Here is a 288,358-nt window from a genome sequence, read left to right on the forward strand (position 1 = left end):
AGCTGACTTGTTCGTGGTGAATGATTTTTCTGATATGTTGTTGGATTCGGTTTGCCATTATTTTATTGAGGATTTTTGCATCGATGTTCATTAAGGAGATTGGCCTATAGTTCTCCTTTTTGAATGTGTCCTTGTCAGGTTTTGGGATGAATGTAATACTGGCCTCATAGAATGAGTTACGCAGTGTTCCTTCCTTTTCTATTTTGTGAAAAAGTTTAAGGAGTGTTGCTATTAATTCATCTTTAAAGGTCTGGTAGAGTTCAGCTGAGAATTTGTCATGTCCTGGACTTTTCTTTTTTGGGAGACTCTTTATTGCTGCTTCAATTACATGTTATAGATCTGTTTAGGTGGTTAATATCTTCTTGTTTCAGTTTTGGATGGTCTAAGTATCTAGAAATTTGTCCATTTCTTCAAGATTTTCCACTTTATTGGAATATAGGTTGTCAAAGTAGTCTCTGATGATTCCCTTAATTTCCGTGGTGTTTGTTGTCATCTCCCCTTTTTCTTTTCTGATTTTACTAATTTGGGTCTTTTCCCTCCTCATTTTAGTCAGATTTGCCAGGGGCTTGTCAATCTTGTTTATTTTTTCAATGAGCCAGCTTTTTGTTTCGTTGATTCTTTGTATGGTTTTTTGGGTCTCTATTTCATTAATTTTGGCCCTTATTTTTTATTATTTCTCTCCTTTTGCTTGTTTTGGGTTTTGCTTGCTCTTGTTTTTCTAGGAGTTTGAGATGTAGCATTAGGTCGTTTATTTGAGATCTTTCTGTCCTTCTGATATATGCACTCATGACTATAAACTTTCCTCTTAGGACTGCCTTTGCTGTGTCCCATAGGTTCTGGTAGGTGGTGTTTTCATTTTCATTAGCTTCCGGGAAACGTTTCATTTTATCCCTTATTTCTGCTATGACCCACTGATTGTTGAGCAATTTATTATTCAGCCTTCAATTATTATTATTATTATTTTTTCTTTTATTCATATATGCATACAATGTTTGGGTCATTTCTCGCCCACACCCTTTCCCTCCCCCATTCCCCCCCTCCCTCCCCCCCTTCCAACCACCCCCTCGCTATAAGGCAGAAACTATTTTGCCCTTATCTCTAATTTTGTTGAAGAGAGAGTATAAGCAATAATAGGAAGGAACAAGGGTTTTTGCTGGTTGAGATAAGGATAGCTCTACAGGGAGTTGACTTGCATTGCTTTCCTGTGCATGTGTGTTACCTTCTAAATTAATTCTTCTCGAACTAACCTTTTCTCTAGTTCCTGGTTCCCTTCTCCTATTGGCCTCTGTCGCTTTAAAGTATCTGCATTAGTTTCTCTGCATTGAGGGCAACAAATGCTATCTAGGTTTTTGGGTGTCTTACCTATCCTCATACCTCCCTTGTGTGCACTCACTTTATCATGTGATCAAAGTCCATTTCCCTTGTTGTGTTTGCCCTTGACCTAATGTCCACATAAGAGGGAGAACATATGATTTTTGGTCTACTGAGCCAGGCTAACCTCACTCAGAATGATGTTCTCCAGTTCCATCCATTTACTTGTGAATGATAACATTTCATTCTTCTTCATGGCTGCATAAAATTCCATTGTGTATAAATACCACATTTTCTTGATCCATTCATCAGTAGTGAGGCATTTTGGCTGTTTCCATAACTTGGCTATTGTGAATAGTGCTGCAAATAACATGGGTGTGCAGGTGCCTCTGGAGTAACCTGTGTCACATTCTTTTGGGTATATCCCCAAGAGTGGTATTGCTGGATCATATGGTAGATCTATGTTTAGAGTTTTTAAGAAGCCTCCAAATTTTTTTCCAGAGTGGTTGTACTAGTTTGCATTCACACCAGCAGTGTAAGAGGGTTACTTTTTCCCGGCATCCTTGCCAACACCTGTTGTTAGTGGTGTTGCTAATGATGGCTATTCTAACCGGGGTGAAGTGGAATCTTAGTGTGGTTTTATTTTGCATTTCCTTTATGGCTAGAGATGGTGAGCATTTTTTCAGGTGTTTTTTGGCCATTTGAATTTCTTCTTTTGAGAAAGTTCTGTTTAGTTCACTTGCCCATTTCTTTATTGGCTCATTAGTTTTGGGAGAATTTAGTTTTTTAAATTCCCTATATATTCTGGTTATCAGTCCCTTTGTCTGATGTGTAGCTGGCAAATATTTTCTTCCACTCTGTGGGTGGTCTCTTCAGTTTAGAGATCATTTCTTTTGTTGAGCAGAAGCTTTTTAGTTTTATGAAGTCCCATTTATCTATGCTATCTCTTAGTTGCTGAGCTGCTGGCGTTCCATTGAGAAAGTCTTTGCCTATACCTATTAGTTCCAAAGTATTTCCTACTCTTTCCTGTACCAACTTTAGAGTTTGTGGTCTGATATTAAGATCTTTGATCCATTTTGAGTTAATCTTGGTATAGGGTGATATACATGGATCTAGTTTCAGTTTTTTGCAGACTGCTAACCAGTTTTCCCAGCAGTTTTTGTTGAAGAGGTTGTCTTTTCTCCATTGTATATTTTTAGCAGCTTTGTCAAAGATAAGTTGGTTATAGTTGTGTGGCTTCATATCCTGGTCCTCTATTCTGTTCCACTGGTCTTCATGTCTGTTTTTGTGCCAGTACCATGCTGTTTTTATTGCTTCTGCTTTGTAATATAGTTTGAAGTCAGGTATTGTGATACCTCCAGTGTCAGCCTTCAATTATTTGTGTGTTTTCTGCTGTTGTTTTTGTTGTTGAGTTCTAGTTTTAATGCACTGTGATCAGATAGAATGCAGGGGGTTATTTCTATTTTCTTTGTGTCCTAAGAAATGATCAATTTTGAATAAAATTCCATGGGCTGCTGCGAAGAATGTATATTGTGTTGTTGTTGGATGAAATACTCTATAGACATTAGTTAAGTCCATTTGATTTATGATGTCATTTAGTTCTAGGATTTCTTTATTGATTTTTTTGTTTGGATGACCTATCTATTGGTGATAGAGGGGTATTACATTCTCCTGCTATCACTCTGTTGGAGTCTATCTGTGCTTTTAAGTCCTTTAGTGTATGTTTTTCAAATTCTCTACTTTTGTTGTCTTGGAATTTCTTGAGTGTCTCCTTTACATTTTGGTTGACCATATCCAGTATCATCTCTATAAAATTTTCAGTGAGTACCTTAGTATTTCTTCTTTTGGATCATTCTTGTGGGCTTCATTGGGTTCTTTGGCATAGTTTATCTTCATTTTGTTGGAGTCTGGATCTGCGTATCTGTTTTCTTCATTTCCCTCTGGTTCCTGTACTAATTTTTTGCTATGGAGAAACTGGTTTCCCTGTTTTTTCTGTCTTCCCATCATTGCCCTTTGTGTTGTTATTGTCCCTGTACTGTGTTGTGCAATTAAGTATTTTCTAGCTTGTAATAATTGCACTGGTGATATTTAGAATGGAAGGGTGAGAGGAGATGGAAAACAAAGAAGTTAAAGGAAAATGGAAAAACAAATAAACAAGTAGAAAAAAGCAAAACAAAGAAACAAACAAAAAAAGTTTCAAAGATAGAAACAGGGAGAGACAGTGTACTAATCAACCATAAGCTGAAAAGGCATTAGAAAGACAGAGAAAGGATTGAAAATAAAAAATAAAAAAAAAATGAAAAAAAAATATTGAAAAATCTACCATTAAATTTATATGGAAACACAAGAGGCTATGAATAGCCAAAGCAATACTCAGTCAAAAGAACAACACTGGAGGTATCACGATACCCGACTTCAACTTATATAACAAAGCAATAACAATAAAAACATCATGGTACTGGCACAAAAACAGACATGAAGACCAGTGGAACAGAATAGAGGACCCAGATATGAAGCCACACAACTATAACCAACTTGCTTTTGACAAAGGTGCTAAAAATATACGATGGAGAAAAGCAGCCTCTTCAACAAAAACTGCTGGGAAAACTGGTTAGCAGTCTGCAAAAAACTGAAACTAGATCCATGTATATCACCCTATACCAAGATTAACTCAAAATGGATCAAAGATCTTAATATCAGACCCCAAACTCTAAAGTTGATACAGGAAAGAGTAGGAAATACTCTGGAATTAGTAGATATAGGTAAGGACTTTCTCAATGGAACCCCAGCAGCACAGCATAGATAAATGGGACTTCATAAAACTAAAAAGCTTCTGCTCAACAAAAGAAATGATCTCTAAACTGAAGAGAACACCCACAGAGTGGGAGAAAATATTTGCCAGCTACACATTAGACAAAGGACTGAAAACCAGAATATATAGGGTACTTAAAAAACTAAATTCTCCCAAAACTAATGAGCCAATAAAGAAATGGGTAAGTGAACTAAACAGAACTTTCTCAAAAGAAGAAATTCAGATGGCCAAAAAACACCTGAAAAAATGCTCACCATCTCTAGCAATAAAGGAAATGCAAATGAAAACCACATTAAAATTCCACCTCACCCCTGTTAGAATAGCCGTCATTAGCAACACCACCACCAACAGGTGTTGGTGAGGATGGGGGGAAAAAGGAACCCTCTTACACTGTTAGTAGGAATGTAAACTAGTACAACCACTCTGGAAAAAAATTTGGAGACTACTTAAAAAGCTGGACATTGATCTACCATTTGATCCAGCAATACCACTCTTGGGGATATACCCAAAAGACTGTGACACAGGTTATCCAGAGGCACCTGCACACCCGTGTTTATTTATTTATTTTTTATTTTATTTTATTTTTTTCATTTTTCTTTTATTATTCATATGTGCATACAAGGCTTGGTTCATTTCTCCCCCCTGCCCCCACCCTCTCCCTTACCACCCACTCCGCCCCCTCCCTCTCCCCCCCTCAATACCCAGCAGAAACTATTTTGCCCTTATTTCTAATTTTGTTGTAGAGAGAGTATAAGCAATAATAGGAAGGAACAAGGGTTTTTGCTGGTTGAGATAAGGATAGCTATACAGGGCATTGACTCACATTGATTTCCTGTGCGTGGCACACCCGTGTTTATTGCAGCACTATTCACAATAGCCAAATTATGGAAACAGCCAAGATGCCCCACCATTGACGAATGGATCAAGAAAATGTGGTATCTATACACAATGGAATTTTATGCTGCCATGAAGAAGAATGAAATGTTATCATTCACTGGTAAATGGATGGAATTAGAGAACATCATTCTGAGTGAGGTTAGCCTGGCCCTCACTCATACATGAGTGCAGACTCATGTATTCTCATTTTATTCAATGAGTCATTTGATTTTTAAACATTTTCATTAGCATATATTAGTTGTATAGTTTGTTTCATTGCAACATTTCCATATGTGCTTACCATGTACCTTGGTTAGATTCATCCCCCCATTATTCTCATACCCCTCATCTTCCTGTCCCCTTACTTAAAACAATTTCAATAGGTTTCATTGTTTTCTTTGATTCTCCAATTGACTCAGTTTTGGCCAGTGGAAAACCTTTAAACCTAGCATCTTTGTTCTTTTGACATGTCCTGATTATTCTTTGAGCACTTCCTTACTTGTTCCACAAAACAAGATGTTTCCAGCTCTTCTTGTCTTTTTCTTGCTTTAGTATGGAGATTAACCATTTCTCTCATGGGCTCTGGTTTCCTTTGGTGGACAGTGGCATTGAGAAATGAATAGCTGAATACTAGGTATGCTGTTGTAACTGATCTCAAGCTTTTCAGAAGACAAAATAAAACATATGTCTCTATAACCATATATACACATGTATATCTTTGAATTTGTTTCTAGATCTATCTCTTTATATTGAAAATGATCAATTCATACTACTACTTTCAATTCTAATCAAACACTATAGGGGAGCATCGTGGGATAGGATGGCAGATTAGAAGCTTCCTCTGCATGACTTTCTGAATGAGGATAGTCAGAGTAGCAAAGTACAGACTATATTGTCAAGTGAGAAAGAGAGAAAGGGCATTGGTAATCCTAAAAGAGGTGACAAGACAGCTGAAAAGCACAGAGAAACAAAGAGGCTATGCAGGAAACAGTCTGCAGTCCCAACCCCAGCTTCTGGGGCGTGGTGGTGGAGGAGTGGAAGCTGAAGTCACAACCACTAGTATTGTTCTTTATTTAAATATATTTTATTTCTATTTTTATTTCTTTCTTATCTTCATCTATTTTATTTTAATTTCTTTATTTTGTAATCAGATTTTATCTGATTTTCTTTTCTCTTTTCTTCTTTCTCATATTTGTTTTTCCTTCTTTTCTTTTCTTTTTTTAAAATTTTTTGGCAGTACTGGCTTTGAACTCATAATCTTGCCCTTGCTAAGCAGGAGCTTTACCACTTTAATTATGCCTCCACTTTTTTTTGCTTTACTTATTTTTTGAATAGGGTCTTGTGTTTGTGCTCAGGCTCACCTGTGCTGTGATCCTCTTATTTGTACTTCCCACATAAATGGAATGACAGATGTGCACCATGAAGCCCAGCTTTCATTGATGGGGTCTTGCTAACTTTTTACCTGGGCTGGCCTTGAACTTTGATCCTTCAGAGCTCCACCTCCCAAGTAGAAATGGAGAAATGCAACAACTTGGATGAGAAATTCAGCAAAGAGATGGATTTTGAAAAAAAGGAATTCTGGTAATGAAAAAGTCAATAAATAAGAAATAAAAAACAAACCCTCTATGAAAAGCATCACTAATAGACCAGGTAGAAGAAAGAATATCAGGGACTGCAGACAAGATTGAGGAATTATTATATTCAAACAGCAATAAAGAGAAAAACCAAGGAGGGCTGACAGAGTGGCTCAAGTGGTAGAGTGCCTTCCTAGCAAGCATGGGACCCTGAGTTCAAATCTCAGTACTGCAAAAAAAGCAATCAAAACCACAGCATCCAAGATCTCTGGGACACGATTAAGAGACCAAACTTATGAATTTGTGGTATAGAAGAGGGAACCAAGGTTCAGATGAAAAGCAAAAAAAAAAAAAAATTAATTCAATGAAATTATAGCAGAAAATTTCCTAAAATCAGGGAAAGAAATGGACATTCAAATACGAGACATTTAGAATGCCAAACAGTCATGACTAGACAAAACCATTCCCATGTCCTATTACAGTCAAAATGCCAAGAGTACAGAACAAAGAAAGAATCCTGAAAGCTGCAAGAGTGAAGTGCCAAGTATTTACAAACCTATCAGAATAACAACAGATCTCTCAGCAAAAACACTAAAAACCAGAATACAAACTGATGTATTTTAAACCTTGAAACAACATAACTGCCAACCAAGATTACTATATCCAACAAAGTTATTCTTTAAAATTGAATGAGAAATAAGGACCTTCTGTGATAAACACAAGACTAAAGCAATTCATGACCACTAAGCCAGCATTGCTGAAGATGCTTAAAGGGAAACTACACATAGAAGAGGAAGAAAGACACAGAAACATGACAGCTCAGAAAAGAACAAATATCACTAGGAGAATAGACAAACAAATTAGAAGTAGGAAAGAACTAAACATTATTTTCTCAGTCAACCAGCAAACCTCTAAGATGAAGAAGGGATAAGTTAGTACATATCTCTCAACAATAATTCTAAATGTAAATAGTCTTAGTCCTCAAATTACAAGGTACAGATTGGCTAAATGGACTAAAAAAAAAAGTACAACTGCTGTTTACAAGAAACTCACCTCACTGGCAAAGACACACACAAACTGAAAGTGTAAGGATGGAAAATGATATTCCAAGCAATGGAACCCAGAGCAAGCAGGAGTAGCTATACTTATATCCAACAATGCAGTCTTTAAGCCAAAATTAGAGAGATAAAGATGATTGTTACTTATTAACAAATGGAAAAATCTATCAAAAAGATATAATGAATATATATACATATATATTATATGCTGGTGCACCCACTTTCATAAAACAAACATTATTGATATAAAGGAACAGATAGGTCCAGATATGGTAATAGTGGGTGACTTCAATACTCCACTCTCACCAATAGTGAGATCATTCAGAGAAAAAAATCAAAAAAGAAACTTCAGAGTTAAATTTCACCCTTGATCAAATGGACTTAATAGACATTTATAGAATATTCTACCCAACAGCTGTATAAAAAATGTTCTCAGCAGCCCACAGAACTTTCTCCAAAATAGATCACATTTTAGTCCAGAAGGGAAGCCTTAACAAATAAAAAAAAATTTAAGATACTTTATTACATATTATCAGATCATAATGGAGTAAAATTATAAATCAATAGCAAGAGAAGCTACTGAAACTATACAAACATATGGAGAACGAACAATATACTTTTGAATCATTAGTGGGTTATTGAAGAACTAAAGGAGGAAATTAAAAATTCCTAGAACCAAATTGAAATGAAAATGCATTTTAACAAAACATTTGTGATACAGTGAAAGCAATTCTAAAAGGGAGTTGTGGGTTTGAGTGCCTACCTTAAAAAATCAGAGATATAAACAAAATAACTTATTGATGTATCACAAGGTCTTAGAAAAACAAGAGCAAGTTAAAACAAAGATTAGATGGAAAGAAATAATAAAGTTCAAAGTAGAAATTAATGAAATGTAGATTAAAAGAGCAATACAAAGGATCAGTAAAACAGAATTGGCTCTTTGAAAAGATAAAGATTGACAAGCTCTTAGTCAAACTAGCCAAAAGAAAGAGAAAGAAGACACAAATTAATGCCTAGTAGCTCTGAGTTTAAACTTAAGCAGCATAAAAATTAATAAAATTAGAGATGAAAAGGGGGATATTTCAACAGATATCACTGAGATCCAGAGGATCATTAGGAAATGTATTTGGAAAACTTATACTCCAATAAATTGGGAAATGTAGAGAAAATGAATAAATTTTTAGACCATATGACTTACCAAATTTGAACAAAGAGGATATAAAAACCCTAAACAGATCTATACTGAGCAATGACATTGAAGCAGTATTAAAGAATCTCCCAATAAAAAAAAGTCCAGGACAGGACAGATTCACTACCAGCCCCTTAAAGGAGGCCTCGCTGGTTGCCAGTGGCTCACATCTGTAATCCTAGCTACTCAAGAGGCAGAGATCAGGAGGAGCAAATAGTTCACAAGACACTATCTCAAAAAAATCTATTACAAAAAAGGGCTGGTGGAGTGGCTTAAGGTGTAGGCCCTGAGTTCAAAGCCCAGTACCACCAAAAAAAAAAAAAAAAAAAAAAAGACCTAACATCAATGCTCCTCAAACTATTCCATAAAATACAATGGAAAGAATACTTCCAAACTCATTTTATGAGGTCAATATTACCCTCATACCAAAACTGGATAAGGACATAATAAAAAAAAACCTATAGACCAATTTTTCTGATAGACATAGGTGCAAAAACTTCAGTAAAATAGTCTCAAGCTGAATTCAACAACACTTTATTTTTTATTTTTTTCTTTTTCTTTTATTATTCATATGTGCATACAAGGCTTGGTTCATTTCTCCCCCCTGCCCCCACCCCCTCCCTTACCACCCACTCTGCCCCCTCCCTCTTCCCCCCCTCAATACCCAGCAGAAACTATTTTGCCCTTATTTCTAATTTTGTTGTAGAGAGAGTATAAGCAATAACAGGAAGGGACAAGGGTTTTTGCTGGTTGAGATAAGGATAGCTATACAGGGCATTGACTCACATTGATTTCCTGTGCATGGGTGTTACCTTCTAGGTTAATTCTTTTTGATCTAACCTTTTTCTAGTACCTGTTCCCCTTTTCCTATTGGCCTCAGTTGCTTTAAGGTATCTGCTTTAGTTTCTCTGCATTAAGGGCAACAAATGCTAGCTAGTTTTTTGGGTGTCTTACCTATCCTCACCCCTCCCTTGTGTGCTCTCGCTTTTATCATGTGCTCATAGTCTAATCCCATTGTTGTGTTTGCCCTTGATCTAATGTCCACATATGAGGGAGAACATACGATTTTTGGTCTTTTGGGCCAGGCTAACCTCACTCAGAATGATGTTCTCCAATTCCATCCATTTACCAGCAAATGATAACATTTCATTCTTCTTCATGGCTGCATAAAATTCCATTGTGTATAGATACCACATTTTCTTAATCCATTCGTCAGTGGTGGGGCATCTTGGCTATTTCCATAACTTGGCTATTGTGAATAGTGCCGCAATAAACATGGGTGTGCAGGTGTGCACATAAACATGGGTGTGCTGGAGTAACCTGTGTCACAGTCTTTGGGGTATATCCCCAAGAGTAGTATTGCTGGATCAAATGGTAGATCGATGTCTAGCTTTTTAAGTAGCCTCCAAATTTTTTTCCAGAGTGGTTCAACAACGCTTCAAAATGATCATATGTAACAATCAAATTGGTTTCATTTCAGGGATGCAAGAATAGTTTAGCATATACAAATCAAGGAATGTAATATAGTATGTAAATAGAATCACTTTTAGCAAAGTAGCAGGATACAAAATCAATGTAAAAAACCCATTAGTTTCTATATACCAATAATGAATTGCTGAGAAAGAAATTGGGAAAACAATCCTATTCACAATAGCCTAAAAAGATACCAAGGAATAAACCTAACCAAGGAGATGAAAGACATTTACAATGAATAGCATAAACCACTGATGAAAGAAACAGAAGAAAATAATATAAGATGAAAAGATCTCTTATGTTCATGGGTTAGCAGAATTAATATTGTGAAAATGGATGTTTAACCAAAAAGTGAGTTATATATTCAATGTAGTCTCCATCAAAATTCCAGTGAAATTTTTTACAAAAAAAAAAAAATCCTAAAATTTATATGGAAGCACAAAAAACCCTGAGAAACTGAAACAGTCTTGGACAAAAAGATCAATTCTAGATTTCAAATTATAGTATAGAGTCATAGTAATAAAAAACAGCATGATAATAGCACAAAAACAGATACAAACCAATGAAAATAGAATAGAGGACCCAGCAATAAACCCATACAGCTACAGACACCTGATTCTTGACAAAGGTCAGGTGGAGGAAATACACAAATTGGAGGAAAAACAGCCTCTTTAACAAATAGTGGTAGGAAAACTGGATATCTACATGTAGAAGACTGAAACTAAATCCCCATCTCTTGCTCTGTAAAAAAAACAAGTTAAAATGGATCAAAGACCTTAATTTAAGACCCAAAACTTCAAAACTACTGCAAGAAAGCCTAGAGAAAACACTTCAATATACAGGCATAAGCAATGGTTTCCTGAATAGGGCTCCAATAGCTTAGAAAAGGATAGCAAGAATTGCCAAATGAGATTGTATCAAATTAAAAAGCTTCTGCCTAGCAAAGGAAACAATGATGAGAGTGAAGAAACAGCCTACAGAATGGGAGAAAAATATTTACTAGATATGCATTTGAAAAAGGATTAATTTCTAGAATATATAAAGAACTCAAAAAAAGAAACACCAAAAGAGCAATAAGACAATTAATAATAAATGGGCAAATGAATTGAAGAGACAAGTCTCAGAAGAAGTACAAATGGCAATAAATAAATGAAAAAATTCTCAACATCATTAACCATTTGGGAAATGCAAATCATAACTTCATTGAGATTCTGTCTTATCTTGGTCATCATCATGAAAGCCAAAAACAACAAATGCTGGTGAGGATATAGAAAAAGGGACCCTTATACACTATTAGTGGTAATGTAAATCAGTACAGTCACTACGCAAATCAGTATGGAGTTTCCTCAAAAAAAACTAAACATGTAACTACTGTTTAATTCTGATTTTCTACTCCTGGGTATATACCTGAAGGAATCCAAGTCAGCATACAATAGAGATATCTATGCACCCATGTTTATTATGACACTATTCACAATAGCCAAGCCTTGGAATCAGCCTAGGTGCTCATCAACAGATGAATGGACAAAAAATGTGGTATGTATATACAATGGAGTATTATTCAGCCATAAAGAAGAATGAAGTTATGTGCAGTGCAGGGAAAGGGATGGAAGTACAAATCATCATGTAAAAGCAAAATAAACCAAACTCCAAGAAAAATATTGCATGTGTTCTCTCATATGTGGAATCTAGATTTAAAAAAAGACATGGAAGTAGAAGGGGAGTATTTAGATAGAGGAAGGGGACCAGCTGGAGGGTGTGACAAGAGTATAATGGTGTGTGTGTGTGAATAAGATTGAGGTACATTATATACATTAAAATGATGCAGCAAGACCCATTATTTTGCACAATTAATATGCTCTAATGAAAAGCCACTATAGGATTCATGCTGGCTTCTCCCCTTCCTATATTTGTACCTCTCTTCTCCAATCTTGAGGGGTTTAATTTTTGTGACCTTTAATGTGTTCACTTGTTCAGTCTTTCTGAATGTAGTGGCACCTTCCGCTGCACAAGGCTACCAGCCTGTGTGGACAACCCTGGTATCCTCCCACACCTTGCCTTCTCAGAATTCCTCCCCATAGGAGGAAGGCTTGATGGATATATTAAAACTTACTTACAACTTAGTTTTTCTTCATAGCTACTTCTGTCTTGGTCATTCATTTTTTTTTTCAAAATCTTTGGGACTTAATTTACAGTTCTCCCTTTTACCACTTTCTTGTAATGAGTTCCATGGCTCTAATCTCTAGTTTGTGAAACAATACCTCTTCTTGCTTTTCCTAAACTTAAATCTCTCAAGCTTTAAAATGTGGACTTGAATTCTTACACTTCAGTGCTTGGTGAACACATTTCCAGTATTTTAAGTTCAGTCCCAAACTCAACAGTCATAAGACTCAGCTGGAATTTCCACCTTTTACCCATGTGGTTCATGATATTCTGTATTTTGGTCATGGCCTCTTTGAGTTTGTACTATTCCTTCATGAGCAAGTCAAATCTGCATGTACAGTGCGCATCCCTTTTTACCTCCCTCATCCCTTTTCTAAAAAATGTTACTATTCCATTGTGTGGTCTTAAGAATCTGATTATCAGAAATTTATATAATGTTCTAGCCATTTTACATTAGGAAAGAGCTGATTTTTTTGGTCTTATTTGAATGTTCTTGATTTTCCTTCAGCCACTGCTGACTGTCCCCTTTTTTGGGGATCCTGGAATGTGGGGTGCTGGAACTCAATCAGGAGGAGCAGTTACCCAAAATGGCTGGTATAAGGAAAGCCAGAGGAGCATGGGAAACCAATTAGGAAGCAGGGTGAGAAAAGAAGTTATACCAATGCCACAAATATAGTGTTTTTGTGTCAATGTATTCATGTTTTTTTCTTTTTCTCTTGTGAGCTTCGTGAGCTCTTGTCCTACGAACCTAACTGGGGGAGACTGGAGATGCAGAAAGGACAAAAGACAAATATGCACAAAGTTGGGGCCAGGTGTGCTGGGTGCTCAGATGGAGACACACAGCAGCCTTGTTACTTCTTTTTTACTTCTCTTTTACTTTGCTTCTTTTCTCTATTCTTTAAAATGTTACTTCTTTTCTCTTTTCCTTAAAGCCTTTCTTCTTTTCTATTCTTTAAAGTCTCAGTCCTCAGACTTGCACTGTCCCATGTTTCCTCTAATCTCTAGCATAATTCTTAAAGTCTCAATCCTTAGACTTGCAGACACACAACAGCAGCCACCCCCCTGGCAAACAGCCAGTAGCCTACTCCCCCCCACCCAGCATCATCAGCCACCTCACAAGCAGCCAGCTTTGCAAGCAGCCCCACCTCGCCAGCAGCCAACTAATCAACTGTGTCCTCCTTCAGTGAGTCTTTTATACACAGTTGCAAACAAGGAGGTGAAGCAACAGTTCTCTGGAGGGGCCTGACATCATAACAGGAGAAACCTGTGACTACTACTCTGAATATAAACATCTTAGGAAACGCAGCTGTGCTGGCTGCATTTTGCCCTTGCCTCCTTCTGTGGCTGGAGCCATGCCAAACTCAGCCTGCAGATTATTTGATACAGCTGTGCTTATGTCAAGTTCTCGTAGACTTCTCATAATCTGCTCCCCATATTTTTCAGTTTTTTAGATTCCATATGTGAGACCATGTAGCATTTTTCTATTTGTGGCTTATTTCACTTAGTGTAATAGGTCCATTCATGCTGTACCAATGGCAACCCTTCCTTCTTAAGGCTGAATAATATTCTACTATATCTATCTGTCTGTCTATCTATCTATCTATATTATATGCACTCATATACAGACACCACATACCACTATTTCTTCGTTCCTTCATTGGTTGACAGATACTTAGGTTGTTCCCTTAAATTGGCTACTGTGAATATGCTGCACTGAACGTGGGAGCCCAGCTATCTGTATGAGGTGGTGACTTTATTTTCTTTGGGTATAAACCAGAGAGGAATTGCTGGGCCCATATTTTTAATTTCTTTAAGACTCTCCATATTGTTTTCCATAATGGCTGTACCAATTTACATTCCCATCAACAGTATATAAAGAATTGGACACATTTTGCATAACATTTTGAATGTTTACCAGAATGTATCCATGATTTACTTTTATGTGTGTGCTTCTATTTCTCCACTGAGAAATTAAATCATTAATCAAGTGTCCTGATTTTTTCCTGAAGTGTTTCGTAATCTTCCTTGTTTGATTCAGCAAAGTTTTCTTATTATCATCATCATCTCATTACAACCTTTATTACATTTTGTTGTCTATCTTCCCCTCATATTACCATAAGTTATTTTTTTCTCAAAGTGTGGTCCTCAGGTCTTTATTACCCAAGAAGCTTATTGAAAATGCAGGTTCTTTGAACTTGCCCCAGATCTACTGAAGCAGACTTTGGAATGAGGTCTAAGGATTTGCATTTCAAACATGACCCACAGTTAATTTTTATATATGCCTTATTCTAATAGTTCCTTCCTTTTATATCTCCATTTCTTCCCCCTCATCCTATTTGTCTAAGACTAAAATTTAGGAACCACTGGTCTACTGTATTTCAAGCACTTGACAGACATATCTTAATCCTTAAAATAGTCATATATTATAACTTTGGTTATATAGTTAAGGGGACTGTGTCTCAAAGACAGTAAGTGGCTTGTTGAGGACCAGGTAGCTAGTAAATTATAGATCTGAGAGGAGAAGCTAGATTGTCAATGCAGAAATAATCCTAAATGGTAAGGAGAAAGTCTTTAGCTTTCCCATGGTGATTGATTTTAATGCTTTACTGAATTAACCATCCAACTCACCTGCAAGGGTCTCTCTGGTAGCTAGGTATAGACATAGGCTAAATTGTGAGCTATGTGTTTGGCAATGAAACTCAGCCATCATTCCATTTATGTGATAAACAACATCTCACTGGGAATCTTGAGCAAAGGAATAAGTGATAGGTTAGGGACATCTGAGCAGCTGTGGATGATCAGCTTAAAGTAGCAAGAAATATAGTTTCAGCAGAGTCCCATCATTATTGAGGTTGAGGCTGAACTTGAAGTGTAAGGAATCCAAGTTCATTTTTTGTTGGCAAAACATCTCTAAGTGAAAGTCTTTAAAAGGCTTATAAAAACTTAAAAGGCCCTTGAACATCAAATGGCTCTTACAAATTAATCAGGAACATATGGATTAAATTTCTCATAAAATATATTTAGGTTTAAAATTATGGGAAAAAGCTCATGGCAAAATGTCTTTTAGGTTTTTTTCAAACCCAAACGTAAATTCCTGGTAAAAGTTAGAAATACTTTCATCATTAGTAGAATGGCACTGAGCACATACGTGGCCTCTTTAGGTAAGACAGGAAAACAGAGACCCATTCTCCTATAGTGGGGTGGGGCCTGGCTTCACATGGAAATGGTAAAGGCTGCTCTGGAGGGGAGAATCTGAATATTAAATCTTCCTTTGGATACAAACAACTTTTTGATTCTTTCTTTTAAAAAATCAGTATCAGTCACAATACATAGATGGTTAGTCTCCTAAACTTTTGATAGGAAATGATCTTGTTTGTGAATAATCTGATATATTTTTTATATGAACTGTTGTCCTAAAGACTTTTGAAGCTTTAAGTGCAAAAAAGTATTAGAAATGGATAATTGCCTTGTGAAAACCATCAACGTGTTTTGATCAGTTTCTTCTGTCCTCACTGATACAGGCTTCCGCACTTGCTCATCTGCCTAGATAGCATGGCCTAACCATAAGGACAACTCAAAGCTATGTAAATCTGTCTAGGTCTTCAAAAGTGGCCCACCTTTCCTTTCCCTCAACTCTCCTCCCTCCTTGGACACCTCACAGAGTATTCAAAGTTCAGGGAGTCTGATTACCTGACTGAAATAATCTATTTGTGAAAGGATCCATCCCCAAAGATATTTTCTTGCAATTAAAAATATTTTGGTTGGTTGTCATCTATCTAGTGCAAAAGAAGAGCTTTAATTAAAGTATATGGATCCAGCCATCATAGAGTTGATTTTATACTTTTGGCATTCTCTATTAAGTGTTGCTTAGATATTTGAAAAAATGTATAAGCATCTATGCATGTGTTCTGTTAATAATTTATGTCCTTAGATCCTTTACATTCATTTTTGTGTTCAGATTTACTAATATGAACACCATGTATCAAGTAAAATACATCCATCATGCCTGAGAAACTGAATGGGAATCTCTTCTGTTATTGGTTATATGACCATTATTTCATTTGTGTGACTGTGTACATCACAGTTAATTACAGATTTTATTTTAAAATCCATTTTCTTTCTTTTTTTCTCTTTTTTATCACTGTATATTAATTGTACAAAAGGGGTTTAATTGTGACATTTCTTACAGGCATACAATGTACTTTGACCAAACTCACCCCTTATATTATCATCATATTAAGTGAAATAAGCCAGACTGAGAAAGACAAATATGGCATGTTCTCTCTCATATGTGGGATCTAGACCTACAAAAAAAAAGAATGACATGGTGTAGAATGGTGGTGGTGGGGAACTGTTTGGGAGGAAATCTGTGGGAGGGGGAAGGGTGAAAGGAGAGAGAGAATGGTGTGAATATGATTGAACTATTTTATATGCATGTATGAAAATAGAATAATGAAATCCAGATAAGAAAGAATAATTATTGATTTTAAATAAAAGGGCTAAAATGCAATAATGTAATGTCACCATGAGAATTTCATTGTTCCTAAATTTATGGTTAGTTGTCCTTTTGCTTATACATTACAGTGTTACATATTTTGGAGGGTATATCTACAATGGAAAAAAGCCATCTACTGCTGAGAACCTCTTGCTAAAACTGAATTGCATAAGCTTAGAGCAGTTTTGTTTCATAATAAGACAATTTATAGTCATTGTGATAACAGAGGCTGTTTGCTGGAAAGAAAAGATAGCAATATCTGTAAAGCTGCACCTGCAAGGAGGCTATAATTTCTGTGTGGCTGTCACATACAATGTGAATCATAGATTATTGCCATTTTTAAGGGCTCCATGCATTTCCCGTTATTTATTATAGCTCCTGTAGGACTTACTCCAGTATACTCAAATGGATTGAGATGGATGTCTATTCAGACACACAGATGTGTATATAGTTATATACTTATACACATATATTATATGCACACACATTATGCTTATAATTTATGGCAAAGAAAACAAATAAGCTCAATAGCTAAAATCTTGCAAAACACCCAAACTTAGAAAAAAGGAAACTTTACCATCTGCCTGTTAAACTCAGGACTAAATCCCTGGAAAGACTCTCAAAGCTGCTGCCCAGGTTTTCCAGGAGAAACCTCAATCTCATTAATGAACCATAGCCAAAGGCCAGGGTTCCCCCTGATGTACAAACACTCAATGGCCCCATTCGTCATTTTGCTCTGGGTTCTGCTAAGCTGCATCCAGCCCCAAGTGCCCATGGATGTGACTGATTCCAGCAAAAGCAAATGGAGCTCTTTCTTGGCACTCTCCTGTTGTCATCACAAGCTGCGTCTAAGCCCCATTCTCTTGGTGCCAAATGATTCCCTGCTGCAAATGAATCACTTTTGTGGAATTCTTATCAATTGGGATATTTAATAATTGTGCATAGTAACAGTCAGGGCTGGCCTTGGGCAAATAATAAAAGTGTTCCCAGTTTGACTCCTGTCTCCTTTCTGTTTTTTGACAACCATTACCATTCATAGATATCCTCAGTCCCAGTATTCTTTATTGGCTATTTAGTGCCACAGTAATGCCAAATAATAAACAGCAACACAACCTAAGTGGCATATTTGGCATTTATTGCTCATTGTGGAGTGAGCCGGGGGTTGGCTAGAGGGCCAGGTTTGCTTAGGCTGTCTCACCTGTGGGGGCAGCTGGCTGTTCAGTGATCTGAGATAGCTTCAGTTGGGACAACTTGGCTTGTGCCGTGTGTGTCATACCTCCATTAGGTGAGCCAGGCATGGTCGTACAGTCATTGCTTGATTATGAAACACATTTGCTATCATCTCCTTGGCCAAGGTAAATCATGTGGATAAGGCCAGGGTGGAGGGCATTGCCAAATTACCTGACAGAGGGCATGGATGTAGAAAAGGGTAGAGACTCTTGGGCATATATCCAAGGAAGGTAAGTCAGCATACAGTAGAGACACCTACATATCCTTGTTTATTGCAGCACTATTCACAATGGCCAACCTATGGAATCAGTCTAGGTGCCCAACAACTGCTGAATCAATAAAGAAAATGTGGTATATCTACACAATGGAGTATTATTCAGCCATAAAAAATTAAATTATGTCATTTGCAGGAAAATAGATAGAAATGGAGGTCATTATGTTGAGTGAGATAAGCCAGACTTAGAAAGACAAGTATGGAATGTTTTCACTCAAATACAGAATCTAGATCAAAAAATTAATATGACACGAGTAGAAAGAGAACTGTTTCTAGGGGGAACCAGTGAGAGGGAGAAAGGAGACAGTGATGAGGATGAATATGGTTAAAGTCCATTATATATACATGTAGGAAGACAGCACAATGAAACCCATTGAAAACTGTTTAAAAAGGGGGAAAGAGTAATAGAGGGGGTGAATTTGATCAAAGTACATTATATGCCTATATGGAAATACCACAATGAAACCTTTGCACAATTAACTTATGCTATTATAAAAAAGGGTAAAGAATTGAGCCATGCTTTTGATGTATAACATACATACTCTCTTCCTATAGAACCCCCTCAGGAAAGAATCTGGGCCACGTTTACACTGAGCTACAGTGATGGTTTTGTGTATGACTAACATGGTTATCTGCTTTTATACACGTGAGAAAAATACAGAAGAAAAAGGAAAGATGCTTTGTGGGGGATAAAGATGCCACATGTTCTCTGCCATTCCCCCTCTGAGAGATGGGGTCTATTTCTCCATACCCTTGGATCTGGATTGATCAATGGCTATATGATGTATAGAGCACAGTGGAAATTACATTATGCTTGCCCTGGGTCAGTCTTCCACAGAACTGGCAGCTTCTCTGGTGTCCTCCTTGGAATGTTTTCTCTGGGGCTGCCTTCTCTCAGAACATAGTTGCCATGAGTTGAGAAGCTCCAGATACATGGAAAGGACATATGTGGACCCTGTGGTCAAAAGATGACTTCAATTGCCAGGCATGTAATGTTTCATGGTCATCTTTCTTGGGTCCCTAGGTGATTACTGCTCTAGCTAGTATCATGTGGATGAGAAGACCTGCTCAGTTTAGCCAGAATTGTGACAGATAAAAATAATTATTGTTTTTTAAGCCTCTAATTATTGGAATGGTGTGCTCCCCAGCCACAAATAGTGGAAACACACTGCAAGAGTAGCATTCTAGACATTAGATCAGGGAGAAGGAGGTTTTTTGATCTGTGATTTTTCTAGAGTCTTTAGAAAAGACTGACCTATTTTACCTAAACTTAGAGCCAAATTTGTAAATTGTTACTTGAAAAATGTAAGTGCTACTTATTTAAGGATGTCGACTTGCAAGTCTAGAATCACAGAGACCCTGGAAGGATCCTAGCTGTGATAGGCTTTACCACATGAGTACCTTGAATAGTCCATTCTCTATTCTTGATTCCAGAGGGCACCCAGAGAGCTTTTTCAAAGCCAGAAAGAGGAGGTAGCTTCTCTCTTGTCGCTTCTTAAGATGCCCTTTGAAGGTGTGTGTATGAAGATATATGCACACACATTTTATTATTATTTAAAAAACTTAAATCTGCTTTTTCTGCTGCTAATTTCATTCTTCAGTGCTAGCATGATTCAGAGTCCTGGATGCCATCTCTCCATTGTTGAATCCTTGTGTATGACAAATGGACTTAATTTTTTTTTTGATGTGTCCTCTTTTTTTTTTTAAAATTGTTGTGCTGGGGTACATCATGGTAATTACAAAAGTCCTTACAATATATCAAGTATATCATACTTGAATTCACCTCCTCCAACTTCTTTAGCCCCCCTTCCCCCATTCCTAGAATAGATTCAACTGTTCTCATTTTTCCATGTGCATACATACATAATACAGCATATTTACCCTCCCATACCCTTCCCCTCTCCCATTGGTTACAACCTGCCCCCCACCCCCAAACAGGAACTGTTTTGCCCTCCTGTTCTCCAATTTTGTAAAAGAAAAACTTTTTAAACAAACTTTTTTGTTTGTTTAAAATAGCTATACAGGGAGTTTCCTTGTAACATTTCCATGTATATATGCATTATAATCCGTTTATCTCCTCTACTTTTCTCCTTTCTACCTTAGTCCCCTTCATTTAGTGACTTCAATGGGTTTAAAAATTCTGTATTTATTCTTGTATAGGAAGTACATGAACTTAATTTTTTAAAGAGAATTTTTTTCTTGTGACTGATGAGTCACACCGTGTCTCCCCAGGATGAGGACAATCTCCCTAAGTTCTTCTGGCTCTTTCTCTTCTCCTTGCTACAAATGTTCTAAAGCTGACTGTACCATCATTTAGCTCAGATGATTCTCCTGTCTACTTGCAGACTCCTATTTTGTCACTCTTAAGCAGGTAAGTCACCATATGGCCAGAGGTTGGCAGAGAACAGCAAGCCTGACTGGTGAAGACAGCCCTGAGTACAGGCTTAGGAGATCGATTACCAACCGACTGTGATGTCTACAAGCCTCTTCAGCTTCTCTGGTTTTCAGTTTCCTTAACTGCAATGTAGGGGCAGATTAGAGGTGACAGTCCTGAAATGCCCTGTCCAGCTGTACACTTCTAGGATTTTACAGAGCACCTGAAAACACAAATGTGTTTTTGTAACTCCTTTGAGAATTCTTTGAACAACACAGACAGGTGTGGGATGGCATAAGGAACAAGACCTTTAGGAAAATAAGCACTCTTCAGATCCTTACCTTGTGCTGTCCCTGCTTACTTTCCATGTTTAGTTTGAAGATGAGATCTTATAGAAGTCTTACAGTACTTCTTTGATTCATTGCCAATATTTGCTGAAGCAAACTAGAGTTTAGGTTAAAGTATAATTAAGAGGGACAAACAACAAAAATTGTCACATCAACCAATGCATGGAAACCCAGTTCTTTTCTTCATGGAAGGGAGGGATCTCCCAAGATACCTTCTGGGTGTGGAAGGCTGTGTGTCCCCATCACATGTAGTTGTCTGTCTTTTGAGCAGTTGTTAGTAGACAGAACTCTTAGGGCAGTTCTGGCATTGGCATATCCTGGCCTGGACCCATTCCCTCAGGAGGGAGCTAGGGGTTAGACTTCAGGGTACAGGCTGAGGGAAGCATACCAGATGGCCGGATGAAGGTCATATTGGCACTTGTTTCTATGGCAGAGGTCTGGGGTGACGAATGGTGCATTAAAATGAAGGACATTACATTAGAAGCCTGGATAGGTATATTCATGTACCAGTGGCAAACTTGGCAATAATTTGGATGCTTCCAAACCACTTTTCAAGTGCTATGGGGTCAGCCTTTTTTTTTTCCCCTCAGAATTTTCCTCATAATTTTTAAACTCATGTATTTTAATGGAAATTTAATCATATGTTTCAGATTTATTTACACTTAACTCATCAAAATATTGTTTTGAAAGAGAGATTCAAGGTCCAAGAAATCTTTTGAGTTTTTTTTTTAAATAAGCTTTTAAAGAACTTTTCTTTTTTCTTAACAGGAAACCATGTATCACTGAGAGCAAACAAACTTGAACCCTGAAAGGTTCATGTTTGATTTGAAATTCCAAGTTATGAATATCAGGAATACTCTGCAGGGAAATGGATTTCCCATGGTTTTTCCTTAGAAACTTATAGGGAAAAAACTGAAGATTTCAGCAGATTGATATCTGCTTTTATAAAGTTAGTGAATATTCTGAAATGTAATATGCGAATGAGAAATGTTGTTGTGTTTATTTTTTAATGGTCACTGGCTTTGACACTTCTCCCAGTGTTTTTCTCAGTATAAAAGTCAGGTTAAGTGCAAAACCACACCATAAGCAAGATTTCATGTCATGTCAGGTTTCTTCGTAGCATTGGAGTCATACAAAATGAATAAATAAATAAAACTGAAAAAAAGAGATATTTGCAGGAAAACCAGATGTACCTTTTCTCAATTATTCTGTCTCAATTAGATGTTTCTTTACAGGTAAAGACTGCAGGACAGGTGATCAGTTCACTGGTAAATGTCTGTAGTAGTTCTCTCCTTCCTTTGTCCCCACCAAGGACTTAAAGCAGTTTTCACAAAACATCTAAATACTGAGGAGATGATTGCTTTCTTATATACTTATTAGCATATAATAGTTGTATGGGGGGTACATTCTGATATTTACTTATGTGCTTATAATATATCTTCATTGCGTTTATCCTCTCCATTGTTCTTGCTCTTCCCTCCTCCCCTCCTTCTAAGAACAATTTCAACAGGTTTCATTCTTCTATTTTCATACATGGATCAAAATACACCCACCATATACAACCTCACTCTCTTTTTCCTTATGCCTACCCACCCCCACTGCCCTTCAGTTTTTAAGTGTATATTGATAGTTCAAGGGAGTTTTGCCTTGGTACTTCAGGTCTGTACATATTGTGCTTTAATCAAATTAACCTTCTCCCCCATCACTTAGTCATTCTCTATCACCATGCTCCTCTAATCAAAGAAATCATTTAAGAATAATATTTTTATATACTTACATCTTGAGGTTTATATATTTTACCTGTATAGTCTATTTACTTTATTAATTTATTATTTATATAAATGTATGTATTTATATACCTTTGTGCTTGAATTACTTTACTTACATACCCATTTTTTACTTATGCAAGTATGTATACTTACATACTTTCATGCTTGAAATATTTTACCATGTACTCTTTATGGTATACTTACATGCTTTACTTATTTGCATAAGTCTGGATTAGAACTTATATTTGAATTCATTTTTTACTTTGCCTACACCATGCCTATATGTACTTTGTCATCCTGATGACATCAATTTGAAGAGCTGACATAAGCAAAATGATCTGAACATTCAACTAAGAACTCATCACTTCAGTGCTTATTCTCTATGCTGCTTGGAGAAGCAGGGATTGATTGAAGGGCATTCAACTTATGGTTGCCAGAGAGCTACTGCAGGCTGGGGCTTTGCCCATAGGGCCAAATATAGAATGGGATGTTTCCCCATGTCCAGTTTGGATATGTGATATAATATGATATATTTTGTGAATTTGTCATTGTCTCTCCTGAGGAGTGTATGTGTGTGTGTGTGTGGGGGGGGGGGTGGATAGAAGAAGTAAATCGTCTAGCTTATCACCACTAAATAAGCTTTATACAACTTCTATGAACCTCCTATTGTAATTTTAAATATGATTCAATGTAGGATTAATTTTTTGTAGTTAAAATAATAATTTTCTAATAATAACTTTTTAGAAAAGGAGTTTAATACAGTAGGATAAAGTTGGGAGAAATGGTAAAAAGAGAAAATTTCCTGCTCCCCATGCAGGAAATGGGAGTAAAGACTCCAAGGTAGGATTAATTTTTGAAACTAATCTTAATGTGGAAGCTATCAATTTGAGTTGGTTTTTAAAAAATTTTTATTTTATTAATATGTGCATACAATGTTTGGGTCATTTCTCCCCCCTTCCTCCACCCCCTCCCTTCCCCCACCCCCACTCCCTCCCTTCCCTCCTTCCCCCCTTACCCCTCGCTACCAGGCAGAAATTATTCTGCCCTTATCTCTAATTTTGTTGAAGAGAAAGTATAAGCAATAATAGGAAGGAACAAGGGTTTTTGCTAGTTGAGATAAGGATAGAGATACAGGAAGTTGATTTGCATTGCTTTCCTGTGCATGTGTGTTACCTTCTAAATTAATTCTTCTCCAACTAACCTTTTCTCTAGTTCCTGGTCCCCTTCTCCTATTGGCCTCAGATGCTTTAAAGTATCTGCTTTAGTTTCTCTGTGTTGAGGGCAACAAATGCTATCCAGTTTTTTGGGTGTCTTACCTATCCTCATACCTTCCTTGTGTGTTCTCGCTTTATCATGTGATCAAAATCCATTTCCCTTGTTGTGTTTGCCTTTGATCTAATGTCTGCATATGAGGGAGAACATACGATTTTTGGTCTTTTGGGCCAGGCTAACCTCACTCAGAATGATGTTCTCCAATTCCATCCATTTACCAGAGAATGATAACATTTCGTTCTTCTTCATGGCTGTGTATAAATACCACATTTTATTAATCCATTCGTCAGTAGTGGGGCATCTTGGCTGTTTCCATAACTTGGCTATTGTGAATCATGCTGCAATAAACATGGGTGAACAGGTGCCTCTGGAGTAACCTGTGTCACATTCTTTTGGGTATATCCCTAAGAGTGGTATTGCTGGATCATATGGTAGATCAATGTTTAGATTTTAAGTAGCCTCCAAATTTTATTCCAGAGTGGTTGTACTAGTTTACATTCCCACCAGCAGTGTAAGAGAGTTCCTTTTTCCCTGCATCCTCACCAACACCTGTTGTTAGTGGTGTTGCTAATGATGGCTATTCTAACAGGGGTGAAGTGGAATCTTAGTGTGGTTTTAATTTGCATTTCCTTCATTGCTAGAGATGGTGAGCATTTTTTCATGTGTTTTTTGGCCATCTGAATTTCTTCTTTTGAGAAAGTTCTGTTTAGTTCACTTGCCCATTTCTTTATTGGCTCATTAGTTTTGGGAGAATTTAGTTGTTTAAGTTCCCTATATATTCTGGTTTTCAGTCCTTTGTCTAATGTGTAGCTGGCAAATATTTTCTCCCACTCTGTGGGTGTTCTCTTCAGTTTAGAGACCATTTCTTTTGTTGAGCAGAAGCTTTTTAGTTTTATGAGGTCCCATTTATCTATGCTATCTCTTAGTTACTGAGCTGCTGGGATTCTATTGAGAAAGTTCTTGACTATACCTATGAAATCCAGAATATTTCCTACTCTTTCTTGTACCAACTTTAGAGTTTGTGGTCTGATATTAAGATCCTTGATCCATTTTGAGTTAATACTGGTATAGAGTGATATACATGGATCTAGTTTCAGTTTTTTGCAGACTGCTAACCAGTTTTCCCAGCAGTTATTGCTGAAGAGGCTGTCTTTTCTCCATCGTATATTTTTAGTGCCTTTGACAAAGACAAGTTGGTTATAGTTGTGTGGCTTCATATCTGGGTCCTCTATTCTGTTCCACTGGTCTTCATGTCTGTTTTTGTGCCAGTACCATGCTGTTTTTATTGTTATTGCTTTGTTATATAGTTTGAAGTCGGGTATCGTGGTACCTCCAGCATTGTTTTTTTTACTGAGTATTGCCTTGGCTGTTCGTGGCCTCTTGTGTTTTCATATAAATTTAATGGTAGATTTTTCAATCTCTTTAATGAATGTCATTGGAATTTTGATGGGAATTGCATTAAACATATAGATTACTTTTGGGAGTATCGACATTTTTACTATGTTGATTCTACCAATCCATGAGCATGGGAGATTTCTCCACTTTCTATAGTCTTCTTCAATCTCTTTCTTAGGAAGTTTATAGTTTTCCTTGTAGAGGTCATTCACATCCTTTGTTAAGTTTACACCTAGGTATTTGATGTTTTTTGAGGTTATTGTAAATGGAATTGTTTCCATATATTCTGTCTCAGTTAGTTCATTATTAGTGTATAGAAATGCTAATGATTTTTCTATGTTGATTTTATATTCCTGCTACCTTGCTATAGCAATTGATGTTGTCTAGGAGCTTTTTGAGTAGAGTTATTTGGGTCTTTAAGGTATAGGATCATATCGTCTGCAAAAAGGGATATTTTGACAGTTTCTTTACCTATTTGTATTCTTTTTATTCCTTCTTCTTGCCGAATTGCTCTGGCTAAGAATTTCAGTACTATGTTGAACAGGAGTGGAGATCGTGGGCATCCTTGTCTGGTTCCTGATTTTAGAGGGAATGGTTTCAGTTTTTCGCTGTTAAGTATAATGCTGGCTGTAAGTTTGTTATATATAGCTTTTATAATGTTGAGGTACTTACCTTCTATTCCTAATTTTCTTAGAGCTTTTATCATGAAATGATGTTGGATCTTATCAAAGGCTTTTTCTGCATCTATTGAGATGATCAAGTGGTTTTTGTCTTTGCTTCTGTTAATGTGGTTTATTACATTTATTGATTTTCGTATGTTGAACCACCCCTGCATTCCTGGGATGAAGCCTACTTGGTCGTGGTGAATGATCTTTTTGATTTGCTGTTGAATTTGGTTTGCCATTATTTTATTGAGGATTTTTGCATCAATGTTCATTAAGGAGATTGGCCTATAGTTCTCCTTTTTGGAGGTGTCTTTGCCTGGTTTTGGGATAAGTGTAATACTGGCTTCATAAAATGTGTTTGGCAGTTTTCCTTCCCTTTTTATTTCGTGGAACAATTTAAGGAGGGTTGGTATCAGTTCTTCTTTAAAAGTCTGATAGAAGTCAGCAGAGAATCCATCAGGTCCTGGACTTTTCTTTTTGGGGAGTCTCTTGATTGCTGCTTCAATTTCATTTTGTGTTATAGATCTATTGAAGTGATTAATATCCTCTTGGTTCAGTTTGGGATGATCATATATATCTAGAAATCTGTCTAATTTCTTTAAGATTTTCAAATTTATTTGAATATAGGTTCTCAAAGTAGTTTCTGATGATTTCCTGGACTTCCATGGTGTTTGTTGTTATCTCTCCTTTTGCATTTCTGATTCTACTAATTTGGGTTTTATCTCTCCCCATTTTAGTCAGGTTTCCAGCGGTCTGTCGATCTTGTTTATTTTTTCAAAGAACCAACTTTTTATTTTATTAATTCTTTGTATGGTTTTTTTGGTTTCTATTTCATTGATTTCAGCTCTTATTTTTATTATTTCTCTCCTTCTATTTGTTTTGAGATTTGCTTGTTCTTGTTTTTCTATGAGGTTGAGATGTATCATTAAGTCATTGATTTGAGATCTTTCAGTCTTTTTGATATATGCACTCATGGCTATAAACTTTCCTCTCAGTACTACCTTTGCTGTGTCCCATAGGTTCCGGTAGGTTGTGTTTTCATTTTCATTGACTTCCAGGAACTTTTTAATTTCTTCTTTTATTTCATCAATGACCCATTGTTCATTGAGCAATGAGTTATTCAATTTCCATCTGTTTGCATGCTTTTTGTCTTTATTTTTATTGTTGAGTTCTAGTTTTATTGCATTGTGATCAGGTAGAATGCATAGTATAATTTCTATTTTCTTATATTTGCTGAGGCTCGCTTTGTGCCCTAGGATATGATCTATTTTGGAGAAGGTTCTATGGGCTGCTGAGAAGAATGTATATTGTGTAGAAGTTGGATGAAATGTTCTGTAGACATCAACTAGGTCCATTTGATCTATGGTATATTTTAGATCTAGCATTTCTTTATTGATTTTTTGTTTGGATGACCTATCTATTGATGATAATGAGGTGTTAAAGTCTCCCTCGAGCACTGTGTTGGAGTTAATATATGCTTTTAGGTCTTTCAGGGTATGTTTGATGAAATTGGGTACATTGACTTTGGGTGCATATAAGTTGATAATTGTTATTTCCTTTTGGTCTATTTCCCCTTTTATTGGTATGGTATGTCCTTCTTTATCTCATTTGATCAATGTGGGTTTGAAGTCTACTTTGTCAGAGATAAGTATTGCTACTCCTGCCTGTTTTCATGGGCGATTGGCTTGGTAAATCTTCTTCCAGCCTTTCATCCTAAGCCTATGCTTATTTCTGTCAGTGAGATGGGTATCCTATAAGCAAAAAAGTGTTGGATCTTTCTTTTTAATCCAGTTTGTCAAATGGTGCCTTTTGATGGGGATATTAAGTCCATTAACATTAAATGTTAGTACTGATAGGTATGTGGTGATTCCTGTCATTTAGTTGTGTTAGTTGTTTGAAGGTTTGATTGTGTGTACCTAAATCGATGTTACTCTCTACTTTCTTGCTTTTTCTTTTCCTGTAGTTTGGTACTACCTGCCCTTTCAAGGTTATGTTGGGTTTCACTTTGTGTGTGCAGAATCTGTTGAAGAATCTTTTGTAGTGGTGGCTTTGTGGTCACATATTGTTTTAGTTTCTGCTTATCATGGAAGGCTTTTATTGCTCCATCTATTTTGAATGATAGTTTTGCTGGGTAGAGTATTCTAGGGTTGAAGTTATTTTCATTTAGTGCCCGGAAGATTTCACCCCAAACTCTTCTTGCTTTTAATGTTTCTGTTGAGAAGTCTGGTGCGATTTTGATGGGTTTACCTTTGTATGTTATTTGTTTTTTCTTTCTTACAGCCTTCAATACACTTTTTCAAGTCTCTGTATTTGTTGTTTTAATGATAATATGCCGTGGGTAGTTCTGTTTTGGTTTGGTCTGTTTGGTGTTCTGGAGGCCTTTTGCATCTGTATGGGCATAGATTGTTCTAGATTTGGGAAATTTTCTGTAATTGTTGTGTTGAATATATTACACATTCCCTTTGCTTGCACCTCTTCTCCTTCTTCAATGCCCATGATTCTCAAGTTTGGTCTTTTGATGGAGTCGGTGAGTTCTTGCATTTTCTTTTCACAGGTCTAGAGTTGTTTAACTAATAGTTCTTTGGTTTCCTTTAATTACCATTTCATCTTTGAGTTCTGAGATTCTGTCTTCTGCTTGTTCTATTCTGCTGGATTGGCCTTCCATTTTGTTTTGCATTTCTGTTTCATTCTTTTTTCTGAGGTTTTCCATATCCTGAGTCTCTTCCTCTTTAATGGTGTCTATTTTCGACCTGCATTCATTTATCTCTTTATTAATCATGTTCTTTGTTTCACTTTCGTGTTTATACAGTGCTTCTATGGTTTCTTTTATTTCTTCTTGTGCTTTCTCAAATTCTCTATTTTTGTTGTCTTGGAATTTCTTGAGTGTCTCCTGTACATTTTGGTTGACCATATCCAGTATCATCTCTGTAAAATTCTCATTGATTACTTGGAGGATTTCATCTTTCAGATTATTCTTGTGGGTTCATTGTGTTCTTTGGCATAGTTTATCTTTGTTTTGTTGGAGTCTGGATCTGAGTATCTGTTGTCTTCATTTCTCTCTAGTTCCTGTACTAATTTTTTGCTGTGGGGAAACTGGTTTCCCTGTTTTTTTCTGTCTTCCCATCATTGCCCTTGGTATTGTTACTGTCCCTGTACTGTGTGCAATTAAGTATTTTCTAGCTTGTAATAATAGCACTGGTGATATTTAGAATGGATTGGTGAGAGGAGAGGGAAAGCAAAGAAGGTAAAGAAAAAGGGAAAAACAAATAAACAAGTAAACAAACAAAAAAGCATTTCAAAGATATAAACAGAGAGAGAGTGTACTAATCAACAGTAAGCTAAACAGGCATTAGAGAGACAGAGAGAGGAGAAAAGAAAAAATAAAATAAATAAAAAATAGAAATTAAAAATAAAAAATAAAATTAAAAAAATAGTAAAAGAAGGTAAAATAATTTAAAAAAATCTCCAAGTTCAAATGCAATAAAGTTTCAGTCTTAATAATTTTGGTGTTAGTCCCTCAGCATCCTATCATGGAGATGGTGTCTCAGAAGTAGTTCTGTCATCTCATCAAAAGGAAAAAATCCAAAAAAGCAAAAAAAAACAAAAAAAAACCAGAACAAAGTGTCCCAAGTTCAGATGCAATACAGTTTCAGTAAGTTTTTCAGCATGCAGGTGTATTTTGGTTGTTGTCTCATCAAAGGAAGTGAAAAAAAAAAAAAGAGTCTGGAGACAGCTTTGTCAATTTCTATCTGAGGCTGCAGCTCACCTGCGCACTGCTGTCAGCCTGCTGTTGCTGCAGGCTTTATTGATTGCAGATCTCAGGGATGAGCTTAGCACTCACCTAACCCCTCAGGCTTTGTTTACTTAGATTTCTCCTGGGTGTGACCACCACTGTTACAATCACACTGGGGGAGGTGGTGCTACACCCACATTCTCCAGCTGGCTTGTTTATTTACAGTTCACGTGGGAAGTGACACTTCCCCCCTCTCCTGTGGAGTTTTCCTCCCACCACCACTTTTACAAGCTTTCCCACTCCTGGTTGCTGGGCATGTGCCACCGCTCCTGCCTTCTCTGGCCGGCTTGTTTATTTACAGTTGTGTGAGTGATTTCCCCTCCCCCCCCTTTGGTGCTCAGGGCACCCTGCCCTCTTTGTTATATGTCTTTTTTATTGTTGTTGTTTATTATTCAGTTTGTTTTTTTCTCTGTTTTCCCTGGGTGGGGGTCGGTCTTTCCAGGAGGCTATTTTGATCTGGCCCATTGTTGTCTGTGGGAGTACTGCTTGCCGCTTAGCTCACCTAGTGGTCTGCTTCTCCCAAGCAGGTTAGGAGCTGGTGCCTGGCAGCATGGGAGCCCTCCTGGTTTCTCTGTTTACCGTGGAGTGGGGATGCTATGCGCAGGCTGGGGGTGTGGTGGTGTTGGAGTTTTACCTCTTCTTGGTGGTTTTTCCTGCAAGGTGTACCTCCAGTGCCTCTCCAAGATTTTACTTTAGGAAGCACACTTTCTGCTTCCTCCCTCTAGTCGCCATCTTGGAATCTCCCCTGATAAATCATCAATTTGCATTTTACTAGTGCTCACTGCCCCCACATAACAAGTTAGGAGTAAGAAAGTTTTTTTAACATTATTTCTTATTTTGTTAGTAAAATTTAACTGTGGGTTAAAATATATCCATATTTGGCAGAAACATCTTTTTGAGAAATGAATCAACTTTAAAAAAACCCTACAAAATAAAAATTTTCAGTGTCACAATCACAGTCAATGAAGTAACTGACTAGGAACTTTCCCAGGTTCATATTCTTTCTGGCTGTTCGGAGGAACTCTATCAGATCTGATGGGGAGAGGGATGAAGAGACTTGGTGGCAAAACACAACACAAATAATTGCTCATCCTGTATGAAATGCCTTCCATCCGCTCTGGGAAAACCTCCTTGTGGCAGGAAGAAGCCAGGTAGCATGGAATAAAAGGGTAAGTGATTTCTGCCAAGCAGGTATCCAAGAGCCAGCTGGATGTCCAGCACTTACGGGCAGAGAACCAGAGTTGAATGGCAAAAGCCAAAGGAAAAACAAGAATTGCACCAGTTTCAGAAATGAGCACTTAATGGCTTCATGAAGGAGGCTGTGGGGGAATTTAGCACATAAATAAAATATAAACAAACTTAAAAACAGGCTTTATAGGCCTGGTATAGTGTGCTAGCTGTTATGGGGCCTCCACTAGTGCCCAAAGATGCGTCACTGTGGGTGGAGATGTCTTTTGGAAGAGTGCAGAGCTGAGATGGGGTGGTGCAGGTAAGGTGCTAGACTTTCCGTGGGAGGTTGAGAATTTTTATGATTCATTTGAAATTGGGTCAAATTGTGCCCTCTGTAAGCAGGTCACAGTTGTTTTAATTCTGAGTGACCGAATCAGTTTGCATTATCAATTTTTGCTTCTCAATAATTACTTAGCATCTCTTCTAAGAAATAATTCAGAGATTACAGCTCATATAGTTACAAACTCTACAGCTGATATTCTCCAAAAGAATATGATTTTTTTTATCCATGCATATATAAGTGAGGGCTGCTTCTGAATATTCATGGTATTTTCCTTTTTTTTCTAGATTCAAAACAGAAATATTTTGAAGATGACATGGATTTCATGTGGGAAGAGACCTGAACAGGTATGCAGGAAGTGGGAGTCTCCCTGGAAAATTTCAATTTGGAGTTTTTTTGTCAGATAATCTCCATTTAAGCTTAGCTTGGGTTTTTAATTATAGAAAAAATTCAGAATTCTTATTCTTCTTTTTTAATCTGAGAAAAACCCAAAAGCTTCTTCTTCCTTTAATCCAAACAAAATTCAAATAAATACTCATCACATTTTTGTTTCATCTTTGTTCTCTTTAAAGGGTCTTTACTCAAAGCAGTCAAAGAACTTGGACTTTTCTATTCCTTTCCCTGAATACATTTGGCTTTGTTCTATGCAGCATAGGCAATTGCTGTTAAAGAGACTTTCCATTTAATGTGTAATTAATAGTTGGGCATTTCCCTGGGGCTTTCCTTGGGACCCTTTCTGTATCTGTTTTGTATTATAGAGTTCCCTTGCTAAATATTTCCAGATCATATAGATTTAGATAAGACAAGTTCCAGAACTTAGAGTATTTTTTATTTTGACATTTACAGTATTTATTAGCATTATGAAAATAATACTTTGACAAGTCCCCAAGTAATAAATGGCAATATTCTGAAAACCTGAGGAGTTTAGAAATAACTTTCAGTGGCTAGTGACCACCTGATATTCAAGTATTTTACTTTCAGATGTATTAGCAATTTTGAAATACTAAGTCCTTTCAGAATATGTTCCCATGATGGTAATTATATTACCCCAAAGTCCCTTTGGGTGGTCAGTGGGCCTGATACAACTTGTTCCTTTTATTTCTGAGAATTAAAGAGTCAAGAGGGGATGAACTATGGTCCTGGAGCAAATCACATTCTTAACAGGGGGCATGAGGGGATTCATGATGTATTCAGAGGGAGAAGTTATTACCCCTTGATCAAATGTGTTAACCAGAGGGTGACATAGGTCACCCTGAGTATCAGGAGACATGACTTAAAGGGAACAAATAATTTCAGCTCAATCTGGGGACTAATTAGTGTTCAGTTGGATGTTTTCCAGAGCAGTCTTTAATGAGATGAATTGTGTGGACTTTATTCGTTCTCCCTCTCTTCCTTCTCAACAGATATTTTCTTTTCTCATGGAACTTGCCTCAGAGTAACTTGAATATATGTATGTCCCTATGCCCTACTAGGTTTGAGCCTAGCAAGGGACAATATTTTTCTCTTTGTTAAGTCTCCCCAACTCTTTGCATAAAGCTTTGCATAAACATTTTTCAGGTTGTATTGAAACTCTAAATTTCACAGAGCTCTGTACTTGTTTTCGTATTTAGGGTAAAGATAGCTGCTTGTAAAAATAAACCATTAGATTTCAGTAACTTCACCCAAGAAAACCTGATTTTTTTTTTTGTGTGTGTGTTACTGGGGTTTGAACTCAGGGCCTCACGCCTCCTAGGTAGGTGCTCTATCACTAGGGCCACTCCACCAGCAAAACCTGATTTTTGATTCATGTAGAAGTCTAGCATGAGCATGTCTCATTAGTGGTGGCTTCCTCTCTGTGGTGATTCTTATTTTTAGGGTCCTTTTATTTTGTGATTTTGCCTGGTATAGGCCCTCAAAATCTCTTATATCCAGAGAGATAGAGGACAGGAAAAGACTGTGGAAAATCATATCTGTATCTTAATCACTTTGCCTGGAAGTGACATACATCATTTGCACTCATATTCTGTGGATGAGAACTAGTCACATGGTCCCACCTAGATACAAGGGTGTTTAGGAGCAGTTCCTGGGTAGGCTGCTCCCTCCCAAGAAGAGGGAAGCTACAGAAGAATCAACATCCACTTTTGGAGATCAATTGTCTCTATCTTTTCCAGAGGTAAACACCTTGAAAAAATACAGAACCATACAAAATTAGATCTGAAGAGATTTTAGAACTATTATAACCCATTTTTCCATTTTATAGTTGAGAAAACATGGACTTAAAGAGGTAACAAGAAATTTCCAAGTTGATACAGCTAGTTAATGGCACAGCTGGGACCAGAACCTGAATCTTCTGTCAGTTATTTCTGTGACACTATGTCTAGTCAAAGTGTTTGTGATTTTGTCACTGCTCAGGTTTAGTTGCCCATCAGGTGCTTGAGGATGGATGTGGACTGTATTTGTGGACAGTTCAGTGGAGTTGAGTCATCAGGTTTCCTTCTGGTATGTTTTGGTCTATTTGTGTTGCTAAAACAAGGAACCACCAACTAGGTAATGTGTAAACAATAGAAATTTATCTTCACATCCTTCTGAAGGTTGGGAAGCTTAAGATCAATGCACTAGCAGATTTGGTGTCTGGTAAGGGTTTCTCTCTTCTTCCATGATGGTGCCTCATTGCTGTATCCTCTAGAGAGGATGAATACAGTATCTTTACATGATGGAAGAGCAGAAGACAGTGAACCCACTCTTTGAAGCCCTTTTATCAAGGCTCAAGTTCATCGACGAGGTCTCTGCTCTCATAACTTAATCACCTCTTCAAGTTACTACCTCTTAACACTATCACATTGGTGATGAAATTTCTACTTAAGAATTCTGGAGAACATTTGAGCCATAGCAGTATACTTAATTCAGACCTGACACTTCCCTTTATATTCTTTCTCCTCTGACTTAGCAATATCCTCTCTCTTTATAATAACCAAACATAGTAGTCAAGTGGTTGGGTTTAGAGGTGAGAAATGGGAACATGGTTTGAGTCAAAGAGGTGGCCAGAGTGATGGATGTTGTTTGTGAATGATCCTAGTATGGCCAAAGTAAGGCATGAAGTAATTTGAAAGAGCATATATCTAAAACTTCCTGGTGATTGTTATGATTTTTCTGTTACAGTTATTTTAAAAAATAGTTTTAGGAGGCTCTTGTTAAAATGTATTCATAGAAATTGCTTAGGTAATATATAGGTATCTGAAAATACATGTTTGGGTGTTGATTTGACAGCACGTTGATCTGTACAGAATAGTCTGAAGGGACTAAAGGGAGAGTAGTTAAATTTTGAGAAGGTAGAGAGAACAAGTTGGAGGATGGAATACCTTGGGAAAGGGAAAGGCAGACAACAGTAGAGTGCTATGTCTCTTCCACTACATATAGAGGTAATATTTGTTATGTTAGAATGGTTAGAATGACATTGAATGACTTGGGGATGATAGAGAAAGAGGGCACTGTCTGAAAGGTGTGTAATACCACAAATTTCTTTTCTTTGCTTCTTTGTGATGTCATCATCACATAAGTGTCTGTCTGGGATTTTAGACCTGGTTCTGTCACTCATCCCTGAATAACACAGAGCAAAGACTTGGTCTTTCTAGGCTCCAGTTTCTCAATACAAAATAGGAGGAGTATACAAGACCACTAGTTTTCTAACCATGTTATCTGGGGACTTGGGAGACTTGCATATGTGTTTCAAAAGTATCACTGCAGGGATGGGGGTGAGTAGCAAGTAGACAGTTTCTTCACTGTCCTCCTTTACTACAACCACCAAGTCAGCTTATATATATATATATATATATATATATATATATATATATATATATGTATATATATATATATATATGTATATGTGTATATAGTATTGAATTTCCATCAGAAATGTTTGTTCAAAGGCCAGGTTCTGGGTCTAAAAGAAAATTTTGGAAAGCACTCAACCTGTGATGACCATTTCATAGGCTTCTTCAGATTCTGGCATTTTGTAAATCTGTAGTCAGTATCCAAAGTCTTTGAACCTTATGGGCTGTATAAAGGCCAAATCATAAGCACCCATGTTCTCTGTCCTCAGGAAGATGTAACTGAAGTATGGCAGTGAGAATTTGGACAACTGTTGTATAAGACACCCTATGAAGTGTACAATAAAAAGGAAGCATTTATTGAGGCCTGTTGAGTCCCTGGCTCTTTTCTAGGATCTCATATAACTGAGTATTTACATCCTTGGCAACACAGATAGATATTATCTCTATTACCATTTGAGAAATGAGGAGACTAAGGCACAGAGACAAAACAATCCAGCTCTAAATAAACAGAGCTGGGATTTTAAATTGAGTCTGATTCCAGGATCCACATTCTTATTGGCTCTAGTTCTCTGACCTGGGGAATCCACTTGTGGCTTTTGGCACTTTTTCAGGCTTCTTCTGTCCTATTGCTCTCCAGGGCTCTTGCTCTTTCACAGGATGGATAAGACCTTCTGTCATGAGTAGCATATTAGTCCTTGACTGTCAAAGATGACTAAGTGCTTATCTGGGCTACAGATCTCTCACCAAGAACAGTGGCTGGCACAAGGCAGTGTGATGTTTGTGAATGAACCATCATATACAAGGTCATCACAGCGTTTCCAGGTGCAGGTAGCTCCAGTGAGGTACAAAGGATACAGGTCACATGGCATAAGGCAGAAAGCTGAGCTGCTCTAAAGATACTATACTGATTAATTCCATAGTAAAGGGTGGTAAGAATCAGATTTTAGGCAAGGAGAAGCCATTTAGACACACACACACACACCACACACACACACACACACACACACACACACACACACACACACACACGTAAACCTGAAAAAAAAACCAGCTAATATTTAGAGAGTTATCTGTATTTTTCTCAGACGTTCACCCTCTCCCAACTCTTTGCTTCTAAATAAGTATGTTTTTAATGGCTTTGTCAACATCAGTCTTATTAGTAAATGCCACTTGACTTGAAAACTAATTGTCCAGGAGCAAAATAGAGTCTAAGATGGGCTTGTAATCTACCCTGTCTCTGCACACTTCCTTGTTTGTATAAGTTTTAAAGCTTAGCCTATCTTCCTTATGGTGACTCTTGGAATAGCATAACCTCAGTGATGAATTCCAGATGTTGTGTTACGGAGAGCTTCAGGGGCTTGTATGTTAAAGTTCTGAGCAAATAAATGTATTTTCCCCCTTGTGATTAAAAGGCTACATAGCAGGTCATGTGTACCTATGCATGCAAAAGGGCATTTATATTTTGATCAGGTGAAGCGCACCTGGGCACTATAAATATCACAGATTTGTGTAGTGTGATTGAATCTACAAGCTAAGTGGTGCAAAAGGCCAGCTCTAGAGTTGCCCTTTTCCCATTCATCTTTCACTTTCTGAGATGTGAAGAAGATAACCTAAACTATTGGAGTTTATTAGAAAGTCCTGTGGGATACCTTTCAGGAGGAATCATAGTCCCCAAATTACTCTAGAATTCCAGACCCCACACCTTAGAAAGTATGAACTTTCCTTAATAATGCATTTCTGATCACTGTGTTTGGAATGGGGGACTTTTTCCAAGGCTTCATATTTTTGAGAGAAAGGAGCTCTACTAGAAGGATACTTCTGGTCTCCTGCCCACTCCCCTCAGGATCAGAGGCTCTGGAGAAGGGTTGGGGCAGAGAGGCCAGGGTAGCCTTCTCACAGGGTTGTAGCATCTTTATCTGCTTTGGCCTGGTAGGAAGCTTGACAAGGCATGTGCTCTTCCAAGATAGGAGCATGGGGTTTTGGCATAAGCTCAATTCTGTAGAAAGCTGCCATGTTATTTGACTAGTATGACATATGTACACACACACATGCATATATAGTTTTATTAATAATAAGAGTTCTATGTTAACACCCATTTGGCCTGAATCCTTGTTACACTCTCTCAAGTGGATAGGAGCATGGGTGGAGTAAGGAGTTTTTCTCAAACCCTAGTAGTTACTAAAGTAATACATGCTTATTGTAAGATTTTGAAAATAGAGAAAAGTACAAAGAACAAAACAAGTTGTCAACAATTCTAATGGGATAATCCGTTAAACTTCTTTGCAAACATTGTATATATATAATACACATTATTAAGGATGTATGTTTATACACATATGCCCACACATACTTCTTTTATCACCAGTTAAGGACATTAGTAATAATATTTCTTATTTTTAAGTTCATACCATGTGCCAGGCACTCTTCTAAGTTCCTTTTGCATAACACAGCTTCCCAAAACTCTGTGAGTGGAGTTATAGATGCAGAAGCCAAGTCACAGAGTTTAATTCCTTGCTTGAATTTACCCAGACAGTTAAGTGTCAGAGTAACTTTTTTCTTTTTTTTTTTATTATTCATATGTACATACAAGGCTTGGGTCATTTCTTCCCCCTGCCCCCACCCCCTCCCTTACCACCCACTCCGCCCCCTCCCTCTCCCCCCTACCCCCTCAATACCCAACAGAAACTATTTTGCCCTTATTTCTAATTTTGTTGTAGAGAGAGTATAAGCCATAATAGGAAGGAACAAGGGTTTTTGCTGGTTGAGATAAGGATAGCTATACAGGGAGTTGACTCACATTAATTTCCTGTGCGTGTATGTTACCTTCTAGGTTAATTCTTTTTGATCTCACCTTTTCTCTAGTTCCTGGTCACCTTTTCCTATTGGCCTCAGTTGCTTTTAAGGTATCTGCTTTAGTTTCTCTGCGTTAAGGGCAACAAATGCTAACTAATTTTTTAGGTGTCTTACCTATCCTCACCCCTTCCTTGTGTGCTCTCGCTTTTATCATGTGCTCAAAGTCCAATCCCCTTGTTGTGTTTGCCCTTGATCTAATGTCCACATATGAGGTAGAACATACGATTTTTGGTCTTTTGGGCCAGGCTAACCTCACTCAGAATGATGTTCTCCAATTCCATCCATTCACCAGCAAATGATAACATTTCGTTCTTCTTCATGGCTGCACAAAATTCCATTGTGTATGGATACCACATTTTCTTAATCCATTCGTCAGTGGTGGGGCATCTTGGCTGTTTCCAAACTTGGCAATTGTGAATAGTGCTGCAATAAACATGGGTGTGCAGGTGCCTCTGGAGTAAATGTGTCACAGTCTTTTGGGTATATCCCCAAGAGTGGTATTGCTGGATCAAATGGTAGATCAATGTCTAGCTTTTTAAGTAGTCTCCAAATTTTTTTCCAGAGTAGTTGTACTAGTCTACATTCCCACCAACAGTGTAAGAGGGTTCCTTTTTCCCTGCATCCTCGCCAACACCTGTTGTTGTTGGTGTTGCTAATGATGGCTATTCTAACGGGGGTGAGGTGGAATCTTAGTGTGGTTTTAATTAGCATTTCCTTTATTGCTAGAGATGGTAAGCATTTTTTCATGTGTTTTTTGGCCATTTGAATTTCTTCTTTTGAGAAAGTTCTGTTTAGTTCACTTGCCCATTTCTTTATTGGTTCATTAGTTTTGGGAGAATTTAGTTATTTAAGTCCCTATATATTCTGGTTATCAGTCCTTTGTCTGATGTATAGCTGGCAAATATTTTCTCCCACTCTGTGGGTGTTCTCTTCAGTTTAGAGACCATTTCTTTTGATGAACAGAAGCTTTTTAGTTTTATGAGGTCCCATTTATCTATGGTATCTCTTAGTTGCTGTGCTGCTGGAGTTTTGTTGAGAAAGTTCTTACCTATACCTACTAACTCCAGAGTAGTTCCTACTCTTTCCTGTATCAACTTTAGAGTTTGTGGTCTGATATTAAGATCCTTGATCCATTTTGAGTTAATCTTGGTATAGGGTGATATACATGGATCTAGTTTCAGTTTTTTGCAGACTGCTAACCAGTTTTCCCAGCAGTTTTTGTTGAAGAGGCTGCTATTTCTCCATCGTATATTTTTAGCTCCTTTGTCAAAGACAAGTTGGTTATAGTTGTGTGGCTTCATATCTGGGTCCTCTATTCTGTCCCACTGGTCTTCATGTTTGTTTTTGTGCCAGTACCATGCTGTTTTTATTGTTATTGCTTTGTAATATAGTTTGAAGTCAGGTATTGTGATACCTCCTGCATTGTTCTTTTGACTGAGTATTGCCTTGGCTATTCGTGGCTTCCTGTGTTTCCATATAAATTTCATGGTAGATTTTTCAATCTCTTTAATGAATGTCATTGGAATTTTGATGGGAATTGCATTAAACATGTAGATTACTTTTGGGAGTATTGACATTTTTACTATGTTGATTCTACCAATCCATGAGCATGGGAGATTTCTCCACTTTCTATAGTCTTCCTCAATCTCTTTCTTCAAAAGTGTATAGTTTTCCTTGTAGAGGTCTTTCACATCTTTTGTTAGGTTTACACCTAAGTATTTGATTTTTTTTGAGGCTATTGTAAATGGAATTGTTTCCATATATTCTGTCTTAGTTAGTTCATTATTAGTGTATAGAAATGCTAATGATTTTTCTATGTTGATTTTATATTCGATCTTGTTTATTTTTTCAAAGAACCAACTTTTTGTTTCATTAATTCTTTGTATGGTTTTTTTGGTTTCTATTTCATTGATTTCAGCTCTTATTTTTATTATTTCTCTCCTTCTATTTGTTTTGGGATTTGTTTGTTCTTGTTTTTCTAGGAGTTTGAGATGTATCATTAGGTCATTGATTTGGGATCTTTCAGTCTTTTTAATATATGCACTCACGGCTATAAACTTTCCTCTCAGGACTGCCTTAGCTGTGTCCCATAGGTGCCGGTAGGCTGTGTTTTCATTTTCATTGACTTCCAGGAACTTTTTAATTTCCTCTTTTGTTTCATTGATGATCCATTGTTCATTAAGTAATGAGTTATTTAGTTTCCAGCTGTTTGCATGTTTTTTGTCTTTACTTTTGTTGTTGAGTTCTACTTTTGCTGCATTGTGATCAGATAGTATGCACGGTATAATTTCTATTTTCTTATATTTGCTGAGACTTGCTTTGTGCCCTAGGATATGATCTATTTTGGAGATGGTTCCATGGGCTGCTGAGAAGAATTTATATTGTGTAGAAGTTGGATGAAATGTTCTGTAGACATCTACTAGGTCCACTTGATCTATTGCATATTTTAGATCTTGGATTTCTTTATTGAGTTTTTGTTTGGATGACCTATCTATTGATGATAATGGGGTGTTAAAGTCTCCCACAACCACTGTGTTGGCGTTTATATATGCTTTTAGGTCTTTCAGGGTATGTTTGATGAAATTGGGTGCGTTGACATTGGGTACATACAGGTTGATAATTATTATTTCCTTTTGGTCCATTTCCCCTTTTATTAGTATGGAATGTCCTTCTTTATCTTGTTTGATCAATGTAGGTTTGAAGATACTACTTTGTCAGAGATAAGTATTTCTATTCCTGCCTGTTTTTGGGGGCCATTGGCTTGGTAAATCTTCTTCCAGCCTTTCATCCTTAGCCTATGCTTATTTCTATCGGTGAGTTGGGTCTCCTGTAAGCAACAAATTGTTGGATCTTCCTTTTTAATCCATTTCGTCAAGTGGTGCCTTTTGATGGGTGAATTAAGTCCGTTAACATTAAGTGTTAGTACTGATAGGTATGTGGTGATTCCTGTCATTTAGTTGTCTTAGTTGTTTGAAGGTTTGATTGTGTGTACCTAAGTTGAGGTTACTCTCTACTGTCTTGCTTTTTCTTTTCCTGTGGTTTGGTGCTGCCTGTCTTTTCATGGTTAAGTTGGTTTTCACTTTCTGTGTGCTGAATCCCTTTAAGAATCCTTTGTAGTGGTGGCTTTGTCGTCACATATTGTTTTAGTTTCTGCTTATCATGGAAGACTTTTATTGCTCCATCTATTTTGAATGATAGCTTTGCTGGGTAGAGTATCCTAGGGTTGAAGTTATTTTCATTCAGTGCCTGGAAGATCTTACCCCACGCTCTTCTTGCTTTTAATGTCTCTGTTGAGAAGTCTGCTGTGATTTTGATGGGTTTACCTTTGTATTTTACTTGTTTTTTCTCTTACAGCCTTCAATATTCTTTCCTTAGTTTCAGAACTTGTTGTTTTAATGATGATATGTCGTTGGGTAGTTATATTTTGATCTCATCTGTTTGGTGTACTGGAGGCCTCTTGCATCTGTATGGGACTATCTTTCTCTAGATTTGGGAAATTTTTTGTTATTATTTTGTTAAATATATTACGCATTCCCTTCGCTTGCACCTCTTCTCCTTCGTCGATGCCCATGATTCTCACGTTTGGTCTTTTGATGGAGTCGGTGAGTTCTTGCATTTTCTTTTCACAGGTCTTGAGTTGTTTAATTAATAGTTCTTCAGTTTTTCCTTTAATTACCATTTCATCTTCAAGTTTTGAGATTCTGTCTTCTGTTTGTTCTATTCTGCTGGATTGACCTTCTGTTTTGTTTTGCAGTTCTGTTTCATTCTTTTTTCTGAGGTTTTCCATATCCTGGGTGGTTTCCTCTTTAATGTTGCCCAATTTTGTCCTGAGTTCATTTATCTATTTATTAATCGTGTTCTCTGTTTCACTTTGGTGTTTATAACAGTGTTTCTATGGTTTCCTTTATTTCTTCTTTTGCTTTTTCAAATTCTCTATTTTTGTTGTCTTGGAATTTCTTGAGTGTCTCCTGTACATTTTGGTTGATCATATCCAGTATCATCTCTATAAAATTCTCATTGAGTACCTGTAGTATGTCTTCTTTTAAATTATTCTTGTGGGCTTCATTGAGTCCTTTGGCATAGTTTATCTTCATTTTGTTGGAGTCTGGATCTGAGTATCTGTTTTCTTCATTCCCCTCTGGTTCCTGTACTAATTTTTTGCTGTGGGGAAACTGGTTTCCCTGTTTTTTCTGTCTTCCCGTCATTGTCCTTGGTGTTGTTACTGTCCCTGTACTGTGTGCAATTAAGTATTTTCTAGCTTGTAATAATAACAATGGTAATATTTAGAATGGAAGGGTGAGCTGAGATGGAAAGCAAGAGGTTAAAGAAATGGGAAAAACAAATACACAGACTGGAAGGAGAAAACAGAACAGGGTATCAGACAAGAAGTTTCTTAGGTATAAACAGGGAGCTTTAGTGTACTAATCGACAGTAAGCTGAACAGACATTAGAGAGACAGAGAGAGGATTGAAAATCAACAATAAAAAAGATAAGAATAAAAATAAAAAATAAGTAAATGAAAGAAATATCTCTATATGAAAATGTATTAAAATAAAATGAAAAAATAGAAAATTAAAAAAAAACAAAAAACCAAAAAATCAAAAAACCAAAAAACCTTCAAGTTCAAATGCAATGTGACATTTCAGTCTTAATAATTTGGGTGTCTGTCTCAGTCTCCAATCCTGGAGATGGTGCCTCAGATGTTGTTCTGTAGTTGTCTCATGAAAGGGGACACATAAAGTAGAACAAAACTACACACATATGCACAAAAAAACCCCCACCAAGTGTCCCAAGTTCAAATGCAATACAGTTGCAGTAAGTTTTTCAGCTTGCAGGTGTAATTCAGTTGTTCTCTCATCAAAGGTAGGAAGACAAAGAAAAAAAAGAGTCTGGAGACAGTTCTGAGAATGGTATCTGCAGCTGTGGCTTGCATGCCCTCTGCTGTCAGCCTGCTGTTGCTGGAGGCATTATTTATGCAGATCTCAGGGGTGAGCTTAGCACTCACCTGGCCCTGCAGGCTTTGTTTAATCAGATTTCTCCTGTGCGTGAGCCTCTGCTACAAGCTTTCCCCTTTCCAAGCACACTGGGAAAGGTGACACTCACCCACGTTGTCAGGCCTCCGTGTTTATTTACAGTTCATGTGGGAGTTGGGTCTTCCCCTCTCCTGTGCAGTTTTCCTCCCACCGCCACTTTCACAAGCTTTCCTGCTTCTGATTACTGGGTGGTGCTGCTGCTCCTGCCAGCCGCCATGTTTGTTTACAGTTCACGTGGGAAGTGGGTCTTCCCTCCTCTCCTGTGGAGTTTTCCTCCCTCCGCCACTCTCACAAGCTTTCCCACTCCTGGTTGCCGGGCACACGCCCCCGTTCCCGCCAGAGGCTCTCCAGCCAGGCCGGCTTGTTTATTTACAGTCCTGGGAAGGATTCCCTTTCCCCAGTCTTCGGCGCTCAGTGTGCCCCACCCTCTTTCCCGCGTGTCTTTATTGTTTTTATTGCTTATTACTCAGTTTCTCTTTTTTCCCTGGGTGGAGGTCAGTCTGTCCAGGGGGCTATGCTGCTCTGGCCCAGGCTTGTCTGTGGGAATACCGTGTAACATGAAGCTCACCTGGTCCGCATCTTCCCAAGCCATCTGGGCGCCGGCGACTCCTTGGCAGAGTAACTTTTAAACTCAGAATGAGTTTTAGCCACTATGTTGTGTAGTATGTATACATTGCATAATATGTTCTGCTTTACAGTCTGCTCATGTTACTCAATATTCATGAGAAACTTTGTGCCATTAAACATTCTTCTGAAATAGCATTTTAACAGTTGCATAGAATTTAATGACAAGAATGCATATTTTACTTAATCTTTTTCTTTAGACATTTGATTTGGTTATACATTTTCTCTACTATAAATAACAGCACTGGACATCCTTGAGCTATTCTTTTGTGTGTACCTCTATTTTATTTTTTGTAGTGCTTGGGATGGAGCCCAGGGCCTTGCACATATTAGACAAGCACTCTACCACTGAACTACATCCCTGGCCCTTGGCTTTTTGAGACAGGGTCTTGCTTATAGCATAGGCTGGCTTCAAACTTGGACTCCTCCTGTCTCCTACCTCCTGAGTGCCAGGATTACAGGCCTATGCCATTACTCTTGGCTTCAGTTTTATTTTTATAACCTGTGTCTCTGTTATCTCCAAGTCTCTCTCCAAGCAATCTCCATGTTTTCTAAGCTTAAGATTATTATGCTGTGGCCTTGTGGAACCTGAAGCTGACAGAAACTCTGGGCCACACCTCCTTTTTCAGGATGGCTGATGTCAGTCCAACACAAGGTAATCTATTAATTCCCAGTTGATGACTAGGTTTTCCTTTGGCTGTGCATACCAGCTCTTCTGGTTGATTCCCTTCTAATATATAATTATTGATGAAGCTCAGCAACTCACATTTTCTGAAGTTTTTCTAGGCATGATCTCACCACCAGGCTGTGATGACTCACTGCTGAGGGGTTCCATGTGGCTCTGGGGGAGGGCTCTTATCCAACCAGTCTGGTGTTCAGCAATGCTATGAGCTTAGAGACAATGCCTGACTCCAACCACTCATTCCCGTTCTGTTTCCACCCCCATGTTATATACACATTGATTCCAAATGGAGACCAACATATCCTTTAGGCAGGCTCCCAGTAACCCAAAATTTTCTAAATGCTAAGTCTTAATTAGGAATTTTCTCAGGACTAAAGAGCTTCCTGGAAAGTGCAAGTTTCATTGCTAAAATCAGGACAGTCTAGGGAAAACAGGGAAGGTTAGTCATAGTAATAACAATAGAGATTCAGATACTTAGTTGGCTAACTCTTGCGATTGTCTTAACTTCTTTGTGCCACATGAATCAAGAACTGAAAATGTAACAGAAATGAAATATCTTAGTTTGGGTACCCCCAGCAGCAAATCCGAAATTAAAAATTCGGGTGTAAGTTGTTCATTTGAGAAGGGAAGACAAACTAGGAGGAGAAGAGGGAAGTGAGAGAAGAATGAGGGTACCTTGTGAAGCCAATTCCCTGCACTGATGATGAGAGCTTAGTCTTCAGTCTTTTCCTCTAGAGCAGAGTTTCTCAACCTGGACACTACTGACATTTTCAAACAATTCTTTGTTGGGATGGCTGTGCTGAACACTGTAAGATGTTTAGTATCATCCTTGATCTCTATTCATGGATATCAGTCTCACTTCCTTTCCCCAGTTATGACAACCAACACAGTCTCCAGATATCAACAAAAAAAAATTCCCTGCCCCTCTCCAGTGATATCCAGTGTTCTAGAAAGCACCTCAGAGTTTTCCTACCCAGGTGGGTGAGGGAGCTAGAATTGTTACATGCTAATTTCCTTTAGTCATCAATGGAGGACTGCTGAGGGAGACCAGAGAAAGCTCTCAGGCAAACACTGGCAGTTGGAGGTTGGGTAGGGTATACTAAAGTGGAGAGGCAGTAGGGATCCAGGTGAAGCTCTGACAGTACCTGCTTCAGTTTGCTTTAGATGTATATTTTTTCTCTCTGTAGATTGCCTTTTCTTTTCTCTCTGTCTACATGATAGAATATGACTTTCTACCACTCCCAGACACACATATATATCCTGTCAGTCTTTAAATTCTAATTCCAAATCCCTAGGACAGACAATCTGATTGGCCCAATTTGGGTTGGATATTCATCCTTAGTCAATTGGCCAGTCATTCTTAGCCAGTATACTGTAGTGTGACTAGGGCTTGCAAAGGGCTCACTCCTGTTTCAGTTCAGTGCAAATGGGAGGCAGAAGGAAACTGGATGTCATTCTGAACAGCTGGGTTGAGACAGGGATGGACAATTATTTCTAACAGCATTTATCAGGCTTTTCCTATATGCAAGGCTATATAAAGGGCACATTGAAAAATGACTTGTCCATGTGCTCAGAGAATGTGTGGAGATGATGCCTTTGGAGTTAACATGCTTGGAAACATACTTGCCTGCCTAATACATGGGTGCAAAATTGTGTCAAGAAGAGTAGGAAGAAGAGTTGAGAAAAATTTCTTTATATTTCACATGGTGAAATAGCAATGTGGACATTTTGGTGGTTGGGGGAAGTTTTCTAGTCAGACTTCAAGATGAATTTAGAACTCAAATTCTGTCCGAGAGGAAGGTTGTGAAATCCACTGTTAGGTTGAATACCAGGGCAAAGGAAGAGGGGTATGTTCCAGAGTGGGAAGGGTGAAATGTCTCTGTCTGACAGTCTGGTCTATTAGTTCTGCTGTAGTAAAGTGAGGACAGGATCTTGAGGCCTTGGGCTGCCAGCTCTATTTCTTTTTTTGAAATCAAAGTTATAAAAGCGAACAAAAATAGGGAGCAGAGTAGTTCTTTATTAGACATTGTTATAAGGAGAATCTTTGACCTTAGAGTGAGCCTGCTTGCCTGAGAGATACAGAGAGAGTGGGTTGTCATGTACTTTTTAGGTTCTTATGATCCCTGTGCATGCAGATGGCAGCATCTTGTTGGTAGAACAAGGAGTCTGTTTCTTACTGAGTGTGTGTTTACTAGGGGCAGATTTCTGAAAGGCTCAGTAGAGGTAATGGGGGTTTGGCCAAAGCCTTTCCTAGTGGACTGTTGTCTACATGACTCAAGGAGTCGCCAGCCATGTGGGTTGCAGTGTGACCCTTGCCCCTGGAGCTGTGCAGTCATGGCTCTGCCAAGTTGCTGCTGTTTCTTTCTGCAAAGAAGAATCACTTGTTAAAATGTGATGGCACTTCTATAGCTCTTAGTTTCTTCTGTCACTTTCTGGACTTGGCTGTGGTGAGGAAAGGTGAACTATAGTTTGGTTTAGCCAAGGTCTTTGTTGCGTCTTGATTTATTTTTAATGGTGATTCTTCCAAAACTTGGGGCTTCAATTATGTTTAGGGAGGAAAAAAACATGGTATGGTACCATAAAGAGATTAACAAGCCCTTTTCTTATTTAAGTAATGTGTTGGCCAAGGAAATCTACCTGTTTTACAGATTACCACCCACATGGGGTAGTTGACCAAGATCTCTCCTAGCATATCCATTGCTCACTTCATGTTGAGGTCTTGATTTCCCATGGGTTGATCCTAGCCAATGGATGTGTGTGGCAGGGATACTGAGGCAGGCACACTCCTGGGAGACGTGTAATCTCTGATGGCCAGTGTTGGTTCCAGAGCTCCTTGACTGCCCCAGTGAACCTTCCTGAGGCTACTTGGTTATCTTGGATGCTTCACCCATCCTACCCCACTCTCTCTCTCTTTTAAAATCAGGTCAGATTTTCCTGGTAACCTGGCGGCTTGCTTGGAGTTACCATCTCATTTATTCTCTTAAAGATAATTTCCCTAGTAAAGTCCTTGCTTGTGTAATCCCATCTTGGTATCAGCTTGTCAGTGAGCGCAAATATAAGTCTCATGTTATTTTTACTTAAAATGGAGGTATCTTTGGGACTGATAACCAGAATATACAGGGAACTTAAGAAACTAAACTCTCCCAAAATCAATGAACCAATTAAGAAATGGGCAACTAAACTAAATAGAACTTTCTCAAAAGAAGAAACTCAAATGGCCAAAAAGCACATGAAAAAATGCTCACCATCTCTAGCCATAAAGGAAATGCAAATCAAAACCACACTAAGATTCTACCTCACCCCTGTTAGAATAGCCATCATCAAAAACACCACCAACAGCAGGTGTTGACGAGGATGTGGGGAAAAAGGAACCCTTGTACACTGCTGGTGGGATTGCAAGCTGGTGCAACCACTCTGGAAAACAATTTGGAGGCTTCTTAAAAATCTAAACATAGATCTGCCATATGATCCAGCAATCCCACTCCTGGGGATATACCCAAAGGAATGCGACACAGATTACTCCAAAGGCACCTGCACACCCATGTTTATTGCAGTGCTATTCACAATAGCCAAGTTATGGAAACAGCCAAGATGCCCCACTACTGATGAATGGATCAAGAAAATGTGGTATTTATACACAATGGTATTTTACTCAGCCATGAAGAAAAATGATCTTATCACTTGCAGGTAAATGGATGGAACTGGAGAACATCATTCTGAGCAAGGTTAGCCAGATTCAGAAGACCAAAAATTTTTTGTTCTCCCTCATATGCGGTCCTTAGATCTAGGGTAAATACAGCAATGTTGTACGACTTGGGTTACATGACAAGGGGAGAAAATATAAGGAGGTACAGGGTTAGATAGAAAACCCAAAACATGAAAGCATTTGATGTCCCCACTTCAGAGGAATTAATACAGAAACCTTAAAGTGACAGAGGTCAACATGAGAAGGGGATCAGGAACCAGTGTAAAGATCAGTAGAGATGAATCAACCTGGGTTGTAACACATTTGTATATGAAAGCAATGCTAGGAATCTTTCTGTATACCTGTCTTTATCTCAACTACCAAAAATGCTATGTCTTTCTTATTGTTGCTTATTTCTACTCTTCAATGGAACTGGAGAAAAGCGCAGAACAGGTTCTGCCTGGAAGGGAGGGGGAAAGGGGGAGGGGGGCGGGGGCAGGAGGGAGAAATGACCCAAAGAATGTATGCACATGTGAATAAATGAATAATTAAAAAAAACTCTGACAAAAATACAAAAAAAAAAAACAACAAATGGGGGTACCTTTGGAATGTAATAATAATAACGATGCTAAAAATAACAGCAATAAACCAGCTCTGTTTAGGGAACCATGAGCAAAATAATTTTTTTTGGAGAAATCCTTATTTGATTGAGATTCCTAAAGACAGAAGTTAGAATGATGACTGGAAATTAGCTTGGTGGATATAAAAAATGAGAACTCATTTAATTCCAGAAAATGACTAATTTAACACAACTAATGTTTGTTGAGTGATCTTGTGTGCTAAATAAGAGGCAAGGTGTAGAAAGATGAGTAAGACGTAGTCTCTGCCCTTAAGTTGCTTGTACTCTGGAGGGGGAGACCATATGAATCAACAATTTTACTAAAATATGACTTGTAAGAGAAAGAGTTGACAAAGAGATCAACTTGGCTGTGTGAAGACAGGAACCAGCGCCATCTGATAATTCAAGTACCTTTCTAGGAGGCGATACTGGTGCAGAGGAAAGGTCATGGACCAGCATTGTAGAGCTTGTTTTTGCCAGTGGAGGGACAAAAGGGACAGAGAAACAGCAAGGAGAGTAAGCCTTCTGTTCTTGCTCTAGGATGAAGTGCAATGTATGGTCAGCACTTTCTCTTTTCCTTTTTAATTAGCAGAAAAGCAGTTTCCTTGTACTCCCTCCCCTAGTACAGGGTGAAAACCCAGATCTGCACTACATATCATGGCAGACTCAAGGTGGGTTTTCTAAGGGATTCCTGTCATGCGTCCATGTGTACAAAATTAAATCAGCAGAGTGTTTGTGAGCTCTCCAAGGCAGGCTGCATTTAGCAAATCCTGGTGGAGCAAAGCCTTCTTAGACAAGCAGATAGGTGATTGGCCTCCTCTGGGCTCTGTTGAAAACACCTCTCCTTTGAAGCAGCTGGTGCTACCAGGTTTTCTGGCACAGCTGCTTTTTCTGCAAGTGGGGCTGAGAAAGAGCACAGTGCAATGAAAAAAAAAAAAACAAAACCAAAAACACTTAAACAACAAAAACATCCTCCCATCCCCCTAAAAAAGCCGTATTTGAATAAACAGATGCCTAGTTTACCCCTCTAACTTTTCCTTGGCTTCAAGATGCCTGACAAAAATTGAGTTGAAAGTGATGGCTGGGCTAAGACAAGGCCAGCAATATGTCACCTGATTAGGCCACGATCTCAGGGGACAGAAGACATTTGCTCTAAGCTCAGCCAAGGTGTTGCAGCAAGACAAGAACCCATGGCTCCTGGCAGCTCCTCTCTTCTTCTTTCCACTTGATTCAATTTCATGCCATTTGCAATTGTGAGACAAAAGAGCATTCCAAATTCCAGACCCCATCCTGAAGCACCCTTTGTAAGCCCAGGGAAGGAGGCCTGACAGTCTTATACATTCTTCTGGCCACATGCAGCTGGTGGTGATGTGAAGGACTAGAACAAAACTCTTGGTTTTCAACTTTTAACCCCAAGTCTCTTGAGATTGGAAAAGAAAGTTCCATGCTTTAAAAAAGAATGTTAAAAAAGGTGGTACAAGCTTCTTTAAACCCATGGTTTATTTTTCTGCACTGCAGGGGAGATCATAGCATCAGTACATGTAACTATGGTCAGGTGAGGAAGTGCTGTAAGCCATCTCACTATTGCATACTTGCCTTGCCCATAGAGCAGAGGAGCAACAAGTATCTCAGAAAACCTTAAAGCCCACTTGTGTGTTTTTCAGCATCATCTCTTCCTGTCACCTATTGTCTCATAGGTCACACTGCCTACCTTCCTTGTCATTGGTTTCAAGGTACATGAGTCCTTGATGTATGTGACCCTTGACTTCTGAGGCCTGAGCCAGTATTGTCCCAATTAGGCAGCATTTGTATACAAAATGCAGTGACTCTAGAGTGTGTGCATGTCTTGGTAGTAATAGGGAATTGAAAAATATTTTTGGTTGTTTAATCTGAGTTATTGTTCAAAATAGTCTAAGACAGAGTCCTAGCTTGCCTTAGTGACTTACATCAAATATAAGATCACCATATGATCACTATGACAATTTAATTTCATTTGCATGATTCTCTTGGACCAAGGATTTTAGACCCCATCTAAGAAGTTCCAGTGAAGTGCTAAGAGGTCAAAGCCACAAATCAGGAGAAGATGTGAGGGAGAGGCAAGAAAATGGAAACAGAGTATAAACTACTGTGAAAACAATTTCCAGTTAATAGAAAGATACCCAAAGGCAGGTAGAAGAAAAAAATAGATTTTTTTTGAGGGGGAAGGAGTAAGCAAGGAGGGGAGGCCTTAGCTTTGTTTCTTTCTTCCTTTCTTTTCCTCCCTCCAAGTCAACCAATCAAACTCAGCAGTGGGAGAGGTATAATGTTGTAAAACAAATTGTGAAAAGAGAGCTATTTGCTATTTACTACCCATAGACATGGTCTTCTAATGAGGATAGGTCCTACTAAGTAATGCCTTTTGTTTTCCAAATAGGAGGATGGATGTAAGGATTCATGATGGGAAAGAGAGAAATTGTTGGAGATGAAAAAAAAAAAGGCTAGAAATTGGAAATTTTTAGAAAGCAATGAAGACCGAAGATAGCAAAGCTGGGAAATCTTCAGGGAAAAATATCAAGAGAAAACTGGACTTTGGAGGGAAACAAATTTGTTCAATAAATTTAAATTTCAAATAAATTTAAAGTTTACTGGGTGATGTGTGACTTAACCTCCTTCTTCATAGTCCCACTAGATTTTCAGCAAAAATCTACATTGATTGCTAATGCTTGACAGATGGGATTTGCTTTTAGGGGCTGCAGTGAAGTCTCTATTCCTGCTTCAAGGCAGGTAGGGAAGCAAGAACAGAGGATGTCTGTTGAATTCTGTGGAATGCTTTTGGCTGCAAGTAACAGGAAGACTGACAAGGAGTGATCCAAGTGGGTAAGGGAAGACAATTTATTGTTAATAAATTGAGGAGGCAGGTGGTTCCAGGACTGGTTGAACACTTCTAGTGTGTCCTGATGCTGACTCAGTATCTCTGGTGTTTTCTAATCTGCCCCTTATGACCCTTAGCAGGGATCTATCTGTACCTCACTGGCCAGCACTGGGTCTCAAGAGGATTCCAGCTGCAAGGGAGGCTTGGAAATTGAGTAGCTGACATTTTCATTATAGTGGGAATGTGTAAAAGATAAATGTGGTTGGGAATGACCATTAGGGGGCCACTGTTGTGTGCCCTGTAGATGTTTTCAGGTATTATAAGTCCTTAGAAAGCTAGGTATGGTGGTGCATGCCTGTAATCTTGGGAGGCTGAGGCAGGAGGATTGTGAGTTCAGGACCACTTGGGCTATATAGTCTAAAAGAAGGCACTGTCTCAAAAAAAAATTTCTTAGAGAGAAGCTGACACAAAGGCAACTATTTAAGAATATTTCATCTGCATTTTTCAGAAGAATGATAAATGATTTTTGTTTTGTCCTTTTATAATGCCTGCTTCTTTTATAGGAGTATTTCTAAAATTTTAGACTTTCTATTGAAACCTGGTCCTTATAAAGTGATTGAACTTCAGAAAAAAATTCTCAGTCATTTTCACTTTCTTTTCCAGCTCAAACATATGTCACCAAACTAAAGCACTCATTTCAGGGTACAGATCAGATGGACCCAGAAGAGGGTACAGTGTGAGGAGTCTGTAGCCAGTATGGCCCAGGTTTTAGGAACTTGGTTTGTGATTGCACAAAGCAGTGTCCTGGTTTTAAGCAAATTTCTTATACTTGCATTTATTCTAAGTTTTGTTAAAATAAATTGTTTTAATATGACTTTTTCAAAGAAAAAAATCCACTTTCCCCAACTTTATCTTTGGGAAAGACAGAGGAGGTTGCTGTTTTCATAGATCTTTTAAAGAATATCAGTTGCTGATAATAGAAATGCATTTAGCAAGATAATCTGAAGAATGCCTTCCAGACCCCAGAAGATTCAGTGCTGTGTTTAATAGTCACCTTCAGAAATCACTGGCTTATGTTCTTAGAATGTATCAGTTAACCCTGAACTTTGGTGAGTCACATAAATCTTGCAGCCTTCCTGTTCCTGCTGGGACAGTGTAAATCTTGCTGACAATGACTTCTCTCTCTATTGGCCTGTCCCATCATCTGCACGGCAACATGGAAACAAACACCACCTTCTTTTCTGAATATTTCCTTGAACTTGGGAAGCACATGTTCACAGTACAAAGAGCTAAATGGATGACCTTGAATTATACTCTTTAGTATTTTCGGGGAGCTTCAGGTCCTTCGAGGCTTTAGGCTAAATTGTGTGTAGAGGGATTTGGAAGAAGGGGAGGAGGGAAGTGTCAGCTCTTCTAAGAAGTTCTCCTTCTGGGTCAGTCTCATCTTAACATTGTGCACCATAGAGAGCAGGCAAAGACGCTGCACATTCTCTGTGTTTGCTTTGGGCTTCCACCTGGTTAGTGTAAAGGGAGAACAGTTAAACTGTCTTTGAATGCCATTCTTCAGAAGCACACAGTGAGGCCATGTTTGCTATGATTGGTTCCAGGGAAAGCAGGGATGTTGGCAAATAGGTACAGAGGAAAGCACCTGACACCAGGTGTTTAGATGTTGATTGTAGTGTTTGTTAACTTGGGCCTTAGCAAGTTGTAACTACAATGGATGAGGGCTGTGTCTTAATAATTTCCATGATGTCTATGCCAAAAGCATATTAAATTTTTGTTAAGTGTATTGACCTCATGAAAGTTCACTTAACCCCTTTGAATTAGTCAGTTTTCTCACTTCAAAATGACAATAATCATATCTGTTTTAGAGAGACAGTACTAAATGAAAAAAAAATTGCATAGAATCGCTTACCATAGTGCATGGGACATAGAGGATGTTGAAGGGATACTATATCTTGCTTCCCTGTTTTTTGGTGCCTCCTATTCATTGTCTTTCTTCTCTTTGGTTACTGCCTCTTGCCAGTTCTTTCAGGTGATCAGAGGCCCTTTCCTTTCTCCTTTGTTTTGTTGGTCTTGCATTTGGGAGAACATTTGTGATTTACTCACACTAAGATGTAGGTTTCTGAAAAGGACTGAACCTGTGTTATGGTAACTGTGAGGTTAGCCTAAGGCATGTGGTAGAGAGATAGAGGCAGAATGAACCAGGGTAGGCAGGGAGAGAAAATTGCTAGAGGGTGCTGGCCATCTTTCTCAAACACCTTGTTTTGGAGTACCAGGCAGATCCAACCATCTCTTATCATGTGGAGAAGGATATTTTGAGGAACCTAGGGTCTATGGATATGTGATTGAAAAAGATTAAGGTTTTTAATCTGCAAGATGAAGGATTAAGGGGCATGAGATTAAACTTCTGAAAAACCAAGTCAGACTGGGAGCTTTGCTGGGAGCTCCAGCATAATCTAGCTCTGGTACACTTAAGGTATACAATTGCGCATATACAAAGTGGTCTATGATCAAGCTATAAATAGGTCTGGAAAGCATATAGGTAAGTCAAAGAGAATGAATTCTTAAGGGAAAGGACTAAAGTTATGAGCTTGACATCGCTAAGGAAGGTTATTTCTTTTTAACCTATCAAAGTTGATACTCGTTAGAGACAATTCAAGAACATATAGGACACAGGTCAGATTTGAGATGTAGAAGAAGCAGCCCCATTTTTTTCAATTCATCTTTAAATGAATGGTATTTATAAGTAGCTAGATGCAATTCATTTAAATGGAATTTAAATTCATACACATTTATTTAAATTCATATAAATAATGAATCCAATTATTCATAATCTATAATTTTTTATACTTAGAAAGCCTTTTTTACAACTGAGAAAAGGCTTTTATTTATATTTATTTATTTCCTTAATAAACACACATTGAGTGCCTAGTTGGGGCTAGGAGCTGTGGGCAGTAATTCACCCTGGTCAACACTGGGAACCAAATGTAGTCCCTGGTCTCGAAGACTATCACAGTCTAATGGGAGAGATGGCTATTAATCCAGATAATATGCATCCAGTCTATTTGTGGAAAAGTGATGGCAGCAAAGGGACTGGCTTACTGGTGCTTTTTTCCACATCTGCCTGAGTCCATTATGAGCCCAAATGTAGATATATTTCTCTTTCTCTGCTTTCTGACACTTCCCTCCCTCACTTTCTCTCTTTCTGATTCTACTGTCTATTTTTTCTCCATCCTTTCCCTTTCTAGCCCTAAGGTGGACACAGGAAGGAAGCCTGCAAGATGAGTTGCATGAACAAGTACACAGGAGTTGGGGATAAGGTCAGGGAAGGAGCATGTGTCAGGTTAAGGGAACCTCACAGGCTATGTTAATAGCATTGGCTTTTACTCTGAGTTAAACAGGAGCCACTGAAGGGTTTTAAGTAAAGGAGTAATATGACTTCAACTTCATTTTCAAAGGGTCATTTTGTGGTGTTGAGAACAGACTATAGGAAGCATAAGTGGGAGCAGGGGACTGTTGAACAGCCACTGCAGCAATCCATGCAGTAGACTATGTGGCATAGACTGGTCCACAGTGCAGAGGGTTAGAAGTGATTGGGTTTTGTGACTTTTGTGGGCACCAAGAAAGTAATAACTGGGAGTTGAGAATCAGTGAGCCTTCCCTTTGGAGTTACCATGGTGAGGGGGTAAAGTGAGCCCTCTAGGGGCTTTGTGGTGGACAGTCTGCAGGTCAGAGGAAGCATGTGGTTGACACTCAGAGGATCTATAGCATAACAAGAGCCAGGGGCGGGGGGATGGGGGCTGATTCAGCTACTTAGGGTGCCTGGGCCTTTTCCTGGGCAAAGAGACAAACTCTGTCACCAGCTATGGACACTTTGGAAGAGTTTGCAGTAGAAACTAAAAACCATACACCGAAAGATCAGCAGATAAGGGCAGTATAGGACACCCTTGCTCTTGGTATCTTAAGGATGCAAAGGGTCACCTTGTGCACACCCAACATGCTTTCACTTTGGAAGAAAGAAGCAACCTTGTGCATGACTTTGAACTTCGAGAGAATATCTACCTTATATGAAACTGCTGTAAATGAGAAGAGACGGAGTAAGCTTAATTAGAAAATTTATTATTTTTTTTCTATTGTGACTGGGGATTTGGGGCTGGCCCTATTCAGCTATAGAAAAATAAAAGAGGCAACACTTTTGCACATTGGAATGGGAGTATGTGAATTTCAGACCCTGGATACAGATGTTGCTAGGTGGAGAAAAATACTTGGGATTCTTTTTGATGATAGCGATGAATTGTGATTCCTGTCTGTTCTGCTTGGCTTTTCTGCCTAAAAGAGTATTGTGAGTGCAGACATTCCTGCAGGAGGATGAGTGGGCTGGTGGAGGAGAGATTGGGGTCACATAGGTCTTTCAGAACACATCTTGTCAAACTAGGTAACTCCTGATTGCCCTGGGCAGGGGCAAGGCCAACCTTCTCATATCAGAGGATGTGGAGGAAGCACCCAGTCTTTAGGAGAAGCTAGTCTGATGGCAACTGTTATACCACTATTTTGGTTTTTTACATATGAAGGAAACCATCATGAGTAAAGTTGATATAATTACAAGTACTGAAGCATTGGGTGTCTGCTTTTTCTGAAAAATTCATGCCCACATCCCCAGCCTCTCCCTGCAGCCACAGAACTTGGATGTGGAGTTAAGGTGACTGAGGAGCTGTCTTAGCCTATTTGGTTCCTGAGTGAGGAGCCTGAATATGCTGTTCTCAACCTTGCAATTCTCTCTGAGGGTCTATAGCCCTTCCTCAGGCTGCTATGGGGGTCCAGCAAGAAATAAAGACACTTTCTTGGCACATGGCCCATTTGTGACTTCACACTCTGGGCATGCTGTGATGTCAGGCTCTACCCTGAAGACTTGCAAAGGGACAAAGCCAGCCCCAACAAGCCTGGGAGTCCAGGAGAGATGTGGACAATTCTAGGAGTTTTGGGAAGGAGGTCAAGCTTGAAGGTAGGGGCTGCATTTCTGACTCTTTATGAACATATGTTGGAACATAATCCAACATCTTCTGTTAGCATCCAAAGAAAGGTAAGGACAGATGGATGGTGGCGCTGGCCCACATTTGTGGTGGTAGTGGTAGCCCCTCCACCATCCAGTGTAACCTGAGAAGCATGGTGCTGGCAGCCTGCTCTCGAATGCCTGGGAGGAAGGCGGGGTGGGGGCTGCAGCTCTGCCAGCAAAGCAGGGTTGGACTTGTTCCTTGGCATGTGCCTGGATATGATTTGCTTCCCTCAGTACCAGACTGCGGGCTTTGTGTGAACTGACAGAAAATAAGAAACTACCAGCAGAAAGCGACTTGTCTGGCTCTTTTCCAGGCATCATCCTTGTAGCCCAGAGGGACTCTGACATCTTGCTGGTTTGTGGATTAGAAGAAGAAAAGTCAGGGCGCACCCTCCTTGTTCCAGAAAGAATGTAAGGCCATTTGGAAAGACACCCTGACCTAATGAGATAACACATGACTTTCCCTAAATATTTGGTAATGGTTACAGCGAGAAAATGGGATACACTCATAGACTGATGTGAGTCAGAAACGAATGGGGCTGTGCAGTCCTGGACTTCCTTAATAAGTGCTATTAAAATGGGATAATAATGCACCTACCTCAAAGGTTGTTGTGAGGATGAAGGAAGTTTAAATGTGAAGTGCTTACTTAACATGATATCTTAGAATAATAAGTGCTTTACACACATTACCTATTATTATTGTAGCAGGGATTATTCTATTGTGAGGCACTTTTTAAAAATTTTATTATTCATATGTGCATACAAGGCTTGGGTCATTTCTCCCCCCTGCCCCCACCCCCTCCCTTACCACCCACTCCGCCCCCTCCCTCTCCCCCACCCCCTCAATACCCAGCAGAAACTATTTTGCCCTTATTTCTAATTTTATTGTAGAGAGAGTATAAGCAATAATAGGAAGGAACAGGGGTTTTTGCTGGTTGAGATAAGGATAGCTATACAGGGCGTTGACTCACATTGATTTCCTGTGCGTGGGTGTTAACTTCTAGGTTAATTCTTTTTGATCTGTGAGGCACTTTTAAGTGGCAGTCTTATCCAGTGGTTCCACTGAATGTAGACTTGAACCCAATTCTGGATTGATTGCCTCTGTCATGAATTGATTAAGCAACCTCTCTAAGTCTCAATTTTCATATCTCTTATGTGGGGATGACAGTACCTACCTCATACTCTTGTCATAAAAGAAATGGGAATGTCATAACGTCTTAGCTCAGGTTGCAATAACAAAATACCAGAGATTGGGTAATTTAAACAACTGAAATTCATTCCTTGTAATTATGGAGTCTGGAAAATCCAAGATCAAGTTGCCAGCAAAGTGGGTTTTATTCTGAGACCCACCTCTCTTGGCTTACAGTGGCTGCCATCTCACTGTGTGCTCACACGATGTCTTTGTGCACAGTGGAGACACCTGCCTCTCCTGCCCCCAACACACACATACACACACACATATACACACACACAGAAAGAGAGAGAGGGAGAGAGAAAGAGAAAGAGAGAGAGAGAGAGAGAGAGGGAGAATATCTTCTTATAAGGATACCAATTCCATCATGAGAGCCTCACTCATGATCACGTGAAGGTAAGGGTTAGAGCTTCAACATAAATTTGGTGAGGCGACAAGAGAAACATCCAGACCATTATAGAGTGCTATTAAATCATGAGTCCTTCCAGTAATATATGGGAAATGTAAAGCTTGGCCAGCCTTATGGCTGTGTTGGACATAAATAGTGAGTACTCAGTAGATGTTTGAAGGTGACTTAACTGAGCATGTCAGGGTCTGCTCACCTGTAGCTTTATCAGGATGTCCTGTAGAGGAGAAATAACATTTCTTTGGAAGCATTGTCATTCAAAGCAACTTCTTAGTGGAAGAAAGAATTACAGGGATTCTAGCCTGATGGCTTTCCCTTGACTCCTCTCAGCCAACTGAAGGATGTGAAATCCACACACTTAACCATGGCCTGCGGAACTGGAGAAAACTGGAGGGCCTGAGGTTTTCCAACTCTGCCTAATCTTCTGTTCTCAGCTCTTTTGTGTGTTTAAGACATCTCCGTCATTTTCTCATGGCTGTTCTCTGAAACATCTGAAAGAAAATAAACACCTTTCATTATGAAAAATGTAGAATTTGGGAAAAATAAAAAACAAACAAACAAAAACCAAAATGTAGAATTTGGCTATAAAAGAAAATGAAAGCAACACAATTGAACTCTTTACACATAATTGTTTGCCTAAGGACTCCTCTCAGAGCAAAATTTCTTTATCAAGCTTTAGTCTTTCTCTGATTTAAAATAATAATAATAATAAACAAAAACAAAATTAGGCTCTAAGAAAGGGCAACAATCATTTTAAGTGGTCAGGGTGTGAAGGGGACCAAATAAGTGAACTCCTAGAAATCTAAAATAGCTAAGGAGGGTTCTTGAAAAAACTTTTCTCTTTGTCATAGAGCTTTAAACTTTTTGGGACATTTTCAGACCTATTATCTTGTTTATGTCAATAATGACCTGATGTGGAAGGACAGAGACATTTAGGGCCAGAGGTCCAGGGATGTACTTTTTTAGACTCTATAGCTGGAAGGCAATTAAAGGAAGGTCTAGAGAGATGGCTGCTGGGAGTGTGAGAGCCTGTGAGACTGGAATACTCTGGAGACTTCCACAGGCTGAAGCAAACAAGGGATTCTATTTATCCCCGTTAGTCAGTTGAGGCACAGGGAGGAACTGGGAGAAAGTGTTGGGGCAAGGGTAGGTCACGATGTTTGTAGTTTGTCTGGAGAGGTAAGACGCAGGTGTTTGAAACAATACAAACATCAACACGAGATGTTATTTGGTGGATTCTGAAAATGTGGGAGAGAAACAAGAGCTCAAATAGTGTGAGTGGGAAAGAGTTCCGAGATTGTCAGAGGAGGTGTCTAGAGAAAGAATCTCAGAAGGCACTGAAAGATAGAGAGAGCATTTATGGCGGAGACAAGTAATGTAGGGAAATACACAGAGACAAGAGAATACAAGGTTTCTTGGGAGGCGGGGTCGTGTGTGGATTAGTTTGGCAGGAGTAGAGAGTTGATTTAGGGAAAGGAGTGGGGAAACATGTTAGGAAAGGAAAATAGAATGGGGTTAGAATATCTGACTAAGAATGACTTGGTATTTCATACGTAGGTCATAGATAACCAAGGAAAAAATTTTTGAGTGACATGTGAAAGCAGAGACAGGGACTGGAAGGTTCTTAGAAAAGGCTGTCCTTATAGTACTAGTTTCCCAGAATGTGTCACCATGGGGCTTTTATAGATTGAGTAGTGGCTTTGTTCTAGGCACTGTGTTAGTAACTGGAGAAGCAAAGGCGGATAAGAACAGCTCCTGCCTTCAAGGCGTTTCTGTTTCAGTGCCAGGTACATGGACAAGCAAAACCTTTTCTTAGGAAAGATTTACTATCTACTGTTATGTCTTTTTCCTTCTCTGTGTCATTTTCATATTTATTTCCTCTTAATGCCTTTTCTTTTAGTTCTGTAAATGTCTTCCCCTATGGAATCTCATGGAGCCTTTGAGCCACTGTCTCTTGAATGTGATATAGAATTGTTTGGTCTCAACTCCAGCATAATATGCCAATTTTATTGGCTACTATACTATATAAAACTGAAGAATAACCTTGTTTATTATATCTTTAAATAATTAAAGAATGTTCCATTGTGGAGCCCAAGTACTTATGGGTTCAACCATAAGCTTGAAAGTCTGAAATTTCTAGACTATACCTTTCCATTTTTCACATTCTACACTGGCAACTCACAGTAGCCAATTCTATTTGTATTGGGTATAGATTTGATCCAAACCTCAGGACTTGAAATTTATTTAAAGCTGTTGAAAGTTCTCCTTGTATCACCTTAACTTTTAAGGGGTTCGACATCATCATCAATACTTCAACCTTCAGTTTTGAATAGCTACCATCTGCTAGGAAATATACTAAGAAATCTACTAGGTGTTTGAAATTTTATTGCATAAATGATCTATCCTTCTAAGAACCTTGGAAGGTAGATATTATTGTCCTCATTATACAGATAAGTAAATTGTGGTCAGATTATATTTGTCCAAGACCACATGGCTGTTAAGTGGAGTTGCACAAATCTGAATGCAGATCTATTTAGTTCCAAAACTGAAACTTGAGCCACAACATTACAACTACACTTACCCTCTATGCCCTACTTCTTTCTAGCCATATGCTACTATTTGTGGTACACTTGATACCTTCCCTTTTAGGTTTCATCTTTGGAGAGGGTGCATAGGAGGGCAGACTGGCTAGGTGATAAGAGTCAAGCCTGGGAGTCAGACAAAAAATAGAATCCTGAATCCACCACTTACTTGCTATTTTGGTGATGTTACTTAAAGTCTTTGAGCCTCTATTTCCATATGTGAAAGAGAATGTTGTGAGGTTTTAGAAAGATATGTGTAGTCTCTGTGACAGGGCTTGAAATAAAACAAAAGCACAAAAAGGGGAATCTTATAGGGCCTGGATTTACAATCTAGGGGAACCCCAGTTCTGTGGCATGACTTCTGTGGTGTGTTTTTTTTCTCAACTACTTTCCCCTGACAATTTCCTATAGTCAACTCCCCTGACATTTTGGTTCTAATTCTTCTCTACTACAGGAACTTTAAAAATTTTCTTTTTCTTTTTGGCTTCTATTCCTATTAACTCAAATGGCTTCTTAATTCTTTCATCTCTTTGGCTTGGGAGTCACTTGGATATATAGCACACATAATTGGTGACTGGTTCAAAGAATTTTTAAAAGGCAAAAATAGGACAGAAGATACCCTCCATGTCCTTGGCACTGATTCCTTGCTGTCCAGACTTCTTGGGATGTGTGTTTGGACTTTCCTATCTTAGGAGTTCCTGACCAACAATGTCAGCATCACCTAGAAATTTACTACAAATGCAAACTCTTGGGCTCCACTCCAGAAATTCTTGGTGTGGACAGTTATTTGTGCTAAGAAGCCCTTCAGGGAATTCCGACGCACATTAATTCTTGAGAGGCACTTCCACTTCAGTAACCCCTGGAAAGCACCCCTATGAATTGGGATATTGGTTGTGCATCTCCAAGCTCCCTGCTACTCTCTTCTTGGTTCTAGACCTAGCCTGTAACATTATTCTGTAGATTTTCATTCAAACACTTGTGCTGAAAGCTTCCCTCTGCTAGCTCAGGTGGTATGTACCTTTGATATAGACTAAATAGTGTCTCAGAGCTTAATTATTTTGAGAGGTTCGTTTTAATTTGATTTGAATTAAATTTAGGTTAATTTCCTCTTGCTTTAAAACAATAGTCTTTTTTATCATTTAGCCAGAGCTACACAGCTTTCAAAAAGCCCAAGTGTTCACTTGTGTCTTAAGAGTTACTTTTCACTGATATATTTGGTATTACTGTTATTGTTAGGATTATCACTTGAAGCTTGTCTTATATGAAATGTTGCTTGTTAACCACTCTTAGACTATGGGAACATGTGTTTTGCTTTCTTGCAGTGCTGGGGGTTAAACCCAAGGTCTTATGCATGCCAAGTAAGTGCTCTACCACTGATCTACATCCCCAGTCCTAGATTAAAGAATATGGATCACATTTGTACTAAAATTTCACAGGTTCAAGAGGAGTTAGTTTTATCAGACAGTAAAGCTCTTAAAGAGGGAAAATACATGTCTTACTTGCCTTTGCATCCCCATCATCTGGTACCATCTATCAAATATTTATTGAATGCCTAGTGTGCACCAGGATTTGGATCTTATGATGAACAAGGCAGATGTGGTGTTTGCACTCATAAAGTTTACATTCTGGTGCTCAATGAATAAACTATAATTTAGTGAAAAAGAATATGCTATGTATTATTAAGGAGACTAAAAATTTATGGGATTTCTTGGACCCAGGAGTTAATATTGGTGAGAACCAATTAATGAAACTGTGTTGATATGGCATTTTTGAAATTTTCTGGTAACAAATGTGAAACTAACTCTAGTTAGAGTTACCTAGAGAAGTTATCACTGTTGGCAAGGAGATAAAAATAAGCTGTCTACTCAGCACTTTGGAATAGTAGCAAACATGGTAATGATAATACCATGTTGCCAGCATGTGTTAAGTCCTCATGGCATACCAACAGGATGCTGAGTACTATGCAGCTCTGGTCCTATCATCTTATGAGCTGGAAACAAAGAATCTCATGCTTTCCTTTCAGTTCTGCCACCAACCTGTGGTGAGACTCTGGCAAAACACTGTGTCTTAGAGTTCTTGCCTATAAAGTTACGGAATTAGACTGAAAGTTGTCTATGATTTCCAGGATGCTCCTACTCTTTTTTATGTGCTTGGTTGACAGTGAGTAGAGAAGTATTTGGCCAGAAGTTTATGTTTAAACTGGACCAATTTTTCTGTTTTTTGTTTCAAAGACAAGGTCTTGCTATGTATCCCAAGCTGGCCTCAAACTTATGATTTTCCTGCCTTTGCCTTCTGAGTATGGGATCACAGACACATTCCATCCACTACACATAGCTGGACCAATGTCTCTCATGTATAGTTCGCTAGCACCATGTTCAAGGACAGATAATGTATATAGCTGCACCAAGTTTTGTCCATCTGTTAGGGTATGGTATAACATCTACAGAGAGTATTTCTTTAAACAGGGCATTGAGTTAGAAAGGTATATATATGACTATCTCTAGGACTCTTCTGTCCTTTTATACTGAACTTACTCCACCAAATATTTTTTGCTTCATATAAATAACAAAGTCTTGCATGTTACATTAACAAACTATGTCCATGATATCACATTATTTTGCTAATAAACAGACTATAGAACTCATGCTAAATTTATGAGACGTGCCGCAGAATGTTACAGCGTTCTTGAGCCACCACTGTTTTACAAATTTGGCATCTGTAGGCCTCAAAAGGCTGAAATGTTTTAAATTTATTTACACCCTGCAGTTTCCTTAGGGAACTGTTTTCCATAAGCTAATGAGGCGCTGGTGCAAGGCCTCTCTGTTATTTCTGGCAGGAACACTGAGACACATCGCCTGCTGCTCTGCTTTTTTCCTCAGTAGTCCAGTGCAAATAATAAATATGGGGAAATACATCATCCCTTTGAATATGGGAGCCAAAATTCAGGGCTGCCAAGGTTGAAACAAAGCAATTGAGAGGTTGGAGCCCATTCAGGTTCTGTACCACATGTGCCCATATTTTAGGGATGCTCTGAATGTGGACTTCATCGTGTCCACTTACTTATCCTGAGTAGGATAAAGAAATTTAAAAAGATCTCCTCTATATAGTAGGTCTTAATGGGGGAAGTTATTGTTTCATGGTTTAAATACTATGCTGAGGTCAGGATATTTGTCAGAAGACAAAGATTACAGGTCAAATAGTGAGAATTTACCCAGCACCTCAAAAGTGTCAAACCCTGTGATAGTGGGAGTATGAAGAGGGAGGTAGAGGACATGCCTTGCTTTCATGCATGCTTATGGTCAGACTGGAGGGGTGTTTCAAATAAGGAGTGCTGTTCTTTTTTTGTATTTAGCTATTTTTATTCAGTCTTAACTTTTTTTTGGAGGGTGCTAGGGTTTGAACTCAGGGCCTCACACTTGCTAGGCAGGCGCTTTACCACTTGAATCATTCTGCCAGCCCCTTTCAATCTTAACTTTAAAATCTCATGTGAACACTGACCATTTCCCATGAGCTGATTGAGATCACAAAGATTGTCTTTATGTTTGACCCACATATGGCTAAAACTATTTTTATAACTCCTTCTGTGATGTTCCGTTCCTGATTTAGTCCTTCATTATTTAGAAGTACTACATAAACATTTATCATGGAACCAGATATCTAGGTAATTCAATCATTCTCCATTGCTTTCACTTAGGAGGGCTACTCTTACTAGGGATTGCAATGCTCATAGGTCTGCAAGACTTCCCCAGGAGATCAACATGGAGGCCTGCATGCACCCTGGGTACACAGTAGGTACTCAATGAAGGAATGGATGAATGGAGGTTCCTGCTTTGTTTCTTGTCACCTCTGACAGCAACCTAGTAGATGTGAGTTAAACTGATATTAACATCAGCAAAGCCCATGGGCTAAACAGAAATGGGTTATATAACCATAGGGTTTTTGTAGTCCCTGAAGCATGCAGATGTATCCTCATCTCCAGCTGACCTCTGCTCTGATATCACCCTTGTTCAGCTTAACTCCATATGGACAATTCAATCTTACTGATTGAATTGGGCACCCCCCCATTTCTCTCTTCTGCTTTGCTTTCTCTGCTTGTCACTCAGAGCTAGTTGAGGTCAATGCAAGTGTTTCTGAGTTTGGGGAGGCAGTAAAGAGTAGAAAAATCTATTTGGTGGCTTGTGAGAAAGAAAAGTCGTTTTCAATAATTGGCTAGTTTTTTTTTTTTAAATCTCCCAGTGGTATTAGAACTATAAGGCAAAGATAAATCTGGAGGCAGATAATAAACCATATGCTTTTGAAAGTCCTTTTCTAGTTCTGGGACTTAAAACAGAGCAGTGCTATCCTTCATGCCTAGGGGCTACCAGTATTCCAGCCAGGCCCTACTCTCAACAAGTTGGTTGAAACTTGTCTTGTGCCTAACTGCCCCTCCTATGGTATCCTTCTCCCTCTCTCACTTTGCTTTCTGATTGCTTCTCCTGGCTGTCTATGATAAATCTTTGGATTTTGCCCTTGATTGGCTGTCCAACCAAGGTATTGTTGGAGAACCAGGTGTTGTTGGAGAACCAGAATATTAGCTAGTAACTGCTCAAAGGATTGATAAAGGAAAAAGATAAAGGACAGGCCAAAGGGTGGATAATGGGAGCTAAAGTCCAGATTCCATTATAAATTAGTTCATGTGCCTGAACTAATTTATGTTCAACTAGGTTAAAAATGAGCTTACTCTAGGCACCAAACCAAGTAAGACTTACTCTTGTGTCTATTTCTCTGCTTCTCTGAGGCTATGGATCTGAATGTTGGGAGTTGCTTCATGATGCTGTGTTTGGGAATAGTCATTTCTCCCTAGGTTCCCCAAATAGAGAGATGTGGTCAAAAGGAAATCAGAAACTAGGGGGTGCTGTGAGATTATTTCTCCACATGCTTATGCTTCACATATATTACGTCTATAGCTGTATGCTTAAGACAACTTTATGTGATGGATATTTTTCAGTATTTTATAGATAAGGAAATGGAAGTTCTGAAAATATATGTAGTTTTCCCAAAACACATAGCTAATATTGGCAGAGCCAAAATGCCCACCCAGGCTGTTTTTTGTTTTTGCTCCTTATTATACTTTGGTACTTATTCAATCTATCAGCTGTATGAGTTGTCTGGGAAATTGATTTAATTCTTCATTGATCTTGCAAGGTAGAGTATCTGGCCATGTTCCTAAGACTTCTTTCTGACTATAGGAAAACTATAGGTCCCACAGTTGGGGATAAAGACTGGGTGCCCTTTACTCATTCAGAACTTCTGTTCCTTTGTTCCTACAACCTTAGGCTTCTATACATATTTCTTTCTCTGCCTAAAATTCCTTTTCTGACCTGGTCATTGGGAGAATATTAATCTTCTATAAATTTTCTCCCTTAGAATCCTATGTGTGACTCTAGTAAGGCTAGCATCTTTCATGGTATACTGTCCTAATTTGCCTAACTTTTTTTGGATGGGAATGACATTTGAAGTGAGGGTTTCATTCTTTTGAGGCAGGTGCTCTACCATCTGAACCACACCTTCAGTCCTTTGCTGTCCTAATTTGTATACATGTCTGTCTCTTCATGTAGAATATAAAGTCATGAGTTTCACAGAGGCCTTTTTAGCCCTCCATGCTTAGCACAGCAGATTTCTAGCAAATCCTGAGTAAATAAATGAGCTAGAGAGGCAAATTTTTATCACTCTTTTCAGGGTTTCAGGACAACACACAAGTAGTTCTTGCCTAAGCATGGGAGAAAACTGAGACTGATGTATGTTACTGTCTATGTGATATGTTATTTGCCATCAATGTACCAGAAGTGCTAGGGTATATTGTTGACCAAGTTCTTCTGAAGTTTTGGCACAGAGGAGGATGAAGACAGACTGCTCCTGTTCAATTAGCAATTCCTTTAGGGTGATGAAACCTTCTTTAAAATGGAAATTCCTCCTAAAGGGTGTACTGAGGCTTTAGTGGCATTAATTTTGTGCATATCAGCTATCGTTATCTTATTATTTAAACACTATATGCAAACTTCTTTCACCCTAAGTGAGACAGAATGGGGAATGGGTGCTGACTTGGAGGACAGAGAAATCCTGTGGGGAAGGCCCCATTCTGGAGAGACTGCTTCTTCCTATGAGTAGCCAGATAAGAAGTTTGTGGGAAGCCAGAAGCAACATGAGGATATGGGAGCTGTGATGGGTTAAGAGCCACAGAGAATGAAAACAAAAGGGAAGAAAGAGATGGAAGAACAGTAAACAATGTCACCATCTCTTCTGGTAGTAAAAAACAACTTTATAAAAGAAGATTTTCTCTCATGCGCAATGTCTGGCTTGTCAGAGAAACAATTTTTGTCTGTGATTTTGAATAATTGCCCTTGAAGGGGAGTACCTCTGCTGGGCATAAATGGCACCCAGCATGTAGGAGGTCTTAATAAATGTGTAACTAACATATGTTCAAAGATGCCTCAATTGGATGGAACATAACTCATCAGAAGTTGCATCTAAGAAGGGGCATCTAGGTTTTATAGGGGGCAAATTCTAAGTCTAGCATGTTGCCTACACTGCCTACAGCTTATTAATGAGAATCAGTTCTCAGAATGAAAGCTCTAGACTCTTACAATATTATCATTCATCAAAGTTAGATCTTCTGGTGAAGGTGAACATGGCAGGTGATGAAACAGTTGTTTGAACAAATGCATCAGAACTTGCACACACACGTGGGTTTACCCAACTTAAAGTAGCTGATGGAGAAACATGTATTATAATTTTATGTGGTTAATCCCTGTGATCCTGTCATTACCTATAAGGCCTGTGACACTTTCTTATGAATATCTCCAATAAAGTCAAATTCTCTTCTGTTGGTAGTGAATGTGGTTTATGAAAATGTCACATTGTCTCTGAGTTTCATGTTTGGGGAGGAAGGAAGATGGTCATACATAACATTGATTTCAATACAGAGGATGCATGACTTTGTAGACAAAGTCATGGGGATGCTCACACATGGATGAATTATTGGCTTTGTAAATGCAGCCTATAGCAGAACCCAGGGCTCTATGGTCTCAGAAGGGCACAGTCTCCCCAGTCTGTGCCTTAGTTCTTCTTCAGGAACACTGTTGTGATGTCTTCCATGGTAGCCAAACAGAGCTGGCATCAAGAGCTTTTGTACACATCTTGAAAACAGACAAAGCACTGTCTGGGGGAGATATTGGACCAGCACTGTTGCGTGTTTATGGGCTCCCAGAGGACCTTTAGGAAGAGTGTTTTGGTCATAGAGTAGTAGAAGAACAGTGAAATGCAAGCTTTGGATTTGTAGAGCTGGATCAGAATTCTGTCATTAGCTAGTCCTTAAAATTCATGAAATCCCTCAGAGCCTCAGTGTTCCTACATGTCAGAAGGAAAAAAACCTCAAGAAGGTCATTAAGAAGCTGAAAGAGAAGAAGAGCTGAAAGAGAAGAAATGGAATATGCCTAATACATAGTAAGCTCTTTCTGTTACTAACTCCCACTTGTCCTTAATAGTTTGGCTTCCTTTAGGAAACCTCTTCCTAAATCTGTGTTAGGAACACCTTCCATAGACCTTGTTCTTCCACACCATAGCTTTTAAAATATTTCAAAGCATTTGCTTTCTAACTTCTACACATTATGCAAATTCTTATTTCCTGAACCAAGCATGAAGCCTGAAACATAGTGCTAGCAGATGAAGTAGCTTAGGAGTGTCAGCCTGACCCCAGACACACAGCTTTCCTTAGTTCTGACCACAGTTAGAAGGTGGTCACCCATGTCATATGAGTCAAGAAGAGAAAATAACATTGTTTTTGGCATTATGGGTATTAAAATATTTCATGAATGAGATCTGTGGTCAAAAGTGTTTATAGAAAGAAATGTAGATATTTTCTTTTGAGCCTTCTTTAGAGGCTACTGGGTAGAGTTTATTTTATTGCTATAAAACTTAGAACTGTGATTCTACTCATTGGACTGAAAGAAGGGTATGGCTGTCAGACTTTCGATGGGTATGAAGCATCTTCCTCTGTCAAGAATCAGGAAGTTCAGATGTTTTGATCTGTGATTATCACATAGTAGTTTGTGTGGAGAATGGATGTGCAGTTAGCTGCTCTGAGTTTATGTGACATCTCACGCCTCTGTTAGCTGATTACTAAGACCACTGAGTATTTTGGAGTCTCAGTTTCCCTGTCTCTAGAGTGGGCACACTAGTACTGATATCATGGACTTGTTGCAAGGATTAAGTTAGTACTGCATCAAGGTAAGAAGTCAGGTAAGACAGTTACTCAAGTTGAACCTAATGAATACTGATGGGAACAATTTCCGGGCAGGTCTGTGTTTTGGCACGACTCTGTTGCTCTTTCCTATGATGAAATCAACTCTCAGGTCCTGGTTGGGTTATCTGCAAATAGAAAAATAATCTGACCAAAGTAAACAAAAATGGGAAATTGCATTTATATAATTTAAAAATGGTTTATTTTTAAAAAATTCAAGTCATTTGTTTTCATTCAACCCATTTCCTCTTGATTTGAGTGGATTATTGCTTTGTCGTTAATTGCACTTTGCTTAGAGTTTTCCCCATTCATTTCAAGACCAGATACCATTCTTTTGTTGATATAACCACTGACCTTATTAAGGGTTGGTCCAGATACATCATGATTTTTGAGATAAGAGAGACACTAAAACAAACATGGAAAGCTGGTCACCACATGGAAGCTGGGATGAATAAATGCTGTACAGTTGGTTAATGGGGCACATGTTAGCCTATAGTTCTGATTTGTCTTTCAGTCCATTTATAGCCTCATTGGGAAATGGGGAGAGACTTGAGAGTTTGCTTGCAGATTTTCACAGTGTTACATTTTAAAAGAAATTTCCAGTGCATTTTGATTCAAATGAGCTTTTGTTGGCTGAGAAATTATATGATGCACCCAAAATACTTTTTAAGAGTGTAGTGTTGAGTACTATTTTATTCCCTTGAACTAGAAGTTCAGTACAAAAGGCCAGGATTGAGAAACGCAGTATGACATTTTATATACTTACATATATCTCACTTATAGCTAAGCCACTCCTGAAAGTTAAAGTTTTCTAACTATATTTAGTGTGGGTAGCAACCCTCAAAGCATAAGAAAAATGCAGAGGCATTTCATTTGTGGGGCAATTAAGATTTTTTCATTCCTTTATTATGTGTGGATGATGGAAAGCTCTTTTAATAAAAGTAAATAATAACCTTTAAGGTGCAGCACTCAGATTAGTGACAAATTATTATTATGTATTTATAATCACAACCATATTGTTTGGTAATGCCTGCTTTGTTATCAGAGAAGACTCAGAATTGTTTTCTCCTTTTTTTTTTTTAAGTTTTGTTTCATGACATGAGGTGATTGTTTCAAAATATAATGACTTTATAAAACTTCAGATTCAGATGTAAAAAATAGTGGTTTGTTGATGAGAACAGAGCATGCCAAAAGCAGAAAGGCTATATTTTTATCAGGTATATTAATTGCAAAAAATAATGGAGTTCATTATGCATTTTCATGTATGCATATGACATACTTGATCACATTCATCTCCCTTCCATCACCATCACTTATTCTTCCTGTTCCCTAATAGTCCCTAGAAAGGCTTTCATTGCTGCCATGTTGACCTGCTTTTAAGTATCAACAGATAAGTTTTCTTTTTCTCTGGTGGTATGGGGTTTGAATGCAGGCTCTCATGCTTGCTAAGCATGCACTCTACCATTTGAGCCACTCTGTCAGCCCCTTTTTTGTGTTAGGTATTTTTTGAGATAAAATCCCCCAAACTATTTGCCCATGCTGGCTTTGAACCACAATCCTCCTGATCTCTGCCTCCCAAGTAGCTAGGATTATAGGTGTGAGCTACTGACACCTGGCAATAAATGAGCTTTTTTTGATACTAGATGGGGAGGAGTGTGTTCTGTAATTCTTTTACTTATCTACCCCATCTTAATTAATCTGCATATGGTCAGCTCTCTATACCCATAGGTTTTACACCTGTACATTTCACCAACACAGTTAAAAAATATTTGGAAAAAAATTGCACCTGTACTGACCATATGCAAACTTTTTCCTTGCTATTATTATTCTCTAAGCAATAAATAAATTTACATAACATTTACATTGTATTAGGTATTAATAAGTAATCTAGAGATGATATAAAGTATCATCTGAAGGATGTGTGAAGATTATATGCAAATATGCCATTTTATATAAGGGAAATGAGTATGCACAAGTTTTGGTGTCCTTCAAGATATAAGCATAGTTAGTGACTTTCTGAATAGGATTCCAAAAGCTCAGGAAATAATGATAAGGACTGAAAAATGTGATTACATCAAATGAAAAAGCTTCTGCATATAGCTGAGTGCTGGTGGCTCACACCTGTAATTCTAACTACTTGGGAAGCTGAGATCAAGAAGATTGAGGTTCCAGGCCAATTGAGGCAGATAGTTCTTGAGAGCCCCATCTCCATAATGGACTGCAAGCATGACTCAAGCATAGAGCACCTGCTTTGCAAGCTCAAAGCCCTGAGTTCAAACCCCAGTCCCACTTACAAAAATAGCTTCTGCACAGCAGCAAAGGAAATTACCAGAGTAAAGAGACAACCTACAGAATGGGAGGAAATCTTTGCTAGCTATTCATTTGACAGAGGATTAATATAAAGAACTCAAAATATTAAACACACAGTAAATAAAAGGGCAAATGAATTGAGAAGGCATTTTTCAAGAGAAGTACAAATAGTCAATAATGCATGAAAAAGTTCAATATCCTCAGCCATCAGGGAAATATTAAAACAACATTGAGAATCCATCTCACCCTGGTCAGAATGGCTATTATTAAAAACAACAAAGGCTGATAAGGATATGGGAAAAAGAACCCTTGTATACTGTTGGTAGGAATGTAAATTAGTGCAGCCATTATGGAAATCAATATGGAGTTTCCTCAAAAAACTAAAACCAGCTATTCTATTCCATTCATTGGGTATATATCAGAAGGAATCAAAGTCCACTTACTAGCTAAGTGTGGTGGTCCATGCCTATAATTCCCAAACTCAGGAGGTTGAGGCAGGAAGAGCAAGAGTTTGAGGCCAGCCTGGGATACATAGCAATTTCCAGGCCTGGCTGGGCTACATAATGAGATCCAATCTCAAAATGAAAACAAAGACAAGCCAAACCAAAACAAAAATAAAAATCCCACCAAGATCAGTTCATGTTTATCATGGCTCTATTTTCAATAGGTAAATTAGGGAAGTAGCCTAGGTGTCCATCAATACATGAATGAATGAAGAAAATGTGGTATATATACACAATAGAATATTATTCAGTCATAAAGAAGAATGAAATCATGCTGTTTCAAGGAAGATGGATGGAACTAGAGATCATCATGTTAAGCAAAATAAGTCACATTCAGAAAGTCAAGGATCACATGTTTTCTCCATATGTGAAACCTAGGGAAAGAAGCAAAGACATGAAAGTAGAAGGAGGACTGTTAAGGACGAGGAGAAAGGGAATGGGCAGGGGGAGGGAGGATAGGAGATGATGTAGGGGGTGAATATGATCAAGCTATGTTATATGCATGTAGAAAATCACAACGAAGCCCATTATTTTGTGCAATTAATATATGCTAATAAAATTTTTATGGTGTTGGGGGGGGTACTAGAACCAGTCCCCCATGGACACCTCTGATAATTATTTACCTATTGAAAATGTAATTATATGATTGATCTGTATTTTCTCAGGGTGCAAGAGGGAATTTAAGCAGTCCTCCTACAACCTTTCCTCAGTCTTATCCCATCCTATCATTTTCATGTGACTGAATCATAAGCACCTAATACAGAGTCCCTTTCTACTAACTAGCAGAGTCATATCAAACACTTCCCAACTAATCAGTAACTTGAGTTACTGTGTCCTGTAGATTTTTACTTTGTAGTATCCCTTGACTTCCCAACACCAATCTGCCAGTCCAGGCTATGATGCAAGCATTACTGGACTAACTGTTCACCTGTCTAATGCAATTCATTCTCCACAGTGCTGTCAAATTAATTTTCCTAATGTGGTGCTTGACTTCCAGCACTTCCTGCTCACAGCACTGCCATGGTTCCTGAATTCCTGCTCAGCAAGTGCCAGTCTCCATTTGGCGTTTAAGTAGTTCACACTATAGCTCCAGACTACTACCCATTAATTGAATAAAAACAATTCAGAGCACAATGATGGGTTCTGGGGTCATGGAGGCAAACAGGAGAGGAAGAGCCTCTGCTATCATGGACCTTATATTCTAAAGAGGGAGACTAATATTAAGCAGCTTATGAAAAAGTCAATGGTTTATTGACAGGGAAGGCAAGACAAACTTCAGTAGATATTTTGGAGTGTGAGCAAAAGTTAATTAGGTAGAGTAAGGTTTGAGGAAAAGGCTGGGTGGGGGAAGGGTGAAGCTCTAGCTGAGGAACAAGCCTGTGGAAAACGGGCTCTGCAGGCCTGGGAACGACTGTAGACTTTCCTCTGTGGTCAGTGGGAAACTTTGAGTATGATGTGGCATGACCAAGTCCGAATTTTAAAGTTATTCTGTAGTGGAGAAAGTAGGGACAAGCCTGGGTGTGTGTGTGAAAGGCCCATCAGGAAGCTCTAGCAAAAGCCCAGGCAAGGGACTACTATTGTTTAGTCAAAGATAGCATCACTCTGTGTGTATGTGTGTGTGTGTGTGTGGTCATATTTTTGAGTATCGTGGTGGTAGATGATGTGATTTAGTAGTTGTTTGGACATTCAGGTAAGGGAGCAACAGAATGATTGTTGGGGTGGTGGTGACATCCTTCAAACAAGGGAATACTGGAGGAAGACCAGCGTTGGGGAGACAACTGTGTTTATTTTTAAATTTTCATAAGACATTAGATAGTAATTTTTATCAAGCAAATAAATTGACAGGCAGTATGGTGTAGTGGTTAAAAGTGTTTTCTTTGGAGCCCATATAATTGTCAGCTGTGTGACTTTGGAAAAGTTACTTAGCTTTAATGTGGCCCTTAGTTTCTGTATCTGTAAAATGGTGATACCAATAGTACCTAGCTTATAGGGTTCTTGGGACGTCCAAATGAGTTTAGCATAATTTAGATTAGTGCCTGGCATACAGTATTACATAAATGTTGTCATTATTATTTATAAACAAGTCCAAAGCTCAAAAAACTCTGTATTGCTGAAATAAACTTGGGGATTTTTCATACATGTTAAATGAAAGCCATGTGTGGGGAAGAGGTAGTTTTGGGAGCGTGTATAGAGTGAGGGAAGAAAAGAGCTTAGTTCTACGTATCAAGGAATTCAAGAGTGAACTGAAGAAGATGAGCAAGCCAGCATGCCTGAGACTGAGTGGGATAGAGAAAGAGAGAGGAGAAGTTCAGAAGCAAAGAGAAGAGAGCATTTTGAGGAAAAGGGTGTCAGCAGTAGTGTCAAATTCTGCTATGAATGCCTGATGCTAAGACTGAAAAATGTCTGCCTGATTTAATTTTGTAAGTTTTAGATGGCATAGTAGAGGTTGAGGTCAACTGAACCATGGGGCGAGGGAGACATTCAGTTGGAGCAAATTATTTGAGAAGTTTGGCCTTTTAGGGAAGGAAACTTTAGCCAAGAACATAGGGCTACTTTCTGGCCAATGTGGGCCTATCTTACAAGGACCAGACCTAAAGTGAGTCTAAATCCATCTGCTTGCAGTAGACATAGACATAACTCCCTTGTCCATGACCTTTAATGCGTGGAGGAATTCACTTCAGGGGTCTCCTGAATCAGTACAGTTCTGGCAGTGGTATAAGTGACCCATATTAACTAGGTTGCTGTATGCTTCAGTGCTCTTGACTTCAGCAGTGGTCAACACAAGATGTCACCACCTGGGGATATAAGGGGCTAGAAAACATGCAGCCGTGCTCTGTGTGGAGAGTGACTCAGAAGGACTCTGGCCTCTCAGAGCATAGAGAGAGGACTCTGAGCCTGGACTCTTTAGAAAGAGCATTCCTCTTAGACAAGAGGGTGTAGAGGAGACACCAGGTTAGAGTGACACTTTAACAAATTGTGTTCTGTCACTTTGAGTGAGAAACCTGGGAGAGTAGCCAGGTCTGGGTTAAAAATACTTGTTTTGTGGGAACATTCTGCTTTTGGGAAAGTTTTCTTCTAATGTCTTTGATTGCAAAGGGTGAGCTTTTCATTGTAACATGCTGTGACTTACTAATGATGGTTGGATGTGGAGGTGAACTGCCTTGGGTCATCTGGTCATGTTTTCAGGTCACAAGGGGTTCCAGGCAGGCTGGATTCATAACTGTGAGGTCATTGGATCTTGTAAGGAAGAGGATTCACTGAGATTGATGGTATTCACTTCCTGTGTGTCTTCCTCCACGAACACAACAGTTTTTTTGTGAAAGGAGTGAGTAATAGAAAAAAAATATGCAGTTGATTCTCATTGTTCATAGTAATTACATTCTATAAAGTTGTGTGAACACTGAGTTAGTGAATTTTAAACCATTGTTCTTTTTTTTTCTTTTTTTAAATTGTTTTATTATTCATATGTGCATTCAAGGCTTGGGTCATTTCTTCCCCCTGCCCCCACCCCCTCCCTTACCACCCACTCCGCCCCCTCCCTCTCCCCCCCACCCCCTCAATACCCAGCAGAAACTATTTTGCCCTTATTTCTAATTTTGTTGTAGAGAGAGTATAAGCAATAATAGGAAGGAACAAGGGTTTTTGCTGGTTGAGATAAGGATAGCTATACAGGGAGTTGACTCACATTAATTTCCTGTGTTACCTTCTAGGTTAATTCTTTTTGATCTAACCTTTTCTCTAGTTCATTGTTCTTAAGAGAAATATAGGCTTTGGTTGCAAATTTTTTGTCAGCAATCAATACATAACTTTGTATGTATCTTTCTGTTCAAAGACATACTTTATTTAATATATATTGTTAACTCATTAACCCTGAACTCACAGTCAACAGCACTATAATTTTGGCCTAAACCAAGTTTATCTGACACACATATTTTTTCCATAGGGAATATTGCAGCCTGTTTGGGTTTATGAACATTACACAGCATGTCAGCAGCATGCTTGGGAACCATTTAAAACAGCAAAGTCACTAACGAAGAGCATAAAAATTCCAAACATAGCACCAAATATATCGTGAAAAGGACACTTGTTTACAGTATGTGACCTGAAACAAGAGGGCACAGTGTCATCTTTTTTCAGCTACAGTGGGGAACACATGTGTTAGGCAACTCAAAATTTTCAGCAATCTGTACTTGCACATCTTTGCAAATGAACAAGAAAGTGGGCTGAATATATTACTATTAACATATTAGTTTGGGGGTCTTGAATTCATTTTAGTAGACAGAAAAATTAAAAAATATGAGTTCAGCAAGTAACTGAGGATCTACATATATTTTGCCTTATGAATTTCCATAGATATCATTAATACATCTATGTATTATCTATGTATTAATGACATAGTACATAGATAATTTGAAAGAATTTGATAATTCAAGATACCATTTAACAAATCCTTCTTACACTAGATTCTACGATTGTCTTGTGGGTCAGAAACAAATAGACCTTTTATGTCTAAAATCAACATAGTGAGGAGATACTCAGAAAGATGATGGAATTATACTGGAAGGTTGGGTCATTTTCAGGCTGGTTCTGCTCATGGGAATGGATTGTTGTGGCTGCTTTTTGTTTCTGGGTGTTTTCTATTAGTGATAAACATTTCTCTGAAGTATTCCAAGAGATTTTTACTGGTAAGGAGAACAAGACCACCATAATTGACTTAAACCAACTTTAACTTACCCCATAGATCTGGAACTACACCCACTTCTTCTGAAGCACATGGCTTGTAGAGGTTATATTGAGCAAAACTGAGGTTCTGTAAGTAGAGGAAAGGGAAATGGATTTGGGATAATCAGGCAGCACAGTCAGCCATACTTAAGAAAGAAGGAGTGTGTACTAATATATGAGGAGAGTTTTTATCTCAAATTTAGATTTCACTTACTTTTTGTCAGTTTCTAACACCCGGAAGACTGCCAGGCCAATTCTGTGGTACCTTCCTGGATATTTCCCCTTCCTTCAGAGGGAATCTTTGGAAGTTCTTTCTTTCTTTAGTTACATATAAAAGAAGATCTCATTAGAACATGAGATGAAAGTATTGTGGGCAAAAATTTATGAGACTTAGTATTGCTATGGTAGAATAAAGTGATGCCAATTCTTTGTTATTACTCTTTGTGAGAGGGAGAGTTTAACATCCTTTCCCTTGAACTGGGCTAGTCTTTGTTGATTGTCTGGTTAACAGAATGAAGAGAACTGAAGTTCTAGTACTTTTGAGGCTAGGTCATAGAATTCTTTCCATTTCCAGAGCACTTGGAATCTAGCAATTATGTTTTGAATAAGTCCAAGTATTCCATGGGGAGGTCCTCACTGAGAAAAACCAAAGCTGATCATAGCACCCAACAGCTAGCCAGCAATAACTTGCCAGGCCTGTGAGTATGCCATCTTGGAAGAAGATTCTCCAGTCCTATGTGAGTCCCCAGCTGGTGCTGAATGGAGTATAGATGAGCATCACCACTGAACTCTATCCCAAATGCATATTCATGAACAAAATAAATAATTATTTTTGTTTCAAATCACTACATTTTGCGGTGGTTTGTTATTCAGCAACAGATACCCAGGACATTTATCACATAAGACAGACTGAAGACATCAATAACTGTAGCTGGATGCTTCAGAACCCAAAAGGTCTTTCGTTAGACTTTTAATAACCACTCTCTCCCCAGTATGGTGGTCAAAATTGTTTTCTGAATGAATGAAAGACTGCCCATTTGGCCCTTTCTGCCTTCAGGATAGTTAGGGAATAAGAAAAAAGCTTTAAACTGTTCTTTTCTAGGAATAAGATTTCAAGCTTTAGCCCTTTCTACTTTTTTTGTAACATCTAGAAAAATCCTAGAATCAAAGAATTGAAAGGGAACATGTGTGATTTGTCACTCTGCCCCAGGGTTACATGGCACTTAATTCACATGCTTTCCAAGTTGGTTTTATTGCCTCTTTAACTTTTCTCCTGAAAATCTCAAGAGAATGAAAGCATTAACCTTAGCTTTTGTGACAAGCAAGTCATTGATATTAGTTTTTAAAAAAAACCCAGAAAACCTTTTATTTAGAATAAACAGGGATTTTTATCTATTGGTTCCTTACATTTACTTGTTTCCACATTTTTATGAAATAAAGCCTGCTGAATTTTGGAATAATTTCCCCATTTCTTCCACAGAGTAGAGTGACACTCACCTTGTGAATCATGGTGGTCCACCTCAGTGGCTAGTGAATGCCACAGTTCTGTGACGGAATTGTTGGCTTGAGTGGTAAGATGCATCAGACACCACAGAAATAAATGTTGGAGTTGCAGAATATATGTGTATAAAAGAGACACTAGCTTTTTTATGCATCAATAATGAATTTGCTAGAAAGAGAAATCAAGAGAGCAATCCCATTCATAATAGCTACAAAAATATTATATTTAGGAATGAATTTAACTCTATAAAATTAAATTTAAAACTTCTACAATAAAAATTATAAAACACTGATGGAAGAAATTGAAAATGACACTAGAAGTTAGAAAAACCCTATGTTCATGGATTTGTAGAATTAGCAATGTGGAATGGCCATATTACCAAAAGCCATCTACAGAGTCAATGCAATCCCCATCAAAACTCCAATCACATTTTCCTCAGAATTAGAAAAAATAACCCTAAAATTCCTTTGGAATATGAATTGGAAAAATGATTTCTTTTTTGTTATGTCTAACTGGGATGCTCAGAACTGCCACAACCATGAGCAGACCCCAAAGAGCCAAAGTAATCCTTAGCAAATAAAGAAATGCTGGAGGTCTCATAGTACTCAATTCCAAATTACACTATAGAGTCATAGTAATAAAACCAAATGGTACAGGCACAAAAACAGATAGGAAGTCAGTGAAGTAGAGTAGAGGACCTGGAAATAGATCTATGCATCTATAGCTATCTGATTCTTGATAAAGGTGCCTAAACCCAAGAACATATGTTGGAAAAAGACTCTTTACCAAATGGCACTAGGAAAACTGAATATCTATATGTAGAGGATTAAAACCAGATTCCTATCTGTCATCCTGTGCAAAAACCAACTCAGATAGATAAAAAACCTTAATATAAAACCTAACACTTTGACACTACTGGAGGAAAACATAGGAGAAGCACTTTAAGACAGAGTAGAGTCCATTCCAACCAAATGCTTCAGTTTTGCTGTTATAGATTCATACTTTGGTTCCAGGTTATTATTAGATTTTTCTTACAGTAAGTTCTTCTTGTTAATGAATACTTATGTTATAGTCTCACTCTGTCAGTATCCACTTATACTTAATTGCTCACTGTATGATTCTCTTCTTTACTTTCTACTCCAATATGACTTCTGTAAGATGGAATAAGATGATATTTTCTCTTACTCTTTACAGAGTCACAGAGACTTTTTTGTTGTCATTCTAACAAATGAACAATAATGTCTTGCCTGGATTTAGAATTCTTGAATTGTAGTTCTTTTCTCTCTGATATTATAATAATCCTTATTAGGTTCCAAAGTTGTAAATGAGTCTCTTCCTCTGCCTTTCTCCCTGGTCCTCTTCTTTTTCTTCCCCTCCTCCTCATTATGAAGGGATGGAAAATTTTGTCAAAGGTTTTTTTTTTCCGTATTTATTGAGCTGATAATGAGATTTTTGTCCTTAATTATATTTATGTGCTCTTGATTACATTTTTTGATTTGCAATATGTTAAACCTTCCTCATATTCCTGAAATGAAACTAACTTGTTTTACCTTTTTTTGTTTCTTAAAGCCATTGACTTTTTTTGATGGGATTGGAATTTGAACTCAGGGCTTCATGCTTGCAAAGCAGGCACTCCACCACTTGAGCCATCCTCCTGTCTGTTACACTCTGATTAGTTTGGGAATGGTGGTCTCATGAACTATTTGCCCAGGCCAGCCTGGAACCAGAATCCTCCTGATCTCAACCTCCTAAGTAGCTAGGATTGCAGGTGAAAACTACTGGTGCTGGAAGTGTATGGTCTTGTTAGCATGTTATTTAATTCAGTTTGCAAGTATTTTATTAAGAATTTTTTCACTTAAGTTCATGAGGGAAATTGGCCTTTTTTTCTTTCTTCCATTCTTTTATTGTTGTTATGTCCTTCTTCAGTTTTCCTATCAGGGTAATACTGGCTTTGTAGAATAAGTTTGGTAGTTTTCCTTCCCTTTGTATTTTATGAAATAGTTTGAGGAGCATTGGTGTTCTTTAAAGATCTGTTAGTAACACTCCATCTCAACCAGGAAATTGGGTGTGGTGCCATGTGTTTGTAATCCCAGCTACATGGCATGCAGAAAGGTCACAGTCCAAGATTGGCCCCAGGCAAAAACATGAGCCCTTATTTGAAAAAAAACTAAAGCAAAAAAAAAAAAAGAAAAAAAAAAAGGTCTGGCCATGGTTCAAGAGGTAGAGCCAGGCAAATGCGAGGCCCTAAGTTTAAACGCTAGTATTCCCAAAAGAAAATTCCACATATGAATTAAGCATGAAATATTTGGCTTTTTGAGGTTGACTTATCTTTCTCAACATGATTTCCAGTTAATCCATTCTCCCAAAAATGACACAACTTCACTCTTCTTTATGGCCGAATAATACTCCATTGTGTATATATACCACATGTTCTTTATGCATTCATCAATTGTTGGGCACCTAGGATGATTCCAGAGCTTTCTTATTTGAATAGTGCTGTATGGGTGTGCAGGTGTCACTATTGTATTGCATACTGACTTATACTTCTTTGGATATATGCCCAAGAGTGAAATAGCAGGGTCCTAAGATAGATCTATTTTTAGTTTTTTTGAGGAACCTCCATACTGATTTCCATCATGGTTGATCTGATTTACATCTCTACCAACAGTGTATAGGGGTTCCTTTTCTCACATCCTCACCAGCATTTGATGCTGTTTGTTTTCGTAGTATTTTTTTTATTCATTTATTCATATGTGCATACAATGTTTGGGCCATTTCTCCCCTGTCCACCCTGCCCCCTCTCTCTCCTCCTCACCCCCCTCGTTTTCAGGCAGAACCTATTCTGCCCTTTTCTCCAATTTTGTTGAAGAGAAGACATAAGCAATAATAAAAAACACATAGCTAGTTGAGATAAGGATAGCTATCCAGAGAGATTTCTAGCATTGCTTCCATGTACATGTGTATTACAACCTGAATTGATTCATCTCTATCTGACCTCCTCACTACTTCCCAGTCACCTTCCCACATTGTTGTTTTAAGGTTACTGTATTAGCTCCTCTGCAGTGGGGACATCAAACACTTTCAAGTTTTGGGTTTCCTACCTATCCTCATTCTTCCTGTATGTGCTCTCCCTTTAGCATGTGACCTAAGTCTAACAACATTGCTATATTTGCCCTAGATCTAAAGTCCGCATATGAGGGAGAACATACGATTTTTGGTCTTCTGAGCCTGGCTAACTTTGCTTAAGATGATGTTTTCCAGTTCCACCATTTACTTCTGAATGATAAGATTTCATTCTTCTTCATGGCTGCATAAAATTCCACTGTGTATAAATACCACATTTTCTTGATCCATTCATCAGTAGTGGGGCATCTTAGCTGTTTCTATAACTTGGCTATTGTGAATAGCACTGCAGGTGCCTCTAGAGTAACCTGAGTCACATTCCTTTGGGTATATCCCTAGGAGTGGGATTTCTGTATCATATGGCAGATCTGTGTTTGGATTTTTAAGAAGCCTCCATATTGTTTTCCAGAGTGGTTGCACCAGCTTGCAATCCCACCAGCAGTGTACAAGGGTTCCTTTTTCCCCACATCCTCACCAACATCTGTTGTTGATGGTGTTTTTGATGATGGCTATTCTAACAGGGGTGAAGTGGAATCTTAGTGTGGTTTTGATTTGCATTTCCTTTATGGATAGAGATGGTGAGAAATTTTTCATGTGTTTTTTGGCCATTTGAATTTCTTCTTTTGAGAAGGTTCTGTTTAGTTCAGTTGCCCATTTCTTTATTGGTTCATTGATTTTGTGAGAGTTCAGTTATTTGAGTTCCCTGTATATTCTGGTTATCAGTTCTTTGTCTGATATATAGCTGCAAATATTTTCTCCCACCCTGTGGTTGGTCTCTTCAGTTTAGAGACCATTTCTTTTGTTGTGTAGAAGTTTTAAAATTTTTTGTAGTGCCATTTGTCCATCCTTTCTCTTAGTTGCTGGGCTGCTGCGGTTCTATTGAGGTAGTCCTTGCCTATATCTATTGCTTCCAGAGTATTCCCTGCTCTTTCCTATATAAATTTCATAGTTTCAAGTCTGATATTAAGATCCTTGATCCATTTTGAGTTGATACTAGTACCAGGTGATAAACATGGATCTAGTTTCAGTTTTTTGCAGGCAGATAGCCACTTTTCCCAGCAAAATTTGTTGAAGAGGCTGTCTTTACTCCATTGTATGTTTTTGGCACCTTTGTCAAATATAAGGAGGACATAGCTGTGTGGACTCATATCCGGGTCCTCTATTCTGTTCCACTGGTCTTCATATCTGTTTTTGTGCCAGTACCATGCTGTTTTTATTGCTATTGCTTTGTAATATAGTTTGAAGTCTGGTATTGTGATACCTCTAACATTGCTCTTTTTGCTGAGTATTGCCCGGCTATTCGCTGTCTCTTGTGTTTCCAAATGAACTTTAGGGTAGATTTTTCAATCTCTATGATGAATGTCTTGGGATTTTGATGGGAATTGCATTAAACATCTAGATTGCTTTTAGTAGTATAGCCATTTTTACTGTGTTGATTCAACCAATCCACAAGCATGGGAGATCTTTCCATCTTCTGTAGTCTTCCTTAATCTCTTTCTTCAGGAGTTTGTAGTTCTCCTTGTAGAGGTCATTCACATCCTTTGTTAAGTTTACTCATAGGTATTTGATTTTTTTTGAGGACATTGTAAATAGAATTATTTCTTCCTCAATTTTTTTGTTGTTGCTGTATGGAAAAGCTAATGATTTTTGTAAGTTGATTTTGTATCCTTCCATCTTGCTGTGTTCTTCATGGTGTCCAGGAGTTTTTGGGTGAGTTTTTTGGGTCTTTAAGATATAGGATCATGTCATCTGCAAAAAAGGGATATTTTGACAGTTTTTTTTTAACCTATTTGTGTTCCTTTTATTTCTTCTTCTTGCCTAATTGCTCTGGCTAGGAATTCCAGTACTACATTGAATAGGAGGGGGGATAGTGGGCACCCTTGTCTCATTCCTGAGTTTAGGGGAAATGGTTTCAGTTTTTCTCCATAAGTTTGATGCTGGCTGTAGGTTTGTCATATATAGCGTTTACAGTGTTGAGGTACATTCCTTCTATTCCTACTTTCTTAGAGCTTTTATCATGAAGTGGTGTTGGATCTTATCAAAGTCTTTTTCTGCATCTATTGAAATGATCAAGTGGTTTTTGTCTCTGCTTCTATTAATGTGCTGTATTACATTTATAGATTTGCGTATGTTGAAACACCCCTATATCCCTGGGATAAAGCTGACTTGGTCATGGTGAATGATCTTTCTGATATGTCGTTGAATTCGATTTGCCATTATTTTATTGAGGATTTTTGCATTGATGTTCATTAAGGACATTGGTCTGTGGTTTTCCTTTTTGGAGGTGTCCTTGTCTGGTTTTGGGATGAGTGTAATACTTTCTTCATAAAATGAGTTAAGCAGTGTTCCTTCCCTTTCTACTTCATGGAACAGTTTAAGGAGGGTTGGTATTAGTTCTTCTTTAAAGGTCTGCTAGAATTTAGCAGAGAATCCATCATGTCCTGGACTTTTCTTTATTGGGAGACTCTTGATTGCTGCTTCAATTTCATCACGTTATAGATCTGTGTAGGCGATTAATATCCTCTTGGTTCAATTTTGGATGGTGTTAAGTATCTAGAAATCTGTCCATTTCTTCAAGATTTTCCAATTTATTTGTTTTTTAAAATTTTAAAAATTTTATTCATATGTGCATACAATGTTTGGGTCATTTCTCCCCCCTTCCCCCTACCCTCTCCTTTACCCCCACCTCCTTCGCCCTCCCTTACCCCCCCTTACCCCTTGCTACCTGGCAGAAACTATTTTGCCCTTATCTCTAATTTTGTTGAAGAGAGAGTATAAACAATAATAGGAAGGACCAAGGGTTTTTGCTAGTTGAGATAAGGATAGCTATACAGGGAGTTGACTCGCATTGATTTCCTGTACATGTGTGTTATCTTCCAAGTTAATTCTTCTTGAACTAACCTTTTCTCTAGTTCCTGGTCTCCTTCTCCTATTGGCCTCAGTTTCTTTAAAGTATCTGCTTTAGTTTCTCTGCATTGAGGGCAACAAATGCTATCTAGTTTTTTGGGTGTCTTACCTATCCTCATACCTCCCTTGTGTGCTCTCATTTTATCATGTGATCAAAGTCCAATCCCCTTGTTGTGTTTGCCCTTGATCTAATGTCCACATATGAGGGAGAACATGATTTTTGGTCTTTTGGGCCAGGCTAACCTCACCCTATTTATTTGAATATAGGTTATCAAAGTAGTCTCTGATGATTTCCTGGACTTCCATGGTGTTTGTTGTTATCTCCCCTTTTGCATTCCTGATTCTACTAATTTGGGTTTTTTCTCTCCTCATTTTAGTCAGGTTTGCCAGGGGTCTGTTGATCTTGTTTATTTTTTCTGAGAACCAACTTTTTGTTTCATTAATTCTTTGTATGGTTTTTGTGGTTTCTATTTCATTGATTTCAGCTCTTATTTTTATTATTTCTTTCCTTCTATTTGTTTTGGGATTTGCTTGTTCTTGTTTTTCTAGGAGTTTGAGATGTATCATTAGGTCATTGATTTGGGATCTTTCAGTCTTTTTAATATATGCACTCATGGCTATAAACTTTCCTCCCAGGACTGCCTTAGCTGTGTCCCATAGGTTCCGGTAGGCTGTGTTTTCATTTTCATTGACTTCCAGGAACTTTTTAATTTCCTCTTTTATTTCATCAATGATCCATTGTTCATTAAGTAATGAATTATTTAGTTTCCAGCTGTTTGCATGTTTTTTGTCTTTACTTTTGTTGTTGAGTTCCACTTTTACTGCATTGTGATCAGATAGTATGCATGTATAATTTCTATTTTCTTATATTTGCTGAGACTTGCTTTGTGCCCTAGGACATGATCTATTTTAGAAGGTTCCATGGGCTGCTGAGAAGAATGTGTATTGTGTAGAAGTTGGATGAAATGTTCTGTAGACATCAAGTAGGTCCATTTGATCTATTGTGTATTTTAGATCTAGGATTTCTTTATTGAGTTTTTGTTTGGATGACCTATCTATTGATGATAATGGGGTGTTAAAGTCTCCCACAACCACTGTGTTGGTGTTAATATATACTTTTAGGTCTTTCAGGGTATTTTTGATGAAATTGGGTGCATTGACATTGGGTGCATACAGGTTGATGATTATTATTTCCTTTTGGTCTATTTCCCTTTTTATTGATATGGAATGTCCTTCTTTATCTCATTTGATCAATGTAGGTTTGAAGTGTACTTTGTCAGAGATAAGTATTGCTACTCCTGCCTGTTTTTGGGGGCCACTGGCTTGGTAAATCTTTCAGCCTTTCATCCTAAACCTATGCTTATTCCTATCGGAGAGATGGGTCTCCTGTAAGCAACAAATTGTTGGATCTTCCTTTTAAATCCATTTCGTCAAGCAGTGCCTTTTGATGGGTGAATTAAGTCCATTATCATTAAGTGTTAGTACTGATAGGTATGTGGTGATGCCTGTCATTTAGTTGTCTTAGTTGTTTGAAGGTTTGATTGTGTGTCCCTAAGTTGAAGTTACTCTCTAGTGTCTTGCTTTTTCTTTTCCTGTGGTTTGTTTTGCCTGTCTTTTCATGGTTAATTTGGGTTTCACTTTCTGTGTGTAGAATCCGTTGAAGAATCTTTTGTACTGGTGGCTTTGTGGTCACATATTGTTTTAGTATCTGCTTATCATGGAAGACTTTTATTGCTCCATCCATTTTGAATGATAGTTTTGCTGGGTAGAGTATACTGGGGTTCAAGTTATTTTCATTCAGTGCCCAGAAGATCTCACCCCACACTCTTCTTGCTTTTAATGTTTCTGTTGGGAAGTCTGCTGTGATTTTCATGGGTTTACCTTTGTATGTTACTTGTTTTTTCTCTCTTACAGCCTTCAATATTCTTTCCCTAGTTTCTGAATCTGTTGTTTTAATGATGATATGTTGTGGGGTAGTTCTATTTTGATCTGGTCTGTTGGTGTCCTGGAGGCCTCTTGCATCTGTATGGGAATATCTTTCTCTAGGTTTGAGAAATTTTTTGTTATTATTTTGTTGAATATATTACGCATTCCCTTAGCTTGCTCCTCTTTTTCTTTTTTGATGCCCATGATTCTCAAGTTTGGTCTTTTGATGGAGTCAGTGAGTTCTTGCATTTTCTTTTCACAGGTCTTGAGTTGTTTAATTAATAGTCCTTCGGTTTTTCCTTTAATTACCATTTCATCTTCAAGTTCTGAGATTCTGTCTTCTGTTTGTTCTATTTTGCTGGATTGGCCTTCTGTTTTGTTTTGCATTTCTGTTTTGTTCTTTTTTCTGAGGTTTTCTGTATCCTGGGTGGTTTCCTCTTTAATGTTGCCCATTTTTGTCCTGAGTTCATTTATCTGTTTATTAATCGTGTTCTCTGTTTCACTTTGCTGTTTATACAGAGCTTCTATGGTTTCCTTTATTTCTTCTTTTGCTTTTTCAAATTCTCTATTTTTGTTGTCTTGGAATTTCTTGAGTGTCTCCTGTACATTTTGGTTGATCATATGCAGTATCATCTCTATAAAATTCTCCTTGAGTACCTGTAGTATGTCTTCATTTAAATTATTCTTGTGGTCTTCATTGGGTTCTTTGGCATAGTTTATCTTCATTTTGTTTTAGTCTGGATCTGAGTATCTGTTTTCCTCATTCCCCTCTGGTTCCTGTACTAATTTTTTGCTGTGGGGAAACTAGTTTCCCTGTTTTTTCTGTCTTCCCATCATTGTCTTTGGTGTTGTTACTGTCCCTGTACTGTGTGCAATTAAGTATTTTCTAGCTTGTAATAATAACAATGGTAATATTTAGAATGGACGGGTGAGAGGAGATGGAAAGCAAAGAAAAGTTAAAGAAAAAGGAAAAACAAATAAACAGACAAGTAGGAGAAAACAAAACAAGGAATCAAACAAGAGAGTTTCAAAGGTGTAAACAGGGAGTGTTAGTGTACTATTGGACAGTAAGGTGAAGAGGCATTAGAGAGACAGAGAGAGGATTGAAAATAAAAAATAAAAAGAACAAAGATAGGAATAAAAAGAAAAAATAAGTAAATGAAAGAAATATATATAAATAAAATAAAACAAAATGAAAAATAGAAAATTAAAAGAAAAAAAACCTCCAAGTTCAAATGCAATGAAGTTTCAGTCTTAATAATTTGGGTGTCCGTCTCAGTCTCCAATCCTGGAGATGGTGCCTCAGATGTTGTTCTGTAGTTGTGTCATCAAAGGGGACGCATAAAGTACAACAAAACTACACACACACACAAAAACCCACAAAGAGCCCCAAGTTCAAATGCAGTACAGTTTCAGTAAGTTTTTCAGCATGGAGGTGTATTTCGGTTGTTTTCTCATCAAAGGTAGGGAGAGAGAGAGAAAAAAAAAAAGAGTCTGGAGACAGTTCTGTGAATGGTGTCTGCGACTGTGGCTTGCCTGCCTGCTGCTGTCAGCCTGCTGTTGCTGGAGGCGTTATTTATCCAGATCTCAGGAGTGAGCTTAATACTCACCTGGCTCCGCAGGCTTTGTTTACTTAGAGTTCTCCTGTGCGTGAGCCTCTGCTACAAGCTTTCCCCTTTCCAAGCACTGGGGGCAGTGACAGTGCACCCGCTTTCTCAGGCCTGTGTGTTTGTGTACAGTTCACATGGGAAGTGGGTCATCCTCCCTCTCCTGTGGAGTTTTCCTCCCTCCGCCACTCTCACAAGCTTTCCTGCTCCTGGTTGCAGGGCGCACGCCCCCGCTCCCGCTGGAGCCTCTCTGGCCCGCCTGGCTTGTGTATTTATAGTTCCGGGAAGGATTCCCTTCCCCCTATCTTTGGTGCTCAGTTCACCCCACCCTCTTTCCCGCATGTCTTTATTGTTCTTATTGCTTATTACTCAGTTTCTCTTTAACCCCAGGTGGAGGTCAGTCTGTCCAGGGGGCTATGCTGCTCTGGTCCAGGGTTGTCTGTGGAAGTACCGCGATACTGCTAATCTCACCTTGTCTGCGTCTTCCCAAGCCATCTGGGCACGGGTTACTGGCGGCCCGGGGGCCCTCCTGGTTTCTCCTTTTAATGTGAAGTGGAGATTCTTTGTCTCTAAAAACCTGCCCTTACTCTTTATCTTACTTAGCATTAAAACCTAACTGCAGTAGATATTTTATTAACTGTAAGGTCATAATTTTTAAACCTTACATGCTTTGTAAGCATGGCAGAGCCTGCTGCTATATACCAAGGGCCATCTTTTCTTCATTACAGTTAAGTGTGCCATGTGCCTGAATTTGAGCCAGTGGGATGTGAGTGCATGTGATGTAGGCCACTCTGGCTTGGCCACGTACCTCTCACATTTGCCCCTCTATTCTCTTTTCCTGTTCTTCCCAACTGGGATGTCAGTGCCAAGCATGACCTTGGAAGCACCACATTAGAGATGACCAAGCTGCTGTCAGCTTGAGTCTCTATAGAACAAACCTCTACTATCATATCTGGGACTACTCTGGATTGTTATGTACATGAACAATTAACTCTATTAGGATTTAGCCCTTGCATTTTGGAGGTTTATTATAATATTTAGCTTACCATAACTTATAAACTTAGATAACTGAACAACCGTTCAGTTCAACCTAAGACAGGATACATTGTAAATTGGGCACAGTACCATTCAACCTAGATATTGATTCATCATATGTGGCTTAGAGTAGAAAGAGCTCTATGTTGAGTAAGCATCCCAAAGCATAGTTTGTGCCTGCACAGATCTCAGGTGGGAAGCTGATCTTCTCCAGCCATATTACAGTGCTTCTCAACAAATCACCTATAAATTCATTGATTTAAAATGATAATGATTTAGTTAATATTGCTAACAGTTCCGTGGCAGTAGCAGTTAGTATGCAGTGCTTCTGTCAGGATTCCAAGTGTAGTGAGAGAGCGGAAGCACCAAAACACTTTCAGCCTCAGAATCATGCTCGCTAATGTTCTGTTGGCCAAAGCAAGAGACAAGGTTAGCTCAGATTCAGGGAGTGAAGAAATCGACTCTTTGTCCTGGTAGTTCTGAAGGGAGGAGCTGCGCAGTATTGTGACTTGTTTGGTCAGTCTGCCATTCATGAGTCATGGTTGTACAAAAGTGCCATGATATTAAGCATCCTTGTAAAAAGTGGAGAACAGTCTAATGCCCATCAACCTCTTTTTTCCTGTGGGACCTTAGAAAAATCATTTACCTTCACTCCCTACCTCAGATGTGGGAACTGAAGCACAGAAAAATTGTTTAGTTTAGTAATCTCTAAAGTCCCATCCAGTACTCTAATTTTATCTTTCTTTCCCAGCAAAAGGAGTCAGGTTCAAAGCACACATTATGCTAACTAAAAACATACTTGAGTGTGTTGTTTTATGGTGGTGTAGGGGTTCCTCCTGACCAGCCAAACCCTGAGGCAAGACTCAGAGTAAACCCTGTGGGTGCCAGGGCCAAGGGCACTGCCAGGACAGAGCTGTGCCAGCCCAGCTGTGGCCACTTCCAGCTCCTTTCAAGTTTAACTTGGGTGAGTAGGAGGTGGGAATCCACTTTTATTTCTGGTGTGCTTCCTGCTGATTGTGATTCTTCCGTTCAGGCCATGTGCCTGACACCTCAGTATCTTCTGCATGGCCAGCTTCTCCTTTTATATGTATTTTCTTTTGCGGGGGTGGTGATTGGATGCAGCCACATTTTCCAATTATAAACAAGACAGAATGGAAGGTGCCCTTGAGAACATTAGTGCTTGGAGTAATGCCTTGGAGCTCTGTGGAGCCCTCAGCCTCCTGGAGGTTGCTCTACTTTGCTTCTCCTTGCTTTGCCAGTGACTCTCCCTGTCAGGGAGGAAGAGGTGGCAGTGGCAATGATTCTGTGCTTTAAGAAACTTGAGGGAGGAAGCAATTCCTTCAGAATTGTGGCAGAACTGTGAATTTTGTTTTTCACCTGAAGAAGGAGCTATAATGATGGGAGATTAGGTGGCTTTTTATACTTTCCACACCATCTTCCACAAAGTTTCATCCTGGGAGACTCTGCCTGAATAGAATTCTCTGTGCAGCTTCTTTCCCTCAGGTTCTCTATGTTTTCTTATAGATATAACCACCACTGGATAGAAAAAGAACCACAGAAAGGCAGGCCTGTGCCTGAGGTGGGAGAGGCTTTCCTATGGCTGAAGGCAAAGAGTTGATGGATAGAGTTTTTTGAATTCTGTTGATAGCAATTCTCCTCAACTCTCCATCCCAACCCCAATCCCACAAACTGTTGCTCTGAGACCATGCAGGGTTGGTGTCAGCAAGGGAGCTCAAAGGTCCAGGGCTTTGGATTTGTGAGCTGGGCTTAATTCTGTTTGAAAAAAAATATGATGAAGATCGTGGTGGTAGTGGTGGTCATAGTGAAAGGAAGAGGAGGAGGCAGAGTGAAGGGCAGGAAAGGAGAAAGATTTAAACATATCTTCTTAACCTATCCTACAAACAGGAGCTTTTGGGTAAACATGGGGACACCTTTGGCCTGGGGTTGTGGCTTATGTGGAAAAGCACCTGCCTAGCAAGTGTGACTCCCTGAGCTCTAATACCACACACAAACACACACACACATACACACATAGTAAACCTTTTATTCTAATATTGCTTCTTCTGACAATCAAGATCGAAAACCATAAAGAAATCACTCTCAGTATCTTACTGTCCTTTCCTTTGTTATGAAGGTGTTCAGCAGAAGGCCTGCTCTAAGTAAGATCCCCATTGTGGATCAGTTTCTTTGAGAATAAAAAATGAAACAATATCATAAGATTTCCAATTCAGTTTTGTGGTTCAATCTCTGGTCATGTTTAATGACTGTGCCTGGACGATATCAAATAGTGACTCTTGAAAGTGAGATCATAGTTGCAAGTTACAGTAACTGTTATTGATAGCAAGTGGGGACAAGTGAGTTTCCTGTCAATCAGGAAACAATTTAGGATGGAAGAGCAAGTTGGAGAGTAGGTGAACATGGATTATTTAAAAAGGGAAAGAGAGATTTTAGAAGGACAACAGACAACACAATTGAATTGACCAAGCATATTGTTTAAGTCTCTCAGCAAAAAGGGACAAAAATTTGCAGTATGCCTTTTAGTATAATATTTATATGATGGAGAGGTGGGAGAGGAGATGAATTACTGAGAGTCTGACTCTTGGGGCAAAACCTTGTGCAAGAGTTTTAGATTTTTTTTGAGGGCCATGAAATGGAATTTCTTAGAGGCAGCATCTCATCCAACTACTGCCTTAGTTTCCTCGGTGGCCATGATGAAAGATTAGAAGTAACTTGTGTAACCAATAAATCCCAGGCCTTATTAGTGTGTGTCTTGCAAATAAGAGTGCACTTTCTTTTATTATCCCAATTAATTTGCTAGAGTACCCATTGGCCTAATTACAGGAAATTAGTTTCTCTCAAAAGTTCCCCAGCTAATTCTAAGACAACTTCCTTACTGCATAATTAAAAGGGCTCAATCAAGTTACTGCTCTGGGAACAAAGGGACAGACTGCTTCAAAGGCAAATTCTGGGTTGCATCCAGAAGGCAGCAATTTTTGTTACCCTCAGAAGGGAGATTGTTTTGTTTTCTTTTGTTTGTTTAACTTTTTAGCTTCCAAGAAAGCCAAACTGGTCTCTGCAGATACCTTGTTGCAATGCAAATAAACAATCTCATCCTTTATTAAGTGCCTGCTATGTACTAGATACTTCCTCAGGTGCTGTTTTAGGTGAGACATATGTTTACTTATATAACAGTCTCAGATTAGTAGTGGCTTGAACAGCCCAGAATTTCTGTCTATGTAGAAGTCTGGCTGACTTTGCTCTGCAAAGTCATTCAAGGCCCCAGATGTCTTTGATCTTGTGGCTCTGCAATCTATATGGTATTGTCTTTGGTCCTATGTTTCAAGGTGGCTTACTACCATAGCACATGCCAACCAGAGAAGAGGACAAAGGAGAAAGAAGAACAGGCACACCTGGAAATTGCATAATTAAAGAAATTCCTGCATCTCAGTACTGAGGCACATGTCCACAGGTGGGTGCAGAGGAGGTTGAACTTGTAGGTTTTACTCTGAATGGATGTGTTGAAGGAAGAAAAGCATATTGTGGTAAAAATCAATAGCTTCTTCCATAGGCATATAGCATATATACATAACTTTTTTTCCTTTTAATACTTACAGTAACCCTGCAAGATTACTACTACTCCCCCGAGACATGTGTATATTTTGTGTGTATCTGTGGTTATGCTGGGTATTGAATCCAGTGCCTTGCACATGCTAGATAATTGCTCCACCACTGAGCTACTTCCCCAACCCTTAAGACCACTATATTATCCTTAGAAATGTAGGCATAAAGAGATATCTTCCATTGGCTGACCTTACCAAAAAACCAGAGGGCATGAAAGGCTAAGTGATGTAGTCTGCAGAGAAGGAGAAGGTTGGGAATTGGTTTAAGAGCAACTGGGTACATCATTGAAAGTCACTGTGGACTTGACATGTAGAGGAATCACACATGTCCAATAAAATGAAAATTACTTGATGGATATATGCCAGAAAAAATAGGGCCTAATCAAAGCACTTTGAAAAAAGATGATAGTACCGAGTTTGAGATTTATGGCACAAGGTGGACAGGGAAATAGTTTCTTAGTTGTGTTTCCTGAAAACCCTGTTCCTCCCACCCAAGATATACATGGGGAAGACATGTTAGTGAACATTTTGTAGAACAGCAGAAGTTGAGAGTAAAAATAAAATCAATACCGAGTCCTCACACTGACTGGAAGTGGTCCTGGCATCAATACTGTATAGAAATGTTGCAATATGCCACTCAACATTGCTAAAACTGCTTTTAATTTTCCAAATGTTTGAGTCTTACCTTCTGGCTTCTATACATGCTGTTCCATCTGGAACTCTAACTCTTCATCACTTCCCATCCACACCTTATAAACACTCTTCCTCTGTTGGCTAATCCCTATAATCCACATGCCTTAGCTGATACCACTTTCTTTGACCCTCCCTCTACCCAGTCTGGACTAGACTTGTCTTCTCTGCATAGTACTGATACTACTACATTACTTTCATTGGTAATAATAACATTAACAGTTAACCTTTATTGTGCACTTACCTAGGGCTGTACTAAGTGCTTTCTAGGCATCATCTCATTTTTAACAACCCAATAAAGTGTGTACTATTATTATCCATATTTCAAGCCAGAGAAAACTGAAGGTGAGAGAGAATAAATAGATTAGTTTCTTGGAGTTACCATAACTAATTAACACAGATTTGGTGGCTTAAAACTTGGGGAACATGGCAGCTGAGTGACGTTACTTGGCATCTCTCTCTTAATGGGCAAATCTTTTTGAGTAGTTACTTCTCGCACTAAGTGCCTTGCAGAACTGCTAAGGAAGTCAGTGCTTAGGAAGTAGATTGCTTCCATCAGTATTTTATGAGTTTTCCAGTAGGTGTAGGTAGGTGAAGACTCATGGACAATACTGCAAGGACTGCCTCGACTCTGAAAGTGTTAGGGAGAGAGCTGGGTGAGAGGTAATAGAGAGCTCTAGTCCAGGGAAGCTGTGCCTGCAGTAGAAACTGAGGGGTCCACACAAACTGCATTACAGAAAGCCCCAGGAGACAAAAGACAGAATCCTGAGGAATAGTATAATTCCACCACTAGTCACAGCTCTATCTAGGAAATCTCAGCAGAGCAGATCTAAGCAGTGTGACTGGGGTGAGTGCCGGAAAACCCAGAGCAAAGCACCGCAATCTCTAACCCAGGAACTGAAGGGTGCCTACATAGAGAACAACAGACTGAGTTGGTGTAGGCCTGGGAGAAGGTGTTAAGTGGGGAGTTATTGGGAACTATAGCCCCTCCTATTACCATATCTCTACATCTATCTTCCTGTGCTGGTCAACTAGCCCAGGGCTCAGAGCAGCCACCATTCCATTAAGCTTACTCCAAGCCAGGCTGTCTTCACTAGAATAACTTAAAAAGAAAATTCTCTGTTGTTTTGGTTCTTTGTATGTTTCTTTTAGGTACTTTTATTTTCTCTTTCTTTTTAGTTTTGTTTTGTGTTAATTATATGTTCATCTTTAACCATATTCAATGTTCATCTTTAGCAATATTTTCTCCCTCTTTCTCCTACTGCTCTCCCCCATTTCTATTTTCTCTACAATTAGAGCAGTTCTCTCACTTATTTTTGTCTTCTTCTATTCTCCCATCCACAATCTTCTTTGTTGCTTTTATTTTTAGCAAATACTTAGATTATCGGATAAATTTTTATTATTTTTGTTAATTTCATATTCTTGATTTCCCCTTTCTATCCCAATGAACTTTTAACCAGATCTTTGCTACCTATCTTATTCTGCTTTGTCACTACCTTTCTCTATTAACCTTAACCATTTCTCCTTCCAGCTGTACAAATCCACACACCTTGTACTATTCATTAGTATTATCCCTTCTATCTTCTTATCATTACTACTATTATTAATTAAGGTCTTCCTAGTTCACAAAGTGTTATCTTTTCTTCTTTATTCCTGTAAAGATACTGGAGCAATGGTATTGATTATTCTTTTTTTTTTTTTTTTGCTCTTTTTTTTTATTTATTTTATTTTATTTTTTCATTTTTCTTTTATTATTCATATGTGCATATAAGGCTTGGTTCATTTCTCCCCCCTGCCCCCACCCCCTCCCTTACCACCCACTCCACCCCCTCCCGCTCCCCCCATCCCCTCCCTCTCCCCCCCACCCCCTCAATACCCAGCAGAAACTATTTTGCCCTTATTTCTAATTTTGTTGTAGAGAGAGTATAAGCAATAATAGGAAGGAACAAGGGTTTTTGCTGGTTGAGATAAGGATAGCTATACAGGGCATTGACTCACATTGATTTCCTGTGCGTGGGTGTTACCTTCTAGGTTAATTCTTTTTGATCTAACCTTTTCTCTAGTACCTGTTCCCCTTTTCCTATTGGCCTCAGTTGCTTTTAAGGTATCTGCTTTAGTTTCTCTGCATTAAGGGCAACAAATGCTAGCTAGTTTTTTAGGTGTCTTACCTATCCTCACCCCTCCCTTGTGTGCTCTTGCTTTTATCATGTGCTCATAGTCCAATCCCCTTGTTGTGTTTGCCCTTGATTTAATGTCCACATATGAGGGAGAACATAGGATTTTTGGTCTTTTGGGCCAGGCTAACCTCACTCAGAATGATGTTCTCCAATTCCATCCATTTACCAGCGAATGATAACATTTCGTTCTTCTTCATGGCTGCATAAAATTCCATTGTGTGTAGATACCACATTTTCTTAATCCATTCGTCAGTGGTGGGGCATCTTGGCTGTTTCCATAACTTGGCTATTGTGAATAGTGCCACAATAAACATGGATGTGCAGGTGCCTCTGGAGTAACAGTCTTTTGGGTATATCCCCAAGAGTGGTATTGCTGGATCAAATGGTAGATCGATGTCCAGCTTTTTAAGTAGCCTCCAAATTTTTTTCCAGAGTGGTTGTACTAGTCTACATTCCCACCAACAGTGTAATGCAATAGTATTGATTATTCTTTATTAGGGATTATATTCTCATGGTTGGTGTTTATCAACTGCTTCTGTAGCTAAGCATCATCTTCCTGAGTGGAATAAGGGGGCCATACCCATTGTCTTGAGCATGGTGGTCAAATGTTTGACTATTGAGCCACTCCCAGCCTAGTGAGGAGAAAATATACCACAACCCATCCACTACTTGGTCTTGCTTAAACGTTATGAAAATGCCAACTGAACATACACAGGAGATTAAAACCTTTAACCAAACACTTGCCTCAGAGGCATAAATTCCAATGTAGAAACACAAGTAATATGAAAAACAGGCAATATGTCTTCTCCAAAAGTCAACAATGCCACAATAATTGACTTGGAAGATAGTGAAGCAGATGAAATTTTGAACAAGGTACTCAAAAGAACAAAGCTAAGAATGATAATTGAAATTAAAGAGGACATTTATAAATACCTGAACAAATTTAAAGAAGAAACAAACAGCTGAATGAACTCAAAAGAGAATTCAAATAAACAGGTGATTGTAATAAGGAAGACAATGCAGGATGTGAAAGAGGAATTCAATGAAGATAGAAATCCTGAGAAAAATGAAATTGAAATTCTGGAAATGAAAAGTGCAAAGTCAAATAAAATAATCAGTAGGTTGGATCAAATTGAAGACAGAATATCAGGGCTTGAACACAAGACAGATGTTTTAGAACATTCAGATAAATATAAAGAAAAGAAGTACAAATGGAACACATACGACTCTGAGGCACCATTAAAAGACCAAATATATTAATCATGGGCATAGAACAAGAAGTAGAGGTACAAGCTAAAGGCACAGAAAACATATTCAATAAAATAACAGCAGAAAACTTCCCCAATCTTGAAAAAGAGAAGGTCATCCAGGTCCAGGAGGCTTTCAGGACATCAAATAGGCAATATCAGAAAAGAGTCCCCACCACAGACATATTATAGTTAAAGCACCACATGTATGGAAAAAAGAATATTGAAAACAGCAAGAAGGAAGTGACAAGTGACACATAAAGGTAAACCCATCAGAATAATAGCAGATTTCTCAACACAAACTCTAAAAGCAAGAAAGGCATGAAATGATATATTCCAATCCCTAAAAGAAAATAACTACCAACCTAGATTACTGTATCCAGTAGTGCTATCCTTCATGATTGAAAGAGTCATAAAAACCTTCTACAGCAAATAAAAACTAAGGCAATCCATGATCACTAAACAAGCTCTGTAGAATATACTTAAAGGAATCTTATACACAGGAGAAGAAGATAAACAGAACCAGGAAAATACAGGAAAGAATAAATCTCATAGATGAGTAGATTCTCAAATGAGGATTGAAAAAGTAAACCCACAAAAAACCCCAAAATGACAGGCAATACTACATACCTTTCAATAATAACACAGAATATTAATAGCTTCCATTCTCCAATCAGAAAACATGGAATGGAAAGTTGGATTAAAAAAATAAGGCCTGACCATTTGTCACCTTCAAGAAATCCATCTCACTGAGAAAGATAGTGTTGACTTAGAGTAAAAGGATGGAAAAAGAGTTTCCAAGCAAATGGACCCTGAAAGCAGGCAGGAGTATTTGTACTCATATCAAATAGACTTTGAACCAAATTAGTCATAAGAGACAAAGAAGGTCACTTCATATTAATAAAGGGAATAATCCCTCAAGAGGAGAAAACAATTGTTAACATATATGCACCAAATGCAGCACCCAACTTCTTAAAATAAACACTACTGAACTTACAAGCACAGACAGATCCTAGCTCAATAACAGTGGGAGACTTCAATATACTTTCTAACCAATAGGTTGGTCATATGAACAAAAAATCTACAAAACAAGCTTCAGTGACACTATAGACCAAATGGGCTTAACAGATATCTACAGAACATTTCATTCAGAAGCTGTCCAATATACATTCTTCTCAGCAGTCTGTGTAACTTTCTCCAAAATAGGTCATATTTTAGGACATAAAGCAAGTCTTAACAAATACAAGAAAACTGAAACAATCCCCTGTATCTTATCATACCATAATGGAATAAAACTAGCTATCAACAGCAAAAAAATTACAGAAAATATTCAAACTCACTGAGAGTGAAGAATACACTGTTGAATGACCAGCGGATTATTGAAGAAAGAAGTGTGAAAAAAAGAATTCCTAGAATCTGGATAAACATATACATAAAAATAAGTATGATCATATACAAACTCAGATGTAATAGTGCTACTCTATGGAACTTGGGGAAAGAGGGAAAGGAAAAGAGAATGATACAGCACCAGTAATATTGCATAACATAAGATGTGAAGGTAGAGGATACAAGGATGTGTGTTGAAAGCTGTTGAAACATGAGAGGTGGGAGGTAAAGGGGTAAGGGAGAGTAATGGAAGGGGTTGAATGGACCAAAGTAAAGTATACCCACAGTGGGCATAAGTTGAGACATTCCTTTGAACATCAACTGAACTATTAATAACAAAAAACAGTATTGTAAAAGAGGTACAGTGTGTGTGTGTGTGTGTGTGTGTGTGTGTGTGTGTGTGTGTACTAGTGAGAGGGGGAGGAGGAATGAAGGAGATTAAGGTGACAATTTGTGGTTGATGGACTTCAAATACCTATGTGAAACAGAACTAAAACCTCTTGCAGTTGCTTTAAGTGGAGTGGAATGGGGGTTGTGGAGGAGAGACGAAGGAGGCAATGTAACTAATGTACACTATAAGTCTAACTGGAATTGTCACTACAAATCCCCAATCCCACATAATGAATATATCCTAATAAAAAATTTATAAAAGAATTCCTAGACTCTAATGAAAATGAAAATACAGCCTACCAGAACCTTTGGGATACAGCAAAAGCAGTGCTAAGAGGAAAGTTTATAGCTAAGAGTGTCTACATAAAAAAAAGAGAGCTCTCAAATAAATAACCTAATCATGCATCTCAAGTTCCTAGAAAAAATAAGGCAAAATAAACCTAAAATTCATCAGCAGAAATAAATAATAAAGATTAGGGATGAAATCAATGAAATAGAGACTTAAAAAATAATACAAAGAATCAATGAAACAAAAGGTTGGTTTTTTGAAAAGAACAATAAGTTTGATAAACTCTTAACCAAACTAACTAAAGAAAAAGGGAGAAGACCCAAGTCAATAAAATTAGAGATGAGGAAGGGGATGTCACAACAAATACCAGTGAAATTCAGAGGATCATTATGGAATACTTCAAAAACTTACATTCTAATAAACTGCAAAATCTAGAAGAAATGGATAAATTTCTACCAAAATTGAGCCAAGAGGATACAAACTACTTAAATAGGTCTATAACAAGTAATGAGATTGAAGAAGTCATAAAGAATCTTCCAAAAAAGAAGAATACAGGACTGGATGGATTCACTGCCAAATTCTACCAGACCTTTAAAGAAGATCTAACACCAATGCTTCTTAAATTATTTCATGAAATATAAAGTGAATGAATACTATCAAACCCAGTTTTATGAAGCCAGTTTTACCCTGATAATGAAAACCAGACACAACAGAAAAAATTATAGAACAATTCCCTGATGACATAGATGCAAAAATCCTCAATAAAATATTTGCAAACTGAATTCTACAACACATTAAAAAGATAATATACCATGATCAAGTTGGTTTCATTCCAAGGATAGAAGAATGGTTCAATATACACAAATCAATAAACTCAATATAGCTCACAAACAGAATCAAGGACAAAAATCACATGATAATCTCAATAGATGCAGAAAAAGCCTTTGACAAAATTCAACATAAGTTTTTATGATAAAAGCTCTAAAGAAACTAGGACTAGAAGGAACACACACATCAACATGAAGTTATATATGACAAACATATAACCAACATCATATTAAATGGGGAAATACAAATCATTTCCTCTAAGGCCAGGAAAGAGACAAGGGTGTCCACTCTCCCCACTCTTACTCATTATAATGCTGGAATTCCTAGTCAGGAAAATAAGGCTAAAGAAAGCAATAAAAAGGATTCAAATAAGGAAGGAAGAAGTCAAATTATCCTTATTGTAGACGATGTGATCTTACACTTAAAAGATCTAAATATGCCACCCTAAAACCCTCCTAGATCTGATAACCACTTTAGGCAATGTAGCAGGATACAAAATCAATGCACAAAATCAGTAGTTTTTCTGTATACAAATACAGGCTAAGAAGGAAATCAGGAAAATATTCCTGTTCATGATAGCCTAAAAATTAAATACCTAGGAATAAACTTAACTAAGGACGTGAAAGACCGGTACAGTGAAAATTATAAAATAGTGAAGAAAGAAATTACAGAAGACACTAGAATATGGTAATACCTCCCATTTTATCATCAAGAAAACAGACAATACATGCTGGCAATGATGTGGTGGGAAAAAGGGAACCTCAGACATCGTTATATGTGGGATGCAAGTTAATGCAACCAGTATGGAGGTTTATAAAAAAAATAAAAATAGACCTACCTTATAACCCTGCTATACCACTCTTGGGCATATATCTAAACAAATATAAATCAACATACAAGAGCAATTCTTACACACCTATTGTTATCACAGTGCTATTCATAATAGCCATAACTTTGGAAGTAGCCTAGGTGCCCAACACAAATGAATGGGTAAAGAAAATGTGTTCTGTATACACAATGAAGTATTATTCAGTCATAAAGAAGAATGAATTTATGTTATTCTCAGGAAAATGGGTGGAACTGGAGATCATCATGTTGAGTGAGATAAACCAAGCTCAAAAGGCCAAATGTCATGTTTTTGCTCATATGTGGGATCTAGACCTAAAATGATGAAGAATATGATGATAGGACATTAGTATAAAGGGAGGGATGTCTGGGGGGCATCAATGGGGGAGAAGAGGGGAAAAGAGAGGGTACTGGAGAGCAGGGTTGAAGTATATATATATGTATATATATACTTCATATATATATATATGAAGATAGCATAATGAAATCCACTCAATACTGTTTGAAAAGGGAGAATGGTTAAGGGAGTATATTTGAGGGGGTGAACTTGTTCAAAGTGTGGTATGTGCAGCTACATAAATATCAGAATGAAGCCATTTTGTACAATTAATAAAAATAAACTTTGAGATTAATTCCCTACCCCCCAAAAAGGAAGAAAATAATCAGGAAGCTATGTAGATCTCACATTCTAGGTCTTGGCAAGGAAAGTACCAATATACAAAATGGGGAAAGCATAAATTGCATATATTTGCTTTAGATTCACAGACAGGAATACTACCCTTTTAATAATTTCTTGATATTGTATGTTTTAGGACCCTTACCTTTTAACTTATTTAAGCCTGTCAAGATTTTTCTATTTCTTAGTGAAATTATGTTGCTTCCAGAAAAATGGATGGATTTGGAAATCATGCTAAGTAAAATAAGTCAGAGTAAGATAAATATCTCCATTCTTGCTCTTATGTGGAATCTAGACCTAAAAAAATGACTGACACAAGTATAAAATGGGTGGACTGTTTGTAGGAGACCAGTGGGGAGGAGGAAGGAGAGGGTGTAAGGGAAGGTCAATCTGCTTGAAGTACTTCATGCATATGTATGGAAATAGAATAATGAAGCCCATTAAAATCATTTAAAAAAGGGTGGAGAAACTGGATAAGAAAGAATAATAGAGGGTGTGAACTTAATCAAAGTAACTTATATGCATGTATAGAAATACCACAATAAAACCTCTTTGTATAATTAATGTATGGTAATAAAAAGTGAAGAAAGAAACTTGGTTAGTGCCTGAAGCCAGACTGTATCTTTGTTATGGCCACTATTTTCCCACCATAGTGCCTAGTTGGTGATATATTTTCAATAACTGTAAGTTGAATGGATAAATCAATGCCAGGTATATGAATATTTCATATAGGTGGAATCATACAATGTATGACCTTTTGTTTCTGTCTTTCCAGACACACCATTGTTCTTTTTAGACTTATCCCCCTCATGTCTCTTCTAGTCTGTTCTCCAGAAGCAGTCCCCATTGCTCTTTCTCAACTATGAAGCTGAGCATGCTGCTTATTTTCTTTTCTTTCTTTTACTTAAAATTGGTATAAATTACTTGTTTAAGGGGTTTCATTGTGATATTTCCTAATGTGCATATACTGCACTTTGATCAAATCACCCCTCAAATTTCCCCTCTTTCCTCTCCCATTTTAATAGTTTTTAGTGGGTTTCATTATAATATACATATTTGTATTTGTGACAGTTTATGATCCAAGTACATTATACATATACATACAAAAGTATATGTATAATTTATATATTTATATTTATATACACACAAAATGTGTGTGCACTGGATCAGCTCAGAGGCTTCCAGTTTTCAGCTTCTGCTAGAGATATTAAGGGGGCCTGAGCTGAGAAGTATCAGATGAAAGTTTATATCTCTATATATACTCTCCAATGGCTTCCCTGTGCCCTTGGCATAAACTCTGTGTGAATTTCCTGCCCACTTTTCCAGCTCCAGCTCTTAGACTCCTTATGCCCATGAACCAATCTCACTGCCCATTGTGCCCAAACCCAACTCCTTTCAGTTCTTGCTTACCATGAGGACTTACTCTTGGTTGTGGTCCTTGCTGGAAGCACATTCTCTTCACTCCCCACCCAGGCCCTGTGTTAGATGTGATTTACTCCATGAAACCTCTACATGGGCCAATGCCCTTGTCATGAGCTCTTATTCCCCTCCCTCCATCTCCCAGCATCATAGCAACGGTCACTCTTTATAGCACCTTCCGGTTTAAATACCAGTTTTCCCACTGGAATATCAGCTTCCTGAGACTAGGTACTATGTGCTTCTTGCTCATTTTTTGTCTCTAGCACATGGTGAGTACAGTAATATTGCTTTTTTAAAAGATTTCCTGCCAACTGTCCTTTTTCTTTTACTTTGTATTTTGGATAGGGTCTCATGTTAAGTAACTTTTCCCAGGCTGGCCTTAAAGCACAATACTCCTACCTTCACCTCCAGAGTAGCTAAGACCACAGGCACATGCCACCACACCCAGCTTGTTTTTCAGATAGAGTTACACTGTCTTTTGCCAGGGTTGTCCTTCTGTTACCACCTCCTGAGTAACTGGGATCACAGGCTTGCACCACCATGCCTTGCCCCAAGTTAATGCAGGAAGGTGGGAAGGAAGACATTTTCAAACGCTAATTAGGTGAAGTTTTGTAAGGAAAGGTCAGATGCTAGGCAGTAGTTTTATGCACAGCCAAATTAAAGACGTCTGAAATGGAGTTTAGAATTTATTCTGTAGACCAAGGGCTAAAAATTGCAGGAGCCAGGCAGTACCCATTGTGGGTGAAAGGCAAGGATGATACAGAGGTGGTGGTGGGGATGTGGTAGCTGTAGAGAGCAGATGCTAGGGACAGGCCAGCTGCTGCTCTGCATCAGTTGATTATTGCCGGGTGGGAACATGAGCCCAGAGTTGCCAGACTTTCTGTGTTTTTAAGAGAAGCCAGAAATCTGTACGTGTTTGTGTGTGTGCACACACGAGCATGCACATGGAATCTCTATTTTAAAATATTGTATCCAAATCAAGATTTTGAAAAATGCAATGCGAGCCAAACAAAAGCCATCTGTGCACTGGATCAGCTCAGAGGCTTCCAGTTTTCACCTTCTGCTAGAGATATTAAGGGGGCCTGAGCTGAGAAATATCAGATGGAAGTGACATTTGTAGGATGGTATTGGCATAGGTGATATACTGTATATGCTGGCAGGGGAGTCATCTTGGAGGCAAGAGACCAGTGGAATCACCAACACCATTTATGCTCCTTCCGTCACACTAGCATAAGATGTAAGAGAGGACAGAGATAGCACCTGAAAGAATAAAACCAACCCATCTTTCCTTTATCTCCCTATGCAATCCTACTTCTTACAATGGAGGCAGCCTCTGTCATCTTGCCCTGAGCATATGGGTGGTCTGCTAGTCACACAACTGTTGTTTGGAGCCTAGTCTTAGGCCCAAGGTAGCATCTGTGGGTCTCTGACTCCTGAGTCTCATTCTACCTCATAGCTGATGTTGTGCTTTTCTTTGTAGGGATGTCATCTTGATAATGCCTTCAGTGCCTTAGCCCACTTGACACTAGTCCCATGGCTTCTTAGATTTTAAAATTGTGAGTTTTTGCTGCTTTTTGACACTGCTGGGACTTGTTATCAGCCTTGCCTGGAGCACTCTCCCCTCACTCCCCACTCCCACCTAGCGTTAGATGTGACTTCCTGCAAGAAACCTCTAGATGAACCAATGCCCTTTGTCATGAACTCCTATTTTCCTCTCTTTGGTCAGCTTGCCTGCTTCATTCATTTTCATTTCTTACTGGATTCTACATTTTTATATTTTCCCAGTCTTTGGGGACAACTTTATTGCTTTACTTACATCTTCCCTGTTGCACTCTGATGGTCACTGCTGGCTGAGGCAACTGCCTGTTGCTCCTTTTCCTCTGGGTAGGTGTTGAGTTCTTGTTGAGAGCCTGGACTTCCCTGAGACACTGAGAATATCAGGGTGTTCTAGTTCTGAATCCTGACTCTTAATGCCTCTTGTGTACATGCCAGGCCCTGATAAGGAGGCCTGGGACAACAGAAGTAAAGGTGTAGAACATTTACATGCATTCCAGGCATTTAGGTGGAGTGGAGGGGGTCAACTTTAAGAACCTCAACATTGAAAAAAGCATGCCCTCCATTCTACCATATGTGACTTAGAAACTTGTAAAACTCCAATGTTGGAAATGAGAATAAGCTGCTTTTCAAATTTCTGCTAACAAAATTGTGGTGGAATTAAGTAAGCCTAAGCCTCTCTGCTGGATCCTCCCCCTGAGTTGACAGAGCCCCAAGCCTGTCTGTCCATACTGGACCTGGGTGAGGCAGGTTGAGGACAGGAAGATGAAGGGTCACACCAAAGGGGCAATCCAAGCAAAGCATCTGCAAGAACAGGCTAAGGTGACAATAAGGCAACAAATAGCTTAGCAACTCTAGATACTATTGAGTTAATGACCTTCCTTGCCTGCAGAAAAGCCTAAAAACAAGTGGTCATTAATTAGCATTAATTAGATTTGAGTTTCAGATCAGACTTGCTTGCATCTAAGGGAAGTTGAGTCAGGCCTTTTTTATTTCTGAGAAAGAAGAGAGAGCAAAGAGTGAGGTGCAGAGCGGGGCGGGTGGTGGAGGGAGAAAGAGAGGGAGGAAGAGAGAAACCTTTCATCGATTTCAAAAGCTTCTCAGTCCATATCAATATCCAATAATGTCCATATTAAGATTGAAGATATTTTATCAAAAGTTATAGCAGAGAAAGGAGGCAATTGGTGTGAGGGAAGTTTCTAATACACAGGGAGGGGAAAGTCTTGCTTATGCTAGGTGAGAAGTTTGGAGGGTCAGGAAAGAGGAGGGAGTCAGAAGCCTGTAATCTTATTCCTTATGACCAGAATGACCATATCAGCTGCCAACCAACAAAGTTACAGCCTAGAGATGACAATGGCTGACAGACCAGCCAAGCACTGCTTAGTACAGGATGCTCAGTAAGCAGGGAGATGAGGGACATCTCAGCAGAGGGTGGCACAGACCCATTCTGCAGCCTCCTCCTCCTCCTTCTTCCTCCACTGCCGGGAGAAATGCCAAGATTCAGGAATGTTCTTGGGAGTGAAGAGGGGGAGAAAGATCTATTAAGAAAAAAAAAAAAGAACAGTTGTGATACAGAGTTTAAACTTTCAGTGTGTTTAATTGACTACTTAAAATATATATTTTGATCAGCAGAAGGGCTTCAGAAAAAAAATGAACTGTAGCAAAATAAAAGATCTGTTTCTGAAAATTTGAATCATAATATATACATTTTGAGCCATGTGTGCACATGTGCACACACACATACACACACACACGCACACTACAATCATTTACAGTCCTTAGTGTCTGGGTATTGGGATTAAAGGAGAAGCCAGAGTCCAAGATGAGTTTCCAGGGCTGTACCTGAATTAGTGGCCTGGGACCTCCTGGGCTGCCTTGTCTCTTGGGGATTTGTCTTCCTCTTGGCATTTTTAAGCAAGAGGCTGGTTTAACTGGATTGTATCTTCTTGATATAACCACCTCCTTTAGTAGGCACAAATTGAGCCAGGTCAGTTTGTGCTATAAGTAGTAGCAACTTCTGAAACTATGACTGCAGAGGATCTTAGAAATACTTCCAGTTAATTTTGACTGCCACTGATAAAAGTTCATGTGTGAAATAATTTTAACAAACTAAATGTTTGATGTTAGTGCTGATTTAGTACTGAACTTTATTGTAGAATTAAATAAGTTTAACTTATTAATGTTAGAAGACGTAGGGGAGATACTCAGCAAAACACAAAAATCCAAAGAAACACTTTGGTGTTTTATCAATAAGATGATCTTGTTGATGATAGTGACTGCATCTTACTCATTTTTTAATTCCCAGTGCCTTGTACAATGTCTGGCATGTAGGTACTGAGCGAATGTTTTAGTGATGGTTTAATATATTGATTAGTTTGGTAAGGAGCAAACCAACATATCTTAGAATAAATAATCTAAATCTTCAGATCTAGACATTTGCTCACCATAGACATAAATTTAGTAGAGGCTAAACCACAGGTTCTAGTTTAGATGCCAGAAACATCTAAACTGATGACTGTGATAGAGCTCTCAAGATTATACAGGGGTTAAAATTCTGATTTTCTATGCTGACATATCAGGGTTAGGAATTAAAACACTTTGTTCAGTAGTAAGTCAAATAGTCCTAGACTCATTCCTTACCTAAATCAAAAAGTAGATCAAAAAACCCTTTAAGACTTTGAAAAATCAGACCTTCCTTTAGAGCCAGATAAATAAGAGAATTGTGACTTTAAAACAGGCTTTTAATATTAATTTTTTTTAACATTGAAAATATAGGTTTCACATCTGGGAATGAAAAAAAAGATCAGAATGAATTTTCTCCCCCAGGGATTAGTGACTCCCCATCTGAAAGGACAAATCAAAAGTGCTGGTTGGGTAAGTATAATTACAGCCACTGAAGGGTAGAGCATTTCTGATAGGAATATTCACAGCAGGGAGCACACCCAAATAACAAAATAAAAACTTTCCAAACTGATGAGGGCCCAAGTTGTTGCATTTCCATGGCAACAGAAAATGCAATATTTATATCCTATTTACCCTTCCAGTCAACCAAAAAATATACGCCATTTACCATGGCAATGCCTGCATCATATATGCATATTGCTTCAGATATGCAGCCTGCTGCTCTAAAAACAACAAACACATACCAAGACTTGAGCGTCATGTGAAGCCTCTACTCATTTTACAGTGTTTTGATGGAAAAATATGTCCCTCTGTACCTTGATATCTTTTCTCTTAAGGACTGTTTTCCAGTTTCAGTGGCAGAAAACCCAGGTGTCTCTGCTTCCAAAGTCACAGCGAGAGTGATGTTAGATGTGCCATCACAAGTGGACTTCCAAGAGGAAGTTCAGTGTGAGAAGGTTAGTAGTAAGACAAGTTGGAGGGGCTACAGAGTTGACAGAAAGGGCCAGATGACCTTGTGGCCACTTGTGCCTGACCTTGCAGTACAGGGGAGAGGAGGAAACAGTCGTTCATACCCACAGAATGTTTTGAAAGGCCTTGAAAGGCTTCCTGTCTCCAAAAGATTTCTTTCCTGTGATTACACTGAAGGATGAAATTCAGACATCTTTCAGTCATGATAGTAATGATGCCTTTCCAATGCAATTGCCTAGGACTGTAATGCCTTCATCCCTAAGAAGCTGAGTCCTCTTGGCTCCTGTAAATTGATGTATTGACTTGTCCACTTCCTGAGAGGGTCATATGTGACAAGGCAGTAGAGAAGGAAGGTTTTGGGGGTTGGGTGCTGTTAGAATGATTCTAGCATTTGTAGACCTCAGGAGAACTGGGTGCTGAGAAGCTGAGGGATGGCACTCCAGGTACTGAAAGGGGTAAGGGGTCAGGAAAATAAATAACTCAGGGAATATTAAGCATGTCAGCTGCATGGAGATACCAGACTCTGAAAATGAACTTCACAATTTTGGCCATGACTTCCAAGGTTTTTAGCTTTCTAATGTGTCTTGCTATTGGCCTGACATGAAAGTTTGGGTTTTGGCTGAGAGGTCAAGGTTGCTGTGTTGTACAGCCTGCTTCCTCTCCTCTCCTCAGCCTCTTAAGGCAGCATCTTTCCCCACTGCATACCATTGGGATAATCAACGTCTACACGAGAAGATAAACTTCCATTGTCTACCAACATTTACCATGCTTATTTTATTTGTCACTTCCTGTTACATTTCTTTTATTTCCAGTTTTATGGCCACTATTTTTGGTTGCTTCTGACCCAGACAATCTTGTGGAAAGATCAGATTGCCCTATCTGAGAACAGTGCCATTGCATTCTATTCTAATCTAGCATAGAGTCCAACTGAGTGGCAGGTGCTTCTGGTTGCCTAGTCACATTTGTCAGGAAAGTCTCTGCTGCAGTGATGATCATGCTCCCAAGTCTCAGTAGATCAACATAGAAGGGCTTATTTTTAGTTTGATGCTTGAGTTTCGTAGGACATCTTCCTTTCAGGTCTCAATTCAGAGATGAGGCTGCTTAAAATCATAGCAATAGTTTTGGAAGCTGAAGACAGAGCTGGAAAGTCACATACTGTCTCTTCCATATTTTAGTCCAGAAGTGATGCAAATCACTTTCTGTCATGGCTCATTGGCCAGAACATGCCACCCAGCCCTCCTGCTACATAAGGAACTGGGAAAGCTGGCTGGGTTTATGAGTCACCATGAGTTGTAAAACCCTTCTGCCATACTCAGGATATCTGGCAAGGAAACTTCTTGGACTTGTGAATCACTTAGGGTAAAGTTAGAGCAAAGTGATCAGTACGTGGGAAATCAAGGTAAAATATTCTGAAGACATCCACTAAGAAGAGGAGAAAGGTTTTGTGCCACTTCTACTAGGAAGAGTCCATCTAACAATTGTCCTCAACTAGGTCAGACTACTCAGAGACCTGCCATGGAGCCAAAGAGCTCCTCAGTTGTACCACATCCCATCTGTAAAAACTGGACATGGCTTCAGTGGGAAAAAGTTGATGGCTGGAGATTCCTGGCTATTCTGTGTCCTCATCCCCTAACACTAGACAATCTGTTGATTTTGTATCTTAGAAAGTCCTATATGGGTTCCCAGCACCATAAACATTGATCAGTGTAAAGAAAGATATGGAATTCTGTGTCCACCTGCCCTAGAGTTTCAGTTCTGGAAAATTACTGAACTCTACCCAGTTATAAAAACCATCCTTCCAAATTACAGTTGCTGATCAGGGTGTCGTGATGATTAATCAAAAGAAGTATAGTTGTAGCATTTGAATGGTGAGAGTATCATCCATAGAAGCAGCATAAGGCAGAAGCCTAAGGAGTGGAAAACACCAGAAAGGATCTGGGCATCTAAGTATGCCCTCTCTGTTGGCCAAGAGGAAGCCAAGCTGAGGGGAGAAGGGGTGAGTTCACCAAGCCTTGCTTCCCATGGAAAGCTGCCTCCTTTTGCTGGAGCACCAGCTTCTCATCTGTGGCTGAGTACCCAAGGTTTTCAGTCTATACTTCAGAAAGTAGTGCTAAGTTAAATTGTGCTCTGTCTAGATCTCAACATTTGTGAGTATGCTACCATTGCTTCCAAAGTTAAAAGAAAGTAGGCTCATGTTTGCATATCTCTTGAGTAATGACACTTTGTATGGAAAAAGATATAAGGTGGGTCTTATCTGAGTTCTTAGGAATTGAAAGCTGGAGATGACTTTATATCTAGTCTCAATGTCTTTTATGAGGGATTTAAATTAGGATCACAGTTGAAAGTAGCAAAGGAAAACTGGAAAGATGAGCATGGTTTTATGTCTATTAAAGAAGTGCCTTGCTGTAACACGCATCCTTCCTATCACAGTGCCCTTCATTTTGCTTATTTGCTCAGTGTTTATCATATCAAGGGCTCTGTTCTTTACTCCTCCTGACAGCTCTGATATGCAGGCAGACAAGGTAGGAATAGACTATTTGATAGCACAGTAGTTTCTCTTACTTTTCCTGAAAGATCTACAGCATTTTACCAGGTGACTGCATTGGGGAAGAAGAGATAACTAGACCTTTGGGAGACTATTGCATATTGTCTCTGAACTGATACTAATTTTGAGAGATCAAAGCATATTTGTTATCTGCCAGTCAGAGTAGGGGCATATGAAAATTAAGTGTTTCGTGGAAACATTCAGGTCTATCTCACAGTGGGCCCAGTGGGTCCCTGAACTGGTTCTGTGACTATTTCCCCAGTTCTGGAATGCATAGTTGAAATAGAAAAACTCAGCAGTTGACAGAATGCCACCACTGGGAAAATCTTTTCTGACTCTTCCTCAAATCTCACTTTCTTCCATGCCCCTCTCAACTCTTGCCCTCCTCAATCTTTGTGATCTCCAGTCAAAATACTGATTATGTTGTAATTTTTCATGTGGCTGATCTTTCCATGCATGGGAAGGAACTGTGTGATGTTTATGCATGCATCTCCAACATCTTGCTTAGTAGTTAATTAGATAATAAATAATTGGAGAATAATTGCACAAACCAGTGGACAAGTCATTGAGGCTTAGGGACATTATGACATTTGTTCAAGAAAACCCAGCTGACGGCAACAGAGCCTGGCCTTGAACCCAGATCTTAATTCCAAGTCTAGAGTTGCTTTTGCAACATCAGAAGCCCTCACCCTTCACTGTTGACCTTGCTCAGCCCTCTAGGTCACATAGTCTAGTTTGAATTCTTGAACAGTGCTTTGCTGGTGTGGGGAGATGTTTATTCTTAGGACTGGCTACATAATTTAAAGTGCCCAGTCCCAAATGAAGAAGCAGGGGTCCTTGTTCAAAAATTAAGTTTCAAGATGGCGTAGCAGACCATTAAGGTGAGAGTGGGGCCCTGTGCAGCTGCATGGGTTGTCCATGATCCTAGCCCTGGTTACTATAAGGAGCACTTTCTTCCCTTAAGAAGGTAAACATGGTGGCAAACTCTATGAGCCATGGCTCGTGTGTTTTGATTGTGGCTATTCCTAAGGGGAAGGAGGGGCACTTGATCAGTCCCTTCCAGCAGGAAGCGCATGGTGACAGACCTAGGCAGAATTGAATTCCAGAGAGCAGACTCTGCCAGGTATGAGTGAAACCCCAGGATGGATCCCCTTTCCCCTGTACCTTGCCCAACAGCACTCCTCACAGGGACAGAGAGGTGATGCTTTAGCCTTTCATCCTTCAGCTCCTGTGTCTGAACTACATACTATGTTTTTATTTAAGCTCCAAATAATCCATTTACACAAAAACAGTGAGCCTTGTCACCTTTATGAAGATTTCACAGAGGAAACATTGTTCCTCTCAGAGCAACTTAAAATCCCTCAATTAGTTCTTTCCTTCTTGTCCCCATTTCCTATTTATCCTTTCCTCTATGTTTCCCCTTCTCCTTCCTTCCCTTCATGATCACAACCACCTTGGGCCTGCTCCACTTCTCCCTCCCCATTACTTCTGGAACTTCAGATTCCTGCCTCTTTTGTTTTCAGTGTTGGGGCTTCTTTTTATTTCTTTGGTGGTATTGGGGTTTGAACTTAGGGGCAAGGAATCCACTACCTGAGCCATGCCCAGCCCTATCTTGACCCTTCCTTTTTTATATAATACAGCTTAGCCCTGTCAGAGCATTGCTCTGCATGGAAGAAAGAAACAAAGTCCCATGCAGCCAGTGGGCCACTCCTGTTATTTGAGTGAGACTTTGAGGGTCTTTCCCTTCACCTCAAGTAATTATTAGTACATTTCTTTGATACATATCCAGCAGGGGAGTACAATTTTATCAATCCTTGTTGCTTTAACACAATTCCTTTTCCATTCTGGCTTACATATAGGGTGTCCCATTGCTGTCAAGCCATGGAGGATGGAGTGAGGGTGGGTGACTGTGGTTGTGTCTACCAAATGTGTTCTTCCTAAGTGAGGAGGAGTCTTTTTCTCTGAGATCCTGGCAGGAGCAGAAAATCTTTCTGGGATCTAGTGGAGATGGTGGTACTAAGTCTCAGTCATGGATTGCTAGTATAGTCATCCATTGGTAACAGTAGGGATTGGTTCCAGGATTCCCCCGTGTCTACCAAAATTCACAAATATTCAAATTTTGTATGTAAAATGGCATTATATTTGCTATTTGATCCATAGTATAGCTCATGTACATCCTCCTATATACTTTAAATCACCTTTACTTTGTTTATCATCCCTAATGCCATGTAAATATTAGGTAAGTAGTTGTTATATTGTTGTTTAGTACAGATGCTTTTTGTTTGTTTTTGGTGCTGTGGATGGAAAGTAGGGTCTTGTGCATGCTAAGAGCACACTTTTTATCACTGAGCTACACCCCCAGCCAGCTGTCATTTTTCAATATTTTGTGGTCCAAATCCTTAGATACAGAATTGGTGACTATGGGGGACCAACTGTAATGTCTCTGCAGCTACTGCTTTAATCACTGTCTAAAGCCTGCTTTTGTTTTGTAGACTTATAATTTTGGTCCAAGCAAGTATCACCACCAAAATGGTAAACAACTTAAGTGTAGACTTCTGTGCATTTTGGTATTGTCAAGAGAGAATGCTTTATATTTGGCAGTCTTTGTCTTAAATAAAATGAGTGCTTTTCTTTTTTTTTTATTGTTTTATTATTCATATGTGCCTACAAGGCTTGGGTCATTTCTCCCCCCTGCCCCCACCCCCTCCAAAATGAGTGCTTTTCTATCAGAACAAGATGCAAACTTAAAAAGAACAGGCAAGAAATATTAGTCATTTGGGGTCAGAGACAGATATTATCTGGTCTTGCCTTGTGGGAAACATAACACCAGGATTGCTGTTACTAGGTGTGGTCTAATGAAGTCAGCTGGCTCAAGGTTGGTTTGGAATCCTGCTCCTTGGGAGAGCAATCGTCATGGCTAATCTTTTATGGCCATCAGTTTTCTTTTCAGTGAAGGAAAAAGTATAATGAAACTGTAAAACTTTCCTGATCATGCTCAGGGGCATTGTGAAACTTGGCTGGGATTTCATTCTCACTTCTGGAGAGTGCTACACCATCGTTCCTTAGATAGGTAGGTTGGAGATACTGTTGGGTGCTCTTGTCTTTTCTTACTTCAACCTCAGCTCCACAGAGAGGGGCTTGTTTGTGCTGTAAGAATCCATAGCTTTTTGACAATGGGGGCTGGTTTTGCCTATAGGATTGTCCCAGGATTAGCTTCCTACTTGTCACATAGTAGCAGCTTAATAAATATTTGTGGAATAAAGAAATAGGAGAAAAATTGAATGGCATTTCAAAGCAATCCCCACATAAAGCTCCACCATGGAGCTGTTAAGAAGGCCAAGGGGCAGTAAAACAGAATAGCTACTCAGGGGAGTTTATTCACAATCCTGGGATGGTATGGTGTTCATATTTGCCTGTGTTCATATCTATGTGTACTGGAGTCTACCAATGCTGCGTGCACACAGCAAGACTTTGTCAAAAATTTCAGGATCTGGAAGACAGGCAGGATTTGGAAAGAATTGGTGGCTTTCTGCTCATAGGTGAAGCTTTCAGAAGTAGAGTCAAGATTAGATGATGTTCATCATGAAATAGGATTCTGTGAATTGAAAGGGACCTCAGAAATAATACAGTTCAGCCATCCATTTGTGCCTCTCTATCTTTTCCTCCCTGATTTCTTTTTGAAGGGGTAGAAACTAAAGTCTAGAGAAGCAAAGAGACTTGTGCTAACTGACAGTTGGCAGGGGATTCATGTCCATTGTATTGTTCCTCTGTGGCCTTACTGCTGTGGTTCTTAAACATTTTGGGGTCACTCTTTGATAGTCTGATGGGAGCTCTGTACTTGTCTTATAAAATGCATATCCTCTGAATCATGCAAAGCTCTACACATTCTGGGAAGCCTTGTAACTCACTATTTATTCTTCCCACCTCTGTTTATTTCCCCCATTGGCATCAGGTAAATGTTAGAAACAGCTCTAGTATTAACCCAAAACTTAATCTTCACTAAGCCTTTTAGAGCCAGCTCCATGTAAGGATTATAGACCTCAAAAATGATTTCCCCATTCTACAGGGGAGTAGTAAGAAAGTCTAAACTAAAAAATTAGATGAAGAAAGAAAAGAGTTAATGAAGGAGTACTGTGGTTGAACACCAGGGATGGAGGGGTACTCTCTGAGAGGAGGAACTTTTAGAATGTTAGCCACTAACAGATTCTAACCTCATTGCTTGCAGCATTACAAACATGGCTGGGAACAGTTGTAGCACATAAACCAGGGGGAACAATGTCTCTCTGGTAGGAACAAATATGACATGTGTTAATAAATCTTTTCCATCTCTATTTTTTATGATTCTATGAAATGAAAACATCAGTTATAGACCTACTAACAAGCAGGCCATGTCAGAACTACTCTTGATTGTAATGAAAATTATTGTCTATATTTGAGATTTTTTTAGATGTGCAAACTCTGGTGTTCTCAGGGAGGCAGGGGGAAAGACATTCTGGACCAACCAGTTTTTACACTGTTGGTTTTTAGCATTGGGCACTTTAGAAAGTATAAGTAAACACTACAGCCAGTTAGGTCAAACATGTTCTCTCTTCTTGAGGTCTGTGTGATACTCTGTTCTTTCACATAAGGTTGGGGCCTTTAGTATCCAGGAAACTTTACTGCTGATTCTTTCTTGTCACAATCTGGCTAACATCAACCCTGACTGTGCAGACACCCAGTTAGACATGATAGGAATGAAGTCCATTCCATTGATCCATTCACTCACAAATGACTGTGTGAGTCCTCTACTCCCCATCACATAGAATGCACCCCAGGGTCTTCCCACTGAAATCAGGATAAAATCCAAACTCCTTGACAGGATATTCAAGAGCAGCAAGTATGATCTGGCTCCTGCCTACCCTGACCTCTGACCTCATCTTTTCTCCTTCATCTCCTTTGCTATGTTCCAGTACACTGCCCTTAATTTTTCTTCCTAACATGCCCCCAAATTGTATCTGTCTCAGGACATTTATACTTGCTTCTCTTTCTGCTGGAACTACACTTAACATGGCATCCTTATTGCCACTCAGTTCTTAAATCCAATATCCCCCTATTCACAGAATGATCCCATTGATCTCTTGAGCCAGCATTCACTCCTGGTCAGACTCTAGACTTTGCTTTGGAGCATGTACCTGTATTGGAGAAGCACCATGTTTGTTTCCAAGTTTATTATCTGTCCTACTCTGTTACCAATCAGCTGGATGGGGTTCTTTTGCTCTACATTGATGGAAATTGTGAGTAGGCAAAGAGTAGTTCTTCCAGTGTTAGCAGCCCTGGGTCCTTGAATGCCAAAAGCTTGTGGACTGGGCTGACAGACTCAGCACCTTATACCTCCAAGTCCTGTGAAGGCTTATGGCTCCGGCTTTAGAAGCCAAAGACTTACAGTTCTAGGTACTCAGGTTCGAGGCTTACTGCTCTGGGCTTTCAAGCCTTGGATGTTGGGTCCTTCAGCTCCTAACAATGGCTAGTATTTCAGCTATCAGGCCTTAGATGTTGGGACCCTCAGCCCCTAAGGCTTGGCAGCTCTTTGGGATTCTTCCAGCTACCAGGGCCCATAGTCTCTTGTCTTTAGCTTTGCATAGCTTTCTGCCTCCCAAAGTCTTTGCTGTCTGCTTTCATATTTTTCTATGCTGCCACCATTCTTTGTTGTCTTGGCTGCCTCTGCTCCCTGTTTTTCCCCTAAGCATTCTTCAGGGGCTTTTTTTTTACTGCTACTGCTGCCACCACTGCCTCCACTTTTACTATGACCACTTCTTTCTCTGCCACTGCTGCTGTCTCATCTTTATGTTACCAGGTCAGTTTTCCCTACCCATGATAAAGACCACAAGCAGGCAAGAAAAGACCACTCACAAGAAGCCTTGTATTGGGTCTGATAATTTAGTTTAGCAGCACATAGGAGAGGAGCTCCCAGCTGATTCAAAAAGTAGAGGGAATAGCCTGGTCATACAGCCAGAAAGGAGTGTGGCATAGACATAGCATACAAATGCAGGATTATAACTAATCATAGCATATCTTCTAGTTTCACCAAGACTAATCACAACCCTCACATAAGGAATAATAACAAGCTTCACATAGGTACACCTTCCTTTCTACTACATACAAGGTTTCTGCAGGGTCACTAAGGGAGGTGCTCTTTCTTTTTCTGACCTAATTGATGACTGCTCTTATAAGTCCCCAGGGGTGGGGAACTCAGGAGTGGCTTCAGGTGAGGTAATCCAAAGGTCATTGAGGTTTATCATGGCTGAAGTGAAGGTGTCAGGTGGTGAAGACTTGAGTAGTTGTGACTAGAACAAGACCTCCTGAAGCAGAAGACTGGCCTACACCCAAGGCTGCAGTGTTTCTTGCAGGAGGATAGCTTCCTCAAGGCTTCCATGAAGTGTTCGATGTGACAACTTGCCATAATGACTGGATGGTTGCCAAAAAAAGGGGTGCTTAATTAACAGCTCTCTGCCTATGGCAGCCAGGACCAAGAGAAGGATCTGATAACTATAAATCAAAGGGTTAAATCAGTCCAGGCCTGACACTTCAGCTATTTGAAAGAAAGGTAAACAGTAAAGGGTGCCTTCAATAAATAAAAAAATTACTGGTTTTAACAGTATTTAATAATCTTAAACACCTACCTAAATACTCTTAGGGAGAATTGTCTCCCATTTTCACCAGAAAACTAATTCTAGGCCACACACCCTGCCTTCTTCAGCACTGTATCCTAAGTACCTAGAACAATGTCTGCTGTGTAGTAAGTGCTCAGCAAGTACTTGTAGACTAACCAAGTGAACAAACATACATGAAACAAGTACTGCACACCAGTAACTTTCATATTCATTATCATTTAATATTTACAATTGTATATCTTATGAACTATCATTGATATTTTATGGGTGAGGAAATGGACATAGACAAGTAAAGTGATTTGCTGAGGATCACAGAGCAAATACATGCCGGAAGTGGGACTCAAACCCAAGTCTTACAAATCCAAATTCCAAGTTGCTGCAACTGGATCCCTCATATTTTACAGGTGAGCCTTTTATGGGGGACTGAACACTTATAATGTTTATAGGGAACGTTTCCAAGCTCTCTTCCTGATTTAACTAGTGAGTTGAACTCTTCTAATGGGACATTTCTGATGAGCTTTCATTCCCAAATTTTTGGCTTGAGGTTCACAACCTCAGTTGATATCTCACTTGCGTCTTCTTAGAGGGATACTCTGCTTCTGGAAACAGACAGGCCCAAAGACAGTTTTACTATGGTTCCTTGTCCCACTTCTCCAGTCCTTTCCTCATGACCTCAACTTTTTTCCTGAACCACTTGGGGCTGGGGGGGAAGTGTCACTGACTCCATTTATCTACAGAGTGACACTCATATTCTTACCTACCTCTCAGTTATGCTGAGTTAAGAAAGTTGTACCATAAGAGGTTTATGGCAGAGGACTATCCTATGTCTTTTTTTTTCCCTCAGTTAAAGTGACAGTAAAGTTTATTAGAAAGGGAATATACTTTCATTTAAACTGAAAGCAGGTCCTCTTTTGAATGACCCTATTCCATACCTTGGTGATTCTGTTGGGCTTCCCTTTTCCTTTCTCTATGTGGGCAGGGGCTGATAATTGGATCATGGGTACAAAAAGCAAAGTCATTGAGTGCTCTCAGGGCCAACTCCCCTCCTAAATTCTAATCTCCCAGATCACTCCAAGCAGTCTGAGGTAAAAACAGAGGAAAAAAAGAGTCAAATAAATATACTTTATTTTTTTTTCCATCTCCTTCTTTCTTTTCTTTCCTCTTATCACCAAAAACTATTTATTTGGTACTATGGTTCAGCCCTGAGTTAGGTGACAGTGATCCATAGGCAGATTCGACATATTTCTGCTTTTGCTTAATGAACCTGAAAAAGTCATAAATGTAAACATGTAAGAATAATTTATCTTTCCTCTTGAATAATTAAGTGGGTATAAAATTCTAGGTAGACTATTACTTTCTGTCAGAAGATATTGTTCCAGTGCCATCTGGACTCTAATGCTGCTGATGAGAAGTGTGTCAAGCTGAATTGGTATTCTATTGAATAGAATCTGTCACTTTCTTTTTAATTTCAAAAACTTTCAAAAAGAAAAATTTGATATTCTACAGTTTTAGTGTGATGTAACTGTATATGGACTTATGTTTATTTTTCAGCTCAGAATTTGGGTTACACCCTCTGTATAAGGACTTTCATATTCTTAAAATCTAGAAAAATCTTATTTTTCCTTGTGGTACTGGGATTTGAACAGGGCCTCACACTTGCTAGGCAAGTGATCTACCTCTTGAGCTACTCCACCAGTCCAAATTCTAGGAAAATCTAGAATTTTTGTTCATTATCAATGACATGCTTCTTTCTTTTATCTTTTTGAGCATCCTAACATTATTCCTGTTCCTCTTCCTTCTCTTCCTCCTTCTCCTTTTTTCTTTCTTCCTCTTATTCCTCTTCTTCTTTCTCCTCCTCCTATTCTTCTCCCTCCTCCCCCTACTTATTTCTTTCCTCCTCCCCCTCCTCTTCCTCCTCCTCATTATTATTATTAGAAATTCTTTCATATAATTTCCTTCATCTGGAGGAAATTCATGTTCAAATTTGTTAACTAAATTTCTTGGTATTAAATTTCTAGTATTTAACAGTTTTGGTTTGCAGGATTATTTTATATTATTTATTTATTGTTTTATTATTCATATGTGCATACAATGCTTGGGTCATTTCTCCCCCCTGCCCCCACCCCCTCCCTTACCACCCACTCCGCCCCCTCCCTCTCTCTCCCACCCCCTCAATACCTGGCAGAAACTAATTTGCCCTTATCTCTAATTTTGTTGAAGAGAGAGTATAAGCAATAATAGGAAGGAACAAGGGTTTTTCCTAGTTGAGATAAGGATAGCTATACAGGGAGTTGACTCACATTGATTTCCTGTGCATGTGTGTTACCTTCTAGGTTAATTCTTTTTGATCTAACCTTTTCTTTAGTTCCTGGTCCCCTTTTCCTATTGGCCTCAGTTGCTTTTAAGGTATCTGCTTTAGTTTCTCTGCATTAAGGGCAACAAATGCTAGCTAATTCTTTAGGTGTCTTACCTATCCTCACCCCTCCCTTGTGTGCTCTTGCTTTTATCATGTGCTCAAAGTCCAATCCCCTTGTTGTGTTTGCATATGAGGGAGAACATAGGATTTTTGGTCTTTTGGGCCAGGCTAACCTCACTCAGAATGCTGTTCTCCAATTCCATCCATTTACCAGCGAATGATAACATTTCGTTCTCCCTCATGGCTGCATAAAATTCCGTTGTGTATAGATACCACATTTTCTTGATCCATTCGTCAGTAGTGGGGCATCTTGGCTGTTTCCTTAACTTGGCTATTGTGAATAGTGCTGCAATAAACATGGGTGTGCAGGTGCCTCTGGAGTAACCTGTGACACAGTCTTTTGGGTATATCCCCAAGAGTGGTATTGCTGGATCAAATGGTAGATCAATGTTTAGCTTTTTAAGTAGCCTCCAAGTTTTTTTCCAGAGTGGTTGTATTAGTTTACATTCCCACCAACAGTGTAAGAGGGTTCCTTTTCTCCCGCATTGCAGGATTATTTTAAATTGGGATTTTTGTTGTTTTTTTTCTTGCCATTCAGTTCTTGTTGTTGTTGTTTTGTTTTTGCCTTTATCTTTGAGCTGCCAGGTCTTAAATTGAAATCTGATGGCAAACTTAGATTGTCTTGAAGCTTTGCTTCTTTATTCCATCTCCCTTGGCTCACAACTTCTTATGAAGGTACAGTCCTCTGTATCCTTTTATTTTCTAGCTCTTTGCATTATCAAGAAGACCCCAGTTGCAGGGCTTATGCGGGGAACTGGCCAACACAAGAGGGCATTAAGCTCTTATTTTTCTGCCTTAGATGCCAAATGATGGAATTACGGAGCTATCTTGCCTGAGAACTCTATTCTGATATTTTAATGTCTAAAGCTGTAAACCCTGGACCTCACTTACTGTCAGGAGACTTCTTCATAACTTTTAGCCACCTGGAACCTCTTAGTCATGCCCTTGACTTCTGGAAGGCAGGAATGTACAGGCCTTTACAAAAAGTTTTACTACTACAAACATTGAGAGTTCAGAAGATAGTGAAAATCAATTTTCTTCCCTTAGTACCAGTTCATACCAATGCCCCCAGATAGGCCTAGGAAGTCTCTTTCTGGGTGCTTCCTTTCTCATCTTCCTCATGATCTCCTTGCTTTTTCTTTTCTTCTTCTAGCTTCTGTTTCTCATACAGTTCAGATTTTTTTTGCTTTCCACACGGGTCAGTTTCCACACGTTGTCTAGAGTCTCTGGAATCATGCAGTCTTATATTAAAATCTACTCCTAATATTCAGATTTGAATCACCTTGGTGCAGATGAAAAAGAACTGCTTATTAGTTCAGGGGGCAACGGCAGGAGAAGCAAAGAATTCTCTGTCTGCCCGCATTCTTGAGCTCCCCAGGAGAGGTTTCTGGTAGAGGAATTAGTCTGTCGCTGCAAACATTTGGAAAACCTCTACCAGTAAGTTGTATCACCAGGGACAAAGTTCTGGGAGGTATGCAGCAGATAAATGGCCCCTTTTCACCCATGACTCTGGTAATTGATCATTCTCTAGAAGGAACAAGAAGGGAGGAAAGACACCTGAAAGTAGCAGCCACCTTTCTGTGATCAGGAGTTTGTAAATTGAAAGATAGCAGTGACCTTCAAGTCCCCACTTCAGGTTTGGTGACTCCTGAAAATAGGGCATATTGCAATGACACATAAATGTTTTATAGTCCTAGTTATCCAGGTATGGCAATATTAATTGAACTGTCACATTGCTGGGGACTGAGATGTTTGATCCAAAATGTTTGAAATTACAGAGAAAGAAATTTCAAAGGGTCAAGACAGCTGGACTCAATGCGAATGCAATGCTCACAGGGATAGCATTGCTTGCCTGCCTTTATCTCGTCAGGGATTCCAGGGAGCTCTGGGCTTGGATGATTATATAAAGAAGCCTGGATCTTGAAGAGCTGTCTCAGGCAAGCACATTGTATACACAGCTGGTTCTTACCTTAATATACCAGTTAGTCCTGAATTAAGATTTTGATAAAGATGTCAGCATTGATCTTGGGAAACTCTCTGCACATTAATTCAAGAATTGAGTTGGTCAAAGAGTTCAGGCCTAGGTTTGGAGATGTACTAAGAGGAGAAAGAGAAAGTAGGTTTTATTTCCATGTTATCTGCTTTTGGATGGGGGAGCAGTGTTGGAACTTGCCACCTGGGAGTGGGAATAAAAATACAGATTACCACTGATTTAAAAATATTTAGTTCATTCAATCATGAACTAAATTATCTGTACTGCATATGGTAGTAGCAACCCTGTAAGAAACAAAAGGAGAATTAACTGTTAGTCTTGTAAAAAGCAACCTGGAGTTCTAACTGCCTAGGATCCTCTTAAGAATAAATTCATTGAGTCAGTACATTTTTTTTGCAACTGTCATGAAGACACTTAAAGGTTTTATGTTTAAAAGCCTGACTTAAAATTACTGTTTAAAAATGTGATGTACAAAAATCGTATGTTCTCCCTCATATGTGGACATTAGATCAAGGGCAAACACAACAAGGGGATTGGACTTTGAGCACATGATAAAAGCGAGAGCACACAAGGGAGGGGTGAGGATAGGTAAAACACCTAAAAAACTAGAAAGCATTTGTTGCCCTCAACACAGAGAAACTACAGCAAATACTTTAAAGCAACTGAGGCCAATAGGAGAAGGGGACCAGGAACTAGAGAAAAGGTTAGTTCAAGAAGAATTAACTTAGAAGGTAACACACATGTACAGGAAAGCAATGTGAGTCAACTCCCTGTATAGCTATCCTAATCTCAACTAGCAAAAACCCTTGTTCCTTCCTATTATTGCTTATACTCTCTCTTCAACAAAATTAGAGATAAGGGCAAAATAGTTTCTGCCGGGTAGTGAGGGGTAAGTGGGGAGTAAGGGAGGGAGCAGGGTGGGGGCGTGATGGTAAGGGAGGGGGTGGGGGGAAGAGGGGAGAAATGACCCAAACATTGTATGCACATATGAATAAAAATTAAAAAAAAGTAAAAATGTGGTGTAGAATACACACACCTTAAGAAAACGGTCCTGGAAACTTGTCAACCAAGGCAGGTGAGTTCCAGCCTCTACATAGTTGGTCTAAGAGAAGTATCATTGTATGGATATTTTAAGTGATGTCAAGCTGGCTTTAACCAGTTGGAAATCTGTTGGAAGAGAGAGAGAGAGAAAGAGAGAGAGAGAGAGAGAAAGAGAGAGAGAGAGAGAGAGAGAGAGAATCATTTCCCTATCTTCTGCCCATTTCCTTTACCATACCTGCCCCAAACTGGGAGTTATAATTCCTTAAGCACTGACTCTGGGTCTGTTTTCTCACTGTTGTCTTCTTTCTAAATGAGTTGAGCTGTTCTTTTTCTTATCTTTGTGTCTTTGTTCACCATGTTCTTCCACTTCTCAAAGTTACTTCAGAATCTCCTCCATTTTCTGAGCTTGGCCACATAACCATTAGCTTGGCACATAACAGCTAGCTAGATGTTTAGTAGATCTCCAAGAAATGCAATGAAATAAAGTAAAAGAAGGACCAGAGAACTGGTGGCTCATATATGAAATCCTAACTACTCAGGAGGCAGAGATCAGGAGGATCCTGGCCAGAAGCCAGCTGGGCAAATAGTTTGTGAGACCCTATCTTGAAAACACCCAACACAAAACAGAGCTGGCGGAGCAGCTCAAGTGGTAGAGCACCTGCCTAGTAGGCATAAGGCACTGAGTTCAAGCCCCAGTACCATCAAAAAAAAAAAAAAAAGACCATGGTAAGACCCAGCTTTCTCACATAGCATCTTCAGCATCTCCCAGTGATCTGCCTTTTAGGCAGCTTCCTCAGATGGGTACAGGCATAGTTACTATTGGTGGGGCTACCATTGCCTGGGTGTTGGCTGTTACTTGATAGCTCTTAACCTTCTCTTTGCTTCCTGGAGCCCTTCATGTGCCAGGGCAAGAGTGGAGAGTATGGCTGTATGGCTGTGTCCTCTTTTCCATTACTCTTTGTTGTAAGGGTAAAATAGTCTTGTTTGTTCTTTTAATTTCTTATTGAGCCTTCACAATAAACACAGCTACAAGTTCATATCTGATTAACATCTCTCACACTGCTTGTAATTCAGATAAATCAAAGTGAGAGATATTATGCTCTATACCATCCATTAATTCATTCCAGAATCATTTACTGACCCTCCCAGGTGTCAACCACTGGGTCAGATACATAGGGTGCAATGGTGACAAAGCAGATGGAAACTTTTCCCTCCAGAATTTGGAGGTATGGGATTGAGTGGACTTGGTGTGTTGGCCTTTTTCATCTTTAGGTATTTCACCTATAAGATTCTTCTAATTCTCAGCAAGTTGTGTCTTGGCAGATCTCTTCCATTCTGGCAGGGTCAGGAAGGTACAGTGGGGCTGGATTTCACAGCTATCCCACCTGAAGGTCAGAGTGAGCAGTTAAAAGAAGGAGGAACCCTTTGGACCTTCCATTTGCTCCCTTCTGAGATCAGGTACTTGGGACTTCCCCTTCCACACTACCCCTTACCTCAATGGTGGGACTTCCAATCTCAGATTCAAGAGGTTTATGAAACCAATGAGCTATCAAATAGGCTTTGCCTATTTGAACTGGGACAGTTCGTAGGGCAAGGCTGATTCTTGGGTGGTGTGCATCTGTTGTAGAGGTCTAACAAGTTGGAACAAGGACAACTAAGATGGCCTCACAGTGCAGGTGGTGAAGGAACTTGTGGGAACTGGTAGCTGATGGTCTGAGATATGGGTTCAGTTCAGACCTGGATCCTAGGTACTGTGAATGCCTATGTGTATTGGAGACCCTGATAATTCTTTCAGAGCTGCCCCAACTCTTTTTATTTTTGTGGTCCTTCCAGATTAGTACTCTTCAACATAGACAGAACTCTATCCAGGTCAAACTTCTCTCTTGTAGGCTGAGCACCTCTATTTTGGTGCTTAAGTCACCCTCTTTGGCTTTTAGTCTACTTAAAAAATAACTATTAATTTGAGAAATGTCTTTATGTTATTGGCATAATGATAATTAAATAACTCCCCCCTCCATATTTCCAACTGAACTCCTATCCCTACCCCTATTATCATTGAGGGAGAAGTACCACATCTCTCATAGACCAAATGACAATGTGTGTGCATAAGCTGTAAGCCTTGCTTTCTTCAGAGTTCAGCTTTTGAGCCTCAAAAACTTTCTTCTCTCTCAAAAAGTCTGGTTTGGTTTGAGAATGTAGCTCAGTGGCAAAGCACTTGTCTAGCATGGGTTTGATTCCTTGCACTACAAGAAAAAAACAAACTGATATTGAGAATTTATGTTCTCAAAAAAAGTATTAAAAACACTATAAAATTATCATCATAGTGCTGATAATAATCTGATTAAAATAAGATCCCTATAGAAATTCCCTATGGAAAGCCAAAAAATTTTGTATTGTAGAAACCATACCATTTTGATAAAATTTTTGAAATTATGCACGTATAGCTATATAGAATAAGCTTAAAAGGTTATATACTAAAATGGCTATCTCTGAGCTGTAAGACTATAGGTGATTCTTATTCTTGTCCTTATAATTTGTGTTTTTGAGTATTCAGTAAAGGGAATCAGAAAAAAGAAGGTATTTCTTCTTAGTAATACAGTTCAAGTTATTTATGTATTCCATCCAATTGGTGGCTCAAAAATGTCTGGAAGAAATGAGACACAGAAACGTGAAAAGGTCTTGGGACCTAGGAAGCCCAAGATAAAAACTTTTAAGGATGAAAAGAAGATTCAATAATCAGTTAAATAGAGTTTAGGTTTCTTTTAACTTTTGTTCTGCCTAGTTGTGTACAGCCCTGTCATATGATGGAATTTGCCATATAATTCCTTAGCAAACAATGTTTTTTTTTTGATGTCCCTATAGAAGTAAATGAAGCCTGTTTATTTGTCTTTGTAGAACTAGTTACACTTTTTTTCTAACATTGTCAAAAGGGAGCTGAACCCCAAGGTAACAAGATTGCCTTTTGCTCATTATCTTATAGGAGGTCTGAAGAGGCTAGAGGAAGAAGTACCAAGGGAAAAATGGAGAAGACCAAGTCCCAGAATGGTTCATCTAATGTGGGCTAGAAGTCTAGTTTGATACAATTTATTGCTCAAAGACAGAGTCTCACTATGTAGCCCAGGTTGGCCTTAAGCTCACTATTCTGCCTCTGTTTTGAGAGTGCTGGGATTACAGGTGCATGCTATGATACCTGGCTGGGTTTTGATTCTCAAACAAAAGAAACAGACACAATTTTGTGGCCATTCCTTGGCAGGCCCACAATTAGATTTGAGTTTGTATTCATCTCCTCTGTGTCTGCAGTGGAGCCAAACCTCAGACTCAGCAGCAGGTCTTCTGTGTGCGAATTTGTAGGAATTGAAGAAGGGACACGCTGAAATCCTAATTTTTTAAAATTTAGTAGTTTATTTAATCCTAAAACATCTATAGGTGTTAGGCTAGGTGCTATTTTTATTTATTTTTATCTTATCATTTTTACATTTACTCACATATGCATAATTCTGTCTTAGAGTCTGGCATTTTATTTAAAATTTTCAAAACCATTTTTGTGGAGGCATGATTGGTATGTAAAAGCTGCTCATATTTAATGTCTGCGACTTCATGAACACCAGCACCAAGGCCATAAATATATCTGTTACCTTCCAAAGTCTTTTCCCACTGCTGGTATTATCAGTATTATTTATTTTTGTGGTAACAACACCTTAATGTAAGTTTTTTTTTTGCCTCTCAGCAAATTTTAAATGCAGTCACATTGTACATAGTGATGTACCAGTAACTGATGGACTGTATGTATATATTATGGTATGCCATATTGCTTCAGTGTGTAGTAGGCTATACCATCTACAGTGTGTAAGTATACTCTGTAATGTTCACACAATGATAAAATTGACTGATGATGCATTAAAATCATCAGTTCTTGTTAAGTGACATGTGACTGTATTCGACATGATAGGGTTAGCTACATGCTTTGTGTTGAATAGCAGATCTCCAGAATTTATTTACCTTGTATAACTGAAACTTTGTGCTCTTTGACAATTGCCTGTCCATTCCCCTTGCCCTCAGCCCCTGTCGCCACCATTCTTTCTACTTCTTTGAGCTGTCTATTTCAGATTCTATATGTAAGTGAGATCAAGCAGTATTTGTCTTTTATAAAGACTTGTGTTTTATTCCTGGAAGACTCTGCAGCTTGCATTGTTTATATCCTTCAGGGAATAAGTAAGTGTGCCAATAGTTTTTGTGAACATATTTCTGAAAACTGCAAGAAAATGCTTTCTTTGCCTTAATCAATAAGCAAGTTAAACATACCTTCTGCAATTTCATTTAAAGGTTTAAACTGTTTCCCAAGTCCTCATGAATACCAAAGGAATACCAATCTTAGCACACAATTAGTGATGTTGTATATACAATTCACATTTGATCATTACAACATATATGTATAAGAGTCTGCCGTCACATTTCCCCCTTGACCCTGCCAGCCCTTATTTTGTACTAGATTTGTGCGATGACCTCTGTTCCTGCCAGCCTTTTGGTCTGGCCAGACCCATGTATTCGTAACTGAAATATCATGAATTCCAGATGAGTGGGAGTCAAATTTGTGAGCTTATTCTATATGCTTATTAATTCCACTGCCCCATACAGGTGGAAATGTGGTTTTGAGAGATGTTGGACACTGAATTTTCCCCATGAGTTGCAAGGATGGAAAAAACATGTGCTAAATAACTCTGAGCTGACCGACTGTAAAAACTCATAGCGCTCAATAACTCTTAAGTTTTTATAATGGTCTGCTTATGTTTGGTGGTCTCATTAGTAGGTTTCAGTAATTGTACTTTGGGATTCTGGCTAATGGTAGAGGCATGAAGTAATACTGTCTTAAGATTTCTAAATGAGTTAATACCTGGAAGGTGTCCTTGCCCCTTTTCACTCATTAAACAGCATTTCTTTGTCTCCTAGCTTGTATTAAGTACATTTAAGAGGACAAAGGAGATTCTAAAGGGAATTTAAAAATGTATTGGAGTGGACTTTAAGAAAACCCCCAACAAATGACAAATCCTTCCTCTAAGCTTATGGCAGGAATCTAGGTGGTGGTCTAGTTCGCTATACTGGGAATGCTTCTGAAATAGCCCCAGCTGTTATAGATGGAACTGTGTACATATGTGGAAAATAAAGTGAAAAAACTGGACCAGCCTGAGGACAAGTGGTAGAACAAAGTGGATTTAAGAAAATAGATCTTTTAAGCAAACTGCTTTTAATGTTTCACTTAATTATAAGTCTCATTTATTTGAAGCTGCTTTTTTTTTTTTTTTTTTTTTTTTAGATTCTTGGTTCAGAGTGTTAGTTCTGGTGTTAGACCTCTTGTTTTTAACTCTGGGATAGCAGTATAATTTTGAATGTGCTGTTCACCTTTTCTGGTTTCCCCTTCTGGTCAGTAAGGTTGGTAATAGTATCTGTTTTGCAACACTGTAATGTGGATTAAGTCAAATAATCTTCTTAAAACATTTAAGTAGCATGATGTCTGGACTTAATACTGTTAATTCATGGGTGCTTCCCTTCTACAGATGGTGTTATTTCTTTTAAAAGTTTTAAAGTAGCACATAATATTTGTACACATTTATGGGGTACAGCATTATAATTTGAAACATGTATACAATATGTAGTGATCAAATTAGAGTAATTAACATTTCTTTCTCTTAAACACTTACCATTTCTTTGTGATGGGAAATTTTGAACTTCTTTCAGTTCTTTATTAAATATATAATAAATTATTGTGAATTGTATGTGTTACAGAATACTAGAAGTGTTCTCCAATGCAACTGTCTTTTGGTACCCATTCTCTAACCTTCTTTTATCCCTTCTTCCCTCCACCCTTCCTAGCCTCTAGTGGCCACAACCCACTATCATTGCCACAAAAATCAGCTTTTATAGCTAAGAACATGTAGTATTTGTGCCTGGCTTAGTTTGCTTAATACAATGTTGTCCAACTCCAGATGGTATTTCTACCTTAGACTAGAAGGAAGTGATATATTTTCAAAGTGTTTTTGCACAAAATATCTCATTTGATTCTTCCCATTATCTGTTGACTTAGGCAGGGCAGGCAGTATTATCATCCTGCATTAGTTATTGTAGGGTTGTCTACTAAAACTTTAGGGGCTTAATTCAACCAGTGCCCTTTCCTTGTTCATGAAACGATCTAAGGAGGTATATTTTGAATTAGAAGGTAGTTTTTCTTGTAGGGTGATTCTGGGATATATTTTCTGGCTTTGTCATTTTCAGTATGTGGACACCTCATTTCCCACCTGCAGCTGGTGGGAAGAGCAAAAGGTGGCACCTCAACTTCTTGACCTAAAACAGCACACATCACTTTTGCTCATGTTCTGTTAGCTAGGAATGCCTGTCACATGGCCATAATGAACTACTAGGAACACAAGACTACATACTCTAGCTATGTGCCTGGGAAGAACAAATTTATGGTGAACATCTAGCAGTCTCTGCCACACATGCATTTGACAGGATGAAATTGAGCTCCAGGGAAGCTAAAATGACTTGCCCAATGTGGCCTAGGTATTTGTAGACATTCTCCAACATGTTTGGGTACAATGTGAATCCTAGGTAGACTCATAATTAGAAACCATGAAGAGGGAGTGTAGAGCTAAGTTGATAGAAGATGCTGTGGTTTGGGCATCTTCCCCAGAATTCATGCGTTAGAAGCTTAATCCCCAAAGTCACATGTCAATGGTATTTTGGAGGTGGGTCCTTTGAAAGGGAATCAGGATTGATGAGGTCATGGGAGTGAGGTGTTGGTATTAGTGGCTTTATAAGAAGAGGAAGAGAAACTCTAGCTAGCATACTTGCTCTGTCTTGCTGTGTCATGTCCTCAGCCATATTATGATGTAGCAAGGAGGTCCTTACCAGGTGCTGGTACCATTCTTTTGAACTTCCTAGCTTCCAGAATCATGAGTTAAAATAAACCTCTATTTTTAAAAATCATTGGTTTTTTTCTTCAGTTAGAGCAACAGAAAGTGGTCTAAGATAGAGGGCTAGTCTTGACATTTGGCTTGGAATGTCACTGGTAAGTTGTCTGTGGATTATCACTACAGCTTTGTTTAGCGCTGGTGTTTAACTTCCATTTTGCTCACAGTTTTTTGTTGTTTCTTCTCTTCATTTGTAAGTGCCTAATGGGCCACTTGTCTTGGCTCAGGGAGTTTGAATCTCCACAGAGACAGAACAATAGCACCTCTCCAGCTGCTTTTGTTACAGGCATCCTGGCTGCAGGCTCAAGGAGAAAACCTTGAATCAATTTGTGTAGTGGAGGCAGAGGGTTGGCTGCCTGCCTTCACAACTTGTTAAAATGAACACTTAGACTCTGGGGGGTGAAGCCAGTGGTGGGGGTGATTCTTGTCCTGTGATCCTCTCTGCTGGTTTTTGAGGATGCCAGTGTCACAGTCATGGGGTGGAGAGGGGTAATATTGAGTCTTCCATCTCCTCTTTATTACCTGAAATCCTTTTAAAGGTCACATTTCAAATTTGTTGGAATTTCACCCAGATTCTCTTTGTTTCCCAGCCAGGTTCAACCACCCTCCCAAAGTTGTTCCTTTAGGACAAGAGTCTCAAGTCTGTGGCTCCTCCCTTTCTATGAGGGGTGATTAATACCCAGGTCACATAAGCTTCAGACCTGCTATGAAGGGCTCCCCTTCCATCCTGGCCAATGGCCGATTGGACCAGCCAACAAGTTTTGTTTTACTTGACATGAAAGCTGGTTGAAGTTAAGCAGGAGACATGTTTTTGTTTCTTTAATAAATAAAAGTAAGGACCCTGTACATGAATAAAAGTGAAAGTCACTCCCCTGAGGTTTTTAAGTTTCCAAAAATAGTCCCAAGCTTAGCCAAGGCCAATGCAGCCAGAATTTCCATGGAAAGCTCCACCGGTGAGGAAGAGGCAGTGCCAGTGGGAGTACAAACAGGCCGCCTGGCCTCTCCCCCCACCCCTTCCTGTCTCAGGCACTGGGAGTTTGGAAAACAGGGTTTGAAATTGTATTCATTTTCTGGTTTGAGATAAAGTTAATGGTGGCAGCAGCAATATTTATTTATCATAGAATCCAATTTGGGGGCTTCAGGGGGCTGGGGAAATGGATAGTGAGATGGATTATAGAGGATGGTGAGGGAGACTGGGGAAAAATTTGTCCCTGCCAGCCAGTGAGGACCATAGTTCTTTAAAAAAGAAAAAAGGTAAAATCGGGCAAGAAAAGTATACCCAATACATGGATGTTTTCTAACATCCATTTTAAAGTAGCTTCCTCTTCCTCTGAATAATACCTCGACAAAGGTGAGGTAGTTAGCAGCAAGAAACTGTCTTCTAGTTTTTCTTGCTGGAGAGTTCTGTCCTCAAGATTTGCTCTGCAGCTTAGGGGCTGGTCCAGGTGACAGTGTATTTGAGCTTCTCATCTTGTCCACAGGCAGCCATAGCCCCCTTGTTTCTCCTGCAGCAAAACTGTCTGAAGTATTAACAGCATTTGTCTGCCCAGTACACCTGACTGAAGTCCCGGGTTTCTGGAAAGCCATTAGTGATGTGAATTAAGAAACAAAACAACAACAACAGCAACCCCCTCCTCCCAAAAAAAAAAAAAAAAAACCAAACCTCCCTAAACACAAGAACTGCACTGGCCAGGATGGTTCACCCCTCTATCTAGGTAGCATCTTACAAGTTGCTATGGTTCAAACAAAACTGGAAGTTTCAGAAAAGTAGATTTAAAAAATAAACATTTTTTAATTGGAAATGGAGGGAAGGTGGTGTGTGTTTTTAGTTATTAAAATTCAGAGTACATAGTTGCTAGAGCATCATATTAAGCAAAATAAGCCAGACTCAGAAAGACAAATATTGCAGGTTTCTCTCATATGTGGAAACTAGATTAAAAAACAAAGACATGAAAGTAGAAGGGGGGTCTATTTGGGAAGAAGAAGGGGGTCAGTGTGGGGGGGAGTGTAATAAGGGATGAATATGATCAAAGTACTTTATATACATGTATGAAAATATCATAATGAAACTCACTATTCTGCACAATTAATATATGCCAAAAAAAGAGAGTTGATAGAAGACAGTACTGTCCAGACATAGAGACACCAGTTCAGATAGGATCAAGTCAGATGACTCTAAAAGAAAATGGATTTTTGTAAGTGAAACTGTTCCTCCCTAAATCAAAAAGGGGTCTGGTGCCAGGCATGGTGGTACAGGGCTATAATCCCAATACTTGGGAGGCCGAGGTAGGAGGATCAGGAGTTTAAGGGCAGCCTGGATTAATCAATGAGACTCTGCCCTAAAAGAAGCAAATACTCTCTTGTCATCCCAAGACATAACTTGATTTTTCATGTGTGCCCTAATTGTGTGTGTGTGTGGAGGGGTCAGGTAGTTTAGAAAATAAGGGTGTTTTAATTACGTATGTTACCTATAAGAAACTTCTCATTTTGAAAGACAGAGAAAGTAAGCTAGAATGGACAATGATTGTACATTTTATTTTAATTTATGCTATTCTGTGAGGCAAATAATCATGACAACTAAGGGACTTTCAGGAGCATTTTCTATGGTGATTGGCTACAATGGTTGTCCTTCTTTCCTTACAACCCCAGAGCAGCTGAGGTAGGCTCTTCACATACTAACACTAGTTCAGAGAAGCTGAAGCTGGATCCCCAGTCTTTTTCAGAAACTCAGTAGCTTTTCTTGGTGCGGTGATCAAGTCTGAAAGATTAAGAGTCCAAGGTATGTCATTTTATTTCCTTCGATTACCCTGGCAAAGATATAGACAGACCTATCAACTGTGAAAAATAATGCAAGGCGTATTTTCATTCTGGAATCTTCAAAGAAATAGTTTCAAGTGGGCCTCCTGGTCACTTAAATTTTTCAAACAAAACTATAATCAGAATAATTCAAAACAGTTTTATTATAGTTGAGAAAGAACTCCCACATTGCAAAGGCAAATTCCACTTGGGTCTGATGCATATGTTTACCCCTGGCTTGCTGAGATTCTGTGAAAATGTCTGTTTTTCATGCTTCTAGTCTTGGTCACCTTTCTTGCTCAATTTTAGCAACATATGTGCTTAAAAAATATAGCCCTATCCTGTGTGTTTTGATACCTAGCCCTTCAGATATTTGGTTTTATAGAAGAGTATAATGTTGCTCAAGAAACACTTTACTATGAATTTTTATGAAGTCAAGTCTACTTATGAATTCATGTCTATGTAATGGGAAGACATCTGGGTAAATGGTAAAAAAATCACTTTGTAAAGGAGATTGTGTTTTACAGGACTTCAGATTTTCAAACATTAGTATACCTGTTGTATACAGCAATTCTTCCTTTAGGTGATCACATCCTCTCTTTCCAGCTTTCAATCACAGAAACACAAGTTTCAGTAAACAAACCCATCTTTATCATGTGCTGTGCTTTTCACAACTGATTCTACAGAGTTCGTGTAAATTCCATCTTTCTCATGGGGTTGCCTCATCTGTTCCCATAAGGAACTTTCTTTTCTTTCCCAGTGACAGTTTCCATTTTCTTCAGGTTGGTGTGCCTGCATCTCTTATAATCAGAATTATGAACTGTTGCATGTCTTGTAGGATGCCTACACTTCATTCTTTAAAGGAGCAGAAATTGAGTGCAAAATGGTAGAGATTTCCCCTATCTTAAGGTGATTATACGTATTACCTCCTGTTGTGGCTTGAGTGTTTCCCCAACGTTTCTGTGGTGGAAGCTTGGTCTTGGTTGTGGTGATATTAAGAGGTGGGTCCTTCTGGGAGGTCTGGAGGTCATTGGGAGCACTGCAGTTAACATAGCTTTCTTCTGATCCTCATTAATTCTCTTGAGAGTATTGTTGTAAAAGCAATATGGCTCTCTGGCTCCCTATCACCATGTGATCTCTCCCACTTACATGGGCTTCCACTGTGATGCTGTCTTCCATGTATATGATGTAGCCACAGAGACCCTCACTAGAATAGAGCCAATGCTGGCACATGCCCTTGAATGTCCAATATGGTGAACTAGATAATCCTCTCTTTATAAGTACCCAGCTACACATATGTTGTTATATAAAGCATAATAGAAGTCTCTTGTTAGCAACATAAAATCACTAATACACTTGCTTTGTTGCCTAAATATTTCTCAGGACTATCATCAACTCTTTCACCCCACAACAACTGCCCAAAGTTGTCTTCATCTCCTTTATTTGGACCCTATTAGTCTCTTGTGTAGTCGCTCCTTTTCTAGCCCTTTCTATCGGACTTCAGTCAATCAAAAATATGAATATGTCCAATGCCACTTCTGTGCTTAGTGAACATACCCATCACCTTTAGGATGAGTTGCAAGTTTCTCAGCTCAGTGCCCCTGCTGCTTGGGGCTTGATCTCTATCTGTTCATCTAGCACATAATCTTTTTCATCTCACTGAGTATGTTCTCTTAATACTGAACCACTTGGGCTGCCCCTCCATAACACCCACACCACCAAACCATTCCTCACCTGTGAGGCTTTGTTCAGGTTATTTCTGTATCAGAAAGATGTTTTGGTTGTAAGCAAATGAAATCAACATCAGTTGATTGAGGAAGAAAATAAATCTCCTATGAGGACATTGGCTGGCTTACAGAATTGCCACAAAGGCAGGCTGCAGTCCTTAATATTGTAGCCTGCATGGTTCACCCTGATCCTGGGTTCTGGAGGCTGCTACCACTGTCTTTAGAAACTAGACTTTTGATGGTTGCTTACAGTGCTAGCAATGCTTTCCCTCTCCTTCTCCCTCCCTGTGGTATGTGTTTCTTTGTGTCATTAGCTCCTGATTTAATGTGTTTGACACATGTATCTGATTGAGGAAACTTAAAAAAAATGCTTGTTGTACCAGGGGTACATTGTGACATTTATAAAATTCTTACAATACATCATAGTTGAATTTATCTCCTCCATCATTCTCCCTCATTCCTGGAATAGTTTCAACACATCTCATTTTTCTATTTTCATACATGAGTGCATTATATTTCTACCATATTCACCCTCTTACACCCTTTCTTTATGATTGCTGAAACTTAAGCCACACATTTGTGCCTCAACTGCATGGGAAGGAGGAAAGAAATTTTCAGGAATGTTCACATTCTATAATCAGAATGTAACCAAGCCTTAAAAGAAGGGAAATTTCCCCAAAGGAAAGAAGGTATAGTTCAGATGCTGAACAGCTCAAAGCATGACACCTGTCTGTTATGTCACAACATTTGTGACAATTCTATGAGCTTCCCAATGTCCTTCCGCGGTTTACTTGTCTATCATTCCTCTTTTTATTTGCCTAGACAATTCTTGCTCATGTTCTGATACTAGTACAAGTGTCTTTGCCTCAAGGAAGTCTTCCTTGCACCCCAGGTTGGGGAAAGATAAATGTCCTTCCCCTACCCCTTTGGGCATATTTATGCCTATCACCAATGACATTTTATTATGTTCCCATTTAGGTATTTGTGTTTGCCCCTCATTCATTCACTCCCCAAGGGTAGGTACTGTGGTTTAGGCATCTTTGGACTCCCAGGACTTAGCACAATGTTTGACTTTTATAACATGCTCAGTAAAGTTTTTCATTTGCTCAGTGTTTGTTGAACTGAATGGAACTGAATTGTAGTGAATGACATAGGAATCAGTGGTGGAGATGTAGTAAAACCATGTTTCTCAACTTTAGGGTTTCTAAAATGACAGAAACAGGAACATTTCTTCTTTCATTTTCTTTTCTCTGCTTCCACCCTAATATTTATTTCTCCCCCTAGTTTAGCTTATAGCACTCTTCATTAATCCCATTGGATTCCTTTCCCAACCATTGCCATGGCAAATGGTTTAAGGAACCCAGAGCTCTTGTTGATTTGTAAACCATGGCTCTGCCAGGTCAAGGGGAAGCATGGAGACCTTGGATATAGAGTAGGCAAATGCAGAGAACTTTTGGGAAAATATGTGTTGTTACAATTCAGTTTTATTATATCAGGAATCGAATTAGGTTTCCTTGGGGCAGAAGGTCTAAGAGATCAATGCTTTGGACCTAAGCTCTCTGGCCAAGAAGTGTGCACATTTTTAAGAGGAACATAAACACAGCTCACATTGGTCATATAGCTTGGGCAGATGGATTTATACTTCAGCACACATTTGGTCCCTGGGTAGAATGTGGGCCATGGGCCAGGAGACCCTGGTTCAATTTCCAGTTAAGTCATCTCTGTTTATTTCTCACAAAATACATATTTAAAAAAATTTGAAATTAAAATGTCATGCTTAAAACACTCTACAGTAAACAGAGGTCTTAAAAGAAGAGCTGTTGCCAGCATGACTTTTTGTGAAAGCTGTGTCCAATTTAAAGTTTACTTTATATCCGGGTATAGAATGGTGTGCAGAGTGCTGCAGCAGTCAGCACACATCTGGGCAGGAGCAGTCAGGTGTTTCTCAGCCTTTGTATGAACAGGACACCCTTAGGTGTGGAGGAAATGTGGCTTTAGGCATTGATGGAGACATGTAGGCCTGCCCATGTGTCCTAATGATTCCTTGCCCAACAAGTCCTGTTGATTTTACCTTTTAAGAATCTCTTATGCAACCCCTTTTTCTCTGTATCCTCCCATCCTGGTTGCCTTCCCCATTATCTGTTAATTAGTCTTTCTTCATCTGCTATTGTCTCTTTCCAATTGGTCCTGATTGTTTCACACCATTCCCTCTATTTCAAATCCATCAGAGGCTTCCTGTTGCCCTTATGACGAAGGTGAAAATCCTAACAGGGCCCCAGCTTTTATGACCTGGCCTCATCTATCTCTCCAGCTGGGTCTTGCAACCATCCCACCCTATTCTCTGTGGGGTAGCCATTCTGGCTTGTCGGTTACATCTGTGCCATGTCTTTTCTGCTCCAAAGACACCCTCAGGCTTTTCTCTCTTCTTGGAAAGCTCTCTACAACCTTCCTATCTTCATGCTCTTCACTTAGTTAATACCAACCTATTTCCAAATCTCAGTTCAGAGATCATTTCCTTAGAAAATTTTTCCTCCCCACAGCCCAGTGTTCTCCATTCTCACAACACTGCAAAAATATTCGTCTTCTTTTTTAGCACTTATCCTCACTTGAACTAATAAATTTGTTCCGTGACTATTTGAATAATTTTGTTGTCCCTGCTAACATAATGAAAATATGCACCGCACACTTACTGTATACCTGTCAATTTCTGAGTTGTGTCAATATATTAACATATTTGGTCCTCACAAAAACTGAGGAAGTACATTGTATTGTTTCCCTTCCTGAGAGCTTTAGTGATTTGCCCATAGCCACATGACTAGTGAACACAGAGCAGGGATCTGAGTCTAGGTAGGCTGAACCCCAGGTGTACACAATCACCCAAAGGTGATTCCGTGTTACCTTCTGCTGTGGTTTGAATATGGTTTGTGTCTCCTGCCAAAAGTTCACGTGGTACTGGGAGGTGGTGTGGACCTTTACGAGACAGTATTTAATGGGAGGTCTTTAGAGGATGTGTCCTCTAAAGGGAGTGTTGGGCACCTCTCTTTCCCTCTCTGTCTCTCTTCCTGCCTTGAGATAGATGGAATCATTTGCTCCAACACATATTCTTGCCATTGCTATGAGGCCCTCACTAAAGACCAAACCAATGGGACCACTCAGTCTTGGACTTTGAACTTCCAAAACTGTGAGTTAAATAAACTTTTATTTATTAAGTAGCCTGCATCAGGTATTTCATTATAGTGATGAAAAACTAACTAATATATCTTTCTTCTACGTCAATGTTTCTCAGCTTTGTTTAATTATTTCCCTTCCTCTCTTCCTAGGACCAAAGAGACTTTTGTTTCTTGGGATATGTTTTACTAATCCCTCTCTCCCGTGAAATTTTACTCCCACAGCTGTACTGTTGAGGTGGGCAGAGTAATCATTCCCCCCAAAGACGTTCTTCTGGAACTCTGGAACCCGTGAATGTTATAGTACACAGCAAGGGAGAATGAAGGCTGCAGGTGGAATGAAGGTTGCTAGTCCACTGACCATGAGATGAGAAGATTCTGGGTTATCTGGGTGGACCCAATGTAATAAAAAGGATCTTACAAATAAAAGAGGGAAGCAGGATGAGTCCATGTCAGAGTGAAGCAATGCAATAAAGACCTGGCTGGCCATTGTTGACTTTGACCATGGAGAAAGGGGTCCAGAGTCAGGAAATGTGGGCAGCTTCTGAATACTGGAAAAAGAAAGAACAGAGTCTCTCCTAGAGCCTGCAGAAGGAATGCAGCCCCTCCTGACACCTTGATTTCAGCCCATGTCAGACTTTTGATTCATTGACCTCTAAGATAATAAATGTTATTATTTATTTATTTGTTTATTTTTGTGGAACTGGGGTTTGATCTCAGGGCTTCATGCTTGCTAACCAGGCACCCCATCACTGGAGCCACACATTTAGCCCCAGTAAATGTCATTTTAATCCACTAGATAATAAGTTATTTTATTCACTAAATTTGTGGTAACTGTTGCAGCAGCAATAGAAAGCTAATTTTATTACTGTTTGTATGTACATGCATAAATGTTCATACTATCTGCATACTTCATTTTATACATAAAAAGAATAAGGTTTTTTTTACCACCCAAGAACCAATTTCTCCCTCTTGGGAAATGTTGCCCTGTTGAAAATGCAATACTGGATTATAAGAGTGAGTATTGTCTAGAGAATGAGAATAAGCATTGTCTCTAGCTTTGGTCACTTCCTTATTTCCATTTTCTGGCATAGTGCCTGGCACGTAGTATTTGTTGAATGACTTGAGTGAGTGAATGAATGAATGACCGTGACTTTGAATTAAGGGCTATAATCCTACTTTTGAAAAAGAGAAAGCGTCAAAGGATTCCATGTTAGGAAGTGAGTAAATCAACACTTTTCAATAACTGTGAGATCATAGTGCCATGATAGTGATTAGTTAATCAGCACAGGTTTATCAATTTCCAAGGGTATCTGTAGCATGTTGTTAAACAGATAAAGACATTAGCAGACAGGGCTCAGGGATACTGCTCTGGGGTATGCTGTGAGCACAGAAGTGGGCACATGGCTCAGGTTTCATGGAGTCTTAGGGGTAGTAAGATAACAGAGTCTCACATCTAGGGAAAAGGAACTAAGTTTTTCTGTGAACTTGGTGAAACTTCCGAACTTATCAGTAGCCAGACTTCCCATGAGCCAGCCTCCTTTTATTCATTGTCTTTGCAAAACCAATGCAGTCAGTATTTTAATCCCCATTATGCAAATTAAGAAGCTCAGAGAGGCCAAATTTCCTGCTGAAAATCTCATTTCAAAAATTTTGTGGACACTTGAGACCTAGTAAAGGAGTGCTTTCTAGTTTATTATTATTATTTTAGCTCATTATAGATCTCTAAGATTTAAGTTTAAACAAGTCATTTTTAAGTTTTAGGTAGAGCCAAGCAGCTTCAGAGACATGCTATTTTTCTGCCAGCTCCTTTTCTTCCTTTTCATTTGAAAGAGTTTTCCAGGGCTTGGGTGTTGGTGGCCCAGCCTTTGCAGGAGAACCTACATCACCACGTGGTTTTCTGACCACTTCCCTGGCTCTGAGGAAGGTGCAGACTCTTCCCAGGGGTCTGCTCTGTGTCTGTGTTAGGGTGATGATGGGAGCACTAGACTCCCTTGGATGACAGGGCATACTGGCTTTTGTTCTGCCCCAGTGTTGGCTAATAAGCACATTCTTTTTTGACCCTCCTGGAGATGCTGCGTGGGGCAGCCAGGCAGAAACTACCCATTGGGGTGATGCCAGGAGGTTGGAATGTGTAATGCACCCACCTCTGGGCTTCCATGCCAACTGGGAATGGGCAGCATGGGCAGTTGATGGAGAGAGGCAAGGGCTGTCAGGGAGGTGGCCACAATGGGGACTGGGGACCAGAGCAGCATGGGAGGCTTCTGGGGGAGTCATTTCTCAGGCACATGTGAGGGATGGCCGCAGAACCACACTTGGCGTAGTCCTGTACTTCACTTGATCTCACCACATGGCAGTGCTGATCTCCAGGGCCCATGCATAGCTAATGAGGAACACTTGTCTGGCATTCACATTTACAAATAACTTTTCTGTGCAAGATCTCAGGATGGTGAGACTTGAGGGGGTCTGGCCCAACCTCTCCATAGCTGGTTTATTTCCACATTTTAGCAGTCATTGATTCCAGTGCCTACTATGTGCTATGATAACAGCAAACAGAAACATTTGGGTTACATTTTCCATTTAGCATATTTTTTGACTTTCGTTATCTATTTCATCCTCATATTTAATCTTATGACGTTGAACCTTATGACCTCATTTTTTAGGTGAGAAATTAAAATTTACAGAGGTAAATGAATATGTACTGGTCCATTAAGCTATGGATATTAGTAATATGATCTCTGATGGAATGTGAATTACTGTGAGTGCTTGCTTTCATTTAATTCCCAGTGCTTTGTGAGTAGGCACTGTTATTATTACTCTCAATTGATAGATTGAGAGTGCAAAGTGACTAATAACTTGTCTAACATATAACTACTAAGAAGAGGCAGAATTTGAGCCTCTGTTCAACTACTGTTTGCCCCACATCCCTACAAAGCATAGCTTAATGCCAGAGCTCAATTCTACTCTTCTCTTTCCTCTCCCCTACACTACCTTTCTATGCTAAAGATATGGTAGATATAAAGAGAAATGATACTATCCCTACTTATGGCTTGGTAGGGTAAAGGTGTGACTCTTCAGGGTAGATAGTGATACATGCTAAGCAGAGGTCAAGGGGAACTCTGGGAGACTCTGAGTAATGGCCCAGGAGACTTAGATTTTGCAGTCTCCACAGTCCTTTCCCTACTGATCCTGCCTATGCTGGCCTGGTCAATCCCAGTTTTTCTCTTAGCACAGCCCTTGCATGTGTTGGGCTATTGTTTTGCCCATATTTATATAATATATAAAAATAATAATTATATATAGATATTATTATTATTACTGTTGTACTGGGGGTACATTGTGATATTTACAAAAGTTCTTACAATATATGATAGTTAATTCACCTCCTCCATGATTCTCCTTTATCCCTCCTCCCCCATTCCTGGAGTATTTTCAACAGGTCTCATTTTTCCATTTTCATGCACGAGTACATAGTATTTCCACCATATTAACCCTCCTACGCCTTTTCCTTATATCCTCCCCCCTCCCACTGGTACCAACCCCTAGATAGGAACTGTTTTACTTTCCTGTCTCCATTTTTTTTTTGGACATTTTTATTTGTTTAAGATAGCTATACAGGGAGTTTCATTGTGACATTTCCATGTATATATGTATTATAACCTGAATTGGTTCATCCTCCCTATTTTTCTCCTTTGTACCTTGGTCCCCTTCTTATCGCGATTCTAGCAGGTTTACAAACTCTATATTCATTCTTATATAGAGAGTACATCAACCACATTCACCTTCTTAACTTCCTTTTTTTAACCCTCCCTCTCTTGTATGTAACCTCCCCTTAGCATGACCTGTTTTTCACAATATTGCTTGTACTTGTATTGGGCCTATATTCCACATATAGGGAAAACATGCAGTGTTTTTGCCCTCATATTTGGGGTTTGAGGACATTTCTCTCGAACTTTTCTCCTTATATGCAGAATGACTAATAAGCATGGAGGTCATCAGTGAGCAAACTGCTCAAAGAAGCATCCCAAACTGTCTTGTATCAGATGCTGTACTGCCTGAATATGGAGACCCTTTGGGCTCTGGATTTCCCTGGTTGGCTTCTCCCCAACTTGGAAGGTCATTTGTTGCTGCCTCTTCTGGGTGCATCTTTTCTAACCTTGAACTGAACCCAGAACTCCCTGGCTATTTCCATAGTCATTACCCAGTTAAGCCTCTGCCACTACCTCTCTGTGGTCACCATTTTCTAGATTGCACTGCCATATATAACTCTGATGCCTTTCTCTTACATGCACCAAATTGGAGTATGTGATTTGCAATATATTTGAATAGTTCTGGGCCTGATGGTTTAAAATATTTGTAATTAGAGGTGTCAGTTTCTTGGACATTTGATTACCATCACCACCCATAATTTTGCCAGCACATCTACAGTGTGGCTGGCGTTTCCATGACTTTTCTCCTGAGAACTCTGAAAGATCATCTATTTCCTGCATTGCGGATCTTGCCTTTTTCCTTCCTTGCCCACTCCAAATCCACATCTTTGCCATCACAGCTTGAAACTCCTACACCCTTGCCAATCAGTGCCTGATGTGGGTATCTAGAGGACAGTCATTTTTTAGTGCAGGCATTAAAATTAGCTAGAAATTCCTCAAAAATTGGCATAGAATTTTTGGCTCTTTGATATTTTGGTAAAAAATTATACGGAGTTGGTGTCTCAACAACAATGATCTTGCATAGTATTATTTTGGGTTTTATAGTGAAAGGGAAATAATCTGTGTGCATGGATGTGTTATCAAGTAATATAAAACCATCTGACATCCTGTTTCCTTAGCACTTTACTCTTAACATTGATGTAGCTTTTTAGCACTTGAATTAGTTTTTTTTTTTCATGCTGTTTCTCTGTAAACATTCTTCTCAAGGTCAGGAATCTGCCTCATTTATCTTTGCATTCTTGGTCCAGGAATAGTGCCTGGAATACAATATGTGTCCAATAATAGTGTAGAAAAACCAAAATAGTGTTTTTGATCTGGTTTATAAGTGCTCATTAAGATCATCCACTGAGTCAAAACTGTATATTTATGTCTCCAAGTGTTAAGTATTTGGTTTGGTTCATTTAGTAAAAACTCTAGATCAGAAATCTCTCTTTTTCTTTTCTGTAGAAATCCTATGTTCTTTTCCTTCCTCCAAGCATGTGATATTAAAACTTCTTAGCATGCTGGAGCAACCTATTTCTTTTACTGCCATTAATTCTGGTAACAAATATAGTTCCAATGCCTTGTGTGCATTTTCACACCACCCTGCTCTCATTTCCATCTTCAAAGTACAGAAGTAACTGTTCAAGGTGATGCTGGTAAGTAGGAGGGCTGGGATTTGAACATGGTAGAATGAGTCAGAGGCCAAGTGCTCAACTGCAATACTAGAATTCCTTTTGAACAACTTACCTGAGCAACCATCATTTACTGAGACTCTGTGTGAAAGATGCTTCTACATTTCATTTTCTCATATTTTCTTGACAACTAAAATAAGATGGGTGAAGAAACTGAAATTCAGGTTAGTGGCTAGTCCAAGTCAAATGCCTGGGAAGAGAAAAAGTGAACTCAGAAGCAGATGCTCCGATGTTTTTATCATATCACAGTTGAATGCAAAGCAGTTAACTCCATTAACTTAATTAATGCTAAATTCCTGGGGCCTAGTTTGTTATAGTCTTCACGTTGCAGATCTGAGTCTTAGTCTAAGGGTTTGCTCTTTCTAGTTCTAAAACTTTCAATGTCTCAATTTCCTTATTGTGACACTGGATTTTATGTGTGCAAATTAGAAGAGATGACAAACGAGGAGAACACTGTTACCTGGTAAAGGTCTGGACATGTTAGCTTCTCTTCAGGGCTGATGGCTGGCCCCACACATGCCAGGGGCAGGAGAATTTGAACTCATAGCTCTCTGCTTGATTCTGTTTTCCTCTACTTCTCATCCGTTTCCCATGCTTTCCACATCCTTCCATCTCTACCTTACAATATAGTTTAATGGGTCATGAATGCCTTTTTTGGAAAAAGTATTTTTCAGGAGTGTTTAGAACCAAATAGTTCTGGGTACAATGTCACCAAATTAAAGGATGAATTATAGAAATAGATCTCTGAGAATGTTAGTCTGAGGACCTATGACCACTTAAACCTCATCCAGTATTTCTGGAGATAGCTGTTTAGAGGAACACATACTCCTGGAAATGAAATAAAAATTAAAGAAAGAAAAAAAGAACAAATATTTCCCTGCCCCAACAAAACACATTTGTCCCACTGAAAGGGTGTCAAGCACTGTTGACACAATTCTTTTCACTGTATGAATTTCAAATGCAACAAACACACCAACTTATGACCAGTTCTCATCTTTTATAGAAACGAGGTGGAAGCAGGCCAGCCTGCAGGGTAAACTTGGTTTTCTGGAGGAGCAAAAAGTTGTGATCTGGATGCTTCACAGGGGTATTTCCTTCTCAGCTTGGCCAAGGCCACCTGATATTAGCTGTAGCTTGGGCTTGGGCAGCCAGGACTCTACCTCACTTCCCACTAACTGCTTTCATTTTGTAAACTCATGATGTTCTTTCCCAAGTGAAGGAACAAGAATTTTCTTTACCAGAATGTATTATGAAGCTAGGATACAATTACTCATCTGGTTTAATTTAACATGCAAAATCTTTGAAAATAGGTATTTTCAAAATAAGTGCTTTAGTCTGGAGCTCTGGTTCTCATTAAGTTGGCTGAAACTCTTGATGATATGTTGGAACTGCATAAACACCAGCTCACACGCCTGCTCTCAGGTGTTTGTAAACCTGCTGCCATCCCAGGGGACCTTGCTGGCCAACGGCATCCTGACAGCACTGCACTACAGTCCGGTGTTCCCCTCACTCCATCTGTGACTTTTCTGAAAGGGAGCTGAGTGGTTTAATGTGATGTTTTGGTAATCTCTGCCTGATCTGCCAAAGTGCAGAGTGCAGGAGTGACAGTGCACGGGGTCTGGTTCTGCCCTCATACAGTTGCAGAAAACTTCTGGTGTCTATGATCTCCCTCCTCCTCACCATACCTGCTTCTGTGGCTGGAGATTTACCGTCACTGGAGTTTACCACATGTTAGTCTTTCAGGACAGACTTTGGCTGAGGCTGAAGAGTCTTTTAAGCCCAATAGGAGTGTATTAAATATTACACCAAGACAAATATCATCCCTTTACCTACTGTTAAATCTAGAATACATGGCACACAAAAGGCATTCCTTCAGCATGGAAAATTATGTGTTTACTCTAAGCCATTCTTTTTATCTGTGATGTTAGTTATACATCAAGTTAGTACATTAGGTGCATTAACTGCCATTCTTAAGAGTAGCCTTCATTAGACAGTAAGGCAGGAGACCTGCTAATCCTTTCTCTATGGCCTTCAGGAAAAGGACCCAAGACCCAAATGTTATGTGTGCGAGATGCACTGTTTCCCTTCCTTGATCATGTCTGCTGAGGTATTGTACAGCCCACATGAAGCTTTGTGTTCCTTGGCAGTCTACAGTGTGACTCTTCAGAGAGTATGTTTGGAAAGCCTTCCCTAGTCCTTAGTATCTTGGGTAAGACTTCTCAAAAGACTCCAGAAAGCCTCTCAACAGCTTTCCTTTTAGAAGGTGAGAAAGGATTTAAATTTCATTATCCTCCTGATTCTCTTGGAGACTCAACCTGTACAATCCAGGCATGTCAATCCTGACATGCTCCCATCCTTGGCATGATGGCACTGGCCCCAACATACGAAGCCTGGACTCAGAGTCCTTTTCTCCTCATGCTGCTCAGGGCTTCATCCTGTCTTCCTTCTTCTGCTGTCCCTTTTCCCAACAAGTCCTGTTGGTCTTCTTAGACACTTGGTCCTTGATCTTACTCTTCTTAGTGAATGTCTCTTTCACCCTCTGCTCAGCAGAAACATGTCATAGATCTGCCATAGGCCCATAGCTCCTTATCTGTGATTCCAAGAAGGTTTTTTTATGGTTTGTTGTCATTGTTTTGTTTTCTTGCAGTGCCTGGGATCAAACCCAGGGCCTTGTACATGCTAGGCAAGTGCTCTATGAACTGTATCCCCAGCCCAGCCTTACTTGTGATTCTGAAATAAATGCAATGAGAGCCAATTCTGAAGTAAAAAACAGACTTGAATCAATGTGAAGCTTTTTATCCCTCTGATGCTAATATTCATACATATCTCTGAAAAAATATTAGCTTATGAAGAGCTCTCCAGGTGTTACATATTAACTGTATATATGTCTCATTATTAACTTTCTAAGTCTGAAAAATTCATATTCTAGAAAAACATCTGGTAAGGATTTTAGATAAGGTACAGTAGACCTGTGCTTCAAAACCATTTCTTTCCACCTTCCCATAAATTCTTCCTTCTATTTAGGATTGTGTTTCTAGCTGTTCCCCATTCTCCGGTGAGGTGGATGTCATTTGCTCATCTTCTGGCTGTTTCCCTCCTTGATGGATGCTACACTTCTTCATATTTTTCTTCTGACTTCATCTCTGCACTAAATTTACCCTGACCAAATCCATCACTTGCCAACTTCAGGGGGGCCCTTTTCAATCTTTATTTTGTTCTCTTTCTCTGAGTCATTAGAAGCTGTTCACCTCCCTCTGTGTGGTACTGTCTCCACCCTTTCCTTTCATCACCATTTCCTTTGGTCCTCCTCTCCCTCTCTGACCAATATGACTTGCTGGTGAACTTTCCTGGCTTTTCACCTTCTCCCTACTCCTCAGAGATTATGGCAAGCAGGAAAGCTGGGTTAGTCCAGGTGATTCCAGAAGGCCCTCCCTTCATGTGAGCCCTGCCTTTAATGTTAGTGCTGACTCATTCATTATGGATAGATGATTGCTCTCCCAGGGTTCTGTCCTTGGTCATCCTCCCTCATCACTCTGTAGCCATCTCACACACTCTTGCAACTTGACCTTCAGACTAAGCCTCTCCCTGAACTTCAAAGGAGGACATACAACTTCCTACTGCTGTCTCCTCTCACTGAACATGTCTCAATATGCCCTCCTTATCCATCCAGGGATCAGGAACCTGAAAGTCTTCCCCTGTGTGACACACATAGTGTCACCTGGCCTTCTTTGTAGCACCCTAGACTGCCTTTGTGTAGGCCCTGCTCACCCATCACCAGGATAACTACAATGATATTCTTTTTTTAATTTTATTTTTATTAGCATGTTATTGTTATACTGGGGGTACATTGTGCCATTTACAAAAGTGCTTATGATATATCTTAGTTAATTCACCTCCTCTGTCATTCTCTTTTATCCCCCCTCTCCCCTTTCCTGGACTAGTTTCAACTGGTCTTATTTTTCCATTTACATACATGTGTACATAATTTTTCCACCATATTTACCTTCTACACCCTTTCCTTATACCCCTCCCCCCCACTAGTACCTACTCCCCAGACAGGACCTGTTTTACCTTCCTGTCTCTGTTTTTGTAAAAAAATTTTTTTATTGCAAAAAAATTTGTAATAAATTTGCTTAAGATATCTCTACAGGATGTTTCATCATGACATTTCCATGTATATATGTATTATAACTGGAATTGGTTCATCCCCTCTATTTTTCCCCTTTCTACCTTAGTCACCTACTTATGGTGATTTCAACAGGTTTAAAAATTCTACATTCATTCTTGTATAGGAAGTATATTTATACATTCACCTTCTTAACTTCCATCCTTTATCCTCCCTCTTTTGTATGTGACTTCCCTTAGTGTGATCTATTTTTCATAATATTGCTTATATTTGTATCGGGTATATTCCATGTATGAGAGAAAACATGGTGGCTTTAGCTTTCTGAACCTGGCTAACTTCACTTAAGATGATATTCTCCAGTTCCATCTATTTACTTGCAAACGACAAAATTTCATTCTTCTTTATGGCTGAATAAAATTCCATTGTATATGAATATCACATCTTCTTATTCCATTCATCAGTAGTGGGGCATCTTGACTGTTTCCATAACTTAGCTATTGTGAATAGTGCTGCAATAACATGGGTGTGCAAGTATCTTTATTGTAACCTGACTTACTTTCCTTTGGGTATATCCCTAAGAGTGGAATTGCTGGATCATATGGCAGGTCTCTTTTTAATTTTGTGAGTAGCCTCCAAATTGTTTTCCATACTGGTTGTACTAATTTACATTCTTATCAACAGTATACGAGGGTTCCTTTTTCTTCACATCCTTACCAACGTTTGTTGTTGTTTGTGTTCTTGATGGTAGCCATTCTAACAGGAGTGAGGTGTAATCTTAATGTAGTTTTGATTTGCGTTTCCTTTATGGCCAGGGATGTTGAGCATTTCTTCATGTGTTTTTTAGCCATTTGGATGTCTTCCTTTGAAAAAGCTCTATTGGGTTCATTTGACCATTTCTTTATTGAGTCATTGATTTTTTTGAGTTAAGTGTTTTGAGCTCCCTGTACATTCTTGTTATTAATCCCTTGTCAGATGTGTAGTTGACAAGGATTTCCTCCCATTCTGTGGGGTGCCTCTTTAATCTGGTGTCCATTTCTTTTGTTCTGCTGAAGCTTGTTAAGTTTATGTAGTCCCATTTGTCAATAGTTTCTCTTAATTGCTGGAGACTTTTAGTGAAAAATGATGTCTGGGGTTAAATCAGTTTGCCAGAGATACTTATTTCTGGAGACTTTTGGTCTTTCCAAGAGATAAAAGTGTGAGATAGGTACTTTTTTTTATCTTTTAGTGGTATTGGGGTTTGAACTCAGAGCCTTATGCTTGCTAGGCAGGCACTTTAGCACTGGAGCCATTCCACCAACTCTTTTTTGTAATGGGTTCTTTTGAGATAGGGTTTCCTGAGCTATTTGCCTGGTGCTGGCTTTGAACCATGATCCAAAGTACATTATAAATCATGCTGATACTTCTGATTCAAATTCAGGTCTACCAGATTTTCATTTAACCCCATTATTCTCACATCTCTTCTCCAGAAAATGATGATCCTTAATTATAACATTATTCTTGTTTATTTGCATTGTCCTACAAAATAGACAGTAGTCTCAGAATAAAACCAACAGCAACATTAACACTGCAATTACCTAAATCAATTGAAGTAGTTGCTAATGATAGTTCAAGTTATTTTTTATTTATATAAAATATGTTTATTGTTCAAATGACATATGTACAAAAAGAAATATTTATATGAATTTATTTCCTATCCTGTCCCTACAATCTACTACAGGATCAAATTAATTCTTACACTAATAAATGGAATTTTAAATTCATTTCATTAGTAAGTGGAACTGTTGGATATTTCTTTTGGTCTAGGAAAAAATCGCCTAGACACTAAGGGCATTATGAAGTAGGGAAGTTTGTGAATTTGCATAATGCAAAGAAAGATTCCTCATTTCTTTTTTACAGTTGCATAGTACCCCTTTGGATGGATATACTATAGTTAATATCACCAGCTCTTTGGTGGACCTTTGTGTTGCTTCCAACTTTTTGCTATTCCAAATTGTGTTAAAATTAATAACTGTGTGTGTATGTCATTTTGTATCTTTTTTCATTATTTCTGTGGAAGAGATTCCTACAAGTGGGATGGTTGGGTTAAAGGGTAAACACAAATGACATTTTGCTAGAACCTGCCAAATTCCCCTTCATAAGGGTTGAAACATTTTGGATTCCCATCTTCAAATTCTGAATGTCTCTTCCCCAAAGTCTTGCCAATTGAGTATGATATTAAAGTTTTGAATTTTTGCCAATTTGATATGTGACAAATTATATCTCATTGTAGTTTTAATTTGCATTTCTGTTATTATGAAAGCTGTTGAACATTTGCATTTCCCTTCCTATGAATTGTACCTTTGTAAAACTAGAGAAGCTGTTAGACGGTTTTTGGTCTTTTCCTTCTCCAATATTTTGATGTTCTCACTATATAAATCGCAACCTTGTCATGTTTTTTTAGTCATGGATCATAGCAGTGTTTCTTTTTTCTTTGCTATGAAAATTCTTTTACTTTATGTTACTGAAATTTTTTTGGTGAAGTTTCTGGACATTGAGTCACATAGTAAGAAAAATTTTCACTGTTCAGTGAACTCAGGTTTTTTTTTTATATACACTCTTTTTTTTTCTCTTTACTCATATATTCATATGTACATATATTATGTGGGTCATTTCTCCCCACTGCTCTCCCCCAATTCCAACCCTCTCCTCTCCAACTCCCTCAGGCGGAACCTGTTCTACCCTTTTTTCCAATTTGTTGAAGAGAAGACATAAACAATAATAAGAAAGACAAAGAGTTTTGCTAGTTGAGATAAGGATAGTTATACAGAGAGATTCCTAGCATTGCTTCCATGTACAAGTGTATTACAACCTGTATTGATTCATCTCTGCCTGACCTCTTCACTACTTCCCGGTCACATTCCTGTATTGGACTCTGTCGCTTTCAGGTTACTGTATTAGCTCATCTGCAGTGGGGACATCAAATACTTTCAAGTTTTGGGTTTCCTACCTATCACCATTCCTCCTGTATGTGCTCTCCCCTTAGCGTGTGACCCAAGTCCAACAACATTGCTGCATTGGCCCTAGATCTAAAGTCCCCATATGAGGGAGAACATACAATTTTTGGTCTAAGACTGGCTAACCTCGCTCAGGATGATGTTCTCGAGTTTCATCCATTTACTTGTTAATGATAAGATTTCATTCTTCTTCATGGCTGAGTAAAATTCCATTGTGTATAAATACCACATTTTCTTAATCCATTCGTCAGTAGTGGGGCACCTTGGCTGTTTCCATAACTTGGCTATTGTGAATAGTGCTGCAATAAACATGGATGTGCAAGTGCGTCTGGAGCAACCCGAGTCACATTCCTTTGGTTATATCCCTAGGAGTGAGATTGCTGGATCATATGGCAGAAATGTTTAGATTTTTAAGAAGCCTCCATATTGTTTTCCAGAGTGGTTGCACTAGCTTGCAATCCCACCAACAGTGTACAAGGGTACCTTTTTCTCCAAATCTTCACCAACACATGTTGTTGGTGATGTTTTTGATGATGGCTATTCTAACAGGGGTGAGGTAGAATATTAGTGTGGTTTTGATTTGTATTTCCTTTATGGCCAGAGATGGTGAGCATTTTTTCATGTGTTTTTTGGCTATTTGAATTTCTTCTTTTGAGAAAGTTCTGTTTAGTTCACTTGCCCATTTCTTAATTGGTTCATTGATTTTGGGAGAGTTTAGTTTCTTAAGTTCCCTGTGTATTCTGGTTATCAGTTCTTTGTCTGATGTATAACTGGCAAATATTTTCTCCCACTCAGTGGGTGGTCTTTTCAGTTTAGAGACCATTTCTTTTGTTGTGCAGAGCTTTTTAATTTTATGTAGCCCCATTTGTCCATCCTTTCTCTTAATTTCTGAGCTGCTGGGGCTCTATTGAGGAAGTCCTTGCCTATACCTATTGCTTCCAGAGTATTCCCGGCTCTTTTCTTTACTAGCTTCAGACTTTCAGGTCTGATATTAAGGTCCTTAATTCATTTTGAGTTGATACTAGTATCGGGTGATAAACATGAATCTAGTTTCAGTTTTTTGCAGGCAGATAGCCACTTTTCCCAGCAACATTTCTGGAAGAGGCAGTCTTTTCTGATCAAATGTTTTTGGCGCCTTTGTCAAAAATAAGGTGGGCATAGATGTGTGGATTCATATCTGGATCCTCTATTCTGTTCCACTGGTCTTCATATCTGTTTTTGTGCCAGTACCATGCTGTTTATATTGCTATTGCTTTGTAATATAGTTTGAAGTCAGGTATTGTGATACCTCCAGCATTGCTCTTTTTGCTGAGTATTGCCTTGGCTATTTGCAGCCTTTTGTGCTTCCAAATGAACTGTAGGGTAGATTTTTCAGTCTCTGTGATGAATGTCATTGGGATTTTGATGGGAATCGCATTAAACATGTAGCTTGCTTTTGGCAGTATAACCATTTTTCCTATGTTGATTCTACCAATCCATGAGCATGGGACATCTTTCCACCTTCTATAGTCTTCTTCGATCTCTTTCTTCAGGGGTTTGTAGTTCTCCTTGTAGAGGTCATTCACATCCTTTGTTAAGTTTACTCCTAGATATTTGATTGATTTTTTTTGAGGCTATTGCAAATGGAATTGTTTCCATATGTTCTTTCTCGATTTGTTTATTGTTGGTTTATAGAAAAGCTAATGATTTTGTAAGTTGATTTTGTATGCTGCCACCTTGCTGTAGCTGTTTATGGTGTCTAGGAGTTTTTGGGTAGAGTTTTTTGGGTCTTTAAGATATAGAATCATGTCATCTGCAAATAGGGATATTTGGCAGTTTCTTTACCTATTTGTATTCCTTTTATTTCTTCTCCTTGCCTAATTGCTCTGGCTAGGAATTCCAAGACTATGTTGAATAGGAGTGGGGATAGTGGGTACCCTTGTCTTGTTCCTGAGTTTAGGGGAAATGGTTTCAGTTTTTCTCCATAAGTTTGATGCTGGCTGTAGGTTTGTCATATATAGCCTTTACAATGTTGAGGTACTTTCCTTCTATTCCTGGTTTTCTTAGAGCTTTTATCATGAAGTGGTGCTGGATCTTATCAAAGCTCATCTATTGAGAAGATCAAGTGGTTTTTTTCTCTGCTTCTATTAATGTGCTGTATTACATTTATAGATTTGCATATGTTGAAACATCCCTGTATCCCTGGGATAAAGCCGACTTGGTCGTGGTGAATGATCTATCTGATATGTTGTTGGATTCGGTTTGCTATTATTTTCTTGAGGATTTTTGCATTGATGTTCATTAAGGAGATTGGACTATAGTTCTCCTTTTTGGAGGTGTCTTTGCCTGGTTTTTAGATGAATGTAATACTGTCTTCATAAAATGAGTTAGGCAGTGTTCCTTCCCTTTCTATTTCATGGAAAAGTTTAAGGAGAGTTGGTATTAGTTTTTCTTTAAAGGTCTTCTAGAATTCAGCAGAGAATCCATCAGGACCTGGACTTTTCTTTTTTAGGAGACTCTTGATTGCTGCTTCAATTTCATTTTGTGTTATAGATCTATTCAGGTGATTAATATTCTCTTGGTTCAATTTTGGGTGGTCATAAGTATCTAGAAATTTGTCCATTTCTAAATGATTTTCAAATTTATTGGAACATAGGTTCCCAAAGTAGTCTGTGATGATTCCCTGGATTTCTGTGGTATTTGTTGTTACCTCTCTTTTGTATTTCTGATTTTACTGATTAGGGTTTTTTCTCTCCTCATTTTAGTCAAGTTTCCCAGGGGTCTGTCAATCTTGTTTATTTTTTCAAAGAACTAGCTTTTTGTGTATTGATTCTTCATATGTTTTCTTTTGTTTCTATTTCATTAATTTCAGTCCTTATTTTTATTATTTCTCTTCTTCTGCTTCTTTTAGTTTTGCTTGTTCTTATTTTTTTAGGAGTTTGAGGTGTAGCATTACATAATTCATTTGGTATCTTTCTGTCCTTTTAATATATGCACTCATGGCTATAAACTTTCCTCTTAGGACTGCCTTTGCTGTGTCCCATAGGTTCTGGTAGGTTATGGGTTCATTTTCATTAACTTCCAGGAACCTTCTAATTTCCTTTTTTTCATCAATGATCCACTGTTCATTGAGCAATGTGTTGTTCAACTTCCAATTGTTTGCATGTTTTCTACTGTTGTTTTTGTTGTTGAGTTCTAGTTTAATGCATTATGATCAGATAGAATGTATGGGATTATTTCTATTTTCTTATATTTGCTGAGGCTTGCTTTGTGCCATAAGATATCAATTCTGGGGAAGGTCCCATGGGCTGCTGAGAAGAATGTATATTGTGCAGAAGTTGGATGAAATATTTTGTAAACATCAGCTAGGTCCTTTTTATCTATGGTATGATTTAATTCTAGAATTTCTTCATTGTTTTTTGTTTGGATGACCTATCATTTGGTGATATGGGGGTATTAAATTCTCCCACTACCACTATCTTGGAGTCTATATGTGCTTTTAGGTCTTTCAGAGTATGTTTGATGAAATTGGGTGCACTGACGTTGGGTGCATATAGGTTGATAATTGTTATTTCCTTTTGGTGTATTTGGTATATTCTTTTTGGTGTATTTCCCCTTTTATTAATATGGAGTGTCCTTCTTTATCTCATTTGATCAATGTAAGTTTGAAGTCTATTTTGTCTAAGATAAGTATTGCTACTCCTGCCTGTTTTCATTAGCCATTGGCTTGGTATATCTTCTTCCAGCCTTTCACCATAAGCCAGTGCTTGTTTCTGTCAATGAGGTGCATCTCCTATAAACAACAGATTGTTGAATCTTCCTTTTAAATCCAGTTTCCCAAACAGTGTTTTTTTTGATGGGGGAGTTAAGTCCATTAACATTCAGTGTTAATATTGATAAATATGTAGTGATTTCTGTCATTTAGTTGTTTTTGTTTTTTGAGGGTTTGATTGTGTGCAGCTGAATTAATGTTACTCTCTGATTCCTTGTCTTTTCTTCTCCTGTGGTTTGGTGTTGCCTGTCCTCTCATGGTTTTGTTTGCTTTCATTTTCTGTGTGCAGAATTCCTTGAAGAATCTTTTGTAGTGATGGCTTGGTGGTCATATATTGTTTTAGTTTCTGTTTATTGTGGATGACTTTTATTGCTCCATCTATTTTGAATGATAGTTTTGCTGGGTAGAGTATCTTAGGGTTGAAGTTGTTTTCAATTAGTGCCTGAAATACCTGATTTCATGCCCTTCTTGCTTTTAAGGTTTCTGTTGAGAAATCTGCTGTGATTTTGATGGGTTTACCTTTGTTTGCTATTTGCTTTTTCTCCCTTACAGCCTTCTATATTCTTTCTCTATTCTCTATGCTGCCATTTTAATGACAATATGTTGTGGTGTAGTTCTGTTTTGGTCAAGTCTGTTTGGTGTCCTGGAGACTTCCTGTACCTGAGTGGACATAGCTTTGTCTAGGTTTGGGAAATTTTCTGTTATTATTTTGTTGAATATAATATGAATCCTCTTTGCTTGCACCTCTTCTCCTTCCTTAATGTCCATGATTCTCAGATTTGGTCTTTTGATGGAGTTGGTGAGTTCTTGCATATTCCTTTCACAGGTCTTGAGTTGTTTGACTAATAGATCTTTAGTTTTTCCTTTAATTTCCATTTCATCTTCAAGTTCTGAGATTCTGTCTTCTGCTTGTTCTAGTCTGTTGAAGTGGCCTTCCATTGTGTTCTGTATTTCTGCTTCATTCTTTTTTCTGAGGTTTTCCATATCATGGGTCACTTCCTCTTTAATATTGTCTATTTTCATCTTTAATTCATTTATTTCTTTATTTATAGTGTTCTCTGTTTCACTTTTGTGTTTGTTTTGGGCTCCTATGAGTACATTTATTTGTTTCTGTGTCTTCTTGTATTCTTTATTTTTGTGTCTTGAAATTTCTTGAGTGCCTTTTGTACATTTTGGTTGACCATGTCTAATAACATCTCCATGAAATTCTCAGTGATTATTTGCAGAATTTCTTCTTTGAGAGTGTTCTTGTGGGCATCATTGGGTTCCTTGGCATCATTTATCTTTGTTTTGTTGGAGTCTGGAACTGGGTATCTGTTTTCATTTCCTTCTGAATCTTGTATTAAATTATTTTTGGGGGAGAATTGCTTCCCTCCCTTTTTCATCTTCCTGTCACTCCACTTGGTACTGTGCAACTATGTTCTTGATAGGGTAGTTGGTGGTTTCATTCACCTGTTTTCTTTCCCTTGGTTTAATTTTGTTTTGTGGCTGTATTGGGTTTGTAGCTAAGTGTGTGTGTGTTATTTCTGTCCCTGGTTTGGTTGTAATTTAGTATTTGCCAATTCACAATAGTAAAATTAATAACAACAAAAAACTCCCAAAGAAATCAACATTGAGAGATGAACAAACAAACATGAAGAAACAAGAAACAGAACAAACAAACAGACAAATAAAGAAACTAACAAAAAATTCCAGGTTCAGGAGCAATAGAATTTTGGTTTTAGTTTGAGTTCTGATGTTACTCCTCCAGCATCCAACCTTGGTGTTGGTATTTAAGCTGAAGCTCTGTCATAGTCTTGCCAGGTGTTTGGATAGTGTTTTTTGTTTTTTTCCTTCTGTCTTCAGCAGCAGCTGCTTGGTCACCTCCCTCAGTGGGGTGTGGCAGTTTAAGTTTGTATGTTGCCCTCAGGTTCTGGAATCAGCTCTGTAGCCCACCAGCTGTCCTGCTTGATTACTGGGGGCTTGTTTCTTTGCCTTGCCCCCTTTCTCTGGGGCAAGGTCAGTGACCCATCAGCTGGCCCCCGCTGTAGTGTGTTGTGATGGTTTGCTGATTATTTTTCAATTTTGCAGTGTTGTTTGACTTTGGATGTTGCTCACTGGCTTAGGAGATGAGCTTTGTGGACTGCTACTGCCCTATTTCGGCAGTGGCTTATCACTCACCTGCTGTCAGCTCTTCTGCCTTTCCAGCCTTTGTTTACTGAAAGTTCACATGGAGATCAGCTCCTTGCTCTTCCCCCCTTTTCTGGTGCACTTTTGACAACTCCATCCTTCTGTTGTGTGTTAATTTTCCATTCCTTGTTTATTGTTCAGATTTTTTTTTTTGCGGGAGGTGGGGTCAGTCTGCCCAGGGGGCTATGCTGGTTTATTCTAGGGGTGACTGGGGGAATTCTGCATGATGGTTGATGCTCACCTGTTGGTCTGCTGAATGTCTCACAAGCTAGTTTGGAGCCAGTGTCTGGTGGTGCAGCAGCCCTCCTGTTTTCTCAGTGTAACATGGCATGGAGAAGCTTTCCACAGGCTAGGGGTTCAGGATGTCAAAGTTTCGATTCTCCTTGCTGCTTTATTTCTGCCAAGTGTGGCTTCAGCATCTCAGCAATGTTTTGGAGTCTCAGAGCTCATGTTGTCCACTTCTGTGCACTAGTCACCATCTTGGATCTCTCTTATATACACTCTTGACTTTACCATACTCATGCTTAGAAGATGAAGAAGACAAAGAAAAATAATGTAAAAATTTGGGAATGCCAAGACACATTTCCTTACCTTGAAGGATCAGGATCTAAAGTAACTTCATGCATTTTCCTGTTGACATGTAGTCAGTCATGTTTTTCTATTTGGCTGCAAGTTCTGATTCTTAAGGAGTGCTGTTCTCACTTGGAAAATTGGCTTTAAATACTTCCACTATGGCAACTGCTTTTGTTTTGCCCAATTAAAGAAAGGGGAGAAAATTGATTGCCAGAGCAGAGAAAGCTTGTAAGTAAAGTAGCAGTGAAATTCTAGAGGCTCATTTGAGCAAGTGTATTGGCATTTTTCTCCTTGTTGACTGAGTTTGTGTGTGCACGCACATGTAGGATGAACCACTATGATAGCTTATATCATCATTTTCCCACAGTGACATTGACTTTATGACTACTCAAATAATGTAATGCACTGTCTTGAAGAGCATCAAGGGGAATCTTTGTGGAAAGGTGAGGTCATGTTTCTATTATAATGTTAGATAATACTTTGACCCCAATTAAGTGGTTATTTCCTTAATTATTTTCTTCTCTTTAGTGGACTTAGATTATAAAAAAGTTGCATATCATTGCATTTTGAATTGCTATTGTTCATAAAGTTTGTAGGTTGTTTTTCTATCTTGTTATATAGGCATCTAACTAATATTCTTGATTTTTGGCTTTCTGTGTGCAAAGCCTAAAATATTTTATATCTGGCCCCATACAGAAAATGTTTACTGACCTATGCACTAAATACACAATTACACTAGTAATGGGCATTAAAGGAAAAACTTCAAAGTGGCAAGGGAGAGTACAGCAAGGGGATTTAAGTAGCTTGTGGTATAGACTCATTCAAAGCATGAGTAGTGCAGTGGGATGTTCCTTCAAGCCTCAGACACCCCTTGCAGGTGGGTGTATGTGCTTTAACAAGGCAGTAATAACTGCCACATGGTAGAGAGTGACTGAGATGCATCCTGATTTCAGAAATACTACAATGTGAAAAAAACATATTTCGGAGTCAAGGAAATATATATATGTTATATACACTCATGTACATCCACAGAGACATTTTTCTTGAGTGGCATGACTATTGACTTTTTTCTTTGTACCAAGATAGCGTCATATTATACACATTTTCCTGCATTTTGTTTTTTCTTACTCAATAATACTGTATAGAATCCTCTCCAAGTCACTTGGCATAACTCCTTTTCATTCTTTTGGGGACCTTTATAATACTTTTATGATATATCTGTCATACAATGTATTTTGTCAGTTCTAATTTCTGAACATTCATATTGCTTATAAAACTTTCTGCAAATACTAACAGTGCTGCAATAAGTATATTTGACTTACAGCCAAGTACTTGAATTAATGAGTCAAATTATACCTTAAGTTTAATGTATGGTGTAAGAATTCTTTTGAAAAATGTTAGGAAACCATCTCTTTCCACTGGCAATGTATGAAAGTATTCTGTAACCCCCTAACCTGCCTATTTATTTTAGGAAAATTGGCATAGTCTTCCCATTTGATGGTGTCATTATTTTGTTTGTTTTACATAATATTTCTAGTTTTCTTCATGCAGTTCTTCTATATTTCTCACTAAATTTATTCCTAAATATTTCATAGGTTTTGTTTCTCTTAAAGTATTTCCCCCATTTCATTACTACTAGCTGTCTATTCTAGGGTAGAGTCAGATCATTAATTTTTTAAGTATATTTTACTTTGTATTCATTGTCTTTCTAATTCTGTTTTAAATATTCAGTCATATCATTAGTATTAAGGAAAATCACTTTTTTCCAGCTTCTGGTGGCTGTTAGTCAATTGCATTCTTCATGGCTCTTCTTGAAGGAAAATGTGTCACTTCCACAGCAGCCACAGATACTATTCATTTTCCTCCTTGTAGAATAATTTTAATTTCCTCTTACCTTCCCTCCTTGCTCTACCCTCTTGAGAATACTTTTGCCTTCTTTCTGTATTTGCCCTCCATATCCAACATCTACATTTTGTTGAGATAGTTGGTTCTTTTTCTTAAATTGTATCCTTCCATTTCAACAGTCCTTACTTATCACAAATTATATACTGTGTTCTATACGAATAGACTATGTATTTTCATTAAGATTTAAATGTATACACATAGACACACACACCAGTGATCACTGTTCAGTGATTTGTATTTCTTTTTAAGTTCTCTCATCTGAGATCTCCATTCTAGTTAATTTAATGAAGTGCTATTTTTTTCCTCAAGTGGGACATTTGGATAATAATGCACTTTTTTTGGTCCTTGTCCATATTGCTGTATTTTTCATTCATGTGACAAAGGAAAATATCTTGGCTGGACATAGAACTCTTTAACATAGAATTCTGGACATAGTCCTTCTATTCAGTTGGCTGTAGATACTCTTCATCCTCAGCTTTCCGGGGTGTGGGTGAGAATTCAAAGCTTTTCTCCCATGTAGCCAGGTATGTTGACTTTTACTATGCATGCTTGTGAGATTTTTCTCTTTCTCCTTAGAGTTCAAAAATTTTGAGCCACTGTAGCTAACAACTATAATCCTAGCTGCTTGGGAGGCTGAGATCAGGAGGATCATGGTTTGAGGCCAACCCAGGCAAATAGTTCATGAAACCCCCACTCAGCTCCAAAATAACCAGAGCAAAATGAACTGGAATTATAGCTCAAATGGTATCTGCTTTGCAAGCACAAAGCCTATGAGCTTTTATTGGCTCATCAGGGACTTACACAATGATGTTTTGGGGAAAGAAAACATGTAGAGGGGCCCCATGGTGAACTCTTGGAAATGAAGGCATGAAATTTCTGTATTTCTTTCAGGCCATTATTGTAGTGAATAAGAAATTAAAGATCAGGTTTATTACATTGAAAACCCTACCCTGTCACATTATTGGAGAGGAGTCTTAGTCATTATGGGGAACATTTTGGAGAACTCACCCACTGGTTCTGGGAAGATGTAGCAATTTTCCATTTGTGAGCTGGAATTTTTAACACACAGATAAGTGGGTAAGACACACTCTGAAAACCAGCTGTGGATGGGGAAGAAGAAGAAGATTGGTGGTGATTTTACCAGCAACACAGACAAATACTCTGCTGTCAATATGCCATAGATATTTATACTTCTGTGTCACGTCCTTCCTGTAAATGTTGGGAACTAGAGCTAAAGATAGTGGCTCAAAAGATGAAGAAGTTGGGAATTTGGGAGAAAAGGGTTCAGGAGGAATGGAGAGGAATCTTTCCCCAGGTGAGGGAGTGAATAATTGTTGTTCTGGTAGAGGTACTGGTTAGAAACTACCATTTGCATTAACAGAGGACCCAGAGATACCCCTTCCCCACTCACCTGGGGTTCTGTGCACTACAGGACAGTGGTGAATATGGACACTAGTGAATATTGTCAGAGCTGTGTTGATTATGGGGATTTGGGAATATTTCTCCTTTTAAAAAATAACCTATTGAATTACTTTTTCTATTCTCTATTTTCACTTGGTAAATATCTTTAACTTTATATTATTTTTATAGATTATTTAGATAGATTACAGAATGATTTTTCACAAATATAGTGTGCAAGATACTACTTTTCCTTCATGGTAGATAATTCACAGTATGAATCCTAGGCTGGAGCCTTGGAGACAGGGCACACGCTTGGTCTCTTTTTTGCATCCATATTATATCTCTTTCATATTTATAGGGAATTTTTCTTTCCTTATCCTCTTCATAAGTAAATAAGCCCAGGCAGAACTTGGCCTCCTCATAGGTCTGGGTAAGTTTCTTTCTCTCTTTGTCTGTGCCTCAATGTAATAGAGGACAGACAGATCTTTTTTGTTGGACAGAATTGTTTTAGATCTGTGAGAAAGGAGGAGGCCCTTCAAAAGTTTTCAAACTTAGGCTTATTCTCCATCCCACCTTTCCAGAGAACCTGGCCCTGCAGTATCCTGTGCTTGCCCTGGTGCTACTGGAGCACTGCTCCACTTCCCTGTGTAATATTGGTCCTTTACATGTATGCTCCCTCGACACCCAGAACTCCAAACATATGGATACGTGATTGGATATGACTTTGTTGTTTCTTTTTCTTACTTACCATAGTATGTGCCAGTAATTTTCTGAGTATTCTACATTAATTAACTCATTTCATTCTCACAGCAGTCTGATAAGACAGATACTTATGCCCTTATCTCCATGTTGCAGGTGAGAAAAGTGAGGCACACAGATGATAAGCAACATACAGAAGAATAATTTTTAAGCCACGCAGTTTGGTGACAAGTCCAACACAAAACCCTTTCTTACAGCCTGCTGCAACTCTAAGCATGGTGCACCCAGTTTGAGAGGAGATTTGTCTTAGGCCAATGGGTGACTGTGCTCAGGTGTAGCCAAGATCAGTGACCATCAAACACACTTCAACAGTGCTAGGGGGACAAATGTTCTCTTTGTAGGAAAATCCCCCTCTCAAAAGACCTCAGGGACTAGAAGAGCTTAATAGTATGCTGTCTCCTCTGTGACTTTAAATTTGGAGACCAAAACCAGAAGATTAATTTTCTGGAAAATCATAGCTCTAAAACAATGTTTCCCAAACATTGTTCCAAGAAACCCTAGTTTGGAAAGATATTAGCAGATGTACAGAGAGTTTCATAGTCAAGTACCTTTGGGAAATTATACTTTATGTTGGTGAAAATAGGTTTCTTTCTTATAAGACCTTTCAGAGCCTTTGACATGCTAATAGTCACATCAAATCTCCAAGACAGAGTAGACCATATATCTTTTCTTAAACTGATTTGATGCAAATTCAGATCCCTCTTCTTGCCTCAGCACCTGCATCTTTCCTTTGCTTAGGTAATTTGTTATGGTTAATCCTGGTTGTCAACTTGATTGAATTGAGAGATGCCTAGGAGATTTGTAAAGTACACTTTTGGCTATGTCTGTGTCTTTTCCATAAAGGATCAAGTAAGGGAGGACTACCTGCCTTGAATGTGGGCAGCACCATCCCATGTGCTGAGGACCCAGTACCCAGATGGAATAAAAGGGAGATGGAGGAGGAAGCCTGCTAGCATAGACTCTCTCTCTCCCTGGCTGACATGATACAAGCTGCTCTGTTCTGCCACACCTTCTCCACCATGATGGACTGTAACCTCTGAAACCATGAGCCAAAATAAATCTTTTCTCCTTTTAAATTATTTCTCTCAGTATTTGTCACAGTGATGGAAAATCTAATGCAACATCTTACAGGAAGAAAGGCCATTGTAGATTTAGAGCAGAATGCTAGAGAAAAGAGCAAATTTAGGAAGAGTGGGAACACTTTTTCTGTGTGTTAAATAGGCATAATCCACACTATAAGCACAAGGACCAATAACATTGTTTTCTATAATTACTTTGCCAAGGAAACATGTCCAATAAATCCAATATCCTGAAGGGTCCCCAACAAGTGGAGAAAGATGCTACTAACTACTCATGGTGTAGCTTTTGACTTATAGTTCTTTTTCAATCAGTTATATCAACATTACCTCATTTTAACCTATTCAGTAATTTATTTTTAGCCTCAAATCCAATTAATCCAAAGGTGTTGGGGAATATCACCCAAATATTTGTCTATTTAACCCTTTCTTAGAGAAAGCACTGAATTTTCTCTATTCTGCACATAATTGCTGCTCTGTAACCATAGCTGATTAAGAAATAAAGGACATGAAATGCATGTGACAGGGTTCTAGTACCACAGAGGTCACAAGATATTTTAGGCAAGGCTAAAAGTTGGAGAGGTAAAGATAACAATAAAAATGTGTTTCTAATTTAATATGTGCACAATAGTTTACACATGGGGCTACAACGAGAACATGTTGGAAACAGAATAAGTAAAATAAAAGCTTGAAAAACAATCTCATTTTGTGGATTGCAGCATTTTAGGGGGAACTATTTGCTTTAAATTAATTCCAAGGCTCACAACGAAATATGGATCTTTTCTCCATTTCTCTGTAGTGAAGGGTGTAGGGGCAGAAGGAAAATAGGTATCGAAAGAGCTTTGAAGTGTTTTGATTCAAACCAACCCTCTGTGGAAAGGCTGGGAGAGAGGGGTGTGAAAAAATCCACCACTTGGCAAATTCTCAAAATAGTTTTCCTTTCATCTTCCCCTCTCCCTCTTTTCCCAGGTTCATAATTCTGAGATAGGAACAGTGCCTGTTTTTGGAAACAAATTCCTAAAAGGGAGTAGTCAGAATCTTTTAAAGAAATCTGATCAACTAGACAAAATTTTGGTGGTGCAGGCAGTGAGGGGAAGGCAAGGGAAGGTCATCTGATGGTTTTTATGAGAGGAAAGAAAGGGACTACCTGCATAAAGGCAAGGATGGAAACACTTGAGAAAGCAGATCAGTTATAAAAGATATACTGGCTCCAAGAGGACCAGAAAGACATCATACCCTTTCCCCACTTCTCTTCCCTCTCCCTCCCTTAACCCTCTTCTTCTGCTCTTTCTGCCCATTTCCTTTCCCCTCCCTTCCTCTCTCTTCTCCTTCCTTCTCTTTCCCTTCTTTTCTGTTCCTATGGTTTTCTTTTTCTTAATGCAAGGAAAGCAGCCCATAATTCTTTTTTTTGGAGGTCATTTAATATCAAAACCATAATAACACCAGAAGAAGTGGTTACTTCTGTGGACAACCCATAATTCTTTATTGAAAATGCCAAACCAAGGTCTCTACTGGAATTCAGAGTATTTCAAATTTTAGAAAGGTAATTCATTAATAGTTGTAGTAATTCTATAATATGTGATTATTCATCTATTACTATGTAATTTGTATACCCCCAGCAAGGTCTAATGAAATAAGCATTAATTATTTGCAGCTTAGCACATGGATATTAACACTTACTAGAATAAAGACAAACTATGACACCTTCACATTAGGCTAGGTAAGGTTTTACATTTAGAAAAGTATTGATTTTTTAGAGCTTTTGGATTTTTGGCATCTTGGCAACAATGTCAAAATGGCATGTGGACTTTTAAAACTCACCTTTATTGAGGTATAATTATATCTAAATATAATGTATCCATTTACATGATGAGTTTCTACAAATGTGTTCACTCAATCAATTCTATCATGTCTTCCCACTCTTGATCCCAGGCAGCTGACCTGCTTTCTATCACCACAGACTTAAATAGTTCTTTTTAGAATTTCCGGTAAATGAAATCATAGAACATTTTCTCTTTTTAGGTCTGGCTTCCTTTAGTCAGCTTAGTATTTTGAAAATTCTTCCATTGTGCTGCATGAATCAATAGTTCATTCCTTTAAAAATATTTGTTAGAAATTTTAGTAGTCTTTAATGTCTCTGCTAACATTCCAGGAAAAGATAGAATTATAATAGTCTGACAATGACAAATAATTGGTCAGAATATTTCTTTTTTCTTGGCTTAGTAATGACTCTATATTTTAATATTAAGCTTACAACAGCCACAAGAGATACTTTTCTTTCTTAGTAAAAAAACTAGAATTTTACATTTTCATATTACTTGATGGGAAACATTCATTTACAGAGCTAAAACAAAACAAAACAAAAAACCAAAGAAATAATTGCAGCAACAAGAATTTTAACAAAACAAAATATGTATACTACATTGTTGTAACATTGCATGGAGGCAAAAAGAACATTATACTGTTAGTCTTCTTGGATTGAAATTTTTTGGTATAATGAGTTACAGAGTTCATTCCTTTTTTATTTTCAAATAGTATTTCATCACTAATGTACCATAATGCATTTATCCATCTACTTGTTCCTGAGCATTTACAATATTTCTTTGTTTTGGCAATTATGAATAAAGGCTTTCTATAAACATTTGTGTACATATTTCAAACAATTTCTTTGAATAAGTAACTAAGAGTAGAATTGCTTGATGTAATAATAAGTATAGTCTTTACTTCAAAAGACTGTACAGTTGCTTTTTAGTACTGCTACCATTTTGCCTCCCCAATTATACTGTAGGAGAGTTCCAGTGGCTCTTTGTTTACATTTTGTATGTCAGTTGTTAAAAAAAAAATCCGAACTGTTTTTAATAGTATAATGGTGTCTTTAGCTGAGTCTTAAGATTACATTTTTCTAATGATTAATGATACTGAACACATTTCCATGTGCTTATTTACCATTGTTATAGTTTATTTTATAAGGTGTCTGTTCAATTTTTCTTCTCATTTTTATTGTTTTTTTATAGAGTTGTAAAAGTTTTAAATATATTCTGGATGTAAATTCATTGTCAGATAATGATATATCTTTATAGCAAGACTTGGAATTCTTAAAGAGCATATAATGGAGGGAGGATCCAAGATGGTGGTTGGGGGGGGAAACTGAATTCCTGAGCTCCATGACTCCAGAAACCACCTCCAAACGTGAGAGCTACACTTGGGTAATTCTGATTCCTTCTAGACAAAAGAATAACTGCCAACACATTAAGTACACATAACATTCAAGGACTGACCCATAAAACAGCCTTTAATTGCACCAAAAAGCTAGGAAAAATCCTGGTGTGGCACAGCCAACAGGGCATGTCTGACCTGGGAAAAAAGCCCCCCTGGCTTTCTCTTGTTTTTTTTTTCTTTTTCTTTTTCCTTTCAGTAAGCAGAAGACAGAGCATCAACTAGAATTGAACTCTGTGACATCCTGGATCCCTAACCTGTGGAAAGCCTTCCAACACTCTGCTGTGCTGAACCCCATCCCAGGGAGTGTCTGCTTTGAGAAGAGCAGCATGCCATTTCTCTCTGCCAGCTGGTTTCAAAGCTGCCTGCATAAACCTGCAGACCCAATAGGTGAGCAACATGTACCACACATGACTTCCCTACATACCCCCTGGGGACATAATCCGGCACAGCCCCTGGGCAGATTGAACACTCCCCCCAACAAAACTGAAAATCATAAACAGTGAATTGCAATCTAACACCAGCAATTGGGGTGGGGTGGAATGAGGAGCCTTCCCTGGAGAATGGAGGTGGGACAAGGAGCTGAACTTTCAGCGAACAAGGTGGGAAAAGTAACAAAGGCTGAGAGCAGGGGTGGGGCGACAAGTCAGTGTCTCAAAGCAGGGCTATGGTGGATTGCTCAGCTAGTCTTGCAGAACTGAGGGCTATCCTCAAAGCTAAATTGCCCCACCTTGCTGGGGGGAGGAGCTGATCAGCCAGAGTTGCAGCTGTAGGGCAAGGCAGCTGCTGCCTGGTGAAAACAACAACAGATCTGACCACCTTGCATGAACTTGCAGAGAGTTACCTCAGGTCCCAATTGCAACCTGCCCCATGGACAGAAGGAAACAAATTACAAATACTGCTCACAAGCCAGTCACCTGGTGAGACCACTTTAGGGCTCCCACTTGCAATGGACAGCTCATAACACCAAGGAAAGTGGAAAAAAACATCCTCCAGCCATCTCCACCCCAAGCTCCATCCCAAGAGGGACAGCACCCTTCCCCACAAAGCCCAGAATACCAATTGCCAATACCAGGATTGGATGCCAAAGGAATAAGTCCAGAACATTTTGTTGTTGCTGTACCTGTTTTTTGTTTGTGTGGTATTAACTTTATCATCACTATTTTCTTATCCCTATTCTTACCCCCTTCACTTTCCCTCCTTTTCTTGTGCTACAATCCATTGTTCTCCCTCCCTACTGCTCTTTCTTCCCCTTCTAATGCACTCTCTCCCCTATCTTCACCTCCCCCTCCTGTCCTTACCCAACCTGTCATCACATTACTTTTCCCTCTTACACACTCACACCCCGACTAGCCAACTGTACCAACTTTACATACTCCCTGCCCCTGCAATCCTTCACACAAGCACTCTCTACTACAACAGTGGAAGTACACCCAAATACACACAAGGGCCACAAAACCCAGCAACTCCCCTACCTCTTCCCCCTCTTTTAGTGCCACTTTTACCAATTACCCAAGTTTTTATCTCTAGCCAAACAACTATTACTCCCCAACTCCCACTGTTTATAGATATTATTATCAAGGGGTTTTCTATATAACAGGTAAACAACTGGTTTGGCATTGAACCTATGAATGTGATTTTGCTAATTTACACCTCCAGGCCAGGGGCAGAAATAGCACATCAGCCTAGCTAACATATAAGTCAATCACAATGCAAAAATTAAATCAAGAGAAAGAAAGCATGCAATTAAAACCAACAACTAGCAAATTAAGAACATAGTTGCACAGCAACTATCGGGAGAAGAAGAGAAGGAAACTACACTCCTCAAAAAAAAATTCAATGGAGGATTTAGTTGGAAATGAAGAAAATGGATGCTCAGTTCTTGACCCCCAAAAAACAATGATAAATGTCACTAATGAGCCCAGTGACACCTACAAAAAAAAATCCCTCAAAGAGGAAATCATGGAAGAGGTCACTGAGATACTCATGGAGAAGATACTAGACATGGTTAACCAGAAAGTACAAGATGCACTCAAGAAATTTCAAGAAACCACAAAGAACTTGAAAGGACATAGAAACAACTAAATGAACTCAGAGAGGACTTCAACAAACACCAAAGTGACACAAGGGACACTATCAAAAGAGACATATGAAATAAAGAAGACAACACAAAATATTAAACAAGAGTTGAATAAAGTTATGGAAAACCTCAGAAAAAAGAATCAAACAGAAACCTTGGAAATAAAAATCCCTTTAGTAAAACAAAAAACACAGTGGAAGGTCACTCCAGCAGACTAGGAATAAGTGGAAGACAGATTCTTAGAGCTTGAAGTTAAAAATAGAAATAAAGAAAAAACAGAAGAAATCTTAGTCAAACATTTCAAGAGCAGTGAAAGGAATATACAGGAACTCAGCAACTCCATCAAAATACCAAACCAGAGAATCATGGGCATTGATGAAGAAGAAGAGGTGCAAGCAAAAGTGATACACAACATATTCAATAAAATAGTTACAGAAAACTTCCCAAAACTTAAGAAAGATTTGCCTACTAAGGTACAGGAATCTCCAGGACACCAAACAGACTTGACCAAAATAGATCCTCACCACAGCATATTATCATTAAAACAACCAGTACAGAGAACAGAGAAAGAATATTGAGTCCTGTAAGGGAGAAAAAAACCAAATAACATATGGAGGTAAACCCATCAAAATAATAGCAGATTTCTCAACAGAAACCTTAAAAGCAAGAAGGGAATGGAGTAGGTATTACAGGCACCGAAAGAGACTAATTTCAGCCCTAGGGTACTCTACCCAGCAAAACTATCATTCAAAATTGATGGAACAATTAAAGTCTTCCATGATAAATGGAAAGTAAAATAATATATGTCCTCCAAACCACCACTACAGAAGACTCTACAAGGAATTCTGCACACAGAAAATGAAAGAAAACAAAACCACAAGAGGACAGGAAGTATCAAACCACAGAAGAAAGACAAGTAATCAGAGAGTAGCATTGATTTGACTGCACACAATCAAATCCCTAAATAACAAAAACAACTAGATGGCAGGATTCACCACATACCTATCAATATTAACACTAAATGTGAGTGGACTCAACTCCCTCATCAAAGATACCATTTGGCAAAATGGATTAAAAAGGAAAATCTGACAATCTGATGTTTATAAGAGACCTGCCTTATTTATAGAAATAAACTCTGGCTTAGGGTAAAAGGCTGGAAGAAGATTTATCAAGCTTATGGCCCCTCAAAACAGGCAGAGTAGCAATACTTATATCTGACAAAGTAGACTTCAAAGTTATATTGGTCAAATGAGACAAAGAAGGACATTTCATACTAATACAAGGGGCAATACATCAAAAGGAAATAACAATTATCAACCTATATGCACCCAGTGTCAGAGCACCCAACTTCATCAAACATACACTAAAGAACTTAAAAGCACATATTGACCCCCAATACAGTGGTACTGAGAGACTTTAATACCCATCTATCACCAATAGGTAGGTCATCCAGACAAAAAATCAACAAAGAAATTCTACCTAAATGACATCATAGATCAAGTGATGTCTACAGAATATTTCATCTGGCAACAGCACAATATACATTCTTCTCAGCAGCCCATGGAACTTTCTCTAAAACAGACCATATCTTAGGGCACATAGCAAGCCTCAATATATATAAGAAAATTGAAATAACCCTTTGCATTCTGTCTGATCACAATGCAATAAAACTAGAACTCAACAACAAAAGCAGCAGCAGAAAATATGCAAACAATTGGAGGCTGAACAACACATTGCTCAATGATCAGTGGGTCATAGAAGAAATAAGAGAGTAAATTCAAAATTTCCTGGAATTTAATGAAAATGAAGATACAACCTATCAGAACCTATGGGACACATCAAAGGCAGTCCTAGGAGGAAAGTTTATGATCATGAATGCATTTATTAAAAGGATAGAAAGATCTCGAATAAATGATCTAATGTTACATTTCAAACTCCTAGAAAAACAAGAACAAGTAAAACCCAAAACAAGCAGGAGAGAAATAATAAAAATAAGGGTCAAAATTAATGAAACAGAGACCAAAAATCCATACAAAGAATCATAGAACAAAAAAGTTGTTCTTTGAAAAAATAAACAAGATTGACAAGCCCCTGGCAAATCTGACTAAAATGAGGAGGAAAAGACACAAATTAGTAAAATAAGAATGTAAAAGGGGAGATAATAACACCAGACACCAAGGAAGTCCACAGACTCATCAGAGACTGCTTTGAGAACCTATATTCAAATAAATTGGAAAATCTTGAAGAAATGTACAGATTTCTAGATACTTCATACCATCCAAAATTGAACCAAGAGGATATTAATCACCTAAACAGATCTACAACATGTAATGAAATTGAAGCAGCAATCAAGAGTCTCCCAATAAAGAAAAGTCCAGGACCTGATGTATTCTATGCTGAATTCTATCAGACCTTTAAAGAAGAACTAATACTAACCCTCCTTAAACTGTTCCATGGACTAGAAAGGGAAGGAACACTGCCTAACTCATTTTATGAAGACAGTATTACACTCATCCCAAAACCAGACAAAAACACCTCCAAAAAGGAGAACTAAAGGTCAATTTCCTTAATGAACATCGATGCAAAAATCCTCAACAAAATAATAGCAAACCGAATCCAACAACACATCAGAATGATCATTCACCATGACCAAGTTGGCTTCATCCCAAGGATGCAGGGATTGTTCAACATACGCAAATCACTAAATGTAATACAACACATTAATATAAGCAAAGACAAAAACCACTTGATCATCTCAATAGATGCAGAAAAATCCTTTGATAAGATTCAACACCATTTCATGATAAAAGTGATAAGCTATAAATAGAAGGAATGTACTTCAACATTATAAAAGCTATATATGAAAACCCATAGCCAACATAATACTTAATGGGGAGAAATTGAAACCACTTCCCCTAAAGTCAGGAATGGGACAAGGGTGCCCACTTTCCCCAGTCCTATTCAACATTGTCTTGTAATTCCTAGCCACAGCAATAAAGCAAGAAGAAGAAATAAAAGGAATACAAATAGATAAAGAAGTAGTTAGACTATCCCTATTCACAGATGACATGATCTTATACCTTAAAGACCCCAAAAACTCCACCCTAAAACTCCTAGGTACCATTAGCAGATTCAGCCAAGTAGCAGGATACAAAATCAACTTATAAAAATCAGTAGCCTTTCTATACACTCAACAATGAACAGATTGAGAAAGAATATAAGAAAATTATTCCATTTATAATAGCCCCAAAGAAAATAAAATACCTAGTAATAAACTTAACAAAGGATGTAAGTGATCTCAACACAGAGAACTACAAACTATTTAAGATAGAGACCAAAGAAGACTACAGAAAAGATCTCCCATGGTCATGGACTGGCAGAATCAATATAGTAATAATGGCTATGCTACCAAAAGCAATCTACATGTTCAATGCAATTCCCATCAAAATCCCAATGACATTCATCACAGAGACTGAAAAATCTACCCTAAAGTTCATTTGGAAGCACAAAAGGCTGCAAATAGCCAAGGCAATACTGAACAAAAAGAGCATTCTGGAGGTATCACAATACCTGACTTAAAACTATACTACAGTGCCATAGCAATAAAAACAGCATGGTACTGATACAAAAACAGATATGAAGAACAGTGGAACAGAACAGTTTATCTGGATATGAATCCATGCAGCTATTCCCACCTAATTTTTGACAAAGTTGCCAAAAACATGGCAACTTTTCTCAATGGATAAAAGATAGCCTCTTTAACAAATGTTGCTGGAAAAAGTGGTTACTTGCTTGCAGAAAACGGAAACTAGATCCATACTTGTCACCTTGTAATAGAAACAACTCAAAGTGGATTAAGGACCTTAATATTAGATCTGAAACCTTGAGGTTAGTATAGGAAAGAGCAGGGAATACTCTGGAAGCAATAAATACAGGCAAGGACTTCCTTAGTAGAACTCAAGCAGCCCAGCAACTAAGAGAAAAGATGGACAAACGGGACTATATGAAATAAAAAAAACTTTTGCACAACAAAGGAAATGGTCTCTAAACTGAAGAGACCACCCACAGAGTGGGAGAAAATCATTGCTAGCTATATATCTGACAAGGGACTGATAACCAGAATATATAGGGAGTTCAAAAAACTAAGCTTCCCCAAAATCAATGATCCAATAAAGAAGTGGGCAACTGAACTAAATAGAACTTTTTCAAAGGAAGTAGTCGAAATGATCAAAAAACATTTGAAGAAATGTTTTTTAAACCTGGCCATAAAGCAAATGCAAATGAAAACCACACTAAGATTCCACCTCACTGCAGTTAAAATAGCTATCATCAAGAACACCACCACCAACAAATGTTGTGAGGATGTGGGGGAAAAGGGACCCTTACACACTGCTGGTGGAAATGTAAGCTAGTACAACCACTTTGGAAAATGACATGGAGGCTTCTTAAAAAACTAAACATAGATTTGCCATATGATCCAGCATTCCCACTCCTAGGGATATACCCAAAGGAATGTAACTCAGGTTACAACAAAGGCACCTGCACACCCATGTTTATTGCAGCACTATTCACAATAGCCAAGCTATGGAAATAGCCAAGATGCCCCACTACTGATGAATGGATTAAAAAATGTGTTATTTATACAATGGAATTTGATTTAGCCTCAAAGAAGAATGAAATTTTGTCATTCACAGGAAAAAGTATGGAATTGGAGAGCATCATCTTAAACGAAGTTGCTCAGAGGTCAAACATTGCATGATCTCCCTCATATGCAGATTATAGACATAAAACAAATACAGTAATGTTATTGGACATGGGTCACACAGTAAGAGGAGAATATGCATGGGAGAAATAAGGAAAGGGAAGGAAACCTAAAACTTGAATGTGGTTGATGTGCCCACTGTAGAGGATCGGATATAGTAATCTTAAACTGGCAGAGGCCACTGTGGGAAGAGTACTAGGAAGTAGTGAAGAGGTCTGGTAGAGATGAACCAATGTGGCTGCAATATATATGTGCATGGAAGCAATGCTAGGAATCTCCATGTATAGCTATGTGCATCTCAAACTAGCAAAAACACTGTGTTTTGCTTTTTAATCTTATATGTTTTTTCTTCAGCAAAATCAGAGACAAGAGGTAGAACAGGTTCTGCCTGGAGGCGGAGGAGGAGGGAGGAGGCCCAAATAATGTATACACATGCAAGTAAATGTAAAAATTGTAAAGTAAAATTAAAAAAAAAGTTTCAGCAACCAAAAAAAAAGTATATAATGGAAACTCAGGAGATGCAAGTAATATGACCAATACCACAATCTCAGTTTAGCAAGGATTTATTTTCTATCCTCCACTCCTTGTCTACAAGGAGTGAGGGATAGAAAAAGAGAGAGAAACATTTCCGGCCCTCATGCAGGAAATGGGAGTAAAGACTCCTTATTCTTGACTTGGTTTATTCCAGCTCCTTTTAGGATTGATATTTTAAAAAGAGTATGTGTTGGTTGGTTGCACATTTTTGGTTTGTAAGTGGTGGCGTTTCTGGCGTGACCAGGAAATAGTAGTTTTTTATGTGACAATTTAAGAAAGAATCGTGATCATCATTTTTTGCTTCTGTCCGCCGGATCTTTTTCCTAGGAAGTTGGTTTAGAATTCAATGCCACAGATCCCTGGGTATTTGCAATGTGTTTGCACTCAGTTAAACATAATTTTCTCAAAAACATAACATCTTAGTTCTGATTATTTGTCCTGATTTTATAACTGTAACCTTAATGATTTGACCTTTAATCTCCTAAAGACTTTTGGTTTGAAAGGACAATTTTTGCATTTCCTAGAGAACTTCAAAAGAAGGTAACTATAGCTGCTGATATGGCCTAATGGAAAACCTCACTTCACTTTACTTCTTCCATTGATACAATGTCTCTTTAGAGCTGCATATATATGTTTTATTATAAAGACAGATAGTACCTTTTTCTTGGTACACTGTTACCAAGACTTCATCACAGAAGTCTTTATGGGTCTTATTCATTATTATCATTGTCATTTTCTCTCTCTTTCTCTCAATATACAGCATAACATGTACACACAAAACTCATATACTTAGAATTACTAAATGTCTACGAAAGGGTCTCATGTCCTGTGATAGCCAACCCCTGAGAGAAAATTCTACAAGTCATTTTTCTTCCTCATCTCAAAGTGAAAACGCTAGGTTGTCTTATCAACAGGTGATCATTCAACCACAAGTTGTGATTTCTCATTGGAACCAAGGGCCAAAGTGTTTGAAATATGAGCCTTTGAGGTCACAAGGTCACTGAGTCCCTCTCTCAATCAAATGATTTTGGGAAACCCAATTCTTTTCACTGTTGCCCTAAAAATTGGTCTTCTCTTCACTGGGTTCTATTTAAAGGGGAATTCAAAATATAACACTTTTACATAAGAGAGATTGGTGTAATAGGCCTGCTTTCTTGTCATCTTTCATATTGGGAAGTATATCTATAAGGTAACAGGAATAGGAAGGATGGAATGATAAGGGGTTGGAGGCCTTGGCATATGGTTTGTGAATTAACCCAGGCCAGCAGCTTTCAAATATGGAAGATTATGGTTATGTTTACTTTCAAAAGGGTACATGTGTGCAGATGATTTTAAGGAAATCACTTATGATCCTTACCTTTCTCTCATTTATGTTTATGTCTTTAGTGCTCCCTGAGAACCCACATTTACTCTTCAGTAGAATCTTACGCTGGTGGATTGTCCCAGAGGTGTGGCTTTCTGTTTAGCTCTGTTTTGTACATATTTCTGTTTAGGATGTGCTAAATCTGTATTAGGACCCACCAAATTCAGAATACTAAAAATGGTGTAGATTAGTAGTTATGACTTTAAGATGTTTGTGTAGTCTTTTAAATGGAATGCTTTCTGAAACTACAGAAGTTTTCAAGATACATCTGTTAATGCCCATAGGTAAATTTATATGTGATTTCTTTTGGATTTGATACATTATTGAATAAGGTAATAAAAGCCTGTGCTATTGTGTTGTGTAATGAACTATTTGCTCTGATAACAGTCAGTCTGCATCATGATAAGCTTAAAACATTTTAGACTTTCTACCTACTATTAAAAATGTGTTTCAAATTTGTATGATGAAAGTTTTTGATTTCAATTTAAAATATCTGAGGGGAGTACATAGCATTTCTGCTATTTTTGGGATATGCGAGCAAGAGAGCACGAAGATTGCTGACACGGGAGCCCTGCTCTAATGGACAGGGCTGCCTGGCTTCCGGGAGGGTGACTACTCCCTGGTGGAAGCTACTCATTGGTGACCTGCCTCACTTCGTATGGACAGGCGACTCACTGGTTCTCCCCCAAGCACTTGTAATGGACAGGTCCAAATCCAAAAGAAATAATGGACAGCCTTTCTTTTTTTGGGTAGTACTGGGGTTTGAATCAAGGCCTTGTGCTTGGTAGGAAGATGTTCTACCATGTGAGCCGTGCCTCCAATCCTCCTTGCGTTAGTTTGTTTTTCAAATAGGGTCTCAATTATTTTCCTGTGTCCAGCTAACCTTGGACTGGACCGTGAACCTTCTACCTCTGCCTCCTGTGTAGCTGGAATTGCAGACATGTGCCACCACACCCAGGTAGTATATAGCTTTTATCTTGGGTATTACCAAGTGTATCTTGAATCATTTGGTGCTTCAGAAAAATTCCATTTAAAAGATTAAATATACACTTTAAGAATCACTATTACTAACTAACATTCAGTTTGGATGTTTTGATTTTGAAACAAATCCTCCCTAAAAAGAAATATGTACAAATATCAATTATTTGTTATTGTCAGTGACTTTAAACATTTTCATGAGTAACTATTTTATATTTACTTTTTAGTAAATTTAATTTTCTCTTGGTGTTAGTGCAATATAGCAAAAAACAAATTCTGACATTACAGAGCTTGATTGGAAGTATTACCTTATGGTGTATCTTTTTAAAATTTATTTCTGTTGAGAATATTCATTGTGATGTAAAATCTTTTAATTATCTGCTCCATTTAGGGAGCCCAAACACTGTGCAAATTGAAGAAGTGCAGGACATGGCTTAGAGCCCAAGTGGCACTCATAAAATTAATTTTTACCATGCAGCTGCATTTATCCTCAGAAGAAATTAAGAAAGTATCTGGAGACACAGAAGGACCATACAGGCCAGACATTTGTAATTTGGTCATGAGTAGCATACAATGAATTTAGAAGAGCTTAACTATTATTTTGCTTTTGCTTATATATGTTTAGCATAATGGACTTTGAACAGAAAAGAATATTAAGAGGAAGCTAAAGCCCAAGTAGCAAAGGCAGTACCTATGTGTCTTAAATGAGCTCAGGAATTCTGATGAATATCTTTCAAAATCTACAAAAACAAGAGAATGAAATTACTGAACACCTGTTAGGGCTATTTGAGGATTGGAGGTGAGCAAGCAGAAGTCTGATTTTAAAAATAGGACAAGAAAGGGAGGTCATTAATGCCACAATATAAAATAAATACTTATTGAGCACTTACTAGGTCCTAGGCATTGGTCCTAGGTACGGTGCTAGGACCAGTACTATGCCAGCTAATGAATGAACACAGTTTTCACCTTCTTAGGGTGTGCAGTCAGTGGGAGGCAGGGCTCAGAAAGAAAGCAACTCTGAGGACTTTGAGTAGAGAAGTGTAGGGCATATGAGAGCACTGGTTGGCCACCTTCCAGACATGAAGCTCTAGGTGGCATTCTAGAATTTGTCACCATAGGAAATAATGAAACAATGGTCACTGAACCATTGTTCATGACTCCACCAAGTCACCACTACTAACCATCTTTTTTTTCTTTGATAAAGGATAGAATGGAAGGTCATTGATTCATTTAACAAAACCAAATGAAGAAAGTATTTTTAGTACCTATTATGTGACAGACACTATTATTGGCACTAGGGATACATCAGTGAGCAAAACAGTAAAAATCCTTGTTTCATAGAACCTACATACATGCTGGTGGCTGATTTATACAAGAGATAAATATGTAAAATATGTAATATGTTAGATGTCAAGTTCTAAAACTTAGGCAAGTAGAGGAATTTGAGCTGGGTTTGTGCAAGAAGTTGTAACTTGAGAAAAAGTGGCCAAGCAAGTTCTCATTGAGGAGGTGAATGTGAAGACTAAAAAGAAATGGGATCATTCACCAGGTTGCCAAATGGGAGAGTGTATGTCGAGGGGATAGAAAGGGTCTGCATACTAGGCTATTGCTGTGAATAAAGCAATCTGGGCAAAGGAGAAAAGAGTAGGAAAGGAATAAAAAGTGCACCTGAGTGTCAAATCACATTGGACTTTCTAGTTCATTAAAGAATTTTGTCTTTAACTCTTAGGCAGATTTTGCATAGTGAGGAGCAATAAGGAATAATGAAGCCTGACTTACACTTTTAGGAACACTGTGACTGAGGGTCAGGAGTGGACTAAGGGCTGAAGGTGGGAAGAGGTGAGAGATGCTACTAACTGGCTGGTACCTGAATTGAGGCAGCAGAGATGCTGAAAAGTGACCAGATTCTGAATACATTTTGATGTTAGAGCTGCAGGATTTGCTGAAAGATTGAGTATGGATTGTGAGACAAAGAGTCAACTATAAGGTTTTAGCCCTGGAGGGGTATGGAAAGTAATCTCCCTTCTTGAGATAGAAATGCTGCAGGGAGAGCTAGCATATGGTGGTGGGAGGCAGTTATTGGAAGCTCTGTGCTTAGTGTGCTAAGTTTGGACATCTTAGACATTCAAATTGAGGAGCCAAATAGACAGGCTTGGTGTTCAGGTTGAGCTCGACTGCAGGCACCAGTGTTCAGATACTCTGAAGGCAACGAGTTTAGATGTGATTATGTAGGGATAGATGTGGTTAGAAAAGACAAGTCCAAGGACTGGGTTCTGGGATACTCCAGAGCTCAGATGTCAAAGAGATGAAGAGGCATTGTAGACGTATCCAGAAATTAAAGCTGGAAACCCAAGTGGGAATGGCTTCCTGGAAATCAAAGAAAGTGTTTCAAGGCAGAGTGGGAGATCAGAGAAAGGCAACAGACACAGAGTACTTGGACTTCAGCAAAACACGTGGCAAAACCTGTCAACAAGAAAAAGAATCCACATACACTGGGTATAAAAATTAAACTGGATTTAGAGCTAACTGTCCAGTTAAAGTCAAATATCCTGATTTATAGAATATTATTAACTCAAGCAGTCTGTCTTAAGCATTCAAAATCCTTGGCTCTAATTAGTATACTTGAAAATTCATATACTTCCTACAGTTTTTAATCGAAACCAGACACTTTTTTCCAATATAAAATTAAATCATGATATTGAAGCATATCAACCCTATACACTGTAACTCATTATTGTGGGATTTCTTATTTGCCTCCTAGGAAGTCAATTATTTCTGTTCTTGAGTTGGAGAAAGGTCACAGAAGACTCCACGTATCCTAGAACTCCAGTCTCAGCTCAGTCTTTGTAGTTTATTTTTTAAAATCAATGTCTTGTGTGGAAACACAGGGGAAATCATTGTTTCATTGATATCTTAAATCTTTAAGTGATAGCAGATACATCATAAAATGAGATTTGAATTCAAAGGGAACTTGAATAAAAGTTAGTGATCTTTTGAGAATTTTGGAACAAAAGGAAGGCTATCAGACTCTGGAATATAGTCTTGAATTCAAAAATTAAAAAATCAGACCACAAACAATAGACCATGGACTCAAACATGGGCAAGAATCTGGAGTGGATAATGAAAAGAATGGTTTATGGCCACTTTGAGAAAGAAGTGACATGACAATATGCCAGAATGCCTTTATTCTACCCCAGGATGTGATTCCTTTACTGGAAGAACAAGAAACTGTAATTTTTGCCTTTGATAATAATCTATCATTGTATCACTGAGGTGTCATCAGGGAGTCTAACACAGAATAATGTGACTTGTACTCAGATGACCTGTGGTTGGATTCTAGTTTTGCATCTTACTTATGTGGTCCAGGAAAAGTTACTTGGTCTCTGAAAGTCTGTTTGTTATGAAAATGGTGAAAATAATACTGTTACAAATTATAATCAGGGTCAAATGAGAGAGATATAGAGATGAAAGCAATTTATAAAGCATAAAGTACGAAATAAATATCAATTATTTTAGCTTAGAGAAATGTTGCTCAAATTATAGTAGCTACAAAAAGAACTGATGAAAGTGTGGTTTAATGAAGAGAAAGATACTGCATAGAGCAAGAGAGATGATACTCAACATTGTCTCTTACCTGGGAAGAGATGGGGGTTCTATATTCAGGTCTATATTTTCAGAGGGATCTAGGCAAAGTGAATTATGACTAGACAGCCTCATCAGAAGAGTGAGAAGATTGGATACCATACCTGTGAAGAATATTTGAGGGGATTGGGAAGACTTTAAGGTGGTGATGGTGGACATGAAGTAACCGTATTTAAGTAGTTCAGGAATGTTAGATAAAGCAAGGATTTAGTTTGTTATGTTTTGTCTCAGAAAAGATGAAGCTATGTTAATGGTCACAGAGAAAGAAAGGGCTTTCTGAGAGTTATGGCATGGCTATCACAGAAGTCCATCAATGGAAGCTTCCATCATGGAATGGATTACTGCTTGGCATGAAGAGAATTTATGAATCAGACAGTTGGTTGAACACAATGACCCTTAATTTCTTCTACCTCAAAAGTCCATCATTCTATGACATTGCCAATCTATCCATATTTCTATATATCTCTGTATCATATGATATTCATGCATAGAAGGTACTATAATCTTTGTATCATGTGAAAGAGTTTTCCAAGGCCAAACTAGCTTCATTCAGTCTTTATCCCAAATGAAGGAACAACTTTGATCTGTTAATTGAAAAAGCAAACTGGGCATGACCACTATTCATAACCAATCCTCTCACTTAATGACATTTGCAATTTTATTCTGATATTAGATCATGGTCCTTCTTTGGTCAGAATATTTTCTTCCAAATTTTAATTATTTCTATAAGACTATGAAATTTATCTCAGTATGTCTTAAAATTTGAAGATAGTTTGCTGATTTGCTATTTGCCCAAAAGAGTGAAGAAAATAAAGAGACCAACCTTAAAGTCAAGTTTACTTTAAAGTACTCAGGTCAAATAGGAAAAGGGGAACAGGTACTAGAGAAAAGGTTAGATCAAAAAGAATTAACCTAGAAGGTAACACCCACGCACAGGAAATCAATGTGAGTCAACTCCCTGTATAGCTATCCTTATCTCAACCAGCAAAAACCCTTGTTCCTTCCTATTATTGCTTATACTCTCTCTACAACAAAATTAGAAATAAGGGCAAAATAGTTTCTGCTGGGTATTGAGGGGGAGGGAGAGAGGGGGCGGAGTGGGTGGTAAGGGAGGGGGTGGGGGCTTGGGGGAGAAATGAACCAAGCCTTGTATGCACATATGAATAATAAAAGAAAAAGGAAAAAAAATCTTGGATTTTCAAAAAAAAAAAAATAAAGTACTCAGGTCACTGCCCTTGAGACCACTAGTGTTTCTCTTGCTGTGTGATTGTATGTTCTAGCTCCTTTCTTCTGTTTTGCCTTTTCAACCGGAAGGCTCCCAAATGACAATTATTGCTTCTTAAAGGATACAACTTCAGAGAAACTGTCATAGTGAATCAGGCTGCACTCTACTTGAAGAAACCTTCTGGGATCTGAAATATTGCAAGTGTTTTATAAAGTTGAACCTCTTACTTGCTGAAAAGATATCAGAGCACCAAAGGTGAGTTATCTTTTCACAGCACAAGGAGGGCAGGCTAATCTATTTTCTTACGAATGTCCTGAAATAAGGTAAGTAGAATTAGCTATGTAGCACTTTATAATAATTCACAAGTATTTCAGCATTTCTTAAAACACTTTCCTTTAAATTCATACTTAAAAATTAAAGCAAAAATTCATAGTTTAAATATTAAAAACCATCCTTACTATACACAGAGAAAAAGCCAAAGTTATTAATCTTGAAAATATTTGGTCAAAATCATTGCTCAAGCTAAGAAAATTGTGTCTATCAGCAAGTTGGAATTGACTCATCTGCTAGTTGTTGAGCTTGAACTATGAGCCACATCACTGTCCGTCTATCCCAGTTCACAGTTTGGAGAGTACATGTAAAATGCCATGGCCTCTTTTTCCCAATAAGACATATTTAAAGTGACAACAAAAATTGAAGAGAAAGAGAAACAACATCAGTTAAATTTATTTAAAAAATTTATTTCTAACTTTTTGCTTCAGGTGTGTAAGTAGACAGGTGATTATTCTCAGGGCTATATTGACTTAACTATTAAAGAATTATGCAAATCAAAGTAAGATTTTTAGCCAATTTTATTTCAATAAAGTGTAAAATTATAAAACTTTATATGCCTATCAAATTTCCTTTTTTAGAATGTCCTTTAGAGTAGGTTCCCTTTCATTGAATAAACACGAATTAAAATAAGCTTTCAGAATTATTATTATCAGTAATGTGCTGGAAATAATGATCTTCAGGATTAGGGTTAATAACCTGTGAAAATTACTGGATTTGATACCTTGGTTCTTGATTCTTCTCAGAATGTCACCAAGAACGACAACCATTTTAGACATTTTGACTTGAAATTAGGCTTGAAAATAGCTACTCTCCTGGGGTGAGTTAACATTTAATGTTGGGCAAGTAGAAATGACTGCTGATTTTCATTCTTTATATTAATTCCATAGGGAGGGTGAGCTAGTAAAACATTTGTGTGAGCTGGTCATTATTTGAAATTTATTTACCAAAGTGGCTTACGTAATAATGATTCCCGTGCTAAATCAGTCAGTCAACAAGTTTTTATTGAGTCCCCACTGAATTGGAGTAATGTACAGTAATGATGTATTCAGTAGTGTACAGATGTATGCAATGAAGATTAGACATGAGTTTGACCCCCAAGGCCTTACAAGCCATTAGAGGAGACAAACAGACACATATCATCAACTGAAATGTAACCAGATGACTTAACTCTTGGGGCATGGAGGTGTAATGGCTGGGCTAGGATTGTTCTGATGGGGGATGGGATAGGCTAAATATGAGAAACTTCCATGGTATAGGTGCCTTAGTCTGGGTTAGGTTGAAGAAAGCTAGGGGATTGATAGATGAGAAAAGCAATTTGACTTAGTGAATGTTGTGTGACTTAGGCAAAGACTGAAGTAGAGGATGATAGTCTGTTTAATTTATCTGGAGATATGACAAGATGGACAGATAGACAGGTAATGGATAGTTATTTGAAACCAAGATTTGAGCAGGGCAGATGCTGTATATGTATGAGCTGCATATCACAATGCTAAGTTCAATGTTTTAGCCTTATTGAGGTCTGATTTATAGTTTTAAAATGGCACACTTTTTAACATATACATCTTGATGAGTTTGGATATCTGCATACCAGGTGGGGATGCCATCACCACAAAGCAGTAAATACAACCTTCAAAACCTTGTACACTTTTTTTCTTCTTTTTCTTCTTTATTTATTACAGTTTCAGAAAGGTAAGAATATTTAACATGTGACCTATCTTTTTAACACACACACACACACACACACACACACACACACACACACACACGGGTTTGAATTCAGAGACTTGGTTTGCTAGGCAAGCATGCTACCACTTGAGCCAGGCCTTTTAGTTTTAGGTTATTTTTCAGACAGGGTCTTGCTTTTTGCTGAGGATGGTCTGGAATTGCAATCCTCTTACCTATGTTTCCTATGTAGTTGGGATCACAGACACACTCTACCATAACCTGGCTTATCAATTGAGATGGGGTCTTGCTAACTTTTTTCTCAGACCAGGCTTGAATCAGTATCCTCCAGGTATCCACCTCCAGAGTTGTTGGGATTACAGATGTGAACCACCATATCCACCCCCCTTAACATATTTTAGAGTTCATGATACCTTATTGTTAACTATAGGTAGTATGTTGTACAGCAGATTTGTAGGAGCTTTTCATTTGGCATAACAAAAACTTCATCCTCACTGGAGAACAATTCTTCATTCCCTCTCCTCCTATATCATCTGCAGGTTTGCTCATGCAAACCAACTATTGTCATTCTGCATCATATGAAAATTACTGGTGGGCTTTGTCTTTGGTTGTTAGTCCTCTCCCACATTTAAATATTCTCATTGTATGGTCACTTTAAGTTAGATTCTAATTTTTCTGGCATTTAATGTTCTTTTATATTTTTAAGGAAATAGCTAGATTTAGTTAAGAAGACTTTCTAACTTGTTTGATTATGAAATGACTAATGATGGCTCGTCCTTTGAATAGTTAGACTTTTAGGAATCCTAGCAAAAGGGGTGCAGAGACAACAACGATTATTATATCCCAATTATTGTTGGGAATGACAAATTTGCACTGGTAACTGAGCCAGGCAACTCTAATCTGAGCCTCATGTGCTAACAAAGTTCAGCAATCCCCTAAAACCCTTTTTCTTTATTAGGTGAAAAGTGGTTATCAGGTTGGCCCATGACAATGCTAATAAAATCCTTCTCCAAATCCTTCATTTTTTTAATTTAGAGACTCTCTTCTGGGTTACTCAGAACTACAATGTATGGGTCACAATATTAAGAGGCAGCTTTCTAGAGTTTCACTTATATTATCTGAACTCACAGGCCTGTGAACTAGGTATATTAGCTTTAAGTTGAGAAAATTGAGGCTCAAACAAGTAAACTATTGTTCTTGTGGTCATAGGACTGGGCTTCAATCATGGGATGGTCTAATTCAAAGTCTATGTCTTTCCATTATGCCACATCAACTGTCAAAATTTTTATAAATGGTGGTCTTCATGTAACTGCCAGCTGACCACTAAAACTCTGCTCTTATTAGTCTAAGTGTAAAGATCAGCCAATAGCATGGCTTCTTCTTGCTTAGTGTATTTATTTCTACCTAGTCAAATAAGTAATTATTAACAGTTAATGATGTCTTAGAAAGAATGCACTGAAGAAGTACAGATACTAAGGGGATATGATTCTTGCTTTAGGAAGTTCTTAGCGGGCACTGGTATCTCTTGCTACCTAGAACATATTTCCTTGCGTACAGAAGCTATTCCTTATGCTTGGAACATTCCTTCACACTTTTTTACTGAGTTTACAAAATTTCTTCAGATACAACTCATGGAAATACAAGTAAACTCCACTTGTCTGGCAAGTTTTCTCTGACACCTCAGATTTTTTAGCTCTTTGATGAATCAGCAATGTTCAGTGCATACTTGTGGTACTGAGTATTTACTCATCTTTTCTTTACTTCTCCAACTGTATCTTAAGATTATAAGTACCCCAAGAATGCAGAAATAAATAGAGAAATAAAAGCTTAATCTTATTCATCTTTGTATTCCTATCACTTACCAGAGCACTAAGCAAAACAAGGGAAGAAACCAAAACTGTGCTATCTTTGTGGGATATCTTGAAAGAAAGTGAAAATTTCTTCAAAGAAGCCCTAAAGGTCAGTCTTGATTCACAGTGGAGTTGAAACATGTTCTAGATCAAATTCAGATGTACTGAATTTGGTGGCAAGGAAGGAAGGAGGAAGCAGCTAAAGAGAGGAAGAATGCCTGTTCTTCCTAACTTTGAACCCCATGTACCTCTCCATGGCTTTCATTGGTTGTTGCTAGTTTATTATCTTCAGATTACACAAAACGAACACAATTCCTTCCCCCTAGAAAATGCTGAAATGTTTGAAAACCTTAGGTATCCTTCAATTTTCTCATGGAGGGACTACACCAATTCTCTACCTGTCACCCATATCCTTATCTGACCTGCTGCTACCTGCTGCTATATGTCCACACTGTTGGGCAGCAAAGATCAGGGCAAACCCCCATATGCCTCAGCTGGAGGCTTCTGTAAATACAAGCTTAATTCAATGAGGACCACTGAGTCTTTTTCATGCATGTGAAACATTGTCCCTCCTATCTGGTATTACCTATGAGTGTCACTTACTCACCACTCATTCATTCTTTCCTTCAGCTATCCCACAAACATTTATTAAGCATTTACTATGTGTAAGGCACTAACAGAGTACCTGACAAAAATGTAGGAACTTGCTTTTATTTCTGTTTAAAAATCATTTTATTGGATTAAGTCAAGATCTCCAAGATTTCTCTTTGTCTCTGTCTCTCAGCCTCTCACTCCTTTCCTATGTCTGCCTCTATGTGTATGTGTGTGTAGATATTATATATACAATATTGATATGTGTTATACAGAATGTATAGTTTATATATGCAATATGCTCCTTCTCTCTATGTGTGTATGTGTATATATATATATATATATATATATATATATACATACATATACGTGTGTGTGTGTTTGTATTCAAGTGTTTGAAATACTTCCTATTTGTGTATTGATAAAACTAATTATGGTATAGGGCAGAAAGCTTATCATGGAGGTACATCATGGTTTATAATCTTAGATGGCATTAAAACCATAACTGCTCCAAGATTCTGGGATAGAAGAAAACTCTGTGTGTATGTGTGCACATGAGGGACTGGATAGCATATTTGTAAAAAGTATATGCTTTGGAGTCAGCCTCTGTAGGAGTAAATGCTAACCTGTCAATTATCAGCTTTGTGACTGCTTCATTTACCCAAGTCACAATGTATCTGTATATATCCCTATGCATTCAGTTTCTGTTCAATGGGTTCTTATTATCCATAAATGAGGTGATACATGTAAAGTGGCTAGTGTAGTGTCTGAGACACATTAAAGATCAATAGATGGTAGATAAAATTGTATTAGAAAAATTGACTCTCAAAGAAGGAAAATGGGACACAATGATGTCAAAGTCATTTTGGCCAACCTTACAAGCTGTCCGGATTGAGGTTGTACTAGAACTTGATGCTGAATTTTGCCGGACTTCTGATAGTGCTGAGAATATTTTTACTGAAGTGAAATATTTGTTGAGACAGTGCTTATTGCCATACGGTTTGATTTGTATTAGTAAGTAGTTGAATTAATAGTGAGAAGTAAAATTATGAATCTCTGAATCTTAAATATGTTATATACTCATTTTCCACAACAATTGAAAATGGAGAACATGACTTTTCTATAACATCAAAGAGGATTACAGCTGCCGGGGTGGCTCAAGTGGTAGACTGCCTACCTAGCAAACGTGAAGACCTGAGTTCAAACACCAGTACCACCAAAGTAGACTATATTTCCATCATACTAGTTAGTGAAATAGCCACATATAAATTATAGATTATATTTTATTAATTAAACTGGCTTTATTTGTTCTTGTGGGTCCATTTAAATTACTTTTAAAATAAGTTATGAAAACAGAAATTATCAAAAAATAACTGACTCTACTTCATCTTTGATTCATGTGGTTCTAGTAAATGTCAAATCATATTATGTTTCAGAGCAAACCAAAGAAGTATGCCATTGATGCAAGAGGTAAGAATATTATCAAACTTGGTTTTGAAGGTATTTGGGGTATTACTTATTATTTCTTAATAAATTCCAGCAGCCTTTTTGATATTTAGGGAATAAGCAAAACCCTCAGCAGCATGCCAGTACAGTGGACTAATGGCCATTAAAAACATGAGCTTTGGGACTATTTGGAAACAAATGGTCATTTCACCAGAAAAGTAAAACAAACTGAGCAGTTTAACTCAACTTTCCTTATTCGGCTGTGTGCCATATTTATAGGTCAACTCCAACTAGTTGGTCCTGGTGAATTTTTTGTCAGCTGTGTGAACTTTCACTGTGGCAGGTCTTAGCTCTATTCTCATTCCATGCTCCGATAACAGGTACATGTTTATTTTCTTTATTTGAAGAAACTGCTCCACTATTTTTTTCATATATTATAAAGCAGTTATGCAGAATTGAAGCCAGTCAGCTCAAGTTACTCCTAATACCATGCAAATAAACATGTATATTGTGCTTCCTTGTTTGCCTTTTGAGTCCTAGTAGTACTTTTACTTAATACCTGTATTTTATACTGATGAAACATCAAAGAAATGTTAAGTAATGTGTATTAGCTTCTTAACTTCATTCAGAGGATAGCTTTCTGACTATTGTGTAACTGTCTGGCTATTCCTTAAAAAACGCTCACTTTCTACAAATTGTTAAAGTGTGATGAAAATGAAACAAAAGGAAAAACACTAAATAGAAATGCCCAGTTTTCATTTTAACAATTAGAGTGGATCTTTTTGCTTTGTTAAAAATATGCTGAGTAACAATATAATAAAGCTTTTACTAAAGAATTGTTGGTACATAGGGAGGGAAACAGAAAGCAGCGAGATATGTCTCCCCTGGGGTTGCTCTCTGTGCTTGGTGACTGTAGTTTTCTCTTTTGTGGACTGTCTTAAATTGTTGTTACAAAAAAGGCTAGCTATCTGCAGTTGTGCAAGTATTCCCTTTTGCCTCTAAACAGAAAGGACAGTCTAAGGTATGAAAGAATCATGATAAAAAAGAGTGGAGCATGAATATGGCTTGATCAAAGGGTTCAAGACTCTAGGCCCTGGTGCTGAGCCTTGGTAGAAGTCTAGAGAGGGTAGTTAAGAAAGAAGTCGATAATTTGAATTAGGTTCCTTCAGCAAATTCTTGCAGACTAGCTCATGAAAAATCAAGAGTAAGGACTTTAGGGGTTTACCTCTTCATTTTGGAGATGAAGGAACAGGATACACATAGAGGCCAGGGGGGTGACATGAAGGCACCCATCAAGCCAGGGAAAGCTGATGTTACAATGTAGGTCTAAGCCTTGATCTCTTAATCACAATGGCACAAGGTGGCATTAGAATTCCCACAGTGGGGACAGGATTCCTGGAGAGTTGTAGAGGCTGATAGTAAAAGAGAAAAAAAACTCAGACCACTGACCAGGGCAACAAATGACCTATGTCAAAATTGTTTCCATCAATCTTTAGACAAATCCTCAATACTCAAACATCAGGGCTTTTTTCCCCCCTCACTGGGCAGATGAAAAATTTCCCTATCTCCTTAAATGAATTATTGGTGTGAAAGTGCTTTGAAAGATAAGGGTAATTTAGGTGTAAGGTATTACAGAACAGTATTGGCCATTTCTTCCTAAGGAGTTTTTGACAGTTATCCAGGGCTGCCAAAGCATCTCAACTTACTAACACCCAGAGGAAGACACAAGTAATTATCTGGCATCAAAAAGCAACCTACATCCCATCCACAGGTTTGGATGGAATCCTTGAGAAATCTGCTTTTAACACAGTAAGGGTTGAACATTCATCTCTTCTCTTCATTCATGAGCTAATTTATTGAATAAGTGAGGGATAAAAACAGTAGTCTTAGTCTTTGCTCTTCTCCCAAAAAGGAAACGGATAGATAAATAAATGTGATCTAATATGGCAAGTGATGTATGTTAAGGATTGGGAAAGACTGAAAAAGGAAATAAAGAATTATAAAGAGGTTTTAAAGAAAAAAGTAGTTTTGGAGGGTGAGTAATACTGGAACCTGTTGGGAAGGTGAGGAAATATTGAGAAAGTTTCAGTCAAGGGAGGAGACTCACTAGAGTTACGAGAATGTGAGAGGCAAGTGTGGGAAATGTTGGGTTGTCTGGTGAGCCAGAGAGTAGAGAATATGGGGCGATCATTGAGAGATGGATCTAGACATATGGGGTGGAGTCAAATTGTAAATATCCTTGGTTAACATGCTAAGGAAATTGGTCTTTATCCAACAGATGTGGGAAGCCACTAACATTTGTCTATAACTACCTTCTTTCAGTTAAAAAGGAGACAAGTCAATTATCAAAATAATCTAACAATTTACATCAATTCAAGGAAAGTTAAATAAACAAGCAAATCAGCCAGTCAAGTTGCTGAAAATGCACCATTGTTATTAAGTGGATATTGCTCTAGAATTTTCTCTATGCACATAAAAACAGATTAAAAGAGAGATATGCTTTTTGTAAAAATAGAATTGTGTTCTGGTTCTGGAAACAGGTCAATTGAATTAATGTAAACTCCATCCACCCTTGAATCCTCCAGTTGTGAAAACATAGACATGCTAGATACAATTTTTAAAAATAAAATTTAAATATATAAATTAGTTTGAAAAATATCATTTATGGCATGATGGCAGTTTTAGATTTGTGCAGTAAACTTATGAGCAGATGCTGGGGAGGTTTTTTGGAAGATATTAGGGTGGATAAGGGGATTAGGAGTTGAAGATTTAGTGCAGTGGGACTGACTGAGGTGAGGAGTTGGAACAGAATCCTTACTTAAAATTGGGATTCTAGAAAGAAAAAGTTGTTCACTTAGTAAAAGGGGACTACTAAAAACCTACTAACTGGTTCAGGTTGTATGACTAGAAAGTTTGTTACTTTTTGGAATCCTGCATGGAAAATATGAGACAAATTAAAGCTTCTGGTCATCAAAAATAGAAGTGAAATTGGAATTTATATCACTAACTTAAAACTGAAATATCCAAGATGAGATGCTAATTTCAAAAGAAAGCAAAAGTAAAATGGTTCTGTAGCAAGACTTTTATACTCTGTGATATGCAGGTATTTTAAGGGTAAGGGAGGAAAGAAGGAGACAATTAAAACTTGTAAATTCCATGATGATGTAATCTGTCACTAGGAAGATCCTGAAGACTCTATGAAAAAAAAATTACTATTCCCATAAAATAGTCCCTTAGAGACTATAAAATAACCATGCTTGAAGTACTTAAAATGATAATAGAATGGAAATGTGAACAGCATAACACCTTGAAGGAGTAAATTTGAAGAACATAGAGAGCCTCTAGAAATAAAGTTACAACATTGAATTCTCCATGAATGAGTTAAATGTTGGATTATGCACAGCCAAAGAAAGAATTAGTGAATTGGATAACAGAACTGAGAAAATTGCCTAGAATACAGCATGAAGAAATAAAGAAATGAAAAAAAATTTAAAGATATAGAGAAGACATAATAAGAAGAGAATGGAGAAAGGGCAATTTTTGAAGATACAATGGCTTAGAATTTTCTGAAATTGATAATCCACTACTCCCCATGTTTTTAATTAAAGAACTACATACTTAGTGGTATGCTGGTAAATGTTTAATGACAAATTCTTCTAGATAAAAAATAGCCCTGCACAGAAAAGAACATTATGTTCTAATAAACTGCTCCTATAAATTTGATACCATAAATTTGAAAAGACATAAGGAATTTAAGTGGCTGGAGGTGGCTTTCTTGAATCAGAGATCTAGTTCTCTCATACTATTGTATGTTATCTGAATCTGCTTGATGCTCAGCAAGTTGTAGACATGCAGCCTCCAGAATAAGGAATGAATTGATCAGAACTCTTCTCCTTGGAAGAGTCAAGAATCCCATTGAAGCCTGTGTAAACAAAGCAAAATATAAAAGAGACATATTTTAGCTTATGAGCTGAAATGACAGAAAGGGTAGAGTTGCTGACATCTGAGTGTTTGGGTTCAAGAATCAGCACATCAGGGCACCTCATCATCTCTTGTGTCTGCTTCTCTCTGCATTCTAGCCCCATCTTCTCCAACGAACAGACTCTATGTGATTACAGGAATCCAAGGTCTTATGTTATCATCTAGTGATCAAAGATAAAAGAAAGCTCTTTCCCCCTAGATGTCATGAGAAAACCCAGGGGAAGATTCTGACTATTGGTCATGTGTCCAATAGTGGCAGCTCCCACAGAAATAGATGTTTCCTATAAAAAGCAAGGGAGGAGGTGATAGTCTGAGCACATAAAATAACACATTTTCACTGAGGGGAAGAATAAAAACCTCCATATGCTTTGCTGGAACTAAATTCACCCCTGCCAAGCCGTCAGGGATATGACCCTTCATACATGTCCAAATACACAAGTGGCATTTGATACCTTTGCATTGCTCTCCTTTGCCAGCCTAGAAAAATGGCACTTGTTGATTTTGTAACCTCAAATAAAAATGAACCCCAGGATGTTTCCAGGTTCAGCTTAATTTCAACCAGGTGTCACTTCCTAAGTCCAGGAGCTGGTATGGAATCAGGTATTTGGTGTCTGCTGCTTTATGTTATGGCCAATGCACAAGAGAGAAGCTTTTCCAGAACCAAAGAGCCCTAGTTACACTGCTGAGAATGAAGTAAGACTACAGGGGACCAAATGGTTTTTGTTTGGACCACGATTAAGAGAAGGTTCAGTTGCTCCAAGCTTTTAAAATCAGCTCCGCTCCAAAGCACTTGTGTTATGTATTTGCCATCTTGCAGAAAAAATCAGCATTTGAAATGTAAGCCAAATGCTTTCAGCCCACTTATAAAAGACACTGCTGCCATAGGCCTTCGGCTGTAGGGGCTGACCGGGCTGAAAGCCAGCACTAAGGCCGACTATGATAGCATATGCCATTTAGTATGGAGGGAAGAGAGGTGACATGCCTTAGGTTAAGAGCAGTACTGACTGTTTATTGGGTAGATTTCAGACAGCCCAGGTCTTTTTTTTTAGTCAACTTTCTCCCATTATTAAATCATAAAACCTGATATTTAAAAAAGCACAATTACTTATGCTATTTTGCCATTAAAAAAGTTGCTATGCAGAATATGGTTCTTCTAGGTTCATAGATTAAAAAATCAATACTGTGGGGAAATGTAACAAAATTAAAAAGTTTCTTAATTGGAAGAGCAGGAGTGGCTATTTTAGTGACTGTAAGTTTTGTGAGGGAAGGAAATTGTGTTTGCTTTTTTGTTTGTTTAATTTTGTTTCTTTTTTTTTCTTGTGGTGCTGAGGTTTGAACTCAGGGCCTATACCTTGAGTCACTCCATCAGCCCTTTTTTGTGTTGGGTTTTTTTCAAGATAGGGTCTCATGACTTCTCTGCCTGGGGTTGCTTCGATCCTCAATCTTCCTGATCTCTGCCTCCTGAGTAGCTAAGATTATAAGCGTGAGCCACTGGTGCTCAGCATGTGTTTCTATTTTATAGCTAGTGTTAAACACAATGCCTGATATATAGTCGACACTCATATATTTATTAAATGAATTAATAAGTACATATGTACATTATATATTAATAAGTACATATATATACATACAGTTAGAAGCAACAACTGACCAAAGATAAAATGAAAATTCAGACAGCAGCAAATCTAAATATATGCTTTCATAGAAAGATAGTTGATCATACAAAAAGAAAAAAGTCTATCAAGTTTTCTCTATATTCTGTTTTATTTGGAACAGGAAGTGGAAGTCCCAAACCTCAGACAAATGAACAGTATTTGCAACATGTCTGACTTACCAGAAATTCCTAGAAATTGTATGAACATGCCAGTTTTCAACTGTAGTTTCTTAACCAAAGTGTTTCCAGATAAATTTGGTTAATTTTCGTCAAACACATGACTATATTCAAAGAGTAACTTAGGATTCTCACATCAATTTTGGTATTTGGAGTTAGGACCAGTTACATGTTTTGTGGGATCCAGTGCAAAAACCAAGTGTGGGGTCCTTATTCAAAATCCTCAAGATGGTGAGGGCAGAACATTAAATCAAATGCAGGCCTTTCCAAGCACAGACACCTGTGGGACTGCAAAGGTGGCATGCCCTTGAAGCCAACACTGTAGAGCCTGCTTGTCCTTGGGAAACTATCAAAACAATGATGAATTCATGTTTACAGCAATACTCTGTTACTCTGTTGAAACTGGTGGGCTGTTTATTTTACACATGGAGTTGAGAAGTAGGAAAAGGTAAAGTTTTGGCATAGATGGGAGTAGAACTCAGTGCCATTGGCTCCCATCTGAGGTATATGCCAAGCAGAGAGCTTATGACTAAAAAGTCCACATACATCACTTGGGACAAATAATGTTCTTAGATTTCTACATTGCTGTTTTTGCAGCTTTTTAGGAACCTGAGATTTACAATATCTTAAAATGTCTTCAGCAAGTTTCACTCATTCTAAGTGTAGCAATTGCATCCTCGTAACGTTGCCAGGCTCTATGGTATTATTTTATACCCTTAACACTCTCCCATTATGAACCACCTGAAACTAAACTTCAAGTTATTTTTCTAATATTTGGTCTCATCTGAACATAACTTATGAAAATGTATTGGAAAATACCGAGGCATATCCTACTGCCCAAAACTGCGGACCCTTTGTAGACTTCCATTCTAATAATATTAAAGAAATGGTCTTTGAATATTTGAATAAATGGATGTTAAAGCATGTCATAGACAATCGTTATAGAGACCAATTACTTGTGGTAATATTAAATGACTCCTTTGAACAATTTTTATTTGGGGTAAAACCATAGGAAAATATATTCTATTAACTTGAAAGTCCATTATAAAACAATTCAAATAATACATTGTATTTTGCTCTCATTAAATTTGAGTAAATGTCAATAAAATGACATTTGACAGGGTGGTTTATAAGCAATTAATTTTAGATTCATTGTAATGCTTGTTTTTGGTTTAGTGAGATATCATTTATAGAGAGTAAAATTCTCCCCTTTTAGGGAGAAAATCTGTGATTTTTTGCCACAATAGTCAAAACACAGAGTGTTTTTAATCTTTTCTAGTGTTTTCAAGCCCCTTCTCCCCACTCCAGCCCTTAAAAACCATTGCTATAGCAAAATGTTAACTTTTAAGGTCTAAAATCTGAGTATTACACATTACATCTACTTGTCTTTTAGGTGTCTTTCAGTCTTGACTGTTTTGTCAACCTGTCTTTTTCTTGAGCTTGAACATTTTATTTTTTCAATTGAATTTTGGTTTTGGTTTTTTATTGTCATATTATTGTTGTACTGGGGATACACTGTGACATTTTTAAAAAATGCTCACAATATATCTTAGTCAAATTCACCCCCACCATCATTCTAAGTGAAAAATTTGATATAACCGACATTATTGAGACAGCTGGTAAATTTTGACTAATTTCTGTAGTCCAGAGTGTAGAATGTATTTTCATTAACCTTCTGCTTTTCATGTCTAGTCTATAGTCATCTAACTGAACACCCCTGCTCTTAAATGTTTGGAGGTAAAGAAGCATGTTCCTATGATCATTCTCAAATTATTCATAAGAAGATAGTATTATCTGTGTAAATATGTATGTGTATGTACCAACAGATAGAGCAGAACTGATGGTCCATGTCTGTAATCCCAGCAGGATGATCACAAATTCAGGCTACATAGCAAGACTCTATCTCAAAAAAACAAAATAAAACAAAAAGATTGATAGACAGAAGAAAGGAGGGGGGGAGAGAGAGAGAGAGAGAGAGAGAGAGAGGACAGATTTTAAATGTTAAGGCAAATATGGCAAAATATTAACAATTATTGAAAATCTGGGTGAAAACTATACAGAGTTTCTCTATATATTCTCATATCTTTTCCAAAAGTATAAAACTATTTCGAAATAGAAGTTTTTTTTAAATGGAAAAAACCCCCACTGCTAATGATTTCTGTGGTTCCTCTAAGTTTTGCTTTTCTAGAATGCTACACAGTGAAACCATTTATATGACAATCTTTTTTTGTGTGGTACTGGAACCTGAACTCAGGGCCTTCACTTTGAACTAATCTACCATCCCAATTTTTTGTGATAGGGTTTCAAAAACTGTTTGCCCAGACTGGCTTCAAACTGTGATCCTCCTGAGTAGCTAGGATTACAGCTGTGAGTCACCGGCACCTGGCTGTATGATAGTCTTTTGAGTTGGCTTCTTTTGCTTATCACAGCATTTTCTTGGCTTCTGCAGCCTCACTAGCAATATTTGGTAATTTTTAAAGCCAATTGGATGGATTGGAGTGGTGGTTAATTTAAATAATGACACTGACATTGATTAATGTCTCTTCTTTGTATCTTGTTCAAATTCTACCACCCGAACCACTCTACCAGTACAAAATGTGTGATTCTGTTTATTTTCTAAAATTTTTCTTTTTGTTGATATTGGGGTTTGGAGTCAGGTCTTTGTGCTTGCTATTTCTTTCTGTTACCTTTGGAAGTTTTGTAGTTTTGTGTGCAATTAGGCCTATAATTCTTTTTAAAATTTTTACACTTGAGTAAGGTATGGGTTGAATTGCAGGTTTTTTTTTTTTTTTGCATTCAGATATCAAATTGTTTATGGACAAGTGTTGAATTTTGTCAAAAACCTTTTCTGCATCTGTTGGGATAAACCTATTTTTTTCTGTTTCATTATTTAATGAGATGAGTTTTATTGGCTGATCTTTTTATGTTAAATCCATCTTGCATTGCTAGAGTAATGCAGTCTGTCATATATTGTGTACTTTCATTTGATCATACACTGTTGAAGATTTCTGTGCTTACGTTCATGACGGGAACTGGTCTTTAATTTTCCTTCTTGTCAGATTCACGATTCCATTTTCATAAAGCCAAAAAAGATTGTTTATCACCTGAAATACCTTGACACTGTTAAAACCTGATTGCTCATATGTGTGTAGTCCCTGTCTATCTTTTCACCCATAGCACAAAGTCTAGGCTACAATAGCCTAGTAGTTGTATAGTACATTTGAAAATTAGGTTATGTGAATCTTACAACTTTGTTTTTTTATTTTTTTTTTTTTTTTTTTTTCATTTTTCTTTTATTATTCATGTGTGCATACAAGGCTTGGTTCATTTCTCCCCCCTGCTCCCACCCCCTCCCTTACCACCCACTCCGCTCCCTCCCGCTCCCCCCCTCAATACCCAGCAGAAACTATTTTGCCCTTATCTCTAATTTTGTTGTAGAGAGAGTATAAGCAATAATAGGAAGGAACAAGGGGTTTTGCTGGTTGAGATAAGGATAGCTATACAGGGCATTGACTCACATTGATTTCCTGTGTGTGGGTGTTACCTTCTAGGTTAATTCTTTTTGATCTAACCTTTTCTCTAGTTCCTGGTCCCCTTTTCCTATTGGCCTCAGTTGCTTTAAGGTATCTGCTTTAGTTTCTCTGCGTTAAGGGCAACAAATGCTAGCTAGTTTTTTAGGTGTCTTACCTATCCTCACCCCTCCCTTGTGTGCTCTCGCTTTTATCATGTGCTCATAGTCCAATCCCCTTGTTGTGTTTGCCCTTGATCTAATGTCCACATATGAGGGAGAACATACGATTTTTGGTCTTTTGAGCCAGGCTAACCTCACTCAGAATGATGTTCTCCAATTCCATCCATTTACCAGCGAATGATAACATTTCGTTCTTCTTCATGGCTGCATAAAATTCCATTGTGTATAGATACCACATTTTCTTAATCCATTCGTCAGTGGTGGGACATCTTGGCTGTTTCCATAACTTGGCTATTGTGAATAGTGCCGCAATAAACATGGATGTGCAGGTGCCTCTGGAGTAACAGTCTTTTGGGTATATCCCCAAGAGTGGTATTGCTGGATCAAATGGTAGATCGATGTCCATCTTTTTAAGTAGCCTCCAAATATTTTTCCAGAGTGGTTGTACTAGTCTACATTCCCACCAACAGTGTAAAAGGGTTCCTTTTTCCCCGCATCCTCGCCAACACCTGTTGTTGGTGGTGTTGCTGATGATGGCTATTCTAACAGGGGTGAGGTGGAATCTTAGTGTGGTTTTAATTTGCATTTCCTTTATTGCTAGAGATGGTGAGCATTTTTTCATGTGTTTTCTGGCCATTTGAATTTCTTCTTTTGAGAAAGTTCTGTTTAGTTCACATGCCCATTTCTTTATTGGTTCATTAGTTTTGGGAGAATTTAGTTTTTTAAGTTCCCTGTATATTCTGGTTATCAGTCCTTTGTCTGATGTATAATTGGCAAATATTTTCTCCCACTCTGTGGGTGTTCTCTTCAGTTTAGAGACCATTTCTTTTGATGAACAGAAGCTTTTTAGTTTTATGAGGTCCCATTTATCTATGCTATCTCTTAGTTGCTGTGCTGCTGGGGTTTCATTGAGAAAGTTCTTACCTATACCTACTAACTCCAGAGTATTTCCTACTCTTTCTTGTATCAACTTAAGAGTTTGGGGTCTGATATTAAGATCCTTGATCCATTTTGAGTTAATCTTGGTATAGGGTGATATACATGGATTTAGTTTCAGTTTTTTGCAGACTGCTAACCAGTTTTCCCAGCAGTTTTTGTTGAAGAGGCTGCTATTTCTCCATCGTATATTTTTAGCTCCTTTGTCAAAGATAAGTTGCTCATAGTTGTGTGGCTTCATATCTGGATCCTCTATTCTGTTCCACTGGTCTTCATGTCTGTTTTTGTGCCAGTACCATGCTGTTTTTATTGTTATTGCTTTGTAATATAGTTTGAAGTCAGGTATTGTGATACCTCCTGCATTGTTCTTTTGACTGAGTATTGCCTTGGCTATTCGTGGCCTCTTGTGTTTCCATATAAATTTCACAGTAGATTTTTCAATCTCTTTAATGAATGTCATTGGAATTTTGATGGGAATTGCATTAAACATGTAGATTACTTTTGGGAGTATCGACATTTTTACTATGTTGATTCTACCAATCCATGAGCATGGGAGATCTCTCCACTTTCTATATTCTTCCTCAATCTCTTTCTTCAGAAGTGTATAGTTTTCCTTGTAGAGGTCTTTCACATCTTTTGTTAGGTTTACACCTAGGTATTTGATTTTTTTTGAGGCTATTGTAAATGGAATTGTTTTCATACATTCTTTTTCCGTTTGCTCATTGTTAGTGTATAGAAATGCTAATGATTTTTCTATGTTGATTTTATATCCTGCTACCTTGCTATAGCTATTGATGATGTCTAGAAGCTTCTGAGTAGAGTTTTTTGGGTCTTTAAGGTATAGGATCATGTCATCTGCAAATAGGGATATTTTGACAGTTTCTTTACCTATTTGTATTCCTTTTATTCCTTCTTCTTGCCTAATTGCTCTGGCTAGGAATTCCAGTACTATGTTGAATAGGAGTGGAGATAGTGGGCATCCTTGTCTGGTTCCTGATTTTAGAGGGAATGGTTTTAATTTTTCTCCGTTAAGTATAATGCTGGCTGTAGGTTTGTCATATATAGCTTTTATAATGTTGAGGAACTTTCCTTCTATTCCTAGTTTTCTTAGAGCTTTTATCATGAAATGATGTTGGATCTTATCAAAGGCTTTTTCTGCGTCTATTGAGATGATCAAGTGGTTTTTGTCTTTGCTTCTGTTAATGTGGTTTATTACGTTTATTGATTTTCGTATGTTGAACCACCCCTGCATCCCTGGGATGAAGCCTACCTGGTCGTGGTGGATAATCTTTTTGATGTGTTGCTGAATTCGGTTTGCCATTATTTTGTTGAGGATTTTTGCATCAATGTTCATTAAGGAGATTGGCCTATAGTTCTCCTTTTTGGAGGTGTCTTTGCCTGGTTTTGGGATAAGTGTAATAGTGGCTTCATAAAATGTGTTTGGCAGTTTTCCTTCCCTTTCTATTTCATGGAACAGTTTAAGGAGGGTTGGTATCAGTTCTTCTTTAAAGGTCTGATAGAATTCAGCAGAGAATCCATCAGGTCCTGGACTTTTCTTTTTGGGGAGACTCTTGATTGCTGCTTCAATTTCATTTTGTGTTATAGGTCTATTCAGGTGATTAATTTCCTCTTGGTTCAGTTTTGGATGATCATATGTATCTAGAAATCTGTCCATTTCTTTTAGATTTTCAAATTTATTTGAATATAGGTTCTCAAAGTAGTCTCTGATGATTTCCTGGATTTCCATGGTGTTTGTTGTTATCTCCCCTTTTGCATTCCTGATTCTACTAATTTGGGTTTTTTCTCTCCTCATTTTAGTCAGGTTTGCCAGGGGTCTATCGATCTTGTTTATTTTTTCAAAGAACCAACTTTTTGTTTCATTAATTCTTTGTATGGTCTTTTTGGTTTCTATTTCGTTGATTTCAGCTCTTATTTTTATTATTTCTCTCCTTCTATTTGTTTTGGGATTTGCTTGTTCTTGTTTTTCTAGGAGTTTGAGATGTATCATTAGGTCATTGATTTGGGATCTTTCAATCTTTTTAATATATGCACTCATGGCTATAAACTTTCCTCTCAAGACTGCCTTAGCTGTGTCCCATAGGTTCCGGTAGGTTGTGTTTTCATTTTCATTGACTTCTAGGAACTTTTTAATTTCCTCTTTTATTGCATCGATGATCCATTCTTCATTAAGTAATGAGTTATTTAGTTTCCAGCTGTTTGCATGTTTTTTGTCTTTACTTTTGTTGTTGAGTTCTACTTTTACTGCATTGTGGTCAGATAGTATGCACGGTATTATTTCTATTTTCTTATATTTGCTGAGGCTTGCTTTGTGCCCTAGGATATGATCTATTTTGGAGAAGGTTCCATGGGCTGCTGAGAAGAATGTATATTGTGTAGAGGTTGGATGAAATGTTCTATAGACATCTACTAGGTCCACTTGATCTATTGCATATTTTAGATCTTGGATTTCTTTATTGAGTTTTTGTTTGGATGACCTATCTATTGATGATAATGGAGTGTTAAAGTCTCCCACAACCACTGTGTTGGCGTTTATATATGCTTTTAGGTCTTTTAGGGTATGTTTGATGAAATTGGGTGCGTTGACATTGGGTGCGTACAGATTGATGATTATTATTTCCTTTTGGTCTATTTCCCCTTTTATTAGTATGGAATGTCCTTCTTTGTCTCGTTTGATCAATGTAGGTTTGAAGTCTACTTTGTCAGAGATAAGTATTGCTACTCCTGCTTGTTTTTGGGGGCCATTAGCTTGGTAAATCTTCTTCCAGCCTTTCATCCTAAGCATATGCTTATTTCTGTCGGTGAGATGAGTCTCCTGTAAGCAACAAATTGTTGGATCTTCTTTTTTAATCCATTTTGTCAAACGGTGTCTTTTGATGGGTGAATTAAGTCCATTGACATTAAGTGTTAGTACTGATAGGTATGTGGTGATTCCTGCCATTTAGTTATCTTAGTTGTTTGAAGGTTTGATTGTGTGTACCTAACTTGATGTTACTCTCTACTGTCTTGCTTTTTCTTATCCTGTGGTTTGGTGCTGCCTGCCTTTTCATGGTTAAGTTGGGTGTCACTTTCTGTGTGCAGGATCCCTTGCAGAATCTTTTGTAATGGTGGCTTTGTGGTCACATATTGTTTTAGTTTCTGCTTATCAGGGAAGACTTTTATTGCTCCATCTATTTTGAATGATAGCTTTGCTGGGTAGAGTATCCTGGGGTTGAAGTTATTTTCATTCAGTGCCCGGAAGATCTCACCCCATGCTCTTCTTGCTTTTAATGTTTCTGTTGAGAAGTCTGCTGTGATTTTGATGGGTTTACCTTTGTATGTTACTTGTTTTTTCTCTCTTGCAGCCTTCAATATTCTTTCCTTAGTTTCTGAACTTGTTGTTTTAATGATGATATGTCGTGGAGTAGTTCTATTTTGATCTGGTCTGTTTGGTGTCCTGGAGGCCTCTTGCATGTGTATGGGAATATCTTTCTCTAGATTTGGGAAATTTTCCGTTATTATTTTGTTGAATATATTACGCATTCCCTTCGCTTGCACCTCTTCTCCTTCTTCGATTCCCATGATTCTCAAGTTTGGTCTTTTGATGGAGTCGGTGAGTTCTTGCATTTTCTTTTCACAGGTCTTGAGTTGTTTAATTAATAGTTCTTCGGTTTTTCCTTTAATTACCATTTCATCTTCAAGTTCTGAGATTCTGTCTTCTGTTTGTTCTATTCTGCTGGATTGGCTTTCCGTTTTGTTTTGCAGTTCTGTTTCGTTCTTTTTTCTGAGGTTTTCCATATCCTGGCTGTTTTCTTCTTTATTGTTGTCTATTTTTGTCCTGAGTTCATTTATCCATTTATTCATTGTGTTCTCTCTTTCACTTTGGTGTTTATACAGTGCTTCTATGGTTTCCTTTATTTCTTCTTTTGCTTTTTCAAATTCTCTATTTTTATTGTCTTGGAATTTCTTGAGTGTCTCCTGTACATTTTGGTTGACCCTATCCAGTATCATCTCTATAAAATTCTCATTGAGTACTTGTAGTATGTCTTCTTTTAAATTATTCTTGTAGGCTTCATTGGGTCCTTTGGCATAGTTTATCTTCATTTTGTTGGAGTCTGGCTCTGAGTTTCTGTTCTCTTCATTCCCCTCTGGTTCCTGTACTAATTTTTTGCTGTGGGGAAACTGGTTTCCTTGTTTTTTCTGTCTTCCTGTCATTGTCCTTGGTGTTGTTACTGTCCCTGTACTGTGTGTAATTAAGTATTTTCTAGCTTGTAATAATAACAATGGTAATATTGAGAACGGAAGAGTGAGCTGAGATGGAAAGCAAGAAGTTAAAGAAAAGGGGAAAACAAATATACAGACAAGAGGGAGAAAGCAGAACAAGGTATCAGACAAGAGAGTTTCAAAGGTATAAACAGGGAGTGTTAGTGTACTAATCGACAGTAAGCTGAACAGACAATAGAGAGACAGAGAGAGGATTGAAAATCAAAGATAAAAAAAATAAAAAATAAGTATATGAAAGTAATATCTATTTATAAAAATGAATTAAAATAAAATGGAAAATAGGAAATTAAAAAAAAAAAAAAACCAAAAAACTTCCAAGTTTATATGCAATGCAATTTCAGTCTTAATAATTTGGATGTCCGTCTTAATCTCCAGTCCTGGAGTTGGTGCCTCAGATGTTGTTCTGTAGTTGTCTCATCAAAGGGGATGCATAAAGTAGAACAAAACTACACTCACACACACACAGAAGAAAAAATTTAAAAAAAGCCCCACCAAGTGTCCCCAGTTCAAATGCAATAGTTTCAGTAAGTTTTTCGGCTTGCAGGTGTAATTCGGTTGTTCTCTCATCAAAGGTAGGGAGAAAAAGAAAAAAAAGCGTCTGGAGGCAGTTCTGAGAGTGGTACCTGCAACTGTGGCTTGCCTGCCTGCTGCTCTCAGCCTGTAGCTGGAGGCGTTATTTATGCAGATCTCTGGGGTGAGCTTAGCACTCACCTGGTCCCACAGGCTTTGTTTGCTCAGAGTTCTCCTGTGCGGGGGAGGGGGGCCTCTGCTACAGGCTTTTCCCTTTCCAAGCACTGGGAAAGGCGACACTGCCCCGCGTTGTCAGGCCTGCGTGTTTATTTACAGTTCACGTGGGAAGTGGGTCTTCCCTCCTCTCACAAGCGTCCCCGCTCCTGGTTGCTGGCGCGCCCCGCTCCCGCCAGAGCCTCTCCTGCCCGCCCGGCTCGTTTCTTTCCAGTCCCGGGAAGGCTTCCCTTCCCCCAATCTTCAGCGCTCAGGGCGCCCCACCCTCTTTCCAGCGTGTCTTAACTGTTCTTATTGCTTAGTACTCAGTTTCTCTTTTTTTCCCGGGTGGAGGTCAGTCTGTCCAGGGGGCTATGCTGCTCTGGCCCAGGCTTGTCTGTGGGGGAACCGCGGTACCGCGAAGCTCACCTGGTCCGCGTCTTCCCAAGCCGTATGGGCGCCGGCCACTGGCGGCCCGGGGGCCTCCTCGGTTCTCCGTTTAACGTGAAGTGGAGATTCTCTGCGCCGGCTGGAGATGTGGAGGAGTCAAAGTTATGCCTTTTCTCGGTGATTATGCCTGCAAAGTGTGTCTCCAGCGTCTCTCCAAGATTTCACTATAGGAGGGTCGCTTTCTGCTTCCTACCTCTAGCCGCCATCTTGGAATCTCTGTTTTTTTATTTTTGAGACAGGGACTTGCTATGCAGTCCAGGCTGGCCTTGAACTTGCAGTCTTCCTGCCTCTGCCTCCTGAGACTAGGATTACAGGTGTGTGCCATCATGCATGCAAGTTTGTTCCTTTTCAAAATTAGTCTGAGTGTACTAGATTTTTCTTTTTTTTCCATTTTTTAAAGTTAGTTGATTTCCAAAGCATTCTTCTGGGATTTTAATTAGAATTGCTAAGATTCTTATCAGCTAAAGAAATTTTCTTGGCCTTCTTAGGAGAATTCCTGCAATTATTCCCTTGTGTCTGCCTCTGTTTCTGACTTACATCACCACATATACCCTGAGGCTGATGTGTACTTGACCCACAATGACACAAAGGCTATGAAAATAGCATAATGGTGGCCCTTCAATTGGGATTGTGGGTTTAAGGATTCAGGCTGCCTTTAAACCTGGTTGATCCAGTACCAGATAGGACTCTGGAAGGTAAGCATGGCCAGGAGGGAGACCAATGTGCTATTTCTTTTAGTCTTTAGTAGATAGGGGCCAACTCCCTTGGCTTGTACTACACTCCTCAGAGGACAGGCTCGGCTGAAATGTGAGAAACAGTACTACTGCTCTTTGATTACTTTAAAGTCATCTCCTCTCCTTCCTTGCTGCTATGTTGGAAATCTCTCTCATCCATCATGCACTCCAGTTGTCTCTCATTTCATCCCCTTTATCTTTTCTTTCTTTTGTTCCAAATTCTTCCTTGAATATCTAAAGCTCATTAGAAAACAATGTCCTTTAAAGATTAGAAATGTAAATATATTTTGGTAGGCATGTGAGATTAAAAAATTAAGCATTAAATTAATCAAAGTTATTGGAATGTGCTGATTATGATTAATTGTTGGATAAAATGTTCTGACAACCTAGGAATGTTTTCCCTGGTTTGACTCCAGTGTTAATCCCCAACTTCATCTTCACATAGCAGTGTGTCTGTAGTACATCTTTTACAACTTAGTGGAATCACTGACTTTCAGATTTTCCTTCTTCTCCATGTCTGGCAGTCCTGGACTGATTAGTCTGAAAATACGAACATTTGGGGAGGATATTCTTCAGTGACTCAGCAGAGCAACAGATGGAAAAATGTTTAATGTTTATTTCAAACCCATTTCTATATTGGGCTCACATTCAGGAGTGTTTAAAAATATTTTTATTTGGATAGAGACTATTGTTCATGTCAGACAACCATCTCTGCCTGAAAACACCATCATCTCAATTGCAACTTCTTTGGGACAGACATTGCAATTTCATAGATCATGAATTTGACTCTGTAGCCTACCTACCTCACACTCTTATTTCACTTATCAAGGCTGTATTGTTTCTCTAGGCTTAAAGTCAAAGATTTATTCACAACATTAGAAATGGAAAAAGAATATATTATTTAATTTGAAAAGCTTTGAAAGATTGGTCACATGGAAAATTTTCACAGGTTATATTGATGTGGTTTTTTTAAAAAAATTTTTATTGTTTTATTATTCGTATGTGCATACAATGCTTGGGTCATTTCTCCCCCCTGCCCGTACCCTCTCCCTTACCACCCACTCTGCCCCCTCCCAATCCCTCCCACCCCCTCGATACCCAGCAGAAACTATTTTGCCCTTATCTCTAATTTTGTTGAAGAGAGAGTATAAGCAATAATAGGAAGGAACAAGGGGTTTTGCTAGTTGAGATAAGGATAGCTATACAGGGAGTTGACTCACATTAATTTCCTGTGCGTGTGTGTTACCTTCTAGGTTAATTCTTTTTGATCTGACTTTTTTTCTAGTTCCTGTTCCCCTTTTCCTGTTGCCTCAGTTGCTTTTAAGGTATCTGCTTTAGTTTCTCTGCGTTGAGGGCAACAAATGTTAGCTAATTTTTTAGGTGTCTTACCTATCCTCACCCCTCCCTTGTGTGCACTTGCTTTTATCATGTGCTCAAAGTCCAATCCCCTTGTTGTGTTTGCCTTTGATCTAATGTCTGCATATGAGGGAGAACATACGATTTTTGGTCTTTTGGGTCAGGCTAACCTCACTCAGAATGCTGTTCTCCAATTCCATCCATTTACCAGCGAATGATAGCATTTCATTCTTCTTCATGGCTGCATAAAATTCCATTGTGTATAGATACCACATTTCCTTAATCCATTCGTCAGTGGTGGGGCATCTTGGCTGTTTCCATAACTTGGCTATTGTGAATAGTGTTGCAATAAACATGGGTGTGCAGGTGCCTCTGGAGTAACCTGTGTCACAGTCTTTTGGGTATATCCCCAAGAATAGTATTGCTGGATCAAATGGTAGATCAATGTCTAGCTTTTTAAGTAGCCTCCAATTTTTTTTCCAGAGTGATTGTACTAGTTTACATTTCCACCAACAGTGTAAGAGGGTTCCTTTTTCCCCCTGCATCCTTGCCAACACCTGGTGTTGGTGGTGTTGCTAATGATGGCTATTTTAACAGGGGTGAGGTGGAATCTTAGTGTGGTTTTAATTTGCATTTCCTTTATTGCTACAGATGGTGAGCATTTTTTTCATGTGTTTTTTGGCCATATGAATTTCTCCTTTTGAGAAAGTTCTGTTTAGTTTACTTGCCCATTTCTTTATTGGTTCATTAGCTTTGGGAGAATTTAGTTGTTTAAGTTCCCTATATATTCTGGTTATCAGTCCTTTGTCTGATGTGTAGCCGGCAAATATTTTCTCCCACTCTGTGGGTGTTCTCTTCAGTTTAGAGACCATTTCTTTTGATGAACAGAAGCTTTTTAGTTTTATGAGGTCCCATTTATCTATGGTATCTCTTAGTTGCTGTGCAGCTGGGGTTCCGTTGAGAAAGTTCTTACCTATATGTACTAACTCCAGAGTATTTCCTACTCTTTCCTGTAACAACTTTAGAGTTTGTGGTCTGATATTAAGATCCTTGATCCATTTTGAGTTAATCTTGGTATAGGGTGATATACATGGATCTAGTTTCAGTTTTTTGCAGACTGCTAACCAGTTTTCCCAGCTGTTTTTATTGAAGAGGCTGTTTTTTCTCCATTGTATAATTTTAGCGCCTTTGTCAAAGACAAATTGGTTATAGTTGTGTGGCTTCATATCTGGGTCCTCTATTCCGTTCCACTGGTCTTCATGTCTGTTTTTGTGCCAGTACCATGCTGTTTTTATTGTTATTGCTTTGTAATATAGTTTGAAGTCAGGTATCGTGATACCTCCAGCATTGTTCTTTTGTCTGAGTATTGCCTTGGCTATTTGTGGTCTCTTGTTTTTCCAAATGAATTTTAGGGTAGATTTTTCAATCTCTCTAATGAAGGTCATTGTGAGTTTGATGGGAATTGTGTTAAACATGTAGATTGCTTTTGGTAGTATAGCTGTTTTTCCTATGTTGATTCTGCCAATCCATGAGCATGGGACATCTTTCCACCTTCTATAGTCTTCCTTGATCTCTTTTTTCAGGGGTTTGTAGTTCTCCTTATAGAGGTTATTCTACATCTTTTGTTAAGTTTACTCCTAGGTATTTGGTTTTTTTTGAGGCTGTTGTAAATGGAATTGTTTCCATATATTATTTCTCAGTTTGTTCGTTATTGGTGTATAGAAAAACTACTGATTTTTGTAAGTTGATTTTGTATGCTGCCACCTTGCTGTAGCTGTTTGTGGTGTCTAGGAGTTTTTGGGTAGAGTTTTTTGAGTTTTTAGGGTATACGATCACATCATCTGCAAATAAGGATATTTTGACAGTTTCTTTACCTATTTGTATTCCTTTGATTTCTTCTTCTTGCCTAATTGCTCTGGCTTGGAATTCCAGGACTATGTTGAATAGGAGTGGGGATAGTAGGCACCCTTGTCTCGTTCCTGAGTTTAGGGAAAATGGTTTTGGTTTTTCTCCATTAAGTATGATGCTGGCTGTAGGTTTGTCATATATAGCCTTTACAATGTTGAGGTACATTCCTTCTATTCCTGGTTTTCTTAGAGCTTTTATCATGAAGTGGTGTTGGATCTTGTCAAAGGCTTTTTCTGCATGTATTGAGATGATAAAGTGGTTTTTGTCTCTGCTTCTATTAATGTGCTATATTACATTTATAGATTTACGTATGTTGAAACACCCCTGTATCCCTGGGATGAAGCCTACTTGGTCATGGTGAATCATTGTTCTGATGTGTTGTTGGATTCAGTTTGCCATTATTTTGTTGAGGATTTTTGCATTGATGTTTGTTAAGGAGATTGGCCTATAGTTCTCCTTTTTGGAGGTGTCTTTGTCTGGTTTTGGGATGAGTGTAATGCTGGCTTCATAAAATGAGTTAGGCAGTGTTCCTTCCCTTTCTATTTCATAGAACAGTTAAGAAGGGTTGATATCAGTTCTTCTTTAAAGGTCTGATAGAATTCAGCAGAGAATCCATCAGGTCCTGGACTTTTCTTTTTTGGGAGACTATTTCTGCTTCAATTTCATTTTGTGTTATAGATCTATTCATGTGATTAATATTCTCTTGGTTCAATTTTGGATGGTCATAAGTATCTAGAAATCTGTCCATTTCTTCAAGATTTATTAGAATATAGGTTCTCAAAGTAGTCTCATGGTGTTTGTTGTTATCTCCCCTTTTGCATTTCTGATTTTACTGATTAGGGGTTTTTTCTCTCCTCATTGTAGTCATGTTTGCTAAGGGTCTGTCAATCTTATTTATTTTTTCAAAGAACTAGCTTTTTGTTTCATTGATTCTTTGTATTTTGTTTGTTTGTTTCTATTTCATTAATTTCAGCTTTTGTTTTTATTATTTCTCTCCTGCTTGTTTTGGGTTTTGCTTGTTCTTGTTTTTCTAGGAGTTTGCGATGTAGCATTAGGTCATTGATTTGAGAGCTTTCTGTTCTTTTAATATATGCACTCATGGCTATAAACTTTCCTCTTAGGACTGCCTTTGCTGTGTCCCATAGCTTCTGGTAGGTCATGTTTTCATTTTCATTAACTTCCAGGAATCTTTTAATTTCTCTTATTTTATCAATGTCCCATTGATCATTGAGCAATGTGTTGTTCAGCTTCTAGTTGTGTGCATGTTTTTTACTGTTGTTTTTGTTGAGTTGTAGTTTTAATGCATTGTGATCAGGTACAAAGCATGGGATCATTTCTATTTTCTTATATTTTCTGAGGCTTGCTTTTTGCCCTAAGATATGATCAATTTTGGAGAAGGTTCCATGGGCTGCTGAGAAGAATGTATATTGTGCAGAAGTTTGATGAAATATTTTGTAGACATCAGCTAGGTCCATTTGATCTTTGGTGTGATTTAGTTCTAGAATTTCTTTATTAATTTTTTGTTTGGATGACCTATCTATTGGTGATAGTGGATTATTAAAGTCTACTACCATTGTGTTGAAGTCTGTATATGCTTTTAGGTCTTTCAGAATATGTTTGATGAAATTGGGTACATTGACATTGGGTGCATATAGGTTGAAAATTATTATTTCCTTTTGGTGTATTTCCCCTTTTATTAGTATGGAGTGTCCTTCTTTATCTCGTTTGATCAATGAAGTTTGAAGTCTACTTTGTCCAAGATAAGTATTGCTACTCCTGCCTGTTTTTGTGAGCCATTGGCTTTGTAAATCTTATTCCATCCTTTCACTGTAAGCCAGTACTTGTTTCTGTTGATGAGTTGGGTCTCCTGTAAGCAACAGATTGTTGGATCTTCCTCTTTAATCCAGTTTACCAAACAGTGTCTTTTGAAGGGAGAGTTAAGTCCATTAACATTCAGTGTTAGTATTGATAGGTATGTGGTGATTCCTGTCATTTAGTTGTTTTTGTTGTTTAAGGGTTTGATTGTTTGCAGCTGAATTAATGTTACTCTTTTCTTTCTTGTCTTTTCTTCTCTTGTGGTTTGGTCCTCTCATGGTTTTGTTTGCTTTTATTTCCTATGTGCAGAATTTCTGGAAGAATCTTTTGTAGTGGTGGCTTGGTGGTCATACATTGTTTTAGTTTCTGCTTATCATGGAAGACTTACATTGCTCCATCTATTTTGAATGATAGCTTTGCTGGGTAGAGTATCCTAGGGTTGAAATTATTTTCATTCAGTGACTGGAATACCTCACTCCATGCTCTCCTTGCTTTTAAGGTTTCTGTTGAGAAATCTGCTGTGATTTTGATGGGTTTACTTTTGTATGTTATTTGTTTTTTCTCTCTCACAGCCTTCAATATTCTTTCTCTGTGCTTCAGTATTCTCTGTTCTTGTTTTTTTAATGATAATATGTCGTGGGGTAGTTCCATTTTGGTCAAGTCTGTTTGGTGTCCTGGAGGCTTCCTGTACCTGAATGGGCATAGTTTTCTCTAGATTTGGGAAATTTTCTGTATTATTTTGTTGAATATATTACAAATCCCTTTTGCTTGCACCTCTTCTCCTTCTTCAATGTCCATGATTCTCAGGTTTGGTCTTTTGATGGAGTCGGTGAGTCATTGCATATTCCTTTCATAGGTCTTGAGTTGTTTGACTAATAGATCTTCAGTTTTTCCTTTAATTTCCACTTCATCTTCAAGTTCTGAGATTCTGTCTTCTGCTTGTTCTAGTCTGCTGGAGTGGCCTTCCATTGTGTTCTGTATTTCTGTTTCATTCTTTTTTCTGAGGTTTTCCATATCATGGGTCACTTCCTCTTTAATATTGTTATTTTTCAACCTTAATTCATTTATCTCTTTATTTATGGTGTTCTCTGTTTCACTTTGGTGTTTATTTAGGGCTCCTATGAGTTCATTTTTTTGTGTGCCTTCTCATATTCTTTATTTTTGTGTTGATGTTTCTTGAGTGTCTCTTGTATGTTTTGGTTGACCATGTCTAGTATCATCTCCATGAACTTCTCAGTGATTGCTTGCAGGATTTCTTCTTTTAGGATGTTCTTGTGGGGTTCACTGGGTTCCTTAGCATAGTTTGTCTTTGTTTTGTTGGTCTGAAACTGGGTATTTATTTTCTTCATTTCCCTCTGAATCCTGTATTAATTAATTTTGGGAGGGAGAATGGTTTTCATCCCTTTTTCATCTTCCCATTGCCTCCACTTGGTGCTGTTTTGTTTGTCTGCTGAATGTCTCCCAAGCAGGTTTGGAGCTGGTGGCACAGGAGCCTTCCTGTTTTCTCAATGTAACATGGTGCAGAGAAGCTTTTTATAGACTGGGGGGTTCAGCGTGTGGATGCCTTGATTGCTCTGGGTGCTTTTTTTCTTCCAAGTGTGGCTCCAGCTTCTCAGCAAAATTTTTGATTTACAGAGCTCATGTTGTCTGCTTCTGCATTCTAGTCACCATCTTGGACCCTGTTTGGGGTCATTTAAGTGCATTTATATGGTCACAGTTCTTGTAAAGTTTTCAAGGTATTTTAACTGCAGTTATCACTAATATCTCTTTCCATTTTGAATTTCCGTCTGTCATTCTTTTCATATCAAATGGTGATGAAATACCATTTGGGGATCCAGCTAAGTAGAAGTTGAGTTAGAGTTCACTTAGTGTAGGTTTTGTAAGTCATATTTCTGGCTTGTAGTCTATTTCAAGAATTTTTTTTAGTGTTTCCCTGTAGGAATACCATGATATATGCTTTCTGTTTACCCAATGACTCCTCTGGTGTTTGTTTATTATTATTATTATTCATTTTGTTCACATGTGCATACATTGTTTGGGTCATTTCTCCCCCATGCCTCCTACCCTTTTAACATGAAGTTATAGTAAAAAGCTGTGGCAGGCATAAGAAACAAGTGATGTGGAAGGAAAGTTCAAAATGAAGGAGCTACAGCTAGTTTGTGGAGAACTCTTCCACAGTTTACATGAGCAAAATTGTAAGCAGTAGGTTTAATTCTTTCTTATCAATGTTAAGAAAAATAGAAGTTCTCTTTCTTAATGACATTATTTGCCCTAATTCAACACATACATTTGTAATTGCATCATACAGCCTTTTCTTTTTTTATTTGTGAGAACTACATGAAATAGAATTTATCAAAATTTTTATATTTGTAGGGGACAAACCTTGGTTGTACTATAATTAGATAATATATCTACATGACACAGTATGTTCTATATAATCTAACATATTGAATGTCATTACTAGTAATAATTATGAAACTGAAACAAGTTTTTCTAAAGAAACACATATAAAAATAAAATTTGAGCAATGAAGCCAGAGGAAAGCTGAATTTTTAAAAGAAACTTTCCCTATTGGAAATATTGAGATGTTCTTGCATGAGGAAGCAATCAGAACAATCAGAACAATGGATAAAAATTATTAAACAGATAAGTCAGTTACTTAATTGCTAAAACACTATGTTGATTTTCTAGGTTTTGTGATGTTTATGACAAATAATGTAGTGAAACAGAAGTTACTGAGTTAAATAATTGAATGATTGATGTAAAATGGTAAAAAGTTGAGAGAGGAGAAACATGGGAAGAAGAATGGAAATGGAGCCACAGAAACAATAATGGACAGTAAACCTATTAGTAGAAGTCAGAATCAGGATGCAAGTTCCTTAATCTGCCCAGCTGTAGGTTTGACCTTGATTAATTGACTTGCATACTTTGGGCTTCCTATTTCTTCTTTTTTAACATGGAGACAATCCTGCTCTGCAGAATTGTTGTCAGGATTAAAAACAACGTACACCAAACCTCCAGCCCACAGCAGGATCTCTTGGCTGTTACCACTGACATTGAGTCAATCAAACTTTGTAAAGGATCTCAGATGCAAAAATCAAAATTCAGAATACCAGGTCTTGAGAAAAACATGAGGGGCAAAGGTGAAGTAAAAGAAAGCCAGGATTTGTCCATTTGTGGAGGGAAATGTCAGGAAAGTTAAACCAGGAATCAGACATTGATTAGAGAAATCACAGGAACAATTTGTGATCTATAAAGTAGTAGAGAAAGACTGAGAAAGCAGATTCCTCATAGTCTAATTCCTACCCAAAATGATGGACCTAAAAACATATATAAACTCTAACACAGTGATAGTGGGAGATCTTAATACTTCCCTATCACCAATAGATAGGTCATCCAAACAAAAAATCAATAAAGAAATTCTAGAGCTAAACCACACCATAGATCAAATGGACCTAGCTGATGTCTACAGAATATTTCATCCAACTTCTGCACAATACACATTCTTCTCAGCAGCCCATGGAACCTTCTCAAAAATTGATCATATCTTAGGGCACAAAGCAAGCCTCAACAAATATAAGAAAATAGAAGTAATCCCATGCATTCTGTCTGACCACAATGCATTAAAACTAGAAATCAAAAACTAGCTGAACAACACATTGCTCAATGACAAATGGGTCAATGATGAAATAAAAGAGGAAATTAAAAGGTTCCTGGAAGTTAATGAAAATGAAAACATGACCTACCAGAACCTATGGGACACAGCAAAGGCAGTCCTAAGAGGAAAGTTTATAGCCATGAGTGCATATATTAAAAGAACAGAAAGATCTCAAATCAATGACCTAATACTACAGATCAAACTACTAGAGAAACTAGAACAAGCAAATCCCAAAACAATCAGAAGGAAAGAAATAATTAAAATAAGGGCTGAAATCAATGAAATAGAAACAACAACAATAAAAAACTATACAAAGAATCAATGAAACAAAAAGCTGGTTCTTTGAAAAAATAAATAAGATTGACAGACCCATGGCAAACCTGACTAAAATGAGGAGAGGAAAAAACCCAAATCAGTAAAATCAGAAATGCAAAAGGGGAGATAATATCAAGCACCACAGAAATCCAGGAAATCATCAGAGACTACTTTCAGAGCCTATACTCCAATAAATTTGAAAATCTTGAAGAAATAGACAGAATGCTAGAAACTTACAATCACCCAATAAGTCCAGGACCCAAAGGACTCACTGCTGAATTCTATCAGACATTTAAAGAAGAACTAATTCCAACTCTCCTTAAACTGTTCCATGAAATAGAAAGGGAAGGAGCACTACCTAATTCATTCTATGAAGCCAGTATAACTCTCATCCCAAAACCAGACAAAGACACCTCCAAAAAGGAGAATTATAGGCCAATTTCCTTAATGAATATTGATGCAAAAATCCTTAATAAAATAGTGGCAAACCGAATCCAACAACACATCAGAAAGATCATCTACCATGACCAAGTCAGCTTCATCCCAGGGATGCAGGGATGGTTCAACATACACAAATCTATAAATGTAATACAGCACATCAAAAGAAGCAAAGACAAAAACCACTTGATCATCTCAATAGATGCAGAAAAAACCTCAACAAGCTCCAACACCACTTCATGATAAAAACTCTAAGAAAAGTAGGAATAGAAGGAATGTACCTCAACATTGTAAAGGCTATTTATGACAAAATGACAGCCAACATCATACTTAACAGTGAAAAACTGAAACCAATCCCCATAAAATCAGGAATGAGACAAAGGTGCCCACTATCCCTACTCCTATTCAACATAGTCCTGGAATTCCTAGCCAGAGCAGTTAGGCAAGAAGAAGGAATACAAACAGGTAAAGAAACTATCAAAATATTCTTATTTTCAGATGATATGATCCTATGCCTTAAAGACCCAAGAAACTCTACCCAAAAATTCTTAGACACCATAAACAGCTACAGTAAAGTGGCAGGATACAAAATCAACCTACAGAAATCATTAGCTTTTCTATACAACAACAACAAACAAACTGAGAAAGAGTATATGGAAACAACTCCATTCACAATAGCCCCCCCAAAAAATGTAACAAAGGATGTGAATGAACTCTACAAGGAGAATTACAAACTCCTGAAGAAAGAGATCGAGGAAGATTATAGAAGATGGAAAGATCTCCTGTGCTCATGGATTGGTAGAATCAATGCAGTAAAAATGGCTATACTACTGAAAGCAATCTACATGTTTAATGCAATTCCCATCAAAATCCCAATGACATTCATCACAGAGATTGAAAAATCTACTCTAAAGTTCATTTGGAAACACAAGAGACTGAATACCTAAGGCAATACTCAGAAAAAAAAGTAATGCTGGAGAAATCACAATACCCAACTTCAAACTATATTACAAAGCAATAGCAATAAAAACAGCATGGTACTGGCATAAAAACAGACATGAAGACCAGTGGAACAGAATAGAAGATCCAGATATGAATCCACACAACTATACCCACATCATTTTTGACAAAGGTGCCAAAAATATATGATGGAGAAAAGACAGCCTCTTCAACAAATGTTTATGGGAAAAGTGGCTATCTGCCTGCAAAAAACTGAAACTAGATCCATGTTTATCAACCTATACTAGTATCAACTCAAATGGATAAAGGACCTTCTATCAGACCTGAAACTCTGAAGTTAGTACAGGAAAGACCAGGGAATACTCTGGAAGTAATAGGTACAGGCAAGAACTTTCTCAATAACATTTCGTTCTTCTTCATGGCTGCATAAAATTCCATCGTGTATAGATACCACATTTTCTTAATCCATTCGTCAGTGCTGAGGCATCTTGGCTGTTTCCATAACTTGGCTATTGTGAATAGTGCCGCAGTAAACATGGATGTGCAGGTGCCTCTGGAGTAACCTGTGTCACAGTCTTTTGGGTGTATCCCCAAGAGTGGTATTGCTGGATCAAATGGTAGATCGATGTCCAGCTTTTTAAGTAGCCTCCAAATTTTTTTCCAGAGTGGTTGTACTAGTCTACATTCCCACCAACAGTGTAAGAGGGTTCCTTTTCCCCTGCATCCTCACCAACACCTGTTGTTGGTGGTGTTTCTGATGATGGCTATTCTAACAGGGGTGAGGTGGAATCTTAGCGTGGTTTTAATTTGCATTTCCTTTATTGCTAGAGATGGTGAGCATTTTTTCATGTGTTTTCTGGCCATTTGAATTTCTTCTTTTGAGAAAGTTCTGTTTAGTTCATGTGCCCATTTCTTTATTGGTTCATTAGTTTTGGGAAAATTTAGTTTTTTAAGTTCCCTGTATATTCTGGTTATCAGTCCTTTGTCTGATGTATAGTTGGCAAATATTTTCTCCCACTCTGTGGGTGTTCTCTTCAGTTTAGAGACCATTTCTTTTGATGAACAGAAGCTTTTTAGTTTTATGAGGTCCCATTTATCTATGCTATCTCTTAGTTGCTGTTCTAAGTTCTAAGTTGGGGTTCTATTGAACCCCAGCAGCCCAGCATCTAAGAGAAAGGATGAACAAATGGTACTACATAAAATTAAAAAGCTTCTGCACAACAAAAGGAATGGTCTCTAAACTGAAGAGACCAACCACAGGGTGGGAGAATATATTTGCTAGCTATATATCAGACAGAGAACTGATAACCAGAATATACAGGGAACTCAAAAAACTGAACTCTCCCAAAATCAATGGACCAATATAGAAATGGGCAGCTGAACTAAACAGAACTTTTTCAAAAGAAGAAATTCAAATGGCCAAAAAACACATGAAAAAATGATAGCTGTAAAGGAAATGCAAATCAAAACCACACTAAATTTCCACCTCACACTTGTTAGAATAGCCATCATCAAAAACATCACCAACAACATGTGTTGGCGAGGATGTGGGGAAAAAGGAACCCTAACCCACTGCTGGTGGGAATGCAAGCTGGTACAACCACTCTGGAAAAAAATTTGGAGACTCCTTAAAAATCTAAATATATTTCTGCCATATGATCCAGCAATCCCACTCCTGGGGATATACTCAAAGGAATGTGACACAGATTACTCCAGAGGCACCTGCACACCCATGTTTATTGCAGCACTATTCACAATAGCCAAGTTAGGGAAACAACCAAGATGCCCCACTATTGATGAATGGATCAAGAAAATGTGGTACTTGTACTCAATGGAGTTTTACTCAGCCATGAAGAAGAATGAAATCTTATCATTTGCAGATAAATGGATGGAACTAGAGAACATCATTCTGAGTGAGGTCAGCCAAGTTCAGAAGACCAAAAATCATATGTTCTCCCTCATATGTGGACTTTAGATCTAGGGCAAATGCAGCTTTGTGGTTGGACTTGGATCACATGACAAGGGGAGAGCACATAAGGGAGATATAGCAATAGGCAGAAAACCCAAAACATGAAAGTGTTTGATGTCCCCACCCCAGAGGAGCTAATACAGAAACCTTAAAGCAACAGAGGTTATCATGAGAAGGGGATCAGTAACCAGGGTAAAGATCAGTTAGAGATGAATCAACATGGGTCATAACACGTGTACACGAAAGCAATGCTAGGAATATTTCTGTATAGCTATCCTCAACTCAACTAGCAAAAACGCTTTGTCTTCCTTATTAGGCTTGTCTCTTTTCTTCAACAAAACTAGTGATAAAGGCAGAACAGGACCTGCCTGGAACAGAGGGAGGAAGGGGGAAGGGGAGAGGGGACAGGGGGGAAGGGGGAAGGGGGGAGGGGGCAGGGGGGAGAAATTACCCAAACAATGTATGCACATGTGAATAAATAATAAAAATATTTTAATTAATTAATTAATTAATTATATTTCTTTTATTCATATGTGCATACAATGTTTGGGTCATTTCTTCCTACTTCCCCCTTCCCCCTCCCTTCCCCCCGCCCTCTCCTTCTCCCCTCATACCTCCTCGCCACCAGGCAGAAACTATTTTGCCCTTATCTCTAATTTTGTTGAAGAGAATGTATAAGCAATAATAGGAAGAATCAAGGGGTTTTGCTAGTTGAGATAATGATAGCTATACAGGGAGTTGACTTGCATTGATTTCCTGTACATATGTGCTACATTCTAAATTAATTCTTCTCAAACTAACCTTTTCTCTAGTTCTTGGTCCCCTTCTCCTATTGGCCTTTGTCGCTTTGTAGTTTCTGCTTAGTTCCTTTGCATTGAGGACATCAAATGCTGTCTTTTTTTTAAGGGGGTTTCTTGCCTATCCTCATACCTCCCTTGTGTGCTCTCACCTTATCATGTGATCAAAGTCCAATCCCCTTGTTGTGTTTGCCCTTGATCTAAAGTCTGCATATGAGAGCGAACATATGATTTTTGGTCTTCTGGGTTCTCCAGTTCCATTCATTTACCTGCAAATGATAAGATTTCATTATTCATGGCTGAATAGTATTCTATTGTATATAAATACCACATTTTCTTAATCCATTCATCAATAGTGGGGCATTTTGGCTGTTTCCATAACTTGGCTATTGTGAAGAGTGCTGCAATAAACATGGGTGTGCAAGTGCCTTTGGAGTAACCTGTGTCACATTCCTTTGGGTATATCACCAGGAGTGGTATTGCTGGATCATATGGCAGATCTATGTTTCAATTTTTAAGAAGCCTCCAAATTTTTTTCCAGAGTGATTGTACTAGTTTACATTCCCACCAGCAGTGTATAAGGGGTTCCTTTTTTCCCACATCCTCGCCAACACCTGTTGTGATGTTTCTAATGATGGCTATTTTAACAGGGGTGAGGTGGAATCTTAGTGTGGTTTTGATTTGCATTTCCTTAATGGCTAGAGATGGTGAGCATTTTTTTGTGTGTTTTTTGGCCAATGAATGGTCTTTTCATGAAAGTGTCTGAGGCAAATGGATCAAGAAAATGTGGTATCTATACACAATGGAATTTTATGCAGCCATGAAGAAGAACGAAATGTTATCATTCGCTGGTAAATGGATGGAATTGGAGAACATCATTCTGAGTGAGGTTAGCCTGGCTCAAAAAACCAAAAATCGTATGTTCTCCCTCATATGTGGACATTAGATCAAGGGCAAACACAACAAGGGGATTGGACTTTGAGCACATGATAAAAGCGAGAGCACACAAGGGAGGGTTGAGGATAGGTAAGACACCTAAAAAACTAGCTAGCATTTGTTGCCCTTAACGCAGAGAAACTAAAGCAGATACCTTAAAAGCAACTGAGGCCAATAGGAAAAGGGGAACAGGTACTAGAGAAAAGGTTAGATCAAAAAGAATTAACCTAGAAGGTAACACCCACGCACAGGAAATCAATGTGAGTCAATGCCCTGTATAGCTATCCTTATCTCAACCAGCAAAACCCCTTGTTCCTTCCTATTATTGCTTATACTCTCTCTACAACAAAATTAGAAATAAGGGCAAAATAGTTTCTGCTGGGTATTGAGGAGGGGGAGAGGGAGGGGGCAGAGTGGGTGGTAAGGGAGGGGGTGGGGGCAGGGGGGAGAAATGAACCAAGCCTTGTATGCACATATGAATAATAAAAGAAAAATGAAAAAAAATAAAAATAAAAATAAAAAGGTGAAAAAAAAAATGAAAGTGTCTGAGGGGTGCAGAAAGAGAGTGGGAGAAGCTCCACAGGGCTCTTTAGGTCAAAAAGGCTGAAATTGGTAGTGCTGACAGATGTTGTCCACAGGGAGATAGATACTAATGCATCTGATTTACCAGGCTGCTGAATGACTGAGTCCAGGGTTCTTGGACCAGGTTCTTGGAACTCTGGTCTAAAGGAAAACCTAAAGGCTATATTTAAATAATGAAGACACTAGCTTAACATGGAATTTTGTGTTAGTGTTGTGGTTAGTCAATAAAAATTTCACCTTGTATCTGATCAATTGTCATCTTTACTGAAGTTGGTGGGGTTGAGAGAAATGATAATATACTATAAGTAGCAGAAAAAGAAAAAGAAGCTCACAGGAAAATATTACCTTTAAACATAAAAATATGCCTTCAAGAATTCCAAGATGGCGGCTAGAGGTAGGAAGCAGAAAGCGACCCTCCTATAGTGAAATCTTGGAGAGATGCTGGAGACACACTTTGCAGGCATAATCACCGAGAAAAGGCATAACTTTGACTCCTCCACATCTCCAGCTGGCGCAGAGAATCTCCACTTCACGTTAAACGGAGAAACGAGGAGGGCCCCCGGGGCCGCCAGTGGCCGGCGCCCATACAGCTTGGGAAGACATGGACCAGGTGAGCTTCGCAGTACCGCGGTAGCCCCACAGACAAGCCTGGGCCAGAGCAGCATAGCCCCCTGGACAGACTGACCTCCACCCGGGAAAAAAAGAGAAACTGAGTAATAAGCAATAAGAACAGTTAAGACACGCTGGAAAGAGGGTGAGGTGCCCTGAGCACTGAAGATTGGGGGAAGGGAATCCTTCCTGGGACTGTAAATAAACAAGCCAGGTGGGCCGGAGAGGCTCTGGCGGGAGCGGGGCGCATGCCCAGCAACCAGGAGAGGAGGGAAGACCCACTTCCCACGTGAACTGTAAATAAACACACAGGCCTGACAACGCGGGGGCAGTGTCACCTTTCCCAGTGCTTGGAAAGGGGAAAGCCTGTAGCAGAGGCTCCCGCACAGGAGAACTCTGAGCAAACAAAGCCTGTGGGACCAGGTGAGTGCTAGCTCACCCCAGAGATCTGCATAAATAACGCCGCCAGCTACAGGCTGAGAGCAACAGGCAGGCAAGCCACAGTTGCAGATACCACTCTCAGAACTGCCTCCAGACGCTTTTTTTTCTTTTTCTCCCTACCTTTGATGAGAGAACAACCGAATTACACCTGCAAGCCGAAAAACTTACTGAAACTGTATTGCATTTGAACTGGGGACACTTGGTGGGGCTTCTTTTTTTTTTTTCTTGTGTGTGTGTGTGTGTGTGTGTGTGTGTGTGTGTGTGTGTGAGTGTAGTTTTGTTCTACTTTATGCATCCCCTTTGATGAGACAACTACAGAACAACATCTGAGGCACCAACTCCAGGACTGGAGATTGAGACGGACATCCAAATTATTAAGACTGAAATTGCATTGCATATAAACTTGGAAGTTTTTTGGTTTTTTTTTTTTAATTTTCTATTTTCCATTTTATTTTAATTCATTTTTATATATAGATATTACTTTCATATACTTATTTTTTATTTTTTTATCTTTGATTTTCAATCCTCTCTCTGTCACTCTATTGTCTGTTCAGCTTACTGTCGATTAGTACACTAACACTCCCTGTTTATACCTTTGAAACTCTCTTGTCTGATACCTTGTTCTGCTTTCTCACTCTTGTCTGTATATTTGTTTTCCCCTTTTCTTTAACTTCTTGCTTTCCATCTCAGCTCACTCTTCCATTCTCAATATTACCATTGTTATTATTACAAGCTAGAAAATACTTAATTACACACAGTACAGGGACAGTAACAACACCAAGGACAATGACGGGAAGACAGAAAAAACAGGGAAACCAGTTTCCCCACAGCAAAAAATTAGTACAGGAACCAGAGGGGAATGAAGAGAACAGAAACTCAGATCCAGACTCCAACAAAATGAAGATAAACTATGCCAAAGGACCCAATGAAGCCCACAAGAATAATTTAAAAGAAGACATACTACAAGTACTCAATGAGAATTTTATAGAGATGATACTGGATAGGGTCAACCAAAATGTACAGGAGACACTCAAGAAATTCCAAGACAACAAAAATAGAGAATTTGAAAAAGCAAAAGAAGAAATAAAGGAAACCATAGAAGCACTGTATAAACACCAAAGTGAAAGAGAGAACACAATGAATAAATGGATAAATGAACTCAGGACAAAAATAGACAACAATAAAGAAGAAAACTGCCAGGATATGGAAAACCTCAGAAAAAAGAACGAAACAGAACTGCAAAACAAAACGGAAGGCCAATCCAGCAGAATAGAACAAACAGAAGACAGAATCTCAGAACTTGAAGATGAAATGGTAATTAAAGGAAAAACTGAAGAACTATTAATTAAACAACTCAAGACCTGTGAAAAGAAAATGCAAGAACTCACTGACTCCATCAAAAGACCAAACTTGAGAATCATGGGCATCGAAGAAGGAGAAGAGGTGCAAGCGAAGGGAATGCGTAATATATTCAACAAAATAATAACGGAAAATTTCCCAAATCTAGAGAAAGATATTCCCATACAAATGCAAGAAGTCTCCAGGACACCAAACAGACCAGATCAAAATAGAACTACTCCACGACATATCATCATTAAAACAACAAGTTCAGAAACTAAGGAAAGAATATTGAAGGCTGTAAGAGAGAAAAAACAAGTAACATACAAAGGTAAACCCATCAAAATCACAGCAGACTTCTCAACAGAAACATTAAAAGCAAGAAGAGTGTGGGGTGAGATCTTCCGGGCACTGAATGAAAATAACTTCAACCCCAGGATACTCTACCCAGCAAAGCTATTATTCAAAATAGATGGAGCAATAAAAGTCTTCCATGATAAGCAGAAACTAAAACAATATGTGACCACAAAGCCACCATTACAAAAGATTCTGCAAGGGATCCTGCACACAGAAAGTGACACCCAACTTAACCATGAAAAGGCAGGCAGCACCAAACCACAGGATAAGAAAAAGCAAGACAATAGAGAGTAACATCAAGTTAGGTACACACAATCAAACCTTCAAACAACTAAGATAACTAAATGGCAGGAATCACCACATACCTATCAGTACTAACGCTTAATGTTAATGGACTTAATTCACCCATCAAAAGACACCGTTTGACAAAATGGATTAAAAAAGAAGATCCAACAATTTGTTGCTTACAGGAGACTCATCTCACCGACAGAAATAAGCATATGCTTAGGATGAAAGGCTAGAAGAAGATTTACCAAGCCAATGGCCCCCGAAAACAAGCAGGAGTAGCAATACTTATCTCTGACAAAGTAGACTTCAAACCTACATTGATCAAACGAGATAAAGAAGGACATTCCATACTAATAAAAGGGGAAATAGACCAAAAGGAAATAATAATCATCAATCTGTACGCACCCAATGTCAACGCACCCAATTTCATCAAACATACCCTGAAAGACCTAAAAGCATATGTAAATGCCAACACAGTGGTTGTGGGAGACTTTAACACTCCATTATCATTAATAGATAGGTCATCCAAACAAAAACTTAATAAAGAAATTCAAGATCTAAAATATGCAATAGATCAAGTGGACCTAGTAGATGTCTACAGAACATTTCATCCAACCTCTACACAATATACATTCTTCTCAGCAGCCCATGGAACCTTCTCCAAAATAGATCATATCCTAGGGCACAAAGCAAGCCTCAGCAAATATAAGAAAATAGAAATAATACCGTGCATACTATCTGACCACAATGCAGTAAAAGTAGAACTCAACAACAAAAGTAAAGACAAAAAACATGCAAACAGCTGGAAACTAAATAACTCATTACTTAATGAAGAATGGATCATTGATGCAATAAAAGAGGAAATTAAAAAGTTCCTGGAAGTCAATGAAAATGAAAACACAACCTACTGGAACCTATGGGACACAGCTAAGGCAGTCTTGAGAGGAAAGTTTATAGCCATGAGTGCATATATTAAAAAGATTGAAAGATCCCAAATCAATGACCTAATGATACATCTCAAACTCCTAGAAAAACAAGAACAAGCAAATTCCAAAACAAATAGAAGGAGAGAAATAATAAAAATAAGAGCTGAAATCAACGAAATAGAAACCAAAAAAACCATACAAAGAAGTAATGAAACAAAAAGTTGGTTCTTTGAAAAAATAAACAAGATCTATAGACCCCTGGCAAACCTGACTAAAATGAGGAGAGAAAAAACCCAAATTAGTAGAATTAGGAATGCAAAAGGGGAGATAACAACAAACACCATGGAAGTCCAGGAAATCATCAGAGACTACTTTGAGAACCTATATTCAAATAAATTTGAAAATCTAAAAGAAATGGACAGATTTCTAGATACATATGATCATCCAAAACTGAACCAAGAGGAAATTAATCACCTGAATAGACCTATAACACAAAATGAAATTGAAGCAGCAATCAAGAGTCTCCCCAAAAAGAAAAGTCCAGGACCTGATGGATTCTCTGCTGAATTCTATCAGACCTTTAAAGAAGAACTGATACCAACCCTCCTTAAACTGTTCCACGAAATAGAAAGGGAAGGAAAACTGCCAAACACATTTTATGAAGCCAGTATTACACTTATCTCAAAACCAGGCAAAGACACCTCCAAAAAGGAGAACTATAGGCCAATCTCCTTAATGAACATTGATGCAAAAATCCTCAACAAAATAATGGCAAACCGAATTCAGCAACACATCAAAAAGATTATTCACCACAACCAAGTAGGCTTCATCCCAGGGATGCAGGGGTGGTTCAACATACGAAAATCAATAAACGTAATAAACCACATTAACAGAAGCAAAGACAAAAACCACTTGATCATCTCAATAGATGCAGAAAAAGCCTTTGATAAGATCCAACATCATTTCATGATAAAAGCTCTAAGAAAACTAGGAATAGAAGGAAAGTTCCTCAACATTATAAAAGCTATATATGACAAACCTACAGCCAGCATTATACTTAACGGAGAAAAATTAAAACCATTCCCTCTAAAATCAGGAACCAGACAAGGATGCCCACTATCTCCACTCCTATTCAACATAGTACTGGAATTCCTAGCCAGAGCAATTAGGCAAGAAGAAGGAATAAAAGGAATACAAATAGGTAAAGAAACAGTCAAAATATCCCTATTTGCAGATGACATGATCCTATACCTTAAAGACCCAAAAAACTCTACTCAGAAGCCTCTAGACATCATCAATAGCTATAGCAAGGTAGCAGGATATAAAATCAACATAGAAAAATCATTAGCATTTCTATACACTAACAATGAGCAAACAGAAAAAGAATGTATGAAAACAATTCCATTTACAATAGCCTCAAACAAAATCAAATACCTAGGTGTAAACCTAACAAAAGATGTGAAAGACCTCTACAAGGAAAACTATACACTTCTGAAGAGAGAGATTGAGGAAGACTATAGAAAGTGGAGAGATCTCCCATGCTCATGGATTGGTAGAATCAACATAGTAAAAATGTCAATACTCCCCAAAGTTATCTACATGTTTAATGCAATTCCCATCAAAATTCCAACGACATTCATTAAAGAGATTGAAAAATCTACTGTTAAACTTATATAGAAACACAAGAGGCCACTAATAGCCAAGGCAATACTCAGTCAAAAGAACAATGCAGGAGGTATCACAATAACTGACTTCAAACTATATTACAAAGCAATAACAATAAAAACAGCATGGTACTGGCACAAAAACAGACATGAAGTCCAGTGGAACAGAATAGAGGATCCAGATATGAAGCCACACAACTATGAGCAACTTATCTTTGACAAAGGAGCTAAAAATATACGATGGAGAAATAGCAGCCTCTTCAACAAAAACTGCTGGGAAAACTGGTTAGCAGTCTGCAAAAAACTGAAACTAGATCCATGTATATCACCCTATACCAAGATTAACTCAAAATGGATCAAGGATCTTAATATCAGACCCCAAACTCTTAAGTCGATACAAGAAAGAGTAGGAAATACTCTGGAGTTAGTAGGTATAGGTAAGAACTTTCTCAATGAAACCCCAGCAGCACAGCAACTAAGAGATAGCATAGATAAATGGGACCTTATAAAGCTAAAAAGCTTCTGTTCATCAAAAGAAATGGTCTCTAAACTGAAGAGAACACCCACAGAGTGGGAGAAAATATTTGCCAATTATACATCAGACAAAGGACTGATAACCAGAATATACAGGGAACTTAAAAAACTAAATTCTCCCAAAACTAATGAACCAATAAAGAAATGGGCATGTGAACTAAACAGAACTTTCTCAAAAGAAGAAATTCAAATGGCCAGAAAACACATGAAAAAATGCTCACCATCTCTAGCAATAAAGGAAATGCAAATTAAAACCACACTAAGATTCCACCTCACCTCTGTTAGAATAGCCATCATCAGCAACACCACCACCAACAGGTGTTGGCGAGGATGCGGGGGAAAAAGGAACCCTCTTACACTGTTGGTGGGAATGTAGACTAGTACAACCACTCTGGAAAAAAATTTGGAGACTACTTAAAAAGCTGGACATCGATCTACCATTTGATCCAGCAATACCACTCTTGGGGATATACCCAAAAGACTGTTACTCCAGAGGCACCTGCACATCCATGTTTATTGCGGCACTATTCACAATAGCCAAGCTATGGAAACAGCCAAGATGCCCCAGCACTGACGAATGGATTAAGAAAATGTGGTATCTATACACAATGGAGTTTTATGCAGCCTTGAAGAAGAATGAAATGTTATCATTCGCTGGTAAATGGATGGAATTGGAGAACATCATTCTGAGTGAGGTTAGCCTGGCTCAAAAAACCAAAATTCGTATGTTCTCCCTCATATGTGGACATTAGATCAAGGGCAAACACAACAAGGGGATTGGACTTTGAGCACATGATAAAAGCGAGAGCACACAAGGGAGGGTTGAGGATAGGTAAGACACCTAAAAAACTAGCTAGCATTTGTTGCCCTTAACGCAGAGAAACTAAAGCAGATACCTTAAAGCAACTGAGGCCAATAGGAAAAGGGGACCAGGAACTAGAGAAAAGGTTAGATCAAAAAGAATTAACCTAGAAGGTAACACCCCCACACAGGAAATCAATGTGAGTCAATGCCCTGTATAGCTATCCTTATCTCAACCAGCAAAACCCCTTGTTCCTTCCTATTATTGCTTATACTCTCTCTACAACAAAATTAGAGATAAGGGCAAAATAGTTTCTGCTGGGTATTGAGGGGGGGAGCGGGAGGGGGCGGAGTGGGTGGTAAGGGAGGGGGTGGGGGCAGGGGGGAGAAATGAACCAAGCCTTGTATGCACATATGAATAATAAAAGAAAAATGAAAAAAAAAAAAAGAATCAACCTAGAAGGTAACACCCACGCACAGGAAATCAATGTGAGTCAATGCCCTGTATAGCTATCCTTATCTCAACCAGCAAAACCCCTTGTTCCTTCCTATTATTGCTTATACTCTCTCTACAACAAAATTAGAGATAAGGGCAAAATAGTTTCTGCTGGGTATTGAGGGGGGGGAGAGGGAGGGGGCGGAGTGGGTGGTAAGGGAGGGGGTGGGGGCAGGGGGGAGAAATGAACCAAGCCTTGTATGCACATATGAATAATAAAAGAAAAATGAAAAAAAATATGCCTTCACTTTAAGAAAGTTTGCATTTGAAATGTCAACCTCTCAGTGTATTAAATACATCGATTCTATGTATTTAATGCCCCACTTACAAGTAGATGGAAGGGTTCCTTTGCAATTCATCATATTTATAATAATTTAAGTGTCCTGTAAACCCTCTTCTCAATAGGCCTTGTCCTTGGCTCCCATTTTTGATGAGCCTGCATAGTCCAGTTTTTGCAAGAATTTGTGGTAAGAATCTTCCAACCTTGATATCTGATGGCTCTTGAGATGTAGTTAAATTACTCATCTTGTACCTGATATCTAATTATGCTGGCCTTCCTTCAGCAAGAATACTGTTAGGTCAGTTTAGAAAGACTTTCTCCTACATTTGGTATCTTAATTTTCCTTCCATACCCTGCCCCCAATCCTACTTGCTCCTTGGGAACAAATCTCTTCTCATGCTTGAATTTGGAATTGAGATAAATTTTAAACTGATGTTTTTTCCCTCCCACCCCCCTTATTGCAATAGTTACATTCTACTGCTTTAACTACTGTTTGGCTCTGGTTTTCATTAACAAATGTAAAATTGTGACTGAAAACCATTGCTTTGGGTTGGTAACCACACTTCTGTCTAGGTTGGGAAGCAAATTCCAGTATTGGGTACAGGATATATCCTTACCTGAGTAAGTAAAAATACTTACACTTGCCACTTGTATATAATTAAGAATTTCACATAATTCATGTATTTTTTTCTCTATCACAACCCTTGTAACATAGGTAGGGATCTCACAGCTGGGGAAACTGAGGTTTAGAGTAGTTACTGCCTTGACAAGGGTCCTCCAGCTAGCAATAGCAGGACCACAAGAGAAGTTTTCAGAATCCTTATTCAGTGCTTTGAGTTCCACATGGAACTTAAACCATAAAAGAGAAATAGAGCATATCATGGGTGTTGTAGCAAAAAGCAAATTGCTATGAAGATGAAGAATTTGTCAAATTTCAAAATATCCTTGAACAAAAGTTTACTTTTTTTTCACATAGAAAACCAAAGTTTCAACAGATTTAAACTACAACAGGAGATATTTTACTTAGACACATCAAGAACAAATCTTGGCCATAAAGCTAATTGTAGGCTCAATGTGTGGCATTTCCATCATTCAACACACTCATGTAAGTATCCTCTATTTGCAGACACTGGGTAAAATACTACAGGGAAAATGATGGAAAAGTTGAAGTCCCTGCCATCTGAAGCTCTTGGCTAGTTTGTACAGGAGTAAGACGGTCATACGTTTAGTTACAGAACAGGGAGGAGAGGCATGTAATTTGTGTGAGTGGATTGTGTTGATTGAAAACAGTCCTTGGTCTGCCTAGCTGTGTACCTGTCTGTGGCAGGAGGCAGGGCCAGCTGTTCTCTTAAAGTTCTTTCCAGTTCTTTTCTTTCATTGAATCGAAAATCCTGTTTCCACAGTGGCCGCTGTTTCTATTGCTATGGAAATGATGGTGGTGTATATCACAAATTCAAATATTATGACATGACTACAGGACTCAAGAGGAGGAAAAGATGAGCTGTAAAGAGGTATGGTTTTCCTCCAAGCCAAACACCTTTGCTAATGAGCAAGTGTGTTCACAAGAAACCATGAAAAACATAGGAGAAGGCAATCGGCTGGGAGAATGGGATTAGTGAGTGAGGTTCTTGCACAGATGTGGCTGGGGTGAGCTCAGTAGATAAATCTTAGCACCTTCTGCTGGAATATTTCTCAAGCCAAAAAGCTGTCCCATGAACATTCAAGAGCTTCGGTCTCCTGCCTTGATATAGGTGGGGTGATTAGTCTCTCCTTGGGTAAAGATGGAGATTTGTTGCCCTCTACGCCTTGGACATCACCAAGGGGAAGGCGATGCCTTACTTTAAGAGCTGCTGAGTTGGCATCATGACACATGCTGATGTCCTGAGAAGGCTTGCCATCACTCCGAAGCATTTTCAGATGCTTTCTTTGGCCTGGAGATTGCGGGGGGAATTGTTCAAGTTCCACTGTGACCCTCTTTGTCCTTACTTGTCCACTGTAAGGATGATTTGACTCCATTCCTGGAACGATCTGTCTCTTGCATTGGCAGAGAAATTGCCCATGTGACTTAACTGTCTGTCTGAGGTGGAGTTTTTAGAAGGGGTCGGGAGCAGGGGTAAGCTGCAAGGTCAGCAGTAGCAAGGTGGTAGGCTCTGGTTTGAGCAGTGTTGGCTGTTCGCATTTGTTTTCCCCACCCTCCAGCTTGGCCTTGGAGGATGTCATGGTGAAAGTAAAGGAAACTTTGTTTAGTCTACACCACAGGCTTGAATAGGCCATAAAAACTCTCTAGGCTGTGACCAACCAGACTTGGAACAGTAGACCTCTGCTCATCACTTGTGCACCTTCCTTGTCACTTCATACTTTGTGTGTTGACTCTCTCTCTCCACTCTGGTGGCCCATAAATATGTGTGTACACACCCTCTGGAAGTTACTGGGCTGGTACTGTGTTATCCAAGGCTCTGTGTGTATTGATAAAATAATGGGATACGTGCTGTTGCTTTTACCTTTAGGAGATGGAATTCCATATAGACATTTGGAGTTCAAGAAAGAAAGTGAAATAGTTCTCTCTGATAAAATCCTCTCTCCTGAACCCTTTCCCTTTTCAAGCTAGAGGTTTACATATCTTCATTACGATTTGAATGACTATGACACAAGCCTGATTATAACCACCTTGACTCCTAATAGTTTCTGAAAAGAAATCAGTATATAAGCATTAACTAAATGTGTTTGAATAAAAAGTGAAAAACTTTCCTGTGTGGAAGTCCTCTTTTAATTTAGTTAAACTAGAGCAATTAAAATATTGTCACTGGGGGCTAGGGGGAGGGGAGAGAAAGAGGAGAAGGTGAAGAAGGGATAGAAGGAGAAGGAAGAAAAACAAAAAAAGTCTGCCGCTGACTTGAGAATTCAACTAGAAAGCCAAGGCCCAGCTTGGAGCAGAATTTTATGGCTGAGTTATAAACTCTGAAAATAGAGCTTTATAATGGAAATGTTGACAGACTCTTTACTCTAACCGGGTGAGCGGATGCCCGCTGTAATGTACTGTGTAATTTATAGGAGTCACCTGTTAAGCCATCTGGGAAAGAAAATTTCCCTTCTTTTAAAATGTTAATAAGTTGATTAACCTTTTGAACTTCATCATTACTCCAAATGGAGTCCGTGCACGCCAATTGCTGCTAGACAGCCAATTTGTATTTGCAGATAAAACTCAGGATTAAAACAAAATCCATAGTGAGTGGCTTTCTTGTTCTTGCCATGTAGAAAATGAATTCAAGGAGAAGTTGTAGTCTCATGGCTTAGGGGAAGTGCTGACTTTTTATAAACTACAGCTTCTCAGAAGTTAGAGAAAGCATCAGAGCATCTTAGTGTAGGAATGTACAAGTACCCTCTTCCCCCATTAATTGTTGAGGCAAGAAACTAGGAACTAAGATTTCTCCTGCCCAAGAGAAAAGTAGATATTGTCACTCTACAAACCTTGACTCTGTGACTGCTTAACGAGTTGCTACTTGGCTCATACATATACGTGGTTTATGACTTCTGTACTTGTAGTGCTGAAGGTCCTGATATATGAATTCCCTTTCCCCTATATTCCTCCTTTCATTTTTAGTTTTGCATTCATTCTTTATCAAATAATTCTTATAGAATCATTTCATTCTTACCATCCATGCCCAGAGAGGCCAGCTCCCTAAGTTCGACTCTACTGTCTTTCCTATGTAATTATCAGGATTCATCCATGGGCCAGTTTGAGCCTTATAAAAAAATTTCACTGAACAAATCTAAAATGGATAGGATTCTTTCAGAAAGTATGGGCCATTTTCATGAAACTATCTCCATTCTTTGTTGTAGAGAGTTTTAATACTTAAAAAAATATATATATATATTTTTGTGAATCTGGGGTTTGAACTCAGGTCATTGTGCTTGCTAGGTAGGTGCTCTATCACACAAGCTACTCCCACTGCCCAGGTTTAGTATTTTTTGAAGATTAAATTGCTCACCTGAATTTTCTGATTTGAGAACACCGTTCCAAACACTGAACCTTTTATCTATTTCTTCTTGTTTAATTTCTCCGGGTGGATTATTTTGCTGCTAATCTGGGTTGCATATAGTGTGTATGGTAGACATGTTGTGTTCTAAGATTTGGTATTTCCATGTGATCATCATTGATTAACTAAGGAAATCATTTTACATATTTCCCCCAGAGCACTAAAGCAGTCATACCCCATGTAAGGCAAATAAAATAATCATTAGTAAACATGATCCTCAAAAAGCCTACCAATCATATTAAGACAGCCCCACAATTTCCTTCAGTTCTTTGGTCTGAGAGACAAAGGCCCAGGAGTGTAGCTGTCTGATGGTAAATATCCTTTTACGCATTCTGTTAAATACATCTCTGTTTTATCTTAATTGAGGTGACCAACCATCCCAATTTGCTTGGGACTCTCCTGGCTGAAAAATCCTATATTCCAGGAAATCCTTCAGTACCAGCAACACTGGAATAGTTGGCATCCTTTTTCCTACAGAGCAATTTCTTTTTCCCCATTATTATCCAATTGTATTGCATAAAGAGAAGATGGTATAAGAATCATTTTCTCACAGCTCACGTGTTCGCAAATGGTGGGGTTTCCTTGAGAAATGGTAAGAGCCGTGGCACTGGGAATGTTTAGGCAGAAGTTGAGTGACTACCTACCCTCATGGAAGGTGTGGGGAAAGATCGATATTTTGGCAGAAAGCTTGGACTTCATGATCTCTAAGGATCTTTCTGACTCTCACATTTCTTTAGTGGCCCCAAAAGATAGAGGTTCACATAGGCTACAGATGAACATCTGGGACTCTTAAACGCTGGCGTCTTTATGTGTCCTGTGTTAGGTTTTGCACTTTTTGTTAATTGGGTTTTGTATCTTGCCTAGAGCTCTACAGTATAGTATATAGAGTATATTGTGATGTCCTGTTTTGTAATGCAGTATATATACTTCTTGGTCCTTATCACTTCTTTTCTGGTTTTCAGACACTCATCCTTCATTCATGAAACCTGGGCTCTTAATCAGAATATGATGTTCATTAATGTCTTGATCATTTCTCCACTGGAGTCATGGTTCCTGCCTATCGTTTGATGTCATCCACCCTTCACATACGGCAGCACTCATACATATTTCACAGAGGGAAAGTTTGCCAAGGCTACAGTGAAATTGTGTGGCATAGCCAAGAATGAGAAAGTCTGAAGCCTGACTCTGAGTTCTTTTTTCTTATGACTAGACACCACTCCCTTTGTTGGAACACATTTGCTTTTTATGCCTTAAAGGGCATAGATTGCTGATTGGTCTTTGAAACTGAGGAATATCCTTTCCCTAGGGGAGTGCCATAGTCTTTCCTGCCACCATTTTGAGGCTTGGAACTTTTATTTTATTTTATTTATTTTATTTTTTTGTGTTTTTTTTATTATTCATATGTGCATACAAGGCTTGGGTCATTTCTCCCCCCTGCCCCCACCCCCTCCCTTACCACCCACTCCACTCCCTCCCTCTCCCCCCCATCCCCTCAATACCCGGCAGAAACTATTTTGCCCTTATTTCTAATTTTGTTGTAGAGAGAGTATAAGCAATAATAGGCAGGAACAAGGGTTTTTGCTGGTTGAGATAAGGGTAGCTATACAGGGAGTTGACACATTAATTTCCTGTGCATGTGAGTTACCTTCTAGGTTAATTCTTCTTGATCTAACCTTTTCTCTAGTTCCTGGTCCCCTTTTCCTGTTGGCCTCAGTTGCTTTTAAGGTATCTGCTTTAGTTTCTCTGCATTAAGGGTAACAAATGCTAGCTAATTTTTTAGGTGTCTTACCTATCCTCACCCCTCCCTTGTGTGCTCTCGCTTTTAACATGTGCTCAAAGTGATGTTTGGAACTTTTAATCTTCCTCAACGGAAAAAGTCCTTTCTACCACTGCTTTTTCTCTCTATGCCTTTTCCTGCCCAAGTCCCTCTTGAGTTCTATGGATGGAAATTTATTCTGATATTATTTGTTTAAGAAAGACAAAGTTCTATAGGAACTTTAGACTTATAACATGTTTGTAAGTCCACAGAATGATAGAATCTATATTAAGAGGTTCTTGGGGGGTTCATATCTTCTTGAAATCTCTATTGAGATCTCAGAGAAGATGATCTGGAAACAAAATGCTTCTATTTGTTTGATATCTAAGTTGAGCTTGCTTGAATTGCTGTAGAAATCTCTTGCTTTGCTGAATCTAGACCTTCCTGACCTCAATCCTTTCCCTTTGTCTCTTTTGCTCACTCTTCTTCCTGTCACTCCAGATGGTGATGTTACTGTAGGCTCTTTAATTTATTTGTTAAACATTTATCGAGCACCTACTGTATTCTATATATCATGCTGGGTGGAGAAACTAAAATAAGTTATATGTCTACTGTATCCTGAAGAGCAGACTTTATATTTGGTGGTGGTGAGAGAGGGAGAAAAAAGTCTCTACAGAACTGACAATAATACTATTTGATAAGTGTTCAAAGCCCTAAAACAAAAGACATTTAGAATTTCTTAGGACAGCAGAATAGCAGTCATGTGTGTCCATTAACATAACACATTTGTCCCTAATGATATGGATATAACTCAGGGAGAAAGAAGCATCTTCAAGTTCATATTTTCCAGTCTTAGGAAATAATACATCTTTTTGGAAAGCTGATTTCTTTTTTAGCTTATGGAGATTGTGACTTTTTTCAATACCATGGTTGTGTTATACTTTTTGCTCTAGGTCTTAATAGTCATGTAGTTCCACCAGTCCCATCCAATAATTAAGTCCCCTTGACTAGATGTCAAATCCAATGTGTGTTTTAAACTTTTTAGACTGTAGTTCACATTAAAATGTACTTTTACCTTCTTTAGTATATACACAATTAAAAGTAGTTTCACAAATGATACTGGTTTCTATTATACTGTCCTCTGAAACATTTTATTCCCTTCTTTTCTTTTCATTCTATTCCATTCCAATTTTAAAAATACAGTATCATGGTCATGCAATTGATTTCATAACCCTTTAATGAGTTGAACCCCAAAGTTTGAGAAACACTGTCAATCCTTTCCTCCCTCCCTCACTCCCTTCTCCCTTCCTCCCTCCTTCTCTCCCTTCTCCCTTTCTCCTTTCCTCCTTCCCTCCCTCCCTTCCTTCCTTCCTTCCTTTCTTTCAACAGGGTCTTGCCATATAACCCAGGATATCTTCAACTTACATTTCTTCTATTGTAGCGTCCCTAGTGCCTAGTGCTGGGATTATATGTGTGTGCCCTCACACCCAGTTTCTAATCCTTTTCTTCAACAGTCAACTTAAACTTCTCAAGGAAGCCCATATTGTCACTGGAAAAACTGGTGCTTCTCCTTCAACTGAGCTTAAACCTCCTCCTTGGTGGAGCCTTCCCTGTGTCCTCCCGATTCCATTTGTCAGTTTTAAGCGTTTCTGACTTCTTGTTCAAGAGAAGGTGCCCCCTGAAAACTCTTCATCCACTTGCATTTGGTCATGGCCCCTGCAAGAGGCTTGGTGGCCAATAGCTAAAAAAAAAAAAAAAAAAAAAAAAAATTAGGCCAAAGCAATTAGGCATGTACCCTGAAGCATGTGAGTAATTTGAAGGAAAGTGTGGCGCTTTAAAAATATGCTCAATTTAACTGAACAATTGCCTCCATTCCTTACTTCACTTCAGCTATGGAAAACCTGGGCCAACTTCTGTTACATATCGATTTTGCTCAAAGGTGGCAAGTGACAACACAGCCATTACATAAATGACATGAGAAAACAGCCTCCTTCCCCTATGGTATTTAGCACACTCCACAGATGGCAAAGACCTAATTCAGTCCAAAGAAGAAACAAGTGAAATCATTCACTCAATTACTTTCATTGGGTAGAGGTAATGTGGCTCTCTCGACACTCCTAGAAGAAGAAGAAGAAGAAGAAAAAAACCCCTTCCTGAAACTGCCATGCACGGGTAATTTCATTACAACAGAGTTCCAGTCACCTCTTGTTTTCTTAAACTTGTATTATTGAAAGATCAGTCTTCTGTTTATGGTTACATTGCCAAGTATCCAAAGCAGAACTTTCCCCTTCATTCAGAGTTAATCGAACTAAAATAGACATGGCATTACAAGGCCCCCAGCCCTATGAGATCAGAAAGAATTACTCAATCTTCACCACTTAGGATCGTAGTTTTTGAAACAAGTTAGGATAAATTGACAAAGATTGCTTGCCTCAAAATGTGGAGGTTGGAATTCAGTTCAGAAAGACTTTATTGTAACTGCCTGCTGTAATGAGAAAGATTAAATGTTGCATGGTAGGTAATGGGACTCTGGCATGATGGCTAAACCTGGGGTTGGAAGGGTGATACATGGTACCCACTTTTTTTTTGATTCCCTGTATAAAATTAAGCTTAAGAGCCAATCTATGTCCTAAAAGGAACATTGATGGCAAATTCCCAAAAATGTGTTGGACCTGGAAAGGATACCCTTGTCTTATACCATCCTTTAACTGGATTCCATAGAACTATAACCAAAGTTTAAGAATAAACCTGAATATCCAACCAAACTGATGAGGATCAATCAAGTTAAGAATTGGCCAATATTTTCTGTTTTCATTGAATTTCAGTTTTGACACATCCATTTAGTGTTTTCATGTCTTTATTTTAAGGTAGTTTCATTCAGAAAATATTTGAGAAAGAGAATAATCTTTCTTTTCTTAGTTATGTTTCTCTTTCACATCTACTTCTTGGGCTAGTCTTCTTGGGCTAGTCTATTTTTGGCTGAGTTTTCTTACATTTAATTTCTTTAATTTGAATTTAGACATTTCAACTTGGGGCTCGGTGAGGAGTGGAACCCAAATGCTTTACTGAAGTCTTTGCTGAGGTCCAAGAAATTTGACAACAGAAGGCAAAGGCAGCAGGAGAAAGCTACTAGATGTGAGAAGAATCAAAATCTGTGTTGTTTCCTATGATACCATTTATCCAAAGAGAATGATACTCCTGGAATGAAAGGCTAACATGTGTGGGATTAACAAAAGATGATTTTCTTAGGAGAGGTGTGATGCCATTTCACCATAGAAGGTACTCTCAATTTGATAGAATTCTCATAAACATGGAGGACAAAACCACATGGTGATTTAGGAATGATAATGAATATCCTTGGTATCTTCTACAGTTACAGTTTTATTCAGTCTTTCTTTGAAATGGTTGGGGCAAAAACCAAGATTTGGGCAAACTCATTGTAGGGGTTGTAAGCTGTTGGCATGAATGCTGAATATATCCTACAGAAGGATTTTGTTTGGCATGTACAGGTTTAAAATATAAAGACATTCATTCATGGTAAAAAAATCTTGAGAAATATAGGAATAGAGGGAAACTAACTCAACTCAATAAAGAGCATCTGTAGAAACCTATAGCTAACAGACTTAGTGGTGAAAGACTGAATATTTTCTCCCTCAGATCAAGAAGAAGGCAAGGATGTCTACTCTTACCACTTGTAGTCAATAGAGTGTTGGAAGTTCTGGCTAGTGAAATAAAGCAACAACAACAAGAAGAAAGAAAATAAAAGGTACATATTTTAGAAAGGAAAAATAGCATTGTTTAAATTTTAAAAAGCCACAGTTGTTATGTAGAATGCAAAGGAATCTACCAAAAACCCTCTTAGAACTAAATTTATTAAGGCCATAGGATACAAGATAAATATACAAAATAATTGTATTTTAATATAGTAGCAATGAGCATGTGAAATTAAAAGTACAATACCTCTTATAATTGCTAGAAAAATACTTATGTGTAAATATACCAAAACATGAATAGGACTTATAGAATCAAAAGTACAAAATTATGATGAAAAATAAATGAATGGAGAGGTACGTTTTGTTCATGGATGAGAAGATCAAACATGGTGAAGATGTCAGTTCTCACCCTCAATGCAATTCACAGATCAGCTGTGTTTTTTTTAAAGATGTATGAGATTTTTCTCAAATTTATATGGAAAGAAAAATGGATTAGAGTAAATAGAACAATGTACAATGAGAGGAATTGGTCTATACAGGATCAAGATTTATTGTATAGTTACAGTAATCGGACAGCATAGATGGGATGAGAAAAGGGGACAGATAATAGGTTATTAGAATATAATACAGAGCCCAAAATAGAACTCGCATAAATATTCCTAGCTAGTTTTGACAAAGGTACAAATCCAGTTCAAGGGAAGAAAGACAGCTTTTTTAACAAATGGTGCTGGAGCAAGTCAACACTCATAGGCAAGGAACCTTGACCTGTCTCATACCACATTAATAAATTAATTCAAAGTGAACTTAAATGTAAAATGTAAAGCTATAAGATTTTTAGGAAAATACAGGGATCAATCTCTAGGAGATAGAACTGACCAAAAAGTTCTTAAATTTGACACCAAAGGCACAATTCATAAAAGATAAAATGGGTAAATTGTACTTCATCAAAATTTAAAAAATTATGCTCGGTGAAATGTTCTGTTAGGAGAGTGAAAAAGAAAATTGAAAACTGACTGAAGATATTTGCAAACTACATTTCTGATAAAGAACCATCTGAAATATATAAAGAAATATCATAAATCAAAAGTGAAAACAAAATGAAACAAAAACCCAGTAAGAAAATGAGCACAAGACAAGAAGAGGTGTATCAGAAGAGAATGTGCAGGTGATAAAGAAGAACATGGAAAGATGGTTGATATCATTCACCATTATGGAAATGCAAGTTAAAATTATAATGAGGCATAACTACATACTTATCAGAATATCAACAATAAAAAAATAATGGCAAGAATACAGAGAAACTGGATCACTCACACATTGCTGGTGAGAATGAAAAATGGCACATTTTATAGTCATTGTGGAGAACAGAATATTACCATGTGACTAACATATGATCCAACAATTCCTTTCCTGGGCATTTATTTCAAAGAAATGCAAACTTATTGATTATGCAAAACCCTGTTTATAGCAGCTTTATTCATAATAACTAAAATTTTTAAAGCATACATATCTTTTTTATTTTTTTAGAAACTTTAAAAAATTTCATTAACTTTATTTTCAATTTGCTTGTTATTCACATACAGAAATACAAATGGTTTTTATATATTGACCTTGTATCCTGCAACCTTGCCTCCTTTATTAATGCTAATGCTTTTTTTAGCGGATTACTTAGGAATTTTTTTTAAGTTTCTCTTTTTTTATTGTTGTGCTGGGGGAACATTGTGACTTTACAAGTTCTTACATATATTATAGTTGAATTCACCCCCTTCATCATTCTCATTTATCTCCTCTCCCCCCAGTCCTGGAATAGTTTCAACAGGTCTCACTTTTCCATTTTCGTACGTGAGTACATAGTATTTCCACCATATTCATCCTCCTCCCTTTCCCTACATTCTCCCCGCCATACATACCTTTAAATGAGTGAAGGTAGAATAAACTGCGGTACAGCTATGGCATGGAATGCTACTTGGCAGTAAAAATGAACAAAATACTGATAAATTGCCCGAGAACAGTGTTGAATGACAAAACAATCCTGAAAACTTACATACTGTGACTGTATTTCTGTAATTTTTGTGAGATTACAAAATTCTAAGAGCAGAGAACAATCTTGATGGCATTGCCACAGATTAAGAAGAAGGTGGGAGCAGGGAAGTGAGTGTGACTATGAAATAAGGGATCCTTGATGGAAATGTTTTGTATTCTGACCCCAGCAAAGTCAACATCCTCACTGTAATATTGTGTTATAGTTTTATATGATGCTACCTTTGTGAGAAACTGCTTATAATTGCATATGAATCCACAATAATCTGAAAAGGAAATATTTAATTAAAATAAGCCTTTAAACTGGGTATTCAGTTCACCAGGGCCTCCACTGTTTTTAATTGCTTTATCTACTAGTTTGCTTTACACAATATTTTATCTGTCTGCTACCCATTGGCATGGGGAGGAAAAAAGGGGAAAAAAGAGAGAGGTTGGAAAAAAGGAGGGAAAGAAGGAAGGAAGGAAGGATGGGAAAAAGGTAGGAAGGAAGGAAGGAAGGAATGAGGAAAGGAAGGAAGGAAGGAAAGGAGAATAGTATCTTGCTAACAAAATGCACAGAACTAACATTGTGTGGTGCTCTTCTTTTTGGCACAGAAGAGTTCTTTTGAGAATGGAGTGAGTTCACACAGTAGTTCAGAGACTCTTAGTGGATGATTGGACCACACTATGATAGCACATTATGCTGGAAGGATCCCTAAGTGTTTCTCTCCTCCATTAAATTCCTTGATAGCAGGAACCATTACCTGTTTATCTATACAATCCCCTCTCCCCTCCTTTATTCCAGCCATCTAGCACAGAGGCTAAATCCAGCATCCAATAGGGAAAGAACAGGTTTCTGTGTAGATTAGTAACACAACGTGATCACAGTACTAACCACAATATCTATCACCGGTAACTACCTTTTAAACTTTATTCTGTGACTTTCCTCAGGAACCTAATGATTTAGCAACCTAAGCTGTGCACACCCATGTATGAGGGAGATCATGAAGTAGCTGTCTTTCTGTACCTGGTATTTTTCACTTGACATAATGATCTCCAGTTCCATTCCTGTTGTCACAAATGAAAAGATTTCATGTTTTTTATGGCTGAAGGTATTCCATTGTGTATATGTACCACACTTGCTTTATCCATTGATCAAATGACAGATACTTGGGTTGTTTCCATTTCTTGGCTATTGTGAATTGTACTGCAGTGAACATGCAAGTGCCGATGTCTCTTAGACTCATTTCCTTTCCCTTGGATATTATGTCACAGTTGATACCTCTGTCACTTTCATCCTCATAGGAGAATGTTCTGGTGACTCTGTCCTATGCTACCATAAGACACTTGTTGGCATTTCTGTCCTGGTTCTTCTAGATCTTCTCACAGAGACTGGTAGAGAGTTCTACTCACAGCATTGAAAGAGGAAAAAAAAAAAAGAAAAAGAATAATACCCAGTATAAATGGGTGCTCTAAGCATAGCCAATAGTGAGAGGAAGCTAGAAACGAAACCCGAGAGGGAATCAGAAGCAGCAGCAGACAATGTTAAAATGTTACCTGACATTGGTAGAGATTAGACTGCTCACCACAGCCAGTTTCACTGTAAATCATGTAACAGACCTTGTAGAAATGCCAAGATAGTAGAAGTCTGCTGCTTAAAGTGCAGAGCTCTAAGAAACGCTTGACTGGAAACATTGTTTACTTTCTTCATTAGGAACTAAAGGGAAGCAAGTACTGGGCATCGGGTAGCAATTACCTAATATCTTTGCAGAAAGAGATTTTTCCAAATGGGCTTTTCTCACTAATCCTCCAGGGGAAATGAGGTTTATTTATGGTGTCAGAAGAGAACAAGGCATTAATAGTAAGATATTTTATGTGACTTCATGTTTTTAGGAAAATCATTTGTTTACAAATCTGACTCAATCAAACCCCAAGGTATTTAATATATTCCAGATTTGAATGTCACCTGATTTTTTTGCCCAAATGTCAGACTAGAGGAAGTAATTGTGATGGAGTGTATACATTGATGTCAAAAGATATAGATTATAAGTATTTCCTTACCAAGATAAAAATCTTAGAATTAGTCCATCCTATAGTCTAGAGAAAGAATGGAATAAATAGTTAAACACATTCCTTCCATCCCCAGTCTTGACCAAGATTATATGGTAATGGAGCTGTCTAGAGCTATTGAATCACCTTGTGTGATAATTCATGATAGCAGTCTTCTGACCAAGAAATGATTAGGTAAATAAGGCAAACACAATGAAGTGCAGTTACGTGAAAAAGAACCATAACAACTGTAAGGTTACCTTTATTCTTTTCTCAAAAAGAATCTCTAGTCATTAGTAATATCACACATTTGAACAAAACTTTGTATTTTTTGTTTGTTTTATTTTATTTTTGAGTCAGGGCCTTGTTGGCCTCAAATTGGCAATCCTCCTGCTTTAGCCTCTTCAGTACTGGGATTACAGGTGTGTACCACCATGCCTGACTAACTTTGTACTTTTCAAAATATGTTTTCATAGCTCATTTTATTTGATATTTCTTAAAATAATATTGTAACCCATAAAAGAATCATTATTTTTGTTTTTACCCAAGAGCAAACTGAGATTTAAAAAAAAAAGATCCTTTAAAAATAAAACCAAACAAACTCCAAGCTTCTTCAAACCCCTAACCATTTAATAGATTAGAGAGAGCTAGTGGAATCTGGTGAGGGTGTGTCGTGAAAGCGTTACCATAGGAACAGAGTAATGCTGTTTATTTAGTAGTCTGTTGTCCTGGCTACCTGACTTTAATTTGGGTGGCATTGCTTTTCTAGTTTTCAGGTTATGTCCTGAGCCTGTTTGAGCCTTGGTCAAGGTCTCAGGACTGAGATATTGTGGCTTCAGCACTGACATTGACCAGTGGGTGGGAGAATTGCTCTTAGGTTTCACTATTCATCAGATAATGTCCAGTTCTAGAACATTCTTCACAGCTTCTTGCTTGAATCTATGGGAATAGATGTGACATGAAATGAAGGCTTGAACATAAAGGCCAACAGCGATCACCTCAATTATCAAAAACATGGTGATCATCATGGTGAGGGAGTGTTCTGCACGACAGTAGATGGTGAGGCTTTGTATGAGATCCCACAGCAAGAAACCGAAGGATATCTAATACCTTAAACCCTGGGTTTACTGCCATTGATGCCAGCACTTTGACTGAGAATTGTAGGGGTGCAGATGAAGCCAGCACAACTTAAAGATGGCTGAGACCCATCACGAAATCTCTTAGAGAAGAGCTGGCATGGGGTGAAAGGGAAGGGTAAAACAGTGCTCACACTTCTGGGAACTTCTCAAGCAAAAGTTTCAGCCAAGATCACAGACGTCTTTAGTGAGTTTAAGTCCTACTTCAGTAGAACTATGAAGTCAGAATTGCATGTGGGCACTTTGTACTGTGATATGGAAGCAAGGATGTGGAAAGGCAGTCCTTGATGCTTTGAACTTGGTGAGCCCTACAAGGGTCCTAATGTAAAAAACTTTCACAGAATCATAGTTAAGTGCAAAAGCACATTGTATCAGGTTCCTGTTATTCCTCCATTCTAGTTATTATTTTTAAGAATTTTTATTTATCTAAAATTTTTATTGGCATATTAAATTGTTCACAGTAGGAATTTTCATTATGACATTTCCTCACATTCATGTCGTATTCACCCTTTCAAATTGTGAGTGCTGTTAATTTGTGCTTTGTGTTTTGCCTTCTTTGCATTCTTTTGTCTTGGCATCAAAAGTTGCTTGAAGACCATCTGTGAAGAGATGATGCTAGTTTTGGTCAAACAGTGAAGGAAGCATGCTTGTAGGGCAGAGGTGTGAATGGGCAATTTGGAAAGGATGATATAGTCCCAGAACAGGGAATGGGTGCAAGCCCACTGGTACAATCGAGAGTGATCAGCATCTGGGTTCCTCCCAGGGATCTGCAAGCTCTAGGAGAGAAAGCTTCATGGTCCTGGATGCCAGAGCTCCTTGCTTGGGCAAAAGCATGTGTCCCATGTGGTGTAGAAGCAGAGCCTCCTGTCTTCATGGAGCCTCCTGGCTCTAGACCTTAACATATTTGCAGTGAGCAGTGTGGACTGAAGGTGAGAGGGCCCTCTTCAACCATTAGGACCAATGATATTTCCTTAGCATCTTTGAATGATCCTGGGGTGGTGTAAGGGAGCTCCACTAATAACTGACATTGAATTTCTTGCCAATTCAGTGGCATCTGCTATAGGCCCAGTTTGATTTACAGAAATAAAGAAATGTATCATTAAATCTATCACTATAATAAAAAGATAGGAAAAGTAACAATGATTACTTTACTTATATAGTTTTTCTAAAGTACATGCTATATGTATATTCACACCTGTTCTCTCACTTTATCTTTCTAATAACTCTATCAAGGATTTAATGTGGTTACATACATTTTATACATGATTTTTCCCAAAGTCCCAGAGCTTGTAAATAGCAAGGCAACTGTAGGTGTTGCCACTCTCAAAAAAGGATCCCCTATTTTAGGTCTGGACTGTTATATTCCTTTTTATCCCATCTGAAATTGAGGCACTCATTTAACAAAACTTCCCTGAGGAACCACAATGCACTGGGCACTGTGCAAGGCAGAAAGATCCAACATCTAATAAGACATGGTCCCTGCTCCCAAGGAATCTTACTCCTAAAGAGAAGAACTCCCAGGGAAGGGGGTGGGTACCATGGGGAACTGGAGGATGAGGCTCTGGGGAAGGGAGGAACCAGACTGCAAATGAACGCTTTCCAGATTTTTATTCCAGAAGTTGAGAATAACCATTTTAGGAGTTATACTTTTAAATTTCTTTTTAAATTACAGAAACCTTTGAATTATTGCATAATAAACTAATTCAGTTAATTATTTTATTTTACTTGTATGGTACTGGGGACTAGAGTTGAACTAAATGGGTATGGTTTTTCTCCTCATGAAATTATGTTCTTGTTGGAAAGAGACAGACAATACACATGCTAGAAATAAACGTAAAAGTAAAAATAGGTATGAACGGTGGCAATGAAGACAATAAATGGGATTGTAGGATAAAGAGAAATGAGTGCGTTGTACTTTCTCTTACTTTGTTGAAGGTCTTTCAGGTGGTTCTGTGTTTTTGCTGTTATCAAGGATGCTCTAATTATCATTCTTTCACCAATATCCTTACATGTTGGTGCTTTTCTTTTTGTTGGTTAGGGTTCTAGGTGACATAGTTGAAGGCTCATTCCTTTTTAAATTTTAAATGACATCAGCAGATTACTCTTCATAGAGTCTGTGAAAATATATGAGAGTGCCAGAGTCCACATACCCTCTCAGTTTTAGATGTTTTCAATCTTCTTAATTCTTGCCAGTCTTTGTTTGTCTCTTTGTTTGCTTTTGTTTGTTTGAATTTTTGAGATGAGGGTCTTGCTATGTAGCTAAAGCTGGCTTCAAACTTCATCCTCTTGCTTCTACTTCCCAAGTGCTGGAATTAAAGGTATGCACCATCACAACTGAGTACATTTTTTTGGCAGTACTGGGGAATTAAACCCAGGGCCTTTAGTTTGCTAGTTAGGCATGCTACCTTCCGAACCCCACCCCACCTTTTTTATGTTAGTTATTTTTGAGATAGGGTCTTGCTAGGGATAGTCTAGACCACAATCTTTCTACTTGTGCTTTCCTGATTAGCCGGGGATGACAGGCACATGCTATTGTGCTCAGCCATTGATTGAGATGGGGTCTTGTGAATTTTTTTTGGTGGTACTGGGGTTTGAACTCAGGGCCTCACACTTGCTAGGCAGGCACTCTACCACTTGAGCCACTCTACCAGCCCTTTGTGAACTTTTTTTAAAGGCTAATCTAGAACCATGATCCTCCCAATCTCCACCTCCCACATAACTAAGATTATGGGCTTGAGAATTTGTGCCTGGCATCCTGGCTAATTTTTGCTAGTATTATATGTTAAGAAAGTAGAATCTCATTGTTCTTTTGATATGCATTTATTTGATAACTAGAGCTTAAGAATCTTTTCATACATTTATCTATCATTTTACTTCCTAATGGGCAAATTGCCTGTGTTTACTTTTGCATTGTTTATCTCCTGACCAATTTATGGAAACGTTGTATATGTTGGGCATATTATGTGTCTTTGTCTTTTGCTGAATGTGCTTTATTGTTTGCCTTTTGACTTTATTTTTGGTCTCTCCAAAGGCTTTTAAGAAAGGGAGCAACCAGATTATATATTTAAAAGCTCAATCATATGCATGATTAATTGAAAAGAACAAGATTGATGGTAGAGCAACTGTAAGAAGTTTGCAGGAGATTGTACTACTCCAGGAAATGGATGGTGAGAGATTGGATTAAGTCTGTGGCAATGAGGAAGGAGAGGGGAAAAAAAATCCAGATTCGAAACTATAAGGAAATGAAATCTGTATGATGCTGTGACTAATTGGGGGGTTGCAAAGAGAAGTGAAGTTGACTCTCAGGCAACTGAGACAGGTAAATAGGAGGCTGCTGGTGCCATTTCCCAAGAAGACACAGGGGCACATATGAGAATGAAGGTATCAAGTTTGGTTGCGAAAGAAGTTTGGGGGTGTCTAAGGGATGTGCAATGGAGAGTTCAATATACTGTGGGATGCTGAGGTCTAGCACACAGGTAATGGTATGGGCTGAGGAACAGGTGGCAGAATTCGGCAGCACACAGATGGGAACTAACTGCAAACATGGCTGTGAATGAAAATCCTCAGAGGAAGTAGATTTCTGAGGGTTGCAGAGTCTGAAGAGGAAACCAACATAGCCACCCTTACTTAAAAGGTTCACTGAGAAAACTAGCTGATAACAGGGACTCTTTTTTGGGATGAGGCCCCAGAAGCCAATCTGTACTCACCAGGGTCAAAGGGACTCTCAGCAGGCTGTTCCTAGCCCTGTGCTCCTACCTCCAGCCTGAGGGAGCACTGTCAAGGAAGTCCCACTTCCACTTCCTGCAGACAACTCTCTTCTTTATCTTCTTTCTCCCACTGTGACCTCTGCAAGATTCAGGGATCCTCCCAGCTCTTCCACTGAGCATTGCAAGCCTGTGTGTCACTGTGGCTACTTCTTTGCCTCCTGTCTCTGGCTTTCAGCCTGGAAACCAATACACCCCACCACCTGTGTCCCTACTCCATATTTTCCAGTGGCTCAGGACTTTATCTGGCCTCCATTGTAGGGCTCAACTTCTTGTTGCAGTGAAAGGTGGTAGGATCTTTCACTAACTTACTGGGCTAATTTGTGCCAAGGCAGTGAAATGGATTCTCCTTAATGAAGTTCCAGCAAATGAGCTCACCACATTTGTTTTTCAATTTAAAAGACCACTCCAAGATCTGGCCTGTCCTCCACATACCAGAATACTGGCTCCTGACCATGTGAAAATATCTATTATGTAAACTAGACTTATATGCAGTAGTTTTAAAATTTACTTATACCCAATGTTTTTTCAGTGGGATGAGAGGAGCTCCAGGTAGTATAGAAAGGGAGCTCATCAGACTTTGTCTCAGTAGATAGTGACATGGGTTTCCAGAAGGACCCATGAACATAGACATGATCTAAGAAACTAACATTTATGGAAGAACAACACACACGATGTAAAACACCTGGTCCTTTAAAGGAGAACCTGATACTTTTTCATTTATCCAACTGTGCCTTGGTGATTAACTCATAGTCTCTGGCTCAGTCGCTGTTTGTCTCTTCACTTTGATGCAATGTAAATTTGGCACAAATCTAGGGCCATCCATAGTTTAAACTGCCATGGCCAATGAGTCATAACCATTGAATGTTATGTTTGGAAGGGGTTTTAGAGACCATCTAGACCCACCTCCTCATTTTTCAGATGAGAAAATTCAGAGTAAAAAACTTGCCCACAATCACATGACCAACTGGTACAAATGCATTTCACCTGGGTTTCTCCAATCCCCTGTCCTGTGAGTTAGTGTACTGTTGTGCTGTTACTCAGCAGTAGTGAAGAAGGGTGACTTTGTGGGGGTAGGAACTATTGGCCCTTCCTACCTCCATCTGTCCCTTCCCGTCTGTTCCTTCCCGTCTCCAAGGTCCCCAAATAAACATTTAGCAAGTAAACCCCTGCCTTGCTAAATAAACTCAGCCTCAGATAAGGCCCTTGACTCCCCTTCCAAGGCCACTTCTAAGTGCCTCCAAACAGAAATTGGAGCTCCTGCTGACTTTGGCCACGAGGGTTTTGATGAAGAATTTGGCAGCAGTGTTGCTGTGATTTGGATATGGCTTGAGTGGGTCCTCCAAAAGTTCATGTGCTGGCAGGTTGGTTCCTAGTATGGTTGGTGTTGGGGTGATGGAACCTTTAAGAGGTTAGGCTTAGTGGAAGGTAATTAGGTCACGGCAGCACCACACTTGGAAGGGATAATGTAGGTCTCAAGGGACTAGATTCCGGTGAGAATAGGTTGTTATAAGGGAGCCTGGCACCTCCCTGAGTCCATCTTTGGCATTCATTGCTTGTCACTCTCAATCGCATTCCCCTCATTGTGATGACTGATTCATTATGAGGTCCTGAGCAGTTGCTGGCACCAGGCTCCTTGAACCTCCAGAACTATGAGCTAAATAAATCTCTTTTCTATGTAAAGTATCCAGAATTATACTTTCAATTGCAATTGAAATTGTTATACCAATTGAAAATGGACTATGATTAATGTAATAGATAAATAAGGAGTGAAGAAAATATTTTAAGAATTGGGCAGCTATTATAATATACCTGAAATTAGGTAATATAAAAGGGCAACCAGACACAGGGCTGTCCATCGTTCACCTCTGCTTTTCTCAAGACCTTTTCACCTGGGGCTCCAGTGATATATGTGGTATACTTAACACCAATAGGGGATTGTTTTTTAACATATCTCCCCCTCTAGACTGAATTAATTAATAAATTGAGGCATACTAATGGCCAGAAATAGAACATAATGGAAATTTTATTTTGTTGATACTTGTCTATATAACTATGCCAGTATTATATTTATTGAAGAATAACAAATAAAAATGTGCTAATTTGAAGCTCATGTATTAAAACTCAACAGAAACTATAATAATTGTTTAGAACTTAGATCAACTAAGGATTTTTTTGGGGGGGAAACTGTAGCATCTTACTGACATTATTTAGAATTGCCAACACATAGTGGTAATAAAAAGCAGACTGACCATTTCTTTAGATTTATTACTGTGTTCACATTATCTAAAGAAAATGTGTCCAGTGCGCACAAGTAGCGGACACTCAGTCCTCTCACCTTGGCATTCCACAGCCACAGCTCATTCTCATTCTCGCTGTGGAAGGTGTCTATGAACCTGGCTGTTTCACCTTCCATTTCCTTTCTTGCCTTGCCCTTCAGAGATCATGCTCTGATTCTTTGACCTATGAACAAATGACAGGAAAGGAAAAGAAGACCAGTTGCTGTGGCAGATAAGGTTATCTCTCTATACTACCTTCCTCCCTGTCCATTGCTCTTCTCCCCTATAAGAACTAAAGATGTGAAGATTGAGTGGGTCAATGCAAATAAAATCTTTAGAACTGCATTCAGCACATAGTAAGGGCCAAACAGATGCTTGTCATTACTTGACAGTAATCAGAATGAGAGGCCATCTTGTCTTGAAATAGTGTCCTTGAAACAAGTCCTTGAAGCTGTGGCATTATGGTAGTAGACTTCAATCCTTCCCTATGTCCTCTCTTCACATGACTCTTTGAGTGTTTGAAGTTCCCAAGAACTTACTTTCTCTGCCATGTCCATGGAACCATAGAGTCTCTGTGTGAATATTGGGTATTTTGGAGGGAGACATTGAGGGGCTGCACATTCTCAGTGGTGGAGGTGTCATTTCTGGAGATGGATCCTGGATTGCTAATATTTATCTTCAGAGACCATCACCAACACATAGTCACAGAGCCCAATGTGAAAATAGGGACTTGAGCATCCTTCAGCTTTGCCTGGTAAATGGGCATCATGTTGAGGGAAATAAAATCATGCTAACTAAAGGGAATTTCTTAATGGGTATAGAGGCTCTTTGTTCATTTCAAAAACCAGGTGTAATTTACATACAATGATCACTAGCATTCATTTCTGTGAGATTTGGAATTTCTATACAAAAAGTGAAATTTCTAATACTTCTGTCATAGCAGAGTCTCCTAATTTTTTTTTCATTTTAAAACTTGGAACCAGATCTTCAGACTTTGGCTTCTGTGCAAGGGCTGGACTGGGTAAGGGAATTGTTGGGGTTAAAATGGGATCTTGACCTTCAGAAGAATGCCAGACTCCCTGATGGGTGGATTCATGAACAGCTTTTCTAATAAAGGGGAATAGTTTACTCCAAAGGGCCAACTCAGATGAGTAAGAAAAATTAAGAAATAAGGAATGTTAATTAGGTTTAGTGGAAGAAGTATCTTCACAGTCTCTTGCCAAAATAAATAATGTCATTTCCGAATCTTCTAGATTATGGGAAGAACCAGTGTGTAAATGTCAGCCCATCTATATCCCTGACTTGTATTCTAGGAGGCAATGTTTGGTGGCTGCCAATGGACCAGTGAATGGAGTAGAGGCAGCTTTTGAGAAGAACAGGTCTCCTTCAGTGATGCAGTTATACACTGGAAGCTGATGATCTGGGAACATTTCTAATCCACACTGATTATGATAAATCTCTATTGCCAAAATAACTCATGGGATACCACTTAGAGGAGAAACCAGCCCCATGCTGCTTGACATATATCAGAGAATTCCTGCTCAGCACTTTTTCTTTTCATGTCTTCTTTTTTTTTGATGTTTGACTATATTGATGTTATACATCTGTGAAATTGTGAAATCTGCATTTATGAAAACTTTGTTACTTGAATGTGAACTAAGAGGATGTTTTAGTTTGCCAAAATTTCTCAGTTAGCTTGAATGCAATGAAACAATACCACATTGTTAATGCCTTATGTGCTATGGTGTTTTTGCAGCCCAAAGCTTAAGCCTACAGTGTTGGAGTGTGTGTGTGTGTGTGTGTGTGTGTGTGTGTGTTCAGTTACTCATAAGTTTTTTTTTGTCATGTTTTTATTGTTGTGCTGGATGGGGGTACATTGTGGCATTTACAAAAGCTCTTATAATGTATCGAATATGTCATAGTTGAATTCACCTCCTCCACCATTCTCCTTTATCCCTCCTCCCCCATTCCTGGAATACTTTCAACAGATACCACTTTTCCATTTACATACTTGTGTACACAGTATTTGCACTATATTCATCCTCCCATGCCCCTTTCCTCCCTCCTACTGACTCCCACTGTTACCAACCCCTCCAGACAGGACTCATCATTTGGTTTTAAGGGAGCACTCACTTGATTCACTTAGATTTATAGAGAGCTTTCTAGGTTAGTAATTAGTGTGAACAAATTAAGCTGGTCTTCTGGTTTATTAGCAGATTTATCAAAGCATTTACTGGAGGAAATTCTGACTGAGTAAGTTACAGCAGGATAGAAAGTTTGGTAAGGTCTAGACTTAGAGGATATTGCTCCTGGTGACTTTCAGTTCAAGATTAATTGTGGAAATAGTTTCAAAAATATAGAATTAATTGTTCTTAAGGGGAAGAGTAAGCTCAGCAGTGGGTTTCTTTACAAGCTATTACCCTTGGTGAACTTCCCTGTTGGGGGAGATGAATTTTAAGGCCCAAGTTTAACAAAGTGGCTAGAGAAATTAAAGAAGAAGTATGCTACTATGTGCTCGCATCCTGAGCAAGATTGCACTATACATTTTTCCATTGATTGGAAGAAAAACATTGTGTTGTCTCTAAGCTTAACCACCTATGAACTGGCTGGATTTGGTGCTTAAGAAGGGAGGACTTGGTGTATGATATATTTGTGAGGCAACTCATTGGTCCTAAATGAAAACAGATCTTTCTTATGCTCTGTTCATTCTTGTGATACCGGAGTGTTTTCCATTGAAGAATGGTGTTTGCAAGTTTGTAGACTTGCAAAAACTGGTGTTTGCAAAAACACTTTTGTGTGCAGGGCTAGCAGGAAGGAGCATTTTAAGATCTTTAAGTGTACTTTTAGGCACATTAAGGAAGCTTTGAAGAGTGAGGCAAGGCAGTTATTGCTCTGATGTTAATGCTGGTAGGATTTTAAAATACTTTTCAAGTTAAACTGATACTGTTTGTGAATATCCATATCCACTTGGGTGCTTTTTCTGCAATTAGAAGGTGCTAATGCCAGATGACATCTTTGTTATGATCATAAGGTCTGAAGAACCTCTCAGTTAACATATGAAAATGCATATGTGGTTTAAGTATATGTGTATAAATATATTTATACATATTTAGTGTCTGTGTATTTAAATATGTATATATATATATATATATATATATATATATATATATATATATGTACTTTATGTATGCATGATGGCTTTACAAAAAGTTTTAGCATGATAGGGAGAGAATGTAGACTCTGGATCTCTGGATCTTGGCTGTGTGGAGTCAAAGCCCAGTTCTGTTACCTGTTAGTCTTAATGATTTTAGGCCAGTTATATAGTCTGTCAGTGCCTCAGTTTCCTTATGTGTAAAATTAGGTTAGGAATAATGCCTATTTAGTAGAGTTGTGAGAATAAAATGACTTAATATATTTAAATACTTAGCATAGTGCCTACCATAATTTCTATATTTAAGTGTTATCTCTTATTATGATGTACTATTTAAAATTTAATCTATGGGTTGTCCTCCCAACAGCAATTCCACTTCTTCACAGTGTGTGGACAACGTAAGTCAACCAATGTATGGGATTTCCTAAGCACAGAAACTTGTGCACATTCAGGAAGGGGTAGGATTTACGTTAGAACAACAAGATGTGAGTGAAGGTTTTCTGGAGCTTTGGGGAAATAAGGTCTCTTGTGATGCATGGATGCAAATCTGAGAACTGCTGTAGTTCTTGATACTGTAAGGAAAGACATACTGAATGTATTAGTTAGGAACCATTACTGCAACAAATACACAAAATCACCTAATAAAGAAAAGGGTTATTTTGGCTCACAGTTTTAAAGGTTGCAGCCATTACTGGGCAGACCCATTGCTTTTAGGTCTGTGGTAGGGGTGCTGGATGGCAATGCCAGAAGTGTGTGTTGGAGCAAAACTTGTCATCTTATGACTAGGAAATGAAAAAAAAAAGAAGAAAGAGACATTCTACTAGGCCCCACCTATTAAAACTTTCACCATCTCCCAATAGCACCACTCTGGGGAACCTGCCATTAACACATGGGCCTTTGGGAGACATTCTAGTCCAAACTATAGAACTGAGGATGTTGATGATTTCACAAAAGAAAGAATGGCAAAACCAAAGGAAGTCAGTCTTTGAAGTTACCATGGAGCTTTTGGGTCAGCTCCATGAGACTTGCCCTACTTCTGACATCAATACATCTCCATTATTGTTTAAGCCAGTTAGAGCTCATCATTCTCATATAGGTCTAATTGACATAAGATCAAAATACACATATGAATTATTTTTATAAGATAATGACATACAAAAATTGAAAGAAATGAAATTTCAAAACTTTAGCTCGTTGTCACCACCCTAGCCCCTTCTTACTAATACTTAGCTGTAATGCAAGAAATTCTTGGTTCTTCCCTCCATTATTTTACAGCTTCAGAGAATATGTCTCAGTTCCTTGAACTTATTTAATTTTGTGTTGGAATGCCAATGTTTTTCTATAATGTAGCCCTGTAACTGAATTTATAATTGAAATCTCTGGTGCTATATCCTCTTCCTGGTCCTTCCCTCTCTCCATTAGAATAAACCTTCAGACTGGTGGGGAAGTGAAGAAAAACAGTACAGTTTTTTTCCCAAACTAGAAATGTGTTCTACTAGTGAATAGCTGTTAACTTATAAACAAAACACTACCACAAAAGTTCTGTGGTCAAAGGAGTTTTGAAATTTGGTTTAGTAAAAATAATCATGATTTTTACATGCAGTACCTTTCAGACTTTTAAAATGTGAAATGTTTTAGTAGTTATGATAAATACTGTTATAAAACAAAACAACTCTGAACTCTTAGTGGCTTAACAAAATCAAATGTATTTCTGGCTCCTGACAGTCCAATGTGAGGATTTTCATTTAGGAGGCTGCCTCTTAGAAGTAATTAATAAGGCCTGACTGAATTTATTGGAATTTCATCATTCTGAACATGTAGTCACCTTTTTTCCCTTAGCACAAATTAATTGTAAAAAGGAATTTCATTGTGATAGTTGCACACATGCATATTATGTACTTGATCAAATTCACCCTCTTACTCTTGCATAACCTGAAGCTCTTCTTTCCCTTTTAAAACAATTTTTAATGGATTTTATTATGCTATTTTCATCTATCTATCATGTACTTCAATCATATTCACCCCCATATCATCATTACCCTCTTCTTTCTTTCTATCCCCTCTGTTCCTTCCTGTTGGTTCTCCACCCAACCATCCATATCTTACAATCATGTATGTGATGACGACAATGACAATGATGATTATTTATGTCTAGAGTCCACACATGAGTGAAAACATGTGATGTTTGTCTTTCTGAACTTGGCTTACCTCACCCAACAAGATAACCTCCAGTTCCATCCTTTTCCTTATAAATGAAAGAATTTCATTCTTCTTCATGGATGAATCATACTCTGTTGAGCATATATACTACATTTTCTTTATCCATTCATTGGTTCTTGGGCATCACTGATTGGCCATTATGAATAGTGTTGCAATAAATATGGCTGTGCAAATATCTCTATTGTATGTTGACTTACATTCCTTCAAATATATGTCCAGGAGTAGTATAACAGAATCATATCATAGTTCCATTTTTAGGGTTTTTTTTTTCCTTTGGTGATACTAGGGTTTGAGCTCAGGGTCTTAAGCTTGCTAGATAGATGCTCTACCACTTGAGCCACTCCGTCAGCCTGTTTTATGTTAGGTATTCTCAAGATAGGGTCTTATGAACTGTTTGCCTGGGGCTGGCTTTGAACCATGATCCTCTTGATCTCTGCCTCCTGACTAGCTGGGATTACAGATGTGAACCACCAGCACCAGTCTCTATGTTCAGTTTTATTGAGGAACCTCCAGACTGAATTCCATTATGGCTTCATGAATTTATATGCTTAAAAACAATGCATAAAAGTCTCTTTCCCCTCACATCCTTGCTAGGATTTGTTGTTGTTTGTTTTCTCTTGATTGCCATTTTGACTGGGGTGAGATGGAATCTCTGTGTTGTTTTGATTTGCATTTCTTTTATGGCAAGGATGTCAAAACATTTTGTCATGTGTTCATTAGCCATTTTTACTTTTTTTGATAACTGTGCACTTTGTTGGCCCATTTATTGACTGGGTTACTTGTATTCTTGGTGTTTAGTTTTTTATGTATTTTGGATATTAAACCATTGTCAAATGAATAGTTTGCAAGTTTTTTTTCATTCATTCTGATAATTGTTTCCTTTGATATGTAGAAACTTAAATTTAATGCAATCCTATTTATCAATTCTTGCTCTTATTTCCCAAACAATTGAAGTACTACTCAGGAAGATGTTGCCTATGCCTACATCTTCAAGTGTTTTCCTTATGTTTTGTGTGGTACTTTCAAAGTATTGTCTTATATTAAGATCTTTGGTCACTTTGAATGTTGTGTGTGTGTGTGTGTGTGTGTGTGTGTGTGTATGTGTATGTGTGTGTGCAGGGTGAGAGACAGGGATCTAGTTTCAGTTTTCTACATGTAGATAACCAGTACTCCCAACACAATTTGTTGAAGTGGCTGTCTTTTCTCCAATACATGTTTTTGGTTCCTTTATCTACAATCAGATTGCTATAGATATGTGTTTCTTCTAGGTCTTTTATTCTATTCCATTAGTCTACATTTCTGTTGTGCCAGTACCATGCTGCTTTTGTTACTATGGCTCTGTAGTATTGTTTGAATTCAGGTATTTTGATATCTCCCGCATTGCTCTTTTTGTTCAGGATTAGTTTATCTATTTCGGATCTTTTATGCTTCCATATGAATTTTAGAATTGATTTTTCTATTTCTGTGAAGAGTGACATTACAATTGTGATGGGATTGCCTTGAATCTACAGATTGATTTTTAGCAGCATAACTATTTTCACAATATGAATTCTTCCAGTCCATAAACATGGGGGATCTATCCATCTTATAGTGTCTTCTGAAATTTCTTCAGTATTTTCTGGTCTTCACTGTAGAGGTCTTTCATCTCCACTTTCAAGTTGATTCCTAGGTATTTAATTTTTTTTGAAGCTATTGTGAGTGCAATTGTTTTCCTGATTTCTTTATCAGCCTATTTGTTAGTGGCTTATAGTAAAGTTACCATTTTTTGTTCATTGATTTTGTTCATTGCTAATTTGCTGAAATCGTCTATCAAATCTAAGAATTTTTGGTGGAGTCTTTAGGGTCTTTTAAGTATAGGATCATATCATATGTCAATAGGGATGATTTGACTTCTTCCTTTTATATTTGTATCACTTTTATTCCTTTCTCTTGTCTTATTGCTTTGGCTAAAAATTCAACACTATATTAAATAAGATTAGAGAGGACAAAAGTACTTGTCTTATTTCTGACTTTAGAGGACAGGTTTTATTATTTGTTGACTATAGGCTTGTTGTATATAGCCTTGATTGTGTTGAAATATCTTTCTTCTATTTCTAGTTGCTTAAGAGCTTATATCAGGAGGGATGTTGGATTTTGTCAAAGGCCTTTTCTGTTGAGATGATTATCTAATTTTTGTCCTTTATTCTGCTTATGTACAGTATTACATTTATTGATTTGCCTATGTCAAGCCATCCTTGCATCCTTGGAATGAAATGACCATGATCATTGTATATGACATTTTAATGTGTTGTTGAATTTTGTTTGCAAGTATTTTATTGAGAATTTTTGTGTGTATGTTCATCAAGGAAATTGGTCTATAAATTTCTTTTGTTGTTGTGTCCTTATCCAGTTTTTATTATCAGGATAATACTAGCTTCATAGAACTAAAAGGTAGTGTTCCTTATTGAATAGCTTGAGGAGTATTGGTATTAGTTATTCCTTAAAGGTCTGGTAGAATTTGGCAGTTAATTTATTTGAAATTGGGCTCTTTTAGTTGGGAGACTCTTTTTACTGCTCAAGTCTCATTATTTGTTATAGATATGTTTATGTTTATTGGGTCAATTTAGGTAGCTCATGTTTATCTAAACTTTTATATATTTCTTTCTAGATTTTCTAGTTTATTAAAAAATAAAATTTTGAATTATTCCCTAATGATTCTCTGAATTTTATTGACATTTGTTGTCATATACCCTTTATCATCTCTAATTTGGGTCTTCTGTTTCTCTTTTGGTAGTTTGGCTAAGGGCTTGTTGATCTTGTTTATGTTTTCAAAGAATGAACCTCTTGTTTTATTGATTCTTAATGTTATTCTTTTATTCTTCATTTTGCTAATTTTGGTCCTGATTTTTATTATCTCTTTCCATTTACTTCTTTTGGATTTGGCTCATTTGTGTTTTTCTAAGAACTTAAGGTGAGTCATTAGGTTATTTATTTGAGATGTCTCTGATTTTTTAATGTAGGTAGACATAAACTACCTTAGAACTGCCTTTGCTATGCCCCCAAAGTTCTGATAAGTTATGTTTTCATTTTCATTTGATTCTAGGAATTGTTAAAAGTTTTTATTTTTATTTTTTCCATTTTTTTTATTGTTGTGCTGGGTAGGGGTACATTGGGACATTTACAAAAGATCTTACAATGTATCAACTACTTGAATTCACACCCTCCATTATTCTCCTTTATTCTCATCTCCCCCCATTCCTGGGATAGTTTCAACAGGTATCATTTTTCTGTTTACATAGATGAGTACACAGTATTTGTTATTTCTTCAATGACCTACTGATTTCTAGTCATTTTCTAGTTTTATTCCATTGTGGTCTGATAAAATAAAGGAGGTTACTTCAATTCTCTTGTATCTGTTAAGACTTGAGTTTCATCCTGAAATGTGATCTATTTAGGAGAAAGTTTGGTGTGCTGTTGAGAAGAATGTGTATTCTGCAGCTGTCAGGTAGAATGTTCTCTAGATGTCTCTTAAGTCCATCTTATCTATGGTGTTGTTTAATTCTGAAGTTTCTTGATTTTTTTTTTAGTGTGGATGGCCTATCCATTGGTAAGAGTGGTGTATTAAAGTTGCCCACTATTTTGTTTTGGGTTTTTTTTTATGAACAGTAGTGTTGCCTTATGAAATTGGGTACACTAGTGTTTGGTGAGTATGTTTACAGTTGTTATCTCCTCTTGATGGATTTTTCCTTGTATCACTATAAGGTGAACATCTTGTCCCTTATGTCTAATTTTGGTTTGATGTCTGCTTTTTCAGATACGAGTATATCTACTCTTGTTTGCTTTTGGGCTCTATTTGCTTGGAATATCTTTTTTCCTCCTTTCACTTTCAGCCTGTGTTTGTCTTTGACAATAAGTTCTGATAGGCAAAAAATTGTTGGATGTTATTTTTTAATCCAACCTGCCAGTCTGTGTTTTTTGATTAGAGAATTGAGATAATTAACATTTAGAGTTTTTATTGAAAAGTATTTCATAATTCCTCTTATTTTGTTGATTTTGTAATATTTGATTCTTTCCTAATCCTTATTTGTTTATGTGCTTGTCTAATAAGGTTTATTCTTTTCCATATTTTCCTGTTTGCAATTTTCTCTTTTTTTGTATAAGATTATTTTAAGTATCTTTTTCAGTGATGGTTTAGTGGTCTTGAATTTCCTTAAATTTAATTTTATCTTCCTTATCATGAAGATTTTTTTATTTTTCTTCAATAATAAAGGATGGTTTTGCTGTACACAGTGATCTAGATTGAAAGCTATTGTCTTTCATGGCTCAAAGTACATTGTTCGATACCTTCCTTGTTTTTAGAGTTTCTGTTGAAAAGACTGTTATACTGATGGGTTTAACTTTCTCTGTGACTTGGTGCAGCTTTTCAATATTCTTTCCTTATTCTTCATAGTTAATGTTTTACTTAGAATATGCCTTGGATAAGGTTCTTTTCTGGTATTGTGTCGTGAGTGTCCTAAAAGTCTCTTGTACCTGGATGACCATCTCTTTCTCAAAATTTAAGAAGTTTTCTGCTATTGTTTATTGAATGTGTTTTCTATGTCTTTAAGTTGAACATCTGCTCCCTTCTTTGCCCAAGATTCATAGATTTGATCTTTTGATACTGTATGTATGTGTATATTCTATTTGTATTTTATTTTTTCTTCATCTATATTTGGATGTTCTAATGCTTAAGCCCTGATAGTCTATCTTCAATTAAATCCAGTGTAGTGGAGAAGTTTTCAACTTACTTCTTCTATTTAATTTTTGAGCTTTTCATTTCCAGAATTTCAATTTTATTTTTTCCAGGATTTCTTTATCTTTTTTGATGGGTGCTTTCATATCCTGCATTGTCTTCCTTATTTCATTCAGCTATTATTTGTGTTCTTGTTGACTATGTCCAGGTGTTTATACATGTCCTCTTTAATTTAATTGACATTCTTATCATCCTTATTTTGAGTTCTGTGTCTGAGGTTTCATCCACTTCACTATTGTTAGTATCCATTAATGTGAGGTTGGTGACTTTTGGAGGAGTCATGTTGCCTTGTTTTAAAATATTTTTGTGCTTCTACATTTGGATTTGCATATCTTGAGGCCTAATCACTGGTTGGAAGTCTTAGTCACTTCTAGTTTTTCAGTTGAAATCTTCTTGGTGTTCAGGCAAGACTGTAGTTACAGGATTGAGGTGTATTTTCTCATAACTGGACTGGGGGATAGCTCAATCATCAACTTTTGCTCATGGGCTCAGGGTACTAGCCTTGATCCCCATCACTACTCAGATAGAGGAACACTAGCTAGAGTCTTGTGTAGTTCCTGGTGTATGGATTGGTGCTATATGTAGTTTGAGGGTGGGGCCAGTCAAGAGTCAGTTGTCAACAGCTTCTGGCAGCCACAGGCTTGGTGTTTTGCTTCTGCTTTGATCTTCAGGCTATGGAACTTGCTCTAGTTAGGGAGGGTAGGATCACTAACCATCATTCCCTTTACTGCCTAGGCTCCAGTCTGTTTAAACTTCTTAGTTGATCCATGTCAGACCTTCTACGTTTCCATGACTGCCTCTTCTGGCTGTCTCCCTCCCAGATACTGAGGCAGAGCATCTCAAGACTCCTTAAACCCAGTTATTTCTTCATTTTCAAGTCCCTGGAATAGCTCAAACACTAAAACCTGCCTGTCAGCAAACACCTGTGACTGGCAGGCAACTTGTGGAGCTGCAGCACTCTGCCAGCCATGGGCTTGGTGCTTCTGCCTCTTCAGCAATGGAACTTTCTCTAGCAAGGGAGCATAAGGCTACAAACCACTGCACCCTTTTCTTTCCATGCTCCTGACTGCTTAAACTTCTCTTCTCTCCCACATTTGATCTTCTCCTTCTCCATGGCTGTCTTCCTTTCAGATACTGGCCAGGTATAAAAAGACTCCCTGTATCATGATTGTTCCTTGTTTTCTAGTTCCCCAAGTAGCTTAAGTCTCAAAAAGTAGGCCTTCTCTCAAGATGGTACCTCATTATAGCTTTATGAAATATGGGGAGTGGAAGAATGTCTTTCTTGTCCAGTGCTTGCCTGTTATGCTGGGGGAATCACTGTGTCACCAAATCCCTGCACTGGGTCTAAGGCATATGGAAGGTGTGAGGTTGTTCCACTGCTATATCTTCCAGTCTGTCACCCAGGTCACCTAACTTACCCTGTGGTGGAGGCTTTCACTTCCTCTCCCTCTTGGGGAGCCAAGGATGGATATTCAGACTATTTCCTAGTTTAATCTGTTGCCTTTCAGTTTCTCTGTCTGAGAAACTTTTAAGTAGTTTTGTCTTTCTTTCTTGGTTTCTAGTGCTCTTCCTCTCTTTCTCTCTTCAGAATGTAAGCTCTCTTTTGTTATCCTGACTCTTGTCATTCACAGAATCAGAGGAAGTTTCTACTCTGCTATCTTACACACCTCCACCTCACCTTAGGTTTTTTTACAGACATTTGAAAGGGACAAAGAACCGGGATGATGGTACATGAAACATGCTTATGAACCAGGCACAAAATGGCCAGAACTCTGTCACATGGCCAAACCTACCTGCAATTAATGCTGGGAAATGTGATCAAGGTAGGTGCCCACTGAGACAAAGCAATAGATTTTAATGACTGCAAGTAGTATCTGACACATACATGTTTGATTCTCTAACAAGGATCTACAGTATAATGCTTTCCCACAGTCACAGATCTTCTATCTTCCCTTATCCCCATCATTTTTACCTTTATCCGTTCAAATGTTCCACAGAACACTCTTTGAGTCATACTTATGTTTCTTTCCTATATCCTACTCTTAAAGGCCTACTGTTGGGTTTCCTATTTTCCAGTAATGCTGAAGAGACAGAAAAAGAAATGCTAAAGTTAGAAGCATTGGTAGACAATGACTCTTTGAGTATCATATTTTCAAACCAAGAGATGCTTTATTTTCTTAGCTATTTATATTGAATTTTATGTTAGTCATATATATATATATATATATATATATATATATATATATTTCATTTATTTGCCCAGTTCTTCTAAGTAGAGTTTGGGCCTAGCTACCAGCATTTTCCCCCCATACAGCTATTGCTCTAGTATCATGAAAAAGTCCATTTAGATAGAAACTGTGAAGCTTTCCATAGGCTTTATGACAACTCCCTTCCATGAAGCCCAGTGCCTTACTGGGACTTCTAGGACCTTCTGCCTTTACCAGAATTCCTTTCCCATTCTTAAAATAACTATATAAAATGTTATTCTACTTCTCTTCTGTTAAAATTCATCAACATATTAATCCCTTGACAGATGGATAGCTTGCAAATATTTTCTCCCATCCTGCAGGCTGTCTTTTCACTGTGTTGATTGTTTCCTTTGCTGTACAGAAGCTTTTTACTTTAATATAGTCTTATTTGTCTGCTTTTTCCTTTTGTTGCCTATGTTATTGAGGTCTGATCCTCAAAATCTTTGCCAATACTAATTTCCTGAAGTGTTTCTTCATTATTTCTTCTAGTTATTTCACAGTTTAGGGTCTAATATTTAAGTCTTTGATCTATTTTGAGTTGGTGTTTATAGTCAGTGAGAAATGGGTTTCTAGTTTTAGTCTTCTGTATATGGAAATCAAAATTTCCCAGCAGCATTTATTGAAGAGCCTGTCTTCCTTAGAGATGATCTCAATTATATATGTAAGCTAAAATAGTTGATGCCATGGAATTTGAGAATAGAATAATAGTCACAAGAGGTTGGGAAGAGGCAGGAGGAAGAGGAATAAAGAAGGTCTGATTAATGGACATAAAAGTATAGTGAGGTATGAGGATTAAGTTCTAGTGTTCTATAGCACAGCAGGGGAATTATAGTTAATAATTTATTGTATATTTCAAAATATCTAGAAGAAAGTGTTAACAGTGCTGGGTATCAAACCCAGCATCTTTGCATGCTAGGCAAATACTGTACTGAGATACACTTCCAGCCTACGAGAGAGAAAATTTTGAATATTGCCAATACAAAGAAATGATAAATGTTTGAGGTCATAGATATGCTAATGAATGGCTCTAATTTGATCATTTCACATTGTATACATGTGTCAAAATGTCTTATGTAGCCCCATAACTTTGACAATTATTAGGTGTCAACTAAAAAAAAGCATAACTCATCACCATAAGACAGAATTAATCAATAAGCCTCATTTATTATTTATCTCTTCAGTAGGTACACTTCAGCATAGGCCAAAACATGAAAGGAAGGGAAGAAAAATTTCAGGCATCAGTAACAGACTTGGGAGGTGTTTGAAGAGGGACTGTGTTACTAACATGTCCAGGACATCCAGCTTGGGTATCTTTCTTCCCAAACCCGTTTAGAAGGTTATTACTGAACAAAGATGCCCTGATATTTCTTCTACAGAAGACACAACAACCCTTAATTTGGACCTCATGCCATTTCTCTACACATACTGATTTTATTACAGGAGGGCAGGATTTCTTCTTGGGCAAGTTTATGAGATGTCACTTCCCATTACAACTATTACAAGAGTTTTACAAGTTTAATTTTCTTACCTGTTTTATTCCACTTTAACTTCAAACCTAATTCATCAAAGTGCAAAAGTACTCTTAGATTATTACTTTGAGTGAAAATATGACCCCAAATTTGCTCTTCTTTTCCCAACCCATCTATTCTAGATATTCATATTTAGTTGTACCTTGATATTTGGGACATAATAGGAAGTGAATTATTTTACACATCTAATGACTCTCTTATCAAAACCTCCTGTGGACAATAAAAATAAGTATTTTGGCAAATAAACACTGGATTTTATATTATAAAGGGAAGAACTTGCTTGTTTTCCTACAGACTTCATTTGAATTGCAGAAGCTATTTTTCAGAAGTATTTTCTACAAGAATTTGCATTTTATTAATTTATTCCAGAAATTTGGTCAAGACAAATTATAAAAGTAAAGTTATAATTTGTACATAAATTTTAGGGGCCAATATTTTATAAGAAGTTTTTTAATGAGAAAAATTTTATTTTATGATTGTCATGAAAATATAGTCTGGTGGAATACTTGAGAGAACTGTTTAAAGAGAGTTTCTTTTAATTTGGAGGCTACTTAAAAAGCTAAACATTGATCTACCATATGATCCAGCAATACCACTCTTGGGGATATACCCAAAAGACTGTGTCACAGGTTACTCCAGAGGCACCTGCACACCCATGTTTATTGCAGCACTATTCACAATAGCCAAGTTATGGAAATAGCCGAGATGCTACTTCGTCTACTACTGACGAATGGATCAAGAAAATGTGGTATCTATACACAATGGAATTTTATGCAGCCATGAAGAAGAACGAAATGCATCATACACTGGTAAATGGATGGAATTGGAGAACATCATTCTGAGTGAGGTTAGCCTGGCCCAAAAGACGAAAAATCGTATGTTCTTCCTCATATGCGGACATTAGATCAAGGGCAAACACAACAAGGTGATTGGACTTTGATCACAAGATAAAAGCGAGAGCACACAAGGGAGATATGAGGATAGGTAAGACACCTAAAAAAATTAGATAGCATTTGTTGCCCTCAACGCAGAGAAACTAAAGCAGATACCTTAAAAGCAACTGAGGCCAATAGGAGAAGGGGACCAGGAACTAGAGAAAAGGTTAGATCAAGAAGAATTAACCTAGAAGGTAACACACATGTACAGGAAATCAATGCAAGTCAACTCCCTGTATAGCTATCCTTATCTCAACTAGCAAAAACCCTTATTCCTTCCTATTATTGCTTATACACTCTCTTCAACAAAATTAGAGATAAGGGCAAAATGGTTTCTGCCAGGTATTGAGGGGGTGGAGGGGAGAGGTAGGGAGCGGAGTGGGTAGTAAGGGAGGGGGTGGGGGCAGGGGGGAGAAATGACCCAAGCATTGTATGCACATATGAATAATAAAAAAAAGAGGGTTTCTTTTAATCATTGGTCTTATTTATTTATTTATTTTTAGTGGTACTGGGGTTTGAACTCAGGGCCTCACACTTGCTAGGCAATTGCTCTACCACTTGAGCTACACTGTCAACCCTTGAGATAATTTTTTTTTATAACTTTGTTACCTGATGGTATATATGCTTATTTTAAAGAAATTTAAATTTGATATCAAATTCACCATTGTAAACATAAAAAAATTTAAAAAGACCAAATGATCTTTAACTTCAGTTGTTTGACTTTATAGAAATCAATGTCTGAAGCAAATAAGATCAACAGTAGGTAGAGATTTAAGGTATGCAGTCTTCTCCCTCTTGTCATTATAACAGCTATTATTTATTTATTGGCGTTGGGAAATTGAACTTAGGTCCTCCTGCATGCTAAGCATGCATGCTACTGCTGACCTACATTCCTAGGCCCAGAGCTATTTATTTTTAGATAAAAAATTACATTTTTGGTTAAGATCATAATTCCTGGATATAATATTATAAAAATGAGAAGAACAAAGTTTTCCCATTAAGTGCATGGACAATGAATGCTTCAAGTTCAGAAGTGTCTGTCACCATATTGTATTGTGCTCTCAGTAGCAAAAGGTCCAGTCTCCTCAGATTTTCAGGAAAAGCAGGGAGTGTCTGTACTTTCCTGTTGAATCCCCCTGCTTTTTATATTTTCAGTGAGTACACAGATCCATCCAGAAAGCAGAGGTGATAACCACAGGAGAGTCATTACATTTTTCAAAAAAAAATGGAGATACAAAGCTTTTGGTAAACAATGCCATTTGTGTTGGGATAATAAAACCAGCTCCTTAAATTCACCTCCCAATTTCCTGCCTGTGTAACAATTCTCTTTGTAACTATCCACATATATAGCGAACCTGACATCATTAGAATCCTAAATTCACATCTACTTTTTGAGATTTCACAGAACTTGTGTCTGGTGTATAGAGTCCATATAACTCCATGTTGATGAGAGTTAGATTTTCTTACCATGGTTTCTTTACTTTACTTAAAAAAAAACAAAACAAGGCTATGACATCAAAACTTAAAAACTTACTGTGAAACCTACCAAAGCACATTTGCTCAGCTGGACTCACACTGAATCTTTTCTGCTTCCTTTGGATCCATCTGAATCTTGGTGAGCTGAACATCAATTCCACATAGAGTTGGGGTATGCTGAAAGTTGCACCACACTAATTAAAAACGGTAGTGTGTTTTTATGGCAGGATTCTGGAGGGCTGCACCGATTTCCTGATGAACGTTGACAAGACTATTAAAGCTTGAAACAACATCACTTGAATATGGCACTGAGTGAAAGAACTAGCTAAGCCATGCTGCTTTTGGGTGTCACTTGCTGATTAAACTAGACCCACATGGAAAAGCATCTTTGGGCCATGCATTCATTTTCTCAGCTTTGTTTGTGTGTGTTTCTCTGCAATGATTTCACAAGGTTGGTAACTATGTGTCTTTACTTCACCCTTTAAAATTCATCCATGACACAAAGGATGAGCCAGTGTGTCCCTGAGTCTTTTAGTTGTCTCAAGACACCAAAAAGAACTCTTTTAAAGGAAATGCTTTTTAAAATTTTTGTTTTTGCTTTTTTTGAGCTGTATTTTCAACTGGCTAGCTATGTGTATATTTCTGTAAAGACACACTTGACTTAAGCCAAACCCATTGCAACTTTGATCACTTCATTTATTTTTGTGTGAATCTTTAACCTCTCTGTGTCTCAGTTTTCCTCAACTATAAAACTGTCCTCATGATGCCTTTTAATTTTACTATGGGACTTAGAAATATATAGTGTCTACAATAGGTCCAGACATAGATTAGACATGTAATAAAGGGGATCCTTATTATTATTATTATTATGATTAAAACAGTATAATGAGAAAAAATGTAGATGTTATTTGCCATTTCTGGTCACATAAAGAGGAACTCGGAAGAGAAGAACAAGTTGATTTTTCTACTAATGGAAATGAAATGGAATCCTATACTCAACTGGAAACAATCAAAAAAGCAATCCCATTCATAACAGCCTCAAAAAATACCTAGGCATAAACTGAAGTTTCCAATGAAAAGTATAAAATACTGAAGGGACAAATTGAAGAAGACACCAGATAATGGAAAGACCTCTCATGCTCATGGTTCAACGGAATTAGTATTATGAAAATTGCAGTGTTATTAAAAGCAATCTAAAGATTTTGTGCATTCCTTATCAAAATACCAATGATATTTTTTACAGAACTAGAAAAAAAAAATTTCATATGGAAATACAAAATCAATAGCCAACGCTATCCTGGGCACTAAAAGCAATGCTGGAAGAATTATAACCCTACTTCAAATTATTTCAGAGATTTCTAGTAACAAAAACAGCATGAAATTGGCACAAAAATAGACACACAGACCAATGGATAGAGGATCCAGATATAAGCCCAGGCTGTTATAGCCATCTGATTGTTGATAAGTGCACCTAAAACATACATATATTGGAGAAAAGACAACCTTATTTGCAGATGGTCCTGGAAAAATTGGCTATCCACATGTAAAGGCTGAAAGTAGATTCTTACCTCTCACTCTTATACAAAAATCAATTCAAAATGGATCAAAGACCTAAATGAAAGACCTGAAACTTTGAAACTACTACAGGAAAGCATAGAAAAATACTTGAAAATACAGACATGGGTAACAACTTTCTTAATGGGATTCCAATAGCATAGGGAATACGAGCAAGAACTGATAAATGGAACTGCATCAAATTAAAAAGCTTCCATATATTAAATGAAATGTAAAAAGACAGCCTACATAATGAGATAAAATCTTACCAAGCTATTCATCTGACAAGGCATTAATATTCAGAATATATAAAGAACTAAAAAACATAACAGCAAAGGAACAAATGATCCAGCCAATAAATGGGCAAAGGAATTGAAAAAAAGTTCTCAAAAGAAAAAATACAAATGGTCAATAAATACATGAAAATGTCTTTGATATTTTAGCCATCTGGGGAATGCTAATCAAAACTACCTTGAGATTCCATCTCACTCTGGTCAGAATGGCTATCACCAAAAAAATAAGCAATAAATGCCAGGGAGCATGCAGAGGAAAAGGAACCCTTACAAACTGTTGTTGGGTAGGTAAATCAGTGTAGCACTATGAAGATAAGTACAGAAGTTCTTCAAAAACTAAAAATAGAACTTCCATATGATCCTGTTATACCATTCCTGGATATATATCTGAAGGAATCAAAGTTAGTATAAAGCAATGCATGTTTTCACAGCACTATTCACAATAACCAAGTTATGGAATCAGCCTAGGTGCCCATTGACAGATGAATGGATAAAGAATACAGGGCATATACAGACTGTCATTTACAGGAAAACAAATGAAACTGGAGATTATCATTTTAAGTGAAATAAAGCAGATTCAGAAAAACACATAGCACATATTTTCTCTCACATGCAGAACCTAGGTTTAAAAGCAGAATTGAAAGTAGAAGGGATCTATTTGGGAAGAGGAAGAGGACCAGTGAAGGGGACAAGAGAGAGAAATGAGAGGGCTGATCAGAGTACATATATACATGTATGAAAGTGCCATGATAAAACTCATTATCTTGTACAATTAATATACACTAATAAAAATAAACTATGCAGAGTAAAAAGGTGAGTTGGAAATAAAAGTCCTAGTGAACTAGGAATAATAAAACTCACCTTTGATCTGGTTATAGTATCTATCAAAGAATAACAAGATATTCATTGAAATTAGGAATGTCAAAACATTTTCTTTAAAATTAGAGACAAAACCAACAATGCCAGTAACATTTCTATTCAAGAGTTAATGCCAATCCTAACCAACATAGCAAAAGAAGAAAGATAAATAAAAGGTATACAAATTTGGAAAGGAAGAAACAAAACTGCTATTTCTTCAGAGGATAGAGTTATCTACCTAGAGAATAAAGTAATCATTTCTTTTGAATTAATAAGAGAGTTTAGAAAGTGAGCTGGATTAGGCCAATATCTAACAGTTAATTGCATATTTGTAATTAGCAACATAAAGTTAGAAAATGTGTAATTTGAAAAATTAACTGAAATTAAAGTAAAATCACTAACAAAAATTAAGTTCTAGCCATAATATAATAATTCTGTACAACCTTTAGAAAGGAAACTGTGACAATACCTATCATTCAATAGAAAGATATAATAAGACCTAGATAAGAAGCACTTCATCTTTTCATAAAGTGAAAGATTCCATATTACAATGATGCCAGCTCTCCTCAAATTTATCTCCAGATTCAATACAATCCCAACCAAAATCTCAGTAGGATCTTTTATAGAACTTGAGAAATGAATTGTAATGAAACAAACAGAAGAGCAAAGAAAGTCTTTTTACTTTTTTCGCTCTCTGCCCACTCAATGATAGGGTGTGCTTGTATGGATGCTCTATTATTTACCTTCATTTGCAGAGCACCTCATCACCAACTTTCAATAATTTCTACTACTGTACTTTCTGTTAATGTCCAACTTAGTGTCTTTTGTTCAGTGGATCACACGTTTTTTCCAAATTTTGTTTCACTGAAATGTAATGCCCTATTTTTTCCACTTCTGGGTCGCTCTTTGGACTTAGGGGGAAAAATGAAGCAGCACATTCAAAGACCCATTTGGCTGCCATGCAACCCTGTTGATTTATCATCAATAGGTAAACAGAAACTCTTTTATTTTTTTAAAGCCATGCTTGAGAGCTTTCTTTTTAAAACAACTTTCAGGCAAGACTTGGTCCACATGCTTTTCCAGATCCTCTGTGGAGCTATTTACTTCCACTTTCTAATCTGGATAGTCCCCACGTGCAAGCAAGAGGGGTCCCCAAAGGCTACATCATTCCTTTCCCCCATCATCCATGGCCTTCCCCCCTCTCCACTCCACACACCTGCTACTCCCTAAGATAACATCCTCTACACTGCAGCCTTATTTGAGAAACACTGTGTGTGGAACTAGTGGGTGTAGAAATAGCAGGTGACTACATTTCAGCAGTTTTGGTGGCCAGAGAAGAATTATAGCTTCCTTCACTTTGTGGCTCTGGTAAGTGCCCAAGAGGTGTAGTCAAAAAATCAACACATTAGTAATCCAGCAGGACTGACTCCAGCTGTTTAACATGGCCCAGTTCAAATGTCACATCCTCTGTGATGCCTTCCCTGACCCCCTGCCTCTCCTTGTCACAGTTTCATTGCACTGCACCCTTCGTGTTCAAACTACTTTGTTCAAACTACTAGTATGAATTGAGCCTCCACTGTCATCTTTTTTACTGTTGTGCTGGGGGTACATTGTGGCATTTATAAAAGTTCTTACAATATATCAACTATATCATAGTTTAATTCACCCCCTCCATCATTCTCCTTTATCTCTCCTGTCCCCCAATTCCTGGAATAGTTTCAAAAAGTCTCACTTTTCTATTCACATACATTTTTACACAATATTCCCCCATGTTCACCTCCTACAACCTTTCCTCACGTCCTTCCCCTCCCACTGGTACCATGCCCCACCCCTGAACAGGATGTATCTGCCGTCCTGTTCTCCGATTTTGTAAAAGGAAGCAAAAGACATTTGTGTTTAAGATAGCTACACAGGGAGCGTCCTTGTGACATCTCCATATATATATATATATATATGTATTATAACCCAAATTTGTTTATCTCCTTCATTTTTCTTCTTATGGTGATTTCAACAAATTTAAAAATTTTATATTCATTCTTGTGTAGAGAGTATATCAACCATATTCACCTTCTTAACTTCCTTCATTTACCCTCCCTCTCTTGTATGTGACCTCCCCTTAGCATGACCTGTTTTTCACAATATTGCTATATTTGTATTAGGTCTATATTCCACATATGAGATAAAATAAGTGGTTTTTGGTTTTCTGAACCTGGCTAACTTCACTTAAGATGATGTTCTCCAGTTCTATTTCATTCACCTGCAAATAACAAAATTTTATCCTTCCTTATGGCTTAATAAAACTCCATTTTATACAAAAACCACTCCCTAGGAGTGGAATTGCTGGATTATATGGCAGTCCTATTTTTCGTATTTTGAGGAGTTTTCTGTAGTGGATGTACTAATTTACATTCCCACAAGCATTCACTGTCATTTTTAATTTTGGGCAGTTGCCTTGAGTACAGTAGAGGGGCAAGAGAGTAGACTTTCAGGGGGCACAAATCTGGGTGCCCTTTCTGATCTGCTGTGTCTGTTTTGACACTTGGAGTGAAGTGAATAAGTCCCCTTGTTGAACCTCAGTTTTCTTGTCTATAAGAGACACTGTGAGATTGAATAAAAAAGAACAGATAGTACATATACCACAGAGCCTGTACTCCAGCAAATATTTAATAAATATCATTATCCTTTCATAAACCTTCCTGCCTGCATGTGAACCTGTTTCCCCAATAGGTCAGGAAGTGCTTTAGGAAGATACTTTGACTAGCACTCCCTACCCCAGCCCTAGCTTAGTGCTCAATGCAAATGTGTTGGATGTTGGGAGAAAGGAATGTCATATTGGAAAACTTGGAGCCTAACAGAGGCATGTGGGCTTCCATTTTGGTTTGCCCTAAGTTTAAAAGTAAGCCTTTGGTTTGAGTATGATGGAGGGAGATGGGCCAACTTAATGAAGCAACAGTTTTCAAACTCAAGATAGGTAAATTCCTGCTAGGATTACTACTCTTTGGAAAGTAGTACATTAGAAATGAGAGAAGCAGTTTTGCTTGTTAAAAAAAAACTTTGAGCTAGAACTCAGAACCATTGGAACCATTTGGAAAAAGCTTTGGCAACAATTCAGGTGCTGCCTAAGGAATGGCCTTTGTGTAACCAATATGGATTAGTGATCAAAGTTTCTTGACCTTGTGTGAGGAAGCACATGCCTTTGGCTGAAAAGAAAAAAGTAACTTGGCCTGTATTGTACTGCTTTAAAGTCTTTTTCAATATATGAGTTAATTCCATATCACTGCACTCAGCTTCAAGCTAATATTTTTTGTGAACTATCTATCACCTAGTGAACTTACTGCATGATGGAAGTCTCCTTTGTAAGACATCAGTCATATAGATATGACATGTTGATGACTTGTGATTATTTTGCACTTTTTGTACATGATTTTCTTTTTACTGTCTCCTCTCCAACATCATTCAGAGCAGAGCCTGGTTTGGGATATATAAAAGCCTGGCATTCCTAATTTTCCCAATTTTCGCACTCCCAAATTAGCATTCATTGTGAGCCAGGTGCTGTTGTGGGTATTGGGGACAAGGTGGGAAGCAAGACAGACAAAGTCACTGCCCTCAGGAAGCATGCATTTTATTGTTTTCTCTTTTTATTTACACTTATTTTTGGTATTTGGACCTTTATTTTTTGACTTTCAGTTCATCTACCTGAGAACTCCACTGACATCTAGCAATTCCTTCTTGCTATTGAAGACTTTTGACTTTTCTTTCTCACTTGAGTGTTTATGTCTTAAGGCTATGAAATCTAGAGGAGTGTTGAGATGAGGTGGTCGAGCAATGAGCCATGGATTTGATGTATTGATTTGTGCAGTTACATGTGGGTGCTTGGTGGGTGGATTCCAACACTGGTGTCCAGTTCACTGCTTCATTTTCTATCACACTGCTTCCCTGATTTCCTATCTCATCTTTATCCTGTCACAGATTTCCTTTGTTCAGCAAACATTTATGGATGCCACCTTCATGCAAGGCCATTGAGTAGACAAAGACATAGACTCTTTCTGCAAGCGGATCGTAGTCTTCCTTCTCTGAGTGCATTTCTTTCACTTTATTTTAAATCTCTTCATAGTCAGGCAAAATTTTCCAGTTCCTTTCTCATATAGCCCTGCAAAATTGCTCAGATTTTAAATTCCAGATATTTTTAAACTTCAAATTTCACCTTACTATTATTAATATATGTATGTTGCCTATATTTGAATAGAGACAACATTCTAATGCTATTCTACATGGTTAATAAGTTTATATAAGTTAGTACTCTTCAGTTGGACTTTCTTATAGATTGAGACTATAATTTTAGTCACAGTCACTTTTCATGTTTCTCAGCTAATACCACCAAGTGACACATGAGGGCATAGCAATGATTTAATCCTAGTAGCACACTGGTTTCCCCTAGGGGGACTTAAAAAAAATCCTGAATTACTACTTACTTAATTCAGAATATCTGGGGTGGGACTCATTGGTATAGTTAAAGAAACTTCTATAAGAAGATAAAGAAGATTCCAGTCTATAGTCATACAAAGAGCCAATCCTATACAGTACAGGTATTATTTTCTTCCATAATTTTTCTCTTTCATATTTTTTGGGACAATTTTATGTTTTTATGCTAGTTGTTTTCATACTATTCAAAGCCACACTTGTATATATCTTTCACATAATTTTCAAACTTTCATTAAATGTATTAAACTTTAAATATCTGTACTCCAAGATTGGAGGTAAAGGCTCTGTGTAAGCAGCCCTGCTATGATCTGGAAGGTCCCCAATGGTCCGTATGGTAAGCTGGGTGTCAAGCCCAAGACATTATTGAGCAGTGGTGGAAATGTTAAGAGGGTTGGCCTAGTAGGAGAGTTGTGGACACTGGAGATGTGCCCTTGAAGGAGACAGTGGAACACTACCCCTTCTTCTCTCTGCTCTTTCACATCTGGGCACAAGATCAACAAGCTTCCTTTGCCATGTACTTCTGTCATGATACACTCCCCACAGGACCTAAAGCAACGGGGCCAACCAATCACGAACTAGAAACTTAAAAACTGTGAGCCAGAACAAACCTTTCTGTATAAATTGATTTATCTCTGGTATTGGTTATCACAATGGAAAACTAACACAAGCCTACAAGTCATTGTCTTTGGTTTTTGACATTTTCCTTAACTTGAATTCACCTTTGAATCATTGACTTTTCTTTTCTTTCACTGTTGCATTTCTGGAGTGCTGCTTTACACTGTTTAAAATTTATGTTCCAACTTGAAGACGCACTTTCTCAATGCTTGTGATATTCACATTTTATTTAATCTTTTTTTCCCCTTCCAGTGCTCTTTTCTTTCTTTGGTTCGGTGTCAATCCTCTTTCTTCAGATGTGGAATTTGAGCTTCCTACAGAGGCCTCCTATTTTTAAAAATTATTATTTTCATGCTTTTCCTTTCAGTAACTTTCCTGAAACTCCTCTGCTTTTCTGGTTTAACTTTTCTTCCACTAAAATTGATTCTTTTCAAGACAGGCTTTTATTCTCTGGGGTTTTGAAATCTAAAAAGAAATAGTTTTCTAATTTACTCTACTATTTTCTTGCTGCATCTCATTTTTTTTCCCTAACAATTTTTGTATTTTCTCTTTTATAAAGAAATGTAAATACAGATGAATATCTTTTCTCTCCATTTTGTCTCCACAAATCCTTTCTGCTGTCATAGTTTAGTGTGACCTACTACATAGCTCCTTTTGTATATGTGATGCATCCCTATAACTTCTGCTACTCAGAGACTATTATATAACTCCCTTTTATTCTTATATTCAAAAGTCTAGCAAATGTTTACCCCTCTCCTTCCATATCATAGATTTCACTAATAGTCAGATTTTTTTCATGTAAATCCCCAGCCTGTTACTTTCAATGGGATTGTTAACACATCAACATGTCTGTGTTATTATACCACATAATTGCATTTATCAACTGCTTCATTCAGTCTTTAAATAAGTGTTATGATCCAAATGTCCTCACCAAAACTCATTGAGATTTAATCTTCATTGAGAGATATTAAGAGGTGAGACCATTTAGAAGTGATTGAATCATAAGGGCTCTTATAAATGAATTAATGCATTCATGAATTAATGAATTATCAAAAGATAACTCATTGTTAGCTCACTGGCATGTTTGCTTTGTCTCACCATGTTATCACGAAGTAAGAGGCCCTCACCAGAAGGTGAGAAGGTGCCATTACCATGCTCATGGATTTCCTAGCCTCTGGATCCACAAGCTAACTAAACCTTTTTTCTTTATAAATTTTCCACTCTTAGTTATTTTGTAAAATCAATAGAAAACTGACTTACACAGTGAATTTAGGTGCCAAAATTGCTTAGGTGCATCTCTACATCATTCATCTCAGTGAAATTCCTTTCTTTCGTTGGTAAAATTTCTCTAAACACATCCAATTTCTCTGTTGCCCTGGGAGTCACTACTAAGTGTTTAATATAAGCTGTTCCAATTACTGCAGATAGATACTTGGGTACATCCTTCAATCCTGGAACACCAGTATTAGTCACTACTTTTCATCTTTTATTTGTCATTTTGTCCTTTATTGGGACTTGGATTTTCTTCAATCAGCTTTTATTTCTTACTAGGTGAAATTGGTGAGCTGGCTGCCACTAACTCCCAGCTGCACAAACTACTGCAGTTATAGAGCCCCACATCGTTGGGCACTTACATGTTGTTTTCTCTGCTCACACTACTCAGAGCTGCCATGATACAGTCGCTTCTGATTCCTTCCACTTTTCCTTGATAACAATAGTATGGTCTGACCTGGAGAAGCTGAGCTTAATTTCATTGAGAAAAGAGGCATTTTGATGCAAGATGAACATGGGAACTAACAGAATTGAGTGCTCTACTTCCATTTATTCAACAATGTGTTCTTGAGTACTTAATCTATCCCAGGCACTTTGTTAGTGTGCATTGAAGTGATAAAAGAGCTCTGACCTCAAACAGCTTTCAAACTAATACATACCAGTAATTGAAGTATATCAGTAAAAAATACTTACATTATTAGAAATGGTAGATTAATGTAGCATAGAAAAGGACAGGTTTTGAAGTCAGACATATCTGGACTTGAATTGGATCTCACTAACCATGGGACACATGTGTTGGGACAAGATCCTTCATGCTTCTATACTCTTGTCTTTAAAATGATTATAAGTGTAGTTGTTACAATATAAATTGTCATGAGGACTAAGGGAAATTATAGAGATTATATACTCAGCAAATACTGGTTTTAAAAATACTAATGCTGTTGACAGGCTTCTTTGGGAGCACAGAGGGAGAGTAGTCAAGTAAGATTTTGGGAAGAGATAACAGTTTAAGTTTTGAGGGACAGGAAGGAAGTAACTAAGGCAGAGGGAAAAGCACATAGAAGTATGAAATAAAATGATAAATACATGAACTCAAAGTAGTTCATTGTATATGACAGAATCAGAAAAATCCACGACAAGAAGAGTGGTGACTGATGGAGAGAAAAGGCTAGAATTCAACAGAAGAAATTCTCTAACAAAATACATATGCCACTCATCTATCCAAAGTGGCATGATATATGAGATAAATGTAAGCTCATATCTTCAAAGATTTCTAGGACCACCTGTCACTGAAATATAAGGAAGGAAGGACACAGGATGCAAAAAAGAGTTGGTTGAAACGATGGTTCCCTGACATTCAATAAGAAATGTGTCCCAAAAAAAAGATATTGATGTCTAGTCCAAAGTGTTGCAAACTTGCAACTTGTACTTTTCCTAAAGACCCATGACCACCAAAGCCCATATCCACTACTACATTAAAATTTTAACTATTCCCTTTCCCTGTTTTTTGTTGTCAGACACACGAATATGTAGTTTAAGATATTAAAGAAAGAGCAAAGCAAGTTGGTGCTATGACACCTGAATCTAGCAGCTGTGTGTGAATGACCTGCAGAAAGAAAAGCAATACTCCTTGTCCAAGCAACCTAGACATGGCTGTGCTGTGTCCTGTAGACACCCAGAGTTGAATTTGCACAGTCATTGCCAGAAAAGCACACCACACCCACATGTCTAAACAAACATGATATCCAGGGGAGGAAAATCAAGGTTTCAAGTTGTTTCTTTTCTTCCCTCTCTAAATCCCAAGAATCCAGTGAGTTTTAATAACACTTCTAAAATGTCAGGAGAAAAAATTCTTACTTTTAGCAAGGTTGGAACAAGGAAGGGGGTCTTTTGTGGGGTCTAGTTTCACTCTGGGGCCCTTGAGGATGGTAAGGGTGCAGGTGTGCCTTGCTTTAAGAAAACACAAAGGAAAAAAAGTCAAGAGACTTTAAGAGGTGATTATTCACATTATAATATGGGCTTTAAATTTTATCTGAGTCATAAGTTTGCTTTACACCGACAGTCCCTTTCCTGTGAATAAGCTCCCATTTTCAGATTGCTAATTTGAAAGAACTGGGAAGAGAGTGTTGAGAAACTTAGTGTTTAAGGATTAAATATGCATTTTTATTTTTGGAAGATATATCAAAAACAAAGACTAAGCATTTATGAAATGCTAGTAGTCACCAGGAAGGGAAATAATATTTATTAATGTAAGACATTTTACATACGCTATGGGATATTAAAATTTAATTCCAGTTTTACATCATTCCTCCTTCTTTTCTGCCTCTTTCTCCATTCAACTTATCTCTTCATCTTCTTTATAAGAAAAGATTTGAATTTGTGACCAGGCTCTTATGATTTATATATCCAGAATCAGGAAGGTAGACAGAAAGAGTCAAGAAGATTGAATGGTTGCAGAGGGAAGAGGGGAAGAAACAGGAGAAAAAGAGAGTACAACATTGAGGACAGCTCGGCACAAGTATAGATGGTGAGGGACTTGGATAAGAACTCTAGAGAGGCTATGGACCATGAGAAAACAGGAATTTTAAGAAGTTTTTCTTTAAATTGTGAATTTAATTTCCTTTATGTTTTTAGAAGGTAAAAAGAAAAGAACCAATTGGTTTTGAATCTTGGACTAGGCTATTTGAAATTTATTAGCATAGATTAGATGTACAAAGGAGTTGCATTGTCCATTCCATACATGTGTATGATGTACTTTGATCAAAATCTCCCCTTCTATTACACTTATCCTCTTCTCTCTTCCCCCCTTATAAGCAGTATTTGGTGGGGTTCATTATGATATTTTCACACACACACATATAATATACTTAGATCATAATCACCCCCCAGCACATTCTCCTTTCCCCTTCTTCCCTCTTGGTAGTTCCTCCCCACCAAACAATCCCCCCTGTACAATCATACAAAAACAATTATCATCATCATTATCATTTTAGGTCTAGATTCTGCATATGAATGGAAACATGATGTTTGTGTTTTTGACTTTGGCCTATCTTGTTCAACATGATGCTCTGGATGAAGCTACTGTGAATGTGGAAATAAACTGACACTGTGCAATAGGAGCCTGTAAGATTTAATTGATCTCATTTAATCCTTCAAGAGCTGTATGAAGTGGTCATTTCATTTTCATTATATAGACAAGAAGACTGAATTACACAACTATTCAGACACATAGTTAATCACACAGCTAGCGTATGGCAAACATGTTTTAAAATGCTAGAATCCAAGACAGAAGCAGCTAGAAGACTTGGGGGATAGAGATGGTGTGACCCATAAGACCAGGGGCCAGATGAAAACAAGGTCATCTCAGGGGTGGTCATTGTATAGAGGAGATGATGAATAAGAACTGGATAAAACAATGTACAACTCAACAGATGCCTGTCTGGGACAAGTCATCACCAAGATTAGGACATGCTTCTAATGAGATGCTGATACATAAAGCCCCATGGATCTTGGTTGCTTCTCCCTACCAACCTCTTGAAGAGATTTAGGGAGGAAGTACTTAACAGAACTTGTCAAAATTCTTGGTTACAAAAAGGAAACCAACTCTGGTTAGCATCAGCAGAAAAAGAATTTATGGGAAGGATACCAGAGTCCTTATAATCAATGGGCTCAGAAAAAGGGTGGGACCACCTTCAGTCAAAGCCACAGCACAGGAAGTGTCTGGTTAGATGTGATGACAACACTACTGACTTTACCACAGTCAGAAATGGACACAGGACATCACTACAGTCAGCCTCCATTACTCCTAGAATAGAGCTTTGGATGCTACTGCTACTGTTTCTGCCAGAATAAACTCTCCATGTTCTCTCACTTTCTACTCTTGACTGCTTCTGTATCCTAGGTATGAATAGCCAATTGGTCATATCAGTCATGTGCCCACCATCTTTCTACTTGGGAGCAGGGAGTGGGCCCACTTTTGGCTTTGATCCTGATAGGGTGGGCCTTTCTCCCAAAGAAAGAAGGTTTACCTTCATGCAATCAAAAAGCACAGTGCCCAACACTCTTGCCTGAGAATATCTTGAAGCAACCTGATTTATCTGGAACAAACTAGTTTCAAGTTTCTGTTACTGGAAGGAATTAGAGTTGAAGGCCCAATCTAAATTTAACCACAGAAAAAGATAAAATTAGGTTTTTACACACTTGATCTTTGGCCTGGGAATTCATATCCACTTTATTCAGTAGAATTAATAACTATATTACCCATGCACACGAATCCCAGTTTAACTATCATAACCACCCTGGACTGTAGTATTACCCCATTTTCAAGCCAGAAAGCTGAAGGTCAAAGAAGTTAGGTGACTATCACACTAGAAATGGGCAGAGTAAATAGTAAATTTGGGGGTTTTTGTACCTAAGTGCTGAACCCTACTCACCTGCATTGTGATTTATTCCCAGGATATTAGGTTAGATAGTTACTTAATCAGCCTATTCTAGATCATTTCCCTGAAATACCTAATGCGGTGTTCTTTTCCCCCTTCTCTTATGCCTTAAAGGGGAGTCTGTGCACAAATCCAAAATGCTGCATGTCTCCTCCAGACACACACTGACATTTAATAAACGCTGAAGAATCATCTTTCTTAAGTCATAGTTCAGGGCCATCAGAGAAACAGAATTAGTCAGAAATAAGAATGAGGTGCTCTGTGCTTAGCTGTCACATTTTATTTAATTCGTCATCCAAGCTCCTTCCTTCCATTTGTACTCCCTGGGTAACAATAGGAAGGGGTGAGAAGAGAAAGGCATTTTTCAGGAATCTTGTCTGCTGTGCTGCAATCTGACTGCACTTGGAGACATCCTGGATCCCCATGTCTTTATGTCCTCTTAGCTGATCAGAGCACTTGGGAGGCAGGAAATGTTTAAGCCAGAACCGCAGTAGATGTGAGTAAGAAACATATCTGCTTTCCATTAAGGAGATTGACTTCTCTGTTGGGGTTGTTGTTATAGGAGTAGGTCAAGGGGCTGCTTGGGGCTGACTGGTGCCTCTTCTGACTGGGTGGGCATTGCCCTCTCCTAGTTCCCCCTCTTCCCAAATCTACCGTCTCCTGATGGAGTCAGATTGATCAGATGCCCCGCTTTAAATAGGGGCACAATAGGGTAATGATGATGAATCCTTGTTCTTGGGATATTAGAAAGCAAGAAGGGAGCATTGTGTCCATGTATTTTATAGCTGATCAGTGAGGCTGATCTTATGTTGGATTACAAACTAAATATACTTAATGGGAAAAAATAACAACTTATACAGGTTTCCTTCATAATATTTGTCTCACTTATGTCAACCCAACCTTGGAATAATGCCTCAGATGGGGTCACCACATAGTAAACATTTGATGAATAAAAGAATGAAGAGGCAGAAACAGATGCAAGTCTGTACAGTCTAACAAATTGGACTTATAATAGACTTTTGTTATGAAATTGTTTTCTGGACTTCCCTCCTTCTTGCTTCCTTCTTTCTTTCCAGCTTTCATTATGGTAATTTTTAAGCAAACACACAAGTATAAGGAAATTCCAATAAACTCATGCATCTATCATCTGTTTTTAATGACCATCTATTTTTCTACGTCAAAATTCTTAGCCCTTCTTTCCTCACTTTTTTGGGGCTATTTTAAATAAAAACACAGGCACTGTATAATTTCACCCACAGTTATTTTAGTATATATCACAAACAGAAGGGGACTTAAAAATTATAAGCATGAAACCATTATCAGTGTCTCCCAAATTATCAATCAATCCATAATACCACTTAAGACTCAATTCATGTTTGATTTTCATCTCTTCCAAGCTTCTTACAAGGTTTCTTCTAAAATGTTCATTTGTGATTTTTGACTCATGCTTTCCTACTCATTTGAGATATAACCGTGTACACCTTCCCTCCACACCCCAATTGTTAAATAAATAATTTACACTTCCATTAATTTACTGAAGAATGTTTAATGAGAGCTTAAAATTCAACCAGCATTATGGAAGGAGAAGATGGGCAGTATTTTTGGCATCAGGAAGCTTACTGTTGCAAGGAGAATATATATGGCAGGCATGGATGTCCCTATGACACCTCTAACATTTTATAGTTAGCATAATATAATCAGCCTCATCATCTTGTCTTTGAAAGCCAGAGTCCTGCTGATGTTGGATGGTGACCTCACTATTCTTCACACCTTCCAGGCTTGACGCTGATGGTTGTTTTTCTTCATTCTCTGCATCCTGTTGGTTCTAAATTTGGCTAATTTTCTTCTGAAATGTTTTCTATACTCAACTTGTTTTTTCTCCAGAAGAGCAGCCTTCTGGGATAAAATAATCTAAGTAAACTGTGTTAAAATTTATATGGGTCCTGCCTGCTCTCTCTGTTGGGACAAACTTAGAGGGAAGTCTCAGGAGCCCTGGGGGAAGGAAGTCCAAAACTGCACCAAGCTAAACTTCATATTAGATGGGATCAAGAACAAACATGGTGGATGGAGCTAAGTCATAACCAGAAAATAACATTGTGCATCCCGTATGATGGGTGTAGCAAGTAGGGAATGAGCCAAAGGAGGTACAGTCATGACCAGGAGTGTTAGTAAGATGGGGCAGGGATGAGGGAGACACATTGGTCCATTTAGAATTTCGTTAGATACAAAGAATGAGTGTTTGACAACTGCCTTTACTTAATAGCTTTTTTTTTTGCCATGTAACAAATTGCTACAAATTTGACAGTTTCAAATAAAACCCATTTATCGTATTATCACTTTTTTTTCTTTAGAAAGTCTTACTGTATAGCCCATGCTGACCTCAGACTCACTATGTAGCCCTGATTGACCTCAAGCTTACAATCCTCCTGTCTGCGCCTCCTAAGGTTTGGCATTACAGGACTATGTCACCACATCTGGCTCCAAGACTTTTTTTGTTATTTGTTTTTTTGAGACAGGATCTCATTATGCAACCAAGGTTGGCCTAGAACTTGCTATGGAGCTCAGGCTGGTCTCAAACTTGTGATCCTCCTGCCCACGCCTCCTGAGTGACAGGAGTTCAGGTGTGCAACACCATACCTGGCTAATCTCACATTTCTATCAGGCAGCTTGGCTAGTCTAGTCTCTCTGCTCAGGGTCTCATAAAGCTGTCGACAAGGTGCTGGCCAACCAGGCATCTTAATTCGAGGTGAGGGAAATCAGCTATCATTTTTATTACTGCATTGAGTGACCAAATAGAGAAAAAAGACGGTCTTTAAGTTATGAGGGATGATTTCTACTTTCTCTGAAGTTTTCTCCACCATGGCACGGACAGTAACAAAGATCACAACCTCTCTACCCATTTTCTTCTCCATTGTTCCTTAACAGTGAACAATGGTTTGCAGTCTCTATATTTAACATGAAAGCCCATGCTCTCTGTTTATTAAAGAAGATAAACACACATAGAATGTTTTATAGGCTTGAAAAGATTAATGCTTTTGTGCATGCATGTTTTTATTTAAATTAAAATCTTGTGACTTCATGACTCACCTCATTGAAAATGGAGACGCTAAAACCTGTTGCCTTTTCTCATTGATCTCGGGGCCATCTGGAATATTTAGTGTACTTAACACATGATCACTTCAACAATAAACTTTCTGGTTGTCTTTTGAGAAAGCTTTTCTTATGTAGTTTACAAAGGTTATTAAAAATGAGTATTCTACTTTTTCAGATTCACTATATACATCATAACCTTTCTTGTTCTCCAGTATTTTCCAAAAGTGTTTGTGAGGTTGCTAATTCTAGTTTCTAATTCTGAGATAAATATTTGAAAATGACTATAGATTTTCAACAGTCTAAGTGATTATACCTAATATAGGCTTGAACATTCATAAACATACAGCTCAGAACAGAAGAACATAATTCTTAATTTTCTTCCAAACCAGTGGGGACATTGATTTCTTTCTTTTTTTTTTTTTAATATGCTCTTGTAATCAGATTCTGTTTCTTGGCATTTCAGGAAAAATTTCCCTCTCAGTTTCATTTAAGGAATTCAATAATGTGCTGATCTAAACGAGATTTTTAAAAATTAATACATTGCCTAGAAACTAAAATCTGACCTATGTACCTTAACAATCAATGTCAATATTTGATAGAATACTTAAAAAACCAAAGTGGTCCTTATGGATATTCAAAGGTAGCATTCATAGGGTTAGGTATGTCAAAAGACAAAATTGTAATACATTTAGCTTAAAGATCAAATTGGCTTTTATTTGTGATTCTAGAATTGGACAACTCTTCATTCTATTTCTTTAGAATAGTGTTCTAGAAAATGGAATACATGTTCCAATGAACTGAGCAGAGGAATTTGGCTTTTTAGCTAGGACAGGGCTGAAGAAAGTAGAAACAGAAAACAGAAAGCAGATTGGTCATTTCAAAGTTTCTTTTCTTGTAGAAGTTCAAGTAGAGGGGACTTCCTTATTCTGGTGACTAAAATTGGTCCTTTGGAGAATTTGCAATTATCTCACTCTCACCTGATTTCTTAGAAGGTCAGATACACAACTTAGTTTTGGGTTTCTGGTATGGAACTTCAGCATGAGGAACCCCACTTTGGTTGGTGTTGGGCCTAGTGTGGCTCAGTTCAAACCAACAGGCTCCTGTAAATTTTATTTTGTAGGTATCTGATCAAAGTGAGATAAGACTGAGAGTCCATTTGACCTAGTATTGATTTAAATCCATAGCAGCCTAAAGAAAACTATATGCTTTAAAAATTATTTCTATATCAGACCTTCCAACAATTACAAGTCTATGTTCCACTTTATGTAGTACTTGAATTGGCCAAGAGGGATTGGGTTTAGTGTATCCCTGTTTCTATCACTCGTCTCTTCCTCTGTCCTTCAGCAGATCCAGGTAGGACCAAAACAGTGATGGTGCTCTGTAAACAGAGCCAGTGCTCTGTAAATCATTTTTGAATAAATGAATGAATTGGTGAGGATAGCACAAAAGCAGGAAGGCTGTCGATTCTGGAGTGATTTGTGTGTAGCCTTGTGAAGGCAGCAGGTGATGGTCAGTAATGGAGAGAAGCACAGCTGCTTCCCATCACCTTCCCCAAAACCCCAGCAGTGAATGTGGCTGTGACCTCAGTCCTGCTGGCACTTGCTGTGCAGCGAGGACGTGCAGGTTCAGAAATCTTGTGAAAAAGTCAAGAAAATTTACAGGATGCCTGCAGGGCAGCGGGTACCAAAAAGACCAAATGGGAGTTTATGTAGTGACTGTACTGGGTAAAAACTTCCCCTGGTGGCTGGCCGTGAAGACCAGAGTTTGGCTCTGAATGTCATCAGGAGTGACACATGTTATTGATGGCACTGCTTCCTGGAATCAGCTTGAATCTTGCAAATTTCTCTGTTTCTCTTCTCTCTGTCACTCTCCCCAGCTCTCTCCTACCTTCCTCTTTCTCACACAGTCTGCCTTTCACTGGTGGTGGTATACTGGCATGTGGAAGATAACTGTACTTAGGGTCTGCCACAGGGGAGGGCGGCTTCACCACTGACCTGCAGATTCATGAACTCAGGGTCGTACTCCAAGAACATCTAAAGATGATTCAGCATTAGCATGAGGTACTTTGAGTTTTTTGGCATTTTCCATGCTACCGGGGAGGGGGACAAAAAAGGTGGAAATGAATCACTTCATGTAAATAAAACTTCAATAGTACTTTTCTGGAAAAAAACAGAAACAGTCCATCATAGAAACGACATCTCTGTGCCAAGAGGGAAGTGAGCTTGAACATGCACCAGGTCACCTCCTGGAGCAGTCTAGTCTTGTCCTTGGGGTGGGGGAAGGGTTATTTAGTCAGGAAAAGTGAAGGAGACAAATATTTAGGTAAATATCATGATGAGAATTGTGACCAGTAGTTGTCAGAGAGAAAGATAAAGCAGCTAGGCAAGGAGGTGTTAGAATTTCTTTCCTCCTAGAACTATAAGATAATGTTCTAGAATGATTGATGTTACTATTATTGTTATTACCATTATTTTCAGAGAATTTTTATAGTGGTTAGAGGTAAGGATTTGTCCTTACAGGGCTGGTGTGGAGTCTTAGTTGTTCAAACTGTTTCCTCACTTAAACTGTATTATAAGAACAAAAATTTCAAGTGGTACCTTGATATGTTTGAGCCTCACACCAGAGTCCTGTGAGTTCCCCTGCTCTCACCAGATATGCCTTCTACCAAATGGAAAAGGTCCCACTCAGCTAATTTACTCATTAACTTGGCCCAATTCCCAACTCAGTGGCATCCTTTCAAATAAACCAATCACATCTACCTGTGGAGCTGGGTGCCAGTATGCTCCTGCCCTCTTGATATTACAAAGCCTGCCTCTCACAGTTCTTAGTTGTTCAGGTCATTCCTGAGGGCAACTCTTGTGACCACGTATAGTACATAGTGTCCTCCTTTTCCAAGTCAAGAGCATATGGGGTTAATAAACTTCTGTCAGTCTCACCTGTTCAATGTCAAATGTTGGTGTTCTGCCACCTCCTACTATTTAAGGTGGGGGTCCCTTTGCCACCAACAAGGAGAATGAGAGGTCACAGATCATTAGCACACTTATGATTTCTGGGCAATGGCCATGCTTGGCTCACTCAGTAACCAAAGATCTATTCAAGTTTCTAGGGACGGTCACTACAGAAGCATGAGGAGCCAATACATAGAATACAGGATCAGTGGGCATAGAACGGACTTTCTGATCCTCTGAAATTTGAAATAAGCTGCATGGTACAGGTAAATGTGGTGAATTTGAACTTATCCAATGAAAAAAGTTAACTCCGTCTTACTCTGTCTTCACATGCCTGTCTTTTCCCCCAGTAAAATACAATATTTAAGACTTTTATCCAGAGGAACCGTGGTTCTTTAGGTCTCTTGCTTGGAATGCTTAGGATGTATTTGACATGTAGACATCAACATGGAAATATTAGTAAAATTTAACTAGAATTCAGAAACAAGGTCCTACCTTAAATATTTTCAGCTTAATTAAAACAGCCATGTTGCTAAACAGAGGTTAAATTTCACTGACTGCAATTGTTACTTTAATTTGGCTTTGTTATTCTCAGTGTCAAAGATTATTTGGTTTTCTTTTTCCCATATACAACCTCAAAATGCCATCAGCCCATGGAATATTTTCTTTAAATTGCTCAATTAGCTGGAGTAATTTATTTAAAATATGTTTTTTCTTTATTTTATAAAATGAGTAATGCAAGTTGGGATGTGGAGCTATAAAGTCATTGCAAAAAAAAATTACACAGCAAAACTGCTGTTTTTGGCTTTTAATTCCTACCAGTGTGCCAACTTGTTGCAAGTTATACTTATCAAGGGAACACATACTTTTTCCATCTTGTTTCATCCTGAACCCTAAAATTCTAAAAAAGACCATAAATGGTACTTGATTTAATTGGTCTATTTTGCTATTGCCCCATAACCAAACTGTAAAGATCTTTAAAAATAAGCTTCCTTTGACTCCAGCTTTTAAGTGATATAAATTGTATTCACAGAACAGACAATCTTTCCTTAAGTTATCTATAAGACATCTGTTTATATCTGTAGCTGGAATGCATTATCACCCAGTCTCCGTTTATGTTATAAAAGGTTGACTCACTAATAAGTCAGCAGGAACCACGGGCATTCCTTTGAAATAAGCCTTAATGGGAAACTTTAAGAGAAGAATATTTATTATAAAAATAAATTTTTAAAGAAATTAATTTTATTTTATTCACTCCCTGTGAAATTTGAGGTACTGAAATTCAATAGTAATATATGGTACACAGGTGCCATTGCTACTTTTAAAAAAAAGCAAACAGGAGGCATTTAGTGAATATCATTTTGGTCATTGTAATTAAACAATTTTAACCCATTTTACACAAAGACAATCTCCAAACAAGGGATAGATTCATGTAAAGATTGTTATTTAATAGTCAAGAGTCTTTATTAGCCAGAATTCAAAGAAAATAATTGTCAAATTCAGATAAGAAGTTCAATGGCGCATGTGGTAGGCAGAAATGTAAGATGGGTTTAGGTTCCCTCTGTCCTGACTCACCATGGCATGTATATGGCTGTATGTGGACATAGTGGTTTTCACTGTGTGACTGGGTTATATTCCATGGCACAGCGGATGTTAAGGTAGAAAAATTATCTTTATTGGCCTAAGCTCACCACAAAGGCCCTTTTATCCAGCTGGTCACAGAAGAGAGGTAAGAGGTCTGAAGTAGGAGAAGCATTCCACACACTTTTACTACCTTAAAGACCAAGTGGCAAAAATTGTGGACAGTGACTTGGAACTGAGAGCAGTCTCTAGCTGACAGACAGCAAGGAAATGGGGGTGAGGCTTTTAGCACCACAGGAATTAACAATAAGAATGAAGTCAAGGGCAAACTTTTTCCTAGCTCCTCCAGAAAAGAACCCAGCCAGATAATGTCTTGATGTTGACCATGTGATACCCTGAGCAAAGTGCCCAGCCACACCGTGTTAGGCTTCTGACGTGCAGGTCCATGAGCTAATACCTGAATATTTTTTAAGCTGCTAAATTTGTGCTAATTTGTTGCACAATAATACAAAACTATCACAAAGGATACAATTACATTTTCAGTCTATCAGGGATTGATATTTTTACAAAGTACATTGAAATGAATCAGTATAAAAATGAAATGAGAAAACAAAGATATATAAAAAAATCAATTCCAAATTTGCTATTATGAGATTCAGTAGCCACAAAGTTACTTTGTTAAATTGTGATGTGTTAAACGCCTGAGTTATCATGTCGGTGGGCCAGCTCTTGTCTATGGACCACATTTGGAATAGTGCCGGTTTCAATTGCGTCAAATTGAAAGACTTCTAAGACGAAAAGAACAACCTCCCATGTTGTACAACTAATATGCACTAATAAAATGAAAATAAAAAAACAAAGCAACAATAAAAATAGAAGCAGGACTATTAGACAGGAAGAACGGGAACAGGGAGGGGAACAAGAGAGGGTCATGGGATATGAATGCAATCAGAGTACATCATGTACATAAAGATGTCATGAGGAACTCCTTATTTTATACAATAATATATGGTAACCATATATATATATGTATAAAGCTTTCATTAAAAAAAAGAATTCCAGCTTCTCAAGACGTGTGTGTGTGTGACTTTCATCAAGCTAGTGCATTCTTTAGGTCTTGGTTTGCCTTAATCAACAAACGAGCATTAAAAGTATTCCTCATCGTAGATGTGCTGTGAAGTTTAAGTAAGACATGTAGCTCATACTTATTATAGCACTGCACTCAAAATGTTCTCAAGCTTATCATCATAGTTCTTTTTTTCTTTTGGTAGTACTGGGGTTTGAACTTAGTGCTTTGAGCTTGCTAGGCAGGCGCTCTACCACTTAAGCCACACCTCCAGCCCTCATCAGTGTAATTCATATTATTATATAATTATCAAGGTAGTTTTCTCTCTTCTGAAAAATTAATGGAAATATTAGCTATTTCTAATCAACATAAAAAGTTGTCAAAAACTAAAACATAGACATGTTTAAAGACAGAGAATCTCTGAGCACCTACCATAATCCAGCACCAGGCCACGTACATTACGTATCCTCACAACTGCTCATAGAGTCTGATATTGTTATCATCTCTGCATTGGAGAAGTTAAAGCCCACATAAATACCCACATCTAGGACCAGGTGTGGTGGTACACACCTGTAATCACAGCTGCTACAGAGGTGGAGATGGGGGGGTCATGGTTCAAGGCCAATACAGGCAAAAAGTTAACAAGACCCCCATCTCAATAAATAAGCCATGTATGGTGGTGCTGTCTATAGTCACAGCCACCTGGAAAGCACTGGTAGGAGGATCATGGCTTGAGGCCACCTTGGGAGAAAAAAATCACATGACTTTATCTTTAATAAAAACCCCAAAACTAAAGCAAAAACAAAAAAGGCTGGAGACGTGGTTAAAATGATATAGTGCTTGCTAAGCAAGCATGAGGCTTTGAGTTCAAACTCTAGTACTCTCCCTCCCAAATACAGTTAAAATGGGTAAGAGTTAGGAGTTAAATTATTAAGGCAGTTATATAAGGTGCTAGTCAACTGAATCACACTACTGGATCATTAGAGTAAGCTCTCCCTCACGTCTAATTCCCCGTATTACATCACGTTGCCCACTTAGTCTGATACTGGCAGTCTCTCATTAAATGTCTGAGAATAAAAGCATGAAAAAAAGTCGAGAAAATAAACCAATTCTGTATCAACAAAACAGCAAGAACAATATAATTCCAGTAAGAGAAACCAAAAGCAGGAGATGATTTGTGAAATGTTTACATCGTACATTTCATGCTTTTCATGGAAGTCAGACTCAGAAGGACTGCAGCTCTATGGAGGACTGTGTTACTAAGCACAACATAGATTAAAATGTTTGAAAGACATTTTTTTGGACCAACTACCTATTGGAATCCCCATATATTTGGTAAGGCCAAGAATTGTTGGATAGTTTCACTCAGAATTCCTGATTATTGAGTTCAGATCAAAACTGCCAAGAGAGCACACAATTGGTTAAACTGTTACTGTTAACGATTTATCAATGGTTTTTCTATGAAGTAAAAGGCAGAGGAGAGCAAGTGTAATTCTGTTGGAGTCAATCCTTGGCTGGCACACTATCACAGTTTTAGTCATAAATAAGGGGATTGGATAGAATATACTCATTAAGGTTGCAGATGAGTGAGTTGGCTAGGACCTTATATAACTGCATTAAGAATATAAACATGCTCACTGTTCTGTTTCTAATACAAGTAAAGAGTAGCCAATAATAAAAATTGTTGCTACAAATGTGTTTAAACTGTTGGCAAAGCTAGATTTAGCCAAGTGTTTAGTGAGTACATGGCAATATGAAGTAATCGGCCAAGACCTGAAAGCTGTTTCACAATGGATGTGGTTCAGTGTGCTAGGGTTGATGTCACACTACTGGTTCATTACAGTGACATCACCTTTCTGGGTATATGTGTGGAGCATGTGTTGTATATCTGATGCTTCCTAAGGGAGAACTTAGAGTGATCCATGTCATTGCAAGTATATTTAAGACAAAAAAATTGGAAGGAAGCTGTAGCTGGATTTTTGGTCTTGTATGAAACGAAGTAGGCTGTGTGCATCCTAAAAAATATCCATAAACTTCTATAGGCAAGTAAGTCAGTGGCTCTTACTTAGGGTTTTATGAAAATCAACATCATTGATTTTCTGAGTCTTTCTACTTGATTTTTTGATAGAGTGAACATTGTTAGAGAAAGAACCGAAGGTGGCACACCTTAACTTTTGGAAGGGTTTGTAATACAAATTTCATGGCTTAGTAATCCAAACGTTTTGAAGTTCAAAGAAACCTTCTCAATAAGTGAGAGATGACTTCTGGAAAGGTACAGTGATGAGTTTTTTGTAGACATTCTGCTCAATGAAACAACCGTAACTGGTGAAAATTACTAAAACAAGGAAAATAAAAGTCTTTGGAAATAGACTTGGATGGAGTACATTTGTACTTGAATAAATGAAGAAATATTTATTTAAGAAAGTCTGTCCTATCTCAGTAAGAACAGCAGAAATCTGTACCATTTGAACAACAACCCATTCCTTCCTTTCCTGCTCCCAGTTCAACATGATGGACTCTCTACTCCATGCGGGTGAAACCAAGAACACAGGGTTCCCTCTGCCCCCAGCAGCCAGGTGGGGGCTATGCATCTCGCTGGGAGAATTTCTTATTCTTTCTCTGAGCTCTCTATTGTAAAGGCTCTGTTCCTAGAAAGAGTGGCCGAGGGGTGTGGGGTTTGCTTCCTGTAGCATCCCTAATGCATAGGGTGAAAACTCTAGCCCAGGCATATTAGGACCCTGATTGTCATTTTCCAATCTTGTTTGCAGGGTTAAGGTTATGCACTGGAAGAGGTTAGCTGAAAATACCTAAGGTTGTGCCATAGCCTAGGATCCTGCTCAGGAGTCAGGAATATCATTTGGAAGAAGCAAGTCACTGTCCCAGACCTTTGTTTTGCAGCAGTGCTAGGGAGGTGTTGCTTTGCAAGAGAGAAGACCATAGGACTAGAGAGCTCCAAGGTCCACATATAGAAACTGACTTTATTTGAAACAGAATGTGGGGAAGATCATGCTTAGATTTAAAATGTATGATGATGATGATGATGATAGCACAAAGAGGAATGGGAATAGAGGTGCATAAGAATGACATTTCTATATATTGCAGAATTAACTTGGTATTATCTGAAGTAAAATTTCATAAGTTACAGTACACTTGATAAGCCCTAGAGAAATCACTAAGAAAATAACAGAAGATAGTGAAAAAATATCAGAAAGTTAAAGTGCTAAAGCACTTACTGAAAAAGTATTAGATTATTTAATGCAAAATAAAGCCGTAAAGAAGAGAGGGTCAAAATGGCATGTAATATGTTGAGAACAAAGTGAAAATGGCAGGTTTAAACATATCTAGTATCAACAATAACATTAAATGCAAATATACTAAACAATCCACTCAAAAGCTAGAGATTGTCATACTGGATAAAAAACAACAAAAAGACTTAGCAGTATTATGTCTGCAGGAGACGTACCATAAAACCAAGGATAATTTTAATAATACAAGGATGTAAAAAAGATATGTTATTCAAACAAGAAAACTGGAAAGGCTATATTAGTATCAGATAAAATAGACCTTAAAACAAAAAAAGTCACTAGAGATAAAGAGGGACAATTTATAGTGACAAAAGACTCCATGGAACAGGAAGATACATGTATGTCTATTGGTACCCTACAATGGACCCCAAGAATACATGAAGCAAAACCTGACAGAATGGAAGAAAATATTATTCAATAATAATATTTCAATATTTCAATATCTTACTTTTAATAATTGATAGAACAAATTAGATGATTATAATTATAAATCAATGATAAAAGTTATCTTTACAATATCCCTTCCAACAACAGAAGACGTATTCTTTACAAGTGCATATGGAACACGCTCCAGGACAGAACATACACTACACAAGCCTCAATGAATTTAAAAGTATTAGAATCCTACAAAGTAAGTTCTCTAAGCACCATGGAATGAAGTTAGAAGTCAGTAATGGAGAGAAATTTGAGCCATTAAAAATATGTGGAAGTCAACTCAGTTCTAAACAACTGATGGATCAAGATGAAATCATAAGGGAAGTTAGAAAATCTTTTCAGATGAATGGAAATGATGATACAACATACTAAAACAATGCTTATCAGAAAATGTATAGTTATAAATGGATAAGCACACAAGGAAGGGGTGAGGATAGGTAAGACACCTAAAAAACTAGCTAGCATTTGTTGCCCTTAACGCAGAGAAACTAAAGCAGATACCATAAAGCAACTGAGGCCAATAGGAAAAGGGGAACAGGTACTAGAGAAAAGGTTAGATCAAAAAGAATTAACCTAGAAGGTAACACCCACACACAGGAAATCAATGTGAGTCAACGCCCTGTATAGCTATCCTTATCTCAACCAGCAAAAACCCTTGTTCTTTCCTATTATTGCTTATACTCTACAACAAAATTAGAAATAAGGGCAAAATAGTTTCTGCTGGGTATTGAGGTGGGGGGAGAGGGAGGGGGCGGAGTGGGTGGTAAGGGAGGTGGTGGGGGCAGGGGGGAGAAATGACCCAAGCCTTGTATGCACATATGAATAATAAAAGAAAAATGAAAAAAAAAATAAATGTTTATATTTAAAAAAGAGAAAGATCTAAAATAAACTGCCTTACCCCCATCCTAAAACATTAGAAAAACCTCTAAAACAAGTTTAATGATGAAATAATAAAGATTGTGGTGGAAATTAATGAAACAGAATGGAAACCAGTAGTCAATCAATGAAACCTAAAAGATAAGAGGAATCAAATTATAAAAATCAGGAATGTAATAGGGAAACTCCCTATTGGCATTAAAGAAATAAAAATAATTATAAAATATTTATTCATATTATGAATAAATGTGTACCAAATATTAAATTCTTAGAAAATTAAAAAAGTAATTGATTAAAGAAGATGTAATACAAGGATCAAAGGAAAATATAGACAAAACCGAACCTCATCAAAATTAATAACTTTTTGTGAGTTCAAATCCCATGCCACAAAAAGAAAAAAAAAACCTTAGCAAGCCATGCACTTTAAATATATGCAGTTTATTATGAGTCAATTATACCTCAACTTTTTTGGGGGAGGGGAGGGGTGTGGTACTGGGGTTTGAAATCAGGACTTTGTGCTTCCTAGGCAGGCACTCTACCACTTGAGTCCAGTCACATACCTCAACTTAAAAATTTTTAAGACAAAGAATATATAAAAATTTAAGTTGGGTGGGAGGCTTAAAAAGAAAATCATCAAGAAGAATTTTAGTGTGGAGGATGGCCCAGTGGCTCAAGTGGTAGAGCACCTGCTTAGCAAGCATGAGGCCAAGTTCAAATTACTGTTGTTCAGAAGTTGGAGTGCAGATCCCCAAAGATTTCATGCAGTTTGAAACAGCTGGATATGA

The sequence above is a fragment of the Castor canadensis genome, chromosome 3 (genome assembly GCF_047511655.1).
Source record: "Castor canadensis chromosome 3, mCasCan1.hap1v2, whole genome shotgun sequence".
Taxonomy (NCBI): Eukaryota; Metazoa; Chordata; class Mammalia; order Rodentia; family Castoridae; genus Castor; species Castor canadensis.